Source organism: Heptranchias perlo, chromosome 3 (assembly GCF_035084215.1).
Source record: "Heptranchias perlo isolate sHepPer1 chromosome 3, sHepPer1.hap1, whole genome shotgun sequence".
Lineage (NCBI taxonomy): Eukaryota > Metazoa > Chordata > Chondrichthyes > Hexanchiformes > Hexanchidae > Heptranchias > Heptranchias perlo.
In genome coordinates, this window is record NC_090327.1 from 5,767,181 (window position 1) to 6,055,538 (window position 288,358).

The following is a 288,358-nucleotide window of genomic DNA, read 5'->3' on the forward strand; positions in this document are numbered from 1 at the left end:
AATGGTGAAAAGCTCGAAACAGTGGAGGTCCAAAGAGACTCAGGGGTCCATATAGATTGATCATTAAAATGTCATGGACAGGTACAGAAAATAATCAAAAAGGCTAATGGAATGCTGGCCTTTGTATCGAGAGGACTAGAGTACAAGGGGGCAGAAGTTATGCTGCAGCTATACAAAACCCTGGTTAGACCACACCTGGAGTACTGTGAGCAGTTCTGGGCGCCGCACCTTAGGAAGGACATATTGGCCTTGGAGGGAGTGCAGCGTAGGTTTACTAGAATGATACCCGGACTTCAAGGGCTAATTTACGAATGTAAGGAATCTTACAACACCAGGTTATAGTCCAACAAATTTATTTTAAAATCACAAGCTTTTGGAGATTATCCCCTTCGTCAGATGAATGAGTGAAAAGGTTCTCAAATCGCATATCTTATACTAGGCTGGGACAGCATCACACCAATCAAAAGGTGTCGTTGTTATTCAAACAGGCCAGTCACGGAGAACAGCACGTCCCAGTACACTGGATATACATTGTGTCAATTACACAGACAGGCAGAAAGAAACCCAAAATGGCAGAGAGAGAGAGAGAGAGAGAATATTAAAAAACATAATTTTTTTCCCCCTTTTTGCTGGTGGGGTTACGTGTAGCGTGACATGAACCCAAGATCCCGGTTGAGGCCGTCCTCATGGGTGCGGAACTTGGCTATCAACTTCTGCTCGATGATTTTGCGTTGTCATGTGTCTCGAAGGCCGCCTTGGAGAACGCTTACCCAAAGATCGGTGGCTGAATGTCCTTGACTGCTAAAGTGTTCCCCGACTGGGAGGGAACCCTCCTGTCTGGCGATTGTTGCGCGGTGTCCGTTCATCCGTTGTCGCAGTGTCTGCATGGTCTCGCCAATGTACCATGCTCCGGGGCATCCTTTCCTGCAACGTATGAGGTAAACAACGTTGGCCGAGTCACAGGAGTATGAACCATGCACCTGGTGGGTGGTGTCCTCTCGTGTGATGGTGGTATCCGTGTCGATGATCTGGCATGTCTTGCAGAGGTTGCCGTGGCAGGGTTGTGTGGTGTCGTGGACGCTGTTCTCCTGAAAACTGAGTAACTTGCTGCGAACGATGGTCTGTTTGAGGTTGGGTGGCTGTTTAAAGGCGAGCAGTGGAGGCGTGGGGATGGCCTTAGCGAGGTGTTCGTCGTCATCGATGACATGTTGAAGGCTGCGGAGAACATGGTGTAGTTTCTCCGCTCCAGGGAAGTACTGGACGACGAAGGGATCCACGGTACAGCAACCGAAGAGGAAAGAGTCAAACTGGACTCCTCCGGAGGGTCGCTACCCTCAGCTTGACATGTATGCCCAAGCTGTCAGGAAATGCGTCAATGCCAGATTCATCAGGCGCACTCAGAAGATAGTCCAGAATGTCACCCGAGCACAACGCAACACCATCAACGCTCTCAAGACCAACCGCAACATCGTCATCAAACCAGCGGACAAAGGAGGAGCCATTGTCATACAGAACAGAACGGACTATTGCAAAGAAGCATACCGACAACTGGACAACCAGGAACACTACAGACAGTTACCCGCAGATCCGACCAAAGAACACACCCACCAGCTCAACAAACTGATCAAGACCTTCGATCCAGACCTTCAAAGCATCCTACGCACTCTCATCCCACGTACTCCCCACGTGGGAGACTTCTACTGCCTCCCAAAGATACATAAAGCCAACACACCCGGACGTCCTATCGTATCAGGCAACGGTACCCTGTGTGAGAACCTCTCTGGATACGTCGAGGGCATCCTGAAACCCATCGTACAGGGAACCCCCAGCTTCTGTCGCGACACTACAGACTTCCTACAAAAACTCAGCACCCACGGACCAGTTGAACCAGGAACACTTCTCACCACGATGGACGTCTCGGCACTATTAACCAGTATCCCCCACGATGACGGCATCGCTGCGACAGCATCAATACTCAACACCAACAACAGCCAATCTCCAGACGCCATCCTACAACTCATCCGCTTCATCCTGGATCACAATGTCTTCACCTTCAATAACCAGTTCTTTACCCAAACACACGGAACAGCCATGGGGACCAAATTCGCACCCCAATACGCCAACATTTTCATGCACAAGTTCGAGCAGGACTTCTTCACTGCACAGGACCTCCAACCAACACTATACACCAGATACATCGACGACATTTTCTTGGGTTCATGTCACGCTACACGTAACCCCACCAGCAAAAAGGGGGGAAAAAATTATGTTTTTTAATATTCTCTCTCTCTCTCTGCCATTTTGGGTTTCTTTCTGCCTGTCTGTGTAATTGACACAATGTATATCCAGTGTACTGGGACGTGCTGTTCTCCGTGACTGGCCTGTTTGAATAACAACGACACCTTTTGATTGGTGTGATGCTGTCCCAGCCTAGTATAAGATATGCGATTTGAGAACCTTTTCACTCATTCATCTGACGAAGGGGATAATCTCCGAAAGCTTGTGATTTTAAAATAAATTTGTTGGACTATAACCTGGTGTTGTAAGATTCCTTACATTTGTCCACCCCAGTCCATCACCGGCATCTCCACATCATAATTTACGAAGAGAGATTACACAAACTAGGGTTGTATTCCCTGGAATTTTGAAGATTAAGGGGTGATTTGGTCAAAGTTTTCAAGATATTAAGGGGAACTGATAGGGTAGATAGAGAGAAACTATTTCCGCTGGTTGGGGAGTCTAGGACTAGGGGACATAGCCTAAAAATTAGAGCCAGGACTTTCAGGAGTGAAATTAGGAAACACTTCTACACGCTAAGCATGGAACTCTCTTCTGCTAGCTCAATTGTTAATTTTAAATCTGAGATTGATAGATTTTTATTTACCAAAGATATTAAGGGATATGGGGCTAAGGCGGGAATATTGAGTTAGGTCACAGATCAGCCATGAACTCATTGAATGGCGGAAGAGGCTCGAGGGGCTGAATGGCCTCCTCCTGTTCCGATGTCCCTTTGAACAGCAGGTTTATATCTCAGCCTTGGCTCAGTGGGTAGCACTCTTACCTCTGAGTCAAAGGTCGTGGGTTCAAGTCCCATTCCAGAGATTTGAAGCACAAAATCTAGGCTGACACTCCCAGTGCTAGTACTGAGGGAGTGCTGCACTGTTGGAGGTGTCGTCTTTCGGATGAGATATTAAACCAAGGCCCCGCCTGCCCTCTCGGGTGGACGGAAAAGATCCTACAGCACTATTCGGAAGAAGAGCAGGGGAGTTCTCCCCGGTGTCTTGGCCAGTATTTATCCCTCAAACAACATCACTAAAACAGATTATCTGGTCATTGCTGTTTGTGGGATCTTGCTGTGCGCAAATTGGCTGCCGTGTATCTTACATTACAACAGCGACTACACTTCAAAAACTACTTCATTGGCTGAAAGGCGCTTTAGGGTGTCCTGAGTTTGTGAAAGGCGCTATATAAATGCAAGTTGTTTCTTATTTTTTTCTTTCTTTTCTAAACTTTGGGTTAAAGGCCTCCACCACATCAGCCTGACTCTTTACGTGAGGTAGTCCCACTGTACTCAGATAGAGTTGCCAACCCTCCAGGATTGTCCTGGAGCCTCCAGGATGTGAAGATTAATCTCCAGGGCACTGCCAGGAGAAAAGCTATGGGGATGTTACAAAAATCGTGTGCTTTTTAAAAAAAAAATTCTTTTTGAACACTTTCACGTATCAGTTATAAAAAGAAAATTGAAGGTGGGAAAATGGGCTGCTTGACAGAAGCTGAGAATCATCCAATCTGTTCACTTCTCAATTGGCCGCGGGGAAGGTGGGATGTCGCGAGGAAGGGCCTGTTGGTAGACCATTGGTGGAGGTGGGGCAGTGGGGGACGGGAGGTCATGCGATGAAACCTTCAGGAAGACGTCCAACCAGAGCTGGCAAACCAATACCCAGGACATACACCACCAAGGCACTGCCTCTGCTGCTGGTCTGTCGTCTTGTCCTGCCAGCAGAAAATTAATATTGAGATAGTGCTACTAGATAGAGCCTTGCCAAAGGCCTACAGATGCTGATCTTCAAGGCCATACCATGCTCTATAACATTAAATAGACGTCACCCTGGTCGGCCGACGTACAAACAGTCCTTGCAGGAGAATCCCTTTAACCTGCGTTGCCGCCCACACTAGTGGTCATATGCATTTGCTCACTGTATCATTTTCAAATCAATGTGAAGGGGTATTGATAGAGTTAATAAGGAGAAACTGTTTCCACTGGCAGGAAGGTCGGTAACCAGAGGAACACAGATTTGAGGCAATCGGCAAAAAAGAACCAGTGGGGGAGATGAGGGGAATTTGTTTTTACGCAGCGAGTTGTTACGATCTGGAAATTCGCTGCCTGAAAGGGCGGTGGAAGCAGATTCAACAGTAACTTTCAAAAGGGAATTGGAGAAATACTTGAAAAGGGGAAAATTTGCGAGGGTTATGAGGAAAGAGCAGGGTGGGGGAAGTGGGATTAATTGGATAGCTCTTTCAAAAGAGCCGGCACAGGCACGATGGGCCGAATGGCCTCCTTCTGTGCTGTACCATTCTACGATAATTTCATGATTCCAGCTGGAAAGCGCACAGGAGGAGGTCGGAATCTGGCTTGGGTGCGATGCCCTACCCAGAGCCGGGCAGCCGTTAACATTCACTGACCAGGCTCGCACGTGAAGAATGGACACTGGGACAATCGATACATGTGGGAAAATCGTTTGCTGGTAAGAGACGGCGCCTTCAGGAGCGAAACTGAGAGGGGCAAGAAAAACCAAAATCTGCAAGAGCTACTGCAAAAATGTCTTGAAATTCACCTCGGCTCGGCTCGGAATACAGCTTAGATAGAATTGCACAGAACGTACAGCACGGAAACAGGCCATTCGGCCCAACTGGTCTATGCCAGTGTTTATGCTCCACACGAGCCTCCTCCCTCCCCTACTTCATCTGACCCTATCAGCATATCCTTCTATTCCTTTCTCCCTCGACTACTTATCTCACTTTCCCTTCAACGCATCCCTGGCAGTCTGTTCGTCCTACCCATAAATATAATGATGTGGAGATGCCGGTGATGGACAGGGGTGGACAAATGTAAGGAGTCTTACAACACCAGGTTATAGTCCAACAGTTTTATTTGAAAATCACCTGACGAAGGAGGAAGCCTCCGAAAGCTTGTGATTTTCAAATAAAACTGTTGGACTATAACCTGGTGTTGTAAGGCTCCTTACGTTTGTCCATAAATATAAGATAGTCGCTAATAAATCTAATTGGGAATTCAGGAGAAACTTCTTTACCCAATCATAATTTTTGAAGTGTGACGCGTTGCTCTTCAAAACTCTTTGAGACCGAATTTATAAAGTACGGAAATATAACATTGCTGAGAAGTTTAGAATGTGTAGAACATTCCAGAGTTCCAATCCCGATCCAGTATCATTATCACTGAGTGACCCCTGGTGGAATTTTACTGCATTGTAACAGCCCATCCATCCCTGTGCGTGGATATATTATCCATATATTACATAGAATTCACAGCACAAGAAACAGGCCATTCGGCCCAACTGGTCCGTGCCGGTCTTTATGCTCCACACGAGCCTCCTCCCTCCCTGCTTCATCTCACCCCATCAGCATATCGTAAACAATTTTACGACACCAAGTTATAGTCCAACAAATTCATTTTAAATTCCACAAGCTTTCGGAGGCTTCCTCCTTCCTCAGGTGAATGTTGTGGAAAAATGTTCCTTCACCTGAGGAAGGGGGAAGCCTCCGAAAGCTTGTGGAATTTAAAATGAATTTGTTGGACTATAACTTGGTGTCGTAAAATTGTTTACAATTGTCCATCACCGGCATCTCCGCATCATATCAGCATATCCTTCCACTCCTTTCTCCCTCATGTGCTTATCTAACTTCCCCTTAAATTATAATAGTCTCAGTATTTAACGCAGCTTAAATGACAGAGCAGCAGAATCGGTCACCACCATGAATGTTTTCCCTCTTTCTGTCGCGAAGAAGGCTTTGGGCCCCTGTACATATCCTGACCACCAGTTCTTGTAAATGCAATAAAACTCCAATCTGAAATGATCCTTTTTTTTTTCGTGTGTGTAGAAGCAGCACTAGAGGTAAAAGGACATCACCTCACCACCAGCAGGTTTCCCGTCCCTGTACACGTTAATGAAGGATGGAAGGGTGGATGAGATCTGCTGGGATTCAAAACCGACAACCCTTCTGTCCTCAATCTGACAATCAGACGGCTGAGCTACCCGACCCTCGAAAAAGCAAGCGCGTCGATAGATTAAAGACCCAGTTTACCTGGGAGACGCCAAAATAGAAAGCTAATTTTCCATGAAAACCTGTGCTCGTAGTGTGGCCGAGGCCTGTCATCTCGTCTTGTATTCAGGATTTCTCCTTCTTAAAACCAGAAACGAAGGGGGGGTAAAATTGGACGTGGGCGGAGTCGCATCGGACCGCCCGTTAAAGGACACGCTCGATATTTAGTCCCGCAGACTTCGATCGAGCTGACTGTCGGGTGTGTTGCGAATGCGAGTTCCTCTCTTTGACAAACACCGTCCACACCCCAGATTTACAAATGGTTGAAATGAGGTTAAATGAAGATTATCCAGTCATTTTCACATTGCTGTTTGTGGGATCTTGCTGTGCGCAAATTGGCTGCCGCGTTTCCGACATTACAAACGGTGACTACACTTCAAAAAGTACTTCATTGGCTGCAAAGCGCTTTGGGACGCCCTGAGGTCATGAAAGGCGCTATATAAATGCAAATTCTTCCTTTTCTTTACTTACACCATAATTTCCTGGGGAGCTGCCTCGCTGAAAGAGTTAAAATGCGAGGACGGGTTGCATAAACTTGACTTGTATTCCCTTGAGTGTAGCAGATTGAGGGAGGCATCTGATCGAGGTGTTTAAAATGTTATAAGGATTTGACAGGGTAGTTATTGAGAAACTATTTCCTCTGGTGGGAGAGTCCAGAACAAGGGGGCATAACCTTAAAATTAGAGCTAGGCCGTTCAGGGGTGATGTCAGGAAGCACTTCTTCACACAAAGGGGAGTGGAAATCTGGAACTCTCTCCCCAAAACGCTTTGAATTTGGAGCTTTCAAGACTGAGATCGATAGATTTTGTTGGGTAAGGGTATCAAGGGATATGGATCAAAGGTGGAAAAATGGATTTGAGGTGCAGATCAGCCATGATCTAATTGAATGGCGGAGCAGGGCCGAGGGGCAGAATGGCCTGCTCCTGCTCCTAATGTTCCCATTTGATCTTTTGGTAGCAGAGCGTGCTTCTTCCATCTCATCAGAAAGGCATTAGGCTTGGACCTTTGAAGGTTGAAAATCCTAACCATTATCTTCCTCTTCCAAGGTGCAATTTGCTCTCTTGGGGGCCATGTATGTCACTTGGAAAGAACTGGATACAGCAAAGGCTATGGGCCCCGACAACATCCCTGCTATAGTGCTGAAGACTTCTGCTCCAGAACTAGCTGCGCCTCTAGCCAAGCTGTACAGCTACAACACTGGCATCTACCCGACAATGTGGAAAATTGCCCAGGTATGTCCTGTCCACAAAAAGCAGGACAAATCCAATCCGGCCAATTACCGCCCCATCAGTCTACTCTCGATCATCAGCAAAGTGATGGAAGGTGTCGTCAACAGTGCTATCAAGCGGCACCTGCTCACCGATGCTCAGTTTGGGTTCCGCCAGGACCACTCGGCTCCAGACCTCATTACAGCCTTGGTCCAAACATGGACAAAAGAGCTGAATTCCAGAGGTGAGGTGAGAGTGACTGCCCTTGAATATCAAGGCAGCATTTGACCGAGTGTGGCACCAAGGAGCCCTAGTAAAATTGAAGTCAATGGGAAACAGGGGGAAAACTCTCCAGTGGCTGGAGTCATACCTAGCACAAAGGAAGATGGGAGTGGTTGTTGGAGGCCAATCATCTCAGCCCCAGGGCATTGCTGCAGGAGTTCCTCAGGGCAGTGTCCTAGGCCCAACCATGTTCAGCTGCTTCATCAGTGACCTTCCCTCCATCGTAAGGTCAGAAATGGGGATGTTCACTGATGATTGCACAGTGTTCAGTTCTGTTCGCAACCACTCAAATAATGAAGCAGTCCGAGCCCGCATGCAGCAAGACCTGGACAACATCCAGGCTTGGGCTGATAAGTGGCAAGTAACATTCACGCCAGACAAGTGCCAGGCAATGACCATCTCCAACAAGAGAGAGTCTAACCACCTCCCTTTGACATTCAACGGCATCACCATCGCCGAATCCCCCACCATCAACATCCTGGGGGTCACCATTGACCAGAAACTTAACTAGACCAGCCATATAAATACTGTGGCTACAAGAGCAGGTCAGAGGCTGGGTATTCTGCGGCGAGTGACTCACCTCCTGACTCCCCAAAGCCTTTCCACCATCTACAAGGCACAAGTCAGGAGTGTGATGGAATACTCCCCACTTGTCTGGATGAGGGCAGCTCCAACAGCACTCAAGAAGCTCGACACCATCCAAGATAAAGCAGCCCGCTTGATTGGCACCCCATCCACCACCCTAAACATTCATTCCCTTCACCACCGGCGCACTGTGTACCATCCACAGGATGCACTGCAGCAACTCGCCAAGGCTTCTTCGACAGCACCTCCCAAACCCGCGACCTCTACCACCTAGAAGGACAAGAGCAGCAGGCACATGGGAACAGCACCACCTGCACGTTCCCCTCCAAGTCACACACCATCCCGACTTGGAAATATATCGCCGTTCCTTCATCGTCGCTGGGTCAAAATCCTGGAACTCCCTTCTGAACAGCACTGTGGGAGAACCTTCACCACACGGACTGCAGCGGTTCAAGAAGGCGGCTCACCACCACCTTCTCAAGGGCAATTAGGGATGGGCAATAAATGCTGGCCTCGCCAGCGACGCCCACATCCCATGAACGAATAAAAAAAAAGGTGTAGGCTGTTCAGCCCCTCGAGCCTGCTCCGCTATTCAATAAGACCATGGCTGATCTTCTACCTCAATCCACTTTCCTGCCTGATCCCCATGTCTATTGATGCCCCTACAGTCCAAGAAGATTTAAGTGTTTGTTTCGGTGAGATCTCCTTAAATAAAATGCGGAGGGTCTTATATAAATATATGGGAGTTTAACCAGCCCCCTTTCCCCTGTTTTAGGTTGGATGCATTTCCTTTTAGTTGAGAAGACTTGTATTTCGCGTTACATGGAGAGCGATCGTTCATCGGAACGTCACACGGACCTGTAAAATACCTGAACTCAAACAAAAATAATCACACTAATCCTCATTTGTATATTTCAGGAAGTTAATACAGAAATATTCGGGTCAAATCTTGGAATTATGTTAACAGTTTTTTTTTAAGTGGATGAATAATGCAATACTGTTCCAGTGATTGAAATCAGAATTGATGTAGCAAACACTCCCAGTGGAATGTTTGCAGTCAAGTAATGTGAATTATTCAACCTTTTTTTTTTATATTTCAGGGGAAGAGGCGCTTTTGCAGTTTTGATGATTTGGTTGTGGAGCTGGCTTCTGGCTTTGCTGTATCTCATATTTGACCTTTGCTCTTGTTATTATCACATGTCTCACACAGTGCCACTACCTTGTCTGTTCCTCAGTGGTAATCTTCCATGTAATGATTTGCTGTGCTCTCTTCCCCCACCACTGACCTGTACATTCGCAATTAGAGCTCCTATTTTCCCATTGGTATTAACAGGCAGGGAGCAGAAATAGAACGTCATTTTCTACCTTGTGCAAGTTGTAAAAGCAGTCTGCCGCCAAACCTCTGATTTTCTTCCATCACTGACCTTGACTAAAAGCCATCAATAGCTCAGTCTGGGTCCTTTGAGTGATGGGAATTTATTGTTTAACCCTTATCCAGCTACTTAAAGGATTTCTTTTTTGTGAATTCAAATGGACTTTCAGATATCCAGCAGACCAAAGGTTCATTTCCCTCTCTCTTGGGTTGATTTAAAGTGCTTCCCTTTTCGTTTTTTCTTGTTAAAGGGAAGCTTGACTCAAAATAGAAGAGTTTGTCTTTAATTTAAATCATGCAGAAGTTCAATCAGATCGTTCCTTCTCCTAAGTACCGTCTCCGCAAATATTCTTAAAATATTGAAGAGGAAATTCAAAATGATCTTGTGACCTTGCAGAAATATTCAAACCATTGTGACAAAGCACAAGGGTCTGACTTACTAACACTTTGGAAACTGCTTCATAGGTTACTCAATTCTGGTAGTTTCATTAAAGTTTATTAAGTTACTAAACAAAGAACTTGCATTTCTACAGCGCCTTTCATGACCTCAGGACATCCCAAAGTGCTTTACAGCCAATTAAGTACTTTTGAAGTGTAGTCACTGTTGCAATGTAGGGCAAATGTCCCATTAACAGCAATGAGATAATGACCATGATAATAATCTGTTTCAGTGATGTTGGTTGAGGGATGAATATTGGCCAGGACACCAGAGAGAACTGCCCTGCTCTTCTTCAAAATAGTGCCGTGGGATCTTTTACATCCACCTGAGAGGGCAGACAGGGCCTCGGTTTAGCCACTCATCCGAAAAACAGCACCTCCGACAGCTCGGCATTCCCTCAGCACTGCACTGGTACATCAGCCGAGATTATGTACTCAAAGTCTCTGGAGCAGGACCATCTACCCACGACCTTCTGACTCAGAGGTGAGAGTGCTGCCCACTGAGCCACGGCTGACACAAGTATTGAATTGCCAATGAAGTCAGCAGATAAAACAATTTATGCATGTGTGAAAACGAGCATTTGAAAAACTCTTTGAAATGTTTTTGATGTCACCCAAGTATTCAGGATACAAATAAGACACCCATCTACAAATCAGCCTACATAAAGCCAAATTAAGACGTAGAAAAGATTTTTTTTATTCGTTCCTAGGATGTGGGCATCGCTGGCGAGGCCGGCATTTATTGCCCATCCCTAATTGCCCTTGAGAAGGTGGTGGTGAGCCGCCTTCTTGAACCGCTGCAGTCTGTGTGGTGAAGGTTCTCCCACAGTGCTGTTAGGAAGGGAGTTCCAGGATTTTGACCCAGCAACGATGAAGGAACGGCGATATATTTCCAAGTCAGGATGGTGTGTGACTTGGAGGGGAATGTGCAGGTGGTGTTGTTCCCATGTACCTGCTGCTCTTGTCCTTCTAGGTGGTAGAGGTCGCGGGTTTGGGAGGTGCTGTCGAAGAAACCTTGGCGAGTTGCTGCAGTGCATCCTGTGGATGGTGCACACTGCAGCCACAGTGCGCCGGTGGTGAAGGGAGTGAATGTTTAGGGTGGTGGATGGGGTGCCAATCAAGTGGGCTGCTTTGTCCCGGATGGTGTCGAGCTTCTTGAGTGTTATTGGAGCTGTACTCATCCAGGCAAATGGAGAGTATTCCTTCACACTCCTGACTTGCTCTTGTAGCCACAGTATTTATGTGGCTGGTCCAGTTAATCTTCTGGTCAATGGTGACCCCCAGGATGTTAATTGTGAGGGATTCGGCGATGGTAATGCCGATGAATGTCAAGGGGAGGTGGTTAGACTCTCTCTTGTTGGAGATGGTCATTGCCTGGCACTTGTCTGGTGCAAATGTTACTTGCCACTTATGAGCCCAAGCCTGGATGTTGTCCAGGTCTTGCTGCATGCGGGCTCGGACTGCTTCATTATTTGAGGGGTTGCGAATGGAACTGAACACTGCAATCATCAGCGAACATCCCCATTTCTGACCTTACGATGGAGGGAAGTCACTCTCACGTCGCCTCTGAAATTCAGCTCTTTTGTCCATGTTTGGACCAAGGCTGTAATGAGGTCTGGAGCCGAGTGGTCCTGGTGGAACCCAAACTGAGCATCGGTGAGCAGGTTATTGGTGGGTAGATTCTAGTGTTGTAGCTGTACTGGAACAGCTTGGCTTGGTTCTGGAGCACAAGTCTTCAGCACTACAGCCGGGATGTTGTCAGGGCCTTTAGCTTTTGCTGTATCCAGTGCACTCAACCGTTTCTTGATATCACGTGGAGTGAATCGAATTGGCTGAAGACTGGCTTCTGTGATGGTGGGGATATCGGGAGGAGGCCGAGATGGATCATCCACTCGGAATTTCTGGCTGAAGGTGGTTGCAAACGCTTCAGCCTTGTTTTTTGCACTCACATGCTGGACTCCGCCATCGTTGAGGATGGGGATGTTTACAGAGCCTCCTCCTCCCGTTAGCTGTTTAATTGTCCACCACCATTCACGACTGGATGTGGCAGGACTGCAGAGATTTGATCTGATCCGTTGGTTGTGGAATTGCTTAGCTATGTCAGGCTGTTGCTTGACTAGTCTGTGGGACAGCTCTCCCAATTTTGGCACAAGTCCCCAGATGTTCATGAGGAGGACTTTGCAGGGTCGACTGGGCTTGGTTTGCCTTTGTCGTGTCCGATGCCAGGTGGTCCGTCCGGTTTTATTCTTAAATGCCAAAAAGCAATAGGTAGAAAGATTATCGCTGTTACAAAGAGAATTAGCTACTATTGTTAGCGGATGGGTATTCTTACTTATAAGTCACTGCTCAAAATAATAGAGTTCACAGCATTAAATGTCAGATGCTCATAGATATATTAAGCAAGCAATAAAAATAATTACTGACAATAATTAAACATATACTTAACGGCAGCATATGGCAAAACCATGAGGTTTATTGATGTCACCTGAAATATGTTACCTCCATGAAACGCACTCTAAATAATGGTCATTCTCTATAGTATACAAGGGAAATCTCCTGTGGCGTTACCTATGGGGTGTCTGGAGTACAGCTGGGGGTGGTGGCGGGGGGGGGGATGTTCTGCAAGGGCTCTCCTGCTGGTCCACTGTGACTCTGGTGGAGGGGCTATGGCCTTTACACTTTTTCCAGGGTATCTCCGGCAATTCTGCTGAAGTCACATCGGATGAGTGGAAGAGCCCCTGCGGAAAAGCACCCCCATCGTGGTCAGCTGTCCAAATGGAGCAGTAGCTTATAGTATCGTACGGCACAGAAGGTGGCCATTCGGTCCATCGTGCCTGTGCCGGCTCTTTGGAAGAGCTATCCAATTAGTCGCACCCTCCCAGCTCTTTCCCCATAGCTCTTGCAAAATTTTCCTTTTCAAGTATTTATCCAATTCCCTTTTGAAAGTTACTATTGAATCTGCTTCCAATGTCCTTTCAGGCAGCGCATTCCAGATCATAATAACAATGAGGAAAAATTGAATAGTGGGTGCTTCAGTTGCATGAAAACTGTACAACAAAGCTTGTGTCTGAAAATGTGAAAGCCTTCAAAGTCAGAAAGTTCTTGTTCTCATCTCATTTTGGTAATGCCCCATTATTCTGTCTCTACATATCCCACGGTTAATGGGTGTTTGCTGGCATCACCTTTCACTTCTGGACATCTTGGGAATAAATCCAGCCCAGGTGTGCAAATCAACATATTGTTTACAGTGTCAAACGGAGGTGGAATTCATTTCAGAATCTAAACCCAATTTGCCACTCGAGTGTCGGTCTTGACTCAGTGGGTATCACTCTCACCTCTGAGTCAGTAAAGGTCGTGGGTTCAAGTCCCACTCCAGGGACTTGAGCACAAAATCCAGGCTGACACTCCCAGTGCAGTACTGAGGGAGTGCTGCAGTGTTGGAGGTGCTGCCTTTCAGATGAGATGTTAAACCTGGATATCTGCCCTCTCAGGTGGGTGTAAAAAGGTCCTGCGACGCTATTTCGAAGGAAAGCAAGGGAGTTCTCCCCAGTGTCCTGGCCAATATTTATCCCTCAACCTACAACGATAATCTGGTCATTATCTCATTGCTGTTTGTGGGATCTTGCTGTGCGTGAATTGGCTGCCGCGTTTCCTACATTACAACACTTCAAAAAGTACTTCATTGGCTGTAAAGTGCTTCGGGGTGTCCTGAGGTCGTGAAAGGTGCTATATAAGTGCAAGTTCTTTTCTTTCACGAATTAAATAGCCCGGATTAAAGTGCTGAACGGCACCAGATCCATCTCAGGGCCGAGAATGTCCTGAGCATTTGTGCCCAGATACACAGGCAATCGGAGCGTGAATCAAATACGCGGCCTAAAAGACCGTGGAATTTTGGGCGTGAGTGGGCGTGATCTCCGTATTATAAAAAGGAGATAGAGGCACTGGAGAAGGTGCAAAAATGATTTACTAGTTTGATACCAAAACTGAGAAGTTAGACCTATCAGGACAGGCTGGGGCTCTTTTCTGTAGAAAAGAGAAGGCTGAGGGGTGACCTGATAAAGGTCTTTAAGATTATGAATGGGTTCGATAGGGTAGATGTGGAGATGTTTCCGCTTGTGTAGGGGAGACCAGAACTCAGGGCCATAAATATAAGATAGTCACTAATAAATCCAATAGGGAATTCAGGAGAAACTTCTTTACCCAGAGAGTGGTGAGAATGTGGAACTCGCTACCACTAGTAATAGTTGAGGCGAATAGCATAGATACATTTAAGGGGAAGCTAGATAAACACATGAGGGAGAAAGGAATAGAAGGATATGCCGATAGGTTTAGATGAAGTAGGGTGGGAGGAGACTCATGTGGAATATGAACACTGGCACCTACTCCAGTGCCTCTATCGAAAGAAAATGGAATGAATGGAAATGTTTTGAAGTAATATTTCATGGATTTTCTAGCTATGACTAATAATTACATTAATATTACATAGAAATTTAGAGGACAGAAACAGGCCATTCGGCCCAACTGATCCGTGCCGGTGTTTATGCTCCACATGAGCCTCCTCCCTCTCTACTTCATCTCACCCTATCTGCATATCCTTCCATTCCTGCCTCCATCACGTACTTATCTAGCTTCCCCTAGCGAGTTAAAGTCTCAGCTGCAGCTTGTCATCAAGTACCTGGTTCATGAATCAGTTTCTCCTCCCAGTTACTGAATCAACCTGCTTTGCGTTTCCTGCTTTCATCTCAGATTTTCAATGTTCAACAGTATGGGTTTTATTCTGTTGTTGACACCTCTGGTTATGGTCAATCCATTTCCCAGCGACACCAAATGCTGATTGGCCTTCTCAGGTTTGCAAGGTCATAGTTGACAAGTGGAGTAGAAATATCGCCCGGCGCAGTAGCTGATTCTCTTTCATATCTGGGCTCAAGGCTATGGTGTCAGGCAGTGATAGATATTCCCAATGGCCACACGGCACTTAGTAAGTTGCTAGTTGTACTAAGGCTGAAAAATGTTCTTTCTCCAACATTGTCAGGCTGCACCCTATCACAATAAAACATGGTCCTTGGAGCCTTCCATGGTTTCACAGTGCATTGGTGCTAATCTTTCTTTTAAGTGCCTTGATGTTATCAGCCAAGCAAGCCTATAACCCTCGCAATACCTCAGAGGATTACCCCCAGCGTTACCTACCTCGCGCTTATTTGAAATACCATGCACTGCTAGTTTCAAGCCAAGACGACACAACATGCTGTATATAGTACATGGAATTGCGACAAATTCAATTTACTTCCCAGCAGATATCAGGGAATGTAACAAGGATTATTTACTGTGTGCCTGACCTGGAATCTGTAACTCCCTGTATTGTGCAATAACTCTCTCACAGTGTATTGGAGGTTAGATGATGAAATACTGGAATGAAATTCCACAAACAGAAAAGAGGAGTTTAACCGTTTTGGTTCTCCAGCTAAAGAAAATGGAATGCATAGAAACATTTTGAAGTAATATCTAATGGATTTTTAAGCTAGGGCTAATAATTACATTAATATTACATAGAATTTACAGCGCAGAAACAGGCCATTCGGCCCAACTGGTCCATGCTGGTGTTTATGCTCGACACGAGCCTCCTCTCTCCCTACTTCATCTCACCCTATCAGTATACCCTTCTATTCCTTTCTCCCTCGTGTGTTTATCTAGCTTCCCCTTAAATGCATCTATATGAGTGAAAGTCACACCATACACATTTAGGATAGGATTGGACAACACAGCATTTATTGAGGAGCCAGAACGAATTTGAATCACTAACTAAACCTCATCTCTAACGGTATGAAAGGCGACTAAACTAATGTCACATAATTCATCTGTTGTCTCGGATTGAGGGCAAAGTAGAACTGTTTTTTTTCCTGGGGGAGAGGGTGTGAGCTTCCCTCAGCTCTGACCTCAGCCTGCTGGCTCTCAAGTACAGTATCCTTGTAAACTTAAAGGAGAAAAAAAAAATTTGTTACTCTTTATTCAGGAATACATTACTACTCACGTCTTATTTCAAAGATCTAATTTGCTACTGAAAGTGCCATCAACAATGGAAGTCTTTGAGTGCTCCCAAAGTCTACAGTGTCTTTTATCTGGTTGATTTCAATAAATGAAGTACATTGCTTTATTCTCGCTATGCGGTGCTGTGAGTTGGAACTCTGTCCTTTCACCTCTGGGACCTGTGTTTGGGGGAAGTCCAGAACAAGGGGGCATAACCTTAAAATTACAGCTAGGATCGCCGTTCAGAGATGATGTCAGGAAGCACTTCTTCACACAAATTGTGGTGGAAATCTAGGTCGATAGATTTTTGTTAGGCAACGGTATTAATGGATACAGATCCAAGGCGGGTAGATGGAGTTAAGATACAGATCAGCCATGATCTAATTGAATGGTGGAACAGGCTCAAGGGGCTGAATGGCCTACTCCTGTTCCTATGTTTGAATCCAGCTCAGATTGATGGATGAGAAGGATTTGTTGATCTCACTTTAATGGCTGTGGGGGTTCTCAAAAAATAAGTTTTTAGTAGTCTCAAGTCAGTCCTTAGTAGACGTGATTCCACAATACAAAATTGGCTCTAATTCTAAATTTGCAATCTCATTCAGAGAGGCGACAAGAATAGTGAATGGACCATCAGGACTAGAGTCTTAAACTTAAATAAAGCCAATTATATAGTTATGAGGGTCGAGTTGGTTAAGGCAGATTGGGAAATTAGATTAAAAGGTATGATGGTTGAAAAGCAATGGCAAACATTTAAAGAAATATTTCAATATTCTCAACAAATATACAGTCCATTGAGAAATAAAAACTCCACGGGAAAAGTGATCCACCCGTGGCTAACTAAAGAAGTTAAGGATAATAATAGATTAAAAGAAGAGGCTTATAATGTTGCCAAGAAGAGTCGTAAACCTGAGGATTGGGAGAGTTTTAGAAACCAGCAAAGGACGACCAAAAAATTGATAAAAAGGGAGAAAATAGAATATGAAAGTAAACTAGCAAGAAATATAAAAACGGATTGTAAGAGCTTCTACAAGTATGTAAAAAGGAAGAGAGTAGCAAAAGTAAACATTGGTCCCTTAGAGGCTGAGACAGGAGAAATTATAATAGGGAATCAGGAAATGGCACATGTTTTGTATCTGTCTTCACAGTAGAAGACACAAAAAGCATACCAGAAATAGTGAGGAACCAAGGGGTAAATGAGAGTGAGGAACTTAAAGTAATTATTATCAGTAGAGAAAACGTACTGGACAAACTAATGGGACTAAAAGCCAATAAATCCCCTGGACCCGACGGCCTACATCCAAGGGTTCTAAAGGAAGTGGCTGCAGAGATAGTGGGTGCATTGTTTATAATCTTCCAGAATTCCATAGATTCCAGAACGGTCCCCGTGGATTGGAAGGTAGCAAATGTAACCCCACTATTCAAGAAAGGAGGGAGAGAGAAAACGGAACTATAGGCCAGTTAGCCTGACATCAGTCATCGGGAAAATGCCGGAATCCCTTATTAAGGAAGTGGTAACAGGGCACTTAGAAAATCATAATATGATTAGGCAGAGTCAACATGGTTTTATGAAAATAAATTTGTCAAACACGATTTCCCTAAGAGTTTTTTGAGAATTGTAACTAGCAGGGTAGATAAAGGGGAACCAGTGGATATAGTATATTTGGATTTTCAAAAGGCATTCGATAAGGTGCCACATAAAAGGTTGCTACGCAAGATAAGGTCTCATGGAGTTGGGGGTAACATATTAGCATGGATAGAGGATTGGTTAACGGACAGAAAACAGAGAGTAGGGATAAACGGGTCATTTTCAGGTTGGCAGGCTGTAACTAGTGGGGTGCTGCAAGGATCGGTGCTTGGGCCTCAGCTATTTACAATCTTTATTAATGACTTAGATGAAGGGACCGAGTGTAATGTATCCAAGTTTACTGACGATACAAATCTAGGTGGGAAAGTAAGCTGTGAGGAGGACACAAAGAGTCTGCAAAGGAATATCGACAGGTTAAGTGAGTGGGCAAGAAGGTGGCAGATGGAGTATAATGTGGGGAAATGTGAGGTTATTCACTTTGGTAGGAAGAATAGAAAAACAGAATATTTTTTAAATGGTGAGAAACTATTAAATGTTGGTGTCCAGAGAGACTCGGATGTCTTGGTACAAGAAACACAAACAGCTAGCATGCAGGCACAGCAAGCAATTAGGAAAGCAAATGGTATGTTGGCCTTTATTGCAAGGGGGTTGGAGTACAAGAGTAAGGAAGTCTTACTACAGTTGTACTGGGCTTTGGTGAGACCTCACCTGGAGTACTGTGTACAGTTTTGGTCTCCTTATCTAAGGAAGGATATACTTGCCTTAGAGGCAGTGCAACAAAGGTTCACTAGATTAATTCCTGGGATGAGAGGTTGAGTAGAATGAGCCTATACTCTCTGGAGTTTAGTAGAATGAGAGGTGATCTCATTGAAACATATAAAATTCTAAGGGGGCTTGACAGGGTAGATGCTGAGAGGTTGTTTCCCCTGGCTAGAGAGTCTAGAACTAGGGGGCATAGTCTCAGGATAAGGGGTCGGCCATTTAAGACAGAGATGAGGAGGCATTTCTTCACTTAGAGGGTGCTACATCTTTGGAATTCTCTACCCCAGAGGGCGGTGGATGCTGAGTTGTTGAGTATATTCAAGGCTGAGATCGACAAATTTTTGGACTGTAGGGGAATCAAGGGATCGGGCAGGAAAGTGGAGTTGAGGTCGAAGATCAGCCATGGTCTTATTGAATGTTGGAACATGCTCGAGGGGCCGTATGGCCGACTCCTGCTCCTATTTCTTATGTTCTTATCACATTGGTGTGCTATTCTGAAATTGGAATCAGCTTGCATCGTCAGGACACAGCTGTGGGGGAGGGGTTGTACCTGACTTGAGAATGCCAGATACTGACACTAAGGAAAACAGTGGGAAGACCTTTCATTCCCTTTCACTTACATGTCATTTTGAGGAACAGAAAAATAGACTTGATCATTGCTTTGACATTTTTTTTTCTGGTTTCACCGTTTTTAATTACCACTCTGTTGCATTATGGTTTCTTATTATTGGTCCCATTCTTATTGCTGTTGCCCCACAACTTTTCTGCCTCACGTACTCCTTGTATATCCCGAAACAAAAGCACTCCAGCTAATCTTAGCCAAAAATCTATTATCCCCTTCCCATCAATAAATTGATCAAAGTCCAAAATGAAAGGACAAGCTCCTGAAATTTCTGGAAGACAAGGAAATACTAAGGCAACATATTAATGCTGTACTTTGATACACTGCCCCTTAACGCCAATGCTAACACCTCAGGAGCATTTACAATTAAGATGACTATTAAAAAAACTGAATGACCTGTTCTTGCTCTACAAGGACTTGTACTATTTCATTAGTTAACCTGGACTGCATATACCAAAGTGAGCAATATTCATAATATGTTACTTGCCATTAGATGTGTTTTTTGTGCATTTATAAAAATTCATTCATGGGATGTGAGCATCGCTGGCAAGGCCGGCATTTATTGTCCATCCCTAATTGCCCTTGAGAAGGTGGTGGTGAGCCGCCTTCTTTAACTGCTGCAGTCCATGTGGTGAAGGTTCTCCCACAGTGCTGTTAGGGAGGGAGTTTCAGGATTTTGACCCAGCAACGATGAAGGAACGGCAATATATTTCCAAGTCGGGATGGTGTGTGACTTGGAGGGGAACGTGCAGGTGGTGTTGTTCCCATGTGCCTGCTGCTCTTGTCCTTCTAGGTGGTAGAGGTTGTGGGTTTGGGAGGTGCTGTCGAAGAAGCCTTGGCGAGTTGCTGCAGTGCATCCTGTGGATGGTACACACTGCAGCCATGGTGCGCCGGTGGTGAAGGGAGTGAATGTTTAGGGTGGTGGATGGGGTGCCAATCAAGTGGACTGCTTTGTCCTGGATGATGTCGAGCTTCTTGAGTGTTGATGGAGCTGCACTCATCCAGGCAAGTGGAGAGTATTCCATCACACTCCTGACTTGTGGCTTGTAGATGCAAATGCATCTGTCCATGACAGTATTGGTAGGAGTGACCACCGCACAGTCCTCGTGGAGACGAAGTCCCGTCTTCGCACTGAGGATACCATCCAACGTGTTGTGTGGCATTACCACCGTGCTAAATGGGATAGATTCAGAACAGATCTAGCAACTCAAAACTGGGAATCCATGAGGTGCTGTGGGCCATCAGCAGCAGCAGAATTGTATTCCAGCACAATCTGTAACCTCATGGCCCGGCATATTCCTCACTCTACCATTACCAACAAGCCAGGGGATCAACCCTGGTTCAATGAGGAGTGTAGAGGAGCATGCCAGGAGCTGCACCAGGCGTACCTAAAAATGAGGTGCCAACCTGGTGAAGCTACAACTCAGGACGACATGCATGCTAAACAGAGGAAGTAATATGCTATAGACAGAGCTAAGCGATTCCACAACCAACGGATCAGATCAAAGCTCTGCAGTCCTGCCACATCCAGTCGTGAATGGTGGTGGACAACTAAACAACTAACAGGAGGAGGAGGCTCTGCAAACATCCCCATCCTCAATGATGGCAAAGTCCAGCACGTGAGTGCAAAAGACAAGGCTGAAGCGTTTGCAACCATCTTCAGCCAGAAGTGCCGAGTGGATGATCCATCTCTGCCTCCTCCCGATATCCCCATCACAGAAGCCAGTCCTCAGCCAATTTGATTCACTCCACGTGACATCAAGAAACAGCTGAGTGCACTGGATACAGCAAATGCTATGGGCCCCGACAACATCCCAGCTGTAGTGCTGAAGACTTGTGCTCCAGAATTAGCTGCATCTCTCGCCAAACTGTTCCAGTACAGCTACAACACTGGCATCTACCCGACAATGTGGAAAATTGCCCAGGTATGTCCTGTCCACAAAAAGCAGGACAAATCCAATCCGGCCAATTACCGCCCCATCCATCTACTCTCACTCTCAATCATCAGCAAAGTGATGGAAGGTGTCGTCGACAGTGTTATCAAGCAGCACTTACTCACCAATAACCTGCTCACCGATGCTCAGTTTGGGTTCCGCCAGGACCACTCTGCTCCAGACCTCATTACAGCCTTGGTCCAAACATGGACAAAAGAGCTGAATTCCAGAGGTGAGGTAAGAGTGACTGCCCTTAACATCAAGGCAGCATTTGACCGAGTGTGGCACCAAGGAGTCCTAGTGAAATTGAAGTCAATGGGAATCAGGGGGAAAACTCTCCAGTGGCTGGAGTCATACCTAGCACAAAGGAAGATGGTAGTGGTTGTTGGAGGCCAATCATCTCAGCCCCAGGACATTGGTGCAGGAATTCCTCAGGGCAGTGTCCTAGGCCCAACCATCTTCAGTTGCTTCATCAATAAGGTCAGAAATGGGGATGTTCGCTGATGATTGCACAGTGTTCAGTTCCATTCGCAACCCCTCAAATAATGAAGCAGTCCGAGCCCGCATGCAGCAAGACCTGGACAACATCCAGGCTTGGGCTTTTATGTGGCAAGTAACATTTGCGCCAGACAAGTGCCAGGCAATGACCATCTCCAACGAGAGAGTCTAACCATCTCCCCTTGACATTCAACGGCATTACCATCGCTGAATCCCCCACCATCAACATCCTGGGGGTCACCATTGACCAGAAACTTAACTGGACCAGCCATATAAATACTGTAGCTACAAGAGCAGATCAGAGGCTGGGTATTCTGCGGCGAGTGACTCACCTCCTGACTCCCCATCCACTACCCGAAACATTCACTTCCTTCACCACCGGCGCACTGTGGCTGCAGTGTGTACCATCCACAGGATGCACCGCAGCACCTCCCAAACCCGCGACCTCTACCACCTAGAAGGACGAGAGCAGCAGGCACATGGGAACAACACCACCTGCACGTTCCCCTCCAAGTCACACAGCATCCCGACTTGGAAATATATCGCCGTTCCTTCAACGTCGCTGGGTCAAAATCCTGGAACTCCCTTCCTAACTGCACTGTGGGAGAACCTTCACCACACAGACTGCAGCGGTTCAAGAAGGCGGCTCACCACCACCTTCTGAAGGGCAATTAGGGATGGGCAATAAATGCTGGCCTTGCCAGCGACGCCCACATCCCATGAACAAATTTTTAAAAAGATGGCGGAAAGGCTTTGGGGAGTCAGGAGGTGAGTCACTCGCCGCAGAATACCCAGCTTCTGTCCTGCTCTTGTAGCCACAGTATTTATGTAGCTGGTCCAGTAATTTCTGGTCAATGGTGACCCCAGGATGTTGATGGTGGGGGATTCGGCGATGGTAATGCTGTTGAATGTCAAGGGGAGGTGGTTAGACTCTCTCTTGTTGGAGATGGTCATTGCCTGGCACTTGTCTGGCGCAAATGTTACTTGCCACTTCTGAGCCCAAGCCTGGATGTTGTCCAGGTCTTGCTGCATGCGGGCACGGACTGCTTCATTATCTGAGGGGTTGCGAATGGAACTGAATATTGTGCAATCATAAGCAAACATCCCCATTTCTGACCTTATGATGGAGGGAAGGTCATTAATGAAGCAGCTGAAGATGGTTGGGCCTAGGACTCTGCCCTGAGGAACTCCTGCAGCAATATCCTGGGGCTGAGATGATTGGCCTCCAACAACCACTACCATCTTCCTTTGTGCTAGGTACGACTCCAGCCACTGGAGAGTTTTCCCCCCGATTCCCATTGACTTCAATTTTAATAGGGCTCCTTGGTGCCACACTCGGTCAAATGCTGCCTTGATGTCAAGGGCAGTCACTCACACCTCACCTCTGGAATTCAGCTCTTTTGTCCATGTTTGGACCAAGGCTGTAATGAGGTCTGGAGCCGAGTGGTCCTGGCGGAACCCAAACTGAGCATCGGTGAGCAGGTTATTGGTGAGTAATTGCCGCTTGATAGCACTTCATTGGCTGTAAAGCGCTTTGGAACGTCCTGAGGTTATGAAAGGTGCTATATAGATGCAAGACTTTCTTTCTTCTTTCTGTGGGATCAAATTAAAGGAACACAATGTCGTACAGTACCAGATTCAAAGCCAATAATGGCACAATGGGCGTAACAGATGTTTAGTCTTTTTACACAAACTTTCATGGACTGAAGCAGATGTCACCCCCCACCAAGAATTCTTCTGATGGAAAATGAAGATCAAAATGGTTCCAGCACATACATGCATGCAATTGGGATTTAGACCACCTCGATTTGTCTTCTCTGTCTATACACAGCTCACAAGAACATAAAACCATAGAGCAAGGACATTTGGCCCATCCAGCACAGAGCAGCCCGCTTGATCGGCAACCCATCCACCACACTAAACATTCACTCCCTTCACCACCGGCGCACCGTGGCTGCAGTGTGCACCATCCACGGGATGCACTGCAGCAACACGCCAAGGCTTCTTCGAAAGCACCTCCCAAACCCGCGACCTCTACCACCTAGAAGGACAAGGGCAGCAGGTGCACGAGAACAACACCACCTGCACGTTCTCCTCCAAGTCACACATCATCCCGACTTGGAAATATATCGCCGTTCCTTCATCGTCGCTGGGTCAAAATCCTAGAACTCCCTTCCTAACAGCACTGTGGGAGAACCTTCACCACAAGGACAGCAGCGGTTCAAGGCGGCGGCTCACCACCACCTTCTCAAGGGCAATTAGGGATGGACAATAAATGCTGGTCATGCCAGCGACGCCCATATCCCAAGAATGAATAAAATAAATCATAACTTCTATAGATCAAATACAATTGCTTTCTCTTGGACTCTATCCAACTCATTTAATTTCCCAAGTAGGGGTTTTGAGAATTTTTCCCAGCTTGATGAAGTAAATTAAGTAAATCACAAGAATTCCATCCTTTTTGAATGACGTTTCCAAAGTCCCAGCAACTCAGGAATATCATATTCAATTAATTCCTAAATGTCTTTCAAATGTCACTTAACCTTATTTTTTTAATGAGTAGCTGGACTAAAAATAAAAGGTACTAAATCACCTTCAGTAGGACATCATGATCTCAAACCAATCAGTCTTCATAAACAACCCAACAGTTGTAAACCAGCAGAGGGGGAATTTGTTCAACTTTGTGAGCAAACTTCCATACGGTTGATTCCGTGAGCAGAATTCAAATTCATGGATGTTAACATAGTCAAACAGAAAGCAAATCTTGCTTCACAAAATGAGGTTATGTAACATGAGACCTTTTGGCAATGAAAGATGACCTTCAAGTTTTTAGTTGAACTTTTGGGCTGTGGAGCCATTCCTGGAAATGTTCTATTACTTCCTTGCATTCTCAATCTTGAAAAGATTTTACTGGACTGCATTCTATTGATTGATAACTGCCTCCGAAAATTGGTTTTGAAACATTCTGTAACTCAAACCATTTCATTGCCAACCTGTCACAATTTAACAATCAGGTATTGCAACCTTCTTGAACAAACCTCAACTTGACAGCGTAGCTACTACAGTGCAAAGGCTTCAAGGCATTAAACCTCCTTCCAACAGCAACCCACACTATGATGGCAGCCAAAAACCATTATACAAAAAGCTTACAGTATTAAGTGAAAAATATTTACTCCGTTCTTTGAAAAATCCATCAACTTATCCAATCCGGAGCATCAAGCACATGCGTCGCTACAGATGCATGCAGCGGCTGAAGTAGGTGACCATCTGTAATAACGAGTCATGAATATGGGAAGGGCAGCTGGGCTCGGGAATCTAATATTTCTGCCTCAGTGTGGGACTATAATTCATAAACTTATGTAGCCACTTGGTCAACCACCGTGCTCTTAAACCGTTAAAACTGACATTAAACTGAGGTCCCGTCTGCCCTCTCAGGTGGGCACAAAAGATCCCACAGCGCTATTTTGAAGAAGAGCTGGGAGTCCTGGCTAATATTTGTCCCTCAACCAACATCTTTTAAAAATTATCTGGTCGTAATCATACTGGTGTTTGTGGGACTTTGCTGCAAGCAAATTGGTTGCCGCGTTTCCTACATTATAACAGTGATTAAACTTCAAAAGTATTTCATTGACTGTAAAGCATTTTGGGACATCCTGAGGTTGAGAGACGCCATAGGAATGAGAGTTTGTTCTTTTCTTTCTCTTATAAAATAAATAATTGTCTTGCACATAATTTTCTCGTAACATATCTTCACAACATATCTTCAGAGCATTTAGTGAACTAAGCCTTGAGTTATAGATCATTCCCCTTAAGACGTGCTAACTTTCCTAAGATTGCATTAATTGATTCTTTCCTTACATCGAGTTACATCAGAACAACAGCACAGAATCAGGCCATTCGGCCCAACAGGTCCATGCCGGTGTTTATGCTCCACACGAGCCTCCTCCCTCCCTACTTCATCTCACCCTATTCCTTTCTCCCTCATGTGTTTATCGAGCTTCCCCTGAAATGTATCTATCCTATTCGCCTCAACTACTCCTTGTGGTAGCGAGTTCCACATTCTCACCACTCTCTGGGTAAAGAAGTTTCTCCTGAATTCCCTATTGGATTTATTAGTGACTATTTTATATTTATGACCTCTACTTTTGGATTCTCCCATAAGTGGAAACATTTTCTTCACTTCTACCCTATCAAACCCTTTCATAATCTTAAAGACCTCCATCAGTTCACCCCTCAGCCTTCTCTTTTCTAGAGAAAAGAACCCCAGCCTGTTCAGCCTTTCCTGATAAGGAGATCCTCTCTGGTATCATCCTTGTGAATCCTTTTTGCACCCAATGCCTCTATATCCTTTCTATAATATGGAGACCAGAACTGTGCACAGTACCCCAAGTGTGGTCTAACCAAGGTTCTATACAAGTTTAACATAACTTCTTTGCTTTTCAATTCTATCCTTCTCGAAATGAACCCCAGTGATTGATTTGCCTTTTTTATGGTCTTATTAACCTGCGTTGCTACTTTTAGTGATTTGTGTATCTGTACCCCCAGATCCCTCTGCTCCTCTATTCCACTTAGACTCTTATTATCCAAGCAGTATGTGCCCTCCTTATTCTACCAAAATGCGTCACCTCGCACTTATCTATATTGAATGGTATCCTGTAACATCTGAACAGAGATCGTCCCAATGAAAACTGGCACTAATCAATAAAATATGAAAGATAAAAAGCTTAACTGCCATTGTCTAAATGGCTGGTGTACAGCAATTATAATCAACTCGGCTCCCTTTTTGGTGGGACATACTGAACAAGGGGGAAAAGGTGGTATAAAGGAACTTATCCTTGCTAGGTAATTGAAATTTTTAATCTAGCTTTGGGAATTCTACTCCTGGAGGACAAAATCCTGAACCGATTTAATAAGAAAGTGTTCAACTCAATGATTGAAAGAAAGTGCCTGCTGATTATCTCCCAAGATCCAAGTCAAACTAAATCACTTCTGTACCAGTGGCCAACCTTTAGAGTTTCCTTTTCACAATTAAGTTGTCCTGAGTGGTGATCTACAAACAAGTTAGTTAGAATCATAGAATGGTTACGGCACGGAAGGAGGCCATTTGGCCCATCGAGCCTGCGCCGGCTCTCTGCAAGAGCAATCCAGCTAATCCCACTCCCCCGCTCTTTCCCCGTATCCCTGCAAATTTTTCTCCTTCAGGTACCTAGCTAATTCCTTTTCGAAAGCCACAATTGACCCTGCTTCCACCAACCTTTCAGGCGGTGCATTCCAGATCATGATCACAGTTGTCAACAGGTACAAACTTCAAACTAGTACAGAAGAGCATAGAATGGTAATGTCTGGAGACAAGAACATGGGCGGATCAAATGACAACAGCGAGAGCTCGATTGTCTGTATTGTGTTTTCACCAGTTTTACACCTGGGCCCCAGAGGCGCCTAATACCATAAGGCCCAATATCCTGAAGTAAGATTTAGGTGAAATCCTATGTTCTATCTGAAGGATAACAACTGTTTTTTGAAGCATTAAACCGCTCCAGAACATAATCCTTTCCCAGACCAGTATATGGAACCAGGTACCAGTAAATCAACACACATTTGTGCGAGTTGAGTTAGCAGAGTACCGACTGCAACCCCATCCCCTCCCCACCCTGCCCGATCTTTTCCAAGTGCGTGCTTTCATGTGCCAGGTTAGGTAGGGATAGAAAAGCAGCCTCTTATTTACAGCGGTTTCGTACATGCCTTTGTTACCTCAAGACGCGACTATTCCAATGTTCTCCTGGCCGGCCTCCCACCTTCCACCCTCCGTAAACTTGAGCTCATCCAAAACTCTGCTGCCTGTATCCTAACTCACACCAAGTCCCGTTCACCCATCACCCCTGTGCTCGCTGACCTACATTGGCTCCCAGTCCAGCAAAGCCTCAATTTAAACTTCTCATCCTTGTTTTTTCAAATCCCTCCATGGCCTCGCCCTCTCCCTATCTATGTAACCTCCTCCAGCCCTACAACCCTCCGAGATCTCTGCATTCCTCCAATTCTGGCCTCTTGCGCATCCCCGATTTTAATTGCTCCACCGTTGGCGGCCGTGCCTCCAGCTACCTCGGCCTCAAACTCTGGAATTCCCTCCCTAAACCCCACGGCCTCTCTCTATCTCTCCTCCTCCTTTAAGATACTCCTTAAAACCTACCTCTTTGACCAAGCTTTTGCTCACCTGTCCTAATATCTGCTTATGTGGCTTGGTGTCAAATTTTGTTTGATAACGCTCCTGTTTTACTATGTTAAAGGCACTATATAAATGCAAGTTGTTGTTATGGGGGAATTTAATAAACATTGTGAGCATTGTCTGTGCATAAACCTGAATCCAGATGTTCGATTTTCTCCAATGGTGGCTTGAAATTAGACTTCTTTTGCTACTGAAATTGGAAAAGGGGCCCTTTTATGTGTAGGACATATATCTACAGTGATTTCCTCAACAAGGAGAGCCTGCAGGACAGGATCTTGTTTCCAACACTTAATTCTGACTGTAACTTGAATTTAGATGTTTGAAGAACAGTCTTGTTCACCCAGCTGAGTAACCTATTTGGTGGTAGAAGAAATTTGCCCATTGAACTGTGTTATGGTGTGGGTGTGAAGGAAGGTATTAAGGGTCAGAGTCAAGGTGGGTAGATGGTCGAGATACAGATCAGCCATGATCTGATTGAATGGTGGAACAGGCTCGAGGGACTGAATGACCTATACCTGTTCCTATGAAACAAGCCATAGTTTTTTTTCCCCTCCCACGTTGATCTCTTCCACCCCCCACCCCCCCTCCACACCAAAAAAACAAAATCTAGCAAAGTTAAGTTTTCAGCAGTTCACAAATTATTTGCAAATTCTCCAAGCTTATTCACCTCAGACGGTAACAGGGTTTCATGTTGCCCGTCAATTCGACCGTTCACTACAATCCTTTTTCTCCTTCCTCACTACTGAACCACAAACCTTTTCCTTGTTCCTACTTCACAGAATCGTGCCTGTGCCGGTTCTTGTAAGAACAATCCAGTTAGTCCCATTCCTCCGCTCTTCCCCCCCCCCTAACTCTGCAAATTTTTTCCCTTTAAATATTTATCCAATTCTTTTTTGAAAGCCATGATGGAAGCAGATTCAACCACCCTTTCAAGCAATGCATTCTAGATCATAACCACTCGCTGTGTAAAAAAGTTTTCCCCTCATGTCACCTTTGGTTCTTTTGCCAATCACCTTAAACTTGTGTCCTCTGGTTCTCGACCCTTCCGCCAATGGGAACAGTTTCTCTTTATTGACTTTAGAACTGGAGAATTGCGAATGTTACACCCTTGTTCAAAAAAGGGTGTATGGATAAATCCAGCAAATACAGGCCAGTCAGTTTAACCTCGCTGGTGGGGAAGCTTTTAGAATCGATAATCCGAGACAGAATTAACAGTCACTTGGACGAGTGTGGATTGATTAGGGAAAGCCAGCATGGATTTGTTAAAAGGCAAATCGTGTTTAACTAACTTGATAGAGGTTTTTGATGAGGTAACAGAGAGGGGAGATGAGGGCAATGCAGTTGATGTGGTGTATATGGACTTTCAAAAGGCGTTTGATAAAGTGCTGCAGGGGGCAGTAACAATATGGGTACAGAATTGGCTAAGGGACAGGAAACAGAGAGTAGTGGTGAACGATTGTTTTTTGGACTGGAGGGAGGTGTACAGTGGAGTTCCCCAGGGGACAGTGCTGGGACCACTGCTTTTCTTGATATATATTAATGACTTGGACTTGGGTGTACAGGGCACAATTTCAAAATTTGCAGATGACAAAACTTGGAAGTGTAGTGAACAGTGAGGAGGATAGTAATAGACTTCAAGAGGATATAGACAGGCTGGCGGCATGGGCGGACACATGGCAGATGAAATTTAACGCAGAAAAACGCGAAGTGATACATTTCGGTGGGAAGAACGAAGAGAGACAATATAAACTAAAGGGTACAATTCTAAAAGGGGTACAGGAACAGAGAGATCTGGGGGTATATGTGCACAAATCGTTGACGGTGGCAGGGCAGGTTGAGAAAGTGGTTAAAAAAGCATACGGGATCCTGGGCTTTATAAATAGAGGCATAGAGTACAAAAGCAAGGAAGTCATGATGAACCTTTACAAAACACTGGTTCGGCCACAATTGGAGTATTGTGTCCAGTTCTGGGCACCGCACTTTAGGGAAGATGTGAAGGCCTTAGAGAGCATTCAGAAGAGGTTTACTAGAATGATTCCAGGGGTGAGGGACATTAGTTACATGGATAGAGTGGAGAAGCTGGGGTTGTTCTCCTTGGAACAGAGAAGGTTGAGAGGAGATTTGATAGAGGTATTCAAAATCATGAAGGGCCCAAACAGAGTAGATAGAAACTGTTCCCATTGGCAAAAGGGTCAAGAACCAGAGGACATAGATTTAATGTGATTGGCAAAAGAACATGAGATATGAAGAAAAACTACTTTACACAGCGAGTGGTTAGGATCTGGAATGCACTGCCGGAGGGGGTGCTGGAGGCAGATTCAATCGTGGCCTTCAAAAGGGAACTAGATAAGTACTTGAAAGGAAAAAATTCGCAGGGCTCCGGGGATAGGGTGGGGGAGTGGGACTAGCTGGATTTCTCTTGCATAGAGCCGGCACGGACTCGATGGGCCGAATGGCCTCCTTCCGTGCTGTAACCTTTCCATGATTCTAAACGACGGTCAGAGTAACTTAGTTTTCAATGTCCAAAAGTTTTTCATCTTGGAATGTGATGCAGAATTTGCTGACGTTTAAGTTTAAGTAATATATTGGATGCATAGGGAGCACTGAAGTAATCAGCTATTAAATGAGAGTTCGGAGCACTCTGTTAGGATGACTTCCTAAATTAGACTCTCAACTATTTTTACCTCCAGGTTATTAAAATGGAAAGGACGTGTGAATTTACTTTGTCTCCCTTCCACCTATTCTCTTGTTGTCTCTGAACTTTAGTTCCCCCCCCACCCCTCCCAATTTCACGCAAAGTTGACATGACCTACACATTGAATGTTGGAAGACTAAATACAAGATGGCAGGCAGCCTACTTTCAAACCGAGGTCCACTGACCAAAATCCCTCTCTACATTTGAGAGAAGTGAAGATGCATGGAGTTGCAAAGTAGTACACAGATTACATGCATCGGCCTCCCACTTAGTCAGCTTTTGTGGTGTTAGTTGCGACCGGAATGTTGGCCAGGGCACCAGGAGAGCTCTTAATTCTTCAAATAATGCCGTGGGATCTTCAACATCCACCTGTACAGCAGACATCAATTTAATGTTTTATCTGAATAACATCACTGACAAAGGTAACGCTCCATCAATACAATATTGAAGTGTACACGGGCCGATCAGGAACGATCCAAAGTTTATACGCACCCTGCCCAAATTACTCCCCCTCAGCCCTATTAAAATCTACTGCCCCCGTCTCCAAAAATCCTAAGACCCCCTCAAATAAATTTTCACTGGCCCCACAAAAGTTATGGACCTGCCTTTCTATTCACGCACATGAATTCGGTCATCGTCACGGTGCCCCCCCCATCCCTTTGGGCCAGAGGGATGCTTAGTGCTCCCCGTTGGACCATTTAAACTTTCACCACCATTGTTTTGTTAAGCTCGAGTCTGCAGTGGCACAAACTATCTGTGGTCTGATGATCATTGTATCATCCTCATCTTCACTCCAAATGTTTGATTTGTTTGTTTATTAAAAAAAACCACTTGCATTAATTACACAAGCTCCAACCCAGTGCATGGTGCAAGACAACAGCACAGAAACAGGCCATTCTGCCCAACTGGTCTATGCGGCCGTTTATGCTCCACACGAGCCTCCTCCCTCCCTGCTGTATCTCATCCCATCGTAACCTTCTATTCCCTTTTCCTCATGTGTTTATCTAGCTTCCCCTTAAATCTATGCTATTCGCCTCAACCACTCCTTGTGGTAGCGAGTTCCACATTCTCACCACACTCTGGATAAAGAAGTTTCTCCTGAATTCCCTATTGGATTTATTAGCGACTATCTTATATTTATGACCTCTAGTTTTGGACTCAGTCACAAGTGGAAAAATGTTGTCTACTTCTACTCTATCAGACCCTCTCATTATCTTAAAGACCTCTAGCAGGTCACCCCCTTAGCCGCCTTTTTCTAGAGGAAAAGGAGTTCCAGCCTGTTCAGCCTTTCCTGAACAGAAGGAAAAAAAATAGGAATGATATTAATCACTGGGTCAAAATCCTGGAAGTCCCTACCCAACAGCACTGTGGGAGAACCTTCACCACACGGACTGCAGCGGTTCAAGATGGCAGCTCATCACAACCTTCTCAAGGGCCACTAGGGATGGGCAACAAATCCCAGCCTCGCCCACAACAAAAAAAAAAAATCAGCAACTGGTTTGTCTATTAAATTGCACAGATTCAAAAAGTTAACAAACCCCTTGGATTTAAAACATAATAGAACAACCCTCCCTTTCAGTGGCATTTTTCACAAAAGTCTGAAAAACTCTGGGGATATGTACACACGCCGACAGATTGCCAATGGCTTAGTAAAAAAATACCCTGCATCATTCCAGCAAATTGACTTTTTTTTAATTAAAAAGCATGTCGAACACTTGATTTTCTATGTTCTGAATCAACATCGCAGATTATCCTGGGTGGGGGGGGTGAAGGGAAGAGGGGGAAAGAAAAGGGAACACTTTGAAGCATTTCCAGTGTGTTGCTGTCCAGTCAAGGCTGAATTTTGAAGTCGGGATCCAGTGTCTACTCGCTAATCATAAGGGCGGACACAGCATTCCCATTGGTGATCGCCTGCTAAGAAATGACCCAACCTCTGGGCACTTGGATTTTCCTGGGTGTTGCAAGTAGTCCTCGGATCTCCAGGTGAAACGTAAAACATGGAGCAGATACCCTCCCCTCCGCAGCAATGGGAATCAGGGCCGTCTCTGATCGAGATCTGGAGTCAGAGTCAGAAGGAAACATAAAAGAAGTGATGCACGATAGTCGCGGGTCCCTGTTCGAGTGCTGCTCCCCCCAGGAGCACGTACATCAATGTATGTCTGCCGTTAGTTAATGGGCTACAAGAGACTGTGCCTCATAAGATCGACACACCGTGGTTAAAATGGTGCAGTTATCGCGGGGCTGTAAAAAAGGACGGTCAGATGCGCAATTATTGAAAACATGCTGCCGAAATAAAGTCAAAACCCAGCGAAAAATTCAAAAAAGTAGCCTTTAATTTATATTGGGGCCAGAGGTGTAATGTTTCTATTCTGGTACACTTTAAAACTGGCAAAGCCATTGTCACAACTCTCTCCTGGCTCAAAAAAAGCTGCTCTTGAATTAGTGCCACCAGCATCTAGCCTAACCCCTCTTGGTTTTTGGTACAAATTATGTAAAACACTTGTGCTAGTTAAGAATTACAAAAGAAAAAAAAAAATCATCATGGTCTATCTACTCTTCAAACTTGTCAACATCACTTTCTCCAAAAGCATTTTCCGGCAATACTTTTTTCATAGTGAAAAAAGATAAAAACATGCAAAAAAAAATTTTGAATTGCCCAAATTTTTTCTTTAAATTTAAAAAAAATTTTTTTTTTTTTAAACACATGTTTTGGAACTGGTTTGTAGACTACATCTTTCAACATTATGTACACTTTCCTTTTATACAATGGATTTAAAACAAAACAAAAAAAATCTTTAGTACCAGTTGTCGACTAGAGGAATGAAATGAAAATTTTCTAATTTCTCATCTGGCTTCGAAAACAGGAAAACTAAAAAAAAAAGGTGTGACAAAATCAGAGACCTGACAACCACCTTTACTTTTCAGCCCACTTTAATTTACTGTAGCTCTTCGAAAACTGGAATCAGTGATGTACAATTCGTTCACTCGCCCTCTTAAAATGGTTGAACGAAATTTGGTGTTCTTAGCATCTTATTTAACTAAAAGCAGAGAAAAGCTCACCATCGTCTAACTGTGTTTCATCTTTGGGGCGAGGGGGGGGGGGAAGAAAGATTTTTTTTACTTCAAAATGTCAGAGTTACTGTTAAAGCGTCTAACATAAACCTAATGATTCAGGAGATCAAAAAAGTGTACAAAAAGGCACATAAAATCCCAGTGCTTCTGTACTTTGAAATTCAAGTGTAACAGAGCTCTCATTACCAATTTTTTTTTTAAAACAGTGTCAATCTACCGATAATCCCACTGACGCAGGTAGTGTGCAGCCTATAACTGAAGCCTCCAAGCTTGTGCTAGTTGACTACAATGTAAAAAGCCTAGCCTTTTTTTAAAAATTTGTTGCTGCTGCTGCTGCTGCTGCTAGGAATAATCGGTTAGAAGATCTCTGTCCGCAATGCATCCCCCGCTGTGAGTCCGAGAGTCCTTAGCAGTCGCTGCCTCCGCCGTACATGTCCGCCAGCTTCTTAAACCGCGGCCCCCAGTCGTTCAGGTAATCGTAGTCTTGGTCGCCCCCGGAACTTGTGGAGTTGAGGGAACTCAGAGAGCCTGCCGTGGAACCACTCCCCTCGTAATCAAACACCAGTAGCGAGTCGTAAGGGGGGGCCGTTGGGTCATTGTCTGCTGCCTTGAGTCCCTGCAATTTTTTTAAAAAAAGGAAAGCTTACGTTAAAATATGGTTTTCTACTGGGTCGCCTGTCATTTAAAAAACGGTAACGTTAAAAGGTGCAACATTTGAGGTTAGGATCAGATCAGCCATGATCTTATTGAATGGTGGAGCAGGCTCGAGGGGCCGAATGGCCAACTCCTGCTTCTGTTCTTAATTACAGCTTCCTGTTCTGTAGATTCTACATCATTTCCGAGAAACAGACTGTAGCAATTGATAACATAACCAATGCTTCCAATTGCTCAAACAATGACAGTGTTGAACACACAAGTATAACACTGAATAAAGTTAAGTTGGATATAAATTGTGATTGCTCTAGTTACAGAATGCATGTCATGTGGAACAGTATGGCACCTGTCATCGTTGTAGGTGTGGATAATTCTGGTATCTATGCTAGTATGTGTTTCCATGGGAAGAGAAGGGTTCACAAATACATCCTTCTCACTCCCTTCTCCAGCAATTCCCAAGGACTTCAGGGTCTCATTTTCCATGCATGAAGTATAGTATGCGTAATGTTTTATCTAAATCTCGCCTACTAATCAGTTACATTGGATGGAGCTCTTTTGAAGTCGCACCCTTATTTGGTGGTTTGCATTTTCTGGGTGCACAATAACTTGCATTTATATAGCAATATAGGAACAGGAGTAGGCCATTCAGCCCCTCGCGCCTGCTCTGCCATTTGATAAGATCCGTGATCTAACTCCATATACCTGCCTTTGGCCCATATCCCTTAATACCTTTGGTTGCCAAAAAGCTATCTATCTCAGATTTAAATTTAGCAATTGAGCCAGTATCAATTGCCATTTGCGGAAGAGAGTTCCAAACTTCTACCACCCTTTGTTAATTACAGCACCTTTAACATAGTAAAACGTCCCAAGGTGCTTTACAGGAGCAATTATCAGACAAAATTTGACACCGAGCCACAATATGGAGATATTAGGACAGGTGACCAAAAGCTTGGTCAAAGAGGTAGATTTTAAGGAGCGTCTTAAAAGGAGAGGCAAAGGGGTTTAGGGAGGGAATTCCAGAGCTTGGGGCCTACGCAGCTGAAGGCATGGCCGCCAATGGTGGGACGATGAAAAAAAATCAGGGGATGCACAAGAGGCCAGAATTGGAAGAACTCAGTTATCGTAGGACATTGCACAGCTTGGCAGGCTATTTGCCCCATCGTGTCTATGCCGGCTCTTTGGAAGAGCTATCCAATTAGTCTCACTCCCCTGCTCTTTCCCCCATAGCCCTGCAAGTTTTTCCTTTTCAAGTCGATTCAGTAATAACTTTCAAAAGAGAATTGGATCTCTACTTAAAAAGAAAAAATTACAGGACTGTCGGGAAAGTGCAGGGGAGCGGGACTAATTGGATAGCTCTTTCAAAAGGGTCTGCAGACACGATGGGCCGAATGGCCTCCCTCTGTGCCTATGATCTACAGTATAGCTGGACGGTTTCACACAGTAATAATTTTTAACTGATGCTTAGGATTTCCTGATTTGGGCTTTAGTAATCGTGGAACAGACTTTGAAGCGTCTTGATTGCCCAATCCTGTTCACCCGCTGGCTTCTGAGGTAGTCTGTTCACAGTACTGCGCCTTTTGTGCAACATATGAGTCTTACAGGACACACAGACAAAGGGGCTGTGTTCCGTTCTAGCTTGTGTGAAGGCCTCACCCGTTGATTAAGTGGGCGTGGGGTGGTCAATTTTGTATCGCCACACGAAGGTGTGCTGTTTTCTCCAGAACATTTTGTAAAGGTACCGGTCGTTTTTTGTGGGCACTGCGTTTATTACATCCTCGTTGTACTGCTCCAACAAGAGGGTCAGGGAAAATTACGGTCATGAGGGCCACTACATAGAACTTACAGCACAGAAACAGGCCATTCGGCCCAACTGGTTTTTGCCGGTATTTATGCTCCACACGAGCCTCCTCCCTCCCTACTTCATCTCACCATATCCTTCTATTCCTTTCTCCCTCATGTGTTTATCTGGCTTCCCCTTAAATGCATCTATACTATTCGCCTCAATTACTCCATGTGGTAGCGAGTTCCACATTCTCACCGCTCTGAGTTTCTCCTGAATTCTTATTGGATTTATTAGTGACTCATATTTACAGCCCCTAGTTTTGGACTCCTCTTTCCCTCCCTCAACAAGTGGAAATATCTTATCTACGTCTACCCTATCGAACCCCTTCGTAATTGTAAAAAGACCTACAGCTACCGTTCATAATTTTAAAAGATCTCCGTCAGGTCACCTCTGTCTTCTCTTTTCTAGAGAAAAGAGCCCCAGCCTGCTCAGTCTTCCCTGATAGTTATAACCTCTCAGTTCTGGTATCATCCTCGTAAATCTAATCCATCCTGAGGTAAAATCTGGGGGCTGAAGCAAAAAATATAATGCACTTGGCTTGACCGTTGCTGCACAGCAACTATTTCTAGGTAATGTGTACACTTCTTATGCTCAGGCTTGATTTTTGGTTCAGTATTAATGGGAACTTTTTTTTTTGGAAGTACCAAGAAATCATGTACTCATTCTGGAAAACTAGTCAACAGCAGAAAACGTTCCTGTTATATATTTACAATTGAACTAAAGAATCAATATCAACTTGAACATCAAAGATCATTAAAAAGCACCCAAGCTAGCAGCATCGATTTAAACCTCCCAGCTGAATAAAACTGGAAGCAACAAATAGGCAGGATGAGAGATAATGGGATAAAGCCATTTAAAAGCTGTAGCATCCCAGATTTTCTCAAGTTTAAAAGCAACCAGATAGTAACCTGTGACTTTAATTTTTTTTTTCTTTTAGTGGATATACATACAAATAGACCTAAAACCAAACAGGATAAAGCACATCTATTATAGCACAAGAAATATAATTTTACACTCATGATTTAAAATTTATAGGTCTGAAAAAAAACTAAGTTAAGCATAAGGAAGTGAGGGTGAACCTTTATAAAACACTGCTTAGGCCTCAGCTGGAGTATTGTGTCCAATTCAGGGCACCGCACTTTAGGAAGGATGTGAAGGCCTTAGTGAGGATGCAGAGATTTACTAGAATGGTGCCAGGATGAGGGACTTCAGTTACGTGGAGAGACTGGAGAAGCTGGGATTGTTCTCCTTAGAGCAGAGAATTTTAAGGGGAAATTTAAGAGGTTTTCAAAATTATGGAGGGGTTTTGATAGAGTAAATGGGGAAAAATGGTTTTCAGTGGCAGGAGGCTCGGTAAGCAGAGAGGACAGATTTAAGGTGATTGGCAAAAGAGCCGGGGTGGGGGGAGAAAGAAGAGCAGCATTTTTTTTTCTTACTCAGTGACTTGCGATGATCTGGAATGCGCTGCCTGAAAGGGCGGTGGAAGCAGATTCAATAGTAACTTTCAAAAAGGGAATTGGATAAATACTTGAAGGGAAAAAATTTGCAGGGCTACGGGGAAAGAGCAGGGGGAGTGGGACTAATTGGATAGCTCTTTCAAAGAGCCAGCACAGGCAGGACAGACTGAATGGCCTCCTCCTGTGCTGTATGATTCTATGATAGAGAACACACGCACACACTTTTTTTAAAAAAGTGTTCAGCTCATCCAATTCCTCCCCTCTCTCACGGAGGTACAGATTCATACTCTGGCAAAGTTCTACTGACCACCTCTACTACATCATCCAAATGGCCAAACCTCACGTGCGTGCCTAGACAGCAAGGGTCAGTGGGCTATTTGACTGTTGGAGTCATCACAGTTGTGTCACCCTTCCTTCAACTGATGCCAGCAGGGTTTAGTGGACAACTGTTATCAGAAGCAGGATCCTGGGAGATTTATTTCCCCCTATTAATTCTAAAGGGGGTGCAGGAACAGAGAGATCTGTATATGTGCACAAATCTTTGAAGGTGGCAGGGCAGGTTGAGAAACCGGTTAAAAAAAAGCAAACGGGATCCTGGGCTTTATGAATAGAGGCATAAAGTACAAAAGTAAGGAAGTGATGATGAACCTTTATAAAACACTGGTTCGGCCACAACTGGAGTATTGTGCCCAATTCTGGGCACTGCACTGTAGGAAGGATGTGAAGGCCTTAGAGAGGGTGCAGAAAAGATTTACTAGAATGGTTCCAGGGATGAGGGACTGCAGTTATGTGCATAGACTGGAGAAGCTGGGGTTGTTCTTCTTGGAGCAGAGAAGGTTAAGGGGAGATTTGATAGAAGTGTTCAAAATCATGAAGGGTTTAGGTAAAGTAAATAAAGAGAAACTGTTCCCATTGGCAGAAGGGTCGAGAACCAGAGGGCACAGATTTAAAATGATTGCCAAAAGAACCAAAGTCGACATGAGGAAAAACTTATCTACGCAGCGAGTTGTGATGATCCAGAATGCGCTGCCTGAAAGGGCGGTGGAAGCAGATTCAATCGTGGCTTTCAAAAAAAGGAATTGGATAAATACTTGAAGGGAAAAAATTTGCAGGGCTACGGGGAAAAGAGTGGGGGAATGGGACTAATTGGATTGCTCTTACAAAGAGCTGGCACAGGCTTGATGGGCCAAACGGCCTCCTTCTGACCTATAACAATTCTATGTTTCTATTCATTAACTCAGCAGGATTGGGATCAATTGAGATTGCGTTCAGCACAAATCAGTGATTGAATCTGAGGCCTTTCTGTAGAGCTCAGAAGCACTCTCCATCCATTGTGATGTTTGCTCTCTACCCTTGTGCTGAACAGGAACTTAAGACCTGCATACTAGGGGGCATAGTCTCAGGATAAGGGGTCGGCCATTTAAGACTGAGATGAGGAGGAATTTCTTCACTCAGAGGGTTGCGAATCTTTGGAATTCTCTACCCCAGAGGGCTGCGGATGCTGAATTGTTGAGTATGTTCAAGGCCGAGATCGATAGATTTTTGGACTCTAGGGATATGGGGATCGGGTGGGGAAAGTGGAGTTGAGGTTGAAGATCAGCCATGATCTTATTGAATGGCAGAGCAGGCTCGAGAGGCCTTATGGCCTACTCCTGCTCCTATTTCTTATGTTCATACACTGACCTCACAAAAGTGACGGGTCCAAGAGAATGTGGGGAAGCGCCAATGATCCAACTCAGTGAAAGCTCCAGATACAGCAGCTTTACAACAGGCTGCCTGTCCAGTGCTTTAAATTGTAAAAGGCACTCTGTGCGTTGAAGGCTGTCCATAGTTCATAATTTGAGTGACCGTGGTTCAGAGAGTGCCTCTTGTATATTTTATCATGAGATATTTGGGTCTCTCAATAACCGGTTTTTTTTTGGGAGTGTCCGTTTATACAGGTTTCACGGCAGTCACTAATAAATCCAATCGGGAATTCAGGAGAAACCTCTTTACCCAGAGAGTGGTGAGAACGTGGAACTCGCTACCACAAGGAGTAGATTAGACAAATTGCACGGATATATTTAAGGGGGAAAGGAATAGAAGGTTATGCTGATAAGGTGAGATGAAGTAGGGAGGGAGGAGGCTCATGTAGAGCATAAACACCGGCATAGACCAGTGGGGCTGAATGACCCATTTCTGTGCTGTTAATTCTAGGTAAATGCTGCAAGCAGCAAGAGTCGAATCTGAGAATTCTTTAGTCACAATCAAGTATATTTGAGCATTAAATGTTCGAAAGACTTGCCCAGAAAATCAGCTTGCGTTTTCTGACCACTTCCCTCTGCTTCTCGCCAATCTTTCCAGACTGCTCTAAAAATACCCTCCAGCTAATTTGAAGAGTAGAAAATCAGTTCCCTTTTTGATGAAGCTGTTCATTACTGGACTTTCAGAATTCCATTTGCTCAAAGCGGCTATATACACCAAATACTGATCGATAATTTGTCCATCTTTTCAGCTTCCTTTTATGACAGGATAATTAGGAGATCTTGCCATCCTTTCTATGTTCCACATTCATGTCTTTTGGAAATGTTTTGTCATAATTATTTGACTTCAATTATTGAAGTGGAAACATAAGAAATAGGAGCAGGAGCAGGCCATATGGCCCCTCAAGCCTGCTCCGCCATTCAATGAGATCGTGGCTGACCTACGACCTCAACTCCACTTTCCTGCCCAATCCCTTGATTCCCTTAGTGTCCAAAAATCTATCGATCTCAGTCTTGAATATACTCAATGACTGAGCATCCACAGCCCTCTGGGGTAGAGAATTCCAAAGATTCACACCCTCTGAGTGAAGAGATTCCTCCTCATCTCAGCCCTAAATGTCCATCCTCTTATCCTGAGACCATGTCCGCTAGTTCTAGACTCTCCAGCCAGGGTGAAGGTCCTCATCAGCACAAGCACAGCAAATGGAAGACTGGATTTTTCACTCAGTGCTACACAACAAGCACAATGCACCGTATCCAAGTCAAGAAACATTGGCACAGATTTTTCTGGAGTGGGGCATCTCACGCCATGCCCCATTTGTTCCTCGCCCTTCAGCTCAAAAAAAATCTTTTGCTCTGTAGCTTGCTGGAAGTGCGAGCTGATAACGGCGAGGCGAGGGGGACATTTAGTGAACGACGGGACCAACAGTCTATCTCCTTAACCAACGGGATTTAAGGATTGAGAAAGCAAGACAGGAAGGACGGAGAAGGAAATAGGTGAATGAGAGTCAGATCAGGTACAGAACGAGAAAGAGAGAGGGAAAGAGATTGGATTTAGAGAGGAAAAAAAAGAGACAGAAAGGAAAAGTAAGATCAAAAATTTTTTAATTTAAAATTTTCAAAAAGCTTTAGGAACAATTTACTACCTGCGGGAATGAGACTCCAGTTTCAATTATTCCCTTTCTGAGCCGGAGGTTGAGTGGCAATTGCAGGAACATAAATCTGGTCATTAAAAGGGTCCTTACATTGTAAAGTACCAGCCCTAACTTTCTACAGCGAGTTAAATTTGTATTTACTGCACAAATACAGCAATATCTTGAAACTCACGGGGGGGGGGGTTGTGGACGAGCTGCCGTTTTCACGACGCTAACGGTGGAAATCACAGGGTATCTCTTCCTCTCCACAAGTTACTGTTTTTTTTAAAAAAACAATGACGACATGCACCATTTAACTCTCCGTTATTTTCCCAGCAAATTTTGGGCCACTATCTTGAACACAGTACAAGCAAGGAGTGTTACTTGTCAAACTCTAATGCTAGATTAGCAAATCTAACCTTCAAAACAGCAATCGAAGGGAGAGAGGACTGGAATTGAGAACGATATTAAGTCAACATAAAGAACATCGGCTGGCTCAATGCGGCAGGTTCCTTGCAGACGCTAACAGCCCATGAATATTCCCTCCTGGTATAGTGTGGCGTTGAATATTTGAAATGATCAATCTCTAAAATTTTTCTCCCCCCGCATTAACTAAAAAAAAAATTAATTTCATTTATTAAGAAATTAACTTCTTTTCTGGAGATACATTTGCCTCTATTAACCAGAGAGAGAGAGAGAGAGAGAGCGCTATTTAACCAATGCACTACTTGGAATTAAATTAATTAAACCAAAACAATGGAGCAGATGCATCAATTTACAATTTTCATACTTGAAAATCTAATTTCAACTGGCCCGTGATAATGGGATTGGAGAGGGTCACCATTAAAGCACATCATTTTAATTCGTTGGATAATGGATTTTTTTAAAAAACACAGCCCGCCCGATAAAATTCCATTACATTTTGAAGGGCTTTGGTCCTCCTCTTGCTCCTGCCCCTGTCCCTCTAGCCAACATTGTTCCCAGTACCCTACAGATCAATTCACACCGCTGCATTTTAAGTTCTGCAAATGAAGCATTTTTTAAAAAAAAAATCAATACAGGCCAGGCTAATTATTCCACATTAACCCCTTGTGCCCAACTAATTTATGCTGGACAAGTGATAACTACTACTGGTGAAACATCCCAACTTGTGTTTCATTAAAGAAACTCTTCAGACATCGGAATCTTCATTAACTTAAAAGGTCAAGTATTTTGTGAAATCTAAAAGCGATTTAAAAAAGGTGCATTTTACTGCAATGCCTAAATTTGCAACCCCTGATGCTAGATTAACAAATCTAAATTTGTGCAGCAGTTGTAAGGAATAGTTGGGAAATGGGATTGGAGTAGGAATCACATAGAATTAACAGCACAGGAACAGGTCCAGTGTTTATGCTCCACATGAGTCCCCTCCTACCCTGCTTCATCTAACACCATCAGCATATCCTTCTATTCCTTTCTCCCTCATGTTTATCTCGTTTCCCCATAATGGCATCTGCGCTATTTGCCTCAACTACAAGTTCTACATTATAACCACTCTCTGGATAAAGGAGCTTCTCCTGAATCCTTGATTGGATTTACTCTCTTATATTTATGTCCCCTAGTTTTGGACTCCCCCACAAGATAACTCCAGCAAATTTACTTACACAATGCTACTTCATTTGCACTATTTATTTATACTGAGAATGCTACTGTGGTATAAAACTGCTACTTCAGGTTAATAAAACACAACATCCTCCAGTAATTAATTATTTTTTTTTAAAAAACCACCAACTGAAACTTTACCGCAGCCAACAACTTGCATTCGTATACTGCCCTTAACACAGTAAAGGCACTTCACAGGAGTGTTGTAACATTCGTATCAGGTAATGCACACGCACGTACTTTACTGCACAAAAAAATTACGATAAATGCTGTTTATCTTTGAGCATGTTCCATTGACTGGGAATCTAGGCAATGAAATGGAGAATTTACGAGGCCAGGTATCACAAGCTTAAAACAAAACTTACAAATTAGACTAAAACTACACACCAACACAATAAGTGTGTTGTAAAAAAAAAGTCTTGAAAACCAGATTTAATTCCTGGTCAGCAGTAATTGAGTTGATTTGAGTGTAAATGGGGTTTGTAAATAGCCTCAATAATCCTGAATTAGAGAGAGAGAAAAATCAGCAGGATTCTCGGTCACTGTTTAGTCATTTCTGCAGCACCATGTGCATGTGAGATTGCTGGGTGACATAAGAAATAGGGGGAGCAGGCCACACAGCCCCTCGAGCCTGCTCCGCTATTCAATAAGATCATGGCTGATCTTCAACTGAACTTTCCTGCCCTAGCCCTATATCCCTTCATTCCCTTAGTGTTCAAATATCCACCGATCTCAGTCTTTGAATATACTCAATGACTCAGCATTCACAGCCCTCTGCAGTAGAGAATTCCAAAGATTTACAACCCTGAGTGAAGAAATTTCTCCTCATCTCAGTCCTAAACGGCTGACCCCATATCCTGCAACTATGCCCCCTAGTTCTAATACTCCCCAGCCAAGGGAAACAGCCTCTCAGCATCCACCCTGTCAAGCCCTCTAAAAATGTTATATGTTTTAATGAGATTATCTCTCATTTTTCCAAACTCCAGAGAATATTTGACCATTCTACTCAATATTTCCTCATAGGGCAAACCTCTCCATCCCAGGAATCAATTTAGTGAACCTTTGTTGCACTGCCTCAAAAGGAAGGATATACTTGCCTTAGGTAAGGAGACCAAAACTGTACACAGTACTCCAGGTGCTGTCTCACCAGAACCCTATATAATTGCAGCAAGACCTCCTTACTCATAGTCCAACCTCCTTGCAATAAAGGCTAACATACCATTTGGCTTCCGAATTGCTTGCTGTACCTGCATGTTAACTGTGTGATTCATGTATAAGGACACCCAAATTCCTCTGACTACCAACATTTCTTAGTCTCTCACCTTTAAAAAAAATTCTGCTTTTCTATTCTTACCGAAGTGGATAAGTTCACATTTCCCCACATTATGCTCCATCTGCCACCTTCTCACCCACTCAATCTGTCGATATTCCTTTTCAGCCTCTTTGCATCCTCTTCACAGCTAACTTTCTCACCTAGCTTTGTATGGTCAGCAAACTTGGATACATTACACTCGGTCCCTCCATCTAAGACAATGATATAGATTGTAAATAGCTGAGGCCCAAGGACTGATCCAAGATACAACCTGCCAACCTAAAATTGTCCTGTTTACTCCGACTGTTTTCTGTCTGTTAACCAATCCTCAATCCACGCTAACATATTACCCCCAATCCCATGAGCCCTAATCTTGTGTAACAACCTCTTGTGTGGCACCTTATCGAATGCCATTTGAAAATCCAAATATACTACAGCCACTGTTTCCCCCTTATCTACCCTGCTAGTTACACCCTCAAAAAACGAATAGATTTGTCAAACACGATTTCCCTTCCATAAAAACATGTTGACTCTGCCTAATAATGATGATTTTCTAAGTGCCCCGTTACTACATCCTTAATAGATTTGAGCATTTTTCCTACTATTGATTTCAGGCTAACTGGCCTATAGTTCCCTGTTTTCTCTCTCCCTACTTTCTGGAATAGCAGTGTTATATTCGCTACCTTCCAATTCACGGGGACTGTTTGAGAATCTAGAGGATTCTGGAAGATCAAAATCAATGCATCCACATCTTTTAAAACCCTAGGATGTAGGCCATCAGGTCCAGGGGATTTATCGGCTTTTAGTCCCATTAATTTCTCCAGTACCTTTTGTTTACTAATCTTAATTGCTTTAAGTTCCTCAGTCTCATTAGACCCTTGGTTCCCCACTATTGCCGGTATATTTTTTGTGTCTTCTACCGTGAAGACAGATACAAAATGTTTAACTTCTCTGCCATCTCCTTATTCCCCATTATAATTTCTCCTGTCTCTGTCTCTAAGGGCCCCAAGTTTACTTTTGCTAATCTCTTCCTTTTTATATACTTGTAGAAGCTCTTACAATCTGTTTTTATATTTCTTGCTAGTTTACTTTCATATTCAATTTTCTCCCTTTATCAATTTGTTGGTCATCTTTTGCTGATTTCTAAAATCCTCCCAATCCTCAGGCTTACTACTCTTTTTGACAACATTGTAAGCCTCTTTTAATCTAATACTATCCTTAACTTCTCTAGTTAGATCATTTGTCCCATGTGGTTTTTATTCAAGAATTATGAATTATTTCTTTCAATGTTTGTCATTGTTTATCTGTCATCATATCTTTTAATCTAATTTCCCAATCTACCTTAGCCAACTCGTCCCTCATACCTATGTAATTGGCTTTATTTAAATTTAAGAGCCTAGTTTTGGACATAACATCACACTCGAACTCAATATGAGTCACTGAAAGTGAGCACTCAGGTGCAGCAAGCAGTTAGGAAGGCAAATGGTATGTTGGCCTTCATTGCAAGAGGATTTGAGTACAGGAGCAGCGATGTCCTACTGCGGTTATACCAGGCCTTGGTGAGACCACATCTGGAGTATTGTGTGCAGTTTTGGTCTCCTTATCTGAGGAAGGATGTCCTTGCCATGGAGGGAGTGCAACAAAGGTTTACCAGACTGATTCCTGGGATGGCAGGACTGACATACGAGGAGAAATTGGGTCAACTAGGCCTATATTCACTAGAGTTTAGAAGAATGAGAGGTGATCGCATCGAAACATAAAATTCTAACAGGACCATCCATGCAGGAAGGATGTTCCTGATGGCTGGGGAGTCCAGAACCAGGGGTCGCAGTCTCAGGATACGGGGTATGCCATTTGGAACTGAGATGAGAAATTTCTTCACTCAGAGGGTGGTGAACCTGTGGAATTCTCTACCACAGAAGGCAGTGGAGGCCAAGTCATTAGATGTATTCAAGAAGGAGATAGATATATTTCTTAATGCTAAAGGGATATGGGGAAAAAGCAGGAACAGGGTACTGAGTTAGACGATCAGCCATTTTCATTTTGAATGGCGGAGCAGGCCCGAAGGGCCGAATGGCCTACTCTTGCTCCTATTTTCTATGTTTTCTGTTTTCTATGTAAACTATTTTTGCCAATTTGGTTTGCCCAGTCTGTATTGAAGCCTCCCACGATGATTTCATTACCCTTGTTACATGCTCCTCTAATTTCCTGATTTATACTCTGTGCGACACTAACTACTGATCGGGGGCTGAAAACTACTCCCACCAGTGTTTTCTCCCCCTTGTTATTTCTTAGCTCCACCCATACTGATTCTACATCCTGATTTTCTGAGCTCAGATCCTTTCTCAGGATAAAGGCAGTAAGTCCTGCCTTTATCTCATCCTTCATCATCAGGACTATTCCCCCCTCCTTTTCCATTTTGCCTCAAAGTCAAGTACCCTTGGTCACCCTGCAACCACGTCTCAGTAACGGCTACTAGATCAAACCCATTTATCTCGATTTGTGCCATTAATTCATCTATCTTGTTATGAATGCTTTGTGCATTCAGATACAGTAAAAATTTTAAATTAAGGGCACTATTTTTCCCCTGATGTGACCTTAGTCACTAATGCCCTATTACTTTTGTTAAACTCTGTACCTTCCTGACACACTCCGCTTGTTTTTACCCAAATTGCTACTCTGCTCTACAGCCTTGACTTTTCTCTTTAGACTTATAAATTTGCCCTTACCTGAACCCCCTCCCACATCCTCTGGTTTAAAGCCCTATCTACCGCCCTAGTTATTCGATTCGCCAGGACACTGGTCCCAGCCCAGTTTAAGTGGAGCCCGTCCCAACGGAACAGCTCCCTCTTTCCCCAGTACTGATACCAGTGCCCATAGAAACATAGAAACATGGAAAATAGGAGCAAGAGTAGGCCATTCGGCCCTTCGGGCCTGCTCCGCCATTCAAAATGATCATGGCTGATCGTCTAACTCAGTACCCTGTTCCCGCTTTTTCCCCATATCCCTTGATCCCTTTAGCATTAAGAAATATATCCATCTCCTCCTTGAATACATCCAATGACTTGGCCTCCACTGCCTTCTGTGGTAGAGAATTTCACAGGTTTACCACCCTCTGAGTGAAGAAATTTCTCCTCATCTCGGTTCTAAATGGCATAACCCGTATCCTGAGACTGTAACCCCTGGTTCTGGACTCCCCAGCCATTGGGAACATCCTCCCTGCATCCAGTCTGTCTAGTCCTGTTAGAATTTTATATGTCTCGATGAGATTACCCCTCATTCTTCTAAACTCTAGTGAATACAGGCCTAGTCGACCCAATCTCTCCTCATACGTCAGTCCTGCCATCCCAGGAATCAGTCTGGTAAACCTTCGCTGGACTCCCTCCATGGCAAGGACATCCTTCCTCAGATAAGGAGACCAAAACTGCACACAATACTCCAGATGTGGTCTCACCAAGGCCCTGTATAACTGCAGTAAGATATCCCTGCTCCTGTACTCAAATCCTCTTGCAATGAACGCCAACATACCATTCGCCTTCCTAACTGCTTGCTGCACCTGAATGCTCGCTTTCAGCGACTGGTGTACAAGGACACCCAGGTCTCATTGCACCTCCCCTTTTCCCTATCACCATTCAGATAATCTGCCTTTCTGTTTTTACAACCAAAGTGGATAACCTCACATTTATCCACGTTATACTGCATCTGCCATGTCCTTGCCCACTCACCCAACTTGTCTAAATCACATTGGAGCCTCTCTGCATCCTCCTCACAACTCACATTCCACCCCAGCTTTTGTCGTCTGCAAACTTGGAAATGTTGCATTCCGTTCCCTCATCCAAATCATTGATATATACTGTGAATAGCTGGGGCCCAAGCACTGATCCCAACATCTCTCCCACTCCTTCCACGTCAAATAAGCTACATCCGCCCAAAGGCCGCTATTGATTTTTGTATTGACGAACCTTGCCAGATCATCAGCTGCTACAGGAACATTCTGCAAACAAAGGATTATCCGTTCCTGCATGCAGCAAGGCCTGGACAACATCCAGGCTTGGGCTGATAAGTGGCAAGTAACATTCACGCCAGATAAGTGCCAGGCAATGACCATCTCCAACAAGAGAGAGTCTAACCACCTCCCCTTGACATTCAACGGCATCACCATCGCCGAATCCCCCACCATCAACATCCTGGGGGTCACCATTGACCAGAAACTTAACTGGACCAGCCATATAAATACTGTGGCTACGAGAGCAGGTCAGAGGCTGGGTATTCTGCGGCGAGTGACTCACCTCCTGACTCCCCAAAGCCTTTCCACCATCTACAAGGCACAAGTCAGGAGTGTGATGGAATTTTCTCCACTTGCTTGGATGAGTGCAGCTCCAACAACACTCAAGAAGCTCGACACCATCCAAGATAAAGCAGCCCGCTTGATTGGCACCCCATCCACCACCCTAAACATTCACTCCCTTCACCGGCGCACTGTGGCTGCAGTGTGTACCATCCACAGGATGCACTGCAGCAACTCGCCAAGGCTTCTTCGACAGCACCTCCCAAACCAGCGACCTCCACCACCTAGAAGGACAAGGGCAGCAGGCACATGGGAACAACACCACCTGCACGTTCCCCTCCAAGTCACACACCATCCCGACTTGGAAATATATCGCCGTTCCTTCATTGTCGCTGGGTCAAAATCCTGGAACTCCCTTCTTAACAGCACTGTGGGAGAACCGTCACCACACGGACTGCAGCGGTTCAAGGCGGCGGCTCACCACCACCTTCTCAAGGGCAATTAGGGATGGGCAATAAATGCTGGCCTTGCCAGCGACGCCCACATCCCGTGAACGAATAAAAAAAAAATCCACTGGTTCCCACCTATCTATTCTACTAGTTACATCCTCAAAACACTGCAGTAGATTTGTTAAGCATGATTTCCCTTTCATAAACCCATACCGACTTTGTCCAATCCCTTTAATGCCCTCCAAGTGTTCTGTTATCACATCTTTTATAATAGACTCGAGCATTTTCCCCACTACTGATGTTAGACTAACCGGTCTGTAGTTCCCTATTTTTTCTCTCCCTCCTTTTTTAAATAGTGGGGTTACATTTGCCACCCTCCAATCTGCAGGAACTGTTCCAGAGTTTATAGAATTTTGGAAGATGATCACCAATGCATCCACTATTTCCAGGGCCACTTCCTTTAGTACTCTGGGATGTAGATTACCAGGCCCTGGGGTTTGTCAGCCTTTAGCCTCATTAATTTCCCTAGCACTATTTTTTTTTACTAATACTGGTTTCCTTCAGTTCCTCCCTCTCACTAGACCCTTGGTTCCCTAACATTTCTGGGAGGTTATTTGTGTCCTCCTTTGTGAAGACAGAACCAAAGTATGTGTTTAATTGTTCTGCTATTTCTTTGTTCCCCATTATAATTCCCCCCATTTCTGACTGTAAGGGACCTACATTTGTCTTCACCAATCTTTTTCTCTTGACATATTTATAGAAGCTTTTACAGTCAGTTTTTATGTTCCTTGCTAGTTTACTCTCATACTCTATTTTTCCCCTCTTAATCAATCTCTTTGTCCTCCTTTGCTGAATTCTAAACTGCTCCCAAACCTCAAGCTTGCTGCTTTTTCTGGCAATTTTATATATCTGCTCTTTGGATCTAATACTATCCCTAATTTCTTCTGTAAGCCATGGTTGAGCCACCTTTCCTGTTCTATTTTTGCGTCAGACAGGAAAGAATAATTGTTGTAATTCCTGCACACGTTCTTTAAATATTAGCCATTGCCTATCCACCGTCATCCCTTTTAGTAAAGTTCCCCAATCTATCATAGCCAACTTGTACCTCATACTTTCGTAATTTCCTTTCTTAAGATTCAGGACCCTAGTTTCGGATTCAACTACTTCACTCTCCATCTTAAATGAGGAATTCTATCATGTCATGGTCGCTCTTCCCTAAGGGACCCTGCACAATAAGACTGTTAATTAATCCTTTCTCATTGCACAATACCCAGTCTAGGATCACCTGTTCTCTAGTTGGTTCCTCAGCGTATTGGTCTAGAAAACCATCACCTACACACTCCAGGAATTCCTCCCACAGAGTATTATTGCTAATCCCCATGAATTGAAACCCTTGCTTCCCACACCACTCTTTCAACCACACATTCAACCATTTAATCTGCTTGTCCCTATGCCAATTTGCATGTGGTTCAGGTAGTAACCCAGTAAGGACACATCATGGTGTAAGCTCTTCAGTCTGGGCTCAGGAGTGGGTGCACAGAAAGAAAATTGCCAAAACAAATAAAAATTGAGCAGGTAACAACTTACATTTATATAGCGCCTTTTAACGTAGTAAAACAGCACAAGGCATTTCACAGGAGTGCTAAACAAAAATTGACACCGAGCTACATAAGGAGATATTAGGACAGGAGACCAAAAGCTTGGTCAAAGAGGTAGGTGCAAAGGAACATCTTAAAAGGGAGAGAGAGAAAGAGAAAGAGAGAAAAAGAAAAAGAGTTCTAGAGCTGAAGGCACGGCTGCCAACGGTGGGGCGATGACAATCGGGGATGCGCAAGAGGCCAGAATTGGAGGAGCGCAGAGATCTCGGAGGGTTGTAGGAGGTGAGAGAGATAGGGAGGGGCCATACACACACACTTTAGAGGAAGAGTAGGTTGGAGATCTCTTGCTAGTTTCATTGCATTAACAACACAAGTACAGTTGAATTGTTGTTTCCATGGTGCAACTCCAGGTGCAGAAATTAATGCAGAGCTCAACTTCTTGAGGCGTAAAAAGAACGTTTTTAAAACATAGTGTAACAAAAAAGACTTGCATGCATATAGCACCTTTCACAACCTTCGGATGTCCCAAAGCACTTTACAGCCAATGAAGTACTTTTGAAGTGTCGTCACTGTTGTAATGTAGGAAATGGGGCAGCCAATTTGCACACAGCAAGGTCCCACAAACAGCAACGTGATAACGGCCAGATAATCATTTTCAGTGGTTGTTTGAAGGATAAATATTGGCCCCAGGACACGGGAGAACTCCCTTGTTGTTCTTCGAAATAGTGCCATGGGATCTTTCACGTCTTCATGAGTGTGCAGACGGTTTAACATCTCATCTGAAAAGACGGCATCTCCGACAGTGCAGCATTCTCTCAGTACAGTGGGAGAGACAGCCTTGTTTATGTGCTCAAGCCTTCTATATCAGTGCATAACCCATAGAATCTTACAGCACAGAAGGAGGTCATTGAGCCCATCGTGCCTGTGCTGACTCTTTTGAAAGAGCTATCCAATTAACCCCACTCCCCTGCTCTTTCCCCATAGCCCTGCAAATTTTTCCTTTTCAAGTATATACCCAATTCTCTTTTCAATCTTCTCCCACCTCCCTTTCAGGCGGTGCATTCCAGATCATAAACAATTCGCTGTCTTTAAAAAAAAAAATTCCCATCTCCCCTCTGGTTCTTTTGCCAATCACCTTAAATCTGTGTCCTCTGGTTACTGACTCTGCCAATGGAAAAACAGTTCCTCCCTATCTACTCTATCAAACCCCCTCATAATTTTGACTACCTTTATTAAATCTCCCCTTAACCTTCTCTGCTCTAAGGAGAACAATCCCAGCTTCTCCAGTCTCTCCACATACCTGAAGCCCCTCACCCCTGGCACCATTCTAGTCAGTCAATCTCCTCTGCGACCTCTCCAAGGGCCCTGACACCATTTCCTAAAGTGTGGTGTCTAGAATTGGACACAACGCTCTTTGATGTTGATCAAATTTTAGGCTTGGTTGTAAATGTCGGAGAAACCATTTTACCTCATTGATAAAGTCTCCAATGTCACCAGGGTGAGGGGCAGCTGATCGGACTGGATACTGAGGCTCAGCGTGGATTGGCCGCTCGTCGACACGTCTGATTCCCATCGGCTTTATCGAATCGGGTTCCACAGCATCTGGCTGTTGCAGCTGGCTAAGGTCGTAGTCCTGCGGGCACACACACACACACACACGACGGTGTCTCATCAAGTCTTTCTTCTGAACGTAGAAAGCACCGAATAAAAACTTACCATTCACCCCGCCACGCCAGAAACTCCATCACGTATCTCACCTGATCCTCTTCTCCACCTCCTTCCTCGTCGTATTTCAGTATGTTGTCCCTGACGTCATCCTCAGGATCGATCAGCAGCTGCTTGGCCTGACGCTCCTTGTCCCTTCGCTTCATCCATACCACGAACAGTAAGACTAGGACTAGAGGCAGAAGAGAGAAAAGAAAGACGGAATAAATACTTTGGCCATTGTCACTGATAGGTAGCAGAGCGGAGGCACTGCCATTTCTGCATTGCGATGGCACTTAAAGGCATGATGTGGAGATGCCGGTGATGGACTGGGGTTGACAATTGTAAACAATTTTACAACACCAAGTTATAGTCCAACAATTTTATTTTAAAATCCACAAGCTTTCGGAGGCTTCCTCCTTCCTCAGGTGAATGTGGAAATGAAATCCTCGAACCTATCGCATTTATAAATCACAGAACAATGCCTGGTGATACAATGCCTGGTGGTCACCAGGCATTGTTCTGTGATTTATAAATGCGAAGGGTTCGAGGATTTCATTTCCACATTCACCTGAGGAAGGAGGAAGCCTCCGAAAGCTTGTGGATTTTAAAATAAAATTGTTGGACTATAACTAAGTACTTCAAGACTGCATTGAGAAATCTAATCCCAACGATTTTTATTAAAACATTCAAAACTTGCAGAATGGGCATGTGATTGGCAAATGTATTTCAATATAGATAAGTGTGAGGTGGTGCATTTTGGTAGGAAGAATAAGGAGGCCACATACTGCTTGGATAATAAGAGTCTAAATGGGGTAGAGAAGCAGAGGGATCTGGGGGTACAGATACACAAATCACTAAAAGTAATGACACAGGTTAGTAAAGCTATATTTATTTAAAAAAAGCGAACAAAAGCACTGGGGTTCATTTCTATAAGGACACAATCGACAAGAGAAGTTATGTTAAACTTGTTTAGAACCTTAGTTAAACCACACTTGTGGTACTGTGCGTAGTTCTGGTCTCCAAATTATAGAGGCACTGGAAAAGGTGCAAAAAAAGATTTACAAGGTCTATGATACCAGAAATAAGAGGTTAAAACCTATCAGGAAAAGCTGAACAGGCTGGGGTTCTTTTGTCTAGCAAAGAGAATGCTGAGGGGTGACCTGATATAGAGGTCTTTAAGATTATGAAAGGGTTTCACAGGGTTGAGTCTGGAGAAGATGTTTGCACTTGTGGGGGGGAGACCAAAACTAGGGGTCATAAATACAAGTTAGTCACTAATAAATCCAATAAGGAATTCAGAAGAAACTTCTTTACCCAGAGAGTGGTTAGAATGTGGAATTCGCTACCACAAGGAGTAGCTGAGGCGAATAACAGATATATTTAAGGGGAAGCTAGATAAACACATGAGGGAGAAAGGAATAGAAGGATGTGCTGATAGGGTGGGATGAAGTAGGGAGGGAGGAGGCTCCTGTGGAGAATAAACACCGGCCTGGACCAGTTGGGCCAAATTCTATGAAATAGATGAAGCCAAACTCTGAACAACTGAATAAAAATGTTCCTGAGTACTCACTAAGTAAGATAATGATGCAGAGAAGGATTGCAATAATAGCACCAGTTCCCAAGCCAGCAGCAACAATAGGTTCAGCGGATGTACAGTCCCCATTGTCATCACAGGGACAGACTTTGACCAGGAGGACAGAGGTTGCAGACATGGGAGGATTTCCAGAGTCCATAATCATTATCGGAACTTCATAGATGCCATCATCGAGGATTCCAATCTTAAGACTCAACTGTGCATAGTCTCCTAAATAGAGGAATAAGTAAGTTATGAGAAACCAAAGCAAAAACATAATACAACTAACGCTCGAGTGGTTTTACACCAAACAATGTGGTGTAAAGTACACCTGGCACTTATAATTTTTTTTTGAAATGCTGTACAATGGCTTTTAGTTTGTAAAATTATCCCAATTGTTACATGACAACTTGCATTTATATCGCGCCCTTAAAGTAGCAAAACAGCCCAAGGCACTTCACAGGAGTGTTAAACAAAATCTGACACCGAGCCACACAAGGAGATATTAGGACAGATAATCAAAAGCTTGGTCAAAGAGGTAGGTTTTAAGGAGTGTTTTACAGGAAGAGAGAGAGAGAGGGATAGAGGCGCAGAAGGATTTAATAAGGGAATTCCAGAGCTTAGGGTCTAGGCAGCTGAAGGCACGGCCACCAATGGTGGAGCGATGAAAATCGGGGATGGGCAAGAGGCCAGAATTGGAGGAGTGCAGAGATCTTGGAGGGTTGTCGGGCTGGAGGAGGCTTATAGAGATAGGGAGGGGGGGCGAGGCCAGGCCAGAGAGAGATTTGGGAAGAATGATGAGAATTTTAAAATCGAGGTGATGGGTAAACAGAACTCGGTGTGAGTTAGGATACGGGCAGCAGAGTTTTGGATGAGCTCAAGTTTATGGAGAGTGGAAGATGGGAGACCGGCCAGGAGAGAATTGGAATAGTCGAGTCTGGAGGTAACAATGGTGAATTAAAAAAATCAGCACAAGCCCATTGCACTGATTATTTGTGACCTTTCCACTAAAACTCCCAAGATCTCTCTCCTACAGTATTGGCAAACAAGCTACTCCAATGGTACCAGCAGCTGCTGAGGTGGATCACAGAAGCCACCTGGGGGATATCCTCAGATTTTCCATTCTTGCCTTAAAAGTACCAGTCTCTTCTGTCGCCTCCACAATGCTGTGGCTGAGATCAGAAAACTCAGTGCGCTGTGGGCAGGAACCACATCTTACACTGAACACCATGCTGGCGTCATCACTTCAACACGCTGCAACACCTTTTAGCATTTCAGACCAGACGTTAAACCGAGGCCCCGTCTGCCCCTCACAGGTGGACGCAAAAGACCCCACGGCCACTATTTCGAAGAGCAGGGGAGTTCTCCCCGGTGTTCTGGCCACTATTTATCCCTCAACCAACTTCACTAAAAAAAAATTAACTGGCCATTTATCTCATTGATGTAAGTGGGAGCTTGCTGTGTGCAAATTGGCTGCCGCGTTTCCTACATTACAACAGTGACTACATTTCAAAAATACTTCATTGTCTGTAGAGCGATTTGGAGCGTCCTGAGGCAGTGAAAGGTGCTATAGAAATACAAGTCTTTCTTTCATTCACGAAATAAATTCACTTGTTTCCAGCGGCTTTTTTTTTTGGGGCCAGTTTTTTTGATACAAAAGCAGGAGTTGTTTTTGTTTCTCTCTCCTTACCACTGAGACGGGTTACGGTCCAGTTCCTTTTCACGTCTGCTGGGCTGTCGGGCAACTCGAAGGCAAAGGGCCCGGTGTTGGGATCAATGTCGGCGTCGATCGCTGTGATGTTAATGACGTTGGGATCGGGCTTCTCGCATATGGCCACCTCTCGAGGGAACACTTCCGGGGCGTTGTCATTGATATCGAGCAGCAAGATTTGCAGAGTGCCCGTTCCACTGGCAGGAGGGATACCTGTACATGACGGAGATTATTAGCATATTTGACAGTTCATGCCTTCCGCAAAGATACAACAACCACTTGCATTTATATAGCGCCTTTAACGTAGTAAAACGTCCCGAGGTGCTTCACAGGAGCGATTATCAAACAAAATTTGACAGCGAACCACATAAGGAGATATTAGGACAAGAACAAAGGCTTGGTCAAAGAGGTAGGTCTTAAGAAGCGTCTTAAAAAAGGAGAGGGAGGTAGAGAGGCTTAGGGAGGGAATTCCAGAGCTTAGGGCCCGGGCACGGCCGCCAACGGTGGAGTGATGGAAATCTGGGATCCGCAGGAGGCCGGAATTGGAGGAGCGCTGAGATCTCAGAGGGTTGTAGGAGGTTACAGAGATAGGGAGGGACGAGTCCATGGAGGGATTTGAAAACAAGGATGAAAATTTTGAAATCGAGGAGTTTCCAGACTGGGAGCCAAGGTAGGTCAGCGATCACAGGGGTGATGGGTAAACGGGACTTGGTGCGAGTTAGGATACGGGCAGCAGAGTTTTGGATGCGCTCAAGTTTATGGAAGGTGGAAGATGGGAGGCCGGCCAGGAGAGCATTGGAATAGTCAAGTCTGGAGGTAACAAAGGCATGGATGAGGGTTTCGGCGGCAATTGAGCTGAGGCTGGTGTGGAGATGGGAGATGTTGGCATATTTATACGGAGGAATCTTAAGTTGCCATTTGAAGTTGGACTAAACTGATTACATTTGTCATTCACGGAGCCAAAACGTTGTCGTTCTTTTAATAACAAAACCAAAATACACTTCAAGCAGCATTTTCCTGTCCAACCGTACAGGTTTAAATGGTTTTTCCATAACTCAGCAAGCTAGGAAAGGGGTTAAGGCAAATCCCAAGCACAAGTCACACACAAACAGTTCACAGCAGGCTGCAGAGTATTTTGGGACGATGTTCTAAATTTGTCCAAGTTAGGAATTGTACTCCACAGGCAAGTTACCTACTGAACTGTTCCTGAAAAGTGTTAATGCTTCTCATATCGTACATCATTATTATTCCCATAAAAGAATTTGTGGGCATGAAAACACCACATCGCACCCCCCCCCTCCTTGAAAATGTGTTTCAAAAGAGATTGTGCAAAGCACAAAAACATTATAAACCCACAGCACAAAGCAGCTCAAGTCACATCCACACTCACACTGACTCCAACTGCACCGGAACCAATCTGCAAAGGAACGTAGTGCACTATTAAACCCTTTATCATCTTCTTTACCCACTTAACTTCAGCCGTTTCTTTTGCCCGGTTAACTGATCGCATAAATAGGATACCATCATGAAGACCTGTGTGTATGATTTACATCCCACACACAGCTCTGAGCAAAGCTCAAGTAAATCATCAGCCCACGTGTGCAATAACAATCTCATCTCAAGATCATCTTAATTAGGGTTTATCATTTTCACCCAACAGCACTGTGGGAGCACCTTCACCACACTGCGGTGGTGAGCCGCCTTCTTGAACCGCTGCAGTCCGTGTGGTGAAGGTTCTCCCACAGTGCTGTTAGGAAGGGAGTTCCAGGATTTTGACCCAGCAACGATGAAGGAACGGTGATATATTTCCAAGTCAGGGTGGTGTGTGACTTGGAGGGGAACGTGCAGGTGGTGTTGTTCCCATGTGCCTGCTGCTCTTGTCCTTCTAGATGGTAGAGGTCGCGGGTTTGGGAGGTGCTGTCGAAGAAGCCTTGGCGAGTTGCTGCAGTGCATCCTGTAGATGGTACACACTGCAGCCACGGTGCGCCGGTGGTGAAGGGAGTGAATGTTTAGGGTGGTGGATGGGGTGCCAATCAAGTGGGCTGCTTTGTCCTGGATGGTGTTGAGCTTCTGGAGTGTTGTTAGAGCTGCGCTCATCCAGGCAAGTGGAGAGTATTCCATCACACTCCTGACTTGTGCCTTGTAAATGGTGGAGAGGCTTTGGGGAGTCAGGTGAGTCGCATGCCACAGAATACCCAGCATCTGACCTGCTCTTGTATCCACAATATTTATGTGGCTGGTCCAGTTGAGTTTCTGGTCAATAGCGACCCCCAGGATGTTGATGGTGGGGGATTCGGTGATGGTAAAGCCACTGAATGTTAATGGGAGGTGAGTAGTTTTCTCCCTTGTTGGAGGTGGTCATTGCCTGGCACGTGTGTGGTGCGAATGTTACTGGTCACTTATCAGCCCAAGCCGAGATGTTGTCCAGGCCTTGCTGCGTGCAGGAACGGATAATCCTTTGTTTGCAGAATGTTCCTGTAGCAGCTGATGATCTGGCAAGGTTCGTCGATACAAAAATCGATAGCGGCCTTTGGGCGGATGTCGCTTATTTGACGTGGAAGGAGTGGGAGAGATGTTGGGTAATGGAAGAGGAAGCAGAGATTGTCCAGCTGAAGCACTCCTCAAATCAGCTGAAGAACTCCAGCTGCAGGCAATTGTTGGGAGCTTCCTGGCAGCATCAGCGTCGCCTCCCACATCACATTGAGGGTCCTCGGCCAATGGTGAGTCCACGTGTTGTCCACACCGCAGTGCAAATCTACGCAGCAAACAACTAAACAACTTCACGCGGACGCTCTTTGTGGGCAGTACTATTTCAGGAAGCTATCGGATCCTTCCAGGCGTCCGAATCGTTGCACGAGGGCTCCAGTGGTCTGCTCATTGATTTGACCCCCGTGAGTCTGATCGTATTATATAGAATTTTACAGCACAGAAACAGGCCATTCAGCCAAACTGTTCCATGTCGGCATTTATGTTCCACACGATCCTCCTCCCACTCTCTTCATCTAACCTAATGTAGATATTTATGACACAGGAGGCGGCCATTCGGCCCATCATATCTCTGCCGGCCGAAAAAGAGCCATCCAGCCTAATCCCACTTTCCAGCTGTTGGTCCGTAGCCCTGTAGGTTACGGCACTTCAAGTGCACATCCAAGCACTTTTAAAATGAGTTGAGGGTTTCTGCCTCTGCCTCTGCCACCCTTTCAGGCAGTGAGTTCCAGACCCCCACCACCATCTGGGTGAAAAAAATTCTCCTCAGCTCCCCTCTAATCCTTCTACCAATTACTTTAAATCTATGCCCCCTGGTATTGACCTCTCCGCTAAGGGAAATAGGTCCTCCCTATCCATTCTATCTAGGCCCCTCATAATTTTACATACCTCAATTAAATCAGCCCTCAGCCTCCTCTGTTCCAAAGAAAACAACCCCAGCCTATCCAATCTTTCCTCAATTAAAATTCTCCAGTCCTGGCAGCATCCTCTTAAATCTCCGCTGCACCCTCTCTAGTGCAATCACATCTTTCCTGTAATGTGGTGACCAGAACTGTACTCAGTACTCAAACAGTGGCCTAACTAGTGTTTTATACAGTTCCAGCATTACCTCCCTGCTCTTATATTCTATGCCTCAGCTAATAAAAGGAGAGTATTCCATATGCCTTCTTAACCACCTTTATCTACCTGCCCTGCTACTTTCAGGGGTATGTGGACATGCACTCCAAGGTCTCTCCGTTCCTCTACGTCTCTCAGTATCCTCCTATTTATTGGGTATTCCCATGCCTTTCTTGCCCTCCCCATATACATTACCACACACTTCTCTGGATTGTATTCCATTTGCCACTTTTCTGCCCACCTGACCAGTCCATCGATATCTTCCTGCAATCTACAGCTTTCCTCCTCACTATCAACCACACGGCCAATTGTTGTATCATCTGCAACCTTTTTAATCATGCCCCCTACATTTAAGTCCAAATCATTGATATACACTACAAAAAGCAAGGGACCTAGTTCTGAGCCCTGCGGAACTGCACCGGAAACAGCCACAGAAACACCCATCGACCAATACCCTTTGCTTCCTGCCACAGAGTCAATTTTGGATCCAATTTGCCACTTTCCCCTGGATCCCAGGGGGTTTTACTTTTCTGCCATGTGGGACCTTGTCGAAAGCCTTGCTGAAAAAAAAATCCATGTAGACTACATCAAACGCATTACCCTCATCAATCCTCCTTGTTACCTGCTCAAAAAATTCAATTAAGTTAGTCAGACACATCATGGATTTGTTAAGGGAAGGTTGACTGTCCTTGATTAATCCGTGCCTTTCCAAATGACGATCAATACTGTCCCTCAGAATAGCCTTCTGTTAGTTTCTCCCTCATGTGTTTATCTAACTTCCCCTTAAACGTATCTATGCTATTCGCCTCAACTACTCTGTGTGGTAGCGAGTTCCACATTCTCACCACTCTCTGAGTAAAGGGCAGCTGAATGGAGTGCAGTTTGGAACGCCGAACTTTGGTTTTCCAAAAGGGGCCAGGAGCCGAGTGTGGGATTGGGGTGGTGGAGGGGGTGCCGCAGGAGTCAAGAGTGAGACGATGAGCGCAGGATAAACAGGTCATTGGTAGCGGCCAGGAATGCCTATGTGATCATCCCACCCCCGTTGCACATTAATCGAGTGGAAGCCTTTGTGAATCATGGAAGGCAGGTACATTGTATGAAGGAGCCCACGGGGGCCAATGATGCCCTGGACTTGGGGGAACCCCATCATCCGTTTGAGCATCAGAGCCCTACCCTGCTGCTTCTGGATGTCCACCGGGAAATGGGATGAAAGTAACTGCCCTAGCAAAATGGCATCAAGTCGTCAGGATATAGAGGCACTGGAGAAAGTGCCAATACCAGAACTGAGAGGTTATACCTATCAAGAAAGTTTGAACAGGCTGGGGCTCTTCTGTAGGAAAAAGACTGAGGTGACCTGATAGAGGTCTTTAAGATTATGAAAGGGTTTGATAGGGTAGATATAGAGAAGATGTTTCCACTTGTGGGGGAGACCAGAACTATGGGCCATAAATATAAGATAGTCGCTAATAAATCCAATAAAGAATTCAGGAGAAACTTCTTTACCCGGAGAGTGGTGAGAATGTAGAACTTCCTACCACAACGAGTAGTTAAGGCGAAGCCCGATAAACATGAGGGAGAAAGGAATAAAAGGATATGCTAATAGGGTGAGATGAAGTAGGGAGGGAGGAGGCTCGTGTGGAGCATAAACACCAACATGGACCTGTTGGGCCGAATGGCCTGTTTCTGTGCTGTAGAGTCTATGTAACTCTATGTAGGTCACTTGCTTTATGCAAGGAAGAACTGCAGACTGACTGATGCTACTGATATCATAGGAACAGGAGGTGGCCATTCAGCCCCTCGAGCCTGTTCTGCCATTCAATTAGATCATGGCAGCCTGCAAGGAGCCAGTGGCCAAGAAACTCAGGAGCTGCAGTGGCCTTGACTGCAGCAGCCATCCTGTGCTAGGCATGGCAGTGGGTCCCAGGTCCCCGGCAGAAGGGGACACAAATCAGTCGCAGCCTCCCCTGGAGAAGTGCATCCTTCTTGCACGCTGCTCAATGCGCTGCAGGTACTTGTCCTGGGCCAAAACACTCTTGTTGAGAGGGGAAGGAATTCTGCGAGAAAGACGTCTCCACTACTCACTCTCCCTAAGCTTCTGCTTCTCCTCCCGTTAAAGTGCAATTGCCAGAAGGAACCCTCGGAAGAAAAGAAAAAGGCTGCATTTAGAGACACCACTATTCCTGGCCAGAATGGAGATGAGCGGGTAATTCACTCGGCAATCAGGCCTGGAGACCACACTGCTGGAAGTGACTGGGATCGATTTTACGCACGATTTCCGTTTGCTGCAGTTCCAGAAACTCTTCTCAAACAGACTCTGTAAATAGACTTTTGTTGGCTCTGCTGGAAAATAAGACTGTTTGCAGCGAGTCCCGCCTCCAACTCATTGGCTGCCACAGCAGTATCAGCACACCCTCCGGGGGTGGGGGGGGGAAGGGAGAGAAAGAGAAAAAGTGCATTGCCAGAAGTTACTTCAGAGTTCAGAGCATTCTACAGCCACTGCAAGAATAGTTTGTAGGCAGAATCAGCAACGGGCCGTAGCAATGCTGGCGAGAGGGGAAAGTGGCGGAGGGGGTCGTAACTTGGTAGTCAGACCCCAATTTGCTTTCCCCCCCCCCCATTAATGAGGGCTCAGCCTCTTTAAGGTGGGAGCTCTGTCTGCCTCGATTTCGGTCCAAACCAAAAACTGGAGCCAGCAGATAACTGGCGGTAATTCAAGGCTTCGATTTCACTCTTTATTTTGGGTCCCACTATCGCCCGGTTTTCGGGTGCAAACAGGCGGTTTGGGGGTGGGGAGAGAAATGAAAATCACACCCCCCACCTCAGCTCCGTTCCAGGGTAGTTCCTCATGGGTACATCCCGAACCAGTTAATGTCACACTAGAGACTCACGTTAACCCCTGACCTCACCAGTGTCAGAAATAAAAACAGGCTTTCTAAATATGTGTCGATATCCGTAACAAGTTACAACGACTGCGACAAACTCAACTATACACAAGAAAGGGATTAAATATTGTGTAACAAGCAAAACAAACTTGATTTTTACCTCAAATTGCATCGCAAAAATGCAAAGATTGTTCTCCACAATTAAAAAAATTATTCAAGTGAAAGTAAAGTTTTTCAGGAAATTTAATTGAAATTTCTTCTGCTTAATTTATAAACACATTGCATCGATAGTTGTACTTAATATAGTTAGGTGATCGTCGGCATGCATTTTGCAAAACAACAAAAAACAAATTTAAAATGCGGCTCACTTTCTGCCGCTCTACACACAGATCAGCCACTGAACAAGAAGCAAAACAATAATGGACGTACCACTGTCTGATGCCAGGAAGGTTGCATTGTACATGTTATTTTTAACATAGGGAGATTCTCGATCCAGCATAGCAATCGTGCTAATCTGGCCACGGAGAGGATCAATTTTTAACCAGTTTGCAGGATCCGACAGTTTTGAATATCTACAATTCAAAAAAAAAAAGTTTAGATTATAAAGCAGGCTACTTTTTCCCACTTTTTAAAACCAAATATCACTAATTACAGTAGCATTAGAATCATATAGCACAGAAGGCAGTCACTCAGTCCAGCGTGCCTGTGCTGGCTCTTTGAAAGAGCTATCCAATTAGTCCCACTTCCCCCTGCTCTTTCCCCACAGCCCTGCAAATTTTTCCTTTTCAAGTATATATTCCAATTCCCTTTTGAAAGTTACTACTGAATCTGCTTCCACCGCCTTTTCAGGCAGTGTGTTCCAGATCATAACAACTCGCTGCGTTAAAAAAAAAATTCTCCTCATATCTCCTCTGCTTCTTTTGCCAATCTGCTTCTTTTGCAATAGAAGCCCATGGAATCGAGGGAAAAGTACGGACTTGGTTAGGAAGTTGGCTGAGCAAAAGGCGACAGAGAGTAGGGATAATGGGTAGGTCCTCACATTGGCAGGATGTGACTAGTGGAGTCCCGCAGGGATATGGGCCAAAGGCTGGTATATGGAGCTAGATCACAGATCAGCCATGGTCTTAGCAAATGGCAGAGCAGGCACGAGGGGCTGAATGGCCTACTCCTGTTCCTATCTTAAATCTGTGTCCTCTGGTTACCGATCCTCCTGCCAGTAGGAACAGTTTCTCCTTATTTACTCTATCAAAACCCATCATAATTTTGAACACCTCGACTAAACCCCCTCTTAACCTTCTCTGCTGTACGGAGAACAACCCCAGCCTCTCCATGTAACTGAAGTCCCTCATCCCTGGTACCATTCCAGTAAATCTTCTCTGCGCCCCCTCCAAGGTCTGCAAATTTTTCTTTTACTGGGAAGCACCACAGCCACCCAAACCTACTTTTAAGGAGTCTTAAAATCTCTTTAAAAACACAGAAGTTTACAACGAAACATGAATCAGGCACCACTTCAGACTGAGTCCATGAAGCTTTGTGAAGTCAGAGGCCCAATGACTTGCGTACACAAGTTATTTTAACATAGAAACATCAAAAATCAGAGGGAACTGAGAGTGTGGAGGTTGGGGTTTTTTTTTTTGGGAGGGGGGGCGCTCTCCATAAACAATGTACTCGATTGATTGAGGCTGTTGGCTCGATGTTACCTGCCTGGGTCAAACCTGCCTCTTTGACCAGGCTTTTGGTCACCTGTCCCAATATTCTCTTTGGCTCGGTGTCAAATTTTTGTTCGATAATCACGGCCGTGAAGCAAACGCCTTGGGACAGTTTACTACGTTAAAGGCGCTATATAAATGGAAGTAGTTATATCAGGAACTTGGAAGGGGGGGGGGGGCGGGGGGGGAGGCTAAGAGGTGGGGGCGCGTTGGGGAAAGAGAAAAGGGAGGGGCATTTATGCGTTGAAAGACTGTTCCCACGAGTCAGGGACTTGTGCCTTATCTTGCCGGGGACTGCTGAACTAGGCAGGCCAATTTTTTTTTAAAATAACGGTGCAGGATCATAGGAATTTTTTTTTGATAAATAAAAACAGCTTTCCCCACTGAGCTGGGAAGAATTGCTCGAGTAGGCAGAGCAGACTCTGGTGATGATAGTCGAAGTGTATTTGTGAGATTGGCCTGGAAACAGGTCCTCAGGGGAGATTTGCTGAGGCATTCACTTTACAAACTCAGGGGCCACTGAACCCACCAGTCACTATTCAGCTAGGTCACTAGAGCTAGTCGGGTATTATTCTTCGAGGCACTAACATGTAGGAAGGCAGAACTGTAGGCTTTATAGTCAAAATGACTTGCGTTATATGTGCCTGCTACTACTGATCAGTCGTCAAATAACCAATTGCTCCTTCGGAGGAATTAAATACATAAAATTACATAGAATTTACAGCACAGAAGCAGGCCATTCTGCCCAACAGGTCTGTGCCAGTGTTTATGCTCCACATCAGCCTCCTCCCTCCCTGTCAGCATAATCTATTCCTTTCTCCCTCATGTGTTTATCTAGCTTTCCCTTAAATGCATCGATGCTATTCGCCTCGACTAGTCCTTGTTTTTTTTAAATTCGTTCATGGGATGTGGGCGTCACTGGCGAGGCCGGCATTTATTGCCCATCCCTAATTGCCCTCGAGAAGGTGGTGGTGAGCCGCCTTCTTGAACCGCTGCAGTCCGTGTGGTGACGGTTCTCCCACAACTGAGTGGCTCGCTTGGCCATTTCAGAGGGCAATTAAGAATCAACCACATTGCTGTGGGTCTGGAGTCACATATAGACCAGACTGGGTAAGGACAGCAGATTTCCTTCCCTGAAGGACATTAGTGAACCAGATGGGTTTTTACGACAATCCGGTAGTTTCATGACCATCATCACTGATACTAGTATTTTAATTCCAGATTTTTATTTAATTAATTGAATTTAATTAATTAATTGAATTTAAATTCACCAGCTGCCGTGGCGGAATTCGAACTCATGACTCTGGATTTTTAGTCCAGTAACATAACCACTATGCTACCGTACCCTTGTGGTAGCAAGTTCCACATTCTCACCACTCTCTGGGTGAAGAAGTTCCTCCTGGTTCCTTGTTGGGTTTATTGGTGACTACTTTATAATTTTCAAAAGTGAATACTTGAAGGGGAAAAATTTGCAGCGCTATGGGGGAAAAGAGCAGGGGCGTGGGGCTAATTGGAAAGCTCTTTCAAAGAGCCAGCACAGGCACAATAGGCCGAATGGCGTCCCTCTGTCCTTATTTATGACTCCTAGTTTTAGACTCCCCCACACAAGTGGAAACATCTTCTCTACGGCTACCCTATCAAACCGCTTCATAATTTTGAAGACCTCTATTAGGTCACCCCTCAGCCTTCTCTGTTCTAGAGGAAAGAGCCCCAGCCTGTTCAGTCTTCCCTGATAAGTTATATTGTTTAGTCGTTAAACAATACGTGGAAGGAAAATCTTGAAAAATGCTCAACGACACACTTCACTGTAAATCAGACCTCCAGAAATAGAAACCAACTACAAACAGCTCCATCAAATTGCTCCTTGAACAAGACGTGTGGAAAAAGTTGAATATTCTTCAGTTACTGCACCAACCACACCCATGGACTGCACCTTTTAATATCTCAAGTACCTAATCCTACCCAGTGTATTCAGTGCAGTGAAACACTGGTGCCATAAGAGTGAATAAATATTCATGAAGTCATCCATTGCTTTAGGCTAAAATTTATACCATACCATCAGAATTTAACGGGGGAGGAAATGGCACAGCGTAACATTGAAATTGTAGAAACCGTTTCCTCTGGACATTAAATGTGGAATTTCTTTTGATATATAAAATAAAAAATACATATGACGTGTGGAGTATATTAAAAATTGACAGTCACATCAGGTGTATCGAATAAAAGTTGATTAAAATGCAGTGGTTGTGACATTAACTGGTTAAAACAGCCTAACTACAAATGAAATTGGTCAGAGGGCATCTTTTTAAAAATAGGATGGGGAAGGACAAAGAGAAAGAACAAAGAATTCCAGTATGAAAATCCAAGATTGTCCTAGAATTGAAAACCACTTTACTACAGGCCCCTCTTTAGCTCAATATCTTTACGCAGTGAGCAGGCCCTTCATTGGCACAACGCAGCAAGCAGGTCCCTCATTGGTACAATATCTTTAACTAGCGAGCAGAGAAGGCAAAGACCAGGAAAGTTCCAGAATCAAGTTCCGGTCATGCCGATTTAGCGCATCTCAGCCAAGGGAATGGTAGAAGTTAAATTTGCCGGGAGTGCAATCGGCATTTAGGGATAGGGATAGAGAGAAAATGGCCAGGACTGTCACGCCTTCCAGCTAGAGCTGTCAATCTCCCAGGATTGTCCTGGAGTCTGCAGGAATTAAAAGATCAATCTCCTGGACTCTGCTTCCAGCAACCCGGGAGATAAATTATTCAGGGGTTTAGAAAAATGTTTCTTCTTTTTCACTTTCTTTGAACACTTCATAGAATCATAGAAGTTTACAACATGGAAACAGGCCCTTCGGCCCAACATGTCCATGTCGCCCAGTTTATACCACTAAGCTAGTCCCAATTGCCTGCACTTGGCCCATATCCCTCTATACCCATCTTACCCATGTAACTGTCCAAATGCTTTTTAAAAGACAAAATTGTACCCGCCTCTACTACTGCCTCTGGCAGCTCGTTCCAGACACTCACCACCCTTTGAGTGAAAAAATTGCCCCTCTGGACCCTTTTGTATCTCTCCCCTCTCACCTTAAATCTATGCCCCCTCGTTATAGACTCCCCTACCTTTGGGAAAAGATTTTGACTATCTACCTTATCTATGCCCCTCATTATTTTATAGACTTCTATAAGATCACCCCTTAACCTCCTACTCTCCAGGGAAAAAAGTCTCAGTCGATCCAACCTCTCCCTATAAGTCAAACCATCAAATCCCGGTAGCATCCTAGTAAATCTTTTCTGCACTCTTTCTAGTTTAATAATATCCTTTCTATAATAGGGTGACCAGAACTGTACACAGTTTATTAGTTATGAAAATATTGGAGATTGGGAGGAAAAAAGGCGGTTTGACTGACAGTCAAGAATCATCCAATCAGGTAAAGGAGAGCGCGTTCACTTTGCGATTGGCCGGGGGAAGGTGGAGGACTCGGAGGACGAGTGTGCTGGGTGACCAATGGCCGGAGTGAGGGAGGGGCGGGGGCACCGAGGGGATGGGCTCGCTGGGTGACCAATGGCGGGAGTGAGGGAGGGGCGGGGGCACCGAGGGGATGGGCTCGCTGGGTGACCAATGGCAGGAGTGAGGGAGGGGCGGGGGCACCGAGGGGATGGGCTCGCTGGGTGACCAATGGCGGGAGCGTGGGGGGCACCGAGGGGATGGGCTCGCTGGGTGACCAATGGCAGGAGTGAGGGAGGGGCGGGGGCACCGAGGGGATGGGCTCGCTGGGCGATCAATGGCAGGAGTGAGGGAGGGGCGGGGGCACCGAGGGGATGGGCTCGCTGGGCGACCAATGGCAGGAGTGAGGGAGGGGCGGGGGCACCTAGGGGATGGGCTCGCTGGGCGACCAATGGCGGGAGTGAGGGAGGGGCGGGGGCACCGAGAGGATGGGCTCGCTGGGCGACCAATGGCGGGAGTGAGGGAGGGGCGGGGGCACCTAGGGGATGGGCTCGCTGGGCGACCAATGGCGGGAGTGAGGGAGGGGCGGGGGCACCGAGGGGATGGGCTCGCTGGGTGACCAATGGCAGGAGTGAGGGAGGGGCGGGGGCACCGAGGGGATGGGCTCGCTGGGCGACCAATGGCAGGAGTGAGGGAGGGGCGGGGGCACCTAGGGGATGGGCTCGCTGGGCGACCAATGGCGGGAGCGTGGGGGTGGGGCACCGAGAGGATGGGCATGTTGGGAGCGCGGGTGACGGAGCGGTGGGAGGCGGGAGGGTCACATGACTATACCTCCAACCGGAGTTGCCAACCCTATTCCCAGCGACCATTACTGGAAGTGTGTATGTGGAAATGTCAGGCAAGCATAGGATTAGAACAAAAAAAAAACAAATTACCGGAAACACTCGGGTCACTCAGCATCTGTGCAGAGAACAGAAAGAAAGAACAAACTCTCATTTATATATTGCCTTTCACAATCGCAAGATGTCCCAAAGTGCTTTACAGCCAATGAAGTACTTTTTTGGAAGTGTAGTCACTGTTGTAATGAAGGAAACGGGGTAGCCACATTGTGCACAGCAAGCTCCCACAGATATGTGATAATGACCAGGTAATCTCTTTCTCGTGATATTGGTCGAGGGATAAATATTGGCCCAGGACACCAGGGACAACTCCCCCTGGCTTTTCTTCAAAGTAGTGCCATGGGATCTTTTTACGTTCACCTGAGAGGGCAGACGTCTAGATTCAACGTCTCAGACGAAAGACGCCACCCTCCAACAGTGCAGCGCTCCCTCAGACAAAGGGTCACCACGTAAACGTTAGCTTGTGTTTTCTCTGCACAGATGCTGCCTGACCGGCCGAGTGCTTCCAGCATTTTCTGTAATTGTTTTTGATTGCCAGCATCGAGAGTTTTTTTTCCCCGCTTTTTGTTTAAGGATGGGATTGGCTTTAGCTGCAATGCATTCAGCAGTCAAAGGTCACACCAAGTTGCCAGACATGAATATGGCCAAGGGGACGATCAACATCGGTGGAAACACGCCCGAGAGGGGGGGTCAAATGCCAGGAGGGGGGGAATCAGAAGGAAGAAAATTGGCTGAGAAAAATCATAGACTAGAATCATACAGCACAGGAGGCGGCCATTCGGTCCATTATGCCTGTGCCGACTCTTTGAAAGAGATAGGAAATAGGAGCAGGAGTGGGCCATACGGCCCCTCAAGCCTGCTCCGCCATTCAATCAGATCATGGCTGATCTTCGACCTTAACTCCACTTCCCCGCCTGATCCCGATATCCCTTGATTCCCTTAGAGTCCCAATAATCTATCTATCACAGCCTTGAATACACTCAACGACTCAGCATCCACATTCTAGGGTAGAGAATTCCAAAGATTCACAACCCTCTGAGTGAAGAAATTTTTCCTCATCTCGGTCCTAAATGGCCGACCCCTTTTCCTGCGACTATGCCCCCTGGTTCGAGACTCTCCTACCAGGGGAAACAGCCTCTCAGCATCTACCCTGTCAAGCCCTCTCAGAATCTTATTTGTTTCAATGAGATCACCTCTCATTCTTCTAAACTCGAGTATACAGGCCCATTCTACTCAATCTCTCCTCATAGGACAACCCTCTCACCCCAGCAATCAATCTAGTGAACCTTCGTTGAACCTCTAAGGCAAGTATATCATTCCTTAGATAAGGAGTCCAAAACTGGACGCAGTACTCCAGCTGAGGTCTCACCAAAGCCATGCACAACTGTAGCAAGACTTCATTACTCTCGTACTCCAACCTCCCTGCAATGAAGCCCATAGCCGTGCAAATTTCTCCCCTTTAAGTGTATTTATTCAATTCCCTTTTGAAAGGGACTATTGAATCTGCTTGCACCGCCCTCTCAGGCAGCGCATTCCAGATCGTCACAACTCTCTGCGTTTAAAGAAAAATTCTCATCATCTCATCCTCTGGATCTTTTGCCATGGCCCAATAGGAAAAAAGAGACGATCTAACCTGACACTGGATATGTGGCATGTAAATCAGAGGTTACTGTACCTAAGAGTCTGCTGCATGTAACGATCTGGGTCCTCAGCTGTGAAGACAGTCAAGAGTTTTCCTTCAGGAAGTCTTTCTTCCTGCCTGATAAGTTTAGGGTTTGGAACAAAATACGGACTCTCGTTCACATCAATAACGGTAATGGAGACAGTTGCTGTTGATTGAGGGGGGAGCTGGATGCCTTTTGTCAGAGGTACATGATTTTCTGTAATCACAGTCAGCACAAAGGCTCTGTTGGTTTCATAATCAATAGGCTGAGGGAAGAGGTGAAAAAAAAGCACAAGTTTAAAAGATTTTAAATTTAAAAGTCCACATGAAAATAACGCACATTGCTGACAAACTGTTAGTAGGTTACTGTGGTTTTTTTTAATTCCTCAAATTACTACAGTGAAATGAGACAACATTTTCCCCAGGACAATTATCCTCTTTGAATGTTGACACCACAATATCAGCAAATTATGTACCACATCAAATATTTAGTAGGTTGTCGTAAATGGCTGACCTTTATCTACTCTCAACAGAAATGCATCCATAATCTGACATTATCGCTGTGAGTAATATGCTTCGCACATTTTTAAAATATGCATGATCACTACACTACCACAGCTGCAAAAGTGACCCCATTAATTTCTAGCATCAAGTAGGGACTGTTTACAGGAACCCAATCTTCATTACTGACTCAGTGAGTGGTAGAATAGCCACGGTCATTGAATGGGTACAGTGGTATAGTCGTTATGTGGATTACTAGTCTGGTAACCTAACGAGAGTTCAAAAATCTGGAAATTAGTAAAAAAAAAAGTGACCATGAAGCTGTCGGATTGTCGTATAATCACAACTGGTTCACTGACGTCTTTTATGGAAGGAAACCTGTCGTCCTTACCCGCTCTGTGACACCCAGTCCCACACCAGCATAGTTGACTCTTAACTGCCCTCTGAAGTGAAGCCTAGCAAGCCACTCAGTTTTATCAAACCGCTACTCGGGACAACTAGGGGATGGGCAATAAATGCCGGCCTTGCCAGCGATGCCAACATCCTGAGAGTGAATAAGACGACAGACATTCAATCCTAGAGATTCAAATCTCTAGTTTTACAGCCCTGCACCTACAATTTGGGAAAAATTCTTCAATAATGGTGGTGTAATTTATTACGTTACACCATATTGTTCTCTTCAGAATCTATGGCATTAAGGAGATAGCGGGCCAGATTTTGCTGGCGTGGGGCATCGGGCAGCGTACACACAGTCTGTTAAGACATTTTCCTGCACCCTTCAGCTTGAAAATTATCCTTAATACAAAGCAAACTGGGATTGTGTGTGGAAACATTGTACAGCACAGTCCAAAACTTGTCCATGATGTTTCATCAAGGGTTAAATTATCAAGGTTGCACAGACTAGTCTTGTGTTCCCTGGAGTATGGGAGATTAAGGGGTGATCTAGTAGAGATGATTAAAGTATTTGATAGTGTACTATTTCCTCTGGTGGGAGAGTCCAGAACAAGGGGGCATAACCTTAAAATTAGAGCTAGGCCGTTCAGGGGTGATGTCAGGAAGCACTTAATGCACAAAGGGTAGTGGAAATCTAGGTTGATAGATTTTTGTTAGGCCAGGGTATTAATGAATATGGAGCAAAGGCGGGTCGATGGAGTTAAGATACAGATCAGCCATAATTGGATGGTCAAACAGGCTGGAGGGGCCAAATGGCCTCCTCCTGTTTCTATCTAAAATGGAGTGGGCACTGCGATGGGCAGCATGACTTGGAAATATATCACCGTTCCTTCATCGTCACTGGGTCAAAATCCTGGAACTCCCTTCCTAACAGCACTGTGGGAGAACCGTCACCACACGGACTGCAGCGGTTCAAGAAGGCGGCTCACCACCACCTTCTCGAGGGCAATTAGGGATGGGCAATAAATGCCGGCCTCGCCAGCGACGCCCACATCCCATGAACGAATTTTAAAAAAACATTTTACATGGCTATTTCATGTCACTGACTGCAAACCATTTGCAAGAACCTTTTTAAAATGGAATTTGACTACATTGTCACTAGATATTTGTACTGATCAGAATTCACTTAAGATTTTTCGAACACCTCTTTGTGCCGTATGAATGCTAACATACAGGGGTCACACTTCCCGCTTGGAAAGCTCTTCCTCAATATTTTCTATTTGCAGCATGGAACATTGCTGATTTGACTCTAATTCACCCCATTTCCTTCTCAGGCCTTCCTCTGTTTCTTTCTCAATCCTCAAATCTCATTGATTGAGGAGACAGACTGTTGGTCCCGTCGTTCACTAAGGTCCCACACGCCCCTGTTGTACCTCGCCATTATTGGCTCGCCCTTCCAGCAAGTTACAGGGCAAAAAAAAAAAAGGGTGCAGGATAAAGTCTAAATAACGGGGCATGTCGCGAGATGCCCCACTCCAGCAAATTCCACCCCTCCATCTCCTCAGTGCTATAACTTCTGACAGAAGCAAGCGATTTGACACTGAGCAATGCACGCAAACTGGAACGTTTGATAAGTAGAGGTGCAAACCCATGATCTTACAGCTTAATACGCAAGATTCCCTTCTGCTCAGGCGCTCGAAATTAATTCTAAAAAATAATGAACCATGCTCGCTTTAGAACATTTGATGTCAATTTTACAACTTTGATGAGCTTCACAAGTGGCAAAATTTAGTTACAATAACTGTTGAAATTTTTTTTATATAACTAAGTTTCTTTTTAAAACTGATCACGTGCACGAGAAAGAAAAGGCCTGACTGTGTGCACTCCGAAAAAGGCTTAAAATCCAATGAACCACATTTTGAAACATGCTGTGTAGGTGAAGACGGGCAGCTAATGCTGGCGCACAGCAAGATCCCACAGACAGAAAATGAAACGAAAGGCCAGTTAATCTGCTGCATTAAACCTTCCGCCACCTACGTCCACTGTATTTAATTATTTGAATTTGTCATTAATTGCACTAATTGAATACTTTGATAAAGATTACCAGTGTTACAGCCTATATTTAATCATCGTTTGTATAAATTATACAAGTCACTTCAGAATTCTACCAAATTACAGTTAAAAGATGAAAAAATTTTTCCAAAATCTGAAAAAAAAACAAAATGCTGGAAATAGATTTGACATTTGACGTCCAGGGATGAGGAGCCTCAGTTAAGTGGATAGATTGGAGAAGCTGGGAGCTGGGGTTGTTCTCCTTAGAGCAGAGAAGATTTGAGAGATAGAATTATGAAGGGTTTAGATAAAGTAAATAAAGAGAAACTGTTTCCATTGGTGGAAGGGTCAAGAACCAGAGGACACAGATTTAAGGTGATTGGCAAAAGAACCAAAAGGTGACATGAGGAGAAACTCGAAGGGGAAAAAGTTTGCAGGGCTACAGGGGAAAGAGAGGGGGAATGGGACTAACTGGATTGCTCTTACAAAGAGCTGGCACCGGCTTGATGGGCCGAATGGTCTCCTTCTGTGCTGTAATCATTCTATGATTTTTGTAAAATCTCCATCCAGTTTCAGATACTGACTTGACCTGCCATGGATTTTCTGTTTTTATTACAGGCAGTTTAAAAGTGGGCGAGGAGTTTGAATCCCAGACTTTCATAGTAGGTACAGCACAGGAGGAGGCCATTCAGCCCATCATGCCTGTGCCGGCTCTTTGAAAGAGCTATCCAATTAGTCCCACTCCCCCCTGCTCTTTCCCCATAGCCCTGCAAATTTTTTCCCCCCACTTCAGGTATTTATCCAATTCCCTTTTGAAAGTTATTATTGAATCTGCTTCCACCGCCCTTTCAGACAGTGCATTCCAGATCATTACAACTCACTGCCTAAAAAATGTTTCCTCATGTCGCCTCTGGTTCTTTTGCTGATCACCTTAAATCTGTGTCCTCTGGTTACCGACCCTTCTGCCGCAGGAAACAGTTTCTCCTTATTTACTATGTCAAAACCGTTCATGATTTTGAACACCTCTATCAAATCTCCTCTTAACCTTCTCTGTTCCAAGGAGAACAACCCCAACTTCTCCAGTCTCTCCACATAACTGAAGTCCCTCACCCCTGGTACCATTCTAGTAAATCTCTTCTGCACCCTTTCTCAGGCCTTTACCTCCTTCCTAAAGTGTGGTGCCCAGAATTGAACACAATACTCCAGCTGAGGCCTAACTAATGTTTTATAAAGGTTTAGTATGACTTCCTTGCTTTTGTACTCTATGCCACTATCAATAAAGCCCAGGATCCCAAAAGTTTTTTTTTTAAAAAAAACAGCATTCTCAACTTGTCCTACCACCTTCCAAGATTTGTATATGTGCACCCCCAGGTCTCTGTTCCTGAACCTTCTTTAAAATTGTACCATTTAGTTTATTTTGCCTCTCCTCATTCTTCCTACCAAAATTCATCACGTCACACTTTTGTGTGTTGAACTTCATCTGCCATGTGTCTGCCCATTTCACCAGTCTGTCTGTGTCCTCCTGAAGTCTGTTACTATCCTCCACATTGTGTACTATATTTCTGAGTTTCGCGTCATCTGCAAACTTTGAAATTATACCCTCTATACCCAAGTCCAGGACATTAATATATATCAAAAAGAGCAGTGGTCCTAATACTGACCCCTGGGGAACACCACTGTGTACTTCCTTCCCCCAAGTCTGAAAAACAACCGTTCACCACTACTCTCTGCTTTCTGTCCCTTAGCCAATTTTGTCCATGCTGCCACTGTCCCTTTAACCCCATGGGCTTTAATTTTGCTGACAAGTCTATTATGTGGTACTTTATTGAATGCCATGTGAAAATCCATATACACAACATCAGCCACACTACCCTCATCAACCCTCCCTTGTTACTTCATCAAAGAACTCAAATCAAGTTAGTCAAACATGACTTTCCTTTAACAAATCTGTGCTGACTTTCATTTATTAGCCCATACTTTTCTAAATGCCAATTAATTTTGTCCCAGATTATTGTCTCTACAAGTTTCCCCACCACCAACATTAAGCTGACTGGCCTGTAATTGCCCGGTTTATCCCCCTCTCTTTTTTTTGAACAGGGGTGTAACATTTGCAATCCTCCAGCCCTCCGGCACCATCCCCATATCGAAGAAGGATTGGAAGATTGTGGCCAGAGCCTTCATAATTTCCATCCTTACTTCCTTCAGTAACCTAGGATGCATCCCATCTCAACCGGGTGACTTTTCTACTTTGAGTGCTGCCAATCTTTTAAGTACCTCCCTCTATCTTTTTTTAAAATCCCATCCAATGTCACTGCTACCTCCTCCTTTACTGCTACAATGGCAGCATCCTCTTCTCTAGCGAAGACGGATGTGAAGTATTCATTTAGTGCCTCAGCCACGCCCTCTGCCTCCAAGAAGATCTCTTTTGTCCCTAATCCCATGCATCCTTTGACTACTCTTTTACAATTTATACGATTATAAAAGACTTTTAGAAATAACAACAATATACTTGAAATGTTTTTCAAAGCAATATTTTTGGAAACTCTTCAATAAATATATTTCAATGATCTGGTCACAGTAGCAATTTAGTTTGCTCAGCTACAATGGCCCTGAATTTCCTTGATGTCCGTTATGCTGTTCTTGCACCAGAAAGTTGGCGACCAAGGCCTCAAATTATCAACCTCTGGTTAGTGCAGCAATAAATTAATTTCCTAGCTGACTTAAAAAAAAGGGGAGATAATCCAGCACCTGGAACCAGCTACGGTAGATGGGCAGACATCTCTGCAATCACCCATCCATCCTAAGATGGAGGGAGAGAAGGGAGGACGTCTGAAATATATGAATTTTGATAAGAAAGCAACATTTGTTAATTTGTATGGGATGCTGCTTTGACTCAGTGAGCTGAGCAGATTGCAGTTGCATGTTCATAGAAACATAGAAAATAGGAGCAGGAGTAGGCCATTCGGCCCTTCGAGCCTGCTCCGCCATTCTATACGATCATGGCTGATCCTCTATCTCAGTACCATATTCCCGCTCTCTCCCCATACCCCTTGTGCCCACGTGCTGTCTGACAAGTCTCAAACAGCCTTTAACAGACAAAACTACACAAAGATAATGATCTGGTTGAAGACAGGTGCTAGAGGAATTCTGAAATAACAAACCATTCCTTATCCGCTAGAGGTGGGAAAGTACCACCCTCTCATTTAAAAACAAAAAGCACAAACATAGGAACAGGAGGAGGCCATTCAGCCCCTCGAGCCTGTTCCGCCATTCAACTAGATCATGGCTAATCTGTATCTCATTAAACATAAAATTCTGACAGGGCAAGACAGACTTTTTAAAAAAAAATTCGTTCATGGGATGTGGGCATCGCTGGCAAGGCCAGCATTTATTGCCCATCCCTAATTGCCCTGAGTGGCTTGCTAGGCCATTTCAGAGGGCGATTAAGAATCAACCACATTGCTGTGGGTCTGGAGTCACTTATAACATATAGCAACATAACCACTATGCTACCGTACCCTTAATGACTGGATGCAGGGAGGATGTTTCCCCTGGCTGGGGGAGGGGGGGCGGTGGGTCCAGAAGGAGGGGGTCACAGGATACGGGGCAGGACATTTAGGACTGAGATGAGGAGAAATTTCTTCAGCCAGAGGGTGGTGAACCTGTGGAATTCTCTACCACAGAAGGCTGTGGAGGCCAATCACTGAATATAATTAAGAAGCAGATAGATAGATTTCGAGACACAAAAGGCATCAAGGGGTATGGGGAGAGAGCGGGAATATGGTATTGAGATAGAGGATCAGCCATGATCACGATGAATGGCGGTGCAGGCTCAAAGGGCCAAATGCCCTACTCCTGCTCCTATTTTCTATGTTTCTATCTTAACTCCATCTACCTGTCTTGGTTCCATATCCCTTAATACCCTCACCTAACAAAAATCTATCAACCTCAGTTTGAAATTTTCAATTGACCCCCAGCCTCAACACCTTTTTGGGGGAAGAGTTTTCCAGATTTCCACTCCCCTTTGTGTGAAGAAGTGCTTCCCGACATCACCCCTGAACGGCCTTAGCTTTAATTTGATTATGCCCCCTTCTTCTGGAGTCCTCCCCCAACAAGGAGAAATAGGGTAATGATGGAGATAAACTATCAGATCCTTTAATCATCTTCAACACCTCAATTGGATCACCCCTGAATCTTCTATACTCGAGGGAATACAAGCCTGGTCTAGGCAACCTGTCCTCATAATTTTAGCCCCTGTATCAGTCTGGTGAATCTGCAGTGCACCCCCTCCAATGCCTTCCTGAGGTGTGGTGCCCAGAATTGAATACAGTACTCTAAAATGGGTCTGACCAGAGCTTTAAAAACATGCAGAGTCATTGGAGGCACCTTTCTCTTTCATGTGCTTTTAATTTGTGGGTGGGGTAATGAGAAGAGATTTGAAAAAAAAACACCAAAATTACATTTTTTAAAATGGGACATTATAACAATAAAGACCAATTTTTTTTCCCCACACTTATGGCTTATATTTATCCATGCATAATTTCAAACGAAGCCCACTTACACCAGGAGAAGGAAGGAAGATTGCATTGCAACAAAACCGTATCAGACAACCCTCCAGCCATTATACACAGAGTAAACGTTTTCAGCTAAATTCTGAAATGGGAGCATAGCACTCACCTTGACAACCGTTACCAGACCATCATTACTGACTGGATCAGTCGGAACAGCAAAGTGCCCCGTGGGATCGCCACCAATTATTTTATAGGCTACATTCCAAGCAGGAGTATGAGGATGATCCTTATCAGTTACTGTCAGGTTTGAAATAATGATATCAATCCTGTTTTCCGGTACTTCTCCGTAGAACTATAAACAAACAGAGGGATGGAGGGGGGGGGGCATAGAAAACAAACTGGTTACATTCCTGGACTATTACACGATAAAACTGAGTATTTGTTTTCAAATGTAATCAATGTATGCGTCACGAAACTAGCAGTTTTCCGATCATTAAAGTTTACAAAACACAACTGAGAATATTTCAAGAGAATAAATCCATTTTATTGACCTAAATACTTAACTGTTCAACGTTACATCACCTGAGCACGGAGAACTGACAGTGCAATTTGCACGTAAAACCGCAGTGCCCTATACGATTGAATTTAGGATTCAATATAGAGAATCAAATAACGGCACACAGGCCATTCGGCCCATCGTGCCTGCGCTGGCTCTTTGAAAGGACTATCCAATTAGTCCCGCTCCCCTGCTTTTTCCCCGTAGCCTTGCAAATGTTTCCTTTTCAAGTATTTATCCAAATCCCTTTTGAAAGTTACTATTGAATCTGCTTCCACCGCCCTTTCAGGCAGCGCATTCCAGATCGTAACGACTCGCTGCGTAAAAAAAATTCTCCATTTTGCCTTTGGTTCTTTTTCCAATTACCTAAAATCGGTGTCCTCTGGTGACCAACCCTTCTGCCACTGGAAACAGTTTCTCTTTATTTGCTCCATCAAAACCCCTCAATTTTGAACACCTCTATTAAATCTCCCCATAACGTTCTCTGTTCTAAGGAGAACAATCCCAGCTTCTCCAGTCTCTCCACATAACTGAAGTCCCTCATCCCTGGTACCATTCTAGTAAATCTCCTCTGCACCCTCTCCAAGACTTTGACATCCTTCCTAAAGTGTGGTGCCCAGAATTGAACATGAATAACTTAACTGGTTGGGGTACGGGGTAAGATAGGTTAAAGTGTAAATTCTTTCCAAATAAACAAATGATTTTAACTACCCTATAGGAACTCAAACTATATTGTTTGTTTTTTTTTTGGAAAAAAAGAATTTGCATCTCTCTCTAGGTTTGAAAGGGAGGATGAGTTGCTCCTTGGAATGTGTCAATATTGACTGAATCAGCCAATAAATATGCGTAAAATCACATTGGGTCTCGGTGCACAGCCTTGTGGGGATGGTGCAAACAATCTGCTCAGTACATTGCCCTGAAAGCACAGCTCAAACTAAACTCACCGTAAGATTGTAGGAACCAACAATTAATCGATCCGTTCTGGGATAGCAACATACCACACTATCAGACTTGTTTGTAAAAATTGCAAGCTTGAGTTTGGTGTTGCAAAAGCATGCATGTTTTCTTTTTAAAAAAAGGGATTGTACTGACAATGAGTGTCGTTTTCTTACTGAATAACCATCTGTTTTGACACTCACTTCACACAGAACGCCACACCAATGTGAAATGTCACTGATCGCAGGGAACGTGCGGAAATCACTGCAGCTAACTATTATGTGCCGGTTAACACCTTACATGAAATACTTTGTTCAAAACAAATAGAGAACTACAAAAGCCATTGGTGGGAGATGTGCAGCAAGTTTAACACTACTACAGTTCTAGGACAAGAAAAATCATGTACTTTACTATGCAACTTAACAGGACTGGAAAAGACAATGCAGCCCATCTGTCCAGTCCTGGGCTGTATATGGAGATAATATAAGTACAACATAAGGAATGACATTTACCATCGAATCTAAGCCACCAAATTGATACAGACAGACTTCTTATTGATCTCAGCAAATTATTCCAGCAATTCAGTAAGCTTACATAGGGCATGGGAGATTAAGGGGGACAGGGATTAGCACTTTTAAGATTGAACATCGCGCTTTTTAAAAAAATATATAAAGTGCAGGGATCTTTCTGCCCAAAAAGGAATGTTAAACATTTTTAATGTAAACAGTATTTCACAAGAAAAAAAGTCACCAAAATCATGGAATCATAGAAAGGTTACAGCACGGAAGGCGGCCATTCGGCCCATCGCGTCAGTGCTGGCTCTATGCAAGAGCAATCTGGTTAGTCCCACTCCCCTGCCCTATCCCTGTAGTCCTGCAATTTTTTTCCTTTCAAGTACTTATCCAGTTCCCTTTTGAAGGCCATGATTGAATCTGCCTCCACCACCCCCTCGGGCAGAGCATTCCAGATCCTAACCACTCACTGTGTAAAAAAAGTTTTTCCTCATGTCACCTTTGGTTCTTTTGCCAATCACCTTAAATCTATGCCCCCTGGTTCTTGACCCTTCCGCCAATGGGAACAGGTCCCCTCTATCTACTCTGTCTAGATTTTGAATACCTCCATCAAATCTCCTCTTAACTGTCTGTTCCAAGGAGAACAACCCCAGCTTCTCCAGTCTATCCACGTAACTAAAGTCCCTCATCCCTGGAGTCATTCTAGTAAATCTCTTCTGCACCCTCTCTAAGGCCTTCACATCTTTCCTGAAGTGCGATGCCCAGAACTGGACACAATACTTCAGTTGTGGCCGAACCAGTGTTTTATAAAGGTTCATGACTTCCATACTTTTGTACTCTGTGCCTCTATGTATAAAGCCCAGGATCCCATAGGCTTTTTTAACCACTTTCTCAACCTGGCCTGCCACCTTCAACGATTTGTGCACATATACCCCCAGATCTCTCTGCTCCTGTACCCCTTTTAGAATTGTGCCCTCTAGTTTATATTGCCTCTCCTCGTTCTTCCTACTGAAATGTATCACTTTGCATTTTTCTGCATTAAATTTCATCTGCCATGTGTCCGCCCACGCCGCCAGCCTGTCTTGAAGTCCATCACTATCCTCCTCACTGTTCACTACACTTCCAAGTTTTGTGTCAAAAAAAAACAGAAGTGAATCTCATTACTTATTCCACTCTTTTCACTTGTACAATGAACTCTATATTCTTCAGCAGCTTAATAAAAAAACAGCTCTCTATATTAAATTAGAACAGAGGCCATAGCAGCAGCAGGCTAAAACATCTTCAGATTGTAGCATTTACACCAGCACCCAAATCTGATTAGTAGCAGGCAGAATTCATTCTTTAGAATTGAAGCACATCTTAAAAGAATGTTTGATAACAATGACAACACACACACAGCCCAAAAACACTGTGGACTGACTTTCTTCCATCTAGTTTACATCTTTAATCGATATAAAGCCTTAAAGACGATCACAGCCTAGAAATTGGATTGCGCTGCCCCTGTTTTACACGTGCTTTTACGGTCGGGTTGTATGGAAGGAGGCTTGCGTGGAGCATAGACACCGGCATGGACCAGTTGGGCCGAATGGCCTGTTCTTGTGCTGTACAGTCTACGTAAAAAGGTCATCGATGGGCCAATGACGTGCTAGAAGTGCGTTGCTCGCCATAATGGATGGGGGAGCCCGGTAGGTGCCCGTGGCCCGTGCCTGAAACTGGCTTTTGGCCCATTGCACGTGTCAATCAGGGACACAACACTGTTTCAGGCCCCTTTGAGAAATTGGACTGCAAATGCCTACATTATGTGCCGTGCGTGCTGGTAACTCTTTTGCAGGCACTCAGCAGCCAAACCAGGGGTCCTTAAAAGGGGATTGCTGGTGGCTGCCACCCAAAAGATAAAGTTTAAAAAAAACGTAAAACTTATTGTCCAGACAGGAGTGTTCCTCCCGACTCCTTATTACAACCTCAACAACAACTTGCCTTTATCATAGCAAAATGTCCCAAGGTACATCACAGGAGCGATTATCAAACACAATTTGCCACCGGGTTAGGACAGGTGACTAAAGGGAGAGAAGAACAACAAAAAAAAAAGAGAGCGAGAGAAGAAGAACAAAAAAAAAAGAGAGCGAGAGAAGAAGAACAAAAAAAAGAGAGCGAGAGAAGAAGAACAAAAAAAAAAGAGAGCGAGAGAAGAAGAACAAAAAAAAAAGAGAGCGAGAGAAGAAGAACAAAAAAAAAAGAGAGCGAGAGAAGAAGAACAAAAAAAAAAGAGCGAGAGAAGAAGAACAAAAAAAGAGAGCGAGAGAAGAACAACAAAAAAAGAGAGCGAGGGAAGAAGAACAAAAAAGCAAAGAAAAAGAGAAAAAGAAAAAAAAAGAGATTTAGGGAAGGAATTTCAGAGCTTAGGGCCTGGGCAGCTGAAGGCACGGCTGCCAATGGTGCAGCGTTGAAAATCGGGGATGCGCAAGAAGCCAGAACTGGAGGAGCGCAGAGATCTCAAAGGGTTGTAGAGCTGGGGGGAGGGGGGGGGAAGCCAAGGAGGGATTTGAATTTTAAAAAATTTTTAGAATTAAAACAGTGGGCCACTGCTGGCCACCACTCAGCCCCCACCCCCGAACTCTCCTGAGGTCTTGGGCCCGGGCTCTGGGCTGATCGATCTTGCCTGCTCCCCCTCCCCTCCGGCCGACGTTCTGCTGGGACCGTGAATGCCACCCCACAGATCGAGAGTAGAGCTTTGTTGACTGCAGTCCAAATACGCGCATTAACGCCAGCCGCAGAAGAGCATCCAGTACTGCAGCACAGGCCATCCTACGACTACAGTGATTCCTCCTTACGGCTGATTATCCTATTCAGATGAGAATAACCAAAAAAAAACTCCACTTGAATGCCACAAAAGCCCATCGGGTCTCGTATTACAGGGAAAATAAAATCAGGAGCCATTACAAGACCGTAATTGCAGCAATTCAGATGGTATCTCATGTGAAGCTTGGTTCATAATTCCTCCTTCTCAAAAGATCACTGGCGTGGAAGTTATTTTAATTAAAATAAAATCTGTGGAAGTTGGTGGGGTGCAGATTTATTTTGGTCTTGGCTTCCGTTGCAGTATGATAAACACAAACACTGCGAGACACTCTAGTCAGTGTGCCCTCAACAAATTGATTTAATTGCTAAAATTGAACTAACGATCTATATAGTCGATCGGAAAATTCTTCGGCAGAATAGAAATCAGAAATTATAGCGCAGAAATGTATTCAGCCCCCTCACGCCTGCGCTGCTCCTCCAAATGGCGCTTTCTACCTTAATCCCGTTTTATTTTCTCCCTTTTCAATTGCTTTTTCCAGCCAGCCTCTGCCTCAATAGCCACTAGGTAACTTGTCCCTATGTGCTCAACACAAAAATACTCACTCTTCTAAGTGATAATCCTGAGTTTATCCCTCGTTATCAATTTGTCCAGCAGTGTGTGAACAATCTCGTCACTTTTTACCCCCTCAAATTTTGAAAAACATATCCACTTCTGGCTATGGAACTGGTGTACGATAGGTTCTAGATACGATGGATTAATATTAATCCTCATTCTGCAATAGCTAAGGGTGAGCGGTCTGAATTTAAAGCACTCATTTTGAAATGCCCTCTACAAAAATTATATTGGCACAATACTTACCGTTGCAGCAGTAAACTCTGGTGGGTTATCATTGACATCTGTTACTGTGATGACAGCAGTTGCAGTATTAGAAAGGCCATATGTTGGACTTCCCTCCATGTCAGTAGCTTGAATTATTAACGTGTACTGAGGAACTTTCTGTAAAAGAAGTAGGGAGAGAAGAACGATTTTTTAAAAATGATTTCTAACAGTTAATTCCCATTAAGCACGTGCATGACACCCTAACAGAATTTATCAACTCCAGTACGGCGAAAATCTTGTCCTTTCCAATTATATAGACTTCCCAATACAGGTTATGAAACTCAAGAACGCAGAATGTTGTCCATCTAATGGAGAGGACCACCTGGAACTACTGCTTTCAAAAACTGGAAGGTTGGGAGGGGGTGGGGGGAAGAAACAAAAAAGAGAGAACGAAGAGCCTTGAAGGAGAAAGAGAATGAGAGACTGAACGATGAAGATGTAATTTTCACTTTCAAATGGGCCTGTATTTATCTCCCAATCTTAGGTCTTATAATGTAGAGCAACCGAAAATGGATTTTTGCAATCTTTTTAAAATAACAATTGTTATGGGGCATTAAGAAATCCATTATAAGAGTTGAAAATGTCTTTAGGATCTGGTCACAAACAGTACTTTGGAACTGCAACTCATTGTGATACAGCAACATCACCATATTCAATCGCCGACCTGTACCAGTATTTCTCGTTTCATTTAACAGATGCACTGCACATAAACCTTAATAAAGAGTTGAATACGATAAATTGAAATTGAAAACCACTGTCATCCTAAACGGAATGTTTGACAAATTCAAAAGGGCCAAAACACTCCCTTCACTGAACACAGTACACTATAACCAGCTCTAACACCTATCTCCCCATTCAGTGCAGTCTAAAGTTTCATCCTTTGTAAGTTCATTAAGAAACACTTCAACACTCCCAAAAATGAATAGCAGGCAGGGTTGGTATCAGTAACACACAAGAGACGACCAGATTTGGCCTCAAGCCCGAAGGGTATGGCGTTCATATTTAACAGCTGCTTCCGTCTCCAGCGAGACCAGTCAGGTGCTGGTTGCTAGGTAACGGATCGATCACTAACACCGTGAATTTTGTACGCACAACAAAAAAAAAGCCGGTGCGTTTTTTTTTAAACGAGCAAAGGACCCTCGGGTGCTGTTATCAAAAGAAATTCCGCACTGTTGACAAGCTTTGGCCACACGTATGAATTCACTCTCCCTTTTCGCAATGGAGCAGAGCTGCAGGCTTTTGTTCACGATGCTAGTATCAATTTCCCTCTTGTGGACAATTAAAAAGCCAAGGCCAGCTGTATACATCAAGGAGCAATGTTACCACAAGTTTACACGTTGGCCAGTTGCTGCCTTACTACTTGTGTGCCTGCAAGACAATTAATTTTTCCATTGCATTTTATTGTTTATGCATCTCCTCCCCACCCCACCCACCCACCCCAGCTGCTATATCTAGACTTTGGCCTTTATCATAGAAACAGGAGTCGGTCTGCTCGAAGAGGACTAATTTGCAGGGTTTTATGGGGGAAAAGGCTGGGGCATGGGACTAAACTTGGACAGCGCTTTTAAAGAGCCGGCACAGGCACGACGGGCAGAGTGGCCTCCCCTTTTGTGCTGTTAGATTTTATGACTCTAGGCCAATTCAGCCCCTCGAGCCCGTTCCCCCATTCAATTAGATCATGGCTGATCTGTATTTTAACTCCATCCACCCACCTTGGTTCCGTAACCCTTAATATCCCTCGCCTAACAAAAATCTATCAATTTCAGTTTTGAAATGTTCAATTGACCCCCCAGCCTCAATAGCTTTTTTGGGGGAACAGTTCCAGATTTCCACTCCCCTGTGTGAGAAGAAATGCTTGCTGGCATCACCCCTGAATGGCCTAGCTCTAATTTTAACTATTATGCCCCCTTTGTCCTGGACTTCCTCCACCAGAGGAAATAGTTCCTCTCTATCTACCCCATCTGGTAGAACTTTGGCAAGGCTCCCCCCTAAATTAGGCCGGTCACCGGCAATTAATACGAAGAGAAGCTGGTACGAGCACAGGTCGTGGATTTATGGCACTGACGTTTGAAGCACTGAATGCAAATTTGTACACAGCGGTACATATTTAAACACAACAGAACTTGTTACATTAATTCAAGGATTGTACACAGAACCTGGATTTCCCCCAGCAGTCCTAACAATAAGGATTACCTGCATTACCAGCCTCTCCTGTCATAGATTAGAATACACCAGGGAACTGGTTTTGTTTGCTTCCCTTGTATAGCTGAAGAGAACACACAAGGATCCAGCAAGCCTGACCTGGCTTACTACACCAAGGGATAATGTTTAAGGACCTCTTCTTGACTAGAATAACTATATTCGTGCAACGTTCCATAACTGGTCAGATCCACTTCTTGGCCATCTGGTCGCCAAGGCGTGACCGGATAGAGGTCTAAGATAATGAGAGGGTTCAATAAGGTAAACATCGAGAAAATGTTTCCACTTGCGGTGGGGTCCAAAACTGGAGGTCATAAATATAAGATAAATCGCTAATAAACCCAATAGGGAATTCAGGAGAAACTTCTTTACCCAGAGAGTGGTGAGAATGTGGAACTCGCTACCACAAGGAGTAGTTGAGGCAAATAGCATGGACGCATTCAAGGGGAAGCTAGATAAACACATGAGGGAGGAAGGAATAGAAGGATATATTGATAGGATGAGATGAACTAGGGAGGGAGGAGGCTCGTGTGGAGCATAAACACCAACAGAGACCAGTTGGGCCGAACGGCCTGTTCCTGTGCTGTAGGGCCGATGTAACTCGATGTAACCGATGGAGCGGAGAAGTGATTCGTGTCAATGGTTGAAGTATTAATATTTTAAAAGACTCACATAATCGAAACCCCCCCCCACTCCAAGTTTTGCCATTTAAATATTTATACCTCTCAAATTTTAAAAATGCAAGGGATCTCGTGAAAAACCTCCCATTCTCCACACCATTCAAATATCCAGCAGACACCAAAGTTAGAACCAGTTTCATAAGCCTTTTGAACTTAGGCCTCTGACCTTCGCCCTGAGATTCCCCCCTCCCCCCACCAATAAATTATTAAAAACCCAAGGAGGAGGAGCAAAGGCCAATAAGGAGTTTAGAAACTGAACTGCTGAAGCAAAAAGAATTACAAACCCACTCATCTCGAAAGTGGCTTCGGAAAGGAACAAGCTCTTTTCACCGGTATCAACTCCTACCAATATTATACAGAACTTACAACACAATCAGGCCATTCGGCCCAACTGGTCTATGCCGGTGTTCATGCTCCACACGAGCCTCCTCCCTCCCGATCTTCATCTCACCCTATTCGCATAATGTTCCATTCTTTTCTCCCTCATGTGTTTATCTAGCTTCCCCTTAAATGCATCTATGCTATTCACCTCAACTACTCCTTGTGGTAGCGAGTTCCACATTCTCACCACTCTCTGGGTAAAGAAGTTTCTCCTGAATTCCCTACTGGATTTATGAGTGACTATTTTATATTTTGGCCCCATGAAGAGTGAAAAAGCTACCTTTTCTTTGGTCCAAAGTTGTTCTCCTCTGAGACCTTTGCTCAATTGACCATTCTTAACATGATCACTGGTTGGTTTTATCTTCTCCTTAACCTGGGACACTGAAGGCAACTGTAGCAACCTTGCTGGCAAAGACCCAGATCCAGAATCATAGAACAGAGCAGGAGGCCATTTGGCCCATCGTGCCTGTGCTGGCTCTTTGAAAGAACTATCCAATTAGTCCCACTTCCCAGCTCTTTTCCCCATAACCCTGCAAATTGTTCCTTTTCAAGTATTTATCCAATTCCCGTTTGAAAGTTATTATTGAATCTGCTTCCACCGCCCTTTCAGGCAGTGCACTCCAGATCATAACTCACTGCGTAAAAAGAATTCTCATCGCCCCCCGGTTCTTTTTCCAATTACCTTAAATCTGCGTCCTCTGGTTACCGACCCGCCTGCCAGTGGAAACAGTTTCTCCCTATCTATCAAAACCCGTCATAATTTTGGACACCTCTATTAAATCTCCCCTTAACCTTCTCTGCTCCTAGGAGATCAATCCCAGCTTCTCCAGTCTCGCCACATAACTGAAGTCCCTCATCTGATACCATTCTGGTAAATCTCCTCTACACCCTCTCAGAGGCCTCGACATCCTTCCCTAAAGTTTGGTGCCCAGAACTGGATGCAATACTCTAGCTTAGACCCAAGCAGAGATTTTCAAAAAGGTTTAGCATAACTCAGCAGAACTTTTCTGGTTTTTATGGCTCAAAGCTACTCGATGAATAAAGTTGCTAAATGATTTTAATTAAAGGTCGGTCGTAATGTAAAGCAAAAAAAGCATTAATGTTTCACAGCTTGCATTTGTTCACCCGGAATACTTTTATAAACTGAATGAAGCCGCGTTCTCCGCTGAGATATACAATACCTCTCTGTCAAGACCAGCTGCTACAGTGATTATATCTCCAGTCTCATTATTGATTGTAAACATGTTTGGAGAAGGGCTGCTTGGTGTCTGAGAAAGGATCTTGTATCTTAATATGCCATTGGATGAAGTGGGATCGTCAGCATCGACTGCAGTTACTGTCATTACAAACGTGCCTAGAAATGAAAAGGAAAAATGAATCTCCGATATAAGGTAAACGGTTTATGTAAAACTTAAAACAGGGTTTACGTTAAAGACTCTGGACTTGATACTTGTTATAATTATATTGTATAAACACACTTTTTGTCCAACACATTAATTCTTCAAGGTGAAATTGCGATTAGAGCTATTAAGGGCATACATCTGCGGCGAGTGACTCACCTCCTGACTCCCCAAAGCCTTTCCACCATCTACAAGGCACAAGTCAGGAGTGTGATGGAATACTCTCCACTTGCCTGGATGAGTGCAGCTCCAACAACACTCAAGAAGCTCGACACCATCCAGGACAAAGTAGCCTGCTTGATTGACACCCCATCCACCACCCTAAACATTCACTCCCTTCACCACCGGCGCACTGTGGCTGCAGTGTGCACCATCCACAGGATGCACTGTAGTAACTCGCCAAGGCTTCTTCGACAGCACCTCCCAAACCCGCGACCTCTACCACCTAGGAGGACAAGAGCAGCAGGCACATGGGAACAACACCACCTGCACGTTCCCCTCCAAGTCACACACCATCCCGACTTGGAAATATATCGCCGTTCCTTCATAGTCGCTGGGTCAAAATCCTGGAACTCCCTTCCTAACAGCACTGTGGGAGAACCTTCACCACACGGACTGCAGCGGTTCAAGAAGGCAGCTCACCACCACCTTCTCAAGGGCCATTAGGGATGGGCAATAAATGCCGGCCTCGCCAGCGACGCCCACATCCCATGAACGAATAAAAAAAAATTTCTAACAAGGAATTCACCTCTCTGCTGTTTATCAATCTAAACCCTTGATTGGAGACCTAAAAATTGTCTCTCTACAACTGTAGTAGTTGGGGATACCATGGGGGCAGTGTACTGGTTTTACCTCCAGCCTAGCCTGATGAGTGTCTCACTCTGCCACCCATAAGGGTTCAGTTCTGGGCACCGCACCTTAGGAAGGATATATTGGCCTTGGAGGGGGTGCAGCACAGATTCACCAGAATGATACTGAAAGGGTTAAATTACAAGGCTAGGTTGCATGGACAAGGCTTTTAGTCCCTTGAGAATTGAAAATTTAAGGGGTGATCTAATTGAGATGTTGTAGATGATTGAAGGAGTTGATAGGATAGAGAGATAAACTATTTCCTCTGGTGGGGGGGGAGTCCAGAACAAGGGGGCATAACCTTAAAATTAGAGCCAGGCCGTTCAGGGGTGATGTCAGGAAGCACTTCTTCACACAAAGGGGAGTGGAAATCTGGAACTCTCTCCCCCAAAATTCTGTTGAGGCTGGGGGTCAACTGAAAATTTCAAAACTGAGATTGACAGATTTTTGTTGGGTAAGGGTATCAAGGGTTATGGAACAATGTGGATAGATGAAATTAAGATGCAGATCAGCAATGATCTAATTGAATGGCGGAACAGACTTGAGGGGCTGAAAGGCCTGCTCCTGTTCCTATCATCCCAAGTAATTTTCAGAAGCCTCAACCTCACTTCCTTACGTAAATTCAACACAAAAGCAGCTGAAAATGTAGCACTGTTTGGCACTACACTTGTAGTTTCAACTCTCAAGCCTTAAGGATGGCTGGTGTAAAAAGTGAACAAAAAATTCTACCGTAGCAGTGAGGAATCTTGTATGAGTAGAGTTTCGAGTTGTATTACAACAACTTGCATTTATATAGCGCCTTTAACTAGTAAAACGTCCTAAGGTACTTCACAGGAGCAATTATCAATCGAAATTTGACACCGGGCCACATGAGGAGGCATCACGACAGGTGATCAAAAACTTGGTCAAAGAGGTAGGTTTTAAGGAGCATCTTAAAAAGGAGGAGAGGGGTGTAGAGAGGTAGAGAGGTTTAGGGAGAGAATTCCTGGGCTTAGGGCCTAGGCAGCTGAAGGCACGGCCGCCAATGGTGGAGCGATTAAAATCAGAGATGTGCAAGAGGCAAGAATTGGAGGAGCGCAGAGATCTCAGAGGGTCGTAGGGCTGGTAGAATACACTTGGGAAAACAATTTGGACACGGGATGGCAAAAAAATTCCACTTCTTAGCATCAAAATAAAACAGATCCCCTGACCTCACTGTACAGCATAAGGAGGAGATGTTATGAGTGCCAGGGAACGGCACACCTGATTGGCGAACTGGCCACTGGAAAGCATTTTAGTACCACATGAACCAATGGTAACATTCCATAGTGAATAGAAATCTTCAAACTTATTTCATGAAAATAATCCCATGTCCCACTACATGACAAACAAAACAAACCTGGTACATCAGAGGCAATAATACTATTACCACAGAGAAAGAAAAGGTCAGATATATCTACTATAGTCAACTCAATAGTGCAAACGCCTGGTATCTGGGTAACAAGACTAGTTTTGCAGGGGAAAAAAAAAATCAATTCACAATTAAGTCGTCAAGTAGAAAGGGGAGATTTGCCATTATGGTACATTTATTTTGAATGTTTCGTGCTGGATTTCTCCTTCATATTAGACACTCAGTTCAGAGGATGGCGCTCGTTGGATAAACCATTGAAATAAATGACAGCGTTCTGATTATTGTCGCTCCATGTGTGAATCAGGAGCATTATTGTACATTTGGTGTCTTGCACTACAAGAGGTCTAAGCAGCTTTACCTGGCTTTGATCCTTCAGGGACAGACCCATTCCAAACTTGATGCAGAAATTCCGGCCGGTTATCATTCATGTCAATGACATTTATAACAATGTCGATAGGATTCTCCACCTGATTGCCATTCAAGTCCACTGCATGAGCTCTTAGCTGCAAGACAATCACATCGATACAAAATTTAAAAGAGCTACTCTCTAGAGAGAAAAAAAAAAGAGAAGGCTGAGGGGTGACCCGATAGGTGCCTTTAAAATTATGAAGGGGTTCGATAGGGTAGACGTAAAGATGTTTCCACTTGCAGGTGACGCCAAAACTAGTGGGCCATAAATAGAAGATAGTCACTAATAAATCCAATAGGGAATTCAGGAGAAACTTCTTTACCAAGAGAATGTGAAACTTGTTACCACAAGGGGCAGTTGAGGTGAATAGCATAGATGCCTTTAAGGGGAAGCTCAATAAGTACAAGAGGGAGAAAGGAATAGAAGGATGTGTTGATCGGGTGAGATGAAGAGGGTTGGGAGGAGGCTCGTGTGCAGCATAAATGCCAGCATAGGCCAGATGGGCCGAATGGCCTGTTTCTGTGCTGTAGACTAAGTAATTCTATGTGCTGATAACCTCAAAACTAAAAGTACTGTCAAACACCGGGCCACAAATTTCACACTTGTACAGCACTTTTGGTAAAAATATCAAAGTGAACACCCCTTTTTCATATCCTAAGAAAGTAGTTTCTCCATTTACTGCTTCACAATGACATTTCCAAACATTAAAATATGTTATATAAACATTTGATATTCAGTCTAGTAACTTTTAAAATTGCAACAAGTTGCATGAAAAATTCCCATAAAAAAAATCTAATAAATCTTTCTGCAAAGTTTTAATGTATAAAACCTATTAGCGTGAAGGAAACAAGGCCTTACCGGCCATGGATTCTTTGAGTAGGAGAATGTAAAAGTTGCTTCTCATAGAATCAGAGCACAGGAGGCCATTCAGCCCATCGTGCCCGTGCCAGCTCTTTGAAACAGCTATCCAATTAGTCCCCCCTCCCCCACATTGCCCTTTTCCCATAACCCTGCAAGTTTTTGCCTTCGAGTATTTATCCAATTCCCCTTTTTGAAAGTTATTATTGAATCTGCTTCCACCGCCCTTTCAGGCAGCGCATTCCAGATCATAACAACTCGCTGCGTTAAAAAAGAAAATTCTCCTCATCTCCCCCTCTGGCTCTTTCGCCAATTATCTTAAAACCTGTATCCTCTGGTTGCCAACCCTCCTGTCAGTTTCTCCCTATTTGCTTTATCAAAACCCCTCATTCAAAATCAGAAACTTACATGGTACGAAGCAATCTGTTCCCGATCCAATGGCTTAGTCACACCCAGCTGGCCAGAGATTGGACTAATGCTGAAAATCCCAGTAGGCGGCTGATCAGCTCCTGGCCCCGTGACACTGTAGCGTAATGAGCGGTTTTTATCGCGATCAGAGCGGATCTGGTTGTCCAGGGGGGGGGGGGGGAAAGTGTTAAGACTCATTAGTTACTATAGCAACAGTACCTACTCTAAAAGAACTTGCATTTCTATAGCGCCTTTCACAACCTCAGGACGTTCCAAAGCACTTTACAGCCAATGAACCGCAGTCACTGCTGTGATGTGGCAGCCAATTTGCGCACAGCAAGGTCTCACAAACAGCAATGAGATAACGACCAGATAATCTGCTTTGGTTGAGGGATAAATATCGGCCAGGACGCCAGGCAGAATTCCCGTTCTTCGAAACAATGCCATGGGAATCTTTTACTTCCACCCGAGAGGGCAGACATTGGTTTAACATCTCATCTGAAAGACGGCGCCTCTGACAGTGCAGCACTCCCTCAGTACTGCACTGGGTGTATCAGCCTACCTAGATTTTGTGCTCAAGTTTCTGGAGTGGGACTTGAACCCACGACCTTCTGACTCAGTGCAGGAGTGCTACCAACCGAGCCACAGCTGACACCAAAAAAAAAAAGCACGTTACTATAGCAACAGTACCTATTCTAGGGTGGTTATGAGCTACATGGCCTTGCAGTACACAGGTTAATAAATCCCTTCAGCTTGAATGTGTGGGTATTTTTTGTATTACATCCTTGAATGTGAGATTTTAATTTAATGATTCATCTTAAACCTACAGAGTGAAGGCCCTCCAGAATTTTATGAAAATAATCAGTACATCTCTGTAAAAAATGGTTTCTAAATTACAAATACCAATCATCAAACGATAGTCAGGCAATTGAACCAAGATACATTTCTTTAGAATCGTACAAGTAGCAGTGCTAATCCCACGTTCCTGCCCTCTCTCATATCCCTTCATTCTCCTTTCCTTCAACTACCTGTCCGGCCTACTCTTAAAACGTTGGCACGGTCTCTGATTCTATAATCTCGCAACTCTCCGTAAAACAGAATGTTTCTCCTGCTCTCGACTTAAATCTCTTGCATGAAATCTTATCTCTACGCCTTGGTAAAAATCCACCCGATGCTCAACTGAGCCAATGAGCTTCTCACGCATTTTAAAAAATTCCTCACTTACATTAGGGACAGGAGTAGGCCATTCAGCCCCTCGAGCCTGTTCCGCCATTCAACGAGAGCAAGGCTGACCTGAGACCGAATTCCATATCCCCACCTTGGCTCCATATCCCTTAATACCCTTGGCTAGCAAAAATCTTATCAATCTCAGATTTAACATGATTAATTGAGCCAGCATCTACTGCTCTTTGTGGGAGAGGGTTCCACACTTCTACCACCCTTTGTGTGAAGAAGTGTTTCCCAACTTCTCTCCTGAATGGCCTGGCTCTGATTTTAAGGCAACGCCCCCTTGTCCTAGATTCCCCCACCAGCTTAGGACCATAGGAACAGGAGTAGGCCATTCAGCCCCTCGTGCCTGCTCTGCCATTTGATAAGATCATGGCTGATCTGTGATCTAACTCCATATACCTGCCTTTAGCCCATATCCCTCAATACCTTTGGTTGCCAAAAAGCTATCTATCTCAGATTTAAATTTAGCAATTGAGCTGGTATCAACTGCCGTTTGCGGAAGAGAGTTCCAAACTTCTACCACCCTTTGTGTGTAGGAATGTTTTCTAATCTCGCCCCTGAAAGGTCTGGCTTTAATTTTTAGACTCTGCCCCCTACTCCTAGAATCCCCAACCAGCGGAAATAGTTTCTCTCTATCCACCCTATCTGTTCCCCTTGATATCTTATAAACTTCGATCAGATCACCCATTAACCTTCGAAAATCCAGAGAATACAACCCCAATTTGTGTAATCTCTCCTCGTAACTTAACCCTTGAAGTCCTGGTATCATTCTAGTAAACCTACGCTGCACTCCCTCCAAGGCCAATATGTCCTTCTGAAGGTGCGGTGCCCAGAACTGCTCACGGTACTCCCGACTTACCCTGACCAATTCCTGAGGGAAAGGACCACGCGAGTTTTCGGGGACATTGATCGGAGGGATTACCCAATCTCTCTTCTGACGTTTCAGCTGACCCTGGATCTCTGGTTCGAGCTGTGGAAAAAGAATATCTGGAATATTTTGAGGCAGGGCAGCACTCCCGGACTTCCAGCTCTGTAGATAAACAAACAAAAAAAAAAAGAGCATATTTTTGTTGTATTAAATACATTTGCTAACTGCAGATAATGGGCAATTTTTTGTCTTCAGCACTTGCCAGGATGCAGCTTATCTTATATGGGAAGAGAGTACCATAGTAGGATACAGCACAGAAGGTGGCAATTCGGCTCTTTGATAGACCTATTCAATTAGTCCCCTGCTCTTTCCCCATAGCCCTGTAAATTTTTCCCCTTCAAGTATTTATCCAATTCCCATTTGAAAGTTATTATTGAATCTGCTTCCACCGCCCTTTCAGGCAGCGCATTCCAGATCATCGCTGCGTAAAAAAATGTTTCCTCATGTCGCCTCTGGTTCTTTTACCAATCACCTTAAATCTGTCCCCTCTGGTTACCGACTATTAGGAATTCAGGCACGTGGCTGATTTTCCACCCATTGGTTTACCTGAATTCCTAATATCTGCGCCCAGAAAATGAAGCTCTCCACCAACAGCAACGAAGATTAAAAAAAAAAGTTACTCAGATAGAAACCAAAACCCAGTGATGCTTGTGGTTAACCAGATACTATAACTGCAACTTCTCCCCCTCCCCCCCCCCCCAATCTGGCATTTTAGATGTTTTAATCACCCCCAAAAAAGTAGAGATTTTGCCTCTGTGCAACGAGAAACAGAGTTACCATTTCAGGTCGATCATCTTTCATCAGAACCGGAAGATAGTTGAGATTTAACAGCTTCTAAGCCAATACTTTACGCACTAAAGCTATACTTTTGCAACTTCAACAAGATTTGCGGTAGAAGCCACAAATGGGAAACATGGCCCAGCAGAGGAGGCGTATCTCTACTGTACAGTCTTGGATTTTGGGCCTGTTACTGTTCACAGATGATTTGGAGGGAAGTACTTGTACAAAACATCCAGTTTGCTGATAGTGCCAGAGAGAGACGAGCATCATTTCAATGGAAACAGCCTATTTGCAGATTTAAAATTAACAAGCCCCGTGTGAGACTGCAAGTTGTGGATCGGTGAAACGGTCTCCAAAAGTAAATAGAACTGAAGAAGCTTACAGCACAGGAGGCCATTTATCCTTTGCTGCAACTGCCCAAAACCAATCCCAATGCTCTCCTCTCCCCCCATTGGTTGGACCACAATTGCAGTACTGCGCAGAGTTCTGGTCTCCATGTTACAGAAAGGATAGAGAGACACTGGAGAAGGTGCAAAGAAACACTCAAGCATTATACCAAAACTGAGAGGGTATACTGATCAGGAAAGACTGAACAGGGTCGGGCTCTTTTCTCTGGAAAAAAAAAGAGAAGGCTGAGGGGTGACCTGATAGAGGTCTTTAAGATTATGAAAGGGTTTGATAGGGTAGACGTAGAGAAAATGTTTCCGCTTGTGGGGGAGTCCAAAACTAGAGGTCATAAATATAAAATAGTTGCTAAGAAATCCAATAGGGAATTCAAGAGAAACTTCTTTACCCAGAGAGTGGTGAGAATGTAGAACTCACTACCACAAGGAATAGCTGAGGTGAATAATAGACGCATTTAAGGGGAAGCTGGATAAATACAAAGACAAAGAAGAAAGGAATAGAAGGTTATCCTGATAGGCATGATGTGGAGATGCCGGTGATGGACTGGGGTTGACAATTGTAAACAATTTTACAACACCAAGTTATAGTCCAGCAATTTTATTTTAAATTCACAAGCTTTCGGAGGCTTCCTCCTTCCTCCTTCCTCACATCGTTCACCTGACGAAGGAGGTAGCCTCCGAAAGCTTGTGAATTTAAAATAAAATTGCTGGACTATAACTTGGTGTTGTAAAATTGTTTACAATTATCCTGATAGGGTGAGATGAAGTAGGGAGGGCAGAGGCTCATGTGGAGCATAAACACCGGCACAGACCAGTTGGGCCGAATGGCCTGTTTCTGTGCTGTAGTTTCGATGTAACTTCATGTAACATAGACCTGTATCTTCCTCTGCTTCAAATATTTATCTAATTTTCCCTTACATGATAGAGGTTTCTGCCTCAATCATTCCCTGTGACAAAACATTCCATGCTCCAACAATGCTCTAAATAGAGAAATTTCTCCTAACCTCTCCCTCAGTTGAGGCAGAGTTTGTTTAACACAAAGAACTGGAAAAGCATTTGGTTGGAAAGGGACTTCAGTTTCTGGAGTCGAGTACAGACTGAGGCGATCTTCAGGTCAATTTTCTAATCTGAGTACTGATCAGATGTATTGTAATGCTGTGGTCTCGGGGAGAGGAGGAAGAGAGAGAAGAACAAAACAGGAGGAGAAGGCCATTCAGCCCCTCGAGCCTGTTCCGCCATTCAATTAGGTCACGGCTGATCTGTACCTCAACTCCATCTACCCGCCTTGGTTCCATAGCCCTTAATACCCTTTGCCTAACAAAGATCTATCAATCTCAGTTTTGAAATTTTCAATTGACCCCCAGCCTCAACAGCTTTTAGGGGGAGGAAAAAAAAATTCCAGATTTCCACTACCTTCCAAGAACGAGGGGACTGTTACTAACAGAGTCCCGCAAAAATCTGCAATTAGAAATCTGAAATAAAAATACTCAATACACAGACCAATTGGCATCTGTATTAACATTTCAGGTATAACCTTTTGTCAGAACTATAGTACTTAACGTTAATACTTCAAAAAAGAATAAATCACATTTATTGAAGAATGGAAATGTAATTACAACATTGCTGAATAAAGGAAGTGCAGATGAGTTTTGGGAATTAGTTTAGAATATTTAGGAGAAACAGTGCAATGTTGGCAGATAAGGGCTATCCACCAAATTTACTTCCACCTCTCGAGCACTGTCTGCCCGGCCCTACTTTACCCACAAAACTTGTATCCATGTCCCCGGTCACCTCCGGACGAGGCTTCTGAAATGCCTTCCTTGGCAGTTTCCCAAGCTCCACAAACACCAAATCCTTCAAGACTGCTATTCACACCTTGTTCCCCATCACCCCTGTGCTCACTGAACTACTGGCATCCGGTCCAGCAACCCGACTCCATTTTAACATTTTCATATCCGTCCATGGCCTCGCCTGCTCCTTATCTTTGTGCTCTCCCCCACCACCCCCCCCATTCTGGCCTCTTGTGTGCTCATGATTTTCAATTGCTCCACCATCGGCGGCCGTGCTGCCAAGGGCCTGAGCTCTGAATTTCCCTCCCTAAACCTCTCCGCCTCTCTACTTCTCCCTCCTCCGAATAACATACCTCTTTGACCAAGCTTTTGGTCACTTGTCCTAATATTTCATACGGCTCAGTGTCAAAGTTTGTTTGATAATCGCTCCTGTGGAGCGCCTCGGGATGTTTTACTACATTAAAAAAGGTACTGTATAAATGCAAGTTGTTGTTGTCCTAAACAAAGATCTACTCGCCCATTATCCCGATCCTCACCGATCTCCTCACCCAGCTCTGTCACCCAACAAATTTAATTTAAAATTTTAAGCTTCACCTACAAATCACTCCATGGCCCTGCCCCTCTGCAACTCTCTCTAGCACCCCCCACTCCCATGAACTCTGGTCCCTCTGACTCCAGCCTCCTGAGCATCTTCCCCCACAGCCTACACTCCACCTATGAAGGCAGAAACTCCAACCACCCCCCACCCCACCAACCCCAGACCCTACCCACTGCAATTCCCACCCTAAAACTCTCTGCCTCTCCACCTTTAACAGCATTCGCAAAACCCGTGAGCGGCAAAATGGAATTTCTGCCTGCTTTCAAGTTTTTAAACACTCGTATTGCGGGGGTTCCTAGATTTTAAAAACGATGAGGGGTTTTGATAGAGCAAATAAGGAGAAACTGTTTCCACCGGCAGGAGGGTCAGTAACCAGAGGACACAGATTTAAGGCAATTGGCAAAAGAACCAGAGAGTTGAAATTTTTTTAAAATATATAAACGCAGCGAGTTGTGATGATCTGGAATGCACTACCTGAAAGGGCGGTGGAAGCAGATTCAATAGTAACTTTCAAAAGGGAATTGGATAAATACACGAAGGGGAAAAATTTATAGGACTATTTGGAAAGAGCAGGTGGAGTGGGATTAATTAGATAGCTCTTTCAAAGAGCCGGCACAGACATGGTGGGCCGAATGGCCTCCTTCTGAGCTGTATTGTTCTATGATTCGGTTTACCCAAGTAATTGAGGAATCACATCAGTTTAATTATAGATATACTGACTACAGCATTCTTTATTTATGCAAATTGATAAACTGAACACAGTAGCAACCTCCAGGTGTCAATTTGACTGGAATTAATGCATTAATTGACAAGTATCTTAGGCAATTAATAGAGGTTGCTTCCATTCAAGATTGATGAATGGCCCCCTCGTTTAATTAAATCAGAAGGTATATATTGCCTGCCCACAATTCAAAGGTAATGACTTTGTTTGAGAGCTAATATTCCTTTGAGGGGATGTGGGCAATTCTTTGGTTGGTCGTAGCCCCCTCTAATTGACAGCCTCGTAGGCAGGGCCTTCATCTCAAGGACTTAAAGTGGCAGTTCCCAGTCAGCTAACATCAACAACTTGCATTTATATAGCACCTTTAACGTAGTAAAACATCCCAAGGCGCTTCACAGGCGTGATTATCAAACAAAATTCAACACCGCACTACATAAGGAGCTATTAGGACAGGTGACCAAAAGCTTGGTCACGGTGGTAGGTTTTAAGGAGCATCTTAAAAAGGAGGAGAGAGAGGTAGAGAGGTTCCGAGAGGGAACTCCAGAGCATGGCTCCTAGGCAGCTGAAGGCACGGTGGAGCAATTAAAATCGGTTCTATTACAATCCCTGGGCTGAGCCGCCATTTATCTAGACACTGGCTCTTCCAGTATCTAGCAACTTCACCTGTGTATTGTACGATTCAAGCTACCTTGTACAATAAAGCACAGCAGCTCCACAAATCCAGGTCCCAGTTAGACCAAGTCAACAAAAAGGCAAAAAAAATGCTACCAATTGGAGAAAAAAAAAATATTCCAGATGCTGGAAACCTGAAATAAAGATGGAAAAAAGCTACAGGAGTAGGCCATTCACAACCTGTTCCACCATTCAATTAGATCAAGGATTATTTGTACCTTAATCTACCCGCCCTGGTTCCGTAACTCTTAATACCCTTGCCCAAAAAAAATCCTATCGTCTCAATTTTGAAATTTTCGATTGACCCCCCAGCCTCAACAGCTTTTGGGAAGAGAGAAAGTGAAAGAAAGAAAGAGAGAAAGAGAGATCCAGATTTCCACGCCAGTGTGAAGAAGTGCTTCCTGACATCATCCCTGAACGGCCTAGCTCTAATTTTAATGTTATGCCCCCTCTTTCATCAGAACTGGATGATAATAGAGATTTTAAACAGTTTTTAAGCAAGTACACAGAGCCAGGGAAAATGGGAGGAGGGAGGGAAGGAAGGAAAGAACAAAAGGGGAAAGGTCTGAGATAGGGTGAAGGGCAGGGGTGATTAAATGACAGCGTTAAGGCCTAATCGTTTTCTCAAACATCAAAATCGAAACAGTGAAACTCCAGCCTCTGTCAAAATTCAATAATGTGGTACTTTAAACACGGATTTTAAAAAAAGTCAAATAAATTTGCAGCTGCATCACACGATAGTGGGGTCTAAAATATACGGCGCTGAATCTGCACAACTGGAGAATTTTAAAGTGGTCACGCCTCTTGGCTTTTGATTGCTAATTAATGTACCAAGTCAGGCTAAAAATAGGAACTCTTTCTAATACAGATATCAAGAGTCATCGGAAGTTCACTGCCATCATAAAGTTGCTCAAAAAAGATTTTAAGTATTTACTGATTTCCAAGCACGCCTTTTTGCTGGTAAACCATGCGGCTAACTTTTCAGTTCAGTCACTGAACGTAAATAACCTCTGTACAGAACAGCTGGATTATACGCTGTGAATGTCATTTTTATTACGTTTAGTTAATAATATAATAAAATCGAGGAATGGCAGGGCTCCTCAGTCCCATCAAATGCACATCCCGTGCCATGTGGGAACTCCAGGATGCTTCCCGTGTCCTGGACAACCACAGGTGCAGGAAGTGTAGTCAGTTGGAGCTCCGGGTTTCGAAGCTTGAGCAACAGCTGGCATCAATGCAGCGCATCTCAGGCCGAGAGTTCCATGGATAGCACGTTTCAGGAGGTGGTCACCCCATAGCTTAAGAGAGTGCAGGCAGAGAGGGACTGGGTGACCGCAAGACAGACAAGGAGGACCAGGCAGGTAGTGCAGGAGTCCCAAGGGCATCTCGCTCTCTAACCAGCATTCAGTTCTGAACACTGGTGAGGGAGACGGTTCCTCCGGGGAGTGCAGCCAGAGCCAAGTCCATGGCTCAGCAGTGGAGGGGCGGGGGGAGGGGAGGAGAGGAGAGGAGAGGTCAGGACAGCGATAGTGATAGGGGATTCTAGAGTTAGGGGAGCAGACAGGCGTTTCTGTGCCTCCAGACGAGATTCCAGGATGGTATGTTGCCTCCCTGGTGCCAGGGTCAAGGATGTCACGGAGCGGCTGCGGAACATTCTGAAGGAGGAGGGTGAACGGCCAGAGGTCATTCACCTGAGGAAGGAGGAAGCCTCCGAAAGCTTGTGAATTTTAAAATAAAATTGTTGGACTATAACTTGGTGTTGTAAAATTGTTTACAATGGTCAACCTCAGTCCATCACCGGCATCTCCACATCATGGTCCATATTGGCACCAACGACATAGGTAGAAGGAGGGATGAGGTCCTGCAGGCAGATTTTAAGGGGTTAGGAAAGAGATTAATAAACAGGATCTCAAAAGGTAGTAATCTCTGGATTACTCTCTGTGCCACATGCTAGTGAGTATAGAAATAGGAGGCTAGCTGAGGTGCATTCATCTGCTCTTCGACAGCACCTCCCAAACCCACGACCTCTACCACCTAGAAGGACAAGGGCAGCAGGCACATGGGAACACCACCATCTGCACGTTCCCCTCCAAGTCACACACCATCCCGACTTGGAAATATATCGCCGTTCCTTCATCGTTGCTGGGTCAAAATCCTGGAACTCTCTTCCTAACAGCACTGTGGGAGAACCTTCACCACACGGACTGCAGCGGTTCAAGAAGGTGGCTCACCACCACCTTCTCAAGGGCAATTAGGGATGGGCAATAAGTGCCGGCCTCGCCAGCAACGCCCACATCCCATGAGCAAATATTTAAAAAATGATTGACCCCCAAACAGTCAGATGGAGATAGAAGAGCAAATATGTAGGCAAATTTCTGAGAAGTGCAAAAATAGGACAGTAATAGTAGGGGATTTCAACTACCCCAATATTAACTGGATACAATCAGTGCAGAATTCTTAAATTGCATTCAGGAGAACTTTTTTTTTTAAAGCCAGTACATAGCAAGCCCAACAAAAGTGAGGGCAGTTCTGGATTTAGTTTTAGGGAATGAAGCTGGGCAGGTGGAAGGAGTATCAGTGGGAGAGCATTTTGCTGATAGTGATCATAATTCAGTTAAGTTTTAGCATAGTTATGGAAAAGGACAAAATTAGAACAGAAGTGAAAGTTCTAAATTGGGGAAAGGCCAATGTTACTAAGCTGAGAAGTGATTTAGCAAAAGTGGACTGGAAACAGCTACTTGAAGGTAAATCAGTGTCAGAGCAGTGGGAGGCATTCAAGGGGGAGATTCAAGAGGTTCAGAGTAAACATGTTCCCACAAAGAAAAAGGGTGGGACTGCCAAATCTAGAGCCCCCTGGATATCAAGGAGTGTACAGGGTAAGATAAGGCAAAGGGAAGCTTATGTCAGTAACCGAGAGCTCAATACTGCAGAAAGCCTAGAGGAGTATAGAAAGTGCAGGGGTGAAATTAAAAAGAAAATTAGGAAAGCAAAGAGAGGGCATGAAAAAATACTGGCAAGTAAAATTAAGGAAAACTCAAAAATGTTTTATAAATATATAAAGAACAAGAGGATAACTAACAGTAGGGCCTATTAGAGACCAAAAAGGAGTGTGAAATATTTGATGAGATAAACAGTGAGAGAGGAAGTATTAAGGGGATTAGCATCTTTGAAAGTAGATAAACAGTCAGGCCCGCATGAAATGTATCCCAGGCTGCTAAGAGAAGCAAGGGAGGCTCTGACCATCATTTTCCAATCCTCCCTGGCTACAGGTGCGGTGCCAGAGGATTGGAGGACTGCTAACGTTGTACCGTTGTTTAGAAAGGGAGAAAGAGATAGACCGATTAATTATAGGCCAGTCAGTCTAACCTCGGTGGTGGGCAAATTATTGAAATCAATTCTGAGGGACAGCAATTAGAAAGGCACGGGTTAATCAAGGAAAGTCAGCATTAAATTGTTACGAGAAGGTAGTGTCTGACTAACTTGATTGAATTTTTTGAGAAGGTAATAAGGAAGGTCGATGAGGGTAACGCGTTTGATGTAGTGTACATGGATTTTAGCAAGGCTTTTAACAAGGTCCCACTTGGCAGACTAGTCAAAAAATTAAAAGCCCATGGGATCCAAGGGAAAGTGGCTAGTTGGATTCAAAGGGTAATGGTTGACAGGTGTTTTTTGCGACTGGAAGACTGTTTCCAGTGGGGTCCCGCAAGGCTCAGGGCGAGGTCCATTGCTCCTTGTAGTATATATTAATGATTTGGACTTGAATGTGGGGAGCTTGATTAAGAAGTTTGTAGATGATACAAAAATTGGCCGTGTGGTTGATAGTGAGGAGGAAAGCTGTAGACTGCAGGAAGATATCAATGGACTGGTCAGGTGGGCAGAAAAGTGACAAATGGAATTCAATCCGGAGAAGTGTGAGGTAATGTATTTGGGGAGGGCAAACAAGGCAAGGGAGTACACAATAAATGGGAAGATACTGAGAGGTGCAGAGGAACAGAGGGACCTTGGAGTGCCCTTTGTTCCTCTACACCTCTCTGTAACCTTCCATTTATTGTGTACTCCCTTGCCTTGTTTGCCCACAGATCCCTGAAGGTAGCAGGACAGGTAGATAAGGTGGTTAAAAAAGGCTTACAGGATACTTTCCTTTATTAGCCGTGGCATAGAATATGAGAGCAGGAGGTTATGCTAGAACGGCATAAAACATTGATTAGGCCACAGCTTGAGTACTGAGTACAGTTCTGGTCACATTACAGGAAAGATGGGATTGCACTAGAGAGGGTGCAGAGGAGATTTATGAGGATGTTGCCAGGGCTGGAGAATTTTAGCTGTGAGGAAAGGTGGGATCGGCTGGGGTTGATTTCTTTGGAACAAAAAGGAGGCTGAGGGGAGATTTAATTGAGGTGTATAAAATTATGACTGGACTAGATAGAGAGGACCTATATCCCTTAGCAGAGGGGTCAGTGACCAGGGGGTATAGATTTAAAGTAATTGGTAGAAGGTTTAGAGGGGAGCTGAGGAGAATATTTTTCACCCAGAGGGTGGTGGGGGTCTGGAACTCACTGCCTGAAAGGATGGTAGAGGCAGAAACCCTCAACTCATTTTAAAAAGTACTTGGATGTGCACTTGAAGTGCCGTAACCTACAGGGCTACGGACCAAGTGCTAGGAAAGTGGGATTAAGTTGGATGGCTCTTCTTCGGCCGGTACGGACACGATGGGCCGAATGGCCTCCTTCTGTGCCGTAACTTTCTATGATTCCTCGACAGCCTTTGCAGTAGAACGAAACCAAAAGATAACTAAAATATGTAAATATTATTTATAGCCTTTACAAAAGAAAATAATTGGCAGCCTTAAGGGCTTCGTTTTTTTCTTAAAACCTCAACTTTTAAAATAGGTCAACCAGTTTTCAGTAGCTACTGATTTTAAAGAACTAACTTCAGTCAATATTTCTGTTGCATGATGCTCCGAAACGCAGCATCACCAAGTTGAGGGCAGTCACTTTAAGACATGTCAAGTTCTTTAATCAAGAATCGGGCAGACACAAAATTTACTGACTGGTTTCTGGGCAGAGGTGTAACGATCTGGAATGCACGGCCCGAGAGGCCGGTGGAAGCAGATTCAAACAGGAATTGGATATACACGTGAAAAAAGGAGAAATTTGCAGGGCTATTTGGAAAGAGTAGGGGGGAGTGGGACCGACTGGATAGCATTGTCAAAGAGCCGGCACAGGCATGGTGGGCCGAATGGCCTCCTTCTGTGCTGTTTGATCCTATGTGCAGCCCTGCAAAACTACAATGGGGTGAATTTCCATCTCCGCCCCGGGTGTTAATTTGGTCGAGTTGCTGACCACCCGCCCGCTTCTCATTCCACTGAAACCCCCATTTGCGAGCTCCCTGCAGTCTCACTGCAGGCCACTAGGGGGGTTTGCAGTTCACAAACGGCGTGCTTGGCTCTACTTTTCCATTTGGCAGATTTACGAGCCTCGCTTCGGAAGGGACTAAGTGAAAATTCATGTTTCAAACCAACTCAGCAAACAGAGACAGAGCACAATTACATTTCTCCACTAATTGTATTCACAGTATGACATAAGCAGGAGAAGCAAAAAAGTGGCCACTGCAGCCACATGGGGTTTTAGTCTTACACTGGGGTATATGGTCAGAATAATGTGGGGGATTGACCTGAAAGAAAGACTATGGTGAAACCATTAATATAAAGCAAAACTGATTTAATTTCTCAATATAAGTCCCTCCTTTCTGTTGAGGCCTAGAGCTATAAGTGGGGTTAAGAGTCCATATGATTATATTACCCATTACATAGAATTTACAGCAAAGAAACAGGCCATTCGGTCCAACTGGTTTATGCCAGTGTTTATGCTCCATTACGAGCCTCCTCCCTCCCTACTTTATCTCACCCTATCAGCATAACCTTCCATTCCTTTCTCCCTCATGTGTTTATCCAGCTTCCCCTCAAATGAATCTATGCTATTCGCCTCAACTACTCCACGTGGTTCTCCTTGGAGCAGTTGCGAGCAGATTTGATAGAGGTATTCAAAATCATGAAGGGTCCAGACAGAGCAGATAGAGAGAAACTGTTCCCATTGGCGGAAGGGTCAAGAGCCAGAGGGCATGGATTTAAGGTGATTGGCAAAAGAACCAAAGGTGACATGAGGAAAAACTTTTTTTACACAGCGAGTGGTTATGATCTGGAATGCACTGCCTGATGGGGTGGTGGAGGCAGATTCAATCATGGCTTTCAAAGAGGAACTGGATAAGTACTTGAAAAGGAAGAAATTTGAAGGGCTACGGGGGTAGGGACTAGCTGGATTGTTCTTGCATAAAGCCGGCACAGACTCGATGGGTCGAATGGCCTCCTTCCGTGCTGTAACCTATGATTCTATTCTATGGTTGAAAGTTCCACATTTGAACCACTCGGAGTACGGAAGTGCCTCCTGAATTTCTTATTGATAATAACATTGAGCATCTCCTCTAAGCATTTATTCGCAATGTGTGCATGCACAGTTATGAATTCCTCCCCCCTCCCAATACTGGCGTCGTTATAATACAGGGACAAATTGAAAGAATGGAGCTGGTTGCATCACAATCTTCCATTAGCTCAAACGGAGAGGCATTTGAATGAACAAGAATCCAACCTAAGTCTAGATTTATGCTGATGCCAATTCTAATTTGGTCTTTTTAAGTGACAGGAGGCAGACAAAATTTCAGAATGAATTTAGCTTCAGTTTGCTACTGAATCAGGTTCAATTCAATAAAGTACAACACATCTTGGTTCAGACATTAAGTACTGTATGGTGCAAGGTTAGAATATAAAATACGTGTCACATTACCTCAGGGGTTAGGTTGCCTATTAGGAAGTGTTAAGGAGTGCAGCCGAAAGCAATGGGCCAGAGGTCCCACACATTAAACAATGGTGGTTGCTGAGGACAGAGTATCTACACCAGTGTCAAAAGACAAGCCTTCCTGTATGCGAACACATACTTAGTAATCCTGGCTCAACAAGTGATGGCAACTGATCATCTACATAGATGGGAGAAAGTGTCCTGAGGAACAAAGTCTTGTACAGTGTACTCTATTGGCATGCAGAACTTCCCAATTTCAATCCGGCTTCCCCTTCAAGGGGCGGATCATTTTGGGGATCAAAAAAATAGCAGGAGTAGGCCATCTGGGCCTTCGAGCCTCCTCCACCATTCAATAAGATCATGGCTGATCTTCTACCTCAACTCCACTTTCCCGCCCGATCCCCATATCCTTTAGTGTCCAAAAATCTATCGATCTCAGCCTTGACTATACTCAATGACTGAGCATCCGTAGCCCTCTGGGGTAGGGAATTCCAAAGATTCACAACCCTCTGAGTGAAGAAATTCCTCTTCATCTCACACCTCTTCTCTTGAGACTATGACCCCTAGTTCTAGACTCTCCAGCCAGGGGAAACAGCCTCTCAGCTTCTACCCTGTCAAGCCCTCTAAGAATTTTATACGTTTCAATGAGATCACCGCTCATTCTCCTAAACTCCACGGGTGCTAAATTCACTGCTTGACACACTGCCCAATTGCCCATTCTTCAACATACATTTACATACTGTTCCTCACATACAAGATTGTCTTAAAGGGTGCTTTACAAGGAGGAGAGGCAGGCGTGAGGTGGGGGAGGAGTGGAAGAGAAAGAGGGACGAGGAGTAGACAAAAAGCAGATAAAGGAGATGGGTCTTTAAGGAAGTTTTTGGAGGGAGGGGGTAAGAGAAGTAGCAAGGCTCTGGTTACAGCCCATCTGGAGATACTGTATTCAGTTCTGTGCACCGCACCTCAGGAAGGATATATTTACCTCGGAGGTTCACCGGAATGACACCGGAGCTAAATTATGAGGATAGGTTTCATAGACGAGGCTTGTATTCCCTCGAGTATAGAAGATTAAGAGGCGAACTAATTCAGGTGTTTAAGATGATTAAAAAGGAGTTGATGGGGGTAGATAAGAGAATCTATTTCCTCTGGTGGGGGGAGTCCAGAACAACGGGGCATGACCTTAAAATTGGAGCTAGGCCGTTCAGGGGTGATGTCAGGAAGCACTTCTTCACACAAAGGGGAGTGGAAATCTGGAACTCTCTCCCCCAAAAAGCTGTTGAGGCTGGGGGCCAATTTGAAAATGTCAAAAACAGAGATAGATTTTTGTTGGGTAAGGGCATTAAGGGTTACGGAACCAAGGCGGGTAGATGGAGTTAAGATACAGATCAGCCATGATCTAATTGAATGGGGGAAAAGGCACGAGGGGCTGAATGGCCTCCTTCTATTCCTATAGGGCAAGATGAAGTAAGAGGGGAGGAGGTTCGTGGGGAGCACAAACACTGGCATAGACCAGTTGGGCCGAATGGCCTGTCTCAGTGCTGTAAAATTCTATGTAGTGCCATGTAGGTGATGGCAAGACTCGAACAGGATGGTTTCTATTTGCATAGATCAAGCAACCCTGTCTTCATCGTTACATCGAGTCCACAGCACAGAAACAGGCCATTCGGCTCCGCACTAGTCTCCCCCGCCTACTTCATCTCATCCTATCAGCATATCCTTCTATTCCCTCCTCCCTCATGTGTTCAACTATCTTCCCCTTAAATGCATCTATCCTATTCGCCTCAACCACTCCTTGTGGGAGTGAGTTCCACATTCTCACCACTCTCTGGGTAAAGAAGTTTCTCCTGAATTCCCTATTGGATTTATTAGTGACTATCTTATATTTATATGACTTCCACATACGACTTCTCTGCTTTTCAATTCTTTTCCTCTAGAAATGAACCCCAGTGCCTGTTTTTTTTTTTAAAAACGGTTTTATTGATCAGTCATTACTTTGTGAATTGTGTATCAGTGCCCCCAGATCCCGTTGCTCCTCTACCCCATTTAGACTATTATCCAAGCTGTACATGGCCTCTATGTCTGCACCTAACGTAGCTTTTCAGACAGGAACATTTGTTGATTTCTCCCGGCCCACCCAAACAAGACGGAGAGCCGAGGCCACCTGTGGGGTCCACAATCCGGTCTGGTAAAGATCAGCCAATTCTGCGTAGGCCAGAAGTCAAAACTGGGATTTTCATCGATGAATAAGCACCTGAACCACTAGACAAATTGCATTTATATAGCACCTTTAACGAAGTAAAACGTCCCAAGGCGCTTCACAGGACCGATCATCAAACTAAATTTGACACCGAGCCACACAAGGAGATATTAGGGCAGGTGACCAAAAGCTTGGTCACAGGGGTGGGTTTTAAAGAGTCTTTTTAAAAAAAAAAGGGAGGTAGAGATGTGGAGAGATTTAGGGAGGGAATTCCAGAGCTTGAGGCCTAGGCAGCTGAAGGCACGGCCGCCAAGGGTGGAGCCATGAAAATCGGGGATGCGCAAGAGGCCAGAATTGGAGGAACGCAAAAATCTTGGAGGGCTGTAGGAGGTTAGAGATGGGGAGGGGGGAGGCGATGGAGGGATTTGAAAACAAGGATGAGAACTGTGAGGAGTTGCAGGGAAGGAGAGTCCTAATCCCAGATGGATTCTTGGAACGGATGAGAATACAGGAGGTGCAGTTATAGCTGCAGAAACCCTTGTGATCTGCTATTTCAGAACAAAAATCATCACAGAACTGCTCATGTTTTTTCCTTAACTCTATTCATACCAAACAAATGCAATTCTGTGTAAATACCAAAAGTTATGGAACAAGTCTCTAGCCATAACAATGAACCAGACATACTACAGAAAGTTACTGTTGCTTTATACAATTTCATCCTGAATTATCTCCCAGTTCAAAAATGGGTTGTGCCACTTGAGATGGAACACACTAGGATGGCTAGATTTTCCTTACATGAAAAAGATATAAAAAGGGATGAGGAAAGGCAGGTAAATGGAGTTGAGGTACAGATAAAATGGCAGAACAGGTTGGAGGGGCTGAATGGCTTTGAGGCAGGGATTGGAGCTACATTGTCAAGAGCAATGTTGGGGAATTGAACCCGAGGGGCAATTGCGAGTCCATGAATGTGACATGGTCATTGTTAGTGTATCATAGTATGTTACTGCACAGAAGGAGGCCATTCAGCCCATCGTGCCTATGCTGGCTTTTTGAAAGAGCTTTCCAATTAGTCCCACTCCCCCTGCTCTTTCCCCATAGCCCTGTAAATTCTCTATGTATTTATCCAATTCCCTTTTGAAAGTTATTATTTGATCTACTTCCACCGCCCTTTCAGGCAGTGCATTCCAGATCATCATAACTCTGCTTTAAAAAAAAAGTTTCCTTGTGCAGTCTCTGGTTCTTTTGCTGATCACCTTAAACCTGTGCCCTCTGGTTACTGACCCTTCTGCCAGTGCAAACAGTTTCTCCTTATTTACCCTCATCAAAACCCCTTCATGATTTTGAATACTACTTAACCTTTTCTGCTCTAAAAAAGAACAACCCCAGCATCTCCAGATAACTGAAGTCCCTCATCCCTGGTACCATTCTCGCAAATCACTTCTGCACCCCCTCCGAGGCCTTGACAACTTTCCTTAAAAAAAAAGTGTGGTGCCCAGAATTGAACACAAAACTCCAGCTGAGGCCTAACCAGTGCTTTATGAAAAGGTTGAGCGTAACTTCCAGGGAGGTATCACTGGTACCTTCTGTCCACTGTGCTTCATATGACTTTCAGGTCTCACGGTCAGCTTCACAGCAGCTTGCCATTGCTCCTGGGTCTGGGTGCCACGCGCCATCACCACAAACTTCAACTGTTTTCCAGAGAGGTGAAAGCTTTCTGCTGCGTACACCACACCGTCAGGTTGGACCCGGAACTTTGGGTTGCTTGTTTCATACTGCACTGTCACACTTCCATAGCAGTCATCAAATCCCACTGTAAAAATAAAACAGGGCGACATTTAGTTCCTGAGATATTTATAGACTTTTTAAAAAAGCAGAATATTCGCACACAGGCAAAACAGTCCCCACTACTTTTAACAGGGACGTTTAAAAATTGGGCAATGGCTTAAAAAATCAGCCACAAAATGCTAACCATCATCAGTTTTCAATTTCAATTTTAAAAATTGCCACTTACAGCAAGTTAAGCGCTGTGTATTTTGGGCAGAAACCAGTGTTCTCATCCTTATTTTCAAATCCCTCCATGGCCTCGCCCCCCTCTCCATCTCTAACTGCTTCCAGCCCTACAGCCCTCAGATCTTTGCGCTCCTCAAATTCTTGCCCCTTGCACATCCCCGATTTTCATCGCTCCACCATTGGCGGCCGTGCCTTCAGCTGCCCAGGCCCTAAGCTCTGGAATTCCCTCCCTAAACCTCTCTCTATCTCTAAGACACTCCTTAAAATCTACCTTTGACCAAGCTTCTGGTCATCTGTCCTAACATCTCATGTGGCTCAGTGTCAAAGTTTGTTTGAGAACGCTCCCGTTAAAGGCGCTATACAAATGCAAACTGTTGGGGTTTCGCTCTTCCCAGATCCCATTCCCTTCTCCTGGCTCCAAATCCTCATCAACTGGTTTAACCACCTCTACGTTCCCAGAACAGCATTGGCTTCCTTCCCTTGGAGGACACCACATCTCCCAGATGCCCAATTATCTCGCCCTCCATACCAATTCCTCTGTGGTCCAAATGCCCGTGATTCTCTCACAGTGGCAGCGGGTGAGATCTCAGCTGCCCACACACCATGACGTTGTTCCCCGGGCTTGTACAGTGCTCCCGCTGCCAAGAACAGATGTATGGACCTCGAGGGAGAACGGTGGGGAGATCCCCGCACTCTCACACTCACTGGGCTCATGCACTACCTAGTCACCCTAGCCCTCCCTTCAAACCGAACATGTCTTGCGGGCGAACATAAATTGCGTTAGCGTTAATGCACCCACTATAAGTGGTGGGGACTGTATTTACAAACGAAAAAAGGAACAAAGGAACAAATTACATTTATATAGCACACTCAGCCTCAGGATGTCCCAAGGCACTTCACAACCGAAGTACTTTCGAAGTCTAATCACTGTTGTAATCTAGAAAATGCAGCAGCCAAATTGCGCACAGCAAGGTCCCACATACAGCAATGTGATAGTAACCAGATCATCTGTTTTAGTGTTGTTGGTTGAGGGATAAAAGCTAGCCAATTAGCCCCGCTCCCCCTACTTTTTCCCCATAGCCCTGCAATTTTCTCCCCTTCAAGTATTTATCCAATTCCTTTTGAAAATCACTATTGAATCTACTTCCACCACCCTTTCAGGCAGCGCATTACAGATCACAACTCACTGCGTAAAAAATTCCCACAGATTGGTTCTTTTGCCAATTACCTTAAATCGGTGTCTTCTGGTTACCGACCCTCCTACCAGTGGAAACAGTTTCTCCTTATTTACTATATTAAAACACCTCAATTCTGAACACCTCTATTTAATCTCCTCTTAACCTTCTCTGTTCCAAAGAGAACAACCCCAGCTTCTCCAGTCTCTCCACATGACTGAACTCCCTCATCCCTGGTACCATTCTAGTAAATCTCCTCTGCACCCTCTCCAAGGCCTTGACATCCTTCCTAAAGTGCGGTGCCCAGATACTCCAGCTGAGGTGTAACCAGTGCTTTATAAAGGTTTACCATCACTTCCTTGCTTTTGTACTCTATGCCGCTACGTGTGAAAGCCCATGTGCTTTAACAGCTTTTTCAATTTGTCCTGCCACCTTCAAATTCTGCATTCGCACTAATTTTTAAATTCCAGATTTCTAACTTTTCAATCCCCCCCCCCACCCCGCCCCCTTTAACACAGGTGAATGGGATTTAGTGTGGAATTGGTTGTGAGCAGCAGACTTGAGTGTGTGTAGGGTACAGCATGGGAGCCTGGTGAGTGCTTGGTGTGAGAAGCAATGAAGATGATTGAGCCTGGAGATGACTAACAACAACTTGCATGTATATCGCGCCTTTAATGTAGCAAAACGTCCCGAGGCGCTTCACAGGAGCGGTCGACACACAAAATTTGACACCCATTGCTTGAGATGTTAGGACAGGTGACCAAAAGCTTGGTCAAAGAGCTAAGTTTTAAAGAGCGTCTTAAAAGGAGAGAGTTAGAGAGATTTAGGGAGGGAATTCCAGAGCTTAGGCCCTAGACAGCTGAAGGCACGGCCGCCAATGGTGGAGTGATTAAAATCGGGGCTGTGCAAGAGGCAAGAATTTGAGGAGTGCAGAGATCATAGGGTCGTAGGGCTGGGCAAAGATATGGATGAGAGCGTCGGTGGCAGAGAGAGTGAGGCAAGGATGGAGACAGGTGACATTATAGGAGGTGGAAATAAACAGTCTTGCTGATGGACTGGATGTGGTGTTTGATGATCAGCTCAGTGTCTGTCTTAACACAGTGGTGTCCAACTTATGGCCCTCAGACCATTAGCAAACCCCAAGCTCAGGCAACTCAGTCCCATTTGTGCTTATTATATCTTATTTGCTGGTTTGCTCCATCGAATGTTTGTGGGGCTGGAGGTTTGGAGATGGCTCATTTTCAGCTCTGTTGCCTCATTTTGGATAAACCTTAAAAATCACACCACCGAGATCTCCTGGAAAAACCCATATTCTCCTTATAATTTTCAAACTTTACACATGACTCCTGAAGGTTCTGGATACAGACCTATGCAGAACATGAAGATAAAAGCTTAAGACACCCATCAAATTCCTCACTGTTTCGCTTTACAAGCAAGGCAAACAGTAGAAACTTGACCAATTGGATGATACTCTTCCACTTCCCAAACAACGATTAAAACGAAGATGTCCCATCGTACTGACTTAACCTTTAATTTAGGAATGAATAATGCAACATGTTTTCCAAAACCAAAAAAAAAATCCTCAAAAAAGGACTCCATTGCCAACACAATGGGTAGAACATTGTCACAAACGGTTGACCATTACGCCACTGTACAGAGAGAGTCAAGTCTTGGCTGCATTATACTATTTTTTTAAAAAATCCTCACCAATTTTCTCCCCTGCACTGGTGAAGATTTTGACTCCTTGCTGGGATGCGACCCCATCAACATCAGTCCTCCTCCAGTAACAAGTGTTCAATTCTGAGCACCACACTTTAGGATGGATATCAAGGAGAGAGGGTGCAGGAGATATTTACTAGAATGGTGCCGGGGATGAGGGAACATTAGTTATGTGGAAAGACTGGAGAAGCTGGGGTTGTTCTCCTTATACGAATTAAGAATTAAGAGCAGGAGTAGGCCATTCGGCCCCTCGAGCCTGCTCTGCCATTTGATAAGATCATGGCTGATCCGATTGTGACCTCAACCCTACTTTCCCGTCTACCTACTATAAACTTTGACCCCCTTGTTAATCAGGAATCGATCTAACACAGCCTTAAAAATATTCAATGACCCTGCCTCCACCGCTCTCTGGGGAAGGGAGTTCCACAGACTCACGACCCTCTGACAAAATTTCTCCTCATCTCCAATTTAAATGATGGACCCCTTATTTTTAAACTGTGGCCCCTAGTTCAAGTCTCTCCCACAAGAGGAAACATCCTCTCAGCATCTGCCCCTTCAAGTCCCCTCAGGATCTTATATGTTTCAATAAGATCACCTCTCATTCTTCTAAACTCCAATGTATACAGGCCCAACTTGCCCAACCTTTCCTCTCAAGATAACCCCCTCATCCCAGGAATCAGTCGAGTGAACCTTCTCTGAACCGCCTCCAAAGCAATTATGTCCTTTCTTAAATAAGACGACCAAAACTGCACAGTATTCGAGATGTGGTCTCACCATTGCCCTGTACAACTGTAGCAAAACATCTCTACTTTTATATTCCATTCCCCTTGCAATAAATGACAACATTCCATTTGTCTTCCTAATCACTTGCTGTACCTGCATACTAACTTTTTGTGATTCATGTACTAGGACACCCAGATCCCTCTGTACCTCAGAGTTCTGCAATCTCTCTCCATTTAAATATACTGCTTTTCTATTCCTCCTGCCAAAGTGGACAAGTTCACACTTTCCCACATTATACTCCATCTGCCAAATTTTTGCCCATTCACTTAACCTATCTATATCCCTTTGCAGACTCCTTATGTCCTCTTCACAACTTACTTTCCTACCTATCTTTGTGTCATCAGCAAATTTAGCAACCATACATTCGGTCCCTTCATCCAAGTCATTGATACAGATTGTAAATAGTTGAGGCCCAAGCACTGATCCTTGTGGCACTCCACTCGTTACATCTTGCCAACCTGAAAATGACCCATTTATGTCTGCTTTCTGTTAGCATGGATAAAGGATTGGTTAGCTAATATGTTACCCCTACACCACGAGCTCTTATTTTGTGTAGTAGCCTTTGATGTGGCACCTTGTCAAATGCCTTCTGGAAATCCAAGTACACCACATCCAAAGGATCCCCTTTATCCACATTGCTTGTTACTTCCTCAAAGAGCTCTAATAAATTAGTCAAACACGATTTCCCTTTCACAAAGCCCTGTTGACTCTGCCTGATTGCATGGAGATTTTCTAAGTGTCCTGCTATAACCTCCTTAATAATAGATTCTAGCATTTTCCCTATGACAGATGTTAAACTAACTGGCCTGTAGTTTCCTGCTTTCTGTCTCCCTCCTTTCTTGAATAGAGGAGTTACATTCACTATTTTCCAATCTGATGGGACCCTTCCAGAATCTAGGGAATTTTGGAGAATTAATACCAATGCATTTACTATCTCCACAGCCACTTCTTTTAAGACCCTGGGATGAAGTCCATCAGGACCTGGGGACTTGTCAGCTTTTAGTTCCAATATTTTTTTCAAAACCCTTTTCCCTGTTGATTGTAAATGTTTTAAGTTCCTCCCTCCCTTTCACCTCTTGATTCACAATTATTTCTGGCATGTTATTTGTATCCTCTACAGCGAAGACGGATGCAAAATATCTGTTCAATTCATCCGCCATTTCCTTATTCGCCATTATTAATTCCCCAGACTCACTCTCTAGAGGACCAACACTCACTTTACTTACTCTTTTCCTTTTTAAGTACCTGTAGAAACTCTTACTATCTGTTTTTATATTTCTAGCTGGCTTTCTCTCATTCTCTAATTTCCCCCTCTATTATTTTTAGTTAGTCATTCATTGCTGTTTTTTTATATTCTGTCCAATCTTCTGACCTGCCACTAATCTTCACTGAATTGTATGCTTTTCCTTAGGGCAGAGATGGTTAAGGGGAGATTTGATAGAGGTGTTCAAAATCAGGAACAGTTTTGAGAGAACAAATAAGGAGTAGCTGTTTCCAAAGGCAGACGACTCGGTAAGCAGAGGACACAGATTTAAGGCGATCAGCAAAAGACCCAGAGGCGACATGAGAAAACATTTTTTCTTGCTTTATAAACGCAGCGAGTTATGATCTGGAATGCACTGCCTGAAAGGGTGATGGGAGCAGATTCACTTCAAAAAAAAGGGAATTGGATAAATATTCGAAAGGGAAAAAAAAATTACAGGGCTATGGAGAAAGAGCAGGGGAATGGGACTGATTGGATAGCTCTTTCAAAGAGCCGGCATAGGCACGCTGGGCTGAATGGCCTCCTCCTGTGCTGTACCTACTATGATGCTATGAACTCACCCAGCTAGCCATTATGTTAGGTTAGTGCCGGTCGCAAGTGTCAGCAGGAACTTCATCTCCCCCCCCCACCCCCCCACCCCCCGCTTTCTTCCTTTTCCCCCAACCCCTGACCGACTTGTTGGGAGTACAATCCCTGGCCACCCACCAGTACCTCGTCCAAATGGCCAATCTTAACGTGCGAGCCTAGTCGGTGGCTGCTGTACGCCGTTCAACCACGAGGGCGTCAAAGACAAACCAGTTCCCGTCATCAAAACATCCACACGTGCTTTTCAATCAATCAGAGTCGCAAATAGGTGTCAATTGCAGGAAACAGATTTTTCTCCATCCCGACATGGGCAACTTGTGACCAATTCACGCGGACCCACTGCTTCCCAGCCGAAGCAAGCCAGCTCGGCACAAAGGATTGGACCCGCGACCTTCGAGGCCGTGACCCATTTTCCACCAAGTTATTGGGGGGAATTGTCACACGAAAAGTTCAAAGTTCAACTACAATGTCTAGCTTACACTTGGCTGCAGAGTTCTGTAGTCACAACAACACCAAGCATTGATATAGCACCTTTAGCGTAGTAAAGTGTAATCAGACTAAAATTGACACAGAACCAAAAAGACGGACGCACACACACACCAAAAGCTTAGCAAACTGACATAAGTGAACATATATCAGGGGCCGCTTCAGGTCTGTCCCAAAAGGTGACTTTTGTGGACTGGTTTCCCATTGTATTTAATGATATGGCCACACACTGATCAGCTGAATTTTAAAAATAAATGTGAGCCGTGGCTCTAGGTAACACACTCGCCTCAGAGTCAGAAGGTCGTGGGTTCAAGTCCCACTCGAGAGACTGGAGCACGAAAATCTAGGCAGTCACTCGCAGTGCCATTGCTGAGGGAGTGCTGCACGGTCAGAGGTGTCGTCCTTCAGATGTGACGTTAAACCGAGGCCCCGTCTGACCCTCAGGTGGACGTACAGGACCCCACGGCACTATTTTGAGGAACTGGGGAGTTCGCCCAGGTGTCCTGGCCAATATTTATCCCTCAACCAACATCACTACAAAATAGATGACCTGATCATTATCACATTGCTGTTTGTGGGACCTTGATACAAACATACGAATTAGGAGCAGGAGTAGGCCATTCGGCCCCTCGAGCCTGCTCTGCCATTTGATACGATCATGACTGATCTGATTGCGATCTCAACCCTACTTTCCCATCTACCCACTATAACCTTTGAATATTTTTTAAGGCTGAGTTAGATAGATGCAGAGAAACTCGTGGATAGCACGTTTAGCGAGTTGGTCACACCGCAGGTAAAGGGTATACAGGCAGGAAGTGAATGGGTGACCACCAGGAAGAGTAAGAGATGCAGGCAGGTAGTGCAGGGGTCCCCTGTGGCCATCCCCCTCTCAAACAGATATGCCACTTTGGATGCTGTTGGGGGGGATGACTTATCAGGGGAAGGCAGTAGCAGCCAACTTCCTGGCACCACGGGTAGCTCTGCTGCACAGGCTGGGAGGAAAAAGAGTGGCAGAGCTATAGTGATAGGGGACTCAATTGTAAGGGGAATAGACAGGCGTTTCTGCGGCCGCAACCGAGACTCCAGGATGGTGTGTTGCCTCCCTGGTGCAAGGATCAAGGATGTCTCGGAGCGGCTACAGAACATTTTGGAGGGGGAGGGCGAACAGCCAGCTGTCGTGGTGCACATAGGCACCAACGATATAGGTAAAAAAGGGGATGAGGTCCTAAAAGCAGAATATAGGGAGTTAGGAGGTAAATTAAAAAATAGGACCTCAAAGGTAGTAATCTCAGGATTGCTGCCAGTGCCACGTGCTAGTCAGAGTAGAAATAGGAGGATATTTCAAATGAATACGTGGCTAGAGGAATGGTGCAAGGGGGAGGGATTCAAATTCCTGGGACACTGGAAACGGTTCTGGGGGAGGTGGGACCAGTACAAACCGGACGGTCTGCACCTGGGCAGGGCCGGGACCGCTGTCCTAGGAGGAGTGTTTGCTAGTGCTGTTGGGGAGGGTTTAAACTAAAGTGGCAGGGGGTTGGGAACCTGAGCAGGGAGAGAGAGGAAAGCGTAACAGGAAGGGACAGAAGGTATGGAGTAATAGGTAAAGTGTTAAAAAAGGAAAAAGCAGGAACTAAGCGTCACAAAACAGATTTGAAAGTTCTTTATCTGAATGCACGTAGCATTCGTAATAAAATGGACGAGTTAACGGCACAAATAACTACGTATGGGTATGATCTTGTGGCCATTACAGAAACATGGCTGCAGGGTGACAACGACTGGGAATTAAATATGCCAGGGTATTTAACAATCAGGAAGGACAGGCAGGAAGGAAGGGGAGGTGGGGTGGCTATGTTAATAAAGGAAGGAATCACTGTAATACAGAGAAATGATATTGGGACAAAGCATCAAGATAATGAAACAGTTTGGGTGGAGATAAGGAATAATAAGGGGAAAAAAACATTAGTGGGCGTAGTATATAGGCCTCCTAATAGTTGCAACTCTGCTGGAAGAAGTATTAATCAGGAGATAGTCGGGGCATGTAATAAGGGAACAGCCATAATTATGGGGGATTTTAATTATCATATTAACTGGACAAATCAAATTGGGCAGAGCAGCCTTGAGGACGAGTTCATTGAGTGCATCAGGGATGGATTTCTTGAGCAGTATGTAACTGATCCTACAAGGGGGCAGGCAACCTTGGACCTGGTCCTGTGTAATGAGTCAGGATTAATTAATAATGTCCTAGTTAAGGATCCCCTTGGAATGAGCGACCACAACATGGTTGAATTCCATATCCAATTAGAGGGTGAGAAGGTTGATTCTCAAACAAGTGTACTGAGCTTGAATAAAGGAGACTATGATGGTATGAGAGCGGAATTGATTAAAGTGGACTGGGAAAATAGATTAAAGGGTAAGACGGTACATGAGCAGTGGTGTTCATTTAGGGAGTTATTTTACAACTTTCAAAATAAATATATTCCACTGAGGAAAAAAGGGTGTAAAAGAAATGACAGCCATCCGTGGCTAAGTAAAGAAATCAAGGATAGTATCCGACTAAAAACAAGGACATATAAGGTAGCCAAACTTAGTGGGAGGATAGAAGATTGGGAATTCTTCAAAAGACAGCAAAAAGTAACTAAAGGATTGATTAAGAAAGGGAAGTTAGATTATGAAAAGAAATTAGCAAAAAATATAAAAACAGATAGCAAGAGTTTCTATAGTTATATAAAAAGAAAAAGGGTGGCTAAGGCAAACATAGGTCCCTTAGAGGATGAGACCGGGAAATTAATGGTGGGAAACATGGAGATGGCAAAAATGCTGAACAAATATTTTGTTTCAGTCTTTACAGTAGAGGACACTAAGAATATCCCAACACTGGACAAACAGGGGACTCTCGGGGGGGAGGAGCTAAATACGATTAAAATCACTCAGGAGATGGTACTCAGTAAAATAATGGGACTCAAGGCGGATAAATCCCCTGGACCTGATGGCTTCCATCCTAGGGTCTTGAGGGAAGTGGCAGTAGGGATTGTGGATGCTTTGGTGATAGTTTTCCAAAATTCCCTGGACTCAGGAGAGGTCCCGGCAGATTGGAAAACTGCTAATGTAACACCGTTATTTAAAAAGGGTAGTAGGCAGAAGGCTGGAAATTATAGGCCAGTTAGCTTAACATCTGTGGTGGGTAAAATTTTGGAGTCTATTATTAAGGAGACAGTAACGGAACATTTAGATAAGCATAATTTAATAGGACAAAGTCAGCATGGCTTTATGAAGGGGAAGTCATGTCTGACAAATTTGCTTGAGTTCTTCGAGGATATAACGTATAGGGTGGATAAAGGGGAACCAGTGGACGTAGTGTATTTAGACTTCCAGAAGGCATTCGACAAGGTGCCACATAAAAGATTATTACTTAAGATAAAAAATCACGGGATTGGGGGTAATATTCTGGCATGGGTGGAGGATTGGTTATCGAACAGGAAGCAGAGAGTTGGGATAAATGGTTCATTTTCGGACTGGCAACCAGTAACCAGTGGTGTTCCACAGGGGTCGGTGCTGGGTCCCCAACTCTTTACAATCTATATTAACGATTTGGAGGAGGGGACCAAGTGCAACATATCAAAATTTGCAGATGATACAAAGATGGGAGGGAAAGTAGAGAGTGAGGAGGACATAAAAAACCTGCAAGGGGATATAGACAGGCTGGGTGAGTGGGCGGAGATTTGGCAGATGCAATATAATATTGGAAAATGTGAGGTTATGCACTTTGGCAGGAAAAATCAGAGAGCAAGTTATTTTCTTAATGGCGAGAGACTGGAAAGTACTGCAGTACAAAGGGATCTGGGGGTCCTAGTGCAAGAAAATCAAAAAGTTGGTATGCAGGTGCAGCAGGTGATCAAGAAAGCCAACGGAATGTTGGCTTTTATTGCTAGGGGGATAGAATATAAAAACAAGGAGGTATTGCTGCAGTTATATAAGGTATTGGTGAGACCGCACCTGGAATACTGCATACAGTTTTGGTCTCCATACTTAAGAAAAGACATACTTGCTCTCGAGGCAGTACAAAGAAGGTTCACTCGGTTAATCCCGGGGATGAGGGGGCGGACATATGAGGAGAGGTTGAGTAGATTGGGACTCTACTCATTGGAGTTCAGAAGAATGAGAGGCGATCTCATTGAAACATATAAGATTGTGAAGGGTCTTGATCGGGTGGATGCAGTAAGGATGTTCCCAAAGATGGGTGAAACTAGAACTAGGGGGCATAATCTTAGAATAAGGGGCTGCTCTTTCAAAACTGAGATGAGGAGAAACTTCTTCACTCAGAGGGTGGTAGGTCTGTGGAATTTGCTGCCCCAGGAAGCTGTGAAAGCTACATCATTAGATAAATTTAAAACAGAAATAGACAGTTTCCTAGAAGTAAAGGGAATTAGGGGTTATGGGGAGCGGGCAGGAAATTGGACATGAAGCTGAGTTCGGATCGGTCAATGCCCTGTGGGTGGCGGAGAGGGCCCAGGGGCTATGTGGCCGGGTCCTGCTCCGACTTCTTGTGTTCTTTAGATTTGTGGTTGGGATCAGATCAGCCATAATCTTATTGAATGGCGGAGCAGGCTCGAGGGGCCGATTGGCCTACTCCTGCTCCAATTTCTTATGTTCTTATGTTCTTATGTTCTTATTAACAAGGGAGTCAATGACCCTGCCTCCACCGCTCTCTGGGGAAGGGAGTTCCACAGACTCACGACCCTCACAAAAAAATTCTCTCGTCTCCGTCTTAAATGGGAAACTCCTATTTTCTAAACTGTGGCCCCTAGTTCCAGTCTCTCCCACAAGGAGAAACATCCTCTCAGCATCTACCCCTTCTAGTCCCCTCAGGATCTTAAATGTTTCAATAAGATCACCTCTCATTCTTCTAAACTCCAGTGTATACAGGCCCAACTTGTCCAACCTTTCCTCATAAGATAACCCCCTCATCCCAGGAATCAGTTGAGTGAACCTTCTCTGAACCGCCTCCAAAGCAATTATGTCCTTTCTTAAATAAGGAGACCAAAACTGCACACAGTATTCTCGATGTGGTCTCACCAATGCCCTGTACAACTGTAGCAAAACATCTCTACTTTTATATTCCATTCCCCTTGCAATAAATGACAACATTCCATTTGCCTTCCTAATCACTTGCTGTACCTGCACACTAACTTTTTGTGATTCATGTACTAGGCACCCAGATCCCTCTGTACCTCAGAGTTCTGCAATCAATCTCTATTTAAATAATATACTGCTTTTCTATTCCTCCTGCCAAAGTGGACAAGTTCACACTTTCCCACATTATACTCCATCTGCCAAATTTTTGCCCACTCACTTAACCTATCTATATCCCTTTGCAGACTCCTTATGTTCTCTTCACACTTTATTTTCCTACCTACCTTTGTGTCATCAGCAAATTTAGCAACCATACATTCAGTTCCTTCATCCAAGTCATTGATATAGATTGTAAATAGTTGAGGCCCAAGCACTGATCCCTGTGACACTCCACTCATTACATCTTGCCAACCTGAAAATGACCCATTTATGCCTACTCTCTGTTTCCTGTTAGCTAACCAATCCTTTATCCATGCTAATATGTTACCCCCTACACCACGAGCTCTTATTTTGTGTAATAGCCTTTGATGTGGCACCTTGTCAAAAGCCTTCTGGAAATCCAAGTACACCACATCCACAGGATCCCCTTTATCCACGTTGCTTGTTACTTCCTCAAAGAGCTCTAATAAATTAGTCAAACACGATTTCCCTTTCACAAAGCCGTGTTGACTCTGCCTGATTGCATGGAGATTTTCTAAGTGCCCTGCTATAACCTCCCTAATAATAGATTCTAGCATTTTCCCTATGACAGATGATAAGCTAACTGGCCTGTAGTTTCCTGCTTTCTGTCTCCCTAATCGGTGTGCAATTTGACTACATTACAACAATGGTGATACATCAAAAATATTTAATTGGCTGTAAAGCACTTTGGGACGTCCCGAGGTCTTTAAAAAAAGGTGCCATGAAAATGCAAGTTCTTTCTTTTGAAATATGCCTTCAAGCTTGCACATGCGTGATTATATTGCCTCAAATCCCAGATTCTTGAGGGAAATGCCTTTACATTTTCAGAATGTTTCTGATTTGGAAATGAACGACCATAATAGAGGAACAAAACATTATTTACACTGTTTTAAAATGAGGCTGGGGGTCAATTGAAAATTTCAAAACTGTGGTTGATCGTTTTTTGTTAGGCAAGGATATTAAGGGTTACGGAACCAAGGTGGGTAGATGGAGTTAAGATACAGATCAGCCATGATCTAATTGAATGGCGGAACAGGCTTGAGGGGCTGACTGGCCTACTCCTGTTCCTGTGTACATGTAAAGCATTGCTTTTTAAAAAGCGTCTGACAGAAACTGCCTACTTTTAAATGGATCAAATAAATCTGTCGTCTACAATTCTTCTAAATGAACCTCCTGACCCAAGATGAGATTGTGAACAAGTCCCAGCACCATATTACTGCTGCAACCTTAGATACAACAAAAGGGATCCTTAGCGAACTGAAAAACAGACAGTGTGACCTACATTGGCTCCCAGTCTGGCAATGCCTCCTTTTTAAAATTCTCATCCTTGTTTTGAAATCCCTCCGTGGCCACACCCCTCCCTATCTCTCTAACCTCTTCCAGCCCTACAACCCTCCGAGATCTCTGAGCTCCTCCAATTTATGCCTCTTGCACATCTCCGATTTTCATCACTGCACTACTGGCGGCCATGCCTTCAGCCACCTAGGTCCTAAGCTTCGGAATTCCCTCCCTAAACCGCTCTACCTTTAAGATGCTCCTTAAAAATGACCTCTTTGATCTATGATGTGGAGATGCCGTTGATGGACTGGGGTGGACAAATGTAAGGAATCTTACAACACCAGGTTATAGTCCAACAGCTTTATTTGAAAATCACAAGCTTTCGGAGGCTTTCTCCTTCGTCAGGTGAGGAGAAAGGAGAAAGCCTCCAAAAGCTTGTGATTTCCAAATAAAACTGTTGGACTATAACCTGGTGTTGTAAGATTCCTTACTCTTTGATCTAGTTTTAGGTCACCTATCCTAATGTCTCCTTATGTGGCTCAGTGTCAAATTTTGTTTGATAAATCGCTCATGTGAAGCGCCTTGGGATGTTTTACTGCCTTAAAAGGCGCTATATATAAAGTTATTGTTGTCAGTAACTTTTTGGAGTGGCACAATCCCAGTGTTTTAAAGCGAAGTGACTTGAGGCATGAATAGAAATAAATTACCAATATATTGGTAAAACATACTAGCATAGTTGGTGCTGAACCATCACTATAAAAATGTAAAACTCATTTGACATTTATGGCCCAGCTATTTATGGGGTCCAAAAGTTGCCACACGCACAAGAACTATAGCTCTCCTCCTATTGATCCAACAGGGTCCAGTGCAGCTTGTTTACAACATAGAACTGTTGTAAAAGCTACAAATTTTTAATTAAATAACACCTAGAGCCTCGAGTAAAAATGAGAATACGAGTTTTGAACAGCTGCCTTGTGGTAAACATTTTATTTATCTGATTTATAGGGAAAATGGAATAGTGCACAATTTAGGTCATGTATGAAGCAAAATATGCTGGTTGTACAATGACTTATCAACTCTAGAAACAAAGCCCATAGTATCAGATATGAAATTAAAAATTTTAATAGACTACAATGCAGATTTAATTCTGTTTTTTTTTAAATCGAAAATAAAATTTAATTATTCGTGACAGAAGAAAGTGAGCGAGACAAACCTATTCTGCAGCTTGATTGGAGGTTGTGAATCTGTACTGGGCTCAAAATTTATGGACAAATGCTAATTAACAACTTGCCTTTATATAGCGCCTTGAACGTAGTAAAACGTCCCAAGCCACATCAGGGGAGTGTAAATCAGACAAAAATTTGACACCGAGCCAAAGAAGGAGATGATATTAGGACAGGTGACCAAAAGCTTGGTCAAAGAGGTAAGTTTTAAGGGGGGGGGGGTCTTAAAAGGAGGAGAGAGGGGTAGAGAGGCGAAGAGGTTTAGGGAGGGAATTCCAGAGCTTAGGGCCTAGGTAGCTGAAGGCACGGCCGTCAATAGTGGAGCGATGAAAATCGGGGATGCGCAAGAGGCCAGAATTGGAGGTGTGCAGAGATCTCTGAGAGTTGTAGGTCTGGAGGAGGTTACAGAGATAGGGAGGGATTTGAACACAATTCAAAAGAAATAATTCTACTTTAGACCTCTTCATGGAATTTCCAGTTGCTGTCCTTACTATATGGGCCAAATCTGACCGTTGACCTCTCCAACAACCTCTACAGTATCCTGATGTCCTATTTAACATTTTTGAAAACAGCCTTTCAGCAAATCCCCAATTCTGCAGCACAGATTTTAAACTGAAGCCATTTTCTTAATTAAATCCTTTCGCACATGCAGTGCACAAAAGAGGTAGGTCTTAAGGAGCGCCTTAAAAAGGAGGAGAGGGGTGTAGAGGCACGGAGGGGTTTAGGGAGGGAATCCCAGGGGTTAGGGCCTGGACAGCTGAAGGCACAGCTGTCAATGGTGGAGCGATGAAAATCGGGGATACGCCAAGAGGCCAGAATTTGAGGAACACAGGAGTTCCCTTCTTGCAGGAGCACAGCCAGTTCAATAAATTAAAAATAACAATTGTGCAAGCAAGAATCAAGAGTTGCAGCTTTAAAGAGCAGACTCTGAGCCTGTGGCTCAATAACTCTCGAGAATATACTGTCCAGCCAAGTGTAACGTATTAACCCTGCATGAATTCTTTACTACAAAGCATTCTTAAAAGTTCAGGTTATGGATCAGAATTACCTTATGGCCATGAAAGCACATTAGCATTCTTTATAACTGGATATTGCAGCAGGAGACCACAGACAATTTGTAGACTGGTTCTTGTACAGACTGAAATAAAATGCAGAAAATGCTGGAGAAGCCCAGCAAGGCAGGCAGCATCTGATGAAAGGTCTTCGACCTGAAACATTAACTCTGTTTCTTTCTCCGCAGATGCCGCCTGACTTGCTGAGCTGCTCCAGCACTTTCTGTTTTTATTTCAGATTTCGGCAGCGTTTTGCTCTTGTACAAACTGATCTTGATCAAGGGATTTAATGTTGAAGTTACACAGCATATCATCTAAATCATTACATGTTTCCATCATGTAATTCAATGTACTACAGTAGATGTTAAAGCTAGCAATTAAATTCTCTGGCCTGTGGTTTCTGTTGCAGGGTGGCTTAATTAAATTGTAATCAGCTCTGGTTTTGTTAATTAGATGAAAATTGGGAATCCACGGGTAGTCTCATTTTCTTATAGCTTTTTTTTGAAAAAAAACAGCCTCTTCCCACAACTTGAGGCCTTTACAATAAAGTGTCATCGGAACAGTCAACAATGGCACCAGGGATTAAAGTCTTTGTTATAGATGCAAAAACAATGACTATGCAAACTGCACTAAAAAGGGGCAAGTCAGCAAAACAAGCAGAGCAGGAATTGCCTCCGATTCAATAATCACATTCATTTGTTATAGTCCTGCCTTTCTGGGAGGGGGGCTTCCCCCCCCCTTGCAAATATCCACTGGCCTTTTTGTAACCGCAACGGGAAATTTGCATAGAACCTCAAGCGTCCAGCGTTTTAAAAAATATATATAAATTGAAGAGAATCACAATCGAAATAGTGAGCACGAACTGTGAATGGACAAACACTTTCTCAGGATACTTCATCGGAAACCTGCTGACACAGTAAACCCGAGTAATTCTGGGTTAAATGCTGTCGCAGGCAATTTTGCTGTGCTCTGCTGACTCATTTTCTCTCTTTTGTTGAGCGCAGGCAGACAAATCCCTCGGCGCTGACATCTGCATCAGCGGAGAGGAGGCTACCGCGAACAGTGGCTTTCATTCTGCATCGTAGAGTAGGCCGACCAGAGTATTACAGCATCGCAACCCAACACCAAACTGAAACACGAGCAGGTTTTTTAAAAAAAAAAACCACACAATGCGTTCAAGCTACTGAGGACAAAACCTTACAGATCCACTGGAGTATAAATTAGCTGTTGATCAAAATACGAGCATCTTTCACTAAAACAACCACCTGCACTTATATAGGGCCTTTAAACACCCTTTAACGTAGTAAAACGTCCCAAGGCGCTTCACAGGCGCGATTATCAAACAAAATTCGACACCGAGCCACATAAGGAGATATTAGGACAGGTGACCAAAAGCTTGGTCAAAGGGGTAGGTTTTAAAAAGAGTCTTAAAAAGGAGAGAGAGGCGGCAAGATTTAGGGAGGGAATTCCAAAGCTTAGGGCCGAGGCAGCTGAAGGCACGGCCGCCAACGGTGGAGCGATTAAAATCGGGGATGCGCGAAAGGCCAGAATTGGAGGAGCGCAGATCTCCGAGGGTTGCAGGAGTTACAGAGGCCGTGGCCATGGAGGGATTTGAACACAAGGATGAGAATTTTAAATAAATAGGTCAGGCAGCATCAGTGGAGGGAGAAGCAAGAGTTAACGTTTCAGGTCGATGACCTTTCATCAGAATTGGAAGGTCTTAACCACAGCTCCAATTTTCTCGGACAGCAGGTGCTGGTAATGGAAGGTGCCTGCGCTGGGAGTGGAGGTGGTAGTCCCCAGGGGTGGTTGGTCCGCACCCCTGGGGACTACCTGCCTTCCTCCGCCACGTTCCCGGGCCAAGGGAACCGTCTCCTCTACCAGATTTTCCATGTGTCCTTTCCCCCTCCGCTATTCTGCGGTTGCCATTTACACCTCCTCTGGACCCATCTTTTGTTTCTTAACCTGTCCCATTCCCACCCTCCTTGCCTTGCACCATCATCCCTTTTGTCATTTAATCACTCCTGCACTCCGCCCTATCACAGACCCTTTCCTCTCCCCACCCCCCGCCACTTTCCCCAGGCTCTAAACTTGTTTATAAACTGTTAAATCTCAAACTTCTTCCAGTTCTGATGGAAGGTCATCGACCTGAAACCTTAACTCGTGCTTCTCTCTCTCCACAGATGCTGCCTGACCTGCTGAGTATTTCCAGGCATTTTCTGTTTTTTTTTTTAAGATTTCACGTTTCCAGCATCCGCAGTATTTTGCTTTTGTCTCAAACTGATATCCGAACCAAGCTTGGAATTTTCTTACATTTCTCCCACTGTCCTGCAGCGTGAAGTGACCCTCCATTGAAAAAGCTGCAATTATTCAAAAGGTACTTTCTTCTCAGACAGGTCTCCAGATAGCTGGTGCATTGAATGCTTTGACTAGACAAGGAAACTCAAAAAATTACTTTTGTCCCCCAGAACGGTGTTCGGGAAACTGGGATGTCTTTGTCCCAACAGAAAAAAAAGTTTGGTCCAACTACTAAATTGTTCAAATAAAGTAGACTCCATTACAGTGGATCTCGTTTGTTTGGACAACTATCATAGCAGAGAATGGTTACAGCACAGGAGAAGGCCATTCGGCCCTTTGAGCCCGTGCCAGCTCTTTGTAAGAGCAATGCAGTTAGTCCCATTCCCCTGCAAATTTTTTCCCTTCAAGTATTTATCCAATTCCTTTTTGCAAGCCACGATTGATATCTGCTTCCACCGCCCTCTCGTGCAGTGCATTCCGGATCATAACTACTCGCTGCGTAAAAAAGTTCTTCCCTCATGTCATCTTTGGCTCTTTTACCAATCACCTTAAATCTGTGCCCTCTGTAAAGCAGATCAAGCATGTCTAGCTGAAACAAAAAAGTTAGCACCGGTTTGCCAGAACAGGAAAAAAAAACAGTACATTATTCACAAGCAGCTGTGTCATTTAATTGTCTGGCCCTCCCAAGTGATAAGTACGATACATTTATTTTTTGAAGTAAGCAAAAAAGGAAAATGTAAGTGACTGCAAAAGATTCAGGGGATTCCTGCCCAAAGACTAAAGCTGCTATTAGTGGGGTGTAGGGTCACTCGGTGCTAGTGCACAGGCCTCACTCAACCAGCGACAACCCTAGAGTAAACTTGCCAACTTTACCACCGTCACAGAAGGAAGCCATTCGGCCCATCGTGCCTCTGCCAGCTCTTTGAAAGTGCTATATAATTAGTCCCACTCCCCTGCTCTTTCCCCAAAGCCCTGCAAATTTTTTCCTCCCTTTCAAGTAAAAATCACTAAAAGTAGCGTCGCAGGTTATTAAGGCCATAAAAAAAAAGCAAACCAAGTACTGGGTTCATTTCTAGAGGGTTAGAATTGAAAAGCAGAGCACTTCTGTTAAATTTGTATAGTACCTTGGTTAGACCACATTGGGTACTGTGCACAGTTCTGGTCTCCATATTATTAAAAGGATATAGAAGCACTGAAGGTACAAAAAAAGATTTACCAGGATGATACCAGAACTGAGAGGCTAAACCTATCAGGAAAGATTGAGTTAGGTTGGGGCTCTTTCCTCTAGAAAGACGACTGAGGGGTGACCTGATCGAGGTCTTTAAGATTATGAAAGGGTTGGATAGGGTAGATGTAGAGAAGATAGTTCCATTCAAGGGGGAGACCAGAACTAGGGACCATAAATATATTATTGGAATGAATCCAATAGGGAATTCAGGAGAAACTTCTTTACTCAGTGGTGAAAATGTGGAACTCACTATCACACGGAGTAGTTGAGGCAACTAGCATTGAGATATTTAAGGGGAAGCTAGAAAAACACATGAATGGTCTGTTTCTGTGCTGTACATTCCATGTAATGCTTTGTAAGTATATCTAGTTCCCTTTTGAAAGTTACTGTTGAATCTGCATCCACTGCCCCTTTCAGGCAGTGCATTCCAGATCAAATGGTATGTTAGCCTTTATTGCAAGGGGTTTGGAGTATAAGAGTAAGGAGGTCTTGCTGTATTTGTACAGGGCTCTGGTGAGACCACACCTGGAGTACTGTGTATAGTTTTGGTCTCCTTACCTAATGAAGGGTATACTTGCCTTAGAGAGGGTGCAACGAAGGTTCACTGGATTAATTCCTGGGATAAGAGGGTTGTCCTATGAGGAGGGATTGACTAGAATGGGCCTATACTCTCTGGAGTTTAGAAGAATGAGAGGTGATCTCATTGAAACAGATTCTGAGGGGGCTTGACAGGGTAGATGCCGAGAGGCTGTTTCCTCTGGCTGGAGAGTCCAGAACTAGAGGACATAGTCTCAAGATACGGGATCAGCCATTTAGGACTGAGGTGAGGTAACATTTTTTCCACTCAGTGTTGTGAATCTTTGAGCATCCACAGCTCTCTGGGGTAGAGAATTCCACGGAGTATATTCAAAACTGAGATTTTTAGATACCAAGGGAATCAAGGGATATGGAGATAGGGTGGGAAAGTGGAGTTGACGTACAAGAGCAGCCATGATCTTATTGAATGGCGGTGCAGGATCGAGGGGACGTATGGCCAACTCCCGCTCCTATTTCTTATAGCAGCTCGCTGTGTAAAAAACAAACTCATCTATACAAAACCCTGGTTAGACCGCACCTGGAGTACTGTGAGCAGTTCTGGGCACCTCACCTTCGGAAGGACATACTGGCCTTAGAGGGAGTGCAGCGTAGGTTTACTATAATGATACCCGGACTTCAAGGGTTAAGTTACGAGGAGAGATTACACAAATTGGGGTTGTATTCTCTAGAGTTTCGAAGGTTAAGGGGTGATCTGATCGAAGTTTATAAGATATTAAGGGGAACAGATAGGGTGGATAGAGAGAAACTATTTCCGCTGGTTGGGGATTCTAGGAGTAGGGGGCAGTCTAAAAATTAGAGCCAGACCTTTCAGGAGCGAGATAAGAACATAGGAACAGGAGTAGGCCATTCAGCCCCTCGAGCCTACTCCGCCATTTGATAAGATCATGGCTGATCTGTGATCTAACTCCATATACCTGCCTTTGGCCCATATCCCTTAATACCTTTGATTGCCAAAAAGCTATCTATCTCAAAATAGAAAAAAAAAAGAGATTAGAAAACATTTCTACACACAAAGGGTGGTAGAAGTTTGGAACTCTTCCGCAAACAGCAATTGATACTAGCTCAATTGCTAAATTTAAATCTGAGATAGATAGCTTTTTGGCAACCAAAGGTATTAAGGGATATGGGCCAAAAGCAGCTATATGGAGTTAGATCACAGATCAGCCATGAGCTTATCAAATGGTGGAGCAGGCACGAGGGGCCGAATGGCCTACTCCTGTTCCTATGTTCCCTCTGATTCTTTTGCCTATTACGTTAGAAAATTAGGAGTAGGCCATTTGGCTCTTCGAGCCTGCTCCACCATTCAGTATGATCATGGCTAACCCTTTATCTCAATACCATATTCCCACTCTCCCCCCATACCCCTTGATGCCTTTTGTGTCCCGAAATCCATCTCCTTCTTAAACATTTTCAGTGACTTGCCCTCCACAGCCTTCTGTGGTAGAGAATTCCACAGGTTCACCACCCTCTTTAAATCTGTCCTCTGGTTACTGACCCCACCCCTGCCAGCGGAAATAATTTCTCCCTATCTACTCTATCAAAACACCTCAATTTTGAACACCTTTATTAATTCTCCCCTTAACCTCCTGTGCTCCAAGGAGAACAATCCCAGACTGAATTAAAACAAACCTGATATGAAAGTGACCATATAAAAGTACAGTACCCAGTGGGCCTTTAAACATTATTGCTGCATTTAGCTTCCAGAAAGAAGACGCACAAGGATGATAGTGGAACGGACAGGATATACTGATCACAAAAGGCTTCTCTAGAAAAAGAGAAAGTTGAGGGGGTGACCTGATAGAGGTCTTTAAGATAATGAAAGGTTTTATTAGGGTAGAGAGAGATGTTTCCATTTGTGGGGGGCGGGGGGGTCCAAAACTAGGGGTCATAAATAGAATCAGAAAGGTTACAGCACGGAAGGGGGCCATTCAGCCTATCGAGTCTATGTTGGCTCTCTGCGAGAGCAATCTAGCTAGTCCCACTCCCTGACCCTTTCCCCAGAGCCCTGCAAATTTTTCCCCTTCAAGTACTTATCCAGTTCCCTTTTGAAGGCCATGATTGAATCTGCCTCCACCACCCCCAGGCAGTGTATTCCAGATCCTAACCGCTCACTGCGTAAAAAAGATATTCCTCATGTCGCCTTTGGTTCTTTTGCCAATCACCTTAAATCTATGTCCTCTGGTTCTTGACCCTTCCGCCAATGGGAACAGTTTCTCTCTATCTACTCTGTCTAGACTGTTCATGATTTTGAACACCTCGATCAAATCTCTCCTCAACCTTCTGCTCTAAGGAGAACAACCCCAGCTTCTCCAGTCTATCCATGTAACTGAAGTCCCTCATCCCTGGAAACATTCTAGTAAATCTTTTCTGCACCCTCTCTAAGGCTTTCACATTTTTCCTGAAGTGCAGTGCCCAGAATCGGACACAATACTCCAGTTGTGGCCAAACCAGTGTTTTATAAAGGTTCATAACTTCCTTGCTTTTGTACTCTATGCCTCTCTTTATGAAGCCCAGGATCCTGTATGCTTTTTTAACCACTTTCTCAACCTGCCGCACTGTTCGCTACCCTTCCAAGTTTTGCATCATCTGCAAATTTTAAAATTGTGCCCTGTATACCCTAGTCCACGGCGTTAATGCATAATCAAGAAAAGCAGTGGTCCCAGTACCGACCCCTGGGGAACACCACTGTACACCTTCCTCCAGTCCAAAAAAACAACTGTTCACAACTACTCTTTCCTGTCACTCCGCCAATTTCATTTCCATGCTGCCACTGCCCCTTTTATTCCATGGGCTTCAACTTTGATGACAAGCCTATTATGTGGCACTTCATCAAACACCTTTTGAAAGTCCATATACACATCAACTGCATTGCCCTCATCAACCCTCTCTGTTACCTCATCAAAAAACTCTATCAAGTTAGATAAACACGATTTGCCTTTAACAAATCTGTCTGGCTTTCCTTAATTAATTCACACTTGACCAAGTGACTTAATTTTGTCCCGGATTATCCTTTCTAAAAAAAGTTTCCCCATCACCGAGGTTAAACAAACAAGTCTGTAGTTGCTGGGTTTATCCTTACACCCTGTTTTGAACAAGGGTGCAACATTTGCAATTCTCCAATTCTCTGGCACCACCCCCGTATCTAAGGATGTTTGGAAGATTGTGGCCAGTACCTCCGCAATTTCCACCCTTACAACTTAGGGTGCATCCCATCCAGATGGGGTAACTTATCTATTTTAAGTACAGCCAGCCTTTCTAGTACCTCTATCAATTTTTAACCCATCCAGTATCTCAACTACCTCCCCTTTTACTGTGACTTTGCAACATCTTCTTCCTTGGTAAAGACAGATGCAAAGTACTCATTTAGTACCTCAGCCTCCCTGTGTTGATCTCCTTTTGCACCCTAATCGGCCCCACCCCTCCTCTTACTACACGTTTACTGTTCACATGCCTATAGAAGACTTTTGGATTCCCTTTTGTGTTGGCCGCCAGTCTATTCTCATTCTCTCTCTTTGTCCCTCTGATTTCCTTTTTCACTTCCCCTCTGAACTTTCTACATTCAGCCTGGTTCTCACTTGTATTATTATTCTGCCATACGCCCCTTTTTCTACTTCATCTTACTCACTATCTCTTTTGTCATCCAGGGAGCTCTGGCTTTAGTTGCCCTACCTCGTGGGAATGTATCTAGACTGTACCTGAACCATCTCCTCTTTAAAGGCCACCGATTACTCGACCACAATTTTATCTGCCAATCTTTGATTCCAATTTACCCGGGCCACATCCGTTCTCATCCCATTGAAATTGGCCCTCCTCCAATTGAGTATTTTTTTACTTTATATAGAGTGTTCCGTGTCCTTTCACAGCTAATTTAAACCTTATGATACTATGATCGCTGTTCCCTAAATGTTCCCTCACTAACACTTGCTCCACTAGGCAAATATAAAATACTCGCTAATAAATCCAATAGGGAATTCAGGAGAAACCTCTTTACCCAGGCAGTGGTGAGAATGTGGAAATCACTACCACAAGGCGTAGTCGAGGTGACTAGTATAGGTGCATTTAAGGGGAAGCTAGAGAAGCACATGTAGAAAGGAATAGAAGGGTATCCCGATGGTGAGATAAAAGTGTGTGTGGGGGGAGGTGGGAGAAGGTTCATGTGGAGCATGGACCAGTTGGGCTGAATGGGCTGTTTCTGTGCTGGAAACTCCATGTAACTATGCAAATGTTCCATCAACTGGGCTCATTCGCTCAATCGTTGAATTCAAACCGTTGCAAAATGTGCATTTTAAGTACCCATAGCATTAGGAGATATTTGAATGTAAACACTTGTTGCTGTATTGACTGCTCACCTCCAATTCCCCCCTTTAAAAAAGGTACCTGCTTTGACATACACCATACTATTAACTAACAATTGCTGTGTGAGTAATGAAAATGCTTTCAATAACATCCATTTAGGTATATTTACATTTTCTTTGTTGGGATTTGGGAAAACTAAATGACAGTAAACTGCAGGTTTAACACATTCAAGTTTCATGAGAAACTCACTTCAAAAGATCAGCCACTGTGTCTCCACTTAAAACAATTTAATGGCACATTCATATTGTGGGACTGATTAAGGCAGCCAGAAAAAAGCATTCACCCAACCCCTTTACTAACCGGTGCCCGCAGGAAACTAGACCTCTTTTGGTGGGTCTCCACTGCTGTCCGTAACCTAACTAACACCAAGTCCTGTTCATCCATCACTCCTGCGCTCACTGACCTACAACAGCTCCTGGTCCGGCAACGCCTCGATTTAAAAATTCTCATCCTCGTGTTCAGATCCCTCCATGGCCTCGCCCCCTCCCTATCTCTCTAACCTCCTCCAGCCCTACAATCCTCAGAGATCTCTGCGCTCCTCCAATTCTGGCCTCTTGTGCACCCCACCATTGGTGGCCGTGCCTTCAACTGCCTAGGTCCTAAGCTCTGGAATTCCCTCCCTACGCCTCTACCTCTCCTCCTTTAAATTTATCTTTGACCAAACTTTTGGTCACCAGTCCCAATATCTCATGTGGCTCGGTGTCAAATTTTGTCCGATAACACTGCAGTGGAGCGCCTTTGGGACGTTTTACTACGTTAAAAATGCTGTATCGATGCAAGGTATTGTCGTCGTCTCAAACCCCAGAGGTTCACTTTCCCTCAGTGCTATCACCACAGGCAGTGTATTAAGATGGCTATTAGGATCCAATAGGTCACCGAGACATTAACTCAATTCCAGCATTAGAGATAGTGTTCATTCTGGAAGCACTTATGTGCAGAAACATCTGATTATTAAGCTTTCACAATATTAAAAAAAAAATTTAACCACAAACAATACACAAACCAAGGAATTTGTAGCTGCCCTTTACGTTGTTCTGCAGATGCTGGCTTAACCAGCAGCAAATGTAACAATATCCTTGATGCAGGCGGAAGACCAGCGGCCTTACAAGAGCTTGTGTCTAAAACTGGGCCTTGCCCAATAAATGCTTGATCTGGGAGTAGCAGTGTTTTTAAACCGGTGGTAACGTAACGTTATGACGTCAGTGTTTCGTGCATGCGAACTGTACACAACACCACCAGTGCACACCTGTGAAATCAGGGGTGCTGCAGTTAGGGTCCCGTCAGTTCTCGGACATATTCCTGGAGGTTTCATCACGTAACCTCCTGCTTCCAAACCCCCACACTCCCGACCGTTGGTTGCCCACCCCAAAACTGAGATTGAGAGATTGTTTTGTTAGGCAGGGGTATTAAGGAATATGGAACCAATGGGGTCGAGGTACAGATCGGCCACGATCACAATGAAAAGCGGAACAGGCTTGAGGCGCTGAATGGCCTGCTCCTAACTCCTATGTTACCAGAAATGAGCTTATTCTTATTCTCTGAAGGACTTATTATAAAACAAATTATGCATGATTTCCCAGTGAGCAATTTAAGTGAATTCATTATGCATTTGGGACATTCAGCACTAACCTAGACTGAGCGTGCTGGCTGGTGACCTATGCCATTAAAGCTTTAAAAACCTCATCCAGAACAGCATGGGTTGACTTTCACTCTCTCCCTCTCCTAACCCCCAAGTTCTAGCTATTGAACGATTAAGCAGATTGTGTCTGGATGCTATGTTCATGATCCAAAGATTCCAAAGCTGCATAACCAGATTTCTGCTTCCCTTTAATGAAACCACAACACTGCTTGACAACCATGTGTTCCTTGGTGAGTCAAGTGGTTTTTGGAAAACTTTTCAACTGGTCTTGCCCAGATGCCTTGCATGCTTGTCTACTGTAACAAAGCTGATTCTCTTCCCTCCGCACCTCCCTCCCCCCCACCGCATTTTCTGAAGGGCATTAATCTTGCTGGGATACATCTCCATATACATCAAGTTGCCATTCTTCATGTCTTAAGCCTACCAATGCTCAGCTACGTAGGGCATCACAAGTGAGCCCGATCCTGTTCTCACTTGATGTCACACATGCTCAACTTCACAATAGTTGTGGCTGAGTAGTGTTTGGGACAGTACTACTAGCACATAAGAAAAATAGGAGCAGAAGTAGGCCATACGGCTCCTCAAGCCTGCTCACCATTCAATAATATCATCATGGCTGATGATTGACCTCAACTTCACTTTCCCAACCTGTCCGTTAATTCCCTTAGTGTCCAAAAAAATCTATTGATCTCAGTCATGAATATACACAACGACTGAGCATCCACAGCCCTCTGCAGTAGAGAATTCCAAAGACTCACAACCCTCTGAGTGAAGACATTTTTCCTTATCTTGGTCCTAAATGGCCGACCCCTTATCTTGAGACAATGAGCCCTACTTCTAGACTTTCCAACAAGGAAACAGCCTCTCAGCACCTACCATGTCAAGCCCTCTAAGAATTTTGTATGTTTTAAACGAGATCACCACTCATTCGTCTAAACTCCAGAGAATATAGGCCCATTCTAGTCAATCTCTCCTCATAGGACAACCCTCAATCCCAGGAATCAATCTAGTGAACCTTTGTTGCACACAAGTATATCCTTAGGTAGGGAGACCGAAACGGTACACAATACTCCAGGTGTGGTCTCACCAAAACCCTGTACAGTTGCAGCAAGACTTCCTTACTCTTATAGTCCTAACCCCCCTTGCAATAAAGGCTAACATACCATTTGCCTTCTGAATTGCTTGCTGTACCTGCATGTTAACTTTGTGATTTTGTGTACAAGGACACCCAAATCCCTCCGTCTATCAACATTGCCAGTTGTAGATCCACCGGTTGCCCTGGTCCCACAGAAAGACAAGAATGAACTTGCATTTATATAAGCGCCTTTCACGACCTCAGGATGTCCAAAAGCGCTTCACAGTCGACAGAAGAGATAGTTTTTTTTTTTGAGAGGTAAGGGGATTAAGGGTTACGGAACCAAGGAGAGTAGATGGAGTTAAGATACATTACCTAATTGAATGGCCTACTCCTGTTCCTAACTGGATGTCTACAGCAGGTTCATATTGGGACGTTCGATAGTTCACTGCTTAAAATATCCCAGTGTGGTACTAGGAAAAAAGTCAACAAGGTCCCAAATCGGGTATTAAAAAAAGGTAAGTCCAGAAAAGTAAGTCAGGCTAAACCATGATAAAAAGGTCACAGATTCAAACGGCAAATTTAGGACTGGCGTCAGCAAGTTCCTCTCATGGAATGAACTTTGTGCGAGACAGATTTGAGCCAAAACGGTAGTGAGGATGACTGGCGAGGTTAAGAGGGGTCAGCCAGGGCTCCCACCACTGATTACCATCCAGTTGTCCCTATTGGAAAGTTTACGGTTTCTGGAAATTGGGGAGGACAAGACCAAATGCTTCAACGATGGTCCCGCATAGTGGAATAGCCCGCAGTGTTCACACGATAAACGGTATTTGGGCAAGGTAGCAGGATGCTTACGATACCCATGTAACGGTCTGAATAGGTCAGCCTGGGTTTGGGGGGGGGGGGGGGGGGGGGAAAAAGAGGAAGATATGCATTCTATTCTCATCCTTGTTTTCAAATCCCTCCGGGGCCTCAACTAGCTCTCTAACCTCCTCCATCCCTACAACCCTCCAAGATCTCCGTGCATCCCCAATTTTAATCACTCCACCACTGGCAGCCATGCCTTCAGCTGCCTAGACCCCGAGCTCTGGAATTCCCTCCCTAAACCGCTCTGCCCCTCTCTCCGCTTTTAGACGCTCCTTAAAGGCTTGGTCAGAGATAAGATCTCCTTACGTGACTCGGTGTCAAATTTTGTTTTACTGCGTTAAAGGCACTATATAAATGCAAATTGTTATTACTACATGGGTTTCCGTGCCTCCCAAATGCCCAAGCACAACCAAAAAAGGCAAAAAATATCAACCACAAATGTAAAACCGATCAAACTTCCAACACCTTGGTCCCATCGCACAATGGATTGACATAAAAAAAATGCTCGTTTAAAATAAAAAGCGTAGGACTGGTTTTCCAAAGCATGAAAGTCTACTTCTTGCCGAGTCATGTAACGTGCAAAATTTGAAGAGTACAATTATTCAACTTAATACACGCCAATCTACTTGGTTGATGGAAACATTTGTGCAGACCAACAGCAGTCAAGTAAATTACTTGTAATTTAAGATGACTTTGTGCCTTTTACTAATCCATTTCCCTCGACAAGCTCAAGCCTGAAGTCTTCGGGAGACGTTGCACATTTTAAAACAGACAAAAAATGAATATGAAAGCAGTTCTTGGGGGTTGTGAGATGAGTATATTCATGAGTCAGGCAGTTACAATTACATTTCTACAGTATTTTGTCTAAACAGGCAAGTGAACTATACATTTACATTAAGGAACTGACAAGTCATTCACTTTTCACATTGCTGCCCTTAGTCAAATGAAATGTACCCCATTTACAGATGATAGGCCTCTTAATTTAAAGACCGCAGTGTCTAATAGCTGACATTACTACATATTAGCAGTTTTACAAGTTTACACAACGGTAATCCAGTTCCATTAAGTCATTTCCCCAGTCTTGCATCTCAAAGCCAGCCTCCAATGATCCATGACTCCAATCTTCCTGCCTAAACGGACCTGAACTAATCCAAGGTCTTTCAATGGCCAATATCACCATGGTCTCCAGCTCCCAAAAGGAAACTATAGAGATATCCAGATGGAAGCTTTGGCTTAAGTTTAAGTTCCCGAAAGATCCTGCAGCGTATTACATTAACAAATAAAAGCACATTACAATGAACGCCCAGCATCGTCTGGACTATAAAGGACCTGGGTCAAATGATTTCACAACTTGCAGTTTCATAGTGTTCATTTGCTGGAAGGTGTCTCAAAACAATTTACATTAAGGACACAACAGCGAACAATGGCTATATATAGTAACGCCACTATACCCGGCTAGAATGGAGATGATTGGGTAATTCAGTCAATCCCGCCTGGAGACTGCACTGCTGTAAGTGACTGGGATTGATTTTATGCATCTAATTTGTATTCTGTAACTATCCTCCACTCACTGCGTTTTGATGGAAAAAAACTCACCCTGCTTTTATCGGGAAACATTGCTGTAGTTTCGGTCAAGTGTTTAGTTTGCTGTAGTTCGTAGAGGCTCTTTAAATAGACTCTGTAGACTGTTTGCTGTACTGCACTCTGCTGAGTAAATAGACTCACTCAGTTTGCTGCGAGTCCTGCCATAAGTCCCGCCCCCAACTCCAACTCATTGTCAGTGTCTATTGACACCACTGTGTTGCCAAACAAACAGCAAGCAGCAAGTGAAGGAAAGACAAAGAGGTTTAGGGTTGGGGACAAAAGGCAGTCCAAGGCGAGGGTTTGGAATCAGGGAGGGAGACGGCACGGTGGAGAAAGCTGGAGGCAATTCCAGACAGCAGAAGCAGTGGTTCAAGGATTGGCCGGTGATGATGCAGTGCAGACAAGTAGAAGCTCAGTTTTAGACATGTGGAGTTAACGCATGGTGATTAAAAGGCAGGAGAAGATCAGAAACACAGGAATGAGACACTGCTTGATTTGAAAGTGAGGGTGACAAGGTAATTTCCATTGTTGGCAGCCATTGGAGCTTGGAAAAGGGGGTGATGGGAGTGGAGCTAAGGACATTGTTGGGGATTAGCCGGGGGGGGGGGGGGGGGGAAAGAGAGAGGAGAAGAGAGGGGGTACGGTGAGGTAGGGAGGATAACTAGAATGGCACAAGAGAAATTGAGCCTTCAGTGATCCAGTGGGGTGAAGGTGGTTAATGTTGTCGGGGTGAATGAAAGTGGTCTTTAACAGACTGGACATGGGGCTGAGCTTGGGTCGAGCGACATGCCACGGTTCCTACCACCTGACACAGCCTCGGGCAGCGGCCGGGAGAGTTAATGTAGCCATGGCCAGAGCTAGGTATTGATGAGAGCCAAGAGGCTTTGCTTCCGCAGACCTTTAGCTGCGGGAAATTTTCATCCTGTGAACTGTGCTCAGAAAAGTTTCACACCTTGAGCTGGAATATGATAGAATCATAAAGGTTACAGATCGGAAGGAGGCCATTCAGCCCATCAAGTCTGTGCTGGCTCTCTGCAGGAGGAATCCAGCGAGTCCCACTCCCCCGCCCATGATGATTTAAAACATACCTTTTTTTAATCCATGAAAAAGGTTTTTAAGTGATTCAACTGTACGGCAATAACCATCCCAGGATACATCTTTACAGCATTCCTTTCCAAAGTAATGTAAAAAGTACACTACTGTAAGAATATGGTTCAAAACTAGGGAGTGTTAAGTATCCCATTTCTTATAGCACCCCAGATGTTTAGCAAGAGGGTGATTTTGGGGGGTGGGGAAGACCAGGACCGTTTACACAGCAGAACATTGGGGAGGATGAGGCCAACACTCCATAGAATAGGTAACATCGAAAAATTGCTTGCACAAGAAAGAATTATGGAGATATGCTAACATTAGAAGGTGGTCTACACCAAAACGAGAGATGTGGTAACCAAGGACCTACGCATTCCTCAGGAGGAACTAACAGCTGGTAAACAGATATGATGATTGAGGTCATTAGTTACGTTACATAAGAACATAAATAGGAGCAGGAGTAGGCCACATGGCCCCTCGAGCCTGCTCCACCATGCAATAAGGTCATGGCCTGATCATCTACCTCAACTCCACTTTCCCGCCCTATCCCTTGATTCCCTTAGTGTCCGAAAATCTACTGATCTCAATCTTGAATGTACTTAACGACTGAGCACCCATGGCCCTCTGGGGTAGGGAATTCCAAAGATTCACCACCTTCTGGGTGAAGAAATTCCTCCTCATCTCAGTCTCAAATGGCCGACCCCTTATCCTGAGACTGTGACCCCTGGTTCTAGACTCTCCAGCCAGGGGAAACCACCTCTCAGCATCTACCCTGTCGTAACGCAACATAAAACAGCTCTCATCTTGAGTTGCTAACGCGGCATCAGCATGGTGGGATGACTTACAGCTAGGAGATAAGGCCAGATGTGCTCAGGTACAGATCAAAGCAGCCGAGTAGTATAAAGATAGGGCATGCTCCATCCCAGAGGTTCGAGCGCTCGAGGGGACAGTTGGAAGTCGGAAGTCCGCAGCCACAGGGAGTCCACTGATCAATCGTGCATTCGGGAACCAGACTATATTGATTACTCGTCATTTAATGTAATCTGAAGAGAGTTGAGATAATACTGTTGAGGGGTTTTGGTTTCGCAGGCCTTTAGCTACAGGAAATTCTCATGCTTTGAACTTCCTTCAGAAAAGTTTCACACCTTTAGCTGGAATACGATTGATCAAGAGGTCTATTTTAAATGAAAAAAGGTTTTTTAAATGATTCCAGTGTACAGTAATCAGATCAAGTCTCTACAGCATTCCTTTCCAAAGTAATGTAAAAAGTACGACACTACATTTCTGGGAGTTCACATCAATAAAACAATCTCTTCATTCACATTTCACGGCTTTAAACTGTGAATGAAGTTGGCGAAATTGCTTTTTAAACAAAAATGCAGAGATTGGCGCATTTGTCTCCGTAATTAATGACCATGCCGGCAAAATTGAACTTTGCCCTCTCCTGAGATTTTGTTCCAGGACCCGTTAGTTACGGAGATAAACAGGAATTCACCTATGGTGCATTAGCCAAGGAATTTCAGGTCTCAAGTGACTTTTCAAAAAAGGGGTCAGCGCAAACACTATAAAAGGCAGAAGGCTAGTCACCACCTGCATCAACTCCCCCAGCTCCACACCTTTCCCCAAACTCCAGTTCAAGCTTCAGTCAATTCAGAGAATTGCACAGCAGAGAAGACGACCATTCGGCCCATCGTGCCTGTGCCGGTTCTTTGAAAGAGCTATCCAATTAGTAGCCCCACTCCTCCCTGCTCTTTCCCCGCAGCCCTGCAAATTTCTTCTTTTTAAGTATTTATCCAGTTCCCTTTTGAAAGTTACTACTGAATCTGCTTCCACCGCCCTTTCAGGCAGCGCGTTCCAGATCATAACTCGCCATTGTTCCTGTACTGGTCTCAGTTTTCTACATGGCCACTAGCGTCAACAGAAGATGTCCTAGTCTTCACCTCTGAGCATGGCCTGAGTTGACAGAAGGACAAACAAACAAAAAAGTGTAAAATGTTTTCTGCAAACTAACATCCTTTAAATCTAATACATTAGTGAATCACAAACAAAAAGTTCAAGAATAAAAAGCCAAAGTTAGTTTGACTTTTAGGTGGAGGTGGAGGAGTGCGCATGGGGAAAAAAAAATCTGCAGCTAAATATCAATTCTGTTGTAAGTCTACCCTACATTACAAACTTTGAACCACTGTGCGCTATACTTTCTCCCATTCGTCTGGCATGCCGGCACTCTGTGGAGCACCACGTAAGTCATCAGCCACCTCAGCATCTTGCCCAAATGCCAATTCTGCCCCGTATCGCCCGGCTACAGGACATCCCAGCTGAATCACATTCCACCCACATCTGAGGTTGACCCCAAGAAGGGGAGCCCAGGCAAATTTTCCCCTTTCTGACTCGAGAGTACGGAGGCAGAAACTTACTTAACCCAGCACACAGGCCTGGGATCATCTTAAAAGAACAAACTAGTATTTCTATAGCACCTTTCACAACCTCTGGATGCCCCAGAGTGCTTTACAGCCAATGAAGTACTTTTTGAAGTGTAGTCACTGTTCTAACGTAGGAAACGCGGCAGCCAATTTGCACACAGCAAGATCCCACAAACAGCAATGTGAAAATGACCAGATAATCTGTTTTTTCCTCTAAAAAGTGATGTTGGTTGAGGGATAAATATTGGCCAGGACACCGGTGAAAACTCCCCTGCTCTTCTTCAAAAAATGCCATGGGATCTTTTATGAGGGCAGGATGGAGCCTTGGTTTAATGTCTCATTGGAAAGACAGCACCTCCGACAGTGCAGCACTCCCTCAGTACTGCACTGGGAGTGTCAGCCTGCATTGAGATCAAATCTCTGGAGTGGGGCTCGACACCATCCAGGACAAAGCAGCCCGCTTGATTGACACCCCATCTACCACCGACACACTGTGGCTTCAGTGTGTACCATCCACAGGATGCACTGCAGCAACTCGCCAAGGCTTCTCCGACAGCACCTCCCAAACCCGCGACCTCTACCACCTAGAAGGACAAGAGCAGCAGGCACGTGGGAACACCACCTGCACGTTCCCCTCCAAGTCACACACCATCCCGACTTGGAAATATATCGCCGTTCCTTCATCGTCGCTGGGTCAAAATCCTGGAACTCCCTTCCTAACAGCACTGTGGGAGAACCTTCACCACACGGACTGCAGCGGTTCAAGAAGGCGGCTCACCACCACCTTCTCAAAGGGCAATTAGGGATAGGCAATAAATGCCGAACTCACCAGCGACACCCACATCCCATGAACGAATAAAAAAAACCCCACAACCTTCTGACTCAGAGGTGAGTGCGCTACCCACTGAGTCATGGCTGACATCTTAGTATGGCTCAGTACTGTGCACTACATGGAGCCATACCATAAAACTGAGCCCTCATGGTATTCTGCCAGGAACAAACTGACTGATCATAAATATTACTAATTTGGTTAGATGTGATCGGTATAAACACTTCAAACTGGACATTTTCCTTATCTGCTTCCCGCATTAATAATCATCATCTGCAGCTAAAACCCTCATCTATGCATTGGATACCTCTGGACTCGACTATCCCGATGCTCTCCCACCTCGCACCCTCCGAAAACTGAAGCTCATCTAAAAGGGTCTGCTGTCCGTATCCTAACTCGTACCAAGTCCCGTTCTCTCATCAGCCCTGTGCTCGCTGACCTACACTGGCTCCCCATCCAACAACGCCTTGATTTTAAAATTCTCATCCTGGTTTCCAAATCCCTCCGTGGCCTCCTCCTCTCCCCCATCTCTAACCTCCTCCAGACCGACAGCCCTCCGAGATTTCGGCACTCCTGCGCATCCCCAATTTTAAATCGCTCCACCACTGGCAGCCGTGCCTTCAGCTGCCTAGGCCCTAATCTCTGGATATCCTTCCCTAAATCTCTCCCTCTGCCCTCCTTTAAGATGCTGCTTAAATCCTACCTATTTGACGAAGCTTTTGGCCTGCTGTCCTACTATCTCCCTTTGTGGCTCAGTGTCAAATTTTGTTTGATAATCGCTCCTGTGAAGCACCTTGGGACATTTTACTATATTAAAAGGTGCTATATAAATGCAAGTTGTTATCGTTAAGTACACTACAATAAGTCTAACAACTGAGTAAGTGTACCACCGTGTGGGGTACAGACAGACAGACTAGATAGCCCAATTCCATTCTTAGTGCGTGCCAGGTTAGCTGTTCTCAGCCAAGGTGACATTCGTAATGTTACAAATTTGTGGGGCGGGGGCAATGATTGAAAAAGGGGAGAGAGTGAATCAGGAAAAATTCTCTTGTGGGGATATCAGGACTAGATCCAGATCTGATTTCCTCTACGGGTGAATGGGAGTGCTGACACTCAAGTGATGTAGATTTGCCACTATGCAAGGCAGTAGAGGGGCTGGTGTTATCTGTGGGTCTCTTCCATCGCTGTCTTCAGGAAAGGAGGAGAAAATATTGGGTGGGGGGGGGTGGGCGGAGGTAGTCAGTAGCAATTAGTCCCACTTGAGGTTAGGATCAGATCAGCCATGATCTTATTGAATGGCGGAGCAGGCTCGAGGGGCCGATTGGCCTACTCCTGCTCCTATTTCTTATGTTCTTATGTAACCAAGAGCACAATGCTTTCTGCCACTCTACCTCCTTCAGAACGACCATCGGCATCTTGCCTGTTAATTGGAAGTCCATCAGATGCTGCCAGGTTGCGAGAGACCGTTTAAAAAAAAAAGGTCAGTTTGATCGAACTGCCACATGCCACACTTCAAATAAAATGGCACTAGTGCTGGAAACTGCGCTAGTGTGCACATCCCGCACCTGCGATATCTTATTTACTGTTACTCCACGCAGCAGGATCATAGTGCAATTGGGGGCTCCACATCAACACACAATAGCACTTAAGCCAGGAGTAATAAATAACTTTACTGAAACATTGTGCGCCCACATTGAAGGGTGCAATGCACATTGAGGAAATGTAAAGAGATTTTCAGGTGGGCACAAGTGCAGTTACAATTTAGTTTTTCGAAAAAAACAAAATTTTTCTGCAATTAATAACTTCACTGTGCTGAACCACACCCAAAATAAATTTGTAGGAAAGTAGAGGTCTTTAGGGATCCTCAGCTGCTTCATCAATGACCTTCCCTCCATCAGAAGGTCAGAAATGGGGATGTTCGCTGATGATTGCACAGTGTTCAGTTCCATTCGCAACCCCTCAAATAATGTAGCAGTCTGTGCCCGCAAGCAGCAAGACCTGGACAACATCCAGGCTTGGGGTCATAAGTGGCAAGTAACATCCGTGCCAGACAAGTGCCAGGCAATGACCATCTCCAACAAGAGAGAGATTCTAACCACCTCCTCTTGACATTCAACGGCATTACCATCGCCGAATCCCCCACCATCAACATCCTGGGGGTCACCATTGACCAGAAACTGAACTGGACCAGCCACATAAATACTGTGGCTACGAGAGCAGGTCAGAGGCTGGGTATTCTGCGGCGAGTGACTCACCTCCTGACTCCCCAAAGCCTTTCCACCATCTACAAGGCACAAGTCAGGAGTGTGATGGAATACTCTCCACTTGCCTGGATGAGTGCAGCTCCAACAACACTCAAGAAGCTCGACACCGTCCAAGATAAAGCAGCCCGCTTGATTGGCACCCCATCCACCACCCTAAACATTCACTCCCTTCACCACCGGCACACCGTGGCTGCAGTGTGTACCATCCACGGGATGCACTGCAGCAACTCGCCAAGGCTTCTTCCACAGCACTTCCCAAACCCGCGACCTCTACCACCTAGAAGGCCAAGAGCAGCAGGCACATGGGAACAACACCACCTGCACGTTCCCCTCCAACTCACACACCATTCCGTCTTGGAAATATATCGCCATTCCTTCATCGTTGCTGGGTCAAAATCCTGGAACTCCCTTCCTAACAGCACTGTGGGAGAACCGTCACCACACGGACTGCAGCGGTTCAAGAAGGCGGCTCACCACCACCTTCTCAAGGGCAATTAGGGATGGGCAATAAATGCCGGCCTCGCCAGCGACGCCCACATCCCATGAATGAATAAAAAAAATACTGGTGAATGAACCAGAGGGGAGATGAGGAGAATTAATTAATTAATTTATTTTTACACAGCGAGTTATGATCTGGAACGCACTGCCTGAAAGGGCAGCGGAAGCAGATTCAATAGTAACTTTCAAAAAGGAATCGGATAAATATTTGAAATGGAAAAATTGCAGGGCTTTGGGGAAAGAGCAGGGGGGAGTGGGACTAATTGGATAGCTCTTTCAAAGAGCCGGCACAGGCACAATGGGTCAAATGGCCTCCTTCTGTGCTGTATCATTCTATGATTCCGTGAAAGATGAACAGGCTATTGGTGTAAAGGGATCATTAAACCAGTAAATGTCAGCAAATCTTTAGGTTTTGAACATTAATTATCCAAGGTTCAATAGGAAACACCTGCCCCAGCAGCACTGTCACATCGGCTACCGCTTTTCAAAGCAAAGCTTGGTTTGCAATAAATTCTCAAACACACACAGACTTCTCACCCATCATCAAGTTCTTTATTCCATTATCTCCCCTCCCGAGAGCACTCACTGATTGCTGGTGTACTGCCCATGAGCATAAACCTCCCCTACTCTGGTACCTCACCCGAGTGGTCATTGATCAGATAACAGCCTTGAGAGGGAATGTTAGTGGGCCATTCGACTACAGTGGCATCGCATCTAAGCCCCGACCCAGTTTTCACCAACGTCTACACATGTTCACTTCCAGCAGGGGCTGCAGGAGTCGACTATGGCCCATTTCCCCCTCCCTGAACTGGGCGCTGGGGCTAGCTCACGTCTCTAATGCTAACCCAACTGAGATCATCAATACCTGGAGATAAAACCAGTCACCTTCATAGTCTACAAGAGTAGACTTCGCAGAACGAGAGTAGACCATTCAGCCCCTCCAGCCAGTTCCACCATTCAATTAGCTCATGGCTGATCTGTATCGTGACGCCATTTACCCGACTTTGTTCCGTATCCATTAATACCCTCACTTCACAAAAATCTATCAATCACAGTTTTGAAATTTTCAATTGACCCCCAGCCTCAGCTTTTTTTTTGGGGGGGGGGGGGGGGAATTCCAGATTTCCACTCCCCTTTGTGTAAAGAAATGCTTCCTGACATCACCCCTGAACGGCCTGGCTCTAATTTTAAGATTATGCCCCCTTGTTCTGGACTCCCCCCACCAGGGGGAATAGTTTCTATCTACCCTATCAAATCCTTTAATCATCTTAAACACCTCAATTAGATCACCTCAATCTTCTATATTCAAGGAAATATAGGCCTAGTCTATGCAACCTGACCACATAACTTAACCCTTTTAGCCCCAGTATCATTCTGGTGAATCTGCACTGCACCCTCTCCAAAGACCAATATATCCTTCCTGAGGTTCGGTGCCCAGAACTGAACACAGTTTAGAAGGCTGGCTACTTACTAGACAGACTCACATGAACCAATGGGCTTAATTTTGTCAAATCAGGGATAGTGGATATTAAATTCTGGCAACTCGGAGCTTGACTGAGATGCATCTTGGACCCTGGTAGTAGAAGGAGAGAGTCAGCTGGTGCATTGCAGTAAACCAAAAAGGGAATTCAAGTTTCATTCTTGAACCTTAACATACACTGAAAAATGGCAGGCATTCTTTGATGTTGAATGCAGTTATAGTCTGAAGATAAGAGGGTCAAAGTTGAGGAAAAATTTCTTCACTCAGAGGGTTGTGAATCTTTGGAATTCCCTACCCCAGAGGGCTGTGGATGCTCCGTCGTTGAGTACATTCAAGACTGAGATTGATAGATTTTTGGACTCTAGGGGAATCGAGGGATATCGGGCAGGAAAGTGCAGTTGAGGTAGAAGATCAGCCATGATCTTATTGAATGGCAGAGCAGGGTGGAGGGGCCGAATGGCCTATTCCTGCTCCTATTTCTTATACACCAAGTATAATCTGGTTGGCATACTGCAGGAAAAACTTCCCCCCACTCAGTCCGTGATCTGCTGACCCAAGGAATCAGACTTATAACAGTCGACCGTGACAGACCTTTTAAGCTCATCTGCCCTTCTGTCACCTCCAGGTTTCCGTTAAGAAAGCCGATGCTTTAAAATAGATCACAATGATGTCCCCACACGCTTAACTGGATTTAAAGAATCTCCAAGTAGTAAAATCATCTGCCGCGTTTTATATACTTTGCTGAAAAACATTTATTGTAGAATCTTACAGCACAGAAGGAGGCCATTTGAAAGAGCTATCCAATTAGTCCCACTCCCCTGCTCTTTCCCCATAGCCCTGCAATTTTCTCCCCTTCAAGAATACATTTACTTCTGGTGTAAATTGTGTTTTGAAAAAAATATAAATCTGCCAGTAAAGTGAAGACATAGAAACACAGAAAATAGGAGCAGGTGTAGGCCATTCGGCCCTTCGAGCCTGCTCTGCCATTCAATATGCTCATGGCTGATCCTCCATCAGTACCATATTCTTGCTCTCTCCTCATACCACTTGATGCCTCGAGTCTATAAATCTATCGAGCTCCTTCTTAAATAAATTCAGTGACGTGGCCTCCACAGCCTTCTGTGGTAGAGAATTCCACAGGTTCGCCACCCTCTGGGTGAAGAAATGTCTCCTCATCTCGGTCCTAAATGTCCTGCCCCGTATCCTGAGACTGTGACCCCTCCAGCCAGGAGAAAGATCCTCCCTGCATCCAGTCTGTCTCGCCCTGTCAGAATTTTATACGTCTCAATGAGATCCCCTCTCAAGGGGAAGGTTCCAATTAAGAGAGAGGAAAAAGGGAGTGACAATCAGTAGCCGTACATGAATCTAAAGATGGCTTGGCAAAGTTGACTGAACAAGTGTCTTGCAGCTGCAAGTAATACGAGAATTTGTTAAACATATCTGTAAATCAAAGGTTCACTATGATAACAAAAAGGCAAGGGAAGAGGAAGGAGCTCGCTGCAGAACATCAACCGATTTATATAAATAAAACTAGCTCATTATAGAACGCTCAAGGAAAAAGCTGAAACATGACAAGAGCTTCTGCTGGCCAACATTTAAGCACGCTTTTGGAAGGATATCAAGGTCTTGGAGAGGGCGCAGAGGAGATTTAACTAGAATGGTTCCAGGGATGAGGCACTTCAGTTATGTGGAGAGACTGGAGAAACTGGGATTGTTCTCCTTAGAGCAGAGAAGGTTATGGGGGGGATTTAATAGGAGGTGTTCAGAATCATTCTGGATTTTGGTAAGAGTAAATCAGGAAAGACCATTTCTACTGACAGGAGGGTCAGTAACCAGAGGACACAAAATTAAGATAATCGGCAAAAAATCTGGCCGGGGGGGTGGGAAGAAAGAGAATGTTTATTTTTTTTAAAAACGCAGCGAGTTGTGATGATCTGGAATGCGCTGCCTGAAAGGGCGGTGGAAGCAGATTCAATGGGAATTTTCAAAAGGGAATTGGATAAATACTTGTAAAGGGATAATATGAAGGGCTATTGGGGGGGGGGAGAGAGAAAGAGAGGGGGGGGAGGGAGAAGAGTGGGACTAATTGAATAGCTTTTTCCAAAGAGCCAGCACAGGCACGATGGGCCAAGTGGCCTCCTCCTGTGATTCTGTGGAAGGAAGGGGAGGAGAAGGGGAAGAGAAGAATGCTGAAAGGGAAATCCCAATAATTCTGTTGTACAGTTGATGGCCTTTTCCTCCTAATGCCTCTGCAATCCGACATTTCTAAAGTACAAGACCAAGAACATCTGACTTCAATGAAAAAGCTTTCACACAAAAAAAAACTTAACTGTGAAAAGCAGACCATTAACAGAACATAAGTCAGAATCATGATACAGCCATTGGGCCCATCATGCCTGCTCTTTGAAAGAGCTGTCCAATTAATCCCACTCCCCTGCTCTTTCCCCATAGATCTGCGAATTCCTCCCCTTTAAGTACTGATCCAATTCCATTTAACGTAGTAAAACGTCCCAAGGCGCTTCACAAGAGCGATTACCAAGCAAAATTTGACACCGAGCCACATAAAAACAAAAAAGAGATATTAGGACAGGTGACCAAAAGCTTGGTCAAAGAGGTAGGTTTTAAAGGAGCGACTTAAAAAGGAGGAGGTAGAGAGGAGGGAATTCCAGAGCTTAGGGGCCTAGGCTGCTAAAGGCACGGCCGCCAATGGCGAAGCAATGAAAACGCGCGAGAGGCCACAATTGGAGGAGATCTGAGGGTTGTAGGGCTGGAGGAGGTTACAGGGGGGGCGAGGCCACGGAGGGATTTGAAAACACAGATGAGAATTCTTTTTTTAAAAAAATGAGGCGTTGCCAGACCGGGATCTAATGTAGGTCAGCGAGCACAGTGAGTGATGGGTGTACTTGGTATGAGTTAGGATAGAGGACAGCAAAGCACGAGAGGGGGTATTTTTGTTTTGGAGGGGGCAGAGGATGAAAAAAAAATCTCACATGCCTAAACATCAGTCACCAGTTCCATAGCCAGCTCTCCCCTGCAAAGCAGCTATCTCCCCTCTCCCACCCAGCTTCACAGCCTCCCACTTAGGCCGACTGCAGGTATTAGAGCAAGCAGAGGGGGAAAAAAGGTGACCAAACATGTTAATATTGATGCAGTCTACATGAATAATTGATGTTACTCTGGTATAAGGCAGATGAACTCAGAGACCTATATCTGTGAGTTGTCTGTCTCCATTATTTTTTGTAGATCCCCAATACCATTAAATACAAGCAGGGAGAGTAGCATACACTATAGTGCTGTCCCCACCCCACTCCTCCAGGCCCTTAATACATATAGGATAGATAGCCTTACCAGACTCCTCTACATTGGTTGGTGGTGGAGAGAGAACTCTCCTGGCCGGACTCCCATCTTGCACCCTCCATAAGCACGAGCTCATCCAAAACTCTGCCGTCCCCAATCCTAACTCGCACCAAGCCCAGTTCTCCCATCAACACTGTGCTCGCTGACCTACATTATTGGCTCCCGGTCCAGGAACGCCTCGAATTTAAATTTCCCGTCCTCCTGTTCAAATTCCTCCGTGGCCTCGCCCCTCCCTAGCTCCGTGACCTCCAACAGCCCTACGATCCTGCAAGATCTCTGCTTTCTTCCAATTGTAGCCTCTTACGCGTCCCCGCTTTTCATCGCTCTGCCATTGGCGGCCATGCCTTCAGCTGCCTAGGCCCCAAGCTCTGGAATTCCCTCCCTAAACCCCCTCTCTCCTCCTTTAAGATACACCTTTAAAACCTATCCCTTTGACCAAGCTTTGGGTCTCCTGTCCTAATATCTCCGTATGTGGCTCGCTCCTGTGCGGCGTCTCGGGATGTTTTACTACATTAAAAGGAGCTATATAAACGCAAGCTGTCGTCATTGCCCCGAGGGACAGAAACAGTGGCAAGAAAAAAGAAAGGACAAACGCACAGGTAATTTCCCCATATCTGGCAGCTCACAAATGCTTCCCAGTATACCGGCCAGTTTCAGCAACAGCATTTGCTTTTTCACTAAATCAGGTATGAGAGGTCGAATACATAATAGCCAAGAACTGGTAATGGGCTGTAAATTCAATGCAAAAATGGCTGATGTTCATTAATAAGCAGCTCACAAATAGAACGGCCAGAAAATAAGGAAAACTGAGTTTGTTCAAGCTTTGCATGGTTTTTTTTTGCATGAGGCCCGGAACCCGTCCCATATATATATATATATATATATATCTGAACAGGAAGTATACTACGAGCAGTTTTAAAGGCCCACTTTGCGACCTTACTTCCAGGCCATTGGAACTGTCTCCAGTGACTGGGAAGTGAAAGATTGAACAGGCTGGGGCTCTTTTCTCTAGAGAAAAAAAAAAGAGAAGGCTGCGGGGTGAACTGATAGAGGTCTTTAAGATTATGAAAGGGTAGACGGAGAGATGTTTCACTTGTGGGGGTAGACTAAAATTAACAGTCATAAATATTGGATTTATGAGTGATCATCTTATAAAGGAATTCAGGAGACAATCCTTCACCCAGAGTGGAGAAAATGTGGAACTTGCTACCACATGGAGTGGTTGAGGCAAATTTAAGGGGAAGCTAGATAAGTACATAAGGGAGAAAGGAAGGATATGCTGATTGGATGAGATGAAGTAAGGTGGGGAGGAGGCTCGTGTGGAGCATAAACACCGGCACGGACCAGTTGGGCCGAATGGCCTGTTTCTGTCCTGTAAATTCTATGCAAAGATGGTATAGGCTAGCAAGTGGGCAATATTTACAATGCCGCTGAGGTTCAAGCTGCCTCATTTAGAAATTATGACAATGGCAACAGGGATGTAAGGCCCATGTTGGCAATTATCCTCCGCATGAGCAGTAAGCCTATTCTGATATGCGTACTCTGCTCCCATTTCCCTTTACTCCCCACTTATCTAACCTATTCTTAAATGTGGACATAGTCTCTGCTTCAATCACTAACTGTGACAGTGCATTCCACTGCTTCACGATCCTTGGTTATAAAAAAAGGTTTCTCTTATATTAATGATTCAGATAAAGGAATAGAGAGAGTGTTTTCAGATGAAGCACATTAGGAGGTAGAGTAAGTTGTGTGCGAACGGGAGCAGGAGGTTACGAAGAGAATGAGACAGACTAAGTGAGTGAGTGAGCCAAGCTATGGCGGATGGAGTTCAACGTGGGGACAGGCAGGGTCATCCACTTCTGGTATGTGAAAGACAAACTGGAAATACTTTCTTAATGGCGAGAGGCTAGGAACTGTGGAGGAGCAAAGGGATTTAGGTGTCCAAGTACACAAATCACAAAGCTAGTGCACAGGCACAAAATGTAATCAAAGAGGTTAATGGAATGTCAGCCTTTATCTCAAGGGGGCTGAAATACAAAAGCAAAGAGGCTTTTAAGTTTGGTTTTGGGACACCAAATCTCAGGGAAGATATTTTGGCCTTGGAGGGGGTACAGCACAGATTCAAAAAGAAATGGACTTGCTATTATAAAAGCACCTTTCATGACACTCCAAAGAGCTTTACAACCAATGAGGTACTTTTTGAAGGGTAGTCACTGTTGTGATGTAGGAAATGCAGCAGCCAATTTGCGCACAGCAAGCTCCCATAAACAGCAATGTGATAACAACGAGATAATCTGTTAGCGAATATTGGCCCTCCCCTTCAAAATAGGGCCATGGGGTCTTTTACATCCACCCGAGGGGGAAGGACTGGGCCTTGGTTTAACGTCCCATCCGAAAGACAGCACCTCCGACAGTGCAGCACTCCCTTTATCTCTCATTTTCTCGGCAGCAGGTGCTGGTAACGGTTCTGCTGTTGCCATTTATACCTCTTCTGGACCCATCTTTTGTTTCTTTAAATGACCAAAGGGAAGATGGTGTAATCACTCCTGCCCTCCACCCCATCACAGACCTTGGTTCCCCCCCCTGCACCCTTTTGCCCTTCCATGCCTCCTCTTCCACTCCCCTATCACTGACGGAAAGCCTTCAGCCACCTCAAAACCCCTCTCTAGATGTTCGCTCCTTAAATATCCAGTCCTCTGCCATCCCTACTCAGAGTTGCTAGAAGGTGCGCAATGTGCATATTTCCCTTGGTCCTCTTAACATTCCCCCCCCCCCCCACAACTCATCATGTTTATTGGGGGGTGATGGTAAGAGGAAAGCTGCCCTGACTTGCCACCATTTAGAGAGCACAGTGAAAAAAACTAAACCCACGGAGGAATACAGCACAGAAGGTGCCCATGTCAGCACTCCTGCCTGAGTCAGAAGGTTGTGGGTTCAAGTCCCACTCGAGAGTATATCCTCCCTTAGATAAGGAGACAAAAAAATTATACACAGTACTCCGTGGTCTCACCAGAGCCCTGTATAATTACAGCAAGACCACCTTACTCTTAGCCTTTATTGCAAGGGGGTTGGAGTATAACATAACATTGGCCTTCCTAATTGCTTGCTGCACCTGTATTATGGCACTGCTGCTTGCTGTGCACAAATTGGCTGCTGTGTTTCCTACATTGCAGTGACTACACCTCAGAAAGTACTTAAATTGGCTGTAAAAAGTGTTTTGGGGATGTCCTGAAGCCGTGAAAGGAGTTATATAAATGCAAGTCTTTTATTTGAAAGAGCTATCCAATTAGGCCCATTCCTCTGCTCTTTCGCCCGATAGCTCTGCAATTCTTTTCTTGTTTAAGTATATATCTAATACCCTTTTTGAAAGTTACTATTGAATCTGCTTCCACCGCCCTTTCAGGCAGCGCGTTCCAGATCGTAACTTGCTGTGTGTTAAAAAAAATCTCATCTCCCTCCTCTGGCTCTTTTGCCAATTACCTTAAATCTGTGTCCTCTGGTTACCGACCCTCCTGCCAGTGGAAACAGTTTCTCCTTATTTACTCTAATCAAAACCCTACAATCAAAAGACTTCAATAGTGCAGGATTATAGACCAAGCCTCAAAGTACTGCAGCGCTTATGGCGTCTGACCAACTGATTTATGCGAAAGGAATTTTGTGCTTGATAAGAGGAACAGAAAGGCCAGAGAATTACAAGTACGTCATCACGCTAAATGGAAAATGGAGGTCTGCATACCAGATGTACAGTAATCAACCACATAATCTAACATGATACTGAACTCCATTTGTAGAGTTTTTTTTTAAATGTGTATTTAGCTGGTTAAACAAAGGTGTAAATGGAACAATAATTTTTCGGTTGGTCTATTTTTAAAACCAAAGTACCACTGGGGAACCTTCCACCTTCATACAGCCCGATATCAGTGTGAAGCTGCCTCGATTCACCAACTTGCTAGAGTCAGTGAGCGAGTTGCTTACAGATTTAGTTTCATGTCATGAAAAAAAAAAAGAGTAAGGGAGCTGGGGGACAGGAGGAGGAGAAGAGCAAATCCCGACGGTCGATTGTAAAACGAGCTTTGTATCTTTCAGCTTCCAATGTGAAAAAAAAAATCCAAAATGGGGCCTGGGTCTCATCCTTGGTGTAATGATCACAAGGGACATGCAGGTTCCATTCTCAACCACAGTCCAGTTATTGTCTACAGAACAAAGCGTCTGACAACACATGGGATACGTGTAGGATTAAATATTCAATAGGCTGGGGCTCTTTTTCTTTTCTAGAAGAGAGAAGATTGAGGGGTGACCTGATAAAGGTCTTTTAAGATTATGAAAGGGAGAAGGGAATAGAAGGATATGTTGATAGGGGGAGATGAAGTGGGGAGGGGGTGTGTGGAGCATAAACACCGGCATAGACCAGTGAGGACAAATGGCCTGTTTCCGTGCTGTACATTCTTCATAAAATATATACCCAAATCTAACTGCTTGCAGTACAATGTTACATTTTGTCATCATTACAACATTCAGAGATCGAACAGGTTTTACATTTCATTTGACAATCTATAGACAAATCTTTTGGAAGAATCCTAAGATTATCAGGACAATTCAAATATTGCATTCAAGGGGAAGCTGGATAAACACGAGAGAGAAAAAGGACGGGTTACGCTGATCGGGTTAGATGAAGTAAGGTGGGAGGCGGCTTGTGTGGAAAGGGCTCACAACCAACTTCTCAAGGGCAATTAGGGATCGGCAATAAATGCCGGCCTCGCCAGCGACGCCCACATCCCGTGAATGAATTGAAAAAAAAAACAAACATCGGTACGGACCCGTTGGGCCGAATGGACTGTTTCTGAGCCTTGAATTCTATGTTAAAGAAAACTAAACAAATTCTCGCTGTCAGTCAGTCAGTCAGTCAGGCCGTGGGTTATAGTCTTGGATTATACCACAACAAAAAGTGCAGACTTGTGAACGATATCTCCGGACAGGGGAGGTGTATTTTTATTTCCCTGCTCATTGCCCACCTTTTTCAAAGTGCACGATTATAAAGTTGCTGCTGTTACAATGGAGTTGGGAAATGTGCAACAAAACGGGGCAGGAATACTATAGCTTTTGCTCAAAGGTTTGCTCTGCATGGTTAACAGGCTGTTTACTCAGGTAAACAAACCCAGGTAAAGAGTGTACACAGCTGCTGCAGCCCTGATTTGATGAGCTTACAAGGCTCTCTCGCACACAGCGCAGCTCAAGTCTAAAACATACAAAATTCCTACTAAAGAACACACAAAAAAAGTGTATTTATATAGCACATTTAATGTAGTAAAACGTTCCAAGGCGCTTCACGGGAGCAATCAAACAAGATTGTGACACCGTGCCACACGGAGGAGGTATTAGGGCAGGTGACCAAAAGCTTGGTCAAAGAGGTAGGTTTTGAGAGAGGTAGAGAAGCAGAGAGGTTTAGGGAGGGAATTCCAGAGTTTGGGGCCCAGGCAGCTGAAGGCACGGCCACCAATGGCGGAGCAATTAAAAATCGGGGATGCGCAAGAGACCAGAATTGGAGGAACGCAGCGATCTCGGAAGGTTGTGCGGCTCGAGGGGGTTACAGAGATCGGGAGGGGACGAGGACATGGAGGGATTTGGAAACAAGGATGAGAATTTTACACATCTGAAAGCAAGTCGATTCCTAATGCTGTCACTGAAAAAATTCTGTGTGGCAGACAGACTGTGTACTGATACAAGATTCTACGCAAGATGCTTCAACACTACAGTTCTATCAATTCTCCTCCACCCCCACCTCCCCAAACATCGTCATCATACCACCCAAGGAACTTCAGCCTGTATCCAGAAAAGCAAATTCATTGAGGAAGTTTGGGCCAGTTATACTGGCTCCAAACAAAAAAAAACTGAACAGGCTGAGGGGTGACCCGATCGAGGTCTTTACGAAAGGGTTCGATAGGGTAGACGTAGAGAAGAGGTTTCCACTTGCGGGGGGAGTCCAAAACTAGGGGCCATAAATAGAAGATAGTCACTAATAAACCCAATAAGGAATTCATGAATAACTTCTTTGCCCAGAGAGTGGTGAGAATGTGTAACTCCATACCACATGGAGTAGTTGAGGAAAATAGCAGAGATGCATTTAAGGGAAACTGGATAAACACGAGGGAGAAAGGAATAGCAGGATATGCTGATAGGGTGAGATGAAGTAGGGAGGGAGGAGGCTCATGTAGAGCGTAAACACCGGCATAGACCGGTTTGCCCTGTTTCCGTGCTGTTAATTCTATGTGATTATGCTGGATCCACCAAACAATATTGAGAATATTGTGTACATCACTCCAGAGTAAATGGCCCAAAAAAAATCAATGACGTGACCATTAATGTGTAATGCTTCCTGGCTCTTCCAATTAAGCAGCCAAGACAGACAGATCCCATCACATAATGCTGGTCTCAGCCAAATCAAGAACAAATTATCCCCAGAGTCACAGGCCTGCATTTCAAGTTGCGGCTGTTAGTTTATGCCGGTTCTCTAGCCTCTCATACAAGAGAAAAATGTAAAAAATCTCAACTCAAAAGGAAATGACTTTTTAAAAAAAAAGTTTGCCCAGCATTGGCCGTTTGCTTCTAGTGCTAAGTTCTCAAATCGAGCTGAGCCAGGGGTAGATGTGAACTGCGGCCGGTGAGCCATCTGCAGACTCCGAAGCCGAGGCAGCTCAGTCCCTACCTGTACTTGTTGGTTCGTCCTGTTTTGCACTGAGCGCTTGGCGATTTAGAAAGGGCACTGTTGCCTCATTGGTGGATAAAGCCGAACCAGAACTCCAAGGTCCGTTAGTAGGAGCAACTGGAGAAATAGAACCATAGAAAAGATACAGCACAGAAGGGGGCCATTCGGCCCATCTTGTCCGCGCCGGCTCGAAGAACAACCAGGTGCCCATTCTAATCCCGCCTTCCAGCACCCGGTCCGTAGCCCTGCAGCTTACGACACTAAATGCAGGTCCAGGTACTTTTTTAAAAAGAGTTGAGGGTCCCTGCCTCTACCACCAATTCGGGCAGCGAATTCCAAACACCCCCACCCTCTGGGGAAAAAAGATTTTCCTCATGTCCCCTCTAATCCTTCCGCCAATCAGCTTAAATCCATGTCCTCTAGTTCTTGAACTCTCCGCTAGGGGAAGAAGGTACTTCCTGTCTACTCTACCTGGGCCCCTCAATTGTGTCCACCCCAATCAAGTCACCCCTCAGCCTCCTCTGCTCCAAGGAAAACAACCCCAGCCTATCCAATCTCTCCTCGTAGCTGCAATTTTCAAGCCCTGGCAACATTCTTGTAAATCTTCTCTGCACTCTCTCCAGAGCAATTACATCCTTCCTGTAATGTGGTGACCAGAACTGCGCACATTACTCTAGCTGTGGCCTTACCAGTGTTTTATACAGTTCCATCATTACATCCCTGCTTTTGTATTCTATACCTCGGCTAATAACGGAGAACATTCCGTATGCCTTCTTCACAACCTTATCTACCTGTACTGCCACCTTCAGGGACCTGTGCACATGCACTCCAAGGTCTCACTTCCTCTACCCCTCCCAATATATTCCCGTTTACTGCGTATTCCCTTTTACTGTTTGCCCTCCCTAAGTGCATCGCCTCACACTTCTCCGGGTTGAACTCCATTTGCCACTTTTCCACCCACTCCACCAACCCATTGATATCTTCTTGGAGTCTACAGCTATCCTCTTCACTAGCAACTACACGGCCAATTTTTGTGTCGTCTGCAAATTTGACAATCATGCCCCCTACATTCAAGCCCAAATCATTAATATATACCACAAACAACAAGGGACCCAACACTGAGCCCTGTGGCACCCCACTGGAAACAGATTTCCATTCGCAAAGACATCCATCGACTTTTACCCTTTGTTTCCTGTTGCTGAGCCAATTTTGGATCCTATTCACCGCATTTTCCTGAATCCCATGGGCTTTTACCTTTCTGACCAGTCTGCCATGTGGGACCTTGTCAAATGCCTTACTAAAATCCATGTAGACAACATCCACCGCACTACCCTCATCAAACCTCCTTATCACTTCCTCAAAGAATTCAATCAGATTTGTAAGGCATGACCTTTCATTAATGTGTCAATTAATTGGAACATGGACTGACCTTTTATCAAAACCCTTTGTATATAAGAGTAAACGAGGAGAAACTGTTTCCACTGGCAGGAGGGTCAGTAACCAGAGGACACAGATTTAAGGTAATTGGCAAAGAAGCAGAGGGGAGATGAGAATTTTTTTTTTAAAATGCGAGATGTTACGATCTGGAATGCAATGCCTGAAAGGGCGGTGGAAACAGGTTCAGTAGTAACTTTCAAAAAGGGAATTGGATAAATACATGAAGGGGGAAATTTTGCAGGGCTATGGGGAAAGAGCAGAGGGAGCGGGACTAATTGGATAGCTCTTTCAAAGAGCTGGCACAGGCACGATGGGCCAATTGGCCTCCTTCTGTGCTGTATGATTCTATGAGGCGTCCTTCAAGACTATGGTAGCCATCTATGCAGCCTGCAAAGACAAAACGCAAGTTTGGAGGTCCCAGAGTGAAGCTCAAGTTTATGTAGACATCAGCAACAAATACCCGGTCAGTACTTTCTTGGAAAAGGGGTCACTTCAAAATACCAACGTTTTGAAAGTTGCCGTGCCCATGGTAACAGCTTAGATTCCGCTTGTTAATTTCCCCAGCTGACAGGGTTCCAATTTCACAGAGCACTTTTAATCCATTCAGAACCTTGTCCATTTGGATTTTAACTGTACAGATGTATCTTGTTGACCCAAGTGATAAGACGTGTGCAATGCTTGCTCAATTGTCTGTCCACCAAGGTGAGGAATGTACAACTTGACAAAATTTGTTCATTACCAGCTGCATTCTCTGTCCAATTCTAAACTTTTTTTAAAAAAACCAGCCCCGAACTGGCAGAATTACATGAAAATCCAGTAGATTTCCTGCACTCTTGCGTTGGTATTTGGACTCGAGGAGCAGGGATCAACTCTATCTCTGATCGAGCACTACGCTCTGCCCCTCTCTTGCTTTGTTCTCAGGAGCCAAGTTAGGGTTGCCAACCCTCCAGGAATCGCCCTGGAGTCTCCAAAAAAAAACTGCTGGGAGCAAGCCAGGAGAAAAGTCATTGAAGCATTAAAAATTTCTTTCAACACTTTAGTTATAAAAATGTTGGAGATGGGAAAGAACAGGTTGTTTGAATGATTCTTGACTGTCAATCAGCTAACGAGAGCTTGTTTGCTTTCCAATTGGCCAGACAGTGTGGCATGAGGATGGACATGTTGGGCAACCAATGGGGAGAGTGTGGGGACGAGACGGTTCGAGGGGAGGTCGTGTGATAAAACCTCCAGGAATACATCAAGCCAGAGTTGGCAACCCTAAACCAAGTGTCATTACATCCCAACATTGACAGCACAACAAGAAAAGTACATTTAAAGGCATTTGCCAAGGAGGTTCGTAAATCAGAAACTACATAAATACTACAAACTTTGCATTCATAAATCAGTATTTGTATGAGAAAAAAAATTTAATACTAGTTATCTCCAGTGGCGTTTCACACCGTGAATTGGAGGCTAAGCTATATTACACAGAATTTACAGCACAGTGAACCAGTCCATGCCAGTCTTTATGGTCCACACAAGCCTCATCTCACCCCTCCCCATCTCACCCTATCAGCATATCCTCCCATTCCTTTCTCCCTCATGTGTTTATCTAGCTTTCCCTCAAATGCATCTATGCTATTCGCCTCAACTACTCTTTGTGGCAGTGAGTTCCACATTCTCACCACTCACTGGGTAAAGTAGTTTCTCCTGAATTCCTTATTGGATTTATTGGTGACTATCTTATATTTATTTATGGTCCCTAGTTTTGGACTCCCGCACGCAAGTGGAAACATTTTTTTTACGTCAACCCTATCAAACCCTTTCATAATTTTGAAGGCCTCTATGTGGACACCCCTCAGCCTTCTCTTTTCTATATTAACAGGTCAAGAACATACAGCACAATGATCGCATTATCTAAGGGGAGTTGCTTGTAATCTCGCCTGTCCCTTTAGAGGTACAGGAACTCGCTGCATGGAGGGGTCCAGATTTCCACTACCCTTTGTGTGAAGAAGTGCTTCCTGACATCACCCCTGAGCGGCCTAGCTCTAATTTTAAGGCTATGCCCCCCTTTGTTCTGGACTCCCCCAACCAGAGGGAATAGTTTTGCTTTATCGTCAACTCCCTTAATCATCTCGGGCTATATTTTCAGGTATGCCTGTATTTGCAAAGCATGATGCAATGGACATGCACCAGGTGCAGTTCAATTATCTCGATGGAAAATCAGCAAATTCCAACAGCAATACTAGAAATATAATTCAAGTGCAATTTCAATGCTGAGATTAACAAGGCTGTGTGTTGGTGCCCATTAGGTGGCTCTTATTCCCAAACTAGCAGCTCATTTCAGTATTTTTGAAACTGCTTCAACAGAATCCTCAGCAGAGTCAGACGTGTCAAGATTTTCTCCTCTTCCAAAAATTAAATGCAGAATGTCATCAGACCATCTGCTATGTCTGTATTTTGACAAGGAAATTCTCCGTAGATTACCCTGTATCAAACCAGGAAAGTAAAGCAACAGGACTACCCTCCCTGGCCACTGTTGAAGGCTGAATGGATAGAACCAGTCATAGCCAGAGAACCACCTGCAATGGCTTCTCTTCCCACCCCTGCACCATTACCTCTGGAGTCCCCAAGGATCTATCCTTGGCCCCCTCCTATTTCTCATCTACATGCAGCCCCTCCGCAACATCATCTGAAAACACAACATCAGGTTCCACGTGTACGCTGTCGACGCCCAGCTCTACCTCACCACCACCTCTCGACCCCTCCACTCTCAGATTTGTCACGTTGCTCGTCCGACATCCACTAATGGATGAGCCAGAAATTTCCGCCAAATAAATATTAGGAAGACAGACTCCATTGTCTTTGATCCCCTCCACAAACTGTTCCCTAAGCCACCGACTCCATCCCTCTCCCTGGCCACTGTCTCAGGCTGGACCAGACTGTTCACAACCTCGGCGTCCTATCTGACCCAGAGATAAGCTTCCGACCACATATCCTTCCCATCAAGACCGCCTACTTCCACCTCAGTAAAAATCGACCATCCCCACTCCTGCCTCAGCCTATCTGCTAATGAAACCCCTATCCGTTCCTTTGTTACCTCCAGACTTGACTATGCCAATTCTCTCCTGGCTGGCCTCCCATCTTCCACTCTCCATAAACATCACTCATCCAAAAATGTCTGTGTCCAAACTCGCACCAAGTTCCATTCGCCCATCACCCCTGCGCTCGCTAACCTACATCGGCTCCCGGTCCTGCAACGCCTCGATTTTAAAATTCTTATCCTGGTGTTCAAATCCTTCAATGGCCTCACCCCTCCCCATCACCATACCCTTTCTCCAGCCCTACAACCCTCAAGAGATCTCTACGTTCCTCCAATTCTTGCCTCTTGCGCAGCCCCAATTTTAAGTGCCCCACCTCTCCCTCCCTCTCCACACCTCTTACTGTCTTAATATCTCATGCCTTTGTGTCAAATTTTATCTGATAACATTCCTGAGGGGCGCCTCGGGACATTTTGCCATCTTAAAATGTACTATATAAATGCACATTGCTGTCGAACAGCAAGACCACTGGAGTTCACTGATCAATCGAACTAACAAAACGTTGAGACGTTGTATATTAAGTGGGGGCAGTTTATAGAAAGTCTGCCCGAGCAGCTGGCTCGCAGTTGGTTAATGGGTGACAGACGCCTTTAATTGCGATCATGGATGTTGATCTCGTTTCAGTGCATGGACTTACTGGTTGATATAAAGTGAAGCTATCCCAGGCTTCTGGGCAAGTGGAGAGTGCAGAACAGAACAGCTGGGTGACTATTGTAAAATTATATATGATCAATGAACAATGGGGGTGGAGGAAGCGATATTTTTTTCTCTCTCTTCCCTCCCTTGCCCCTCTCCACTGCTTATAGCGGGCGCGTTCAGAGTGGGGAGACTGGAGCCACAGCTGCGCAAATAACCTGACCCAATTTGGAAAAGCAGCAACTGAAGCATTGTATATCCCTGTGCACTTTACACATAATAGTCCTTGTGTGTTCAGGCTCATTTGGTAACCCGTTACTCTAGCAATCTTGCCAAATACAAATAGTTTATGCCTTCATTCAACTCATCAATAAGCAATTTGTCAGGAACCAGCGGCAATCGTCTCACCTTTGCACGAGGCTATTGATGCCAACTACAAAAATGAACAACGTAGCTACATGCTGATGGGGAGCTATGGTGGCCTTCATGAGTACAGTTTCCAGAGCATTATGTGAAAGGACATGGTTAAACAGATGATACGAATGCAATTGCCAGCACAGCTGCCCACTGAAGCAAGGCACAACAACTGTTCAAACAGAGAATGCTACTGTACTTGAGGGTCATATCCAGAATACAGAAGTACTGCACCAGGGAGTTGGCCAAGAACTGAACAAATAGTTTTCTGAACATGCTCTTTTGCATTTTCGATTGCTCTACTACAGGTACAAAAAAGTAATTAAAATGGCTAATAGAATGTTGGCCTTTATCTCAAGGGGGCTGGAATACAAAAGGGGTGGATTTTATATTTGTATAAAGCTCTGGTTAGACCCCATTTAAAATACTGGGTTCAGTTCTGGGCACCACACCTCGGGAAGGATGTAGTGGCCCTGGAGGGAGGGCAGCGCAGATTCACTAGATTGATAACAGGGCTTTTTAAAAAAAATTTGTTCGTGGGATGTGGGCGTCGCTAGCAAGGCCAGCATTTATTGCCCATCCCTAATTGCCCTCGAGAAGGTGGTGGTGAGCCGCCTTCTTGAACCGCTGCAGTCCGTGTGGTGAAGGGTCTCCCACAGTGCTGTTAGGAAGGGAGTTCCAGGATTTTGACCCAGCGACAATGAAGGAACGGCCGATATATTTCCAAGTCGGGATGGTGCGTGACTTGGAGGGGAACGTGCAGGTGGTGTTGTCCCCATGTGCCTGCTGCCCTTGTCCTTCTAGATGGTAGAGGTCGCGGGTTTGGGAGGTGCTGTCGAAGAAGCCTTGGCGAGTTGCTGCAGTGCATCCTGTGGATGGTACACACTGCAGCCACTGTGCGCCAGTGGTGAAGGGAGTGAATGTTTAGGGTGGTGGATGGGGTGCCAATCAAGCGGGCTGCTTTGTCCTGGATGGTGTCGAGCTTCTTGAGTGTTGTTGGAGCTGCACTCATCCAGGCAAGTGGAGAGTATTCCATCACACTCCTGACTTGTGCCTTGTAGATGGTGGAAAGGCTTTGGGGAGTCAGGAGGGGAGTCACTCGCTGCAGAATACTCAGCCTCTGACCTGCTCTCGTAGCCACAGTATTTATATGGCTGGTCCAGTTAAGTTTCTGGTCAATGGTGACCCCCAGGATGTTGATGGTGGGGGATTCGGCGATGGTAATGCCGTTGAATGTCAAGGGGAGGTGGTTAGACTCTCTTGTTGGAGATGGTCATTGACTGGCACGAATGTTACTTGCCACTTATCAGCTCAAGCCTGGATGTTGTCCAGGTCTTGCTGCATGCGGGCACGGTCTGCTTCATTATCTGAGGGGTTGTGAATGGAACTGAACACTGTGCAATCATCAGCAAACATCCCCATTCCTCACCTTATGACGACAATTGCTAAAAAAAAAAGGATTAAAATTTTGAGGACAGGTTGCATGGACTAGGCTTGTATTCCTTGAGTATAGAAGATTAAGGGGTGATCTAATTGAGATGTTTAAGATGATTAAAGGAGTTGATGGAGTAGAGAGAAACTATTTCCTCTGGTGGGAGACTCCAGAACAAGTGGGCATAACCTTAAAATTAGAGCTAGGCTGTTCAGGGGTGATGTCAGGAAGCACTTCTTCACACAATGGAAATCTGGAACTCTCTTTCCCCCACCCCCACTGTTGAGGCTGGGGGGTCAATTGAAAATTTTAAAACTGAGATTGATCTATTTTTGTTGGGCAGGGGGGTATTAAGGGTTACGGAACCAAGGCGGGTAGATGGAGTTAAGATACAGATAAGCAATGATCTAACTGAATGGCAGAACAGGCTCAAAGACGTTCCTACTAATAAGTGCAAAGTCCTAGTTCTACAATACCTCAAACTGCAGTAGCTTAATATACCACAATAAAACATTTACCAGCATGACCTGGATTTAATACAGTACAAGTATGAAAACAGAAAATACTAGAAACAGCATCTGTAAAGAGAAAGATTGGTTTTGATGTTCTGGTGTGGACTCAGCTTTCAATTCAAGTACCAAGCAATAAGTTCTCAAATCCTCACGTCACTGGGTGCAGTGTGTAAGGAACCACTAACTGCCCTTTTAATGTTAATCGGAACTCATGCTTTGATTTAAGAGTACATACCTGAAATATCAAAACCTCTCTTCCCATTTCATAGAATCAAGTGACACCACATAGGAGGCTGCCATTCGGCCCATCGTACCTGCTCCTTGAAAGAGCTATCCAATTAGTCCCATTCCCTTGCTCCTTCCCCATAGCCCGACAAATATCCCCCTTCAAGTTATTTATCCAATTCCCTTTTGAAAGTTATTATTGAATCTGCTTTCAGCTCCCTTTCAGGCAGTGCGTTCCAGACCATAACTCGCTGCGTAAAAAAAAAATCCCCTCTCCCCTCCGCTCTGGTTCTTTTGCCAATTACCTTAAATCTGTGTCCTCTGGTTATCGACCCTCCTGCCAGTGGAAACCGTTTCTCCTTATTTACAAGAAAGAACACAAGAGAGCTTGCATTTATATAGCGCCTTTCACGACCCCAGGACGTCTCAGAGCTTTACAGCCAATTAAGTACTTTTTGGAGGTGTAGCCGCTGTTGTAACGTAGGAAACGCAGCAGCCAATTTGTGCACAGCAAGATCCCACAAACAGCAATGCGATAATGGCCCGATAATCTGTTTTAGGTGTTGGCTGAGGGATAAATATTGGCCAGGAGACTATGGAGAAACTTACTTTCAAATAAATACCTAGTACAGCAATTGTATGATCAGGATGGACAGCAAAACTAAACTACAGAGTGAGAAAGCCATTTTGGCCCATCTGCTTATGTAACATGCAGAGAAGGACTGATACCCAGTGTCAGAGGGCAAAGTGACAAGGAAAGGCTAGAAAAACCTGGAGCTTGAGATTGAGATTTGGAAGGAAGTTAATGAAAGGGGACCATGCAAAAGGCTACTATAGAGCACGTTCAGATTGAACCATAAATGCAGAACAGCAGGGCATATTTACAGTCTGGTAAAAAAGGTAAATATGCAACACTTGCATCAAGTCCTTTTTTGTGTGAAGAAGCACTTCCAAAAACCTGGAATGGACTTCTAGAAATGGCAGTGGAGGCAAAGAAAATGGTGGAATCACTCAAGAGGCAGTGAGATGTTGTGCTTTAGTTGGGGTGTGGGGGGTTAGGGGATGAAACAGTAAAGAACGAACAAACTTGCGCCTTTCATGACATCCTAAAGCACTTTATAGCCAATGAAATACTTTTGAGGTGTAGTCACTGTTGCAATGTAGGAAACCCAGCAGCCAATTTTGGCACAGCAAGATCCCACAAAACAGCAATGTGATAATGATCAGATCACCTGTTTTTTTTTTTTTGAGTGATGTTTGTCGAGGGGTAAATATTGGCCAGGGCGCCAGGGAGAACTCCCCTGCTGTTCAAAATAGCGGCCATGGACTCTTCCACATCCACTTGAGGGCAGACGGGGCCTCGGATTAAAGTCTCATCCAAAAGAAAGCACCTCAGACGGTGCAGCGTTCCCTCGGCACTCCACTGGGAGCGTCGGCCGAGATTTTGTGCTCAAGTCTCTGGAGTGGGATTTGAACCCACGACCTTCTGACTCGGAGGGGAGAGAGAGAGAGAGAGAGAGAGAGAGAGAGCGCGCTACCCACTGAGCCGCGGCTGACACCTGGCTTCAATGGAAGGATAAGTTCACTGGGCTGAATAGAATCCCTCATCCGTGCTTTTCTTTTGTGATTAATCCGGTGAAGTAACCAGTTGGTTGTAAAGTGCTTTCAATGTCCCGAGGACATGGGAAAACATTATATAAATGCACTCCTCTTTCTTCAGGGCTCAGTACTAGGTCCCTTGCTTTTCGGTGATATATAGTAGTGATTTGGATTTGGAATGTGGGGGGCTTGATCAAGAAGTCTGCAGATGATACAAAAGTTGGCCGTGTAGTTGATAGCGAGGAGGAAAGCTGTAGACTGCAGGAAGATATCGATGGACCGGTCAGGTGGGCAGAAAAGCGGCAAGTGGAATTCAATCTGGAGAACACAGGCTGCAGCGGTTCGAGGCAGCGGCTCACCACCACCTTCTCAAAGACAATTAGGGATGGGCAATGAATGCTGGCTTTGCCAGTGACGCCCACATCCCATGAATGAATTTTTTAAAAAGTGTGAGAATGCATCTGGGGAGGGCAAACAAGGCAAGGGAGTACACAATAAATGGGAGGATACTGAGAGGTGCAGAGCATCAGAGGGACCTTGGAGTGCATGTCCACAGATCCCTGAAGGTAGCAGGACAGATAGATAAGGTGGTTAAAAAGGCACACGGGATACTTTCCTTTTATTAGCCGAGGCATAGAATATAAGAGCAGGGAGGTTATGCTGGAACTGTATAAAACAGTTCGGCCGCAGCTTGAGTACTGTGTACAGTTCTGGTCACCACATTACAGAAAAGATGCGATTGCACTAGAGAGGGTACAGAAGAAATATGAGGATGTTGTCAGGGCTGAAGAATTTTAGCTATGAGGAAAGATTGGATAGGCTGGGGTTGTTTTCTTTGGAACAAAAAGGAGGCTGAGGGGAGATTTAATTGAACTATATAAAATTATGACGGGACTAGATAGAGTGGCTAGGAAGGGCCTATTTCTCTTAGCAGAAGGGTCAGTGACCAGGGGGCATAGATTTAAAGTAATTGGTAGAAGGATTAGCAGGGAGCCAAGGAGAAATTTTTTCACCCAGAGGGTGGTGGGGGTCTGGAACTCTGTCTGAAAGGGTGGTAATTGTAAACAATTTTACAACACCAAGTTATAGTCCAACGATTTTTATTTGAAATCTACAAGCTTACGGAGGTTTCCTCCTTCCTCAGGTAAATATCACGAAAGGGTGGTAGAGGCAGAAACCCTCAACTCGTTTAAAAAGTACTTGGATGTGCACTTGGAAGTGCTGTAACCTACAGGGCTACGGACCAAGTGCTGGAAAGTGGGGTTAAGCTGGATAGCTCTTTTCCAGCCGGCTTGGACACGATGGGCTGAATTGCCTTCTGTGCTGTAACTTTCCATGATTCTATGATTTATGTACAAACTTCCTAGGTGAGATTAAGCCCATATTTAAAGTGACCAGAGGAAATGTTAGCCCCGATTTTAAGTTAACTGGCAAAAGAACCAGGGGCAAGATGAGTTTAAAAAATGTTTACGCAGCGAGTTGTGATGATCTGGAGCGCGCTGCCTGAAAGGACGGTGGAAGCAGATTCAATAATAACTTTTAAAAAAAAAGGAATCTGATAAATACTTGAAAAGGAAAAATTTGCAGGGCTATTGGGGAAAGGAGTAGGGCAGCGGGACTAATTGGATAGCTCTTTTAAAAAGAGCCGGCACAGGCACGAGGGGCCGAGTGGCCTCCTTCTGCCCTGCACCATTCTATAAATTGCTCCCTGACCCCCCCAAAATACAAAAAGTCAAGCAAAGCTAATAGCCAAGCAAAACTCCACAATATCTACCCCATAGTGCCAATACAAAATCCCAGCTGAGTGCGATCGCAAGCCATGATATAGAAGCATCCAACCACTTAACAACAAAAACATTTTCTTTGCTGCAGCCTTGTAACAGCTGTTTCGTAACAGCGACAAGGCATCGCACAACGGTGCAAAGGTCAGCTCTTACAAACAAACCTCGGATTCTTCTGGTCTCTGCGCACTAAACTCTATCTGCTGACTCCCGTTGTGCGGATGTGCAGAATCTGCCACTTGCACCCATCAGCAACCAGGTGTTCACGTCACCCGCAAAAACAAAAACGGGGGAAAAGAGAAGGGAAAAGAATGAGGGTGATTCTGAAAATTGAGTGCGGGTTGTTCAAGACAAGGTAGAATGCGGAAGAGCAAATCAAACTCAAAAAAAGTGAAGGTAAATAACTTTGCTACAGTTAATGTAAAATCACCAAGGAGAAATTAAACACTGTGGGACATGTAATTTGATTTGATTTCTTTGGCAATGCTATGCTCCCAGAGGGGAAGATGGAGACTTTTTAAAACAAAACGCAGCGAGTTGCAGAATGCGCTGCCTGAAAGGGCGGTGGAAGCAGATTCAATAGTAACTTTCAAAAGGGAATTGGATAAATACTTGAAGGAGGAGAAAGGTTTGCAGGGCTATGGGGGGGGGGGGGGGGGGCGGGGAGGAAAAAGCAGGGGGGACTGGGACTAACCGAATAGCTCTTTCAAAGAGCCAGCATAGGCACGATGGGCCGAAGGGCCCCCTTCTGTGCTGTTTGATTCTATAACAGCTCAAAATCGCTAAGCACTTGCCACGTTCTGATTTTTATAGACTGCAGGCCGAGGGGCAGGAGAGAATTGCACTTCCTGATTATGGAGCAAGATGCTGGAAATGTAAATCCATTTGGTATCTACACTTAGCATCCAGCACCACCACCAACCAACTCCCCCCCACCCCAGTACTTGTACTCCGTGAACTCAAGTACTTTTCTTCTAGGTCATTGTTTTTTTTTTTGTTCACCAATATTTTTAATTTACGGCTATTTTTCTCTACCCATATAATCGGCGGAGTCTGCCAGCTCCTTGGGCTCACCGCTGCTCTCTGCTAAAAGTACACGTCGCACATGGAGCAACAAAGATCAGGCCCCCTCCCCCCACGCCAATGGAAAGAGCACATTGATCCCTATTACTCCCTATGCACACTTGACAGGTCACGTAGCTGACATTAGCGAGGCTCTCCTTGCCAAACTTGCAGACCTGAAACGATCTGCAGAGCAAAATAAATAAATAAATAAATAAATAAATAAAAAGAATATCTCGTCTTTCCAGGTACCAGATTTGAGGGCTGAAGCAGGCTATTCACAATAGAAAGGAAGGAACTTTCCTTTCAAAGAGCTGGCACAGGCACGATGGGCTGAACGGCCTCCTCCTATGCTGTATCTACTACGATACAATGAACTTGCATTGATATAGCGCCTTTCACAACATCCCAAAGCGCTTTACAACTCTTTGACGTGTAGTCACTGTCGTAATGTAGAAAACGCAGCAGCCAATTTGCACACAGCAAGCTCCCACAAACAGCAATGAGATAATGACCAGATAATGTTTTTTTTTTAAAAAAAGCAATGTTGGTTTGAGGGATAAATATTGGCCCAGGACACCAGGGATAACTCCTCTACTCTTCAAAATAGTGGCCACGGGATCTTTTACGTCCACCTGAGGGGGCAGAAGGGACCTCGGTTTGACGTCTCATGCGAAAGACGGCACCTCCGACAGTGCAGCACTCCCTCAGTACTGGCACTGGGCGAGTCAGCCTGGATTTTGTACTCGAGTCTCTGGGGTGGGACTTGAACCCACGACCTTCTGACTCAGAGGAGACATCTTAAAAAAAAAGATAAAAGCCCACTCCAGACGCTCACACCTTCTGATTCAGGGCCCCCAGCACTTTTTTTTGCCTAAAATGCAACTAATCCGTTAGCAGGTCCTAAAAAAAAAACCCAACAACATTCGACAAAAGCAGCGAGCAGACGAACACTAAGAGAAACAAGGCGGAGGGGGGCGAGGGTGCAGGAACTGTAGTGCAACTTTCATGCGTTTTCCTGAGCTTTGTTATTTTTCACCTCTGCACGCAGTAAAAGATCGACATGGTACAGTAGCACGAAGCATCTCGAGGAAGATTTTCTTAGCAGCTGTCAGTGAACATAGTGGGGGGGAAAAAAAGAGCAAGTTAAAGTGAAGCAAGCCAATGGAAGGCAAGAGGATGGAGCAGAGAGGGGATTAGTGGGATAGAAAGAAAAGAACTTGCATTTCTGTAGTGCCTTACATGGCCTCAGGACGTCCCAAAGCGCTTTACAGCACTTTTTGAATGTAGTCACTGTCGTAAGGTAGGAAATGCAGTCAATTTGCGCACAGCAAGATCCCACAAGCAGCAGCGTGATAATGACCAGATAATCTGTTCAGTGATGTTGGTTGAGGGATAAATATTGGCCCAACCCTGTTCTTCCTCGAAATAGTGCCATGGGATCTTTTTACGTCCACCTGTGAGGACAGACAGGGGCCTCGGTTTAAGGTCGCAGCCAAAAGGCGGCATAGCAAGATCCCACAAACAACAACGAGATAAATGTTTTTTTGGTGCTGTTGGTCGAGAGGGAACCATCGGTCAGGACACCAGGAGAACTCCCCTGCTTTTCTTATAATAGTGCAATGGATCTTCTATGTCCACCTGAGGGAAAACATCTCAGAGGTGTGAAGTCTGTTTAAGGATTCTCATTCTTGTTTTCAAATCCCTCGATGGCCTCATACCTCCTCCAGCCCGACAACCCTTTGAGATCTCCGCACTCCTCCAATTCTGGCCTTTTGCACATCCCCGATTTTCATCCCTCCATCATCGGCAGCCAGGCCTTCAACCACCTAGGCCATAAGCTCTGGAATATTCTCTCTCCCCCACCTCTCCTTAAAACCCAAGTCTTTGACCAAGCTTTTAGTCACCTGGCCTAATATCTTACGTGGCTCAGTGTAACACTCCTGTGAAGCACCTTAGGACGTTTTACTATGGTAAAGGCGCTATATAAATGCAAGTTGTCGTCTCGTCCAAAAGATGGCACCTCAGACAGTGCAGCCCTCCCCCAGTACTGCACTGAAGTGTCAATCTAGATTACGTACTCAAGTGTCTGGAGGGTGACCTGCTGACTCAAGCAAGAGTGCTACCTCTGAGCCAAGGCCGAAACCCATCGCGTCCCATCACTGGATCGGCTCCGATCACGAGCAGCTCCAGTGGAACCCAACTCCAGCCACCACAGTGCCTTCAGGAGAGGAGGAAGGAGTAATAAACACAACACTCCATTTACTGTAAGACATGGGAGTGAAACAAGACACAAATCAAGCTGTTTGCACTAATTCTACGGAGGGAAGAAAAAGCAGTGGCTTAAACTGCCATTTACATTACTAATCCGACACTAATGCCTGTGGATGCAACTGGGAAAAACTTTTCTGGAGGGCCTATGCTCCCTCTAAGAGAACAGCCTATTGCTACCTCATTTCCTCTTATAGCAAAGCAAAGACTCCCGACACTGGCAGCATAAGAACATAAGAAATAGGAGCAGGAGTAGGCCAATCGGCCCCTCGAGCCTGCTCCGCCATTCAATAAGATCATGGCTGATCTGATCCTAACCTCAAATCTAAATTCATGTCCAATTTCCTGCCCGCTCCCCGTAACCCCTAATTCCCTTTACTTCTAGGAAACTGTCTATTTCTGTTTTAAATTTATTTAATGATGTAGCTTCCACAGCTTCCTGGGGCAGCAAATTCCACAGACCTACCACCCTCTGAGTGAAGAAGTTTCTCCTCATCTCAGTTTTGAAAGAGCAGCCCCTTATTCTAAGATTATGCCCCCTAGTTCTAGTTTCACCCATTCTTGGTTACAGCACAGAAGGCGGCCATTCGGCCCATCAAGCCCCTTCACAATCTTATATGTTTCAATAAGATCGCCTCTCATTCTTCTGAACTCCAATGAGTAGAGTCCCAATCTACTCAACCTCTCCTCATATGTCCGCCCCCTCATCCCCGGAATTAACCAAGTGAACCTTCTTTGTACTGCCTCGAGAGCAAGTATGTCTTTTAAGTATGGGCACCAAAACTGTATGCAGTATTCCAGGTGCGGTCTCACCAATACCTTATATAACTGCAGCAATACCTCCCTACAGGGTAAATTAATTTTTATTAATTAATACTGCCAATGTCAGAAATTGAAAATAAAAAGAAAATGCTGGAAATATACAGGACTGTCAGCACACACAAAACCACAAAAAAAAATTTAGCCTTTCCCAGATATAACTTCTTCAGAATTCCCCATGTTCTGATAAACTTCCTGATCAAGGAAGAAGGGCAGCAGGTACATGGGAACAACACCACTTCATGTTCCCCTCCAAGTCACACACCATCCCGACTTGGAAATATATTGGCCGTTCCTTCATCGTCGCTGGGTCAAAATCCTGGAACTCCCTCCCTAACAGCACTGTGGGAGAACCTTCACCACACGGACTGCAGCGGTTCAAGACGGCGGCTCACCACCACCTTCTCAAGGGCAATTAGGGATGGACAATAAATGCCGGCCTCGCCAGCGACGCCCACATCCCATGAACGAATATAAAAATAAAATCTCTCCAACCTCCTCCAGCCCTACCACTCTCCAAGATCTCTGCGCTCCTCCAATTCTGGCCTCTTCTGTATCCCCCGATTTTCATCGCCCCAACCATTGGCGGCCACGTCTTCAGCTGCCTAGATCCTAAGCTCTGGAATTCCCTCCCTAAACGTCTCCTTCCTCCTTTAAGACACTCCTTAAAACCTACCTCTTTGACCAAGCTTTTGGTCACCTGTCCTAATATCTCCTTACAGAGCTCAAGTGTCAAATTTTGTTTGATAATTGCTCGTGAAGCGCATTGGGAGGGTTTCAAGTGTCTTAAAGTTGTTGCTGATGAAGGTTTTAAACCTGAAACGTTAACCTGTCTTAAGTTGTTGATGGACCTGCTCTGTATTTCCAGTACGCTGCATCTTTATTGCACCGATCGATCGGTTTTGTCCTGTTTAATGTGTACTTTGTGCTGGACCACAGGAACCAGTAGCTTTTAGTTAAGGGTACACCTTAGCTGTAGATAAATTAACAACCACTTACTAGAACTGTCTGGGAGGGGGGGAAAAAAAGAGTAGGGCTGGTAATGCAGAAAGAGAAATTGTGACAAATACACTTAAGTGCATCGCAAAAAGTACATCCTAGCTCTGGGGTATGATTAGAATAAAAGTAACGACCTTAAGTTCAGTTGTCTTTTTTAGGTTCTCATTTACAATTTCCCTGCCTCCGATGTCAAACACAATGGTAGTGTCTAGTTGCTAAGCTATAGTCATATACCTTCCTCCCCTGTTCTGCAGCACACACTGCCACCATGGTTTTAAAATTACATCTAATTAAGCATACATGAATGGAATGGTCTGAAATTTGCCCTTAAAAAAACGGCAGGATTTATAAGATGTTTGCTCTAATAGCGGGCTCATCTCTCCAGCTCTTGGGAAAACAATGCAGTGTTCAGTTCCCCGCTTTGCATACAGTGAGAGGGTCAAAGGTTATTTACATTGTGAAATTCTTTAGTGGGTCTCCACAAAAGAGACTAAACAGTATGTGGTCTACTTTGTTAGCATTAGAACAACCCATTCATACTGTGCGACGGGGGGGAGACAAACTCTCTCTCCTACTCCTCCTTCCCCCACCTTTCCTTTTTTTTTTGAGGACCATTATGCACTAACTCCAATCTCCACCTTTGAAATGGATCCTTCAACTATCTGTTTCCCCCGTCATTTCTTCTCATGAAAGATCAATTTCCATGCCACAGTGACAAAAGTGGAGGAGATGAAAGGCAGAGAGGGGGGGGGGGGGGTGGGGGAAGGAATAAATACACAATCGAGGGTGGAGAACTGGCAAATATTCCCTCCCCCAGATAAAACTCAGCACTGAGCATAAGCACCATGTTACTTTACCTCATGATGGTATTAAAGGGGCTAACTGCAGTTTTACCCAGTCCCCTACATCCAAACTGGATATATTTTAAACCAGCTACAGGTCTAGAATTACTAACTCATACTCCTGGAGGTTTCATCGCATTAAAATAACGACAGGCATTTATATAGCGCCTTTAAAAAGGTAGTAAAACGTCCCGAGGCGCTTCTCAGGAACGACCAGACAAAATTTGACACCGAGCCATGTAGCGAGATATTAGGACAGGCTTGGTCACAGAGGTAAGTTTTAGGGAGCGTCTTAAAAAGGAGACATGATGTGGAGATGCCGGTGATGGACTGGGGTTGACAAATGTAAAGAATCTTACAACACCAGGTTATAGTCCAACAATTTTTCAAATAAAATTGTTGGACTATAACCTGGTGTTGTAAGATTCTTTACATTTATAAAAGGAGAGAGAGAGAGAGAGAGAGGGAGGATTCGGAAGGGAATTCCAGAGCTTAGGGCCTAGACAGCTGAAAGCACGGCCGCCAACGGTGGGGCGGTCAAAACCGGGGACGCGCAAGAGGCCAGATTCCCACCTCCAACCGCCCCACCCAGCCAAACAGCCTCCCCACATCCCCTCTCCCCACCTCCAATATCTTTTATAACTAACGAACAAGTGTTCAAAGAAAGCGAAAAATAAATTCTTAATTCCCTTATGATTTTTCTCCTGGGCGATTTGCTCACGGCAGTGTCCTGGAGACTCCCAGGGCAATCCTGTGAGGATTGATAACTCTACGTAGCTCTCATTTAATAATTCGCAGGCATCCCTACTTCCAGTACTATGTCGGCAAAATTAACCTTTCAAATGAACTGCTAGTAGACCCAAAAAAAAAATGTTTAAATAAATGTTCAATACTACATTCCAAAAAGGACTGTATTTTGTATCTAAAATACATTAAATCCACAATAGGAGATGGTTAACAAAATGCCATCAGTATTCTTTGTTCGCAGTGTTAGACGGTTACATGGCTTAAAAAAAGGAATACTCAACAGCTATTTTCTTATCAGGACCACTTGCTCCCTGTCAAGCATTCCATCTGAATTTGAAATACTTCCTCTTCTGAAAGAGTACAATAAGCTCTAAGAAAGAGATTGGAGGGAGGAGGAGGAGGGCTTTTTTTTTGTAAACAAAACCACAAAAGAACTCCTTAGGAAAACTTTTAAGTTCGCCCAAAAGAAAGTTGGGGCATTACTCCTGGTAATTGTCAGGTCTAAAATAAAAAAAATTCTCAGGACTAGGGCGCTGCATTGTATCTGGCCACAAAAACAACTTGCATTTATTACAGCGCCTTTAACGTATTGAAATGTCCCAAGGCGCTTCACACAAGCGTAAATCAGACAAAAATTTAACAAACCAAATCAGGCGATATTAGAAATAAAAACGGAAAATGCTGGAGAAGTCAGGCAGCATCTGCGGAGAAAGAAACAGAGTTAACGTTTCAGGTCGAAGACCTTTCGTCAGAACTGGCGATATTAGGACAGGTGACCAAAAGCTTTGTCGAAGAGGTAGGTTTTAAGGAGAGGGAGAAGCGGAGGGGTTTAGGGAGGGAATTCCAGAGCTTAGGGCCTGGGCGGCTGAAGGCACGGCCGCCATTGATGAAAATCGGGGGGTGCACAAGAGGCACAGAGATCTCGGAGGGCTGTAGGGCTGGAGGAGGTTACAGAGATAGGGAGGGACGAGGCCATGAGGGGATTTGAAAACAAGGATGAGAATTTTTAAAAAACAGTCCAAGGCTCCTGAATTTTGATATCTCCACGACTCCTACATCTCCCAGGAGGCACCTTAACCCCACCCTTCTGTGTTTTTTTTAAAAATCAGTTTTATGTGTAGCATTTTTTCCAATTCGTAACACTACAACATTTACAATGACTAATACGCCCTGCTGAATTAAGGAGACCTGCTTTTTAAAATATATAAAGGCTGCATTTTGAGAAAGAGATCATTGTACTACAGTCCCCACCAGTCAGTGGGCGTGTTCATGTGAACACGGTTTGCCTGTTGTACACGATGTACAACAGGCAAACCGTGTTAAAGAAAGGGGGACGGGGGAGGAAGTGTCATTTAATAAATTAAAATGCATTTCAATTTTTAAAAAGCACGGAAGGAATCTTCATCCTCATCCTCCACTTTCCGCTGTGTACAGTTACAATGCTGTAACATCAATGCCTAAAAGACAACAGACGCACCAAACGGTAATGATCCAAACGGGAAATTGAGCATGGGAAGGATTTAAAAGACAATGACGAGGATTTCGAGATCTCACAGTCAGCTTTTCCTCGGCCAACTTGGGCTGGAGATTAAAGACCTGGATCCGTTTAAGAGGCGGTCAGAATGTCATTGTGGATTTTAAAATGGAGCTGGAAAGTGTCCATGTCAGCTAGGGCTCGTAGCAGTGGCAGGAGTTCTAGAGGCCACGAGGGGAAGGGTCAGGGCTTAATGGCAGGTAATTGCACTTTAACAAGGTGCGAACAGCTACTTGAACTGCCCGGAACAGCCGGCCTGCTTAATATGGTTTAAGCTGCGTCTTTTTAAGTCGACACCTATGACAGTGGCGTTTGCCCGATATAGGCAGTAGTCCTGGATAAGCAGGGACTGTACAGAGAAAAACAAAGTCAACATTCATTTAAAAAAAAGTAACCTTCAATTAGGTGATTTATTTTTAAAACAACCTTTAACAGTGCAATTATGATCTGGAACGCGCTGCCCGAAAGGATGGTGGAAGCAGATTCAAAAAGGAATTGGATAAATGTTTGACGAGATAAAATTTGCAAGGCTACGGGGAAAGAGCAGGGGGAATGGGGCTAACTGGATTGCTCTTACAAAGAGCCAGCATAGGCTTGATGGGCCGAATGGCCGCCTTCTGTGCTGTAACCAAGAATGGGTGAAACTAGAACTAGGGGGCATAATCTTAGAATAAGGGGCTGCTCTTTCAAAACTGAGATGAGGAGAAACTTCTTCACTCAGAGGGTAGTAGGTCTGTGGAATTTGCTGCCCCAGGAAGCTGTGGAAGCTACATCATTAAATAAATTTAAAACAGAAATAGACAGTTTCCTAGAAGTAAAGGGAATTAGGGGTTACGGGGAGCGGACAGGAAATTGGACATGAATTTAGATTTGAGGTTAGGATCAGATCAGCCATGATCTTATTGAATGGCGGAGCAGGCTCGAGGGGCCGATTAGCCTACTCCTGCTCCTATTCCTTATGTTCTAACCATTCTATGGTTCTAATTTCCACTACTCTTGAAGCGCTTTAAAATAAAAGCGTTCACATGTTAGCAAGTTCACCGCCAGAAGCTCAAGTCAGCACCAAAGGTGCAAGACTCTTGCTGTTGGGGCAGCCCATAGTGGGTAGGTGGCTTGAACTCTCGCTGTAGGAAGCAGCTCATGAAGATCAATGCTACCCATTGGAGCCAACGGCAGCCAAATAAATCACCACAAGTGGGCAAAAGACCAAAGTATTCACCACAGTGTTCTTGCAATCCTCGTGTAAGCCAGCAAAAGCAGTCTCACTATAGTTGTGCACAGTGTACAGACACTGAAGATACTCGCTCCAGCGAAACGGTCACCGTTGGCAACTTGGGGGTGGGGGGTGGAAATAACACTTTGCATGCATTTATATAGCGCCTTTAAAAAAAAGGTATCAAAACGTCCCAAAGTGCTTCACAGGGACGATTATCAAACAAAACTTGATACCGTGACACATAAGGAGATATTAGGACTGGCGACCACAAGTTTGGTCAAAGGGGTAGGTTTTAAGGAGCGTCTTAAAAAGGAGAGGCAAAGAGGCTTCGGGAGGGAATTCCAGAGCTTAGGGCCTATCTAAAAAGGCACAGCCACCAACGGTGGAGCAATTGGAAAAAAAAAGAGGATACGCAAGAGTCCAGAATTGGAGGAACGCAGAGATCCCAGAGGGTTGTAGGGCAGGAGGTTACAGAGATAGGGGGGGCGAGGCCATGGAGATTTTCTCTTAATAACCGAGGCAATGCCGAACCAGGAAATATTGTAGGTCAGTGAGCACAGGCATGATGGGTGAACGGGACTGGAGAGATAGGATATGGGCAGCAGAGTTTTGGATATTTAGATTACGTTGACATGTATGCGACTGCTGTAGAATCAGCTCCGCGAGATAAATACGGGCCGTTTTTACGCAGTGGGAGAGGCAGCTGGTCCAAGAGCATTTCTCCAATATAAATGCACCATTAGTCATTTGTACAAAGTACACATCAAGGGTTCTGCTCGACAACATGAGGGAGGGGGTTGCTCTCTATTCTCTTTCAAATGACCTGGTTTAATCATCGTGCACGTTCCCAGCATGTAAACGGGTCAAATATCCTCAACTGCGCAAATTTCCCTCCATTTCTACACATACAAATTTCAAACTATGCGCTACTTTAATTTAAAAAAAGCTTTACAGTAAAATCTACCTCACACTGCAAATCTTGTACAAAAGACAAGTTGGATCCAATTGCACAGAGGATTATTGAGCAGTGCACAAAGGTTCAATTCATCTTTACATTCCCGTGGCTCGGTTAATAACACTCTCGGCCTCCGAGTCAGCAGGTCGTGGGTTCGAGTCCCACTCCAGTGACTTGAGCATGAAATCTAGGCCATCGCTCCCTGTCCAGTACTGAGGAATTGCTGCACTTGTTGGTGCTGCAGTCTTTCGGATGAGACGCTAAACAGAGTCTGCCCTCAGGTGGGCGTGAAAGACCCCATGGCCACTACTTCGCAGGAGTTCTCCCCGGTTTCCTGGCCAATATTTATTCCTCAACCAACACCTAAAATAAAACCCCAGATTATCTGGTCATTTATCTCATTGTTGTTTGCGGGACCTTGCTGTGCCCAAGCTGTCACATTATGTAGAGAGTCAGCAGCGCACCACAGTTAAAAAGAAAAATTGCAGCAAAGAAGCATTGTGGCTAAAAGATATAAACCAAATTCTGCATCCAATTCAATAGCTTCAGACTGAATTCAGTGCCATGAAGATCCAGCCTCAAATCAGTCACATATTCAAGAAAAGTAGGAATCCCCTTGGATAATCCTTTTTAAAAGACCAGTCTTTATCAAAGGAAATCTTTATGTAACCTCATTAAACACTAGGTCAATTAACATTTTCAAAATTGAGATTGATGGGTTTTTGTTAGGTAAGGGTATTAAGGCTTCTGGAACCAAGGCGGGTAAATGGAGTTAAGATACAGATCAGCCATGACCTAATTGAATGGCAGTATAGCCTCGAGGGGCTGAATGGCCTATCCCGGTTCCTATAGAACAGAATTCAGCACCAAATAGAAGTACAATAAAAAATTAACACTTATGAACTTATATTAATGTAGATCACCATTCCACAGTAAAATTAAAAAGCTCACCACAACTGCCAAGCTCCAGAGGCTAGCAAGTTACCAAAAGCTGTACCCATTGTGACCAGTGACTTCCAACTAATTCAGGTGGACGTAAAAGATCCCATGGCACTATTTCAAAGAGGAGCAGGGGAGTTATCCTGGCTAATATTTAACCCTCAACCAACATCACAAACAGATCATCTGCTCACTATCACATTGCTGTTTGCGGGATCTTGCTGTGTACAAACTGGCCCCCACATTTCCTACATTACAACAACTACACAAAAGGTACTTCATTGGCTGCAGTGCACTTTGGGAAGCCCAGGGGGTTGTGAAAGGTGCTGTATAAATACAAGTTCTTTCTTTCCATGTGAACCCCAGACCGGTGAAGAAATGGCTTCATACCAGTATCTTCAGGTATGTCGGGATTTACACTGCCAAATTCATCAGCTATGAATGGTTACAATACAGCTACCACACTGACATAACATCAGGCAAAAATCATTACGCCAAATGTCAATCACACAGTGTTTTAAAAAAACGTTTTAATTTGAAAAGATTTAGGGCTGATGGCAAATGTCTATTAACAATGGGTGACGCGATTCCACAATCTAGGCTTTATGTGACCTCATTAAACACTGAAGCCAAACACCACTTCAAAGAACATTGGGGTAGCAGTGAGAGAGGGGGAGGGGCGTGCTGTGCGGAGGTGGTGCAAAGAGGGAGCTGTGTTAGTCCAAGATTAAGCCAACAATTGCTAATTTCCCCCAAGCACTGAATGCAGTCAGTCCTCTGCTTAAATAAATGCCCGGAGTTCCCTCATTACAAACCGTACAGCCATGAAAGGAAAACTGCCCAAGTATGTTTCCGCATTCATTACCCAACTCCACAGGACAACCTTTACAACTGTAGCCCCTCACCAATACTGCTCTCGGAAGTAAAAAGAAAAAGATTTGCATTTCCATAGCACCTTTCATGACCTCGGAACATCCCAAAGTGCTTTACAGCCAATGAAGTACTTTTCGTTGAAGTGGTTGTAATGTAGGAAACGCAACAGCCAATTTCGCTCTCCTTTGAAATAGTGTCACAGGATCTTTTACGGGGTGGACAGGACCTCACCCGAAAGACAGTGCGGCACTCCCTCAGTACTGGCACTGGGAGCGTCGGCCTAGATTGTGCGCTCAAGTCTCTGGAGTGGAACTTGAACCCACCACCCTTCTCGACTCCGAGGCAAGAGTGTGCTACCCACTGAGCCATGGCTGACATCTTGACGAAATGTAAAAAGCCCACTCCCTACGCTCACACCTTCTGCTTCAGAGCCTCCAGTACTTTCGACTAAAAATGCAACTAATCTATTAGCACGTTTAAAAAAAATGTTTTAAGTGTGGTTGGTTGAGGGATAAATATTGAACCAGAACGCTGGGTGCCATGATATAAAGAGGCTGAACTGGGTAAGGACACTGCCCAATTCAGTATAAAAATCACAGATCGATAATTCTGGCTTTGATCCCTGGGCAGTTAGCCGCTAGAACCTGCAGATTGGGCATTCCAATCGGCTTCGGCAGTCCAGAGTATGAAGGGATAAAGTTGGGGGGGGGCGGAGGAGGAAAAAGAGAAGGAGCAGGGATAGCAAATAGTTCCCTGCTCTAGCCCCTACTACTGAAGAGCACATATGTGGCAAGCAAGTGAAAACAACATCAGTCCCTGCTGTGATACCCTCTCTGGTTAAATAACCTTGCCGGCCTCCACTGACACTTAAGCAAGTTAACAGGGGACTGTCATGAGGATCAGTATTACAGCCAGAGTTAGCGTCTACGGGGCGGCGGGGGAGGAAGAGAATGGAGGTCAGAGCCACAGGGATGGAAGAAATTGAAAAAAAAAGTGCTTTTACAATCTCGCACATTAGCACTACCTTGAATCTGGAGTCCTTGTTAGAGTTGCATCCAGCCATTTTGGCACCTCCTCCAGAGAGGAGGCTTTATTAACCATGTGTGAAACTAAGGCAGAAAGAAAACGAGAGACAAATTCCATGCGAGTAACGCTCTGTATGCAGTTTGCAGATTGTGCAGGGAACCGGCTTCAATGTAAACAGTACTATGCTTATTGGAGATGGATTCTTTAAAGCACAACCTTAATCTGCCCATCCCCACCCCCCCTCCACAATCCTATTACCAGTGTTAGCTTAACTGTGGCAAATCAATCTGCAACGGCTCCCACAAAGACAGGTTTTCCTATTTGATCTGTGAAGAATTACTCGGCTACCATGGATTCTACTTAAAAGAAAACATGTGCCATTAAAACGACTCCCAGATGAAAAGGACCTCATACTAGAAACATAAGCAAATGCTTACTTTTTTTTCTCCCCCATCTCTTTCTCCTCATTTGCCTACGAGCCCTCACCAACAAAAACGGGGAGGGGAGGAGGGGGGCGATTTTTCCAAAGCTTTTTTAAAAAAGGATCGGATCCAAATGCACAACTTGCGAAACAGCACTGCAGTCTCCTCCTCTCGCGTTGGCAGCACGTGTATATATGGACAAAGCGAGTTGGCCCAGCTCGCTCAGTCAATTATAAACCAACATTTCCAATTCAGTCCAGCCGTTGGCAGCGGAAACAAGACGGACTACCCGCAGAGCAGGTTTGCCCAGACCTGGGATGACATGCAGTCTCGGCAGACTTCCCCACCCCCCGCCACCGAGTGGAACCGAGGACACAAAAAAAAGGGAGAATGGTTCGTATTTTCTTTGGTGGAAGGAAATATAAAACTGCTCTGATAGAGTGAGTGGAGGGACGCTAGGAAAGGGTAGGGACCCGCCAATGCCCCAAATCTCACAGCCGGTGGCGAACCCAAAGTAAACTTCACTTTGGGGATTTGCCGGAAAGTGGAGTGGAGGTCGAAGATCAGCCATGATCTGATTGAATGGCGGAGCAGGCTCGAGGGGCCGTATGGCCTACTCCTGATCTTATTTCTTACTTTCTTTTTAAAAAAAAAAATTTGTTCATGGGATGTGGGCGTCGCTGGCGAGGCCAGCATTTACGCAAGGCCGACCATAGAAACAGGAGGGGGCTATTCAGCCCCTCGAGCCTGTTCCACCGTTCAATCATGGCTGACTGGTATCTTAACGCCCGGTCAATAGTTACCCTCAACCAACATCACTAAAAAGAGATTATCTGCTCATTTCTCTCATTGCTGTGCCACATTTCCTACATTACAACACTAACTACGCTTCAAAAGTACTTAATTAGCTCTAAAGAGCTTTGGGAGGTCATGGGAGGTGCTATATAAATGCAAGTACTGTCTAAATGAGCACAGCTGTGAAAGTTAATATCCAGGAAAATATCCTTACTGCAGTGTATCAAAGACGAATTGATCTTTTATGATGCAAGTGGGATTGAAGCAAAGAATAAACTACAAGTAGTTAATGTACTAAACAACTGAAAGTATTAACTAACTAGTGAACACACTAGTAGCATGCTGCTAATCATAACTTAACGACTTTGGTATCATTTAGGCTAGGAAAGGAATTGTACACAGTGCTGATATCAATGGGTACTCGACTCATGCCCATTGGGCAAAAACATGTAAAACAGCAAGATATTCTTGGAACTGTGTTAGGAGGAGAAATCAAGGTCCATTTTCAAGATATTTAAATTGCCGCACTGAAAGTTTATAAAATATGTGTTCAGTAATGAAGCTTTAACTGGTTTAATAAGTTAATCTAATACTTCCACGTTGCTCATGAACATGATCTAGCAGAATAATTTCCCTGCCATCACCAATTAATTTTGTTAATTTGAAGGGCCAACCAACCCTCTTCAGGAGTATCAAGGCAAGTCTCAAGTCCTCAATTCAGTACTACATAGAAAGAACTTGCCTTTCACAACCTCAGGATGTCCCAAAGCACTTCACTTCAAAAGGTACTTCATTGGCTGTAATGTCACTGTTGTAATGCAGGAAACGCGGCAGCCAATTTGCGCACAGCAAGATCCCACAAACAGCAATGTGACAATGACCAGATCATCTGTTCTAGTGATCAAAGTTAATGTTTCAGGTGGATGACCGTTCGTCAGGTAAAAAGTCTCTCTCGCTCTCTCTCCTGGCCTGCTGCTGAGTATTTCCAGCATTTTCATTTCAGTTTTCCAGGATCAAATGGTATTTTGTTTCTGTTTTTTTTTTAAAAAAGTGATGTCAGTTGAGGGATAAATATTGGCCCAAGACACCAGGGGAGAACTCCCCTGCTCCTCTTTGAGATAGTGCCATGGGATCATTTACATCCACCTGAGGGGCAGACGGGCACTCGGTTTAATGTCTCATCCGAAAGATGTACAACATAGCATGGGCCTTGCGGAATTCATTGTGAATTTACCGTGTATTGCTTAGCTAAAATACCAGACAGCTTTACTGAATATAGAAAAACAGCTGTAACCACATAAATCAATACCTCACCACTTCGCACTAATCTGACTGAGCAAAAGGACTCCCAAGAAAGGGGACAAAGAAATCAGAAAATGAGAGGGAGGACAGAACCACACGCCTGATAATGCTTCCTGAAGTCATTAACACGAACAGTTAAGAAGGGAATTACTTCCTACAGGTTTCAGTTTCATACCTACCACATCAAAAAAAATACAATTGCCAGAATATTAACACAGGATGTTGGAATACAAAAATCTGAGTTTATTCCAAAGTGAAATATCCCAGTAGGGATTCTATAGTTTTAGATTTATTAAAAAAAAACAAGATAGCACTGAAAAAACAAGTGGGCCTGTCTGCATTTGAAGAGAAGATTGGGTATAATGAACAAACAAACTTGCCTTTATATAAGCAACATATCACATCTCAGAGCTTCAAAGTCCTAGATATTATGAATGACATGACATCAAGTCACTGCTATTGTAGGCAGGTGTAGCTAATCTATCAAAACCAAAATACCACAGATGCTGGAAATTTGAAATAAGAACAGAAAATGCTGGAAACACTCAGGTCAGGCAGTATCTGTGGAGAGAGAAACAGAGTTAACGTTTCAGGTCGATGACCCGTCGTCAGAACTGGAAGTAAAGGTTTAACAGTTTTTAAGCAAATGCGGAGCCGGGGGAGGGGGAGGGGGAGGGGGTGGCAGGAGTGATTAAATGACAAAAAGGGAGAATGGTAATGGGACAAGAAACAAAAAAGATGGGTCCAGAGGAGATGCAAATGGTTACAGCAGAACCATTATCAGAACTTGCTGTCTGAGAAAATGGGAGCAATGGTTATGATCTGAAGTTACTGAAATCAATGTCGAACTGAAATCAATCTATATTTTTACATATTAAGTTAACACAATGTAAAATTAAATTAAATAAATAATGCATCTAGTCAACTTCATGACAGCAGTGAAACAATATCAAATATAAAGACTATAACAAAATCTTTCAAAGCTGATTAATTTTCTGAGACATGGGTGACATAACATAATGACGGTGCTTTTTAAAACAAAGTGTGTAACAGACACTAAACGTAAACTTTAGGTATCTTGGAACAAAAGCGAAGAACATTTATAGCAGAGGTGGCGACCAGAGTAGCTGGAATCATTCTCCTTTGAGCCGAGAAGGTTGAGGGACGATTGAATAGGTGTTCATTAAATTATGAAGGGTTTCGATAGAGTAAATAAGGAGAAACTGTTTTCACTGGCAGGAGGGTCCGTAACCAGAGGACACCGATTTAAGTTAATTGGCAAAAGAACCAGAGGGGAGATGAGGAGAATGTTTTTTTAAAAAAACCGCAAGATATGATTATCTGGAATGCACTGCCTGAAAGGGCGGTGGAAGCAGATTCAAAAGTAACTTTCAAAAGGGAATTGGATCAATACTTGAAGGGGAGAAAATTGTGGGGCTAAAGGAAAAGAACAGGGGAGTGGGATTAGTTGAATAGCTCTTTCAAAGAGCTGGCACGGGCACGATGGGCCGAATGGCCTCCTTCTGTGCTATAACATTGCCGATGCATTCCCCTAGTGTAAAACCTACTGAATTACAATTATACAGGGCCTTATCATCTCAAATGTGGAAAGCATATTACACAATGAATTATTTTGAACTTGTAATTGGCAAATGAAGTGTGAGGTATTACATTTTGGTAGGAAGCATAAGGAGGCCACATATTGCTTGGATAAGAGTCTAAACAGGGTAAAGGCACAGAGGGATCTGGGGGTACAGATACAAAAATCACAAAGTAGCAACACAGGTTAATAGGGCCATAAAAAAAAGCAAACCAAGCACTGGGGTTCATTTCCAGAGGGATACAACTGAAAAGCAGAGAAATTATGTTAAACTTGTATAGAATCTTGGTTCGACCACACTTGGAATATTGTGAACAGTTCTGGTCTCCAGATTGTAAAAAGGATATAGAGGCACTGGAGAAAATGCAAAATGGATTTACTGGGATGATACCAGAACTGAGGGGTTATACCTATCAGGAGTGATTGAGCAGGCTGGGGCTCCTTTCTCTAGAATAAAGACTGTGGGGTGACCTGATAGAGGTCTTGATTATCCTCAACAGCACAGAAACCAAATGGAGCTTAAGCAATTCAAATTTGGGAAATCACTTACATTTAGCAACAAATCCAAAAAAGTTTTAGCTAAAACTGCTGGCAAGCCCCAAAGTTTTCTGAAGCCTCCCTGGGAGGTCCTCATAGAAGGAGAGAGCACAAGGCAGGAAATTCTGTTTCCAACCAGTGGGTGGAGGATCCCTGAACACTTGCGGAAGGTGACCAAAACTAGGGGCCTTAAATATAAGATAGTCACTAATAAATCCAATAGGGAATTCAGGAGAAACTTCTCTACCCAGAGAGTGATGAGAATGTGGAACTCACTACCACAAAGAGTAGTTGAGACAAATAGCATAGATGCCTTTAAGGGGAAGCTAGATAAACACATGAGGGAGAAAGGAATAGAAGGATATGCTGATAGGGTGAGATGAAGTAGGGTGGGAGGAGGCTCGTGTGGAACATAGACCAGTTGGGCCGAATGGCCTATTTCTGTGCTGTACATTCTACGTAATTCTATGAAGTAAAGTCACTATCTCTGTAGTAGGCAGGTAAACCTGACAGCTGTTTGCACACAATAGAAGACTTCAAAGAATCAGAATGGTTGCAGCATAGGAGGCAGCCATTTGGCCCATCAAGCCCATGCTAACTCTAAGAGCAATCCAATTAGTCTCATTCCTCTGCTCTTTCGCCATAGCACTGCAAATTTTTTCCCCTTCAAGTATTTATTCAATTCCCTTTTTGAAAGCCACGATTGAATCTGCTTCCACCGCCCTGTCAGGCCGCGTATTCCAGATCATAACTACTCACTGTATAAAAAAAGTTTTTCCTCCTGTCGCTTTTGGTTCTTTTGCCAATCACCTTAAATCTGTGTCCTCTGGTTCTCGACCCTTCCGCCAGTGGGAAGTTTCTCTATTTACTTTAATCTAAACCCTTCATGATTTTGAACACCTCTATCAAATCTCCTCTCAACCTTCTCTGCTCTAAAAGGAGAACAATCCCAACTTCTCCAGTCTATCCATGTAACTGAAGTCCCTCATCCCTGGAATCATTCTAGTAAATCTTTTCTGCACCCTCTCTAAAGGCCTTCACATCTTTCCTAAAGTGCGGTGCCCAGAACTGGACACAGTACTCCAATTGTGGCCGAACCAGTGTTTTATAAAGGCTCATAACTTCCTTGCTTTTGTACTCCATGCCTCTATTTATAAAGCCCAGGATCCCGTATGCTTTTATATAGACTTGCATTTATAGAGCACCTTTCACAACGTCCCAAAGCGCTTATCAGCCAATGAAGTACTTTTTGAAGTGTAGTCACTGTTGTGATGTTGGAAATGCGGCAGTTAATTTGTGCACAGCAAGAGCCCATAAACAACGTGACAATGACCAGACTGTTCTCTGCTTTTAGTGATGTTGCTTGAGGGATAAATGTTGGTCAGGACACCGGGGAGAACTCCCCTGCTCTTCTTCGAAATAGTGCCGTGGGATCTTTACGTCCACCTGAGGGGGCAGATGGGGCCTCGGTTTAACATCTCATCAGAAAGACGGCACCTCCGACCGTGCAGCACTCCCTCGGTACTGCACTGGGAGTGTCAGCCTAGATTTTGTGCTCAAGTCTCTGGAGTGGAACTTGAACCAATGACCTTTCAGGAGAGGGTTCCCCAAACAGAAATTTAAAATGACCAGTTAACCACCACCACCAGAAATAGTTTGAGAGAGAAATATTTGCCAGGACACGACTTCTTCAAAAAGTCACTCTCATCTTCAACATTCACTCCCAGAGCCACTGGAACAGGCAAATGTGTTGGTTCACATTCTTAATTGAAACCAGTACCTCTGACACTCATCACTCCCTCAAGCACAGCCCTTATGTGCTCGCCTAGATTTTGTACTCAAGTGCAGGAGTGGGGCTTAAACAACATTTTGTTAGGGATTGTGGAACCAAGGCGGGTAAATGGAGTGGACGTACAGATCAGCCATGATCTAATTGAACGGCGCAACAGGCTCGAGGGGCTGAATGGCCTCCTCCTGTTCCCATTACATGTGAGGAAACCCTACAAGTTTGGACCAAGGCAAGATCTCTCACTTCCTGCAGTTTTAACGATATACGTTGTCCATAAAATTATTTCTTAAAAAAAAAACACACACAAAGAAACTACTTAATAAGAAAAGTCTCTGCAAGTGTCTCTAACAGGTCCAGCTGTCGAACAATTCAACGGATGAAATGCAGTTAAACACACTCGGGACAGATGCCAGCCTTAACTTATCCCAATAGACCAGCTTCGTACAGCTGCTGCCATAGAAGCTTCAATGTCTTACTACAGCCTGTTCAGCGTTACTCACACACACACACACACACACACACACACACACACACACACACAGAGACATGGGGTTCAGGCAACAGAAAGAGGCAGAATAAAAATAAATTTTGAACACCACTTAAAATACAGCCCACACAGTATAGAATTGCTTCGATGACATTTGCACAACAACTTGATGGGTACTTGATCAACAAAATCACAAATGGACGCCCATTTACTATTTTGCTAGATAGCGAGTGGAAAGTACATAGACTGCTGCGTATCTCTGTCCAAACCAATTGCTAACTGTACACATTGCATTGATAACTCATTCTCTACACTTCAAAATCAACTTAACGCTCAGGAATGCAGATTTTCTTCTTTCGCAGATAGAGGAAGACGTGTATGCATTTTGAAATCCAGGTCGGTTCTTTTTTTTAAAAAAAAGCGTTGAAGGATTGAACTGAAAAGCACCGAGATCCTGGATTGGCGAAAATGGCGGAATCACTAGATGCCGCTAATTTGTCTCGTTCAGAATCCAACCCCAAATCCTTTGTTGCGCCACTAGCCAAGCTCGAAGACTCGTGTTTACACCGAGATCGCATTCAATTTGGACCTCAGCAATCGGAAAGTGCCAATGCATCATTTACACACTTAACCTTTTCCGAAGCAGCTTGCACGCCAGATGGCATTAAATTGCCACCCAGAGTTCTCTTCCGCAGCAGAAAAATTGACAGATTAGATTTGCACAAGGCCATTTTTACATAGAATGTACAGCACAGAAACAGGCCATTCGGCCCAACGGGTCCATGCCGGTGTTTATGCTCCACACAAGCCTCCTCCTCCTAACCCCCTTCGTCTAACCCTATCAGCATATCCACAATCTAACCACTCTCTGGATAAAGAAGTTTCTACCGAATGCCCTTTTCGATTTTTTAGTGACTCAGAGAAATCATGGAAAATTTACAGCACAGAAGAAGGAGGCCATTTGGCCCATTGTGTCCGTGCCGGCCAAAAAATGAGCCACCCAGCCTAATCCCACTTTCCAGCACTTGGTCCGTAGCCCTGTAGGTTACGGCACTTCAGGTACACATCCAGGTACTTTTCAAAACGAGTTGAGGGTTTCTGCCTCTACCACCCTTTCAGGCACTGAGTTCCAGACCCCCACCATCCTCTGGGTGAAAACATTTTTCTTCAGCTCCCCTCTAATCCTTCTACCAATTACTTTAAATCTATGCCCCCCCCCCTCTCTGCCAAGGGAAATAGGTCCTTCCTATCCACTCTATCTAGGCCCCTCATGATTTTACACACCTTAATTAAAACTCCCCTCAGCCACCTCTATTCCAAAAACAACCCCAGCCTATCCAATCTTTCCTCATAGCTAAAATTCTCCAATCCTGGCAACATCCTCATAAATCTCCTCTGTACCCTCTCTAGTGCAATTACATCCTTCCTGTAATGTGGTGACCAGAACTGTACACAGTACTCAAGCTGCGGCCTAACTAGTGTTTTAAACAGTTCCCGCATAACCTCCCTGCTCTTATATTCTATGCCTTGGCTAATAAAAGGGAAGTATCCCATATGCCTTCTTAACCACCTTATCTACCCGTCCCCACAAGCGGAAACATTTTCTCTCCGTCTACCCTGTCAAACCCTTTCAGAATCTTAAAGGCCTCGATCAGGTCACCCCTCAGCCTTCTCTTTTCTAGGCGAACGACATTTTGTCGGCAGACAACACAAGGAAAAGATGGTCAATACCAGCGTCAGAGAAATTGGAAACACCTTCTCTACACCTATGCTATTTGCCTCAACTGCGGCGTGCGGTGGAGAGTTCCACATGCAAACCACTCTGTGTGTAAAGGAGTTACACCATCCCATTGCGAACCATGCCATAGATGGCATCACAAAGGGCCTTCCAGAATCAGAAGTGGGAGTTCACAGATTAGTCATGACCACCAGCAAGGATGGGACAGGCAGGGGGGAAAACTACAGCCAGTGCCACATACCCCCTTTTCCCCCCGCTTCCTTTATTGCACACCCAATTTTACTCTTAACTCACCCGAATCATTGTGCAGGGTCCAGCTAAAGAAATGTGGCTTCAAAACAAAACGTTTGAAGAATTTTAAGATGGAAGATAATTGGCAGAGAGAACTGGGCGGGGGGGGTTAAAGGAGATGGAGAATTTTTTTTTAAAAAAACATACAGCAAGTTATGATGATCTGGAATGCGCTGCCTGAAAGGGCAGTGGAAGCAGATTCAATAATAATGTTCAAAAGGGAATTGGATAAAAATTTGCAGGGCTATGGGGAAAGAGCGGGGGGGGGGGGGGGGGGGGGGGGCGGGGGAGTGGAACTAATCGGATAGCTCTTTCAAAGAGCCGGCACTGGCACGATGGGCTGAATGGCCTCCTCCTGAAGCTATATGATTCTGTAACTGGTGCTGTTTCTGCCATCAGTCCCTGTGCAGCAGCAGTGCACTCTGGCTACAGGTAGGGCGGGGTCTCCGGGCATTAAAGATTGATATTCTGGACAGTGCTGTGAGCAACACCCAGGAGAAATATCATAGGGGCGTTAAAAAAAAAGTGTGTGTTTTCTTCTCCATCCTCTTTATTAGTCATAAAAATATTGGAGTGATGGTGGGGGGGGAAATGCTGTTTGACCAGGTGATTGGAGGGAGGTCACATGACGAAGCCTCCAACCACAGTTGGCAACCCTAGTTACAGGGCAGGGTGGCAGCCATTTTTTTTTTGTTAAGGATTTAAAGATCGAACTGGCTTCGAGTTCAGCTAACTCAGTCTAGAGCTAGAGCGGAGTGTTGGAATTTGAAACTTCAGTATTCCTGCAATTTGGAATACTAAATTGGGTTTTTAAAAACTCAGCTTTTTTACCCTTCAACCAACGTCACAAACAACAGATGATCTGGTCATTATCACCTTGTTGTTTGTGGGAGCTTGCTGCGTGCAAATTAGCTGCCACGTTTCCAACATTACAACACCTCAAAAAGTACTTCATTGGCTGTAAAGCGCTATGGGACATCCCGAGGACGTGAAAGGCGCTATATAAACGTAAATCTTTCTTTCCCACTTGTTTTCTTGGGAATCGGCTGTATTTGTTGGCCCGCTAGATGCATCTCATCCAAGAGAGACGAGAGCAAACTAAGTACCGGTAGATTCTACTAATTTCGGCAGGAAAGGAAGGAATTCTTCTGGATTTTTCCACCAGGCCTCACTCTCCCTCTGTTAAGAATTAACCATGGAGCCCACAAACCAGATGGTCCTTGTTTGGAAAGATGGGACAATGTAAAATAAAGGTTACCCAAGAGCAAACAAAACCTTTGCAGCATTAGCTACTTCACAGCATTTTATTTTGGAAGCACTAAAAATACCATGCATTTGTGGATGATGTAACGTCTACGTCAGAGTGATCTTGTCTGAACACCTGACAATGGCTTTTTCGATTAACAAAATATTCAATGCAAATCAAGAACAACGGCAGGACCCATAGTTTAGAGTAAGTAACTTGCACCCACCCTCGGCATTGTTGGATTAATCAGGCTGCAATGAGAATGCTTTACTACATCACAAGATCACGATACATTGGAGGTTTAGTCTTGCTGTGAGCAAAAACACACCCACACCCTCAATAATAGAAATGCCTTGTCCAAGTGCACACATTAAAGTTCAAAGAGGGAAAAAGAAAACAAGGGAAGAAAGGGAAATGAAGACTTGTAAATATATAGCACCTCAGGACGGCCCAAAGCACTTGACAGCCAATGGAGTACTTGTGAAGTGTGGGTAGAGGGGTTTAGGGAGGGAATTCCAGAGCTTGGGGCCTAGGCAGCCGAAGGCACGGCTGCCAATGGTGGGGCTAAGGAAATCAGGGATGCATCAAGAGGCCAGAATTGGAGGAGTGCAGAGACCTCGGAGGGTTGTAGGGCTGGAGGAGGTTACAGAGATAGGGAAAAGGACGGGGGGGGGGGGAGGCCGTGGAGGGATTTGAACACAAGGATGAGAATTTTTTTTTTTATAAATGTGTTGCCGCTGGACAATGTAGGTCAGCAAGCACAGGGGCGATGGGAGGACAGGACTTGGTGTGAGTTAGGATACGGCCAGAGTTTTGGATGATCTGAGCGTGGAAGGTTGGAAAAGTCACACGTGGCATACAAAAATAAATTTGACCAAGAATTTTTTAAAAAGTGGAAATATTCAATGCTTTCAACGATCAGATAAAACTTAATTGCAGAAAAATCAAACTGCCAGGAAGTCAATAGATAGTGAATGATCTGGTAAGATCCAGGCTTGAACAGCAGCTTAAAGCAGATAAAATTACTCCACTACAGCCTCATCTTGTCAAAATTGGTTTTGACCTCTATTCCAGCATTAAACTTAGTTATTGGGGGAGAAGCAAATGGCTCACTGAAGGTTCTGTATTCAGGACTATTTTGAATTGGATCAATAGAGTAGCACTAGGGTGTCCCCAATGCTATCAGGACAAAACATCACCAGTGCCCTTGAGAGGGCACCACTAATACTAAAGCACCAAACAAATAAAATTATAGTCTGGCCCCTTTCATTAGTAGTACAGTTGGTGTCCTACAGTGCCAACCGGTCATGAAATGCTTGGTGGACACCACACAATCTATCGCCAAAGGTCACCCAGGGGCCATGCAAGAGAGGCGCCAGCAGTCGGAACAACCCTCCCCATGGGTCCTTCAATATCCTAGACCTGGGTATGACGGTTTTAGCCAGACACAGGGGCCAAACCACCAGGAAGTCATGCAGAACTTTGGTTATACCACATTGGTTCACCATTCTGGTCTCCATAGTCACAGAAAAGGTAGAGGCACTGGAGAAGGTGCAAAAAAGTTCTACAAGGATGAGACCAAAACTGAGAAGTTATAACGATCAGGAAAGATTGAACAAGCTGGGGTTCTTCTCTCTAGAAAAAGAGAGATGGCTGAGGGGTGACCTAAAAGAGGTCTTCAAAATTATGAAGGGGTTTGATAGGGTGGAGGTAGAGATGTTTCCACTTGTGGGGGAGACCAACACTAGGGGTCATAAATATACAAGATCGTCACTAAAAAATTCAACAGGGAATTCAGGAGAAACTTCTTTACCCAGTGAGTGGTTAGAACACGGAATAGTTGAGGTGAATAGCAGATTCATTTAGGGGGAAGCCAGATAAACATGAGGGAGAAAGGAATAGAAGGATATGTTGATAGGGTGAGATGAAGTAGGGAGGGAGGTGGCTTGTGTGGAGCATAAACACCGGCATGGACCAATTGGGCCAAATGGCCTGTTTCTGAGCTGTAAATTCTCTGCAATCCGCATGTCCACTCAAAGATAAGGAGTGTGGGACTAAATAAATTTTACTTGGGCCCAGCGCCAAAAGGTTACTAGAAGGAAGCAACATTTTCAAAAACAAGCAACTCACCGGTAAGCAGAATTTCCCCTCCATGCCCCACCCTCCCCTCCAAAAACAGTCTGAATAGCTGTTACTAGAGTCAACAGTCTGCCGTATATTTTTTTTTTGGTTTTAAAGCAAATTTTGAAAACGCGCACAAAGACTGAAGTATTCGAAGCGTTGGCTCAGCTTTTTAAATAAGTCACACGTAGATAACAATGTCGTGTCGCACCCACTCGAGAACTGAATGCTTAGCTACCTCTGCTTTACTTCACATCTCAGCTATGCAAACCAAAGGCAGGTCATCCGACCAAAATAAAACGGTGCATACTTTCTTGCACCGCAGCACCAGCGAGTCACTCGCTATCAGCCTCTTGAGAAATTCCACACACTGGTCCAAATGAGCACGGAAGCGTACAAATGCTGACAAGAGAGGCTGAGCTGACCGTTACAGATCCTTTGTCGGGAAAAAAATTCCTCTGATTCCTGACAGCGAGGTGTTAGGACTGCAGAAAAAAAAGACGCAACATTAACTTGGGAATAAACTCGAGGATTAGTCGGGACAGGAAATTTGGAGTGTTCTAATTAAGAGTTATATTTCCCCCCCCCCCCTCAAAAAAAAGGCGAGGTGGTGTAATTATTGTTCACTTTTAACCACCACAAAAGCATCTCAAGGTCTCAACAGAATTCAAATTCAACGTAAAAAAAGGTTCACAGCATCATTTTCGCCTCCATACAAAGTTCCACAAACGTGCAGCAATCTTAACTAGATGAAACTTGGTAAGAATTCAGACGTGCTATTAAAATCTGGGCAACATTCAGGAGATTTCAGAACAGCTAGCTTCCATTCAGACAGATTTCTGTAGGAAAAGGGTCAAAGTTCAGAATTCCAGCATCTGCTGTTATTTGCTTTTCGTTCACGGAAGTTCTGATCTGGATTTCTGTCACAAAAAGCAGAGGTTTCACTGGGACCCATCACACAGGACAGGAGAGGCATTTGAAAAAGGAGAAAACAATTCTTTTTTGTTTAGTTTTATAAATTGAATTTATAAAACTTAGTTTGAATCAAATGTTTAATCAGATGCACAGCCCAAAAGCAAAAATAAACATCCATTTGGACAAATCTGCAAAGTTGTTCTTGATCCCTAGTTACCAACCTAAAAACCATTTTACACTACCACTAAACCTGTTGTAGTAAGCTCTTCCTTTCAATAACAAATTACTGTTAAACACCCCACCCCTCACTTTTAGTCTTTATCTTATAAAACTCTCTCGATTCAGGAATTGCCCCTATGGATTGAAAAATTGTCAGTCACTCCATTATTTAAGGAGGGTGGCAGGGAGAACCCAGGAAATTATAGACCTATTAAAATCGAACACCAGTTGCGGGGAAGTTACTCGAATCGGTCATCAGGGACGGAGTGACTGAGCACTTGGACAAATATGAACTGATCAGAGAGCCAGCATGGATTTGTAAAGGGTGCGTCATGTCTGACAAAACTAGTCGAATTTTTTGTGGAGGTCACTAACGTGGTAGACAAAGGAGTGTTTAATGGAAGTTATTTATATGGACTTCCAGAAGGCATTCGCTAAGGATCCACATCAGAGATAGTTAGTAAAAATTAAAGCGCACTAAACCTATTAATATGGGTAGGGCACTGGTTAGGAGGTAGGAGACCGAGAGTAGGGATAACGCGACTAGTCGTGTCTCCTAGAGATCTGTACTGGGGCCTCAGCTTTCATTATATTTATCAACGACTTCGATAAAGAGCAAGTGAGAGACGCATGTCCAAGTTTGCTGATGACACTATTTACTGTGCCGCTTAATTTAGTGTTGATGGGAGCATAAAGTTGCAACAGGACATTGATAGATTAAGTGAGTGGGCAAAACTGTGGCAGATGGGAGGTCATCCATCCATCTCGGACCCAAGAAAGATAGATCAGAGTATTTTCTAAATGGTGAGAGGCTAGGAACTGTGGAGGAGGAGAGAGAGATTTAGGGGTCAACGTACAGAAACCACTAAAAAAACTAGTGGACAGATAGATAGAGACGTTAAACTGAGGCCCCAACATCTCGGGTGGACGTAAATGATCCCATGGCAATATTTTGACGAAGAGCAGGGGAGTGTTCCCCAGTGTCCCAGCCAATGCTTATCCCTCAACCGACACTTAAAAAAAAATCTGGTCATTATCACATTGCTGTTTGTGGGATCTTGCTGTGTGCAAATTGGCTGCCACATTTCCTACATTACAACAGTGACAATTCATAAATACCTCATTGGCTGTAAAGTGCTTTGAGATGTTCAGAGGTCGTGAAAGGCGCTATATAAATGCAAGTCTTTCTTTCAAGGTGGTGACTTTTGGCGATCAGGTCAACAAACTGTGTGTGTGTGTGTGTGTGTGTGTGTGTGTGTGTGTGTGTGTGTGTGTGTGTGTGTGTGTGTGCTGTATCTTTTCTATGGTTCTAAACTGGTTTCAGTGACTTCAGAGGTCACATAGTGGAAGATTTTTTTCTTAAATAAAATGAAAATGTAATGAACTCACTTCCCTGACCGATGTGTACAGCTAAGTTGCTTCATCAAGGCAGCTGAGCCTCCACAAAAAAAAAAATTGAATCTTGGTCTCCCCATTTGGGGTCCTTTTAGTGTCACCATTCTTTGCTCATTGAAGTAGTAGATTTGGGTAATTCCACTCATCATTGCTGGGAAATTATGATGACGCACAACAAAACTTGCAGTATTCCTCGAGTGAATACACTTAACCGCTGGGAAAAAAATCGGTCTAGATTACCTGACCAAGTGTCTGAAAACTAACTGTATCTTGCACCATGGGCACCAACCAAAATGTCAAGCAAGTTTTTCCCTGAGCCTTTTGTAATACAAAATTACTTGCAGCTGTTCACCAGAAAGTGCATCATGTAAAATAAAAACCAAAAAAAAAGTGCAAAAACTGAAGATGAAAAGCCATTTTCCTTTATATCTACTCAAATCGTTCAGACACCTAAAAGATGCACGTACAAATAGCTTAACAAAGCCAACATTTATAGAAGGAATTGTCTTTTTTGCAAAGTTCAAATAAAGTCAGTCACACTTGGTCCTAACTTGAACTGATGGGCTCGTGTAGGGATCCCTTTGAGCTTTGTTCTGGAATGTGCTTCGTCTGTTTTTCCCACCCCTGCTCAGATATTTTGACGCTGCGGAGCGAAAGCCAGAAACTACGTACCATTAAAATAAAAGGTGACGAACCATTAAAATACAAGGTGCTAATTTCTAGCACTTCACAAAACTGAAACCATGTGTGAGAAGAGAGCCTGGCATTCGGACTCTCATTCCTCAGTTATATTGGGCCTGGTGATTGAACCCAGGGACAGACTCTGCTCTACTCCTCAATCTGCAAAAAAAATGCAGATTTCAGGTCCTTTGTACTAGTTTTTGCCCATTGCACAGGTCTCTCGATATCACGGCAGAGAACATTTTCCTATCTGTTACAAACATCCCTCCTCCCCCAAAGGTGCTGACTTGTAGTAATATCCAGCAACGACTAGATTTTAAAATTCTCATCCTTGTTTTCAAATCCCTCCATGGCCTCGTCCCTCCCTATCTCTAACCTCCTCCTCCTCCTCCCCCCCCAGATCTCTGCACTCCTCCAATTCTGGCATCTTGCACATCCCTGATTTCCTTCACTGCACCATTGGCAACTGTGCCTTCAGCTGCCAAGCTCTGGATTTCACTCTCTAAACCTCTCCAACTCTCTCCTCCTTTAAGACACTCCTTAAAGGATTACCTCTTTGACTAAGCTTTTGGTCAACTATCCTAATATCTTCGTGGTTCAGAGTCAAATTTTGTCTGATAAAAATCGCTCCTGTGAAGCACCTTTTACTATGTTAAAGGCGCTATACAAATTCAAATTGTTGTAATAGTTAGGGGATAGTCCCACAGGCACCAGTTACCCATCAATACCGCAACAAGTTATCATTTTCTCATGCAGGGGTGAGACAGCGAGTGCTGACAGGTAATTCAACCATAACACCAAGGCAGCCCAAACCCACCCTCATCAGACATGCACACTACAGCAGAAAGTCACTGGATAACGATCAGGAATTAAAACACTTTGCTGGGCAGTGACTCTCTCCTTCAAAAGGAAGGAAGGAAAGAAAGACAGACAGACTTGTATTTATATAGCGTCTTTCATGACCTCAGGACATCCCAAAGCTCTTTACAGCCAATGAAGTACTTTTGAAGTGCATTTCACCACTCTGGCACAACACAACCTGACAAAACTTGTGACATTGAGTGAGGTAACCAGTCTCTAATCATAGAGCAGCACAAGCTTGGGATCCAAAACTCTCGTCTCTTTCTTCCCCACCTGCAAATGGCAGGACGTTAATGGTTCCAAAAGGCTCTCTGGCGCTTCATCCAAATGGCCAGTCTATTTGCAAGTGTCCGTTGAAGGTGGGGGAAAACACAGCTGAGTCGCACATGTCCCCATCTGTTTTCCAGCTGTGGTATTACGAGATAGCTATTAGGAGCCAGAAACCGTACACACAGGGTGTCCAAACTTTTGTCTTTGCGACCCACATAGGCTCCATGGCAGAAAGCTCGAAGCCCACACGCAAAGTTTGAATTCACGTTCACAGCATATCCACTCTAAGTTGCTGATCTGAACACATCTTTAAATTTTGATTTAGGGTTTATCCGCCAACGAGGGACCAGCATAAAACTTCTGGGTTAGTAACAGACTTCAGGAGGACATAGACAGACTGATGAAATGGGCAGACACATGGTGGATGAAATTTATCGCAGAGAAGTGTGAAGTGATGCATTTTGGTAGGAAGAATGAGGAGGCAATATAAACTAAATGCTACAATTTTAACTGGGGCGCAGGAAGAGACACCCCTGGGGGTGTACACACACAAACCTTTGAAGATGGCAGGACAAGTTGAGAAGGCTGTTTAAAAAAAAGCACACAGGATGCTTGGCTTTATAAATAGAGGCATAGAGTACAAAAGCAAGGAAGTTATATAAACTTTTATAAATCATTGGAGCAGTGTATCCAATTCTGTGCATCAAACTTTAGGAACTGTGTCAAGGCCTTGGAGAGGGTGCAGAGGAGATTTACTAGAATGGGACCAGGGATGAGGGACTTCAGTTATGGGGAGAGACTGGAGAAGATGTGGTTGCTCTCAGTGCAGAGAAGGTTACGGGCAGATTTAAGAGGTGTTCAAAATCATGAAGGGTTTTGATAGAGTAAATAAGGAGAAACTGTTTCCAGTAGCAGAAGGGTCGGTAACCAGAGGACACAGATTTAAGGTAATTGGCAAAAAGAACCAGAGGAGACATGAGGAGAATTTTTTTTTTTTAAAAACGCAGCGAGTTGTGATGATCTGGAATGCACTGCCTGAAAGGGTGGTAGAAGCAGATTCGATAGTAACTTTCAAAAGGGAATTGGATAAATACATAAAAAGGGGAAAAATTTGCAGGGCTATGGGGAAAGGGACTAATTGGATAGCTCTTTCAAAAGGAGCGGGCACAGGCACGATGGGCTGAACGGTCTCCTTCTGTATTGTACGATTCTGTGTTCACAGATCGAAGGAGAAAAAGAAATGAGCACAAATGGGACCTCGTTGCCTGGGTTTTGAAGGGCATGTTGCCAGGGCTTAAGGCCACAAAATTGGGCACTGCTGCATTAGTAGATTCATCCTCAACTCCCCCCTATCCCCAACAGCACAGAAACCAAATGGAGCTTGAGCAATTCAAATTTGGGAAATCACTTACATTTAGCAACAAATCCAAAAAAGTTTTAGCTAAAACTGCTGGCAAGCCCCAAAGTTTTCTGAAGCCTCCCTGGGAGGTCCTCATAGAAGGAGAGAGAGAGAGAGAGAGAGAGAGAGAGAAAGGCAGGAAATTCTGTTTCCAACCAGTGGGTGGAGGATCCCCAAACACTTGCGGAAGGTGACCAAAACTAGGGGCCTGAAATATAAAAGATATAGATAGTCACTAATAAATCCAATAAAGGAATTCAGGAGAAATTTGTTTACCCAACGGGTGGAACTCACTACCACAAGGAGTAGCTGAGGCAAATAGCATAGCTGCATTTAAGAACATTAGAAATAGGAGCAGGAGTAGGCCTTACAGCCCCTCGAGTCTGCTCCGCCATTCAATCAGATCATGGCTGATCTTTGACCTCAACTCCACTTCCCCGCCAGATCCCCATATCCTCTGATTCCCCTAAAGTCCAAAAATCTGTCTCTCTCAGTCTTGAATATACTTAACGACTGAGCATTCACAACCTTCTGCGGTAGAGAATTCCAAAGGTTCGCAACCTTTTGAATGAAGAAATTCCTCCTCATCTCAGTCCTGAATGGCTGACCCCTCATTCTGAGACAACGACCCCCTAGTTCTAGACTCGCCAGCCAGGGGAAGACCCTGTCAAGCCCTCTCAGAATCTTATACTTTTCAATGAGATCACCTCTCATTCTTCTAAACACCAGAGAGTATAGGCCCAATCTCTCCTCATAGGAGAGCCCTCTCATCCCAGGAATCAATCTAGTGAACCTTCATTGCACCCCCTCTAAGGCAAGTATATCCTTCCTTAAGTAAGGATACCGAAACTGTACGCAGTACTCCAAGTGTAGTCTCACCAGTGCCCTACATAATTGCAGCAAGACCTCCTTACTCTTATACTCCAACCCCATTGCAATAAAGGCTAACATACCATTTCGCTTTCCTAATTGCTTGATACACCCACGTTAACTTTAAGGGGAAGCTAGATAAGTACGAGAGAGAAAGGAATAGAAGGACTCGCTGATAGGGTGAGATGACGAAGGGTGGGAGGAGGCTCACGTGGGGCATAGGCACCGGCACAGGATTTACAGCACAGAAATTCTGTGGTCCACGTAATATTGCAGGTCATGGGGGTCACGTGGGGAAATTCTGAGCAAGGCCATTCTCAGAGACAGATGCCCTGAACAACTGCCCTTCCAGTGAACTATGAAGATTGTGAAACCAACAACTTCCAAAAATTGAACATTTCGTGCAAATGCATTATAACCAGTAGCGAATGATTAATTCTGGAGCACATCTGTCCTGGCCATTTCTAACATCAATTCTTGGACGTTTCTGTAATCTGGAATGCAGTTTAAAAAAAAGGGTTCGTGTCTGGGAACAAGTTTCCAACGACTGGAGGCAGTGCAGGCAAGAGCCACAAGTTAATCCCTACCGTGGGAAGACTGGAGAGACTTGAGCTTTTCAGCCTAGATAGGAAGCGATCTTATTAAGTTATCATCGAACCATACAGCACAGGAGGCGGCCATTCAGTCCATCGTGCCTGTGCTGGCTCTTTGAAAGATCTATCCAATTAGTCCCACTCCCTGTGTGCAATGTTATATATAGCCTTAATATAGATATGATAGGAAATCTAGAACATTACTTCAAAATAAATTGAAACTAGTAAATGATAATTAACATTGATATGAGGACTTCCTTGTTCATAAAAAGAGCAATCAACATTTGGACAGGCTAATTTGGAAATGGCAAAAACGATGGACCCATTTAAGAAACAATTGGTTGCTGCAACGAGGGTCCTTCTGGATGGTTGAATTAAGATGAATCAAATGGCCTTCCTCACCCATAAATATCCTGTGGTTTTGTGACAACAACTTGCATTTATGTAACACCTTTAATGTAGTAAAAGCATCGCGCAGCACTTCACAGGAGCAATCAAACAAAATTTGACACCGAGCCAGATAAGAGAGAGATATTAGGGCAGGTGACCAAAAGCTTGGTCAAAGAGGTAGGTTTTAAAGGAGCATCTTAAAGGAGGAGAGAGAGGTGGAGGGGTTTAGGGAGGGAATTCCAGAGCTTAGGGCCTAGGCAGCTGAAGGCACGGCCGCCAATGGTGCAGCGATTAAAATCAGGGACGCGCAAGAGGCCAGGATTGGAGGAGCGCAGAGATCTCGGAGGGTTGTAGGGCTGGAGACGGTTACAGAGATAGGGATTTGAACACAAGGATGAGAATTTTAATCAGTTTTATTCCAATTTATTAACTGGCAGACTAATTGGGTATCTGGATTTAGCTGGGAGGCAGATCTTGTTGCATTCTGACAATATTATTGTAGTGTAGGATATTGAGAGCCTGTTCTTAAGTCACATAACTTAAGGGAAAGAGTAAAATAAACAAGTTAATGGATAGCTCAGTCTCAAAAACTAAAATATCTCCAAAGGGAGGCAACTGAAGAATCTAATACAGTTCAAGGCCTTGAATTGCATGACTGTGGTTCCAACCCATTTTAAAGTAAATATACACAAGAGATGAAAACATAGAAGAGGTAAACAATGATACTGAATTTAGTGTAAACACCAGAAATGTCAAAAGACCAAATTTCTGATACGTATGGATTTTTTAAAATTCCCCATCACTACTTTGACTGGAAGCCCATTTCTCCTCTCAGCTCCTGGATGTGATAGCTCCTTCTGGGCTATAGTTCCATGGATGCCAGCCACCCCTCGAATACATCACTCAAGTGGCCATTCTTTTAAGTGAACATCTACACAGCACGCTATACATGTGTAACAACTTGCATTTATAGAATCAGAAAATTTATGGCACAGAAGGAGGCCATTCGGCCCATCATGTCCGTGCCAGCCGAAAATGAGCCACCTGGCCTAATCCCACTTTCCAGCACTTGGTCCATAGCCTTGTAGGTCAGGGTGCTTCAGGCGCAAATCCAGGTACTTTTGTAAAAATGAGTTGAGGGTTTCTGCCTCTACCACCCTTTCAGGCAGTGAGTTTCAGTCCTTCATATAGCACCTTTAATGTAATAAGAACACCCCAAGGGTCAAGAACCAGAGGACACAGATTTAAGATGATTGGCAAAAGAATCAAAGGCAACATGAATTTTTTTTTTAATGCAGCGAGTGGTTATGATCTGGAATGCACTGCCTGAGGGGGTGGTGGAGGCAGATTCAATCATGGCTTTCAATGGGGAATTGGATAAGTACTTGAAGGGGGAGGGGGAAAATTGCAGGGCTACAGGGATAGGGCGGGGGAAGTGGGATTAGCTGGATTGCTCTTGCTGAGAGCCGGCACGGATAACAGGAGCGTTATCAAACAAAATTTGACTCCGAGCCACAGAGAGATTAGGTCAGGTGACCAAAAGCTTGGCCAAAGAGGTAAGTTTTAAGGAGAGTCTTAAAAGAGGAGGAAAGAGAAGGGTAGAGAGGTTCAAGGAGGGAATTCAGAACTTCGGGCCGAGGCAGCCGAAGGCACGACGGCCAATGGTGGAGCGATGAATATTGGGTATGCGCAAGAGGCCAGAATTGGAGGATCGCAGAGATAGAATCATAGAATGGTTACAGCACAGAAGGAGGCCGTTCGACCCATCGAGCCCGTGCCGGCTCTCAGCAAGAGCAATCCAGCTAATCCCACTTCCCCCGCCCTATCCCCGTAGCCCTGCAATTTCCCCCCCCCCCCCTTCAAGTACTTATCCAATTCCCCATTGAAAGCCATGATTGAATCTGCCTCCACCACCCCCTCAGGCAGAGCATTCCAGATCATAACCACTCGCTGCATTAAAAAAAAAAATTTCATGTTGCCTTTGATTCTTTTGCCAATCATCTTAAATCTGTGTCCTCTGGTTCTTGACCCTTCCGCCAATGGGAACAGTTTCTCTCTATCTATTCTGTCTAGACACCTCATGGTTTTGAATACCTCTATCAAATCTCCTCTCAACCTTCTCTGCTCTAATAGAACAACCCCAGCTTCTCCAATCTATCCACGTAACTAAAGTCCCCCATCCCTGGAACCATTCTAATGAATCTTTTCTGCACCTTGTTTAAGGCCTTCACATCTTTCCTAAAGTGCGGTGCCCAGAATTGGACACAATTCTCCAGTTGTGGCCAAACGTGTTTTATAAAGGCTCATCATAACTGCCTTCTGATTTTGTACTCTATGCCTCTATTTATAAAGCCCAGGATCCCATATGCTTTAACCTCTTCCTCAACCTGCCCCGCCACCTTTAACCATTTGTGCGCATATACCCCCAGGTCTCTGTTCCTGTACCCCCTTTAGTTTATATTGCCTCTCCTCGTTCTTCCTACCAAAATGTATCACTTCGTACTTCTCTGCATTAAATTTCATCTGCCGAGTGTCCGCCCATTCCACCAGCCTGTCCATATCCTCTTGAAGTCTATCACTTTCCACTACACTTCCAAATTTTGTATCCTCTGCAAATTTGGAAATTGTGCCCTAGTCCTCACACTCACGAAAAGCAGTGATCCTAGTACTGACCCCTGGGGAACACCACTATACACCTCCCTCCAGTCCGAAAACCAACCGTTCACCACTACTCTCTGTTTCTTATTACAGAGCCAATTTCATATCCATGCTGCCACTGCCCCTTTTATTCTTATGGGCTGCAACTTTGCTGACAAGCCTATTGTGCAGCACTTTATCAAACGCCTTTTGGAAGTCCATATAAACCACATCAACTGCATTGCCCTCATCAATCCTCTGATACCTCATCAAAAAACTCAATCGAGTTGAACACTATTTGCCTTTAACAAATCCATGCTGACTTTCCTTAATGAATCTGGGAGGGTCACACACAAATTCGGAGCTCTGTCCTACCATCATGCGCTTGTCTGGTCAGGAATTAAGTCTCTCGCTCTCTCTGAACCTAGATCTTCCTGGTATGTGCGGCTCTGTTGCACACTGGACTGTGCACTTACTAACTGAGCCATCGGGAGCGGGAGCCGACAAGGCTGGCAATACCCATCCTTGAGGTGTGATGCTACCCCTTCTTGAACCACTGCAATTCTTTTGTAGCAGTTTGACACAACTGAGTGGCTTGCTAGGCCACAACAGAGTCAACCACGTTGGTGTGGGACTGGAGTCACATTTAGGCCCAGGCCAGGAAAAGACGGCAGGTTTCCTTCCCTAAAAGAATCAGTTAGGGCTTTTAACGGCAATCCGACAGCTTCATGGTCACTTTTACTGGTACAAGCATTTTATTTGCAGAATGCTTTAAAAAAAATAAAACAATTCAAATTCTCAAACTGCCCTGGTGTGATCTGAACTCACGTTCTCTGGATTACTAGTCCAGGCCTCTGGATTACTAGTCCAGGCCTCTGGATTACTAGTCCAGTAACAACCACTACACTACCGTTATCATACCCATATTTTATTTCCAAGAGGATCACGTCAAATACATTGGAGAATACAATGTTCTGCTTTCCTCGCAAGAGAGTTTAAACTGTCAAAAGTTGTTCTATATCTCTCAAAACAGCACAAAAACCTGTTTGGGATTCAGTATTCGGCATAAGAGAACAACAGTCCTCGAGAAGGCTTTTAAGTACAGAAAGCATTATCTCAATAGGCTTATTTCAATGTTTTTTCATCAGCTGATTTCCACTCAACACATTCCCTTTTTTGTGTAGCGGCTCAGACCCTAGCTTTCTTGTTTTTTTTATCCCCGCACTGTGCTTATAAGCCTTTTTATTACAATCCTTTAGGGATCTTGTACTTAACAGGGGGGGGGGGATTAAAAAAAAAACTTTGCTTAATGCAAAGTACCAAGATTTCCTGCAGCACTTAGCGGTCACACAAATAATGCAACCCGCTATCTTCCTCACAGAGTCTCCCCCTCCCAAACTCCCCGCCGGGAGGGATACCAGGACAGTCGGGACTTTTACGGAACATTCCCAGCAACTTCGTGAACAACACGAGGCCGGGGGAGGGAAAGATATCAGGACCAGCTTTGTGGAGCAGAGCAGTCAGTTTATGCTTGGTGTATATACCATAGTCAAACTGCCCACGAGTTATTGTGGTAAATTCCAGTTAATGGGCTAATCGCAAGTCAAGGACACGTCGAAAATCCATGGAAACTCCTCTGAAAATACTAATGTTACTCATCCAATTCTGAAAAGATAATCACACATGAAGTAGTGCAAACAAGGGCTCCTTTGTGTTTAGCACCTCGCCTGGTACTAATACAAATAGAATCGTGTGCACGCATTTCATTTATATTTTACGCATTTTTAAAAACAAAAAAAAAAATTGAGAGAGAGAAGCTGGGATTGTTCTCCTTAGGGCGGAGGAGGTCATGAGGAGATTTAATAGAGGGGTTCAAAATCACGAAGGGTTTTGATGGAGTCAATAAGGAGAAACTGTTTCCACTGGCAGGAGGGTCGGTAACCAGAGGGCACAGATTTAAGGTAATTGGCGAAAGAATCGGAGGAGAGACTTTTTTTTTGTAAACGCAGTGAGTGGTCACAATCTGGAACGCACTGCCTGAAAAAAGGTGGTGGGGGGTGGGGGAAGCAGATTCAATAATAGTTTTCAAAAAGAGAATCGGATAAATACTTGGAAGGGGGGAGAAAAATTTGCAGGGCTATGGGGAAAGAGCAGGGGGAGTGGAGTGGGACTAACTGGACCACTCTTTCACGACGGGCCGAATGGCCACCTTCTGTGCTACAAGATTCTATAACGTCTGCTACATTGCACCACCAACTGCAAACTTAGCAACCGATTCCAAGGCTGAGATAAACAATTTTAAACAAACAAGCCTTTCAGAATGTGAAAAATGCATCCCAGCCTAGTTGTTCCCTAGATACAGGTGAGGGGGAAAAACAAATCCTTTTAGTGTAGAGCTCCACGTACCGCCCAGCCCTGACAAAAGACTGCAGTGTATCTTCATTCTCTGTCGGCCACCCAATCACTGCCGTTCCCTCAGCTCTGCAAGGGCAAATCTCCAAAATAGGTGACTTTCAAGAAGAAAGCAGCTGACTGTATTGCCCGTGTTTAAATCTGAATCATTCACCGGACGAGAGAGAGAGAGGGAGGGCGAGAACAGCAAATAAAAAGGGAAAAATAAACCGAGTGGACACGGTGCAATATAATTTCATGAAGGTTTATTATAGCTCAGTCCCTTCTTCCCCTACAACCCCTGTAGCAATATTTTAGGTTTGAATTGGAGCAGAGACTGCATTACATTCCATCGATCAGCACAAAGACCCTGGGATTTTATTGATCACTTTGAACAGCAACCACAAAAAAAAAAACAGGCTATTTGCCAATCTATGAACCACAACTAGCGTAAATCAATACTGTTCAGTAAATAGTACTGCTCAAATATTGCACCCTTCCCTTTACAAAACAAAATGTATTTTTAGTCAGCAGAACTAAACCACGGAATTAAATCAGGGTTTCAGCCCGACAAACCAGCATCCCCATGTCAGGAAAGCCGATACACACCATCACCACTTCCTTCAAACACACGTTAAATTTAAGTCGATAAAAGGGTCCAGGACACAACAGATGCCCATTAATCATCACCCAGTCTTGTGGTTAATTCCCAAGTGCAGATATTGCTCAACACTTTAAAGTCAGGAAGTTATTTTATGCCATTTTGCCTACTGCATGCATCAAATTATGTGGTCTAAATCAATTAAACTCTTATTTCCTTTCCTGTAGTACTCTTACACCTACATTAGTCTGTCTACAGTGAATCTATAGCCCTCACTATCAGGATGCCTTTCGTTTAGAGAAGTTATCACATTTGATGGTTTTAGTTTTAATCAGTGCTTAAAATTTTTTTTTAAATCCTGAGTAACGATTGTTAGCCCAATTTGAAAGGACACATGTAATATTTTATTAGCATGCAGTATACATTGACTTTAAAGGCAAATTTATCATTCTATGAAATCATTAATACATCTAAAACTAGCAACAGATCTGCCTCAGGAGAAGTTTCTTTACTCAGAGGGTTGTGAATCTTTTGAATTCTCCAGCCCAGAGGGCTGTGGATGCTCAGTCGTTGAGTATATTCAAAACTGAGAGATCGATGGATTTTTGGACTCATGGGGAAATCAAGGAATATGGGGATCGGGCTGGAAAGGAGATCGAAGATCAGCCATGACCTTATTGAATGGCGGAGTAGGCTCGAGGGGCTTTATGGCCTACTCCTGCTCCTATTTCTTATGTTCTCAGTAACAGTTTCCTAGCCTGACCATTGAGCTATATTTTGCAAGCTAAAATTAGTGTACAAAAATGCTCATCAGTATTCTTAGGGGTGACAAACAACACCCTGGCTTTTGTATACATGCACACTAATAATAACTGGGGGAATGATTTCCAATCTAATCTCTTCTTGGGGTTCAATAGTTATGAATCACAAGCTTTACTAAGTTTGACATCATCTTAACCCCTCATATCCTATGGTCTTATAATACTTTCATGTATCCATTGCTCCATTTGGCTAAATAACATTATTGCTTTTAGGTTTATTCAGCAAATTGGTATCAATCTGCTATTCAAAAACAAATCTCTTAAGCCAATATGTTGTACCAATAACTTGCATTTATATAAGCCTTTAACGTAGTAAAACGTCTCACAGCACTTCACACGAGCTATTATCAAACAAAATTTGACACTGAGCCACATAAGGAGATATTAGGACAGGTGACCAAAAGCTTGGTCAAAGAGGTAGGTTTTAAGGAGCGTCTTAAAAGGGAGGAGAGAGCGAGAGAGGCGGAGAGGTTTAGGGAAAGAATTCCAGAGCTTAGGGCCTAGGCAGCTGAAGGCACGGCCGCCAATGGTGGAGCGATTAAAATCGGGGATGCGCAAGAGGAAAGAATTGGAGGAGCGCAGAGTGTTGTAGGGCTGGAGGAGGTTACAGAGATAGGGGCGAGGCCATGGAGGGACTTGAACGCAAGGATGAGAAGTTCAAAAATCCAGGCGTTGCCAGACGGAGACAATATAGGTCAGCGAGTACAGGGGAGATGGGAGAACGGGACCTGGTGCGAGTTAGGATACGGGCAGCAGAGTTTTGGATGAACTCAAGTTTATGGAGGGTGGAATTTGGGAGGCCGGCCAGGAGAGCATTGGAATAGTCGAGTCTGGAGGTAACAAAAGCATGGATGAGGGTTTCAGCAGCAGATGGGCTGAGGCGGGGCGGAGAAGTAGGCGGTCTTGGTGACGGAGCGGATACGTGGTCAGAAGCTCATCTCAGGGTCAACTAGAACGCCAAGGTTGGGAACAGTGGCTAGGGAGCAGAGTTGGAGACTATACCAATACACTTGTGGCATTCATAATTCATTACCGTAAATCCTTCCCACCACCAGTGACGGACCTGTAAACCGCCAGTACTCAACCACAGCTCAAAACTCTCCCTCGAAATTTGGACAGATGAAACCTCCAAATTTAACGCTGCTACTGGGTATTATTCTTCAACTAAGTCGGCATATTACACACACACCCCTCTCTCTGAAATCCAAACAACACTCTAACATGCGCTCTGTGCCAAACTTTAGATTTTGATTTCACAGATTATGTTTGTTGCCTTTTCTATCTAGTTAGTAGCAAAACACTTGTAAAAGCCACTTCTTGGACCAACATCTTGCCCAGCGCTATGTTCCACAACAGCTCGACAAACCCTACACCGAGAAATTTGAGATTGTGAAAAAGCGATGAGATTCCTAAATAATTTCCTCGTCTGCAAAATCAATTGCAAATTTAAAAATTATATATTCAATAATGTAGAAAAGAATACAACTGATTACTTGGAACTGTAGAGCAAATCAGTGCTTTCTACATGGAATTAATTTTACAGCATAGAAACAGGCCATTCGGCCCAACTATGGCAGTGTTTTATTACTGGCAAGTAAAATTAAGGAAAACCCAAAAATGTTTTATAAATACATAAAGAGCAAGAGGATAACTAAGGAAAGAGTAGCGACTATTAGAGACCAAAAAAGTAACCTGTGTGTGGAGGTGGACGATGTGGGAATGGTTCTTAATGAATACTTTGCGTCTATCTTCACAGGAGAGGGGGACGATGCAGAGATTATAGTTAAGGAGGAGGAGTGTGAAATATTGGATAAGATAAACATAGTGAGAGAGGAAGTATTAAGGGGATTAGAATCTTTGAAAAGTTGATACATTTCATCCGGGCCTGGCAATTTGTCACAAGCTGCTAAGTGAAAATAACGGAGGCTCTGACCATCATTTTCCAATCCTCCCTGGCTACAGGTGCGATGCCGGAAGATTGAAGGACTGCTAAGGTTGTACCGTTGTTTAAAAGAGAAAGATAGACAGAGTAATTATAGGCCAGTCAGTCTAACCTCGGTGGTGAGCAATTTTATTGAATTTGATGAGGTAACAAGGCAGGTCGATGAGGGTAGTGCATTTGATGTAGTGTACACAGGTTTTAGCAAAGCTTTTGACAAGGTCCCACATGGCACACTGGTCAAAAAAGTACAAACCCATGAGATCCAAGGGAAAGTGGCTAGTTGGATCCAAAATTGGCTCAGTGGCAGGAAGCAAAGGGTAATGGTTGACAGGTGTTTTTGTCAAGGCTGTTTTGGAAGGCTGTTTCCAGTGGGGTTCTGCAAGGCTCAGTACTAGGCCCCTTGCTTTTTGTGGTAAATATTAACGATTTGGACTTAAATATAGGGGGCTTGATCAAGAGGTTTGCAGATGATACAAAAATTGGCCGGGTGGTTGACAGTGAGGAGGAAAGCTGTAGACTGCAGGAAGACATCAATGGACTGGTCAGGTGGGCAGAAAAGTGGCAAATGGAATTCAATCCAGACAAGTGTGAGGTAATGCATTTGGAGAGGGCAAACAAGGCAAGGGAATACACAATAAATGGGAGGATACTGAGAGGTGTAGAGAAACAGAGGGACGTTGGAGTGCATGTCCACAGATCCCTGAAGGTAGCAGGACAGGTAGATAAGATGGTTAAAAAGGCATATGGGATACTTTCCTATATTCTATGCCTCGGCTAATAAAAGAGCAGGGAGGTTATGCTAGAACTGCATGAAACATTGGTTAGTCCACAGCTTGAGTACTTGTACAGTTCTGGTCACCACATTACAGGAAAGATGTGATTGCCCTAGAGAGGGCACAGAGGAGATTTACGAGGATGTTGCCAGGGCTGGAGAATTTTAGCTATGAGAAAAGATTGGATAGGCTGGGGTTGTTTTCTTTGGAACAAAGGAGGCTGAGGGGAGATTTAATTGAGGTGTATAAAATTACAACAGGACTAGATAGAGAGGACCTATTTCCCTTAGCAGAGGGGTCAGTGACCAGGGGGCATAGATTTAAAGTAATTGGTAGAAGGATTAGAGGGGAGCTGAGAAGAATTTTTTTCACCCAGAGGGTGGTGGGGGTCTGGAACTCACTGCCTGAAAGGGTGGTAGAGGCAGAAACCCTCAACTCGTTTAAAAAGTACTTGGATGTGCACTTGAAGGGCTGTAACCTACAGGGCTACGGACCAAGTGCTGGAAAGTGGGATTAAGCTGGATAGCTCTTTTTCAGCTGGCGTGGACACGATGGGCCGAATGGCCTCCTTCTGTGCCGTAACTTTCTATGATCGTCTCAATGTCTGCCTTATCGAACCCTTTCATAATTTTGAAGACCTCTATCAGGTCACCCCCTCAAGGAAGAGAAAAGAAGAGCTCCAGCCTGGTCAGTCTTTCCTGATCGTTAAAACCTCTCAGTTCTGGCAACATCCTCTGAACCTGACAGCACTTATCCCATCGGATAATCAACTCTGCATGTCCCTAGTTCACAACAAGCCACCTAAAACATTTGAGGTCGAGTCTAGTACCTACATCAGCTGCAGAAATAAGAACGGAAAATGCTGGAGAAGGTCAACCAGTCAGGCAGCATCTGTGGAGACCTTTTGTCTGGAAGGCGTGAAGAGAGTTAAAGTTTTTGAGCAAGTACAGAACCAGGGAAGTGGGGGGGGCGCGGAGGGGAGGGGAGGGGAGGAAAGAATAAAAGGGAAGGTCTGAGATAGGGTAGAGGGCTGACCAAAAAAAAATGGGAGCAGTGTTTATGATCTGAAGTTATTGAAATCAATGTTGAGTCCGGAAGGACTGCTCCCATTTTTTTTCGGTCAGTAAGTGCTGGTAATGGTTCTCCTGCTGCCATTCACAGCTATTCCTGATCAATCTTTTGTTTTTTTTAACCTGTCCCATTACCACCCTCTTAGCCTTGCACCATCATCCCTTTTGTCATTTAATCACTCGTGCCCTCCACCCTATCATAGACCTTCCCTTTTGTTCTTTCCCCCCCTCCCCTCCCTGGCTCTGTACTTGCTTAAAAACTTTAACTCTCTTCACACATCTTCCAGTTCTGACGAAAGGTCTTCGACCTGAAACGTTAACTCTGTTTCTTTCTCCGCAGACGCTGCCTGACTTGCTGAGCTTCTGTTTTTATTTCAGATTTCCAGCATCCGCAGTATTTTGCTTTCAGCTCCAGAAAGGTGGTTACCTGGTTAATAAAACTCTCCTGTCCCAGGACAGAGCTCTACGCACCCATGATTACAGACAGGTTTGACATTACAGTGGAGTTGTATTCCATATGGTGTCAAACCCAAGTGTGACAAGGCCGCCTTCTCCAAAAGATCTGATCCCACTGGAGCTGGAGTACTTCAGGTCTCGATTCCAGAGTTATACTGCACCTTCAGCGACAGCGTGAAGTGAAGGCACTTCACACCGACTCAGAAGTTGCAGCATAAACACAGGTGTCAGCCGTGGCTCAGTTGGTAACCCTCTCACCTTGGGAGTCAGAATGTCGTGGGTTCAAGTCCCACTCTAGAGGCTTGAGCACATAATCCTAGGCTGATACCTCAGTGTAGTATTGAGGGAGTGCAGCACTGTCGGAGGTGCCGTCTTTCGGAGGAGACCTTAAACAGAGGCCTCTGTCTGACCTCTCGGATGCACGTAAATAAAGGTCCCACAGCACTATTTTATAAGGAATAGGAGCTGGAGTAGGCTATTCAATGACTCAGCATCCTCAGGCCTCTGGGGTAGAGAATTCCAAAGATTCACAACCCTCTGCGTGAAGAAATTCCTCCTCATCTCAGTCTTGAATGGCCGACCCCTTATCCTGAGACTATGCCCCCTAGTTCTAGACTCACTAGCCAGGAGAAACAATCTCAGCATTTCGAAGAACAGGGAAGGTCTCCCCATGTCCTGGCCAATATTTATCTCAACCAACTAGTCACAAACAAATTATCTCGTCATTATCACATTGCTGTTTGTGGGAGCTTGCTGTGTGCAAATTGGCTGCCACGTTGCCCTGAATTACAACAGTGACCGCATTTTGAAAGTACTTCATTGGCTGTAAAGCACCTTGGGACGTCCTGGAGTTCGTGAAAGGCGCTATATAAATGCAGGTCTTTCTTAAATGCATTAGAAAATGGCAGTGGGTATGGTCCCTAAAAGACAACTGGTTTTCCAAAACATTAGAGTTGATAATTCAAATATGGATATTATTCAAGTACAATACAAGGCCTTATTTTCAGCTGCATTACAAGACTTCAAAATGGTAACTCCGAACAATCAGGATTTTTAATTTGCAGAATGGAGTTGCCACTTTTTATTGTACCTCTTTAACCAAACCCCCAGGCTAGTCACGGCCAAAAATGAATCACAATGGTTCTCAAAACACTTTTTCTGATGTCCAACCTACAGCTAAAAAGAGATTTGTCAAGATATATATGGATTACACTTCTACAGACTGGAATGGAAGAAATTTTATTTGGAGTTGAATTGAGTATTTCATCTACCGAGTCCAAATGAAATTTGATTAACACCTAAAGCAGAAAAAGTAAACCTTCTGTGATCAGCTGCATTAACAGTCTAGTGGCTACCAAGAAATTCCTATCTTTTAATTACTAGTATATCAGAACAGTCGCTACAGCTCTCAAACTTTAGATACTTCCATTTTGAAGCATACCTAGCTACAACTTAATATATTTTTATGCTAACATTGTACTAAGGATTAATTACTTGGCCCCTGCCGGATAACAGAAGCTCTGGAACCACATTAAGTCAAAACTAAAAGACCTTTATTGTGCAATTTAAATTCCTGTGACTCACTCAAGCACTTGCTGTACAGTACCTTATCTTCAGTGATTAAGACTTTCATCTAGACTGGTCAGTGTTTAAACGCAAGAATCCAATTAATGACTGACCAATCTTTAATGCACAAGCTTAGAAATCGTAGTTAGGCAACAGCTGCCCACATACCTAAAGTCAGCACGCATTTGTATGCATAATTCATCTGAAAGACTATTTCTGTTAACTGACTTGAAACAAAAAAAAAACCCTGCCTACATTCAGGTCGAGATTTAAACCAGCCCACAGAGCAGGCCAAACTAGTGAGTTTATTTCTGTCAACATCTTGTACGAAGAAAAACATTCCTGGACTAGAAACAAAATCAAACTGAAATATTTGATCTGATTATTAGTAATAAAATGAAAATGCACAAGACAACGATTGGACATTCTTCCCCTGCTATCTTATAAAAGGTTTGTCCTTTAGCAAAATGGAGAACACACACTACTTTTTACTGGTTCAAAAGAGGAACACTGTGCCAATACAGGCACGATGGGCCGAACAGCCTCCTGTGCGGTTATGCCACTATGAAATACCAATTTCCTCACCATTACAAAGAATACAATGGTATTCAGGGGGAGGGGGTGGGGGGCAGAAAGAGAAAGAGAAAGAAAAAAAACAGAAGTTTAATTCCAGTATTAGACCGGCTCAGTGCACCATCCCCAATATCACACATCTGTAAACCCCGACAGAAGAGTTTGCACTGCAACAAACTTGGCAGTGCAGCCATATTAGATGCACTGTGGTGCATAGTATAAAAGCAATATTAAAAGACTATAAGTGAAATTGAGAGGCAATTCAGTAAAAAGGCAAATGTCATCTCCCTAAAATTCTACCCAGTAGACCACATACAACACTGACATACTGTGCTAACACATGGCTTCAAACACTGAGGAATTTCAGATCCCAGTGTCAATTTCAAGCTACACTAAGACATTGCCCAATTCTTCGTGCCCGTGTAACAATCATGCAGTATTTCAAATCTTCTCAAATCGCACTGTATACTTGCATTGCTCGACAAAACGATTCCTTTTATTTGGAAGTCTACTTTGCAATCTAGCGGTGTCCCACACCTCCACCGCAAACATTTAAAACTAGTTTAGCAAATTTCCTTCTGACCTTGTAACTCAATAACGAACATACCCAATTGTTGAGTGGACTCATTTCAGAGATCACTGCTACACATTGAGAAATCACAAATTAGTCACTGAGCAAACAGTACGTGTTATCAACTTAACAAATGTATACGGTTAAGATCCTTCTGCAGTGGGCAATAGACTGGTCAGCCCAACATCAAAAATCACAGAATCATACAGCACACATGGAGGCAATTCAGCCCATCATGCCTGTGGCAACTCTTTGAAAGAGCTATCCAATTAGTCCCATTCTCCCCTGCTCTTTCCCCAAAGCCCTGCAAATTTTTCCTATTCAAGTATTTATCTAATTCCCTTTTGAAAAAGTTACTATTGAATCTGCTTCCACCGCCCTTTCAGGCAGCGCATTCCAGATCATCATAACTCACTGCATAAGAAGAAATTCTCATCTCCCCCTCTGGTTCTTTTGCCAATTATCTTAAATCAGTGTCCTCTGTTTACCAGTGGAAACAGTTTCTCCCTCTCTACTCTATTAAAACCCATCACAATTTTGAACACCTCTATTAAACCTTCTCTGCTCTGAGAACAACCCCAGCTTCTCCACGTAACTGAATTGCGCCTCTTGTTATTTTTGCACTCTAAAACCAGTTATTTAACCATTTTAACGTGGTCTCTTAGAAACGTTTACTTTTCGGTTGCATACCAGAAAGCAAGAAACTGAAAGACTTAAGATATGTCAGCCAAAACGGAATAGATAGTCACACACATCCTGTAATTCTTTTCATATCGACTACATTCTGATAGTCACAAGAGCTTCTTCCTGACAGAAGAGGAGAACAATCTGGCTAAACAGGCCTCGCCCATTCTGCTTTCTCTACCCAGGTCTAACGAGCTAAGAAGTAACTTCAGTGCAGCATCCAGGCCAAATAGGGTCAAACTCAAGGCAAAGTTCAAACCAGAGACAGCCTGGGACCTTCTGGTTAGAAGTCAAGTGTCCAATCGCTTAAAACAACACTAACCACTGCACCTCTAGAAACATACAAATGAAAGTTCAGCACAGGGCCCACCCCCCCGCCCCCCAAATTAGAAAATGATGATTTAAGAGAAATATTTACATTCTTTTGCTCTTTCACTTTTACATGAGGCTGGAAGCCACTGTGTTTCATACTGTTGGAAGTTCTTGCCTGGTTCTGTGTCTCTAATTTAACACAAACATCCTACTGGTACTTTGCAAAAGAGCAATAATGCGATGATGAATTACCATTTAAAAGAGGCTGCCCTTCACGAATGCTCCTTGAAACCACTGCGTTGTAAATATCTTCTGAAAATCCAGCCGTGCATGCTGTGTGTCCAGTTGCTTCTATTGGTGTCTAAAAGAGATGAAACGAGTAATTAAAAATGTTTTTAAAAAAATTCCAACAGAAATAAATGCTTCTTTGTTGCAGTTCCCTCTGGTCTAAAAAAAAGTGCTTTATATCAATTATAGAATCATCGAATGATATAGCACAGAAGGAGGCCATTCGACCAATCGTGCCTGAGCTATCCAATTAGTCCCACTCCCCCGCTCGTTCCCCATAACCCTGCAAATTTTTCCTTTTCTAGTATTTATCCAATTCCCTTTTTAAAAAAAGTTACTACTGAATCTGCTTCCACCACCCTTTTAGGCAGTGCATTCCAGATCATAACTCGCTGCATTAAAAAAAAATTCTCATCTCCCCCTCTGACTCTCTCACCAATTACTTTAAATTTTCCTTATACAGCTGAAATAAAACACTGAAAAATAGGTGGATGCAAACCACCACAGGCTATTATCTTCTTATGTTAATTAAACCAAGACTACTTTTAAAAAGGTGGCTATACTGTTGCCATGAGAAATGACCCTTAGGAGGTAGATTGGGATAAAGTAGGCTACTTTCAGATCTGCCCAAACATTTGGGTACCAGGTCAGTGACCATTACTGCACAAATGGTCTTAAGAGTCTCAAGCAAATGGCTGCCACACTGGAGCCTTACTGTAGACAATCACAGAGTGGAAACAATTCAATTGCAAGCATCTCTGATCATGTAATTTGAATTAGACAATACATTTAACCGATTTCATGCTTAAAAGGAGTTTCATTACTACGCAATTCTTTATTAGATACGTACAGTGAAAGAAGTTGTTGGAATAAATAAATTAACACTAAGAGTGGGAAATTTAGCTATATATCAATTAACTAACCAAATAACACTCAGATCTCAAGAACTAACTGCACAAGCCCAGCTCCCATTTACTGAAAGAAATTAAACTCAGCTCAATTCTAAAATATGAAAGTGCAGCCATAACAAATTTACTCCTTTGTATCATTGCAATCCATAAAAACATTCTGACCAGTTCTAATCAGACTACCAGAGAAAACATTACAAAAAAAAACACCAAACTGGAACACATTACTTTGATAAGCTACTGGGTCGCCTCCTGAACTGCTGCTGTCCACCTTTTGACAAAGCAGGTTGCTGCAAGAAAGCTACACAATGAAGCTTGCTCATATTGAACAAAGTTTCCAGCTTGCTTAACTGAGAAATCCAACTCCTCGCTACAATGTAGTGTATTTTATTTTATATATATTTCGGACAAGTTGCTATTATGATGATACAACCCCAACCTGAAAAGAAAGGGCTCTATATACACAAAAGGCTCTATTGTGATTTAAATCTACAGAAATGGGCCGTTAATGAAAAAAACGTTGATGCATTGTAAATGTCTGCATTTATAACATGTGTTTAAAATCCCTGCTAAACTGCCCCCCTTGCTCAACAGGGAGGGAGGGAGAGAGAGAGAGACCACAATCTGGGGATAGTGGCAATGCCTCTAAATGCATCTCCAACCCTTCTCAAATTAACCTGCTGGAAAATGAAACCCCGATTGCATTCATTAAAAGATTAAAATGCAGGGAGCACCGTCTAAAAGTAACGAGGTTTAAAACAAAACAAGGAGAAGGAGCAGGGAGGAGGTGAGCCTGTCCCAGGGGGCAGGCCGGCTGCTGCTCCGCTCCCTCTCCCAACAACCCAAAGGCTGTTTACACCCGGCGGAGGCTGCGCTCAACCAACGCCGGATCTGCGCCGCATGGTTAAAAACACACACAATCTGCTTTTCCACATAAATCTACATGCGCAAAGTATTTCCAGGCAATGCAAACCTCCCGATCACTAGGGCAGATTCTCTTTCTTTTTAAAAAAAAGTTTAATTAAATCCTCAATTTAAAAAAAAATGCAACGAAGAGCTTTGCAATGTAGCAAACTCTACATACAATAAAAAATAGACACACACGACTGGGCCGGGTATGGAGGAGGGGGGGGGGGGGGGGGGGGGAAGGAGGGGAAAATGAGAAGAAGGAGGAAAATGAGTAGGAGAGGAGAAAGAGAGGAACAAGTGGAGTCGCTCTTTTCTGCTCCATAGAAACGGATTGAAACAAAAAGCGGCTGCAGTGTCTGTCTGTCTGTCTGGTGGATGCACTCTCTGCCTGTCTGGGGGATGGACTCTGTCTGGGGGATGCACTCTCTGCCTGTCTGGGGGATGCACTCTCTGCCTGTCTGGGGGATGCACTCTCTGCCTGTCTGGGGGATGCACTCTCTGCCTGTCTGGGGGATGCACTCTCTGCCTGTCTGGGGGATGCACTCTCTGCCTGTCTGGGGGATGCACTCTCTGCCTGTCTGGGGGATGCACTCTCTGCCTGTCTGGGGGATGCACTCTCTGCCTGTCTGGGGGATGCACTCTCTGCCTGTCTGGGGGATGCACTCTCTGCCTGTCTGGGGGATGCACTCTCTGCCTGTCTGTCTGTCTGTCTGTTGGATGCAATCTCTGTCTGGTGGATGGACTCTGTCTGGGGATGCACTCTCTGCCTGTCTGTCTGGTGGATGGACTCTCTGTCTGGGGATGCACACTCTCTGTCTGTCTGGTGGATGCACTCTCTCTGTCTGTCTGGTGGATGCACTCTCTCTGTCTGTCTGGTGGATGCACTCTCTCTGTCTGTCTGGTGGATGCACTCTCTCTGTCTGTCTGGTGGATGCACTCTCTCTGTCTGTCTGGTGGATGCACTCTCTCTGTCTGTCTGTCTGTCTGTCTGGTGGATGCACTCTCTCTGTCTGTCTGTCTGTCTGTCTGGTGGATGCACTCTCTCTGTCTGTCTGGTGGATGCACACTCTCTGTCTGTCTGTCTGGTGGATGCACTCTCTCTGTCTGTCTGTCTGTCTGGTGGATGCACTCTCTCTGTCTGTCTGTCTGTCTGGTGGATGCACTCTCTCTGTCTGTCTGTCTGTCTGGTGGATGCACTCTCTCTGTCTGTCTGTCTGTCTGGTGGATGCACTCTCTCTGTCTGTCTGTCTGTCTGGTGGATGCACTCTCTCTGTCTGTCTGTCTGTCTGGTGGATGCACTCTCTCTGTCTGTCTGTCTGTCTGGTGGATGCACTCTCTCTGTCTGTCTGTCTGTCTGGTGGATGCACTCTCTCTGTCTGTCTGTCTGTCTGGTGGATGCACTCTCTCTGTCTGTCTGTCTGGTGGATGCACTCACTCTGTCTGTCTGTCTGGTGGATGCACTCACTCTGTCTGTCTGTCTGGTGGATGCACTCTCTCTGTCTGTCTGTCTGGTGGATGCACTCTCTCTGTCTGTCTGTCTGGTGGATGCACTCTCTCTGTCTGTCTGTCTGGTGGATGCACTCTCTCTGTCTGTCTGTCTGGTGGATGCTCTCTGTCTGTCTGTCTGGTGGATGCACTCTCTCTGTCTGTCTGTCTGGTGGATGCACTCTCTCTGTCTGTCTGTCTGGTGGATGCACTCTCTCTGTCTGTCTGTCTGGTGGATGCACTCTCTCTGTCTGTCTGTCTGGTGGATGCACTCTCTCTCTCTGTCTGTCTGGTGGATGCACTCTCTCTCTCTGTCTGTCTGGTGGATGCACTCTCTCTCTCTGTCTGTCTGGTGGATGCACTCTCTCTCTCTGTCTGTCTGGTGGATGCACTCTCTCTCTCTGTCTGTCTGGTGGATGCACTCTCTCTCTCTGTCTGTCTGGTGGATGCACTCTCTCTCTCTGTCTGTCTGGTGGATGCACTCTCTCTCTCTGTCTGTCTGGTGGATGCACTCTCTCTCTCTGTCTGTCTGGTGGATGCACTCTCTCTCTCTGTCTGTCTGGTGGATGCACTCTCTCTCTCTGTCTGTCTGGTGGATGCACTCTCTCTCTCTGTCTGTCTGGTGGATGCACTCTCTCTCTCTGTCTGTCTGGTGGATGCACTCTCTCTCTCTGTCTGTCTGGTGGATGCACTCTCTCTCTCTGTCTGTCTGGTGGATGCACTCTCTCTCTCTGTCTGTCTGGTGGATGCACTCTCTCTGCCTGTCTGTCTGGTGGATGCACTCTCTCTGTCTGCCTGTCTGTCTGGTGGATGCACTCTCTCTGTCTCTCTGTCTGGTGGATGCACTCTCTCTCTCTGTCTGTCTGGTGGATGCACTCTCTCTCTCTGTCTGTCTGGTGGATGCACTCTCTCTCTCTGTCTGTCTGGTGGATGCACTCTCTCTGTCTGCCTGTCTGTCTGGTGGATGCACTCTCTCTCTCTGTCTGTCTGGTGGATGCACTCTCTCTCTCTGTCTGTCTGGTGGATGCACTCTCTCTCTCTGTCTGTCTGGTGGATGCACTCTCTCTCTCTGTCTGGGGATGGAGAGTCCCCGGGTAGCGGGGCAGCGCCGCTTGGGGCTCCAATAAGACCCAAGACCCGGGCCACCAAACTCAGCCAAACCACACACACAACATTTACCGAGAGAAAAAAACACACAGACTCACCCGCAGCACCGACACGGCCACCGACACCAGCAGCGCCGCCGCCGCTCTGATGCTCAACATAGGGGAGAATCCGCGCCGCTCCCGGGGTTAAATCAGACCGGGGTCTCCGAGAGCTGAGCTTCGCTTCGGTTTCGCTCCCCCCTCTCGCTCTCTATCTCTCGGTGCCGGTGTGTCGGCCTCTCCCCCGTCCCTGGGTCTCTCCCGGACTCGGTCTCTCCGCAGTGAGGAGCAGGTTGCGCGGCTGGTGCTGCGGAGGATGCGGGACTCAGAGGCGCTGGGAGCCGGCTCAGGGCTTTAATGCAGCGGAAGTGGCTGCGGGTTTACTCCTCCCCCTCTCCCCTCGCACCTTCCTCCTCTCTCTCTCTCCTCTCTACACTCTCTCCATCCATCCCCCTCTCCCCTCGCACCTTCCTCCTCTCTCTCTCTCTCTCTCCATCCCCCTCTCCCCTCGCACCTTCCTCCTCTCTCTCTCTCTCTCCATCCCTCTCTCCCCTCGCACCTTCCTCCTCTCTCTCTCTCCATCCCCCTCTCCTCTCGCACCTTCCTCCTCTCTCTCTCTCTCTCCATCCCTCTCTCCCCTCGCACCTTCCTCCTCTCTCTCCTCTCTCCTCTCTACACTCTCTCTCTCTCCATCCCTCTCTCCCCTCGCACCTTCCTCCTCTCTCTCTCTCCTCTCCACACTCTCTCTCTCTCCATCCCTCTCTCCCCTCGCATCTTCCTCCTCTCTCTCTCTCTCCTCTCTCCTCTCTACACTCTCTCTCTCTCTCCATCCCCCTCTCCCCTCGCACCTTCCTCCTCTCTCTCTCTCTCTCCATCCCTCTCTCCTCTCGCACCTTCCTCCTCTCTCTCTCTCCTCTCGACACTCTCTCTCTCTCTCCATCCCCCTCTCCCCTCGCACCTTCCTCCTCTCTCTCTCTCCTCTCTACACTCTCTCTCTCTCTCCATCCCTCTCTCCCCTCGCACCTTCCTCCTCTCTCTCTCTCCTCTCTACACTCTCTCTCTCTCCATCCCTCTCTCCCCTCGCACCTTCCTCCTCTCTCTCCTCTCCATCCCTCTCTCTCCTCTCTCTCTCTCTCTCTCCATCCCCCTCTCCCCTCGCACCTTCCTCCTCTCTCTCTCTCCTTCCTCCTCTCTCTCTCTCTCTCCTCTCTCTCTCCTCTCTACACTCTCTCTCTCTCCATCCCCCTCTCCTCTCGCACCTTCCTCCTCTCTCTCTCTCCTTCCTCCTCTCTCTCTCTCTCCATCCCTCTCTCTCTCTCCATCCCCCTCTCCTCTCGCACCTTCCTCCTCTCTCTCTCTCCTTCCTCCTCTCTCTCTCTCCATCCCTCTCTCTCTCTCCATCCCCCTCTCCTCTCGCACCTTCCTCCTCTCTACACTCTCTCTCCTCTCCATCCCCCTCTCCTCTCGCACCTTCCTCCTCTCTCTCTCCTCTCTACACTCTCTCTCCTCTCCATCCCTCTCTCCTCTCTCCACTCTCTCTCCTCTCCATCCCTCTCTCCTCTCGCACCTTCCTCCTCTCTCTCTCTCCTCTCTACACTCCCTCTCTCTCCATCCCTCTCTCCTCTCGCACCTTCCTCCTCTCTCTCCTCTCTACACTCTCTCTCTCTCCATCCCTCTCTCCTCTCGCACCTTCCTCCTCTCTCTCTCCTCTCTCCACTCTCTCTCCTCTCCATCCCTCTCTCCTCTCTCCACTCTCTCTCCTCTCCATCCCTCTCTCCTCTCGCACCTTCCTCCTCTCTCTCTCTCTCCTCTCTACACTCTCTCTCCTCTCCATCCCTCTCTCCACTCTCCTCTCCATCCCTCTCTCTCCATCTTTCTCTCTCCTCTCCATCCCTCTCTCCACTCTCCTCTCCATCCCTCTCTCTCCATCTTTCTCTCTCCTCTCCATCCCTCTCTCCACTCTCTCTCCTCTCCATCCCTCTCTCCTCTCGCACCTTCCTCCTCTCTCTCTCTCTCTCCTCTCCATCCCTCTCTCCTCTCGCACCTGCCTCCTCTCTCTCTCCTCTCTACACTCTCTCTCCTCTCCATCCCCCTCTCCTCTCGCACCTTCCTCCTCTCTCTCTCTCTCTCCTCTCCATCCCTCTCTCCTCACGCACCTTCCTCCTCTCTCTCTCCTCTCCATCCCTCTCTCCTCTCGCACCTGCCTCCTCTCTCTCTCCTCTCCATCCCTCTCTCCTCTCGCACCTGCCTCCTCTCTCTCTCTCCTCTCTACACTCTCTCTCCTCTCCATCCCTCTCTCCTCTCGCACCTTCCTCCTCTCTCTCTCTCTCCTCTCTACACTCTCTCTCCTCTCCATCCCTCTCTCCTCTCACACCTTCCTCGTCTCTCTCTCCTCTCTACACTCTCTCGCACCTTCCTCCTCTCTCTCTCTCTCTCTCCTGTCCACCCCTCTCTCCACTCTCTCTCCATCCCTCTCTCTCCATCCTTCCCTCTCTCCACTCTCTCTCCTCTCCATCCCTCTCTCTCCATCCTTCTCTCTCTCCTCTCCATCCCTCTCTCCACTCTCTCTCTCCACTCTCTCTCCTCTCCTCTCTCTCTCCCCTCCATCCCTCTCTCTCTCCTCTCCATCCCTCTCTCTCCTCTCCATCCCTCTCTCCACTCTCGCTCTCCTCTCTATCTTTCTCTCCTCTCCATCCCTCTTGCATCTTATTCCTCCTTCTCTCCTCTCTCTCTCTCTGCTCTCCATCCCTCGCTCCTGTCTCTCTCTCTCTCTCTCCTCTCCATCCCTCGCTACCTCTCTCCCACGCATCTTCCTTCTCTCTCTCTCCATCCTTCTTTCCCAATCTCCTCTCTATCCCTTTCACTCTCTCCCTCTCTCCTCTCCGCTGCCCTCTTCCTCTTCTCTCACCTCTTGCTCTCCCTCTCTCTCCTCTCCATCTCTCTCCTTCCCTCACTCCTTCCATTCCTCCCTTCCTTTTCCCTTTCCTTCCCTTCCTCTGTTCTCTTTTTATTCTCCCACCTTTCCTCCCTCCCTTTTTCCTCTCTGTCCCTCTTTCCCCTCTCCTCTCGCTTCTTCTACACTTTCTCTCTCTCTTTCTCCTCTCCATCACTTTTCACTGCAACATTTTTCCTTTCCTCCCCTCCTTCCCTTTTTATTCTCCTACCTATCGTCGCTCTCTTTCTCCTCTCCATCTCTCCATCCACTCTTCCTCCTTCACTCCTTCCTTTTCTCTCTTTCCCTCCTTTCCTTTTTCCTTTCCTCCCCTCCATTTGATCTCCTTTTAACCTAAACCTTTCCTCTCCATCCCTCTCTCACTCCCCTCTCCTCTTACTCCTCTCTCTCTATCTCCTTTACATCTCACTCTCGCCCTCTCCACTTTCCTCTTCCTCCTCTCTTTCTCCTCTGTCCTTCTCTCCCCCCTCCTCTCGCATCTTCCTCCTCTCTCACCTCTCCATACCTCTCTCTCCTCTCTCGCCTCATCCTCCTCTCTCTCTATCCCCTCCATCCCCCTCTCCCTCCCTCGTCTCACCTCTTCCTCCTCTCTCCTCTGTCCCTCTCTCCCCCTCTCCTCTCCCTCTTTCTCACATCTCCATCCCTCTCTCCACCTCTCCTTCGCTTCTTCCTCTCTCACACCTCTCCATCCCTCTCTCCCCTTCTCTTCTCGCCTCTTTCTCCTCCTCGCTCTCTTCCATCCCTCTCTCTCTCTCTCTCCTCTGGTCTCTTCCTCCTCTCCACCCCCTCTCTCCTCTCTTCTTCCTCCTCTCACATCTACCTCCTCTCTATCCTCTGCATCCCTCTCTTCTCCCTCTCCTCTCCAGCCCACCTCCCCCACTTTCCTCTCCTCTTCCTCCTCCCTTTCTCCTCTTTCTCATCTGCATCCTTCTCTCCCCCTGTTTCCTCTCCTCTTCCTCATCTCTCTCTCTCCCCTCTCACGTCTTCCTCTTCTCTCCTCTCCATCCCTCTGCCCTCTCTCTGCTCTCCATCCGTCTCTCCTTTCTCTCTCCTCTTCCTCCCTTTTCTCCTCTCCTCTTACTCTTCTCTTCTCTCCATCCCTCACGCCATCTCTCTCTCCTCATTATCTCTCTCTCCCACTCTCCTCACTCCCACTCTCCATCCCTCTCTCTCCTCTCCTCTTCCTCCACTTTCTCTCTCCTCTCCATCCCTCCTCCCATCTCTTCTCACCTCTTCCTCGCTCTCTCCCTTCTTCATCCCTCCTCCCCTCTCCTCCCGCCTATTACTCACTCTCTTTCTCCTCTCCATCACTCTCTCCCTCTCACTCCTTCCTTTTGTCTCTCTTCCTCCTTTGCTTTTTCTTTCCTCCCCCCTTTTGTTCTTTTAATCTCCCATCTTTCTTCTCTCTCTTTCTCCTCTCCATATCGCTCTCCTCTCTCTCTTTCCTCCATCCCTCTTTCCCCCTCTCCTCTCGCCTCTTCCTCCTCTCTCTCACCTCTCCATCCCTCACTCCCCCTCTCCTCTCACCTTCCTCCTCTCTCACCTCTCCATCCCCCTCTCTCCTTCTCTTCTCGCCTCTTCCTCCTCCTCTCTCTTCCATCCCTCTCTCCTCTCCTCTTCCTCCTCTCGCATCTACCTCCTCTCTCTCTGTCCTCTGCATCCCCCTCTTTTCCCTCACCTCTACACCCCCTCTCCTCTTTCCTCTCCTCTTCCTTCTCCCTTTCTCCTCTCTCCTCTCCATCCCTCTCCCCCTCTTTCCTCTCCTCTTCCTCCTCTCTCTCCCTTCTTGCATCTTCCTCTTCTCTCTCTCCTCTCCATCCCTCTCCATCCCTATCCCTCACTCTCCACTTTCTCCTCTCTCTTTCTCCATCCCTCTCTCCTCTCTCCTCTTACTCCTCTCTCTCCTCTCCATCTCTCTCCCCAATCTCTCTCTCCTCTTAATCCCTCTCTCCACTCTCTCTCTCCATCCCTCTCTCTCCTCTCCATCCCTCTCTCCACTCTCTATCCTCTCCATCCCTCTCTCTCCATCCTTCTCACTCTCCTCTCCATCCCTCTCTCCACTCTCTCTCCTCTCCATCCCTCTCTCCACTCTCTCTCCTCCCCATCCCTCTCTCTCTCTCCTCTCCATCCCTCTCTCTCTCCTCTCCATCCCTCTCTCCACTCTCTCTCCTCTCCATCCCTCTCTCCACTCTCCTCTCCATCCCTCTCTCCTCTCCATCCCTCTCTCCTCTCCATCCCTCTCTCCTCTCTCTCTCCTCTCCATCCCTCTCTCCACTCTCTCTCCTCTCTATCTTTCTCTCCTCTCCATCCCTCTTGCCCCTCTTGCATCTTATTCCTCCTTCTCCTCTCTCTCTCTGCTCTCCATCCCTCGCTCCTATCTCTCTCACTCTCCTCTCCATCCCTCTCTACCTCTCTCCTCTCGCATCTTCCTTCTCTCTCTCTCCATCCTTCTTTCCCAATCTCCTCTCTATCCCTTTCTCTCTCTCCCTCTCTCCTCTCCTCTGCCCTCTTCCTCTTCTCTCACCTCTTGCTCTCCCTCTCCCTTCTCTCCATCTCTCTCCTTCCCTCACTCCTTCCATTCCTCCCTTCCTTTTCCCTTTCCTTCCCTTCCTCTGTTCTCTTTTTATTCTCCCACCTTTCCTTCCTCCCTTTTTCCTCTCTGTCCCTCTTTCCCCTCTCCTCTCGCTTCTTCTACACTTTCTCTCTCTCTTTCTCCTCTCCATCATTTTCTCCCCTTCACTGCAACATTTTTCCTTTCCTCCCCTCCTTCCCATTTTATTCTCCCACCTATCGTCGCTCTCTTTCTCCTCTCCATCTCTCCATCCACTCTTCCTCCTTCACTCCTTCCTTTTCTCTCTTTCCCTCCTTTCCTTTTTCCTTTCCTCCCCTCCATTTGTTCTCCTTTTAACCTAAACCTTTCCTCTCCATCCCTCTCTCACTCCCCTCTCCTCTTACTCCTCTCTCTATCTCCTTTACATCTCACTCTCGCCCTCTCCCCTTTCCTCTTCCTCCTCTGTCCTTCTCTCCCCCCTCCTCTCGCATCTTCCTCCTCTCTCACCTCTCCATACCTCTCTCTCCTCTCTCGCCTCATCCTCCTCTCTCTCTCTCCCCTCCATCCCCCTCTCCCTCCCTCGTCTCACCTCTTCCTCCTCTCTCCTCTGTCCCTCTCTCCCCCTCTCCTCTCCCTCTTTCTCACATCTCCATCCCTCTCTCCACCTCTCCTTCGCTTCTTCCTCTCTCACACCTCTCCATCCCTCTCTCCCCTTCTCTTCTCGCCTCTTTCTCCTCCTCGCTCTCTTCCATCCCTCTCTCTCTCTCTCCTCTGGTCTCTTCCTCCTCTCCACCCCCTCTCTCCTCTCTTCTTCCTCCTCTCACATCTACCTCCTCTCTATCCTCTGCATCCCTCTCTTCTCCCTCTCCTCTCCAGCCCACCTCCCCCACTTTCCTCTCCTCTTCCTCCTCCCTTTCTCCTCTTTCTCATCTGCATCCTTCTCTCCTCCGGCCGGCCAAGTGGAAGAAGTGCTAGTAGGTGAGCACTTTGGTGACAGTGACCATAATTCGGTGAGATTTAAGGTGGTCATGGAAAAGGACAGGGAGGGGCCGGAAATAAAGGTTCTAAATTGGGGGAAGGCCGATTTTAATAGGATAAGGCAGGATCTGGCCAAAATGGACTGGGATCAGCTGCTTGTAGGAAAATCCGCATCGGAGCAATGGGAGTCTTTCAGAAGGGAGATTGAGACCATACAATGGCAACATGTTCCCGTAAAGGTCAAGGGTGGTTCCAAGAACTCCAGGGAACCTTGGATGTCAGGGGATATACGAGAATGGATTAGGAAAAAAAGGAGGGCTTTTGGCAGATACAAAAGGCTAAAGACGGAGGAAGCCCGAGAGGAGTACAAAAAGTGCAGGGGGATACTTAAAAAAGAAATTAGGAGATCAAGGAGGGGCCATGAAATAACACTGGCGAGCAAAATAAAGGAAAATCCTAAGATGTTTTATAAGTATATTAAGGGTAAGAGGATGACTAGGGAAAAAATAGGGCCCATTAGGGACAAAAATGGCAATCTATGTGTGGAGCCGGCAGATGTAGGAGGGGTTCTAAATGAATTTTTTGCATCTGTTTTCACTATGGAGAAGGACGATGTAGACATAGAAATACGGCAGGGGGACTGTGATATACTCAAACATATTAACATCGAGCGGGAGGAGGTATTGGCGGTTTTAGCAGGCCTAAAAATGGATAAATCCCCAGGCCCGGACGAAATGTATCCCAGGCTACTGTGTGAGGCAAAGGAGGAGATTGCGGGGGCTCTGACACATATATTCAGAACCTCTCTGGCCACAGGGGATGTGCCAGAGGACTGGAGAACCGCTAATGTAGTACCATTATTCAAGAAGGGGAGTAGGGAAAAATCGGGGAACTACAGGCCAGTGAGCCTAACATCAGTGGTAGGAAAATTATTGGAAAAAATTCTGAAGGACAAAATTAGTCTCCACTTGGAGAAGCAAGGATTAATCAGGGATAGTCAACATGGCTTTGTCAAGGGAAGATCATGTCTGACTAATTTGATTGAATTTTTTGAGGGGGTGACTAGGTGTGTGGATGAGGGTAACGCAGTGGATGTGGTATACATGGATTTCAGTAAGGCCTTCGATAAAGTCCCCCACAGGAGACTGGTCAAGAAGGTACGAGCCCATGGAATCCAGGGTGCCTTGGCACTTTGGATACAAAACTGGCTTAGTGGCAGAAGGCAGAGGGTGATGGTCGAAGGTTGTTTTTGTGACTGGAAGCCTGTGGCCAGTGGGGTACCACATGGATCGGTGCTGGGTCCCTTGCTGTTTGTGGTCTACATTAATGACTTGGATATGAATGTAAAAGGTATGATCAGTAAGTTCGCTGATGATACAAAAATTGGTAGGGTGGTAAATAGCGAGGAGGATAGCCTCAGTCTGCAGGACGATATAGATGGGTTGGTCAGATGGGCGGAACAGTGGCAAATGGAATTTAACCCGGAAAAGTGCGAGGTGATGCACTTTGGAGGGACTAACAAGGCAAGGGAATACACAATGAATGGGAGGACCCTAGGCAAGACAGAGGGTCAGAGGGATCTTGGTGTGCAAGTTCACAGATCCCTGAAGGCGGCGGAACAGGTAGATAAGGTGGTAAAGAAGGCATATGGGATACTTGCCTTTATTAGCCGAGGCATAGAATATAAGAGCAAGGAGGTTATGATGGAGCTGTATAAAACACTGGTTAGGCCACAGCTGGAGTACTGTGTGCAGTTCTGGTCGCCACACTCCAGGAAGGATGTGATCGCTTTGGAGAGGGTGCAGAGGAGATTCACCAGGATGTTACCAGGGCTGGAGCGCTTCAGCTATGAAGAGAGACTGGGAAGATTGGGTTTGTTTTCCTTGGAGCAGAGGAGGCTGAGGGGGGACATGATTGAGGTGTACAAAATTATGAGGGGCACAGATAGGATGGATACTAAGGAGCTTTTTCCCTTCGTTGAGGGTACTATAACAAGGGGACATAGATTCAAGGTAAAAGGCGGGAGGTTTAGAGGGGATTTGAGAAAGAACTTTTTCACCCAGAGGGTGGTTGGAGTCTGGAACTCACTGCCTGAAAGGGTTGTGGAGGCAGGAACCCTCACAACATTCAAGAAGCATTTGGATGAGCACTTGAAATGCCATAGCATACAAGGCTACGGACCAAATGCTGGAATATGGGATTAGAGTAGACAGGGCTGATGGCCGGCGCGGACACGATGGGCCAAAGGGCCTCTATCCGTGCTGTATAACTCTATGACTCTATGACTCTTTCCTCTCCTCTTCCTCATCTCTCTCTCTCCCTCCCCTCTCACATCTTCCTCTTCTCTCCTCTCCATCCCTCTGCCCTCTCTCTGCTCTCCATCCGTCTCTCCTTTCTCTCTCCTCTTCATCCCTTTTCTCCTCTCCTCTTACTCTTCTCTTCTCTCCATCCCTCAGGCCATCTCTCTCTCCTCATTATCTCTCTCTCCCACTCTCCTCACTCCCACTCTCCATCCCTCTCTCTCCTCTCCTCTTCCTCCACTTTCTCTCTCCTCTCCATCCCTCCTCCCATCTCTTCTCACCTCTTCCTCGCTCTTTCCCTTCTTCATCCCTCCTCCCCTCTCCTCCCGCCTATTACTCACTCTCTTTCTCCTCTCCATCACTCTCTCCATCTCACTCCTTCCTTTTGTCTCTCTTCCTCCTTTGCTTTTTCTTTCCTCCCCCCTTTTGTTCTTTTAATCTCCCATCTTCTCTCTCTTTCTCCTCTCCATATCGCTCTCCTCTCTCTCTTTCCTCCATCCCTCTTTCCCCCTCTCCTCTCACCTCTTCCTCCTCTCTCTCAACTCTCCATCCCTCACTCCCCCTCTCCTCTCACCTTCCTCCTCTCTCACCTCTCCATCCCCCTCTCCCCTTCTCTTCTCGCCTCTTCCTCCTCCTCTCTCTTCCATCCCTCTCTCCTCTCCTCTTCCTCCTCTCGCATCTACCTCCTCTCTCTCTGTCCTCTGCATCCCCCTCTTTTCCCTCACCTCTACACCCCCTCTCCTCTTTCCTCTCCTCTTCCTTCTCCCTTTCTCCTCTCTCCTCTCCATCCCTCTCCCCCTCTTTCCTCTCCTCTTCCTCCTCTCTCTCCCTTCTCGCATCTTCCTCTTCTCTCTCTCCTCTCCATCCCTCTCTCCAAGCTCTCCATCCCTATCCCTCACTCTCCACTTTCTCCTCTCTCTTTCTCCATCCCTCTCTCCTCTCTCCTCTCACTCCTCTCTCTCCTCTCCATCTCTCTCCCCAATCTCTCTCTCCTCTTAATCCCTCTCTCCCACTCTCTTCTCTCTCTCCTCTCCATCCCTCTCTCCACTCTCTCTCTCCATCCCTCTCTTTCTCCATCCTTCTCTCTCTCCTCTCCATCCCTCTCTCCCCCTCTCCTTGCCTCTTCCTCCTTTCTCTCTTCTCTCCAGCCCCCTCTCCCCTCGCCTCCTCTTTCTCTTCTCTATCCCTCTTTCCCCCTCTGTCCTCTCCCCTTCATCCTCTCTCTATCTCTCTCTCCTGTCCATACCTCTCTCCCTATCTCCGCTCTCCTCTTCCTCTCTTTTTCCTCTCCATCCCTCGCTTCCCCACTCCTTCCATTCCTCCCTTCCTTTTCCCTTTCCTTCCCTTCCTTCCCTTTCATTCTCCCCCTCCCCTCACCTCCTCCTCTCTCTCTCACTCCTCACCATCCCCCTTTCCTCTTCCCTCTCTCCTCTCGATACCTCTCTCCCAATCTCCTCCCACCCCATCTCTCCTCTCCATCACTCTCTCCCCTCTCCTATTTCTCATTACTCCTCTTCCTCCTCTATCTCCCCATCTTCTCTCACCTCTTCCTTCTCTCTCTCCTCTCCATCCCTCTCTTCCTCCTCTCTCATCTTCCTCCTTTCTCTCTTCTCTCTATCCCCCTCTCCCTCTCTCCTCCCCACTTCCTCCTCTCCCTCTCCTCTCCATTCCTTTCTCCCCTCTCCTCTCCCTCCTCCCTCTCTCCCTCCAAGCCTCTCTTCCCCTCTCCTCTCCTCATCCTCCTCTCTCTCACACCTCTCCCTCCCTCTCTCCCCATCTCCTCTCTCCTCTCCCACCTCCCTTTCTCGCCCTCTCCCTCTCTCTTCCCCACTTCCTCCTCTCTCTCTCCTCTCCATCCCTCTCTCCCCTTCTTTGCTCGCCTCTTCCTTCTCTCTTCCATCCCTCTCTCTTTCCCCTCTGGCCTCTTCCTTCTCTCCATCCCCTCTCTCCTCTCCTCTTCCTGCTCTCGCATCTTCCTCCTCTCTCTGTCCTCTACATCCCTTTCTTCTCCCTCTCCCCCTCTTTCCTCTCCCCTTCCTCATAGAAACATAGAAAATAGGAGCATGAGTAGGCCATTCTGCCCTTCTGGCCTGCTCCGCCATTCAAAATGATCATGGCTGATCGTCTAACTCAGTACCCTGTTCCCGCTTTTTCCCCATATCCCTTGATCCCTTTAGCATTAAGAAATATATCTATCTCCTTCTTGAATACATCTAATGACTTGGCTTCCACTGCCTTCTGTGGTAGAGAATTCCACAGGTTCACCACCCTCTGAGTGAAGAAATTTCTCCTCATCTCAGTTCTAAATGGCACACCCCATATCCTGAGACTATGACCCCTGGTTCTGGACTCCCCAGCCATCAGGAACATCCTCCCTGCATCTCGTCTGTCTTGTCCTGTTAGAATTTTATATGTTTCGATGAGATCACCTCTCATTCTTCTAAACTCTAGTGAATATAGGCCTAGTCAACCCAATCTCTCCTCATACGTCAGTCCTGCCATCCCAGGAATCAGTCTGGTGAACCTTCGTTGCACTCCCTCCATGGCAAGGACATCCTTCCCCAGATAAGGAGACCAAAACTGCACACAATACTCCAGATGTGGTCTCACCAACTGCAGTAAGACATCCCTGCTTCTGTACTCAAATCCTCTTGCAATGAAGGCCAACATACCATTCACCTTCCTAACTGCTTGCTGCACCTGAATGCTCGCTTTAAGCGACCGGTGTACAAGGACACCCAGGTCTCGTTGCACCTCCCCTTTTCCCAATCTATCACCATTCAGATAATAATCTGCCTTTCTGTTTTTACAACCAAAGTGGATAACCTCTCATTTATCCACGTTATACTGCACCTGCCATGTTCTTGCCCACTCGCCCAACTTGTCTAAATCACATTGGAGCCTCTTTGCATCCTCCTCACAGCTCACATTCCACCCCAGCTTTGTGTCGTCTTCCTCCTCTCTCTATCCCCTCTCGTATCTTCCTCTTCTCTCTCTCCTCTCCATCCCTCTCTCCTGTTCCTCTCTCCTCCCCATCCCTATCTCCTCTCACCTTCATCCTCTCTCTCCTTTTGTTTTATTCGTTCATGGGATGTGGGCGTCGCTGGCAAGGCCAGCATTTAATGCCCATCCCTTGAGAAGGTGGTGGTGAGCCGCCTTCTTGCAGCGACGATGAAGGAACGGCAATATTTCCAAGTCGTGATGGTGTGTGACTTGGAGGGGAACGTGCAGGTGGTGTTGTCCCCATGTGCCTGCTGCCCTTGTCCTTCTCGGTGGTGGAGGTCGCTGGTTTTTTTCTCCTCTCCTCTCCATCCCTTTCTCCCCTGTCTCCATTCCTCTTCCTCCTCTTTCTCCTCTCCATCTCTATCTCTTAATCCCTCTCTCCCACTCGCCTCTCTCTCTCCTCTCCATCCCTCTCGCTCCTCTCCTCTTCCTCCACTTTCTTTCTCTCCTCTCCATCCCTCTCTCCCTTCCTCTCTCTTCTCTATCCCTCTTTCCCCCTCTGCCCTCTCCTCTTCGTTCTCTCTCTCTCTTCTCTCCATACCTCTCTCCACTCTCCTCTTCCTCTCTTTCTCCTCTCCATCTCTCTCTTCCCCTCACTCCTTCCATTTTCTCTTCCTTTTCCCTTTCCTTCCCTTCCTCTGTTCTCTTTTTATTCTCCCACCTTTCCTCCCTCCCTTTTTCCTCTCAATCCCTTTCTCCCCCTTCCCTCACCTCCTCCTCTCTCTCTCCCTCCTCTCCATCCCTCTTTCCCCCCTCATCTCCTCTGCATCCTCTCTTTCCTCTCAATTCCTCTCTACCCCTCTCCCTCCTCTCTCTCTCTCCACTCCTCTCTATCTCTTTCCTCCTCTTCCTCCTCCCTCCCTCCTCTCGATACTTCTCTCCCAATCTCCTCCCTCCCCATCCCTCCTCTCTGTCACTCTCTCCCCTCTTCTCTTACTCATCACTCCTCTTCACTTCACTGGATACTGGCGTAGTGCCAGAGGATTGGAGGACTGCTAATGTTGTACCGTTGTTTAAAAAGGGAGCGAGGGATAGACCGAGTAATTACAGGCCAGTCAGCCTAACCTCGGTGATGGGCAAATTATTGGAAACAATTCTGAGGGACAGGATAAACTGTCACTTAGAAAGGCACGGACTAATCAAGGACAGTCAGCATGGATTTGTGAAGGGGAGGTCGTGTCTGACTAACTTGATTGAATTTTTTGAGGTGACAAGGGGGATCGATGAGGGTAGTGCAATTGATGTAGTCTACATGGATTTTAGCAAGGCTTTTGACAAGGTCCCACATGGCAGATTGGTCAAAAAAGTACAGGCCCATGGGATCCAAGGGAATGTGGCAAATTGGATCCAAAATTGGCTCAGTGGCAGGAAGCAAAGGGTAATGGTCGACGGGTGTTTTTGCGACTGGAAGGCTGTTTCCAGTGGGGTTCCACAGGGCTCAGTACTGGGTCCCTTGCTTTTTGTGGTATATATTAACGATTTGGACTTAAACGTAGGGGGCATGATTAAGAAATTTGCGGATGACACAAAGATAAGCCGTATGGTTGATAGTGAGGAAGAAAGCTGTAGACTGCAGGAAGATATCAATGGACTGGTCAGGTGGGCAGAAAAGTGGCAAATGGAATTCAATCTGGAGAAGTGTGAGGTAATGCATTTGGGGAGAGCAAACAAGGCAAGGGAGTACACAATAAATGGGAGGATAATGAGAGGTGTAGAGGAAGAGAGGGACCTTGGAGTGCATGTCCACAGATCCTTGAAGGTAGCAGGACAGGTAGATAAGGTGGTTAAGAAGGCACATGGAACGCTTTCCTTTATTAGCCGAGGCATAGAATATAAGAGCAGGGAGGTTATGCTGGAACTGTATAAAACACTAGTTAGTCCACAGCTTGAGTACTGCGTACAGTTCTGGTCACCACATTACAGGAAGGATGTAATTGCACTGGAGAGGGTACAGAGGAGATTTATGAGGATGTTGCCAGGATTGAGAACTTTAGCTATGAGGAAAGATTGGATAGGCTGGGCTGTTTTCCTTGGAACAGAGGAGGCTGAGGGGTGATTTGATTGAAGTGTACAAAATTATGAGGGGCCTAGATAGAGTGGATAGGAAGGACCTACTTCCCTTAGCAGAGGGGTCAATAACCAGGGGGCATAGATTTAAAGTGATTGGTAGAAGGATTAGAGGGGAGCGGAGGAAAAGTTTTCCCACCCAGAGGGTGGTGGGGGTCTGGAACTCACTGCCTGAAAGGGTGGTAGAGGCAGAAACCCTCAACTCATTTAAAAAGTACTTGGATGTGCACCTGAAGAGCCGTGACCTGCAGGGCTATGGACCAAATGTGGGAAAGTGGGATTAGGCCGGGTGGCTCGTTTCTCAGCCAGCGCGGACACAATGGGCCGAATGGCCTCCTTCTGTGCTGTAAATTTTCTATGATTTGCTACTCCTCTTCCTCCTCTCTTTCCCCATCTTCTCTCACCTCTTCCTCCTCTCTCTCTCCTCTCCATTCCTCTCTTCTGCTCACCTCTCTTCCTCCTCTCTCCTCTCCATACCTCTCTCCCTATCTCCTCTCCCATTTTCCTCCTTTGTCTCTTCTCTTCATCCCTTCCTCCTCCCCACTTCCTCCTCTCTCTCTCCTCTCCATTCCTCTCTCCCCTCTCCTCTCCTCTCCCTCCTCCCTCTCCCTCCTCCCTCTCTCCCTGCATCTCTCTCTTCCCCTCTTCTCTCCTCATCCTCCTCTCTCTCGCCTCTCCATCCCTGTCTCCCCATCTCCTCTCACCACTACCTCCTCCCACCCTCTCCCTCTCTCTTCTCCTCTTCCTTCTCGTTCCCTCTCTCCTCTCCTCCACTTTCTCTCTCTTCTCTCCATCCCTCTCTCCCCTTCCTCTCTCCTCCCCATCCCTATCTCCTCTCGTATTCCTCCTCTCTCCTCTCCTCCCCATCCCTCTCTCCCCTGTCTCCACTCCTCTTCCTCCTCTTTCTCATCTCCAACCCTCTCTCCCCCTCTCCTCACCTCTTCCTCCACTCTCCTCTTCCTTCTCTCTCTAATCTCTCCATCCCTCTCTCCCTATCTCCTGTCCTCTTCCTCCTCTCTCTTTCTCTCCTATTCATCCCTCTCTCCCCCTCTCTCCTCTCTTCTTCCTCCTCTCTGTCCTCTGCATCCCTCTCCTCTCTATCACTCTCCCCCTGTTTCCTCTCTTCTTACTCCTCTCTCTCCTCCATCCCGCTCTCCCCTCTCGCATCTTCCTCTTCTCTCTCTCCTCTCCATCCCTCTCTCCTCTCTCTCTGCTCTCCATCCCTCTCTCCTCTCTTTCGCTCCTCTCCATCCCTCTGCCCCTCTTTTCTTTTCACTTCCTAGGAACATAGGAACAGGAGTAGGCCATTCAGCCCCTCGTGCCTGCTCCGCCATTTGATAAGATCATTGTTGATCTGTGATCTAACTCCATATACCTGCCTTTGGCCCATATCCCTTAATACCTTTAGTTGCCAAAAAGCTATCTATCTCAGATTTAAATTGAGCAGGTGCGGTCTAACCAGGGTTTTGTATAGCTGCAGCATAACTTCTGCCCCCTTGTACTCTAGTCCTCCAGATATAAAGGCCAGCATTCCATTTGCCTTATTGATTATTTTCTGCACCTGTTCATGACACTTCAATGATCTATGTACCTGAACCCCTAAGTCCCTTTGGACATCCACTGCTTTTAACTTTTTACCATTTAGAAAGTACCCTGTTCTATCCTTTTTTGATCCAAAGTGGATGACCTCACATTTGTCTACATTGAATTCCAGTTGCCACAGTTTTGCCCATTCACCTAATCTATCAATATCGCTTTGTAATTTTATGTTTTCGTCTACACTGCTTACAATGCCTCCAATCATTGTGTCATCGGCAAACTTAGATATGAGACTTTCTATGCCTTCATCTAAGTCGTTAATAAATATTGTGAATAATTGAGGCCCCAAGACAGATCCCTGCAGGACTCCACTAGTCACATCCTGCCAATGTGAGTACCTACCCATTATCCCTACTCTCTGTCGCCTTTCGCTCAGCCAACTTCCTAACCAAGTCCATACTTTTCCATTGATTCCATGGGCTTCTATCTTAGCTAACAGTCTCTTATGTGAGACCTGATCAAATGCCTTCTGGAAGTCCATATAAATAACATCCATTGACATTCCCCTGTCCACTACTTTAGTCACCTCTTCAAAAAATTCAATCAGGTTTGTCAGGCACGACCTACCTTTCACAAATTCATGCTGGCTCTCTCTGATTAACTGAAAATTCTCGAGGTGTTCAGTCACCCTATCCTTAATTATAGACTCCAGCATTTTCCCCACAACAGATGTTAGGTTAACTGGTCTATAATTCCCCGGTTTCCCTCTCTCTCCCTCTTCTCTCTCCATCCTCTCTCCCTCTCGCCCCCTTCCTTTTTCTCCTCTCCAACCCTCCCCTCTCGTCCTACTCCTCTCTCTCTATCTCCTCTCCATCTCTCTCTCGCCCTCTCCCCTTTCCTCTTCCTCCTCTCTCTCCTCTCCATCCCTCTCCCCATCTGTCTCCTCTTAATCCCTCGCTCCCACTCTCCATCCCTCTCTCTCCTCTCCTCTTCCACCACTTTCTCTCTCTCGCTATCCCTCTCTCCCCCTCTTCTTGCCTCTTCCTCCTCTCTCCTCCTCTCCATCCCTCCTACACTTCCTCCTCCACTCTCTACTCTCCATCCCTCTCTCCCCCTCACCTCCTCTCTCTCCTCTCTAGCCCTCTTTCCCCCTCTCTTCTCTTCATTCTCTCTCTCTTCTCCATACCTCTCTCCCTATCTCCACTCTCCTCTTCCTCTCTCTCTCCTCTCCATCCCTCTCTCTCCCTCATTCCTTCCATTCCTCTCTTCCTTTTCCCATTCCTTCCCTTTGTTCTCTTTTTATTTTCCTATCTTTCCTCCCTCCCTTTTCCTCTCCATCACTCTCTCCCCTTTCCTCTTGCCTCTTCCTCGCTCTCTGTCTCCCCTCTTCATCCCTCCTCCCCTCTCCTCTCACCTATTCCTCACTCTCTCTCCCCTCTCCATCCCTCCTTGCCTCTCCTCTCCCCTAGTCCTCACTCTCTCTTTCTCCTCTCCATCACTCTCTCCTTTCACTCCTTCCTTTTCTCGCTCTCCCTCCTTTCCTCCCCTCTCTCCTCTTTTTATTCTCCCACCATTCCTCTTTCTCTTTCTCCTCTCCATCCTTCTCCCCTCTGCCTCTCTCACTGCTTTCTTTTCTCTCTCTCCCTCCTTTATCCTTTCCTCCCCCTTTCGTTCTTCTTTTAATCTCACAGCTTTTCTCTCTCTCTCTCACTTCTCCATCCCTCTCTCCCCTTCTCTTCTCATCTGTTCCTCCTCTCTCTCTCTTCCATTCCTCCCTTCATCTTCTCGCCTGTTCCTCCTCCTCTCGCTCTTCCATCCTTCTCTTTCTTTCTTCTCTCACACCTTCTTCTCTTTCTCACCTCTCCATCCCTCTCATCCCCTCTCCTCTCCTCTCTCCTCTTCCTCTTCCCTCTCTCCTCTCCATCCCTCCCTCCCCTCCCCACTTCCCCCGCTCTCTCTCGCTCTCCTCTCCATCCTTCTCTCCCCATCTCTCCTCTCCTTTTCCTCTTCTTTCTCCATCCCTCTCTCCCCTCTCGCCTCACCTCATCTTGTCTTCCTCTCGCTCTCCTCTCCATCCCTCTCTCTTCCTCTATCCTCTCCTCTTCCCCCACTTTCTCTCTCTCCTCTCCATCTCTCTCTCTCTCCTCTTAATCCCTCTCTCCCACTCCTCTCTCCCTCCATCCCTCACTTCCCCTTACTCCTTGTCTCATCCTCCTCTCCTCCTTTCCATCCCTCTTTCTCCCTCTCTCCTCTCCTCTTCCTTCACTTTCTCTCCTCTCCATCCCTCTCTCCTGTCCTCTCCCTCGCTATCTCTGCTCTCTTTCCTCCTCTCCATCCCTCTATCTCCTTTCCTCTTCCTCCACATTCTCACCTCTCCATCTCTCTCTCCTCTTAATCACTCTCTCCCACTCTCCTCTCTCTCTCTCTCCTCTCCATCCCTCTATCTCCTTTCCTCTTCCTCCAAATTCTCACCTCTCCATCTCTCTCTCCTCTTTATCACTCTCTCCTCTTTATCACTCTCTCCCACTCTTCCCCTCTCTCCTCACACCTTCCTCCTCTCACTCCCTCTCTTTCTTCTCTCCACCCCTCTCTGCCCCTCACTCCTTCCTTTCCTCTCTTCCATTTCCCTTCCCTTCCCTTCCTCTGTTCTCTTTTTATTCTCCCGCCTTTCCTCTATCCCTTTTACCTCTCCTCCCTCTCGCCCCTCTCCTCTTACCTCTTCCTCACTCTCTCTCTCCCTCTCCATCCTTCTCTCCCCTCTCCTTTCGCCTCTTCCTCCTCTCTCTCCTCTCCAATCCTCTCTCCCTCTCTCATCTCACATCTTCCTCCTCTCTCTCTTTCTCTCCTCTCCAACCCTCTCTCCTCACATCTTCCTCTCTTTCTCCTCTCCTCTTGCATCTCTCTTCCTTCTTCCTTTCCTCCCCTCCCTCTATTCTCTTTTTATTCTCCCACCTTTCCTCTCTCTCCCTCTCTTTCTCCTCTCCACCCCTCTCTTCCCTCTCCTCTTGCCTCTCCCTTCTTCCTTTCCTCCCCTCCATCTATTCCCTTTTGATTCTCCCACCTTGCCGCTCTCTCCCTCCTTTGCTCTATCGCCATCCCTCTCTCCTGCTTTTCTTTCTCTTCCTCCTCACTCTCTATCACCTTCCCCTCTATTCTCCTGTTCCTTTATTTTCTTCCCCCTCTCTCATACATTGTATATGATATCATGACTGATTGGCCAGTAGAATGCCTTGTCATATTTTCATAGAATCTTACAGCACAGAAGGAGGCCATTCGGCCCATTGTGCCGGTGCCGGCTCTTTGAAAGAGCTATCCAATTAGTTCCACTCCCGCTGCAATTTCCCCATAGCCCTGCAAATTTTTCCCCTTCAAGTATAATTGGATGGCTCTTTCAAAGAGCCGGCACAGGCACAATGGGCCGAATGGCCTCCTTCTGTGCTGTAAGGTTAACTTACTAGTTAAGAAAATATTGGAGATGGGCAAAAGGGCCGTTTGACTGACAAACAACAACAACTTGCATTTATATAGCTCCTTTAACATCCCAAGGCGCAAATCATCAAATCGGGTAACAGAGTCTGTTTACTTTCCAATTGGCCGTGGAGAAGGCGGGACGCGTGATGGTGGACCTGTCGGGCGACCAATGGCGGGGTTGTGGGGGCGGGGTGGTTGGAGGCCTTGTGATGAAACCTCCAGGGATACGTCCAACTGGCATCGGTGTGGGATGAGAATCAGCAGCATCAAAACACGGCTGACCGTAAGCCATATGATGACTATCTTTCACTTGGTGCATAAGGGCACTGCCACGGTATATCACTGAGCCTACAGATCAAAAGGTCGCAGCTGTGGCTCAGTGGGTAGTGCTCTTGCCTCCCGAGTCATTAGGTCGTCAGTTCAAGTCCAACTCTAGAGACTTGAGCGCAAACTCTACACTGATACTTCGGTCCAGTCCTGAGGGAAGTGCTGTCTTTCAGATATGTTAAAACGAGGCCCCATCTGCCCTCAGGTGGATGTAAAAGATCTCATGGCACTATTTAAAGGCCAATATTTATCCCTCGACCAACATCACTATAAAAAAGATTTTCTGGTCATTTATCACATTGCTGTTTGTGGGATCTTGCTGTGCGCAAATTAGCTGCCGCGTTTCCCACATTACAACAGTGACTACACTTCAAAAGAAAAGTACTTAATTGGCTGTAAAGCACTTTGTGACGCCCTGAGGTCGTAAAAGGGAGCTATATAAATGCAAGTTCTTTCTTTTTCTTATTTGAGTTACGTTGTGTTGAGATACGTTGTGTTGAGTTAGCTGTTCTTAGCTGGGACAGCCGTTGGGGGTTCTATAATTGACATCCAACTCCTGAGCTCGGAAGAAGAAAAAACAACCTGGGCTCACACACCCTGGTTGCTATTCAGTAACCCCCTACTGGAAGGTGTGTGTGTGTGTGTGTGTATATGGGGACATCTCTTCAGGGTAGGCATTGATACCCTCCATAATTTAAGAAAGAAAGAAAAAAATTAACTTGCATTTAGATAGCACCTTTCACGGCCTCAAGAGATTGCAAAGTGCTTCAAAGTCAATTAAGTACTTTTGAAGTGTAGTCACTGTTGCACTGTGCAAGTAGCAAGGTCCCACAAACAGCAATGAGATATATGACCAGATATTCTGTTGGTCGGAGGATAAATATTGGCCAGGATGACGGGAGAACTTCCCAGCTCTTCCAATAGTGACCATGGGATTTTTTTTGTGCCCGCCTGAGGGAGCACAGGGTCTCAGTTTAATGTCTCATCCGAAGGACGGCAATGCAGCGCTCCCTCAGTACTGCACTGAAATAGACTCATACAAGGTACTGGAAGGCTGTCAAAGCTCATTGAAATATACTCCATCAAGCGATTTCAGCACCACCACAAATTGCATTTACATATTGCCTATAACGTGGAAAAATGTTCCCAAGCCATTCCACAAGTTGGTGGGGGTGGAGCAAGTAATCCAGGCTGACACTTCAGTGCCAGTACTGAGGGAGTGCTGCACTGTCAGAGGTGCCATCTTTCAGATGAGACCTTAAACCGAGACCCCGTCTACCCTCAGATGAACATAAAAGATCACATGGCACTATTTGAAGAAAGAGCAGGGGAGTTCTCTCCAGCGTCCTGGGCCAATGTTTATCCCTCAACCAACATCACTAAAAAACAGATTATCTGATCATTATCACATTGCTGATTGTGGGATCTTGCTGTGCGTAAATTGGCTGCCGCGTTTCCTACATTACAACAGTAATTGCGCTTCAAAAGTACTTCATTGTCTGTAAATCGCTTTGAGACGTCCTGAGGTCGTGAAAGGCGCTATATAAATGCAAGTTCTTTCTTTAATGAAGTTCAAGTAGGAGTTACAAGAGGTGACCAAAGATAAGGTCATAGAGAGTGGGGTATTGAAGATGCTTTTGAAGATAGGGAGAGATGGTACAAGGGAGAAGGAATTCACAAGAGGATTTCAGAGAGAGAGGACATGATAGGAACAGAGGAACTTAGGAACAGGAGTAGGCCATTCAGCCCCTCAAGCCTGTTCATAGAATTATAGAATCATAGAATCGGTACAGCACAGAAGAAGGCCATTTGGCCCATCGAGCCTGTGCCGGCTCTTTGTAAGAGCAATCCAGTTGGCCCCATTCCCTCGTTCTTTCCCCGTAGCCCTGCAAATTTTTTCCCTTCAAGTATTTATCCAATTCCTTTTAGAAAGCCACGATTGAATCTGCTTCCACTACCCTTTCAAGCAGTGCATTCTGGATCATAACTGCTCCGCCATTCAATGAGATCATGGTTGATCTGTATCCAAACTCCATCCACCCGCCATGGCTCCATATCTCTCAATACCCCCGGCTAGCAAAAAATCTATCGATCTCAGATTTAAAATTATTAATTGAGCTGGCATCTATTGCTTTTTGTGGGAGAGAGTTCCACACTTCTACCACCCTTTGCTTGAAGATGTGTTTCCTCACTTCTCTCCTGAATGGCCTGGCTCTGATTTCAAGGTGTTGTCCCCCTGTCCTAGACTTCCCCACTAGTGGAAAATGTTTCTCTCTATCTACCTTATCAATTCCTTTCAAAATCCTAAAAACCTCAATCAAATCACCCCTTAACCTTCTGTATTCCAGGGAATGCAAGTCTAGTTTATGTAATCCCTTCTCATAATCCAACCCATCGAGCCCTGGTAACATTCTGGTGAATTTGCTCTGCACTCCTTCCAAGGCCAATGTATCCTTTCGAGGCTGCAGTGCCCAGAATTGTACACAGTGCTCCAGATGTGGTCTAACCAGGGCTTTGTATAGTTGTGGCTGTACGATGACTGACGGTGGACTGAAGGACATCGGAGACATAGACTAAGCGAGTGTCGATAAATATAGGGTGCAGCTGGGATGTAGAATTGTAGCAGGATGCAGAGGTGGGCGTCGAGCAAGGGCAGGAAGGGATTTGCAAATGAGGGCGAAGAGTTTGAAATCAATGCATTGAGGAATCAGGAGCCAATGGAGGTTAACGAGAACAGGAATGGTACGTGAGAGAGATTCAGTATGGAATAGAAAGAAGGAACTTGCATTTATATGGCACCTTTCATGACCTCAGGATGTCTCCCAAAGTGCTTCACAGCCAATAGAAGTACTTTTGAAGTGTAGTCACTGTTGTAATGTGAGGAAATGTTGCAGCCAATTTGCGCACAGCAAGCTCCCACAAACAGCAATGTGATAATGACCTGATCATCTGTTTTAATGATGTTGGTTGAAGGATAAATATTGAGCAAGACACTGGGGAGAATTCCCCTGCTCCTCATCAAAATAGTGATATGGGATCTTTTGCACCCATTTGAGAGGGCAGAAGGGGCCTCAGTTTAGCACCTTATCTGAAAGATTCCCTCAGTACTGCACTGGAGTGCCAGCCTAGATTTTAGGCTCAAGGCTCTGGAGTTGGACATGAACCCACGACCTTCTGACTCAGAGGCAAGAGTGCTGCCAACGAGCCAACAGTGCAATGGGAATCCTGGCTGATTTAGAGTTGGCGAATGGTGGAGCTTGGGAGGCCAGAAAGTAGAATATTGGGGAAGTTGAGCTTGAAAGTGACAATGGTGTGACTGAGAATTTCAGCAGCAGTGGTGGGGAGGTGGGGGACAGAGGCGGTTAATGTTACAGAGAAGAAACTAGGCAGTTTTGATAATGGATAAGATATAGGGTTTGAAGCCCAGGATCAAACAAAACGCTGAAGCTGAAATTTGGAGCATAAATGCGTAGTTTCGGGTGTGAGCAGGATGGCTTCATTCTTTCATTCATGGTTCTGACCCATCCATGACTTGACATCAGACAGCACAGTAACTGTCATGGTTTGGGTGGAGACATAAAGTTGGATGTTATACATACGGAAGCTGATCCCATACTTATGGTAACGTCACTGAGTGATTGCATGCAGACGAGGAATCGGAGGGACCCAGAATGAAATCTTTTGCCATGCCAGAGGCGACTGTGTAAATATGAGAGGATAAGCCCTTGCTTTAAATTGTCCTATGTAGAGAATCTTACAACACCAGGTTATAGTCCAACAATTTTATTTGAAAATCACAAGCTTTCGGAGATTATCTCCTTCATCAGGTCACCTGACGAAGGAGATAATCTCCGAAAGCTTGTGATTTTCAAATAAAATTGTTGGACTATAACCTGGTGTTGTAAGATTCTCTACATTTGTCAACCCCAGTCCATCACCGGCATCTCCACATCATGGCTTAAATTGTCCTGACTAAATTGGGGGAGGTAGGAGTGGAGCCATGGAAGAGAGGGCAATGAGGAGACGAGGCGAATGAAATGCTCGATCACACTGAGGGACATGAAGAAGTCACAGAGAACCAGAAAGGATAATGCAAAGTCACAAATGACATCTTTGGTGACTTTAGCTGAGGCAGCCTCAGTGCTACGGATGGGATGGAAACCAGACTGAAGGGATTGAAGCAACAGGATGGCGGGAAAGATGATTATGGAGCTCGGTGGCAATGATGTGTTCGAAGATCTTAGAGGCAAAAGAGAGGTTGGAGATGGGCTGGTAGTTAAAGGGAACACAGGGGTTGAAATAAGCTTTTTAAAGAGGGGGGGTGATCACAGTTTTGAAGGGGTTGAGCAAAAGAATCTGTGCAAAGGGACTCATTTACAATGTCAGTGACCATTTGACCGAAGAGAATGAAATTTGTGGTAAGGCTTTGGGTTGGGAGAGGGCTGAGGAGACGAATCTGACGAGTGCTGGTAGAAGATGGTGGAGAAGCTACAGAGTGGTGGAGATGGCATTGGGGTAGGAGAGGGGCTGGGGAGGGTCAGACCAGGGGGAAGCAATGGGGAGAAGGGGGAAGTTGAGGCAATTAAGCAGATGGCCTTAATTTTGGAGATAAAGAAATCCAGGAGTTCCTCACGCTTGATGTAAGAGGTCAAAATAGAAGGGACATGGAAAGAGCCATTTTGAGGAGTCCCAATTGTCCTGGATGACCCCGGAGTACTAGAAGTATCTATTATTCAGAAAGAGAGAGGCACAGTTCTGGTCACCATATTATAAAAAGGATATAGAGGCACTGTAGAAGGTGCAAAAAAGATTTACAAGGATGATACCAGAACTGAGAGGTAATAACTATCAGAAAAGACTGAACAGGCTGGGGCTCTTTTCTCTAGAAAAGAGAAGACTGAGGAGTGACCTTATAGAGGTCTTTAAGATTGTGAAAGGGTTTGATAGGGTAGAGGTGGAGAAGATGTTTTCATTTGTGGGGGAGACCAGAACTAGGGGCCATAAATATAAGATAGTTACTAATAAATCCAATAGGGAATTCAGGAAAAACTTCTTTACCCAGAGAGTGGTTGGAATGTGGAATTTGCTACCACACGGAGTGGTTGAGGCGAATAGCATTGATACATTTAAGGGGAAGCTAAATAAACACATGAGGGAGAAAGGAATAGAGGGATATGTTGATAGGGTGAGATGAAGTAAGGAGGGAGGAGGCTCGTATGGAGCATCAACACCGGCATAGACCAGTTGGGTGAATGGCCTGTTTCTGTGCTGTACGTTCTATGTAATTCTTTGTAATGCTGCTTGAAGCAGTCAAGCCAGATCTGGCAGTGAGCAACTAGGGCAATTGTTTAATGCTCAAGTCTGTAATCCTTGGATTTGAGGGCGGGCATTTGTACTAAACAAAATGGCGGAGCTAGGAGACCTTGAGGAATTTGGTGAGAACGAGGGTGTCAATAGCAGAAGCAAATGGACAATGTCATAGTGTGTTGGAGGCAGGGAGGGTGGGGGCAGAAGTTAGAGATGATAATGGGAGGGAGCATAGTTTTATGCATAGGAAGAGAGTGCACGAAGCAGGGTTGGAGGCAGGTGGGGAGATATGGACGGTGAGGGAGAGAAGAAAGTGACTGGAGATCTTGTAAATGATACCCTTTTTGGTTAGGGAGGGGAAAAATTGGCCAAGAGTTTCACTTCTCACAGCTATCTTCTAATCATTCAATGTACATTGGCTGAGGCAAGATCGGACTCAACTAATTGGCTCCCATGGTGAAGAGAGCAGTGATATTCACATGTCTAGACAGGCGTACAGAATGGCCATCTGGGTGTAGTGCCAGATGTCTTCGGGAAACATGGAACCATCTCCTATCTGAATCACCATTTTCAGGCGAGGTAGAGTTAGAGGTGGAAGCTGGTGGCAGATGAGTACTTTAAAAATCCATTTGAAGATGATGTTCAAAGTAAAAACATTGTAATTTCACAGCCCACAGCAACTGAGTAATTAAAAGTTGCAGTGAAACCAAATCACAAAGGAATATTGTGCGTCATATATCCACTTTCATTACCTCTTTGCCTAATTCTTTACCAGATTGATTTTAACATATGGCATAAACAGAAATTATTATAAAAAAGGGGTGGGTTGACTAGATTACTTATGAATAACAAGGTCATAATAAATGAGTTATGGTCATTGATTTAATCTCCCCCTAATCTGGTTAGCCCACTCACAGAACACAAATCCTTTCCTACTGGTCTTCATTATATCTTCTCTAAATGTCATGACAGACATTAGAACAGCTGACCCTCATCGTATTGTCCAGACTACAATTCCTAACTGTGTATCTCCCTTTCTCTTATTTCCCTCTCCACTGTTTGTCACCTGCTCTCTCTCTCTCTCCCGCTCCCAACTCTCTACAAATTTTCTCTCTCTCTCCTTCACTCCACACTTCCACATTTTCATTATCACGTACAGCTTAATTCTCTCTCCCCACACTTTCTTTGTCTGCACACTCAATCCCTCGCTCAGTCTCCACAAACGAGTAGCAGAATACTCACAGCTGGACAGTCACGATATCAAGATCAATAGGAGGGCAGTGGGAAAAATGGGAAGAGGGTCAGACAGAAATATAACACATTTGCAAGCTGTGGATGATAATCAATAGCTTGGAGGGACGTCAAGGCTGTAATCTTATTTTAAGGCTTATAATGTCATCTGAACCCCTGAGATCAGGTAACTTATCTTGCACTTGCTCCAGCTTCATTATTCACTATATAATAACAACAGGATGGGTAAGGATACTGTAGTTAATCACTATAACATTTAAAAATGGATGTGGAGATTCAGGTTACTAAAATTAGAATGATAAATCATAATGGCATGAAGTTGTAATGAGGAGAGGAAGGAGGAAAAGAAAGTGTATGAAATATGCTCAGACACTCAGTGTTCACGCTCCATATGCATTTGGAGAAGGGGGTCGTTATTAAGATGATAAGTTATATATTTGCAATAATGGGCAGGAGGCAGAGGAAATGAAAGCAAAGGGAAGTAAAATGCATTTGCACACTCTACATCTGCTTTGGGAGATATGGAGGTCATTAAAATTATAAGAAAATGAGCAACAGTGAGAGCGGCTCTCAGACACACAGCTGTTTCTGCAGTGGACTGCATTGTGATCGTAATAAGGGAAATAACTCGTACTCTTGTGTCTCTGGGGTAAAAGTGGGAAATATCGTAAGTCACACTTAGGCACTTGCAGACTGCCATAGCAAGGCAAAGAGTGCATGTGTTTCAGGGACGTGCACATCAGTGTTCAAATAAAAAGTGCAAGATTGCGGAGCAGAATATCATATTGCAAAGCATTTATTGGAACAAGGCCAATGAATTTGGACCAGAGAAAGGTTCACTGGTTCCTATCAAAACAGAATCTTCTCTGGTGATTGTTGAACAATGAAGCCTGTAGAACTCATCATCAGCCTGTAAGAGAAAATGTACTGGGAGAAGTGAAATGTATCATTGAATTATGTATTCTATTCCAATTACTATTAATGTCACCCAAAAGGTCTCAATAGCAATCAGTACTGCCATGAAACGCTGACACAAAGAGGGTAATTTGCCAATGGCCTGTTGACATCAACAAACAGTAGTGCTCTGCCCAACACCAGTGTCGGTCCGTAAGGGCATAAATGTGCCTTATGATATTTCACACAAGTCAGTCAGGAACTGTGCACAATTGCTCTTGGTTTCTAATGTGTTTAAAAGGAGGAGGAGCGAGACTGACTGGTAGTTATGAAAAATCTTATTGTCCCCAACGGTAGTTAATGGTTTTTCTGGTGCCAAACCGTCATGAAAAGAATATCGACAAACTAATGCCAAGCCACGAATATGGACCCATCATACAAGCCGTGTACCTACATGAAAGATTACATCTAAATATGCATAACGATTGCAGGGCAAAGTAAATTATCTGCCATAGGACAGGGTGTCCATTTTCCTAATGATATGTTATCATCCCATTACTTGAACTTCAGAGTAGCATAGTAGGATACAGCACAGAAGGAGGCCATTCGGCCCATCGTGCCTGTGCCGGCTCTTTGAAAAGAACTATCCAATTAATCCCACTTCCCTGCTCTTTCCCCATGGCCCTGTAAATTTTATCCCTTGAAGCATTTATCCAATTCCCTTTTGAAAGTTATTATTGAATCTGCTTCCACCGCCCTTTCAGGCAGTGCATTCCAGATCATAACAACTCGCTGCGTAAAAAAATGTTTCCTCATGTCGCCTCTGGCTCTTTTGCCAATCACCTTAAATCTGTGTCCTCTGGTTACCGATCCTTCTGCCACTGGAAACAGTTTCTCCTTATTTACTTTGTCAAAACCGTTCATGATTTTGAACACCTCGATTAAATCTCCTCTTAACCTTCTCTGTTCTAAGGAGAACAACCCCAGCTTCTCCAGTTTCTCCACATAACTGAATTCCCTCATCCCTGGCACCATTCTAGTAAATCTCTTCTGCACCCTCTCTAAGGTCTTGACATCCTTCCTAAAGTGTGGTGCCCAGATTTGAACATAATACTCCAGCTGAGGCCTAACCAGTGTTTTATAAAGGTTTAGCATAACTTCCTTGCTTTTGTCCTCTATGCCTCTATTAATAATGCCCAGAATCCCATTTGTTGTTTTAACGGCCTTCTCAACTTGTCCTGCCACCTTCAAAGATTCATGTATGTGAACCCCCAGGTCTCCCTGTTCCTGCACTCCCTTTAAAATTGTACCATTTAGTTTATATTGCCTCTCCTCATTCTTCTTAACAAAATGTATCACTTCACACTTCTGAGCATTAAATTTCATCTGCCATGTGTCTGCCCATTTCACCAGTCCGTCTATGTCCTCCTGAAGTCTGTTACTATCCTCCTTATTGTTTACCACATTTCTGAGTTTCCTGTCATCTGCAAACTTTGAAATTATACTCTGTACACCCAAGTCCAGGTCATTAATATCATCCCCTGGGGAACACCACTCTATTCTTCCCTCCAGTCTGAAAAACCATTACTTTCTGGTTTCTGTCCCTTAGCCAATTTTGTATCCACACTGCCACTGTCCCTTTAATCCCATGGGCTTTAAAATCCCCGATTTTAATCCCTCCACCATTGGCGGCCATGCCTTCAGCTGCCTAGGCCCTAAGCTCTGGAATTCCCTCTCTAACCCTCCCTGCCTCTCTACCTCTCTCTCCTCCTTTAACACGCCCCTTAAAACCTGCCTCTTGTCGCCTGTCCTAATATCTCCTTATGTGGCTTGGTGTCAAATTTTTGCCTGGTATTCGCTGCGGTGAAGCACCTTGGGAAGTTTTACTATGTTAAAGGTGCTGTATAAATGCAAGTTGTCATTGTTACTGTGTGTGCCATATGGGTCATCCCATCTGAAACCCATATAGTCCTTCTCATCCTATGTCTTTGTATCCATGACAGTATCCTCTTCTGATAGCAGTACCACTGATGTAAGGTTGCTTGTCAAACTAGGGCCTTTAAATAAAGCGTGAGGGGATGGTGGATCAGCAGCACTCCCTAATGGCACTCCCATATCATGGTTAAAAAGTACCTCAAACAGTTGCCGTGCAGGATTGAGTGGTACACCAAGGGATATGTGGGCAGGGCTCTCAGATCAGTGACAGGTTGCTGGTCTGAGTTCCAGAATCCATGATGGACTGTAACGTAGCCAATCATTCATCCAGCACATCATATATGTCAGAGAATCATAGAGTCATAGAACCGTACAGCACAGGAGGAAGCCATTCGGCCCATCATTCCTGTACTGGCTCTTTGAAAGAACTATCCAATTAGTCCCACTCACCATGCTCTTTCCCCATAGCCCTGAAAATCAGGCATTCATCTCGAAGATAGATCTCCCTTCCTTGTCATCAAATATAGTAAAACATGGTAGACATTGCAGACCCATTGTTAATGGCATAACACTAAATTTGTAGATGGTTTTACTGACCTCCTTATTCCTAATCCTTCAGTTTTGGATCAAAGACCTCCGATGCACTCTCTTTACTTGGTGAGTGCTGAAGTGCTGGCCATTCATTAGCTTGAGTGTGTGATGCTGTGCAATGTCCACCAAGGGTATTATGGTGGATGAGAAGGAAGGAGAGATCCATCTCAAAGATGTTCGCATGTTCACCCATTTTCTTTTTCAGCAGCCTTGATCAGTCCAGGGGCATATCAGTTTCTTATCCTTGGTGTTGTAGAAGTCAATAGGTGGCCATATTCCTGCATCCATGTTCTCTCACTCGATCACCAAGTTACAAAATAAGACAAAATGACCCTCGATGGTACAGTTGCAGCACAAAATGCCAGCTGTTCAGTAGCCAGGATAATAGGAGATTATGACAGGACATGCAAAAATTGTCGCATACATGGGCAGTGAGATAAAATGTACGTGCAGTGGGACAAGAATGGACTCTGCATGAGTAGATGGACATCCCCTCGAGTCTAGAGACGTTTGTCCACAGAATTAGCTCCATGATTTTGAAAATACCAAACCTGTGGGCTTTTGAAGCAGACAGCGAATGTGAAATCCCAAAAACACATTCATCCCTGCTGTAACCTATGGACGGACACTTGATAACACAAACTTCAATTTTTATTTCATACATTAATATTGAATGTAATGCAAAATTGGGTATAATCATTTACTTTTATATACAGGTAGCAGGCTATGGAACGATGGATTATTCCTAATGGAGCATTTTGTTGTCAAAACTATGTCCTAATCACAGCGATCAGCAGCTCGGGCAGTTAACCATTGAAAATCTTGCTGACATACGCAGAATGCCTCAGCTTTATGTGCAATAATGATATTAGCCACCATGGAGCAGATATTTAGACCGTCAAAAGTGTTTATGCTGATTTACCAGCAAGTGGAGAATAGCAGTTTATGCATTAAGGTTACTATTAAAGCAAGTTTACATATTCCAATGCAGGTTTAATGTTGCAGTAAATGCAAATTCTTACCTACTTCACAATATAAGATAAATGTGCATGACACAATGATGTATATCAAGGCAACACGTACTAGTATCAATAATTCTCTCCCATACTGAGTGGCGTAGCATCTGTAATGAACTCTCTTTGCATTGCATTGTAAACTTCAGCTCATCCAAAACTCTGCTGCCCGCATCCTAACTCGCACCGAGTCCCGTTCACCCATCACCCCCTGTGCTCACTGACCTACATTGGCTCCCGGTCCGGCAACGCCTCGATTTTAAAATTCTCATCCTTGTTTTCAAATCCCTCCATGGCCTCACCCCCTCCCTATCTCTGTAACCTCCTCCATCCCTACAACCCTCTGAGATCTCTGCGCTCCTCCAATTCTGGCCTCTTCCGCATTCCCCAATTTCCATCGTGCAACCATTGGCGGCCGTGCCTTCAGCTGCCTAGGCCTAAGCTCTGGAAATCCCTCCCTAAACCTCTCCACCTCCCTACCTCTCTCTCCTCCTTTAAGACGCTCCTTAAAACCTACCTCCTTTTGGCGACCTGCCCTAATATCTCCTTATGTGACTCGGTGTCAAATTGTGCCTGATTACGTTCCTGTAAAGCGCCTTGGGAGGTTTTACTACATCAAAGGTGCTATATAAATGCAAGTTGTTGTTGTTATTAGTGCATTATTCTGAATGAACGCATTGGAAATGATTACAAGTCCACTACTGACATGGAGAAACAATTTCTCTGCTGCAACTTGGCACAAGTTAATCTACGCCCTACATAAAACTGTTGAGGATAACATGATCTGCAAGATGAAGGAACACCATATGTGAGTGAACATTCCAGAAAATGTAACAAATGCATCCAGGGAAGTGAATTGGCATTATATTGAAGTTTTCCAATCCACATATGAATATTTGAAAAACGAATATGGAGGAGAAATGAGACACTGGAGAGTAGTGAGAAAAGTAAGCCTCTTTAATTCAAGAATCAAATAATCTTTTCCCTCCATATGCGCACTTTCAGTCATCCGGCCACTAAGCTCTGGAATTCCCTTCCTAAACCTTTCTGCCTCCCTCTCCTCCTTTAAAATCCTTCTTCAAAACCCACCTCTTTGACCAAGCTTTTGGTCTCCCTCCTAATATCTCCTTATTTGGCTCAGCATCAATTTTTGTTCAATGATCGCTCCTGTGAAGCGCCTTGGGATGTTTCGCTATGTTAAAGGCACTGTATAAATGCAAGTTGTAAACAATTTTACAACACCAAGTTATAGTCCAGCAATTTTATTTTAAATTCACAAGCTTTCGGAGGCTTCCTCCTTCCTCAGGTAAATGACATTTACCTGAGGAAGGAGGAAGCCTCCGAAAGCTTGTGAATTAAAAATAAAATTGCTGGACTGTAACTTGGTGTTGTAAAATTGTTTACAATTGTCAACCCCAGTCCATCACCGGCATCTCCACATCATAAATGCAAGTTGGTGCTGTTGAGTGTGCTGGGTACACGGCCACAGATTTCAGTAACCTTACGCTATCTTGCCCAATGCTCATTTCTCATTGGTGACCCTAGCCAGTGGGAGCCAGCAGATTGTTTAATCATAGGTGGCATTAGAGCCGAGAATGACCCTGTTCTCACCTGATGTAAGCGCGGAAAGAAAGAAAGAGGAACTTGCATTTATACAGCGACTTTCACGACCGCAGGACATCCCAAAGCCCTTTACAGCCAATGAAGTACTTTTGAAGTGTAGTCACTGGTGTAATGTATGAATTGCAGTAGCCAATTTGTACACAGCAAGATCCCGCAAATAGCAATGTGATAAATGACCAGATAATCTGTTTTTTTAGTGATGTTGGTTGAGGGATACATATTGGCCAGGACTCCGGGGTAGAACTCACCTGATTCTCTTCAAAATGGTGGCAGTGGAATCTTTTATGTCCACCTGAGAGGGCAGACGGGGCCTCGGTGTAACGTCTCATCTGAAAGACGGTACTTCTGTTGAACGGGCACAGATGAAGTTTAATACAGTCCCATTGTGAAGTATTGCACACATAGGGATAGCAAAATGAGCAACACACATTCTCCATGAATAGTGTTGAAATTACTGAAGAAGAGATTACTAGGAGACCTGGTAGTTAAAGAGATAGCTTTTACAAATGAGTGCTCCCAACACAGAGCTATGTGCAGTCTGCCCTCTTAAGTGGACACTATTTTGAAGAACAACAGCGGATTCTCCCCGGTGTCCTGGTCTGATATTTATCCCTCAACCAACATAGAATGGAATCGAGGGAAAAGTACGGACTTGGTTAGGAAGTTGGCTGAGCGAAAGGCGACAGAGTAGGGATAATGGGAAGGTACTCACATTGGCAGGATGTGACTAGTGGAGTCCCGCAGGGATCTGTCTTGGGGCCTCAATTATTCACAATATTTATTAACGACTTAGATGAAGGCATAGAAAATCTCATATCTATGTTTGCCGACGACACAAAGATTGGTGGCATTGTAAGCAGTGTAGATGAAAACATAAAATTACAAAGTGATATTGATAGATTAGGTGAATGGGCAAAACTGTGGCAAACAGAATTCAATGTAGACAAATGTGAGGTCATCCACTTTGGACCAAAAAAGGATAGAACAGGTACTTTCTAAATGGTAAAAAGTTAAAAACAGTGGATGTCCAAAGGGACTTAGGGGTTCAGGTACATAGATCATTGAAGTGTCATGAACAGGTGCAGAAAATAATCAATAAGGCTAATGGAATGCTGGCCTTTATATCTAGAGGACTAGAGTACAAGGGGGCAGAAGCTATGCTGCAGCTATACAAAACCCTGGTTAGACCGCACCTGGAGTACTGAGAGCAGTTCTGGGCACCGCACCTTCGGAAGGACATATTGGCCTTGGAGGGAGCGTAGCGTAGGTTTACTAGAATGATACTCGGACTTCAAGGGTTAAGTTACGAGGAGAGATTACACAAATTGGGATTGTATTCTCTAGAGTTTAGAAGGTTAAGGAGTGATCTGATCGAAGTTTATAAGATATTAAGGGGAACGGATAGGGTGGATAGAGAGAAACTATTTCCGCTGGTTGGGGATTCTAGGAGTAGGGGGCACAGTCTAAAAATTAGAGCCAGACCTTTCAGGAGTGAGATTAGAAAACATTTCTACACATAAAGGGTGGTAGAAGTTTGGAACTCTCTTCCGCAAAAGGCAATTGATGCTAGCTCAATTGCTAAATTTAAATCTGAGATAGATAGCTTTTTGGCAACCAAAGGTATTAAGGGATATGGGCCAAAGGCTGTTATATGTAGTTAGATCACAGATCAGCCATGATCTTATCAAATGGCGGACCGGGCTCGAGGGGCTGAATGGCCTACTCCTGTTCCTATGTTCCTATCACTGAAACACATTATCTGGTCATTATCACATTACTGTTTGTGGGACCTTGCTGTGTGCAAATTGGCTGCCGCGTTTCCTACATTACAGCAGTGACTACACTTAGACCATAAGAGATTGGAGCAGGAGTAGGCCATTTGGCCCTACGAGCCTGCTCCGCCATTTAATGAGATCATGGCTGATGTACTTCAAAAATACATCATTGGCCGTAAAGCACTTTGGGACGTTGTGAGGTTGTGAAAGGCGCTGTTGAAATGCAAGTCTTTCTTTCTTTTCTTTGGAAATAGGGAATTGATATCCTCCGTCGAAACTCCGCCCCCAAAAAACGGCTGCTGTGTTTTCCCTCCCGTGACCGTGAGCCACCCCAACAAAAGCCATTCCCGTGCACTTAAATGAAGCAGAGGGCATGGCCAAGTGTCCTCCCTCCCATCCCTCTCCCCCTCCCCGCGGCCCCCACAACCCCACAATGATTTCCAATCATTTCCACTCACTTAACAACCCTTAAAAATCATCGACACTGCATAGGGAGAGGGAGGGAGACCCGAGGAACAAATTTGCTTGTGAAAAGAAAGGGTGGGAGAGGCAGAAACCCTCAACTCATTTAAAAAGTACCTGGATGTGCACTTGAGGTGCCGTAACCTACAGGGATAGGGACCAAGTGCTGGAAAGTGGGATTAAGCCGGGTAGCTCTTTATCAGCCGGCACGGCATAGGAACACATGAAATAGACTTCTGGATAGAGTGATTAACCGTGCCTTGCCTGAAATCTAAGCAATCTTACAACACCAGGTTATAGCCCAACAGTTTTATTTGAAAATCACAAGCTATCGGAGGCTTTCTCCTTCGTCAGGTGAGTGTGACACTCACCTGACGAAGGAGAAAGCCTCCGGAAGCTTGTGATTTTCAAATAAAACTGTTGGACTATAACCTGGTGTTGTAAGATTCCTTACATTTGTCCACCCCAGTCCATCACCGGCATCTCCACATCTTGGCTGAAATCAGCTAACTCGACACACAGAACAACAATTGAACTTGGGATCTTAGTGGTCAAAAGATCTCGATGCACAACACAAGCCTCAAGTCCCACCACTGTGTATACGTGTAACATAATCACGTTTAGAGTCATAGAGTCATAGAGTTATACAGCACGGATAGAGGCCCTTCGGCCCATCGTGTCCGCGCCGGCCATCAGCCCTGTCTACTCTAATCCCATATTCCAGCATTTGGTCCGTAGCCCTGTATGCTATGGCATTTCAAGTGCTCATCCAAATGCTTCTTGAATGTTGTGAGGGTTCCTGCCTCCACAACCCTTTCAGGCAGTGAGTTCCAGACTCCAACCACCCTCTGGGTGAAAAAGTTCTTTCTCAAATCCCCTCTAAACCTCCCGCCTTTTACCTTGAATCTATGTCCCCTTGTTATAGAACCCTCAACGAAGGGAAAAAGCTCCTTAGTATCCATCCTATCTGTGCCCCTCATAATTTTGTACACCTCAATCATGTCCCCCCTCAGCCTCCTCTGCTCCAAGGAAAACAAACCCAATCTTCCCAGTCTCTCTTCATAGCTGAAGCGCTCCAGCCCTGGTAACATCCTGGTGAATCTCCTCTGTGCCCTCTCCAAAGCGATCACATCCTTCCTGTAGTGTGGCGACCAGAACTGCACACAGTACTCCAGCTGTGGCCTAACCAGTGTTTTATACAGCTCCATCATAACCTCCTTGCTCTTATATTCTATGCCTCGGCTAATAAAGACAAGTATCCCATATGCCTTCTTTACCACCTTATCTACCTGTTCCGCCGCCTTCAGGGATCTGTGAACTTGCACACCAAGATCCCTCTGACCCTCTGTCTTGCCTAGGGTCCTCCCATTCATTGTGTATTCCCTTGCCTTGTTAGTCCCTCCAAAGTGCATCACCTCGCACTTTTCCGGGTTAAATTCCATTTGCCACTGTTCCGCCCATCTGACCAACCCATCTATATCGTCCTGCAGACTGAGGCTATCCTCCTCGCTATTTACCCAGTCTTTGTATCATCAGCGAACTTACTGATCATACCTTTTACATTCATATCCAAGTCATTAATGTAGACCACAAACAGCAAGGGACCCAGCACCGATCCCTGTGGTACCCCACTGGCCACAGGCTTCCAGTCACAAAAACAACCTTCGACCATCACCCTCTGCCTTCTGCCACTAAGCCAGTTTTGTATCCAAAGTGCCAAGGCACCCTGGATTCCATGGGCTCGTACCTTCTTGACCAGTCTCCTGTAGTGTACCACAAGATACAACAATCAGGGTTGTAGAAGTTTGGAACTCTCTTCTGCAAACGGCAATTGATATTAGCTCAATTGCTAAATTTAAATGTGAGATAGATAGCTTTTTGGCAACCAAAGGTATTAAGGGATATGGGCCAAAGGCGGGTATATGCAGTTAGATCACAGATCAGCCATGAGCTTATCAAATGGCGGAGCAGGCACGAGGGGCTGAATGGCCTACTCCTGTTCCTATGTTCCTATGTGTGGTATCACAGAAAAATGGACCCACCCCAATGTGCTTAGTTTTGATATGTAAATAGAATATGCAGTCAGGAAAACTGGGATTCTGAAATGTGACGGGCCATAATGTGCTGTGGCAGGACATCGAACGGCGTTAGCCGTGAGTTAGACTGGCCCTTCCACGTTTAGGTTTTTAAGTTTTTTTGCCTAGCAAGTTGCTGAAAGTGCGAGCTGATAACAGGGCAGCGAGGGGGAACAGGGCATCTGGGACCTGAGTGAACGGGGCAAGCAACTGGGTATCTCCTCAACCAATCAGATCGAAGGATTGAGAAATAAACAGTGCAAGGGCTGAGAAGGAAGTGTAAATTAGAGAGGGTGAATTCAATGTCAAATCAGGTACAGAAAGGATAAAAAAGAGAGGGAAAGAAAGATTGGATTAAGAGAGAGAGAGAGAAAAATGAGACAGAAAGGAAAATTAAATTTTTAAAAACATTGTAAATTTTGCATTTTTAAAATCTCCAACAACAATTAAAACCTCTATACTTGTAATAGTTAATTTTCAGTGCCAGTGTCGTTGACTGGCAGTAATTAACGTTGGCTTCTGGTCCGAGAGAAATCAGGAGGGCAAAAAGGGGATATGAGATTGCTTTGGCAGATCAGGCAAAGGTGAATCCAAAGAGCTTCTACAAATACATAAAGGGCAAAAGGGTAACTAGGGAGAGAGTAGGGCCTCTTAAGGATCAACAAGGTCATCTATGTGCGGAACCACAAGAGATGGGTGAGATCCTGAATGAATATTTCACATCGGTATTTACGGTTGAGAAAGGCATGGATGTTAGGGAACTTGGGGAAATAAATAGTGATGTCTTGAGGAGTGTACATATTACAGAGAGGGAGGTGCTGGAAGTCTTAACGCGCATCAAGGTAGATAAATCTCCGGGACCTGATGAAATGTATCCCAGGACGTTATGGGAGGTTAGGGAGGAAATTGCGGGTCCCCTAGCAGAGATATTTGAATCATCCACCGCTACAGGTGAGGTGCCTGAAGATTGGAGGGTAGCAAATGTTGTGCCTTTGTTTAAGAAGGGCGGCAGGGAAAAGCCTGGGAACTACAGACCAGTGAGCCTGACATCTGTAGTGGGTAAGTTGTTAGAGGGTATTCTGAGGGACAGAATCTACAGGCATTTGGAGAGGCAGGGACTAATTAGGAACAGTCAGCATGGTTTTGTGAGAGGAAAATCATGTCTCACGAATTTGATTGAGTTTTTTGAAGGGGTAACCAAGAAGATAGATGAGGGCTGTGCAGTAGACGTGGTCTACATGGACTTCAGCAAAGCATTTGACAAGGTACCGCATGGTAGGTTGTTACATAAGGTTAAATCTCATGGGATCCAAGGTGAGGTAGCCAATTGGATACAAAATTGGCTTGACGACAGAAGACAGAGGGTGGTTGTCGAGGGTTGTTTTTCAAACTGGATGCCTGTGTCCAGCGGTGTGCCTCAGGGATCGGTGCTGGGTCCGCTGTTATTTGTTATTTATATTAATGATTTGGATGAGAATTTAGGAGGCATGGTTAGTAAGTTTGCAGATGACACCAAAATTGGTGGCATTGTGGACAGTGAAGAAGGTTATCTAGGATTGCAACGGGATCTTGATAAATTGGGCCAGTGGGCCGATGAATGGCAGATGGAGTTTAATTTAGATAAATGTGAGGTGATGCATTTTGGTAGATCGAATCGGGCCAGGACCTACTCCGTTAATGGTAGGGCGTTGGGGAGAGTTATAGAACAAAGAGATCTAGGAGTACAGATTCATAGCTCCTTGAAAGTGGAGTCACAGGTGGATAGGGTGGTGAAGAAGGCATTCAGCATGCTTGGTTTCATTGGTCAGAACATTGAATGCAGGAGTTGGGATGTCTTGTTGAAGTTGTACAGGGCATTGGTGAGGCCACACTTGGAGTACTGTGTACAGTTCTGGTCACCCTATTATAGAAAGGATATTATTAAACTAGAAAGAGTGCAGAAAAGATTTACTAGGATGCTACCGGGACTTGATGGTTTGACTTACAGGGAGAGGTTAGACAGACTGGGACTTTATTCCCTGGAGAGTAGGAGGTTAAGGGGTGATCTTATAGAAGTCTATAAAATAATGAGGGGCATAGATAAGGTCGATAGTCAAAATCTTTTCCCAAAGGTAGGGGAGTCTATAACGAGGGGGCACAGATTTAAGGTGAGAGGGGAGAGATACAAAAGGATCCAGAGGGGCAATTTTTTCACTCAAAGGGTGGTGAGTGTCTGGAACGAGCTGCCAGAGGCAGTAGTAGAGGCGGGTACAATTTTGTCTTTTAAAAAGCATTTGGACAGTTACATGGGGAAGATGGGTATCGAGGGATATGGGCCAAGTGCAGGCAATTGGGACTAGCTTAGTGGTATAAACTGGGCGACATGGACATGTTGGGCCGAAGGGCCTGTTTCCATGTTGTAACTTCTATGATACTATCTATCTATGAATACCTCGATTTTAAAATTTTCATCTTTGTTTTCAAATTCCTCCATGGCTTCGCCCCCTCTCTATCTCTGTAACCTCCTCCAGCCCTACAACCCTCCGAGTTCTCTGCGCTCCTCCAATTCTGGCCTCTTGCGCATCTCTGATTTTAATCGCTCCACCATTGGCGGCCGTGCCTTCAGCTGCCTGGGCCCTAAGCTCTGGAATTCTCTCCCTAAATGTCTCTGCCTCTCTACCTCTCTCTCCTCCTTTAAGACGCTCCTTAAAACCTATCTCTTCGACCAAGCTTTTGGTCACCTGTCCGAATATCTCCTTACGTCGTGGCTCCGTATCAAATTTTGTCTGGTAATCGCTCCTGTGAAGCGCCTTGGGACGTTTTACTACATTAAAGGCGCTATATAAATGCAAGTTGTTGTTGTTGCTTTATCTCGTCGTTAAAAGGGTACTTAGACTGAAATGGGCAAGACTTAACTATCTGAGGCGAGTTTACTTCGTTTCTTCTGCGCAAATCATAGAATCGTTACAGCACAGAAGGGGGCCATTCGGCCCATTGATCCCGTGTTGAATACAGCAACTTCACGCCATTCAATACACTTCAATGGTGAGGCAGGCAGCGAGATGCCGTTTTCTAACGGTGCAGCGGCGCAACTCGAACAGCAACTTTTATATTTCCGCCTTTAATCGCGCATCTGCCCCTCGCCTGACACTGCTGCAGCATTTGTGCATAAACTACGGCGAGCGCCATTACCCTCACTGTTATTTTGACAGCAAATCCTGGCCCGAGTTGTTTGTTTGTGGGTTATAATGAGGTTTCTCTTGGACATTGGACAGTGAGAATACCTCGTTATTCCCTATTGTCAGAACTTGACATGTGTATGGTTCATTAACAAATACAGCCCATAATATTCACCCATCCCCCCGCCCCCCCCCCCCCGACTCTTGCACAAAGAGTACAAGCTCTTTTTTTCAGCAGGCCACTGTAAAGACAATGGAGTGGTTGGAGCTGAAAAGAGGAGGCAGGGAACATAATGTCACATCCAAAAGGCATTTAACAATAATCCTTAGTCCACACTGCACACATGCAGGAATATGAATAGAAAGGTTTGGTATGAAAAGTAGCAGCAAAAAAAAAAATTCTGTAGTGCGCAGGCTGATTAAATGTACAGATATGGTCAACATCAGCTGTTGAAAGTGTAAGCTGTGGTTTTGTGGGTAGCACTCTCGCCTCTGAGTCAGAAGCTTGTGGGTTTAAGTCCCCACTCCAGAGACTTGAGCTACAGAATCTAGGCTGACACTCGCAATGCAGTCCTGAGGGAGTGCTGCACTGTCAGCAGGTGTTGTCTTTTGGATGAGATGTTAAACCCAGGCCCCTCCCGCCTTCTCAGGTGGATGTGAAAGATCCCATGGCCACTATTTGACGAAAAGCAGGGGAGTTGTCCTCTGTGTCAATATTTATCCCTCAACCAATATCACTAAAACAGATTATCTGGTCAATATCACATTGCCGTTTGTGGGACATCGCCGTGTGAAAATTGGATGCTGCATTTCCAACATTACAACAGTGACCACACTTCAAAAGTACTTAATTGGCTGTAAAGTGCTTTGGGATGTCCTGAGGTTGTGAAATATGCTATAGAAATACAAGTTCTTTTTAAAAGTGGTGAATAATAAGACCACCAGATTTAAAAGAAGCAAAACCTGGACAAAGCTGGTTCCTGAGTGGGAGAAAGTGGAAATATATTCACAGTGTCGTCAGTGTGAATCCCATCCCCTCTCTCTCCAACTCCGATTTACGTTCATCGTTACATTCAAAAAATAAATTAATATTCTCTTCAGAGAAGCTTTTTGGATGTCATTTAAATATGAATTCAATCCAGGATACAAAGCAATTGTAAAATAATTTATTATGCAGTCAACAAAAACAGGCCACTTCCTATTAAGGTAGGATCAAATTTATGCTAATGGTCGCCCACTTTGAACACCGAAAGTGACTGATTTTAAATTTAAATGTGACTCCATAAGTATGTCTTAGTGGCACTGTGTGCTGGTATACTAATGCACTGGGTCATGGAATAGTTAGGACTTACATTGCGTGCATGATTCCCACACACGGGTAGTTTAAATTCAGCTATGCTATCAGGGATTGGGGGGGTGGGAGGTGAAGGAGCAGGAATACAGCAAATGAAACAAGAAAGGGAAAATGAGCCAACCTCTCCCACTCTGTCCTCGGCCTCCTACACTGTTCCAATGAAGCTCAAAAGTGGACTGTAAAAGCTTCTACAAGTATGTAAAAAGAAAAAGATTAGTGAAGACAAGTGTAGGTCCCTCACAGTCAGAAACGGGAGAATTTATAATGGGGAACAAGGAAATGGCAGAGCAAATAAACACATACTTTGGTTCTGTCTTCAAGGAAGAGAAATGCTAGGGAACCAAGGGACTAGTGAGAAGGAGGAATTAAAGGAAACTAGTATTAGTAAAAAAATAATGCTGGAGAAATTAATGGGACTGAAAGCCGATAAATCCCCAGGGCCTGATAATCTGCATCCCAGAGTACTAAAAGAGGTAGCCATGGAAATAATGGATGCATTAGTTATCATCTTCCAAAATTATATAGATTATGGAACAGTTCCTGCAGATTGGAGGTTGGCAAATGTAACCCCACTATTTAAAAAAGGAGGGAGAGAAAAAACAGGGAACTACAGACCGGTTAGCCTGACATCAATAGTAGGGAAAATGCTAGAGTCGATTATAAAGGATGTGATAACAGGACACTTAGAAAATATCAACGCGATTAGACAAAGTCATCATGGATTTATGAAAGGGAAATCATGTTTGACAAACCTACTGGAGTTTTTTGAGGATGTAACTGGTAGAATAGATAAGGGAGAACCAGTGGATGTGGTTTATTTGGATTTTCAGAAGGCCTTTGATAAAGTCCCACATAATAGGTTAGTGTGCAAAATTAAAACACATGGGATTGGTGGTAATATTCTGGCATGGATTGAAAATTGGTTAACAGACAAGAAACAGAGAGTAGGAATAAATGGGTCTTTTTCGGGGTGGCAGGCAGTGACTAGTGGGGTATCGCAGGGATCAGTGCTTGGGCCCCAGCTATTCACAATATATATCAATGATTTGGATGAGGGAACCAAATGTAATATTTCCAAGTTTGCTGATGACACAAAACTAGGTGGGATTGTGAGTTGTGAGGAGGATGCAAAGAGGCTTCAAGGCGATTAAGACAAGTTGAGTGAGCGGGCAAATACATGGCAGATGCAGTATAATGTGGATAAATGTGAAGTTATCCACTTAGGAAGGAAAAACAGAAAGGCAGAGTATTATTTAAATGGTGATAGATTGGGAAATGTTGATATACAAAGGGACTTGGGTGTCCTTGTACACCAATCACTGAAAGCAAATATGCAGGTGCAGCAAGCAGTTAGGAAGGCAAATAGTATGCTGGCCCTCATTGCAAGAGGATTTGTGTACAGGAGCAAGGATGTCTTACTGCAGTTATACAGGGCCTTGGTGAGACTACACCTGGAGTATTGTGTGCAGTTTTGGTCTCCTAACCTAAGAAAGGATATACTTGCCATGGAGGGAGTGCAGCGAAGGTTCACCAGACTGATTCCTGGGATGGCAGGGCTGTCGTATGAGGAGAAATTGGGTCGACTCGGCCTGTATTCACTCGAGTTTGGAAGAATGAGAGGGGATCTCATTAAAACGTAGAAAATTCTGACGGGGCTAGACAGACTGGATGCAGGGAGGATGTTTCCCCTGGCTGGGGGTTCTAGAACGAGGGGTCACAGTCTCAGGATACGGGGTAAGACATTTAGGACTGAGATGAGGAGAAATTTCTTCACTCAGAGGGTGGTGAACCTGTGGAATTCTCTACCACAGAAGGCTGTGGAGGTCAAGTCACTGAATATATTTAAAAAGGAGCTCGATAGATTTCTAGACACAAAAGGGAGAATATGGTATTGAGATAGAGGATCAGTCATGATAATATTGAATAGCAGAGCAGGCTCGAAGGGCCGAATGGCCTACTCCTGCCCCTATTTTCTATGTTTCTATGAAACTCGAGGAACAACTTTACAACCTTCCGACCTCAACATTGAGTTCAACAACCTCAGACCATAACCACTGCTCCCATTTTCCCAGACAGCAGGTGCTGGTAATGAAAGAAAAACAGAAAATGCTTGAAATATTCATCAAGTCAGGCAGCATCTGTGGAGAAAGAAACAGAGTTAACGCTTCAGGTTTATGAACCTTCGTCAGAACTGGAATAAGTTGAAGATAAAACAGTTTTTAAGCAAGTACAGAGCCTGGGGATGGGTGGGGGGAGAGGAAGGGGAGGAGAGGAAAGACCAAAGGGGAAGGTCTGTGACAGGGTGGAGGGCAGGAGTGATTAAATGACAAAAGGTCAAGGAGGGTGGTAATGGGACAGCTAAACACACAAAAGATGGGTTTGGAGGAGCTGTAAATGGCAACATCAGAACCATTATCAGTATTTGCTGTCTGAAAGAAACCACTTCCCTGCTTTGTTTCAGTTAAATCTCTAACTTCTTCCAGTTCTGATGAAAAGTCATCGAGTTACATCGAAACTACAGCACAGAAACAGGCCATTCGGCCCAACTGCTCTGTGTCAGCATTTATTCTCCACACGAGCCTCCTCCCTCCTTACTTCATCTCACCCTATCAGGAGATCCTTCTATTCCTTTCTCCCTCATGTGTTTATCCAGCTTCCCCTTAAATGCATCGATGCTATTTGCCATTCTACATTGTTACCAGTCTCTGGGTAAAGAAGTTTCTCCTGAATCGGCTTGAAACGTTAACACCCTTTCTCTCTCCCCACAGGTGCTGCCTGACCTGCTGAGTGCTTTCCAGCATTTTATGTTTTTATTTCAGGTTTCCAGCTTTTGTTTGAGCCAACCAGTTCTTTCTTTGTGCTCTGGTCTGTCACAAGATCACAAAACACTTACAGATCAGTAAAAACATTCAACTGATCTTAATTCATCCATCCAGAACAAACTAGCATTCCTTCCCACCCCATTGCTACATCTGTTTGTTCCTTAAATGATGCCAGAGTTTTTGCTTCTACCAATCTTCCCAGAGGTTCATTACAGGTATTGATCACTCTGTGTGTGCAGAAGAACCTCGTGATATTAGTCCTGAAATGTATAGTTTGAACCTTGTCCTATTCCCGTGGTTTAATTTAAAGTAATATGAACCTTTTTCAAACTATTTGCTATCTTATAAACAAAAACAACAACTTGCATTTATTTGGCGTCTTTAACGTAGTAAACTGTCCCAAGGCGCTTCACAGGAGCGATTATCAGACAAAATTTGATACTGAGCCACGTAAGGATATTATTAAACTAGAAAGAGTGCAGAAAAGATTTACTAGGATGCTACCGGGACTTGATGGTTTGACTTATAGGGAGAGGTTAGACAGACTGGGACTTTTTTTCCCTGGAGAGTAGGAGGTTAAGGGGTGATCTTATAGAAGTCTATAAAATAATGAGGGGCATAGATAAGGTAGATAGTCATAATCTTTTCCCAAAGGTAGGGGAGTCTATAACGAGGGGGCATAGATTTAAGGTGAGAGGGGAGAGATACAAAAGGGTCCAGAGGGGCAATTTTTTCACTCAAAGGGTGGTGAGTGTCTGGAACGAGCTGCCAGAGGCAGTAGTAAAGGCGGGTACAATTTTGTCTTTTAAAAAGCATTTGGACAGTTACATGGGTAAGATGGGTATAGAGGGATATGGGCCAAATGCAGGCAATTGGGACTAGCTTAGTGGTATAAACTGGGCGACATGGACATGTTGGGCCGAAGGGCCTGTTTCCATGTTGTAACTTCTATGATTCTATAAGGAGATATTACGACAGGTGACCAAAAGCTTGGTCAAAGAGGTAGATTTTAAGGAGCGACTTAAAGGAGGAGAGAGAGGTAGAGAGGTGGAGAGGTTTAGGGAGGGAACTCCAGAGCTTAGGGCCTAGGCAGCTGATGGCACGGCCGTCAATGGTGGAGCGATTAAAATTGGGGATGTGCAAGAGGCAAGAATTGGAGGAGCGCAGAGATCTCAGAACGTTGTAACGCTGGAAGAGGTTACAGAGATAGGCAGGGCGGAAGCAATGGAGGGATTTGTAAACAATGATGAGAACTTTAAAATGGAGGTGTTGCTGGACCGGGAGCCAATGTAGGTCAACGAGCACAGGGTGATGGGAGAACAGGACAGGTGCGAATTAGGATACGGGCAGCAGAGTTTCGGGTTAGCTCAAGTTTATGGAAGGTGGAAGGTAGGAGGCCGGCCAGGAGAGCATTGGAATAGTTGAGTCTAGAGGTAACAAAGGCATGGATGAGGATTTCGGCAGCAGATGAGCTGAGGTAGGTGCGGATACGGGCGATGTTGCAGAGGTGGAAGTCGGAGTACTTGGTGATGGAGCAGATGCGTGGTTGGAAGCTCATCTCAGAGTCAAATAGTACGCCAAAGTTGGGAATGGTCTGGTTCAGCCTCAGACAGTGGCCAGGGAGGGGGATGGAGTTGGTGACTAGGGAACGGAGTTTGTCGTAGAGACCAAAGACAATGGCTTTGGTCTTTCCAATATTTAGTTGGAGGAAATTTTTGCTCATCCAATACTGGATGTTGGATAAGCAGTGCGACAAATCAGAGATGGTGAAGTGGTCGAGACAGGTGGTGCTGAGGTAGAGCTGGGTGTCGTCAACCTCTACAAGGTCACGTTTCAGACGCCTCCTTTCCAGGCTAAAAAGCCCAAGTCTCTCCAATCTTTCCTCAGACCCCTGACACTGGAGATTAGCCTTGTGGGTCATTTCTGCACTGCCTCCAGCACTTGAATTTCTCTCATATGCTATTTTACACATTCATCTTTGATTAACTCCTGTCTGAAAGCCCAATTGCATAGAAATACAGAGCAGGAACAGGCCATTCGGCCCAACTGGCCCACGCCGGTGTTTATGCTCCACATGAGCATCCTCCCACCCCTCTTCATCTCACCCTATCAGCATATCCTTCTATGCCTTTCACCCTCTATGGGGAAAGAGCAGGGGAGTTGGGGACTAAATTGGATAGCTCTTTCAAAGATGCAAGATAGGCCGAATGGCCTCCTTCTGTGCCGTACCACACTATGATACGATGTGTTTATCTAGCTAATTCCACATTCGAACCATTCACTGGATAAAGAAGTTTTCTCCTGAATTCCCTGTTGGATTTATTAATGATATTAATTATATTTATGGTCCCTAGTTCTGGTCTCCCCCACAAGTGGAAATATGTTCTCTACGTCTATCCTACCAAATCCTTTCATAACCTTAAAGGCCTCTATCAGGTCACCCCTCAGTCTTCTCTTTTCTCGAGAAAAGAGCCCCATCCAGCTCAATCTTTCCTGATAGGCATAACCTTTCAGTTCTGATATCCTCCTTGTAGCAATTCAGACCATGAGCTTGCTTTGCAATTCAAATGAGGGCCCTTCTCAATTTGGGTGAGCGAAAAGTTCTGCAAAGCTGCTACTCTCGGCCTGGGACTGGAAAACTGGTCTCGCATCGTTGCTCTTTTGTTCTTTTTCTTAGAATCAAATCCAAATTTTCCAGTCCTCTCCTACTTGGAACAATTCCAAGGGCACCAGCCATCCTTCTGTACTTTATCTAAGTAGCTGTTCTTCATGTGTGAACCTTGACTGTGAACATCAGTAGGATAATCGACTGTTGGCCTAGGGAGGGATCCCAAAAGCTGAGCCTGAATCAATGTCACCACATAAGCATTTTCCAACCGTGGTCACTGGATAGCAATTATCAGGTAAGTTCTGAGAGAGGGAGGGAAGCGATCTTGGGGGGGGTGGGGGGAAGTGATTTTTTAAATATTTGTTCATGGGATGTGGGCGTCGCTGGCGAGGCCGGCATTTATTGCCCATTCCTAATTGCCCTTGAGAAGGTGGTGGTGAGCCGCCTTCTTGAACCGCTGCAGTCCGTGTGGTGAAGGTTCTCCCACAGTGCTGTTAGGAAGGGAGTTCCAGGATTTTGACCCAGCGACGATGAAGGAACGGCGATATATTTCCAAGTCGGGATGGTGTGTGACTTGGAGGGGAACGTGCAGGTGGTGTTGTTCCCATGTATCTGCTGCTCTTGTCCTTCTAGGTGGTAGAGGTCGCGGGTTTGGGAGGTGCTGTTGAAGAAGCCTTGGCGAGTTGCTGCAGTGCATCCTGTGGATGGTACACACTGCAGCCACAGTGCGCCGGTGGTGAAGGGAGTGAATGTTTAGGGTGGTGGATGGGGTGCCAATCAAGCGGGCTGCTTTGTCCTGGATGGTGTCGAGCTTCTTGAGTGTTGTTGGAGCTGCACTCATCCAGGCAAGTGGAGAGTATTCCATCACACTCCTGACTTGTGCCTTGTAGATGGTGGAAAGGCTTTGGGGAGTTAGGAGGTGAGTCACTCATCGCAGAATACCCAGCCTCTGACCTGCTTTTGTAGCCACAGTATTTATATGGCTGGGCCAGTTAAGTTTCTGGTCAATGGTGACTGGTGGGGGGGTGGGGAAGCGATTTGGAGGGAGGAGGTGACCGCGGAAGGGGGGGAACGATCGGGAGGGATGGAGGCAGTAAATGATCGTCAGCATTGTACTGGAGGTGGGAGGTGTTAGGCCACATGTAGAGCACATTTTCCTGAACATAGTTGGCCAGGGCACCCCAATTTCCCATAGCGGGGTCTCAAACACGGCCGGCCTCCCATCGTCCACTCTCCATAAACTTGAGCTCATCCAAAACTCTGCTGATCGTATCGTAACTCGCACCAAGTGCTGTTTTCCCATCACCCCCTGTGCTCGCTGACCTACATTGGCTCCCAGACCGAGAATACCTCGATTTTAAAATTCTCATCCTTGTTTTCAAATCCCTCCATGGCCTCGCCACCTCCCTATCTCTGTAACCTCCTCCAGCCCTACAGCCCTCCGAGATCTCTGCGCTCCTCCAATTCTGGCATCTTGCGCATCCCCGATTTTAATCGTTCCACAACCGGTGGCCGTGCCTTCAGCTGCCTAGGCCCTAAGCTCTGGAATTCCCTCCCTAAACCCCTCCGCCCCTCCACCTCTCTCTCCTCCTTTAGGACACTCCTTAAAACCTACCTCTTTGACCAAGCTTTTGGTCACCTGTCCTAATATCTCCTTATGTGGCTGGGTGTCAAATTTTGTCTGATAATCGCTCCTGTGAAGCGCCTTGGGATGTTTTACTACGTTAAAGGCGCGATATAAATGCGAGTTGTTGTTGTTGTTGTGAGGCCCTCTATTCGCAAATGCAGAAGGCCTCAGGCCTGTTTCTGGCGTGGGCACTGGCCGCTTCTTTCTCCGCCTTCACCAATATGGCGGCCGCCGCACTTTCGGCGCTTGATAAGCGCGCGTGCCCCGCCAGCCATATTGGGCGCCTAATTTAGTATCATAAGCATAGTTGACAATTGGCCCTGGTTGTCGCATGGTGTTCCACCTGCAATTACTCTTCAGTAATATGATTCTTTGCAGTTGAGTTTGATTAAAGATACATTCTTATAATCATGTCACTTTTGTATCATACGCTGTTTATTATCAGTACAAGCAACACCGTGTTGCAGTATTGTTCTGTTTATATCTATTAGAGGTAATTTTAACATCACAAATGTAAGAAGTAATGAAGTAATTTTCTTTGTGAAGTAATTCTCTATATTACAGTCAGCCAAAGATGTAACTTTAATTAGTTTCTAATGTACCATACAAGCATGAAAATGTTACGGTATAATTTCTTCAAATTGTTTTCTTAACAACCAACCAGCCCAGAGTCCTAAATATACCTTGTGATTGTTTTTGATTACAAGAGGATTTGATTATAAGAGCGACTCCAGAAAGCTCGTGGTAAACTGATCTCGACACCCGAGAAGAGACACGTGTAAAAGAGGAGTATTCTGTTGCACGCTATCATGGAGGATCGTGAAATGCAGAACAGACTGACACCACAAGCAAACTGCCCGCACTTTCCAGCCGCATTTCAGACGGCGTGAAGTGCGACCTCTGTAATGTGTGTCTTTTTTTAATCGTAGCTATGTGAATTTCAAATATAAACTGCACCTCGGCCCTCTTTGTTAGGATCGTGTGTGGGGTAACGGATGGTCCCCCCCGTCTCACCACATGGAGAAGTCCTGATGTCGGCAGGCCCATTGAAAGGATGTTGTACAATACTTCAAAAAGAAGGCGAGGCAAATCATAGGAACGTTAGAAAATAGGAGCAGGGGTAGGCCGTTCAGCCCCTCGAGCCTGATCCGCCATTCAATTAGACCACGGCTGATCTGTATCTTAACTCCATTTACCCGCCTTGGTTCCATAACCCTTAATACCCTTGATGTGGAGATGCCGGTGATGGACTGGGGTTGACAATTGTAAACAATTTTACAACACCAAGTTATAGTCCAGCAATTTTATTTTAAATTCACAAGCTCTCGGAGGCTTCCTCCTTCGTCAGGTGAACGATGTGAAAATACCCTTCCTCCTTCGTCAGTTGAACGATGTGATAATACCCTTACCCAGCAAAAATCGATCAATCTCAGTTTTTGACATTTTCAATTGACCCCCAGCCTCAACAGCTTTTTGGGGGGAGAGAGTTCCAGATTTCCACTCCCCTTTGTGTGAAGAAGTGCTTCCTGACATCACCCCTGAACGGCCCAGCTCTAATTTTAAGGTGATGCCCCCTTGTTCTGGACTCTCCCACCAGAGGAAATAGTTTCTCTCTCTCTCTACCCGATCAATTCAAATCGGACAACAACTTATCCTAAGCCACTCTCAAGGACCTTTTGGCAGCAAGAAGCGGTTTAGGAAGAGACTGAAAAATAAATTGCCTGCCGTTGCTCACATCGATTTTGGGATAACCCCTAGGCAGAGGCATGAAAGGCCCATTTCATTGGTTTCCCCAAGTTCAGGGCATGATAGATGGGACCCACGTTTCACTCTGTGTTTCTACTGTCGACCCGTTGAATTTTCTAAATAGCGAAGGATTCCCACTCCCTGAATGTTTAAACTGGTTGTGACCGGCAGCAATGATTTCTCCATGTGAATACCAGATTCGCTGGGAGTTGTCAAAATGCTTTTGTCATGAGGCACTGCAGCTTCCCAGTTCTAATCAGGAAAGACAGTGTCAGGATCGATTCTAGTAAAAGAAAAGAAAGAATTTGCATTGATATGGCGCCTCTCGCGGCCTCAGGACGTCCCAAAGTGCTTTTCAGCGAATGAAGAACTTTTGTAGTGTAGTCACTGTTTTAATTTAGGAAATACGGCAGCCAATTTGCGCACAGCAAGCTCCCACAAACAGCAATGTGATAATGACCAGATAACCTGTTTTAGTGATGTTGGTTGAGGGATGTTGGCCAGGACACCGGGGAGTACGTCCCTGCTCTTCTTCAAAATAGTGCCATGGGGTCTCTTACATCCACCTGAGAGGGGCAGATGGGGCCTCAGTGTAACGAATCATCCGAAAGATGGCACCTCCGACAGTGCAGCACTCACTCAGTACTGGCACCAGCAGTGTTAGCCTAGATTTGGTACTCAAGTCTCTGTGGTTGAGCCCACGACCTTCTGACTCAGAGGTGAGAGTGCTACCCACTGAGCCATGGCTGACAAAGCGTACCCTTGATGCCACCTCTAGTACCAACCTCACCAGCTGAAGGTTGTTAAAGTAAGGCCCACTAGAGCGAGCATCGAGAGTTCTGTAGGGGAGGTGAAGGGAAGCTTTTGCTGCCTTGATAGATGTGGAGGGGCACTGCGGTATACTCCCGAGCAGAGCTTTCACATTACGGTCACTTGCGAGCCCCTTCACAACTTGGCTCTTCAGAAAGGAATCCCAGGAGGAAGTTGAGCCGAGCTACTGTGGGGGCTGAGGAACATGGAACTCAGTCTCATGAGGATCAGGGCTCGAGGGGAATTCAGGACATTACTCTCAGATTAAAGCTCTCCCCTTTGAAAATTTCAATCACTAACTCTCCTTCATGCCAAACTGCAATCGTCTATACCAAACCACCTCTACTTGTATCTCATTAAAAATAATGTGCCAATTCATCCCAAACAGACCTTACACTACCTCACGAACTCATTGAACAACGTAGAATCATAGAATCATACTGCACAGAAAGAGGCCATTCGGACCATCATGCCTGTGCCAGCTCTTTGAAGGAGCTATCCAATTAATTCCACTCCCCCCGCTCTTTCCCTATAGCCCTGCAATCTCTCCCCTTCAAGTATTTATCGAATTCCACAAGAAGAAAGTTACTATTGAATCTGCTTCCACCGCCCTTTCAGGCAGCGCATTCCAGATCATCACAACTCGCTGCGTAAAAAAAAATTCTCCTCATCTCCCCTCTGGTTCTTTTGCCAATTACAATATTGCTGCATTGTAAATGCAGCCTTAATTTGTAATATTGCAATTCCAGTTTTCCTTTATTGTCTTGGCAGAATACTGGACAATGGAAGTAGTAGCATACATTATATTCTCTAAAAGTGTTAAAATTTCTAAAAACCTATGAAGATGAAGACACGCTCAACCATGGCTACGTAACTAATAGGAACATTGGAACAGGAGGAGGCCATTCAGCCCCTTGAGCCTGTTCTGTCATTCAATTAGATCATGTCTGATCTGTATCTTAACTCCATTTACCCGCCTTGGTTCCGTAACCTTTAATACCCTTACCCAACAAAAATCAATCAATCTCAGTTTTGAAATTTTCAATTGACCCCCAGTCTCAACAGCTTTTTGGGGGAGAGAGTTCCAGATTTCCACTCCCCTTTGTGTGAAGAAGTGCTTCCTGACATCACCCCTGAACGGCCTGGCTCTAATTTTAAGGTTATGCCCCCCCTTGTTCTGGACTCCCCACAAAAGAGGAAATAGTTTCTCTCTCTCTACCCCATCAAATCCTTTAATCATCTGAAACACCTCAATTAGATCACCCCTTAATCTTCTGTACTGAAGGAAATACAAGCCTGGTCTATGCAACCTGTCCTCATAATTTGACCCTTTAATCCATGAAATGTCATAGCGAGCTGAATATACGCAGGATGTTCCAACGCGCTGACTTGAACATTGTATGGAATTCTTGGCAGAAACTAATGTAAGATCAGGATCAGTAAAAACTTTAGTTTTAGCTTATTTAGACGACCTTTACTGTCAGAAATATTCTTTTCTCTTCCTGCTAAGTTTTTTTAGCTGGGTCTCAAAAAATACCATTTTCCGCAGTTAATTGGTGGTCATCTAATTGGCAAGATCAGCGGACTGGCAAATCTTGTCAGACTTTCATTTCACAAACCATTTCTTCGTTTAATCAGTGGAAACTGTCAGTCTACAATATAGTACCAATTAGCAGGGTTCGACTGAATTAAAGCAAAACTACTTTTTATTTTAATTTAATAAATCTTGTTAATAACACTAGTCTTATCCTTTTTGAAAAAGACATTTAATTTCAACACACGATAGTAATTCTTACATGGAATATATCTCTGTAACCCCCTCCAGCTCTATAACCCTCCGAAATCTCTGCACTCCTCCAATTCTGGCCTCTTGCGCATCCCTGATTTTAATCGCTCCACCATTGGCGGCCATGCCTTCAGCTGTCTGGGCCCTAAACTCTGGAATTCCCTCCCTAAACCTCTCTGCCTTTCTACCTCTCTCTCCTCCTTTGATGCTCATTAAAGCCTACCTCTTTGGCCAAGCCCTGCCCTAATATCTCCTTCTGTGGCTCGGTGTCAAATTTTGTTTGATAATCGCTTCTGTGAAACGCCTTGGGATGTTTTGCTATGTTAAAGGCGCTATATAAATGCACGTTGTTGTTGTTGTTGTTGTTGTCGTCGTCGTCGTCGTCGTCATCATCTTCACTTTCATTTTATTTTTACCAATTCTTCCAGATAAATGCCTAGATTTTAAAATGATATATTTTTGGTGCTGGTTTTCTTCTCTCCTGAAGATATATTGACTCCTCGCTGGGTATAGTTGCAAGTAACATTCGCGCCAGATAAGTGCCAGGAAATGACCATCTCCAACAAGAGAGAGTCTAACCACCTCCCCTTGACATTCAACGGCATTACCATCGCCGAATCCCCCACCATCAACATCCTGGGGGTCACCATTGACCAGAAACTTAACTGGACCAGCCATATAAATACTGTGGCTACGAGAGCAGGTCAGAGGCTGGGTATTCTGCGGCGAGTGACTCACCTCCTGACTCCCCAAAGCCTTTCCATCATCTACAAGGCACAAGTCAGGAGTGTGATGGAATACTCTCCACTTGCCTGGATGAGTGCAGCTCCAACAACACTCAAGAAGCTCGACACCATCCAAGATAAAGCAGCCCGCTTGATTGGCACCCCATCCACCACCCTAAACATTCACTCCCTTCACCACCGGCGCACTGTGGCTGCAGTGTGCACCATCCACAGGATGCACTGCAGCAACTCGCCAAGGCTTCTTCGACAGCACCTCCCAAACCCGCGACCTCTACCACCTAGAAGGACAAGGGCAGCAGGCACATGGGAACAACACCACCTGCACGTTCCCCTCCAAGTCACACACCATCCCGACTTGGAAATATATCGCCGTTCCTTCATCGTCGCTGGGTCAAAATCCTGGAACTCCCTTCCTAACAGCACTGTGGGAGAACCGTCACCACACGGACTGCAGCAGTTCAAGAAGGCGGCTCACCACCACCTTCTCGAGGGCAATTAGGGATGGGCAATAAATGCCGGCCTTGCCAGCGACGCCCACATCCCGTGAACGAATAAAGAAAAAAAAAAAATGGTCACGAGGGATCCACCAGTACTTTTCTCAAGTGGCCGTCCTTCATGTGTTAGCGTTGACAGTGAGCGAAATAGTAACTTTCAGAAGGGAATTAGATATAGACTTGAAAAGGCAAAATAAATTGCAGGGCTACGGGGAAAGAGCAGGGGGCAGTGGGACTAATTGGACAGCTCTTTCAAAGAGCCGGCACAGGCACGATGGGCTGAATGGCCTCCTTCTGTGCTGCATGATTCTATGATTCTGCACTCAGGTCCATTTATTACAGCTCCACTCAAACTCAATAACCCCATATAGGCCAGAAGGCCCCCGATTTAATTCCTGGTCTGCGCTAACTTAGCTATTCGTAGCTGTGATGATGGTTGAGGCACTGCCATCGGCGCCAGCAATCCAGAGTTACCGAGGGGAAACATTAATTCAAGTTGGGTCTCTCCACTCTATCCAGGGTACTTTGCTGGAAAGTGTGTGTGTGGGTGCCAGGCGAGATGAAGATTGGGCCTCAAAGATCAAACGTCCTTTCGTACCTAATTGCACTCATACCTACGATAAAGTTAGGGTTGCCAACCCTCCAGGATTGCCCTGGAGTCTCCAGGAATTAAAGATTAATCTCCAGGACAACTGCTGCGAGCAAAGCACCGAGGAGAAAAGACATAGGGGCATTAAAACAAAAATATGTTTTTATTTCATTTTCTTTGAACACTTTTGTTTATTAGTTATAAAAATACTTCACCTGGGTAAAAAGGCAGTTTTACCCGATGGGGCGGATGGAAGCAGGGGGTCATGTAATGAACTCTCGAGGAATATGTCCAAATTTGAGTTGGCGATCCCAGTGTACACATGAGCAATGGTCGACGAGAGGACTGCAGCCATAGTCGGCACGGACACGATGGGCTGAATGGCCTCCATCTGTGCCGTAACTTTCTATGATTCTATGATAGTCCACTAAAGATTTGGCACTTCCATGAAAATAAGTGCTGATTCAATAGAACTGGGAGCGGGGGGCGGGGTGGGGGGAGTGGGATTAATTGGACAGCTCTTTCAAAGAGTCGGCACAGGCACAATGGGCTGAATGGCCTCCTCCTGTGCTGCACGACTCTATGAAGGGCCAAAATTTACGAAAAAAATTCCACTCTGTGTGAATATGAAGCTGGACTCCAATTTTGAGTTCTGGACAATCCTGAGAAGTAACAAAGAAAGCACACCACGAGCAGAAAAATATCTCTGTGCGTTTTAAGTTGTGGTTAATGTGAACAAGGAAAATCTTTCAAATATTTGGCCCAGTTTGAGCAATGAAAACATAGTTTATTTATTTTGTATGTTTGTTTTGTCGTTGGGTAGACAAGTGGTTAAAAAAATAAGTGTTTTTATCCACTGTTGTACATATATGAACAAATACTGCAGAGCAAGGTTCAACAATTACAATATAAGTATCTGGTTACTACATACAACCTGGTAGTTAATCTGTTGGGGTATTTTGTGAAAACTCACTGTGAGGTTTTTGGCTTCCTGGATTGTGGCATTGCTCTCCGTTCAAAGCCAAGGCTAAGTGAGGGAAAGTAAAATACAGGGAAGATGGCTGTCTAAATTACGGGGCCAGCCAGAAAATTCAGATGAAAATTTTTATTTTTTCAGCTATAAATTAGAACCTTAAAAAATTCAATGCAGGACTATATTTTTCAAGGGCTACTCAAGGCTAAGGTCATGGTTGGGCCTGATTGCTCCTCTCTGTGCCCTTTCCAATTCATTTCATAAGAACATAAGAACTAGGAGCAGGAGTAGGCTATACGGCCCCTCGGCCCTGCTCCGCCATTCAATAAGATCATGGCTGATCTTCTACCTTAACTCCATTTTCCCGCCTTATCTCCATATCCCTTAACTCCCTTAGTGTCCAAAAATCCATCAATCTCAGCCTTGACAATATTCAATGGCTCAGCGTCCACAGCCCTCTGGGGTAGAGAATTCCAAAGATTCACAACCCTCTGAGTGAAGAAATTCCTCCTCATCTCGGTCCTAAATGGCCGCCCCCTTATCGTGAGAACCCCTAATTTTAGACTCTCCAGACAGGGGAAATAGCCTCTCAGCATCTACCCTGTCAAGCCCTCTAAGAATTTCTGTTTAAAATTAATATTTAATTCATTTAAATTTATGATCTATTTTCATTACTTACTTTTAAGTAATACTTTTGTACATCTTAAGTAAAACATTTAATATTTTATATACCTCACTGGGGTATCCCCTTAATTGCCAACTTTCTGAACTGTGAAGATGGAGTTTTTCTAATCTTTCTTCATAGTTCAATCTCTTGGCACCTGGGATCAGTCTTATTGTAGCACTCTCACCTCTGAGTCAGAAGGTCATGAGTTCAAGTCCCACTCCAGAGACTTGAGCACAAAACTCTAGGCTGACATTCCCCGTGCAGTACTGAGGGAGTGCTGCACTGTCGGAGGTGCCGCCTTTCGGATGAGTCATTAAACCGAAGCCCCGTCTGCTCTCTCGTGTGGATATAAAAGATCCCATGGCCACTATTTCGAAGAAGGGCGGGGAGTTCTCGTTGGTGTCCTGGCCAATATTTATCCCTTAACCATTGGCTGTAAAGTGCATTGGGACATCCTGAGGTTGTGAAAGGTGCTATATAAATGCAAATCTTTCTTCTCTGTACCCTTTCTAAATTATGCGTATCTTTTTTTGGGGGCCGTGATACCCTAAATGTGGTCTGGCCAGTGTATTGTAAAACCTCAGCAAAACTTCTGTAGCCTTATGGTGGGTAGATCGTCCTCTTTTTGTATTTGGGCATAAAAAGATTGGCAGTACTCAAAGTAGAAAAGTCATCTGGTCCAGATGGGATGCACTCTAGGTTGCTGAGCAAAGTAAAGGTGGAAATTACAGAGGCTCTGGCCACAATCTTCCAATCTTCCTTAGATATGGGGATGGTGCCAGAGGACTGGAGGATTGCAAATGTAACACCCCTGTTCAAAAAAGGGGAGAGGGATAAACCCAGTAACTACAGACCAGTCAGCCTAATGTCGGTGGTCGGGAAGCTTTTAGAGACAATAATCCGGGACAAAATTAATTGGCACTTGGAAAAGTATGGGCTAATAAATGAAGATCAGCATAGATTTGTTAAAGGCAAATCATGTTCGACTAACTTGATTGAGTTTTTTAATGAAGTAAAGGAGAGGGTTGATGAGGGTAGTGTGATTGATGTTGTGTATATGAACTTTCAAAAGGCATTTGATAAAGTAGCACCTGATAGACTTGTTAGCAAAATTAAAGCCCATGGGATTAAAGGGACAGTGGTAGGGTAGATACAAATTTGGCTGGGAAAAGAAAGCAGATAGTAGTGGTGAACGGTTGTTTTTCAGACTAGAGGGAAGTATACAGTGGTGTTCCCCAGGGGTCAGTATTAGGACCACTGCTCTTTTTGATATATATTAATGACCTGGACTTGGGTATAGAGGGAATAGTTTCAAAGTTTGCAGATGACACGAAACTCGGAAATGTAGTAAACAATGTGAAGGATAGTAACAGACTTCAGAAGGACACAGACTGGTGAAATGGGCAGACACATGGCAGATGAAATTTAATGCTGAGAAGTGTGAAGTGATACATTTTGATAGGAAGAATGAGGAGAGGCAAAATAAACTAAATGGTACAATTTTAAAGGGGGTGCAGGAACAGAGAGACCTGGGTGTGTATGTACACAAATCTTTGAAGGTGGCAGGACAAGTTGAGATGGCTTTTAAAAAAGCATATGGGATCCTGGGCTATATTAATAGAGGCATAGAGTACAAAAGCAAAGAAATTATGTTGAACCTTTATAAAACACTGGTTAGGCCTCAGCTGGAATTTTGTGTTCAATTCTGGGCACCACATTTTAGGAAGGACGTCAAGGCCTTGGAAAGGATGCAGAAGTGATTTACTAGAATGGTACCAGGGATGAGGGACTTCAGTTATGTGGAGAGACTGGAGAAGCTGGGGTTGATCTCCTTAGAACAGAGAAGGTTAAGGGGAGATTTGATGGAGGTGTTCAATATTTGAACGGTTTTGGTAGAATAAATAAGGAGAAACTGTTTCCAGTGGCAGAAGGGTCAGTAACCAGAGGACACAGATTTAAGGTGATCGGCAAAAGAGCCAGAAGGGAGATGAGGAAACATTTTTTTACGCAGTGAGTTGTAATGATCTGGAATGCGCTGCCTGAAAGGGCGGTGGAAGCAGATTCAATAATAAATTTCAAAAAGGGAATTGGATAAATACTTGAAGGGAAAAAATTGACAGGGCTGTGGGGAAAGAGCAGGGGAACGGGACTAATTGGATAGTTCTTTCAAAGACCCGGTACAGGCACGATGGGCCGAATGGCCTCCTCCTATGCCATACCATACAATACTATGATACTATGAAATCACTGCCTGGGCAAAGGACATAGAGAGAAATTTGGTGGAGATGCCCACACATGCATAGAAAAGCGAAAGGCCTCCATGACCTGCAGGAAGTACTCGCTCCCAATCTTTCATCTAAGTGCTCTGCCCACATGCTTACATATTAGATAAAATGTACGGCACCGACTCAGGCCATTCGGCCCAACTGGTCCATGCTGGTGTTTATGCTCCACACAAGCCTCCTCCCTCCCCTCTTCATCTCACCTTATCAGCACATCCTTCTAATCCTTTCTCAATCACGTGCTTATCTAGATTATGTCAAGTGCAAAGAAAAACATCTTCATAGAAACATAGAAAATATAGAAACATAGAAAATAGGAGCAAGAGTAGGCCATTCGGCCCTTCGGGTCTGCTCGCCATTCAAAATGATCATGGCTGATCGTCTAACTCAGGACCCTGTTCACGCTTTTTCCCCATATCCCTTGATCCCTTTAGCATTAAGAAATATATCCATCTCCTTCTTGAATACATCTAATGACTTGGCCTCCACTGCCTTCTGTGGTAGAGAATTCCACAGGTTCACCACCCTCTGAGTGAAGAAATTTCTCCTCATCTCGGTTCCAAATGGCGCATCCCGTATCCTGAGACTGTGACCCCCTGGTTCTGGACTCCCCAGCCATCGGGAACATCCTCCTTGCATCTGGTCTGTCTAGTCCTGTTAGAATTTTATATGTTTCGATGAGATCGCCTCTCATTCTTCTAAACTCTAGTGAATATAGGCCTAGTCGACCCAATCTCTCCTCATACGTCAGTCCTGCCATCCCAGGAATCAGTCTGGTAAACTTGTTGCGCTCCCTCCCTTGCACTTCCCTGTACCCTTCTGTCCTGATGATCTATCCTAGAATCTAATGAGCCCGGAATTTCCTCAGAGATGCTCCTGCTCCACCGTAACTTTGCTGGCAGTGCGGGGGAAACCCACGGAGATTCTGGGCCTTGCTTTTATCAATTGCTTCGCTGCCCTGTCCCAGGACTAGAAAATGAGATGAGTTTACTTTCACTCCCGTGTTGTTTTTGCTAATTAAATTCCTTTCATTGTCTACATAATGACACATTTTTTTTGACTAATCTGCAACATTTTACATTTAGCAGCGTTAAATTACATTTGCTGGTTGTGTGGCCAATTGCAAAACTGATCTAAATTCTTTTCTCAATCTTTTTTCTCTCTCTCTCTTTGCCGCTGTCCTTTTTTTTCAAACGTCTTCAGCAAATTTGACAATTGGTTTTGATATCCAGGTCATTAATTTTTGATTTGACTGCAATTTTTGGAATGCTGCGTGAGCTCATTAATGATCTTAACGAAGGTTTAATGAGCAAAATTGGCATTTTCACTCAATTTTCACTAATGTGTAGAATGGAGGGAATACTCAGACCAGCACGAAACGCTGATGACAAGTCTAATCTTCTTTTCAAAAACAACAACATCTTGCATTTATATAGCACCTTTAACATAGTTAGACCTCCTAAGGCGCTTCACAGGAGCTTTATCATAGAATCGGCACAGCACAGAAGGAGGCCATTCAGCCCATCGAGCCTGTGCCGGCTCTTTGTAAGGGCAATCCAGTTAGCCCCATTCTCCCGCTCTTTCCCTGTAGCTCTGCAAATTTTTTGCCTTCAGATATTTATCCAATTCCTCTTTGAAAGCCACGATTGAATCTGCTTCCACCACCCTTCAGGCAGCGCATTCCTGATCATAACTACCCGCTGCGTAAAAAAGTTTTCCCCCATGACGCCTTTGGTTCTTTTGCCAATCACCTTAAATCTGTGTCCTCTGGTTTTCGACCCTTCCAACAATGGGAACAGTTTCTCTTTAATTACTTTATCTAAATCTGTCATGATTTTGAACATTTCTTTCAAATCTCCTCTCAACCTTCTCTGCTCAAAAACTGCTGAAATCAGACACAATTCTACTGTCATTATAATGCTTTACACTAAACGCAAACTTGTATCGAACCTTGGTTAGACCACACTTGGAGTACTGTGCACAGTTCTGGTCTCCATATTATAAAAAGGATATAGAGGTGCTGGAGAAGGTGCAAGAAAGATTCACAAGGTTGATACCAGAACTGTGAGGATGTACTTATCAGGAAAGACTAAACAGGCTGGGGCTCTTTTCTCTAGAAAAGAGAAGTCTGAGGGGTGACCTGATAGAGATCTTTAAAATAATGAAAGGGTTTGATAGGATAGATGTAGAAAAAATGTTTTCGCTTGTGGGGGAGACCAAAACTAGGGGCTATAAATATAAGATAGTCACTATTAAATCCAATAGGGAATTCAGGAGAAACCTCTTTACCCAGAGAGTGGTGAGAATGTGGAACTCACGACCACAAGGAGTAGTTGAGGCGAATAGTATAGATACATTTAAGGGGAAGCCAGATAAACACATGAGGGAGAAAGGAATAGAAGGATATGCTGATAGGGTGAGATGAAGTAGGGAGGGAGGAGGCTCGTGTGGAGCATTAACACCAGCATAGACCAGTTGGTCCGCGTGGCCTGTTCTGTGTTATAGACTCAATGCAACGCAATGTAATTCCTACTTTTTTTTGCCAGAGGAAACAGACTTGAGATGAGATGAATTTTCTTTATGATCTGGAATGTGCTGTCTGAAAGGGTGGGGGAAGCAGATTAAATAATAACTTTCAAAAGGGCAATTGGATAAATACTTGAAGGGGAAAAATTGCAGGGCTATGGGGAAAGAGAGGGGGAATGGGACTAATTGGATAGTTCTTCCAAAGAACCGGCACAGGCATGAAGGGCCGAATGGCCTCGTTCTGTCCTGCATCATTCTATAATTCTATGAAATTAGTGAAGACAAAAATGTTATGAGGCATGTGCAGTTTGAAAACCAGTAAACACTGTATTTATATTTAACTGCTGCACTCCAAAATAAAAATTCCATGTCAAAAAAAAATCCAATGCAAATATTTTTGATAGCAAGATCAGCAATCAGTACAGACTGCTTACTGAAAGAGGATTGTATTCAAGAAAAATAGCAGGGAAGAGAATTTCTTAGTCTGTAAAAATGTATTATACATGGACTATTATAATCACAACCCCCGTAACATTTCTGGAGTATTGTGCACTTTCCTCCGTGGGAGTCTACTTTCATCACAAGGCGCCTCTTGCAAAGCCTCTCATTCCTCCTTCTACGATAAATGGGAGAAATGCCTGTTTTTCTCCAAAGTTAATGGACCACGAATGAAATTGCAGGAATGTGTGAAATGTGACATTTCTGAGAATTCTGCGATTTTGTTGCTGGACCAACACTCGCTATCACAATGAAACTACAACAATGATCCTTTTTAAAGCTTTTCAGGCAGTGTGTAAGCTGCCTAACCGCTGTAAATATTGACAGATGTGTTAGCCCCCCCATGAAGTGTGCAATTTATTTTTGGGTGACAAAGGCTGAACATCAGCAACAAAGAACCCAGTCCGACGACATGGTCTGACAAGCGCTGGTAACTTCTGTCATTTATAATCCTCACCCTTGTTTTCAAATCCCTCCATGGCTTCGCCTCTCCAATAGCTCTGTAAACCTCCTCCAGCCCGACAAGCCTCCGAGATCTCTGTGCTCCTCCAATTCTGGCCTCTTGCGCATCCCCGATTTTCATCGCCTCACCGTTGGTGGACGTGCCTTCAGCTGCCTGGACCTTCAACTCTGGAGTTCCCTCCCTAAACCGCTTCACCTCTCTAGCACCATCTCCTCCTATAAGATGCCCCTTAAAACCTACCTTTTTTAACAAGCTTTTGGCCACCTGTCCTAATATCTCTTTATGTGGCTCGGTGTTAAATTTTGTTTGATAATCGTTCCTATGAAGCGCCTTGGGACGTTTTACTACTTTAAAGGTGCTAAAGGCTCTCAGGTAACAGAGAGAGTTGATGAGGGCATTGCGGTTGATGTGGCGTATATGGACTTCCAAAAGGCATTTGATAAGATGCCACATAAAAGGCTTGTCATCGAAGTTGAAGCCCATGGAATAAAAGGGGCAGTGGCAGCATGGATACAGAATTGTAAGTGACAGGAAACAGAGAGTAGTGGTGAACGGTTGTTTTTCGGACTGGAGGGAGGTGTACAGTGGTGTTCCCCAGGGGACAATACTAGGACCACTGCTTTTTTTGATATATATTAATGACTTGGACTTGGGTGTACAGGACACAATTTCAAAATTTGCTGATGACACAAAACTTGGAAGTGTAGTGAACAGTGAGGAGGATAGTGATAGACTCCAAGAGGATATAGACAGGCTGGTGGAATGGGCGGACACGTGGCAGATGAAATTTAATGCAGAAAAGGGCGAAGTGATACATTTTGGTCGAAAAACGAAGAGGGGCAATATAAGCTAAAGGGCACAATTCTAAAAGGGGTTCAGGAAGAAAGAGATCTGGGGGTATATGTGCACAAATCGTTGACAGTGGCAAGACGGGTTGAGAAAGCGGTTAAAAAAGCTTACAGGATCCTGGGCTTTATAAATAGAGGCATAGAGTACAAAAGCAAGGAAGTCACGATGGACCTTTATAAAACACTGATTCGGCCACAACTTAAGTATTGTGTCCAGTTCTGGGCATCACACTTTAGTAAGGATGTGAAGGCTTTAGAGAGGGTGCAGAAGAGATTTACCAGAATGGTTCCAGGGATGAAGGATTTCAGTTACATGGATAGACTGGAGAAGCTGAGGTTGTTCTTGTTAGAGCAGAGAAGGTTTTGAGGAGATTTGATAGAGGTGTTCAAAATCATGGAGGGTCTAGACAGAGTAAATAGAGAGAAACCGTTCCCATTGGCGGAAGGATCAAGAACCAGAGGACAGAGGTTTAAGGTGATTGGCAAAAGAAACAAAAGCGACATGAGGAAAAACTTTTTTACACAGCGAGTGGTTATGACCTGGAATGTACTGCCTGAGGGGATGGTGGAGCCAGATTCAATTACATAGAAACATAGAAACATAGAAAATAAGAGCAGGATTAGGCTATTCGGCCCCTCGAGCCTGTTCCGCCATTCAATATGATCATGGTTGATCCTCTATCTCAATACCATATTCCCACTCTCTCCCCATACCCCTTGATGCCTTTTGCGTCTAGAAATCTATCTAGCTCCTTCTTAAATATATTCAGTGACTTGGCCTCCACAGCCTTCTGTGGTAGAGAATTCCACAGGTTCACCAACCTCTGAGTGAAGAAATTTCTCCTCATCTCAGTCCTCAATTGCGGCCTTCAAAAGGGAACTGGATAAATACCTGAAGGAAAAAAATTTGCAGGGCTCCGGGGAAAGGGCGGGGGAGTGGGACTAACTGGATTGCTTTTGCAGAGAGCCGGCATGGACTCGACGGGCCGAATGACCTCCTTTCGTGCTGTAACCATTCTATGATTCCATATAAATGCAAGTTGTTGAGCAGGAGAACCTCCATGGAAATTCACCGTCATATACCTTGCTCATTGTCTGAGGTTGAATTGGGTCATGTTAAATTCGATCATTCTGTAGTCACTGTCTCCTGATTTCCATTTCCTGTACATGGTCTGGTTCACTTACAAATGCCAGACCAGGATGAGCAGTGCCTCTTGTGGCTTCCCTGAGTCATAAAACAGTTATGCGTTACAGTGACCAACACTGACTCTGGACCGCTTGAGTTGTCTCAAATTATGTTGGGTTGATTGAAATCACCCATTAAAATAACTTTCCTCTTCGCACACACTCTTCTTATCTTTCTTGTAGAATAAACCGCCTCCTTCTTGTGCTGGTCTGGTGGGCTGTAGCATACCCCGAGTGTTAGCTTACATGTTTCACATTCGAGAAGCCACATTCCTGTACCTTACCCCTCCTGCTAGGAACGCAGGATCAGGAGTAGGCCGTTCTGGGGGTTGAGAAAGCGGTTAAAAAAAGCATACGGGATCCTGGGCTTTATAAATAGAGGCATAGAGTACAAAAGTATGGAAGTCATGATGAACCTTTATAAAACACTGGTTCGGCCACAACTGGAATATCGTGTCCAGTTCTGGGCACCGCACTTTAGGAAAAATGTGAAGGCCTTAGAGCTTCATTTACCTTCTAGTTTTCCCTGATATAAATGGCTACACCACCGCATATAGAACCATCTATAACCCTCAATATTAAATTCAGCTTTCAACCATGTTTCCCATCACAGCAATCTGTAGTTTCAGTGGTCCATAACACCACCACCAACAACAACAACTTGCATATATATATATATATATATCGCGGCTCTAATGTAGTAAAATGTCCCAAGGCGCTTCACAGGAGCATCATCAAACAAAATTTGACACTGAGCCACATGAGGAGATATTAGGACAGGTGACCAAAAGCTTGGTCAAAGAGGTAGGTTTTAAGGAGCATCTAAAAGGAAGAGAGAGAGGTAGAGAGGCGGAGAGGTTTAGGGAGGGAATTCCGGAGCTTAGGGCCCAGGCAGCTGAAGGCACGGCCGCCAATGGTAGGACGATGGAAATCGGGGAATGCGCAAGAGGCCAGAATTGGAGGAGCGCAGAGATCTCGGAGGGTTGTAGGACTAGAGAAGGTTACGGAGGTAGGGAGGAGGCAAGGCCATGGAGGGATTTGAAAATGAGGATGGGACTTCTCAAGCTGTTACAGCCATTGAGCGTGGCAGCTGTAGTGTTTCAGTAGATTCCAAGATATGGCACTTACTTGTACTGTCCCGATTCTCCTGTTCAGGCTCATGAGCCGATTTGTTGAGTTTGGTAACAATGTCAGAAACATCAATTGCGAGTTCCTTATCTTGAATGGTGCTGTCCTCACTTGTCAGTGCTACAGTGTACCTCCTGCTCACCTGTAAACCACAATGATGGAGTCCATACTTCTGCAGGTTTAGATGGTTCTGACAGCACAGGAGGCTTGGCATCATCTGTCCAGATACCAAAGGGTGACTATCAGCAAATTACTGTGCACTCTACATACTTTCTGCACTTTGGACTTAAAATCAATTAATGACATTTCATTAAAGCAAAAGCTGAATACTGCGGATGCTGGAAATCTGAAATAAAAAACAGAAAAAATGCTGGAAATGCCCTGCCAGTCAGGCAGCATCTGTAGTGGGGGAGAGAGAAACAGAGATAATGTTTCAGGTCGATGACCTTTCATCAGAACCGGAAGAAGTTAGAGATTTAACAGTTTAGAAACAAGTACAGAGCCTGGGAAAAAGGGGGAGGAAAGAACAAAAGGTCTGTGATAGGATGGAGGGGCAGGAGTGACATCTCATTTCTGGAAAGCGCAAAGAAGTATTAGAGACACAATGTAATTTCCTATTGATATATACATTTTATTTTGGATCTACATCTGCCACATTACGTATTATATGGAGTAACAAATGACAGTTTACCATTAATTTCAATAAATTACCAGAAAAGCAGGGGAGTTCTCCCTGGCGTCCTGGCCCGATATTTATCCCTCAAGCAACATCACTAAAAACAGATTATCTGCTCACCATCTCTTTGCTGTTTGTGGGATCTTGCTGTGCTCAAATTGGCTGCCGCATTTCCTACATTACAACAGTCACTACGCTTCAAGCGCATTTCATTGGCTGTAAGGCACTTTAGGAGTCCTGAGGTCGTAAAAGGCGCTATAGAAATGAAAGTTCTTTCTTCCTTTGTTTGTTTCTTTCTTTACGAGCTCCAACCTAAAATCTACTGTCACCTTCTCAATTTTTTTTTGTTAATTCCCATCTTCCCAGCTGCAGGATTGGAAACTGAAGGTGCTCTCTCCCTATAGCTCGAGTTACATTCTGTAGTCAATGCTATCAAATTATTTTCTCCCTCTCCCTCTTCTTCTGAAGGCATTCAATCCTTACCGGAATGTGGTTTGCAGATGGATGCTGGGTCTTTCCTAACTGGCCAATCTTCTTCTGTGAGGCTTGACGGTGAGTACTGCTGGGCTATTTAGCCACAGGGGCATCACTGCTGAAGCTGCTGTCAACAAATGGGTGCTTCCAGCAGCAATCAGGAGCAGAAACCCTGGTCTGAGGTTTCCTCTCCTAGCCTTGTTAGCATCTTCCTACCGCAGTTCTGGCTGAGATCAGTACAGACTGTGAATTGTATCTTGGGTCTTTCTCACCTGTATGGCTCATCTAGAAAGAAAGAACTTGCATTTATATAGCGCCTTTCACAACCTCAGGACATCCCAAAGTGTTTCACAGCCAATGAAATACTGTTTTGAAGTGTAGTCACTGTTGTAATGTGGGAAACGCAGCAACCAATTTGCGCACAGCAAGAGCCCACTAACAGCAATGTGATAGTGACCAGATAATCATTTATTTAGTGATGTCGGTTGAGGGAATAAATATTGGCCAGGATACTGGGGAGAATTCCCCTGCTCTTCTTCGAAATAGTGGCCGGCAGATTTGTTACATCCACCTGAGAGGGCAGACAGGCCCTCGGTTTAATGTCTCATCCGAAAGACGGCACCTCCGACAGTGCTGCACTCCCTCAGTACTGCACTGGGAGTGTCGGCCTGGATTTTGTGCTCAAGTCTCTGGAGTAGGACTTGAACCCACAACCTTCTGACTCAGAGTGCTACCCACTGAGCCACGGCTGACACTACTTAAAGGATGAGCTTGCTGAGTCATTAGGAAGGCCTTTGCTTTCTCATTACTCATTTCAGACTTTCCTAATAATTTTTATAATTTCCTGACCGTGCAGTATTATGTTCACTAGGGTTGGGTGCGTGTTATCTGGAAACAGATCCAGCTTAATGCCATTTTAAAACTCCTACTAACAAACCTGTGCCAGCATCTGGGAGATGTGATGTTCTCAAATGTCCATTTCATACGAACAAAAACGTACGAACATAAGAATTAAGAGCAGGAGTAGGCCATTCGGCCCCTCGAGCCTGCTCTGCCATTTGATAAGATCATGGCTGATCTGATTGTGACCTCAACCCTACTTTCCCGTCTACCTACTATAACCTTTGACTCCCTTGTTAATCAGGAATCTATCTAACTCAGCCTTAAAAATATTCAATGACCCTGCCTCCACCGCTCTCTGGGGAAGAGAGTTCCACAGACTCATGACCCTCAGAGAGAAAAAATTTCTCCTCATCTCTGTCTTAAATGGGAGACCCCTTATTTTTAAACTGTGGCCCCTAGTTCTAGTCTCTCCTACAAGGGAAAACATCCTCTCAGCATCTACTCCTTCTAATCCCCTCAGGATCTTATATGTTTCAATAAGATCACCTCTCATTCTTCTAAACTCCAGTGTACACAGGCCCGACTTGTCCAACCTTTCCTCATAAGATAACCCCCTCATCCCAGGAATCAGTCGAGTGAACCTTCTCTGAACCGCCTCTAAAGCAATTATGTCCTTTTTCAAATAAGGAGACCAAAACTGCACACAGTATTCTAGATGTGGTCTCACCAATGCCCTGTGCAATTGTAGCAAAACATCTCTACTTTTATATCCCATTCCCCTTGCAATAAATGACAACATTCCATTTGCCTTCCCAATCACTTGCTGTACCTGCATACTAACTTTTCATGATTCATGTACTAGAACACCCAGATCCCTCTGTACCTCAGAGGTTTGCAATAATAATATACTGATTTTCTATTCCTCCTGCCAAAGTGGACAAATTCACATTTTCCCACATTATACTCCATCTGCCAAATTTTTGCCCACTCACTTAACCTATCTATATCCCTTTGCAGACTCCTTATGTCCTCTTCGCAACTTACTTTCCTACCTACCTTTGTGTCATCAGCAAATTTAACAACCATACATTCGGTCCCTTCATCCAAGTCAGCAAAGCTTACTACCAACAGAAACGGTGTTAGACTTGCTTGAAAGTCTTTTTGAAAGTCAAATGGCTAATTTCCGTCTTGGAAAGGTAATTCATCTGCATGATTTTCATTTGGGTCTGATTGGACGGCAGCCCATTTTACACTATATTGAGAGTAGAAAATTCATCACTGACAATTTTGTGGTAAAACATTGGATTTGCTGCAGATTTATCACAAAGCTTCTAATAGCTATCAAGAGGCCACTAATTGTAATATTCTTATAATAATTCCATAACCAGTTGTGTTTATCAACACTCATATATTGAGGCATAATCACCCTCTTGTTATATCTTAAACTTTTGTGAGCTTGCCTTATATATTTGCCTTCCTTATATAAAAAATGTACATCAGTTCTATCACAGCTCAATCAACCTAGACCATAATCACAGGAAGCGAGCTGAAGTGCTTCATAAAGCAAAACTATGACAATTAGGATCTCTTAATGGCAGCGTCATTAGATGATGATGGACTCTAATATTGAAGGAAGATGTTAATGATATCAACTGAATCATTTGTTTAATGTATGTAGTCATTTCAATGTTAGAATGTGGAGCATAAACGCCGGCATGGACAAGTTGAGTTACACATTGAGTTTGAAAGTAACGTACTTAAGTCAGAAACTAGAGTCTTAAACTTAAATAAAGCCAATTACATAGGTATGAGGGGCGAGTTGTCAAAGGTAGATTGGGAAATTAAATTAATGGGTTTGACAGTTGAAAAGCAATGGCAAACATTTAAAAGAAATATTTCAATATTCTCAACAAATATACATTTCATTGAGAAATAAAAACTCCATGGGAAAAGTGATCCACCCGTGGCTAACTAAAGAAGTTAAGG

General features: G+C 44.9%; 1 protein-coding gene across 1 annotated transcript; it reads right to left on the reverse strand.

Moving 5' to 3' along the window:
- Positions 1 to 32,885: 32,885 nt before the first annotated feature.
- LOC137309904 (cadherin-2-like) lies at positions 32,886 to 220,331 on the reverse strand. Its single transcript, XM_067977915.1, has 16 exons — positions 220,015 to 220,331; positions 215,472 to 215,580; positions 108,914 to 109,143; positions 93,252 to 93,422; positions 91,163 to 91,318; positions 89,846 to 89,990; positions 87,030 to 87,202; positions 82,568 to 82,705; positions 77,072 to 77,257; positions 69,461 to 69,714; positions 62,166 to 62,308; positions 55,231 to 55,464; positions 53,538 to 53,771; positions 52,018 to 52,157; positions 51,729 to 51,893; positions 32,886 to 34,258 (listed from the first exon to the last, which is right to left on the reverse strand). Exons 1-16 carry the CDS (start codon positions 220,072 to 220,074, stop codon positions 34,049 to 34,051), a joined length of 2,748 nt encoding a protein of 915 aa, XP_067834016.1. The 5' UTR covers positions 220,075 to 220,331; the 3' UTR covers positions 32,886 to 34,048.
- Between the last annotated feature and the right edge of the window lie 68,027 nt (positions 220,332 to 288,358).

Coding starts and splice junctions, on each gene's coding strand:
- LOC137309904 (XM_067977915.1), bottom strand. CDS start 220,074: ATGTTGAGCATCAGAGCGGCGGCGGCGCTGCTGGTGTCGGTGGCCGTG. Junction 82,706..87,029: donor CAGCTGGTCTTGACAGAGAG/GTATTGTATATC, acceptor CTTCTTTTACAG/AAAGTTCCTCAGTACACGTT. Junction 55,465..62,165: donor CTTCCTGGCATCAGACAGTG/GTACGTCCATTA, acceptor CGTCATGTACAG/GTATCCCTCCTGCCAGTGGA.